Here is a 288,358-nt window from a genome sequence, read left to right on the forward strand (position 1 = left end):
CAGGAAACATATATACAGATATAGTTCATCATATCCTGGCAAAGCAGATTTCCATGTTGCGTTACAAGCTTCTTGATTAGACTTCCTGCTGAAGTCAATCAGGTACCTTCTTCCTAACTACGTTACCCTAGACTACCTACAGTATGTACAGCATACATTATATCAGATTACATATAGAATGAAAATAGAGGTTCCAGTCAGCCTTTAGATCTAGTGGGAAAGTCAGAAGCAGAGTGAGCTCCCATCGCTCACTCCCGGTTTAATACCGACTAGGAAAGAGTTAAATATGACATCATCTTCGCCATCACCTAGATCAGACTATTGGTGGACCCACTTGTGGTGTCATCATACACCCCTACTCGATTAATATTCAATGAGGCTTGTGACCTACATACATGGAATGTGGTGTTTTAGTAAATATGGCTGATGTTTACTGTTCCAGTGGCGTACATGCCCAGGTCAGGGAGACCTGTGGCCTTGTCCATAGAACAGCTTCTTGGTATGTTCTAGTTCTGCTGACAGAACTGCAGATTTTCTCTCTAAGAGAAAATCCCCTTAAAGGGCAGGTCTGCTCCTCAAGCCTTTTTGACTAACTCAGTCCAAATAACTGAGGCCTACTTAAATTATAACAGTTAACAGTGACATGCACATCTGGGAGGTTCAGGGATGGCCGGAGTGGGAAGATCATAAATTCTGTTTTTTTGTCTAGATTTAGTTTCAGGAACCTAGTGGACATCCAGGAGGAGATGGCTGATAGGCAGGGGGAGACCTTGTCCATGGTAGTGGTGGATATGTCAGGGGTGTGGAGGTAGATCTGGGTGTTATCAGCATACAGATGATAATGAAAATCCATGGAGGAGATAACCTTGCCAATGGAGGATGTGTATAGAGAGAACAGTAGGGGGCCAAGGACTGAGCCTTGGGGGGCTCCCACCGAGAGGTGGTTGGGGATGGATGAGGACTCACTGAAGGAAGTTGTGAAGAAGCGGTTGGAGAGGTAGGATGAAAGCCAGGTCAGAGCGAGGTCTTGAATGCCCATGGACTGGAGGGACTGGAGGAGTAGGGTATGATCTACTGTGTCAAAATCTGCTGAAAGGTCAAGGAGGAGGAGAATGGAGTATTTACTTAACTTCAGCTTTAATTAAGGCAAGGTCATTGACCACTTTGGTGAGAGCTGTTTTGGTTGAGTGGGCAGGCCGAAATCCAGATTGCAGTGGGTCTAGCAGTGAGTTGGCATTGATGTACTGGGTGTCACGCTTGGTGGTGTGTTCTCCACAGTCAGCATGCAACACATAAGCTGACGTGAAGGAGGTACACACACCAGCACAAGGAATCAGGATATCCCCAGTTTAGTGGAGGAGAGGACTGACTCCAATAGGAGATTGTGGCGCACAGAGCCGATGCAGATCCGAACGGCCACAAACAATACTTTCGTGATAACGTCTCAGTGCAAAGTAGCGCTGAGCGCATAAACCAGAACTGAGGAGATCAGGACAGGTAGACAGAATGAACGCTTGCTTAACTAGCTTCTACTTAGTGACAGCAAGCGTCCACAACAAGACAGACTGGAATGAGGCAGCCAATGGCGTGCCTCACAAAGACAGGACAGGATAGTCAGGAAATAGCAGGATCAAGATAGATGAACGTAACACAGACAAAAAATACAATAAGTAAGTTTTCCTAGCGTATTACAATTACAGCTATCAATGAAACTATTTGTAACGTCTGACTAACATATGTATATATCGGCAATGAACCGATATATGACATAAGCAGGAACACTGACTAGGACTGGAGCAATACAGGGAACAGGACTCAGAAGGATTCGCTATCTCTTCGCAGAGATGAACGCAATCCACAAACAGAACCAGGAGCAGGATAACTAACTCAGCACAGGTGATCACGATACGCGCAACTACCAAAACGTGGTGGAAAGCTGACTAACTGAACACAGGATATAAACAGTTCGTGTACGTATACATCAGCGACACTGATGTATCAACGTAACACGAATACAAGGAAAATAATAAACGTGCTGGTATGCATATATATTGGCAATGAACCAATATATGATGCAAGACCAGCAAAGTATCTTTAGAACAAGAGACACGATCTGGGGCTGAAGCAACAGCAAGACAGGCTTAAACTAAACCTATGATAGCCCAAGGAGCCCTGCAGGAAGCAGATCTTTATAGTGAGGTCATCCAATGGGAGCAGACATGCAGATTCCCACACAGGTGAATGATAATTAGTCAGAAGCTGACAGCAGGAAAAGGCAGACAAAGCTATGCAGCTTGCATGGAAAGAGATCAGAACTGCCTGAGCTGCAGCACTACTACTGCCAGCAGTACCTGCTGCAGAAGCGATCATAACAGTACCCCCTCCTTTAAAGGCGGATACTAGACGCCTTTCAAAACTGACATTCCCAAGGAAATAACCTAACTGATTATTCATGATGACCGGGACAGCCCGGCAAGACCAAAATCCAGAATCAGTCATAACAAGACTGGACCCATCAGAACCAGAACCTACAGAACCATGCCTATCAGTACTACAAGCCCCAGTGTGACACCCATCAGAACCATGATTTCCAGAAGAAAGCCCCCCGAAGCTCTCTGAGCGATACCCACTGCCTTCCAGGGACCGTCCAAAAATGCCAAAGCCTTTGCAATGCCCACCGGAACTGTCCTTACCAACACAAAACCCACTGTTGAACCAATCCAAGGTACCAGGACAAGTTTCCTCAGAGATCTCCCAGAACACTTTGAAGTTCCACAGAGATCCCAAAAGGTCAGAACGCCCTTTAGGCTCACATGGAGAACTATCAAGAACCCCTATGGAACCTAGGGCAATTCCCGAGACAGGGTTACAAGGATAAATATCAAGATCAGGGCTTTCAAGGACCAGAACCATCTCTGGGCATGCAGGCAGACTGGCAACATCAGAACATGTCTCTCCTAAGGAAGCATCTGAGCACGCTAACACCTTAGACACACTTGGGCATTCTGGCACACAAAGCACATCTGGGCACACTGGCACAAGAGAAACCTCTGGGCATGTCAAGGAACTGTGAGCCTCAGGGTCAGCCAAGATAGGACCAAAACCAGGACTGGCCAAAAAAAATCCATCATGACTAGATTTCGCAACTACTGGACTCTCACAAAAGAATGCAGGATCAGACTTAGATGTCGCTGATTCCAGCAAGGTTATTAACAAATCAGGTTCAGGGGCACTAATAAGACAGGACAACTCTTCTGATGTACGCACTGAACTAGATAGGGACTCCACAACTTCCTCTGGACTGGACAGAGACTCATCTAATACACTGGATTGGAGCTCATGAGGGGCTGCAGAACAAGTCAGTATTGCAGAAACCCCCACTGGACTAGGCAAAACTGAGGGATTCACTAGACAGGAAGGGGACTCTGGAACTTCTGCCACACCGGCCAGAGAACCAGAATTTTTCAGGATACAGGGCTGGGTTTCAGGAACACTCATGAAACCGGACTGAAATTCTGAGATTTCTATTACCCTTTCCAGAGAATCAGAATCATCCATGTTACAGGGCAAGACTTCTGAAACATTCAGAGGACAGGGCTGAAGTTCCCTGGCTACAGTAATATCAGAGAGGGACTCAACATCATTAGCTAAATCAGACTGTATAGGGCAAGGTATCAAAAACGCTTGCTGACAAAGACAATGTTTCAATGGCTTCTGCTTCACTGGGCAGATATTCATCAAGTTTTACTAGAGCAGACTGTAATTCCAAAACAGCTGCTAAACAAGTGAATATTACTGCAACACCAACTGAAGTAAGCAGTGCCTCAGACTCCTCTGCTAGAGGGTCTGAAGTATCCAAAGTACAGGGTGAAGCATGAGACTCTGCGACCACAGCTTCACTGGACAGGATCACTGAATAGTCCATATTGCAGGGGAAAACCATGGAAGCACCTGCTGGACAGCACAATGATTCTGTGACCTGAGCTTCATTGGAGAGATCTACTGCACAATTCATGGTACAGGGCAAATTTACTGGAACATTTTCTGGAACATTTTCTGAACAAGGTAATAATTCTGTAATTTCGGGTTCACATAGCAAATGCTCTGAGCTATTCACGAAACTAGAGCGAGGTGTAGAAACAGGAAGATCAAGACACAATGTTTGCACATCTGAATCACTATTCAATTGTAAAATTGGGAAATTCAGATGCTGGGGTTCTGAGGTTTCTAGACAGGATTGCTGGGACTCAGAAACTAATGTAGTGCATCTATTGGCATCTGCTGGATCAGGCAGACAGGAGTTGAACTTTATTAACACAGGTAAATTCTACAGAAGTGTTTGCAGAGGCAGGCAAAGATTTTCTGATGTCTGTTTCACTGAACAAAGACTCATGAGTACTGGCTAGGCTGGACTCAGAAGTCAGCAGGACCTCTGGAACCTCTGCTGATAAATTTGTGCAGGGCAACCTTAAGGAAATATCAGTAGCTTCTGTTTTACTGGGAAGTAACACTGAGTTATCCATGGTACAGGGTGGAATTACAGGAACATTCACTGGACAAGGTAGGGACTCAGGAACTGGAGAAGTGGGACAGTCTCCAACTGACAGGGTACTTTCCCTGGTATCAACTGACTGAATCACATAAAAATCATACAAAATCATTTCCCACACATCGATCAACGGAGCCACAAAGTCATACCCACACACACCAGTTTTTATTAGGTTATAGGCAGACTTAATGCACGCATTCAATACTAATTCACTTTTTGCATTGTAGAATTGACAAAATGAACTTGAATCACGCTTCCATTCACAGACAAGGGCTTCCATCTCTCCTTTCTCAAATGGAGGATCCCATGCATACTTAACATCTGAACATTCAGGCTGATCACAGATTGTGGCAGGAACATGTATAGGGTTATTTAGCAGGCGATTGGCAGATTTCTTATTCCTAAGGATCTCCAATACTTGTAGCAAGTGTTGAACTGTAGTGTATGCAAATTTCCCTTGCTGCACGAATAAATTGATCTGTTCAATACTCTGTAATATCTCTTCATAATCATACTCAGATAATTCTTTTAGACACAAATCTTTATTTTCCTTGGCCAGTGATGAAAGTTCATTAGTAGTTTCATAAGTCCATTTAACTCCCCCGAAAGACAATTGCATTTTATTATCTGTTAAAGAGACACTGAAGCGAGACTAAATCTCGCTTCAGGTCTTATATATATCCCGCGGCTAAACGGGGGTCCCTTCACCCCCAACCCACCCCCCGCAAAAGATGGTCGGCAAGTTGGTCGTGGGGATTGTCTTCCTGGAGGCAGGGCTAACGGCTGCAGCCCTGCCTCCAGTCGCGTCTATCAGACGCGCATCGCCGCCTCTCCCCCGCCCCTCTCAGTGAAGGAAGACTGAGAGGGGTGGGGGAGAGGCCGGAGATACGCGTCTGACAGACGCGCATGGGGCAGGGCTGCGGCGGTTAGCCCTGCCCCAACCAGGAAGCGCTCCCCCGCTGCACGGAGGGGGTTTGGGGGGACAGGGACCCCCGTTAAGCCGCGCTATAGCGGCGTTTTAGCAGGGGCACGCATGCCCCTGCTAGCTATGAGGTCTGAAGCGAGATCTATTCTCGCTTCAGACTCTCTTTAATGGCTGAATCTCATTACAGGTCTGATGCGCAGTCGCTAAAGATAACGACTCTGCTGATCATACACGTTTCTTAGAACGTTTACGTTTGGCTTTAGACCCTGCTGCCTTTGACGATTTATTCAAAGCTGAAGGGAAATTATCAGAACTACTCTCTGCTTGCTGATTATTTTTGCAAGCAATTGAAGGAGCAGCTGATTGACCTGCTGCCAAAAGCTCATTAAGAGGAAAAGGCAATGGATCTATGCGCAACCAATTGTGAATTACAAAAGCTATAAATTGCAAAGGACTTTGTCTAAACTGAGTGTGATCTAAAACATCGATTGCCCAATCAAAAAGCTTGCCCTTAAAAAGAGCGCAAACGATCCAATCAGACCAGGTAGAAATTGCAGAAGCCCGAAAGTCGGGATTGGCCAAAACTTTAACCAATTCTGTTATAAATGTGTCTGTAACTTCAGGGCCAAGCTTTTCAAATTTTTTAAAGGAGCAGGACTCCTGACAAACCGTGTCATAATTTCTGGAAACCCCCCCCCCCCACAATGGGGATTGGTAATGGGGCTATCATAATGTCACGCTTGGTGGTGTGTTCTCCACAGTCAGCATGCAACACATAAGCTGGCGTGAAGGAGGTACACACACCAGCACAAGGAATCAGGATATCCCCAGTTTAGTGGAGGAGAGGACTGACTCCAATAGGAGATTGTGGCGCACAGAGCCGGTGCAGATCCGAACGGCCACAAACAATACTTTCGTGATAACGTCTCAGCGCAAAGTAGTGCTGAGCGCATAAACCAGAACTGAGGAGATCAGGACAGGTAGACAGAATGAACGCTTGCTTGACTAGCTTCTACTTAGTGACAGCAAGCGTCCACAACAAGACAGACTGGAATGAGGCAGCCAATGCGTTTTCAGCGATGGCGTGCCTCACAAAGACAGGACAGGATAGTCAGGAAATAGCAAGATCAAGATAGATGAACGTAACACAGACAAAAAATACAATAAGTAAGTTTTCCTAGCGTATTACAATTACAGCTATCAATGAAACTATTTGTAACGTCTGACTAACATATGTATATATCGGCAATGAACCGATATATGACATAAGCAGGAACACTGACTAGGACTGGAGCAATACAGGGAACAGGACTCAAAAGGATTCGCTATCTCTTCGCAGAGATGAACGCAATCCACAAACGGTAACAGAACAGGATTCAGAAGGACTCGTTATCTCTTTGCAGAGATGAACGCAATCCACAAACAGAACCAGGAGCAGGATAACTAACTCAGCACGGGTGATCACGATACGCGCAACTACCAAAACGTGGTGGAAAGCTGACTAACTGAACACAGGATATAAACAGTTTGTGTACGTATACATCAGCGACACTGATGTATCAACGTAACACGAATACAAGGAAAATAATAAACGTGCTGGTATGCATATATATTGGCAATGAACCAATATATGATGCAAGACCAGCAAAGTACCTTTAGAACAAGAAACACGATCTGGGGCTGAAGCAACAGCAAGACAGGCTTAAACTGAAACTATGATAGCCCAAGGAGCCCTGCAGGAAGCAGATCTTTATACTGAGGTCATCCAATGGGAGCAGACATGCAGATTTCCACACAGGTGAATGATAATTAGTCACAAGCTGACAGCAGGAAAAGGCAGACAAAGCTATGCAGCTTGCATGGAAAGAGATCAGAACTGCCTGAGCTGCAGCACTACTACTGCCAGCAGTACCTGCTGCAGAAGCGATCATAACACTGGGTCAGGCGTTTGTGAACCAGACGCTCAAGGAGTTTTGAGGCAAAGGGGAGGAGGGAGATAGGACAGTAGTTGGAGGGTAGTTAGGGGTCGAGGGAGGGTTTCTTGAGCAGGGGTAGTACAGTGGCCTGCTTGAAGTCTGAGGGGAAGGTGCCTGTGGATAGGGAGAGGTTAAAGCTGTTATGAGATCCAGGATTTTAAAACGATGGTTACTAGCTTTTCAGGATACTCGTGCTACAGTTACTGTTTTTGTGGTTACCTGTTGATCCATTTAACCACTTCACCTCAAAGGCTATTTCACCTTAAAAAAACAGAGCAATTTTCACCTGTCATCGCTCCTTCCAGTCATTCGCCTATGAATTTAAAGATTTTCCAGCTGAACGTGCATGGGAGTGCACGGGGGGTGTCGGGGGGGGATTGGGGATGGGAGGAATTGAGGAATTTGCGGAGCAGGAAGGAATGGACGTAATAGCTACGCCCCTGCAAGGAGAAGAGGGATTTTGCAGGGATGTAGCTACTCGTCCCGGAGGAGGGAAAGTGGTTAATTGACCAATTGGCCTAAATACAAAAATGTGTCTTGTTTGACTGGGAGCAATTTTGTCTTGCTAGGTTGTAACAAGTTTGAAGTGATTAAGAAAATTCAGCAGGTGAGAGAAAATATACCAGTTTATTTCTCAATTCCTAAAGCTGCCATGAGCACTAAGGGCCCGTTTCCACTATGAAGTGATGCGAGTGCGGCTGCCTAGCCGCATTGCATCACTTCTGCTGCCGTTCGTGTCACTTCCGTAAGTGTATGGAGGGGACGGCGGGCAGATGCAACCGTACGAGAATCTGGAAACTGATTCATTGCCACCATGCATTGGTTTCAGGACACTATGCAGGGGAGCCTTTAGGCATAGGCAGTGCAGGCCATTGCCTGGAGTGCCATTGGTCCTGGGGGCACTATGTTGCTAGATTAAGCCACGCCCCCTGGATGAAGCCACGGCCCCTGGCTAAGCCCCACCCCCACTGGTGTTTTATTACTTGCTTCTGCTGCATCTGCTTAGCGTAAGTTGCACGCAGCTGCCACTGTGTCCCTCTGTGCCTTGTACATCCTTTTTCCCCCTTTGTACCTCCTTCTGTTCCTTTTGTTCCTCCTTGTGTCTCCATCTGCCTCATTTAGTCCCTTGTGCCATGTCTGACCCCCTGTTTGTCCTTCTGTCTCTCTTTGTGCCTCTTTCTGTCTCCATGGGCCTCCTTCAGTCCCCTTGTGCCACCTCTGGCTCCTTCTGTCCCCCTGTGCCTCCATATGTCCCCTTGTGCCTTTCTTTGCCCCCCCCCCGTGCTGCCTCTGCCCCCCTGTTCCTCCGTAAGTCCCACTCTGCCTCCTTCTGTCCTCATGTGCCTCATTTTGTCTCCATGTGCCTCTTCAGTCCCCCTGTGCCCCTTTGTGACTTTTTCTGTCTCCCTGTGGCTGTGTCTGTCCCCCTCTGCCTCCTTTTGTCTCCCTGTGCCTCCTTACACCCCCCTCTGCCTTCTTCTGTCACCCTTTTGTGCATCCTTCTGTTCCCATTTGTGCCTCCTTCTGCCCCCTTTGTGCTTTTTTTCTGTGCCCCCTCATTCCTCCTTCTGCCCTTTTTGTGTCTCCTTCTTTCTTCTGTGTGCCTCCTTCAGTCCCCCTGTTCCCCCTTCTTTCCTCCTGTGCCTCCTTTTGTCCCCCTTTGTGCCTCAATCTGTCCCCCATTGTGCCTCCGTATGCCCCCCTTTTTGCCTCCTTCTGCTCCCCTGTGTACCTCCTTCTGTCCCCCTGTGTGCCTCCTTCAGTCCCCCCGTGCCTTCTTCTGTCATTTTTCGTGCCTCATTCTGGCCCTCATGCCTTCTTCTGTCCCCATGTACCTCCTGCTTTCCCTCTGTGTTCCTCCTTCCGTCCTCCTTTGCCTCCTTCTGTCCTCCTTTGTGTCTCATTCTGTCCCCCATTGTGCCTCCTTTTGTCGCCCATTGTGCCACCTTTTGTTGCCCATTGTGCCTCCTTCTGTCCCCCAATGTGCCTCCTTCTGTTCCCTTGTGCCTCCTTCTGTCCTCCTTTGTGACTTCTTCTGACCCTCATGCCTCCTTCTGTCCCCCTGTGCCTCCCTATGTCACTCTGTGTGCCTTATTCAGTACCCCTGTGCCTCCTTCTGCCCCCCTTTGTGCTTCCTTCTTTCTTCTTTTGTGCTTCATGAAAGTGGAGCCCTACATATGTGTATTTTTTGGTGAAACCCTGCCGCAATAAGTGTAATTTCTGGTGAAACGCTGCCGCATTATGATTATTTTCTAGTGAAATGCTGCTGCAATATGATTATTTTCTGGTGAAACGCTGCTGCATTACGATTATTTTCGGGTGAAACGCTGGCGCATTACGATTATTTTTTGGTGAAACACTGCCGCATTCAAATTATTTTTTACATGGGGCGCCATGGGGGGTGGGGACATAGTGGCCACCACGTGGGGGAGGAGGGGGTGGAGGCGCCACAGGCTTTCTCGCCTGGAGTGACAAAATGGCTAGAGGCGCCCCTGACACCATGTAATAAAAAAGGGGCCTTAAATTATAATTGCCTGAAGTATTGTCTGAGGGTGCCCTAAAGTGGAACTGTGACTCTAAATCAAATAAGTCTGCAATGCAAGCATATGTATTGATAATTCACAGGATTATCCTGGGCAAATATGTTCCTCTTTCTTGTTTCTAATACTGTAAATGGCATTGCTTCCACGTGTCTTTTTTCCTGTGTATTTCCTGGAGAGTTATATTGGTTGCTATGTCAACCGTTGTCATGGCGACCATTTGGTTGCTATGTTGACTGTTGCCATGGCAACCACTGGTAGCTATGTTGACCATTGCCATGGTGGCCATTGTTTGCTATGTTGACTGTTGCTATGGCGACCATTGGTTTCTGTGGCGACCATTAATTGCTATGGTGAACACTGCCATGGCGACCATTAGTTGCTAGGGCAATGGTTGCCATGGCGACCATTGGTTTGATTCCACAGGATTATCCTGGACAAATATGTTCCTCTTTCTTGTTTCTAATACTGTAAATGGCATTGCTTCCACGTGCCTTTTTCCTGTGTATTTTCTGGAGATGTATATTGGTTGCTATGTCGACCGTTGTCATGGCGACCATTGGTTGCTATGTTGTCCACTGCCATGGTGACAGTTGGTTGCTAAGGCGACCATTGCCATAGCAACCATTGGTTGCTATGGTGACCGTTGCCATGGTGATTATTAGTTGCTATGGCGACCGTTGCCAATGCGACCATTGGTTGCTATGGAGACCGTTGCCATGGCGATTATTGGTTGGTATGGTGACTAGTGATGGGCCGAACCTCCGATTTTAGGTTCGCGAACCGGGTTCGCGAACTTCCGCGGAAGGTTCGTTTCGCGGAAAAGTTTGCGAACCGCAATAGACTTCAATGGGGAGGCGAACTTTGAAAAATAGAAAAAATTATGCTGGCCCCAAAAGTGATGGAAAAGATTTTTCAAGGGGTCTAACACCTGGAGGGGGCATGGCGGAGTGGGATACACGCCAAAAGTCCCGGGGAAAAATCTGGATGTGAAGCAAAACAGCGTTTTAAGGGCAGAAATCACATTGAATGCTAAATTGCAGGCCTAACGTGCTTTCAAACATCTTGCATGTGTATACATCAATCAGGTAGTGTAATTAGAGTACTGCTTCACACTGACGCACCAAACTAACTGTGTAACGCACCGCAAGTTACCAGCTGTTTGTGTAGTGACGGCCATGCTGGACTACTGCGCAACATGGCGAGATTGCTCTTCCTCACTCAGTGATGTCAGGTAATGTGTGACTGCATTCTCAACTTTCCATGGCATTGTTAAAAAGCTTACGTTTTGTTTTTAAATTACATTTTCTACTTGTAGCGGTACTTGTTCAGTACCGCGACAATGAGAATCCTATGGAGGCGGGCAAGTCTGGCATTGTGACCCCGGTTAATGGCCGGGGAATGAGGGTTTGAATCCGGTGTGGAGCCTGAGCAACGGCTACCACTACACATCCAAGGAGGGCAGCAGTCAGGCATGCACGCCCGCCCCGAGGTAGTGACCAAAAATAACAATACAGGAGGACTATCGAGGGCTTGCTGTATTTGAAATGAATGTACTTTAAATCCTTTAACGAGAACCAGTTATTGCGGGCAAAGATGACACCACATTCCTTTCACGAGAATCATATGGAGGCGGGCAAGTCTGCCATTTGTGACCCCGGGTAATGGCCGGGGAATGAGGGATAGAATCCGGTGTGGAGCCTAAGCAACGGCTACCACTACACAGGCAAGGAGGGCAGCAGGCAGGCATGTCCGCCCCGAGGTAGTGATCAAAAATAACAATACAGGAGGACTATCGAGGGCTTGCTGTATTTGAAATGAATGTACTTTAAATCCTTTAACGAGAACCAGTTATGGCGGGCAAAGATGACACCACATTCCTTTCACGAGAATCATATGGAGGCGGGCAAGTCTGACATTGTCACCACGGGTAATGGGCGGGGAATGAAGGTTGGATTCCGGCCCGAAGTGGGAGCCTGCTGAGACCCATGCTGTAGCTGCCCTGACCGTGCTTTGCAGACCAGGCATCTGTGATCAGATGGACCCTTGACCCAGCGGAAGACAAACCAAGTCGAAAGCATTTGCCAAGAATGTTTTACGGAGGGCAAGTTTTTTGCCTTTTTTTTCAATTGTTGGAAACTGTAGATGGTTGTATTTTTAAATTGTTTGAAAATGTAGATGGTTGTATTTTTAAATTGTTTGAAAATGTAGATGGTTGTATTTTTAAATAGTTTGAAAATGTAGATGGTTGTATTTTTCAATTGTTTGAAAATGTAGATGGTTGTATTTTTCAATTGTTTGAAAATGTAGATGGTTGTATTTTTCAATTGTTTGAAAATGTAGATGGTTGTATTTTTAAATTGTTTGAAAATGTAGATGGTTGTATTTTTAAATTGTTTGAAAATGTAGATGGTTGTATTTTTAAATTGTTTGAAAATGTAGATGGTTGTATTTTTAAATTCTTTGAAAATGTAGATGGTTGTATTTTTCAATTGTTTGAAAATGTAGATGGTTGTATTTTTCAATTGTTTGAAAATGTAGATGGTTGTATTTTTCAATTGTTTGAAAATGTAGATGGTTGTATTTTTCAATTGTTTGAAAATGTAGATAGTTGTATTTTTCAATTGTTTAAAACTGTATCCATTCAAGTGCAAGTTATGCACTGACTGCCAGGTATAATGTGCAGTCACAGATGCAGTGAAAGGTATGCAGTGACTGCAAACAGCCGTTTGTGTAGTGACGGGCGTGCTGGACTGGTGCGCACCATGACAAGAGTGCAGGTGATGGTGGCTTTTCAGCCCATATGGTCGCCCGGCTGATGTAGCTGAATGACAGAACAGTGACTGTCCAACTATTCAAATTTGGTCTGACCACAATGAAACAACGACCTTATTATCTTTGGTGTGCCACCCCCACCCGAGACACTCATATAGCCGGCGGTCATTGCTTCATTGTGATACACAAGCCCCTTCACCGCGGCAAGGTAATGATCACGAAGGGGGATGGGTACATGTACATGCCTTTTGTTTTTTTGTTGCAGCCGCCTGCAGTTCAGCCAGAAAAATTAGGCAGGCATGTGCACGCCCCAGAAAAATTAGTATAGCGGCCGCTGCTAGCAGCGGCCTTAAAAATTCTGGAATCCGCCTAGAGTCCTGGACCCTGGTGGTGGTGGCGGAGAAGGCAGTCAAGCAGCCTGCAGGCAGAGATGCTGTGTGTGGGGACTGACTTAGTCTTCGGTCGTGCAATAGCCCTCAGGGATCCATGCCTCGTTCATTTTGATAAAGGTCAGGTACTGAACACTGTCATGACTTAGGCGACTTCTCTACTCAGTGACAATGCCTCCAGCTGCACTGAAGGTCCTTTCTGACAGGACGCTTGCGGCAGGGCAATAGAGAAGTTGTATGGCAAATTGGGACAGCTCTGGCCACAGGTCAAGCATGCGCAACCAGTAGAGCAAGGGTTCATCCTCGCTGCTCGCAGTCGCAGTGTGTACATCCACACTTAAGGCCAGGTAGTCGGCTACCTGCTGGTCCAGGCGTTGGTGGAGGGTGGATCCCGAAGGGCTACTGCGAGGCATTGGACTAAAGAATGTCCGCATGCCCGACATCACCCCGAGATCGCTGGAGCGTCCTGTCCTTGCCTGCGTGGACTGGGGAGGAGGAGGAGGAATACTGCCAGTGGTACCTTTATTGCGTTGTACTGTCACATCACCCTTAAATGCATTGTAAAGCATCATTGACAGCTTGTTCTGCAAGTGCTGCATCCTTTCCGCCTTGTGTTGAGTTGCTAACAGGTCTGCCACTTTGTGCCTGTACCGAGGGTCTAGTAGCGTGGCCACCCAGTACAGGTCATTCGCCTTGAGTTTTTTGATACGGGGGTCCCTCAACAGGCTGGACAACATGAAAGAGGCCATCTGCACAGAGTCGGATCCAGACATACTCTCCATCTCCTCTTGCTCTTCCACAGTGACGTCACGCAGCTCCTCTTCCTCCCCCCAGCCACGAACAATACCACGGGAACGTGGAGCAGCAGAAGCCCTCTGTGACGGCTGCTGCGGTTGTTCTTCTGCCGCTGCCGCCTCTTCCTCCTCCACAGAAACACCTTCCTCATAATCATCCGAGTCTGACTCTTCCCCTTCCCCACACGACTCCTCTTCTTCCTCCTCCTCCCCCCTCTGTGGTGCAGCAGGTGTTGAGGAAACCTGTGGTTCGGCTGAAAATTGGTCCCACGACTCCTCCTGCCGTAGCTGTTCCTGTTCCTGCTCCTCCACAGCTTCATCCGCCACTCTACGCATGGCACGCTCCAGGAAGTAAGCGTAGGGGATCAAGTCGCTGATGGTGCCTTCAGCGCGACTCACCAAGTTGGTCACCTCCTCAAACGGCCGAATGGTCCTGCATGCATTTCGCATCAGTGTCCAGCTGTTGGGCCACAACATCCCCATCTTCCCAGATTGTGTCCTTCTACTGTAGTTGTACAGGTACTGGGTGACGGCTTTCTCCTGGTCTAGCAGGCGAGAGAACATGAGCAGGGTGGAATTCCAGCGAGTTGGGCTATCGCATATCAAGCATCTCACCGGCAAGTGGTTTTTCCGCTGAATGTCCGCAAAGCGTGCCATGGCCGTATAAGACCGCCTGAAATGCCCACACAAATTCCTAGTCTGATTCAGGATGTCCTCTAAGCCTGGGTACTTTGAGACAAATCTTTGCACGACCAGATTCAGCACATGTGCCATGCAGGGTACATGTGTCAGCTTTCCCAAATTCAAAGCGGAAAGGAGATTGCTGCCGTTGTCACACACCACGTTGCTGATCTCCAGCTGGTGCGGGGTCAGCCATTGCTCCACCTGTTTGTTAAGAGCAGCCAGGAGAGCTGCTCCAGTGTGACTCTCCGCTTTGAGGCAAAACATGTCTAAAATTGCGTGACACCGTCGTACCTGGCATGCAGCGTAGGCTCTGGGGCGATGGGGCTGTGTAGCTGCAGAGGAAGAGGAGATGGCAGCACCGCTAGAGTTCAACTGACACTCAGCTGAGGAGGAGGAGGTTGACAGCGAAGAGGATGTAGCTGGAGGAGAAGGAGAGGAGGTGGCAGGAGGCCTGCCTGCAAGCTGTGGAGGTGTGACAAGTCGGTCCGCTGAACAGCCACATACTCCCTGCTTGCTGCCATCGGTCACCAGGTTGACCCAATGGGCTGTGTACGTAATGTAGCGGCCCTGCCCGTGCTTGGCAGACCAGGCATCCATGGTCAGGTGGACCCTTGACCCAACGCTCTTCGCAATAGATGACACCACTTGCCTCTGAACTGCACGGTACAGTTTGGGTATGGCCTTTCGTGAAAAATAAGTGCGGCCTGGACTTAGTGTTGGGCGAACACCTGGATGTTCGGGTTCGCGAACGTTCGCCGAACATGGCCGCGATGTTCGGGTGTTCGCGCTGAACTCCGAACATAATGGAAGTCAATGGGGACCCGAACTTTTGTGCTTTGTAAAGCCTCCTTACATGCTACATACCCCAAATTTACAGGGTATGTGCACCTTGGGAGTGGGTACAAGAGGAAAAAAAATAGCAAAAAGAGCTTATAGTTTTTGAGAAAATCGATTTTAAAGTTTCAAAGGGAAAACTGTCTTTTAAATGCGGGAAATGTCTGTTTTCTTTGCACAGGTAGCATGCATTTTGCCGCCATGCAGTCATAAATGTAATAAAGATAAGAGATTCCATAAACAGGGACCGGCAACGCTACACCAGCAGCAGCACACGTGATGGAACAGGAGGAGGCACAGGAGGAGAAGGCCACGCTTTGAGACACAACAACCCAGGCCTTGCATGAGGACAAGAAGAAGCGTGCGGATAGCATGCTTTTTGCCGCCATGCAGTCATAAATGTAATAAAGATAAGAGGTTCCATAAACAGGGACCGGCAACGCTAACCCAGCAGCAGCACACGTGATGGAACAGGAGGGGGCGCAGGAGGAGAAGGCCACGCTTTCAGACACAACAACCCAGGCCTTGCATGAGGACAAGAAGCGTGCGGATAGCATGCTTTTTGCCGCCATGCAGTCATAAATGTAATAAAGATAAGAGGTTCAATAAACAGGGACCGGAAACGCTAACCCAGGAGCAGCACACGTGATGGAACAGGAGAAGGCGCAGGAGGAGAAGGCCACGCTTTGAGACACAACAACCCAGGCCTTGCATGAGGACAAGAAGCGTGCGGATAGCATGCATTTTGCCGCCATGCAGTCATAAATGTAATAAAGATAAGAGGTTCCATAAACAGGGACCGGCAACGCTAACCCAGCAGCAGCACACGTGATGGAACAGGAGGAGGCGCAGGAGGAGAAGGCCACGCTTTCAGACACAACAACCCAGGCCTTGCATGAGGACAAGAAGAAGCGTGCGGATAGCATGCTTTTTGCCGCCATGCTGTCATAAATGTAATAAAGATAAGAGGTTCCATAAACAGGGACCGGCAACGCTAACCCAGCAGCAGCACACGTGATGGAACAGGAGGAGGCACAGGAGGAGAAGGCCACGCTTTCAGACACAACAACCCAGGCCTTGCATGAGGACAAGAAGAAGCGTGCGGATAGCATGCTTTTTGCCGCCATGCAGTCATAAATGTAATAAAGATAAGAGGTTCAATAAACAGGGACCGGAAACGCTAACCCATCACAGATGGTCATTGTTCATGTTACTTGGTTGGGGTCCAGGAGTGTTGCATAGTCGTTTCCAATCCAGGATTGATTCATTTTAATTTGAGTCAGACGGTCTGCATTTTCTGTGGAGAGGCGGATACGCCGATCTGTGACGATGCCTCCGGCAGCACTGAAACAGCGTTCCGACATAACGCTGGCTGCCGGGCAAGCCAGCACCTCTATTGCGTACATTGCCAGTTCGTGCCAGGTGTCTAGCTTCGATACCCAATAGTTGAAGGGTGCAGATGGATTGTTCAACACAGCTACGCCATCTGACATGTAGTCCTTGACCATCTTCTCCAGGCGATCGGTGTTGGAGGTGGATCTGCACGCTTGCTGTTCTGTGGGCTGCTGCATGGGTGTTAGAAAATTTTCCCACTCCAAGCACACTGCCGATACCATTCCCTTTTGGGCACTAGCTGCGGCTCGTGTTGTTTGCTGCCCTCCTGGTCGTCCTGTGTTTGCGGAAGTCAGTCTGTCGGCGTACAACTGGCTAGAGGAGGGGGAGGATGTCAATCTCCTCTCTAAAGTCTCCACAAGGGCCTGCTGGTATTCTTCCATTTTGACCTGTCTGACTCTTTTTTTACAAGCAGTTTTGGAACATTGTGTTTGTACCGTGGATCCAGAAGGGTATAAACCCAGTAATTGGTGTTGTCCAGAATGCGCACAATGCGTGGGTCGCGTTCAATGCAGTCTAGCATGAATTGAGCCATGTGTGCCAGAGTCCTGCCAGAATCCTCATCATCCTCTTGTGAGCATTGTGATAGTTGTTGTGATGCATCATAGTCGACACCTTCTTCCTGGTCTGCTTCTGCTGACCATTCGCGCTGAATTGTGGAAGTCCAACGTGCACCGCTCTGGCCCTCGTCAGTGGTGGCATGAAATTCCTGCTCCAACTCCAGCTGTTCCTCCTCCTCTTCTTCGTCATAGCTGCTGGGGCCAGCGTTTCCTGAGGCGGATGGCCTGATGTTGGTACCATCACGCTGATCGTTTTCTCCTTCAGATTCCCCCAGTTGCATCATGACAGCTGTTTCCTTGATTTTCAACATTGACTTCTTCAGTAAACACAGCAGTGGTATGGTAATGCTGACTGAAGAGTCGTCACTGCTCACAAGCAACGTGGATTGCTCAAAATTTTGGAGGACTTGGCAGAGGTCCAACATGTTGGCCCAATCGGATCCACAGAAGCTTGGCAGCTGTCCGGATGCGCCTCGGTACTGCGCCGTCATGTACTGGACCACTGCACTCTTCTGCTCGCAAAAGTGGGCTAGCATGTGCAGCGTAGAATTCCAGCGCGTAGGGACATCACACAGCAAGCGATGGTGGGGGAGATTGAAGCGCTCCTGCATCTTGGCGAGTGCCCCCGAAGCAGTACTGGAATTTCTGCAATGTTTGGCCACTCGTCGCACCTTCAACAGAAGATCGGCCACGCCTGGGTATGTCCTCAGGAACTGCTGAACTACTAGGTTCATCACGTGCGCCAGGCAAGGGATGTGTGTCAGCTTAGCCAACCTTAAAGCGCGAATGAGATTACTCCCATTATCACACACAACCATGCCCGGTTTCAGGTCCAGCGGTGCCAGCCACAAATCCGTCTGTTCCTTTATTCCCCTCCAAATTTCCTCCCCTGTGTGCTGCTTATCCCCAAGGCAGATCAGCTTCAGCAACGCTTGCTGACGCATGCCAACAGCTGTGCTGCACTGCTTCCACGATCCTACTGCTGCTGGGTTAGCGTTTCCGGATGAGGTACAGCTTTGAGATGCGTTGGAGGAGAAGGAGTCAGAGAGGTAGGTGCTGCTGTTGTTATCCAGTGGGAGGGACGGCGGTGCAGCTGTTTGCGGCGTGGGCAACACCCGCGCCGTAGCAGGTGAGGAATCGCTGCCAGGCTCCACAAGGTTCACCCAGTGCGCGGTCAGGGAGATGTATCGACCCTGGCCGAACGCACTCGTCCAGGTGTCAGTGGTGAGGTGAACCTTGCAGGCAACGTGTAAGGAAGCGTGGAAGAGCCGCCGCCATGAGCCAGCGGTCGGCGGCTCTTCCCGCATACAGTGGCCGCACACACGGGGAGGCAGCCGCCTCCTCCCAGCGTGAGGCGGCTGTCCCCGTGGAGAGGCAGGCGGAACGCGGAGAAGCCGCCGCGTTAGACGCGGCGGCTGGTGCACACCTCCCCGCTGCGGAGACTCCGCAGAGCGGGGTTGGGACTCGTAGTCCCCCAGAGTTCAGAGTGACGCGCGCGCACTCAAGGGAAACTTATGACACTCTGAGGGGAGTCAGCTGACCAGGCTGGTCAGCTGACCCGGACTCTGCACCTCATTGGCCCATCACTGAGGGAGGTGCTGGGGGAATACTTGAGTATATATACTGCCGGCTGGTCACTTCTCTGGCGTCTGGCGTTGCGATCACACACGTGGGAGCACCCAGATCCGTAGTTAGATCCTGAAGTGTGCCGGGACCAGCTGGAGCTGTAATCCTACACTTAGCTAGATATTTGATAGCCAAAGTACTAGTTTGATTGTGATTATATGTTATGACCTATTGCCTGTTTCGACCATTCTCCTGAACCCTGATCTTGTACCTCGATATTTCTGATTCTCTGTTGCCGAACCCCGGCTCATACCTAGACTCTGTTTTCTGCCTCCTGATTCTGTACCCCGATTATATCTGATACCCAGTTGCCGAACCCTGCCTGTACCTTGACTCCGCCTTTGCCTGCTGTACCTGTACTTTATCTGTCCGTGTGTTACGACCTGGCTTGTCCGACCTCGAGAACCGACCTCACGATTGGAGGCGGTTCCCTGTCCTGTTAGTGACACTTCTTCCTGAGTGTCACTCTTGGACTTTCCTTCCCATTGTCAGTCTGACTCCTCCCGTCTTGGAGAGCTCAGATCTGCGGAAGGTATTTGTGCAACACTCCTTGCTGCACTGAGGCTTGTCCTCTGTTACTGTTACACCAATCACTACACTCTACTCAGGTGAACAGAGGTTAGCCAGTATATTGGATTATCGGTGATACTGCAGATCACATATAATCTGGTATACGTCTGTATTTCCCGTGACGCTGCAGGTCACCGGTAATCAGATCTCTCTGTGCTTCACCGATCGTTACACAACGGCATTCTTCAAGCTTCGGGTTAGTTTGCTGACCACGTGCTCATGCAACACAAACACTGGTCCACATGACAGCCCAGGGGCCCCAGGTCTCTCTCACTCACTGGGGCCCCCAAACCACCATGCGACACCTAGAGGGAAGTGCGGGCAAGCCCTGGACCTCTCACCTCCAGGGAACACACCCCACCACCTCTAAACTGAATGCCAACTGCAACAAACACAATTGCTAACTTCCAGTCAGAGCAATATCCTGCCTCTATCTGGCCAGCAGACGCTAGTCAGCCAATCAGGTGCACTGTCATACACCCTTTGCCTGCTGTTAGGGTTGCCAGGTGTCCGGTTTTAGACCGGACAGTCCGGTTTTTGGCCGCTGTGTCCGGTGCAAAAAGGCATGGTAAACCGGACAATTAAGATGTCCGGTTTTATGCCTTTTCCGGCGGCTGTCAATATTGACAGCCGCCTGTAGCAGGAGGAGAGCAGCGCAGTGGAGGGAAAGCGGTGGGCAGCGGCGGAGAAGGGGGCCATCTCCCCCCCTTCTCTCACCTTAGATGCTTTCCGTCCCTCGCTGTCTCCTCCGATCTGTGTGTGGCTGACTGGCGGTGGCGCTTGGCAGCGGGCGGGACTTACCTTCCGTGTCGCTCCATGCGCCGGCCGGAAGTTCTGGTGCCGCAGCCGCTGCTCTGGTCTGCATCAGACCAGAGTAGTGGCAACTCATCCCGCGCGGCGCCTGCGACGAGACCAGTCACCAGATGGAGGAGACACGGAAGGTAAGTTCCGCCCCTCTGCCAGCCACCGCACACACCGATCGGAGGAGACAGCGAGGGAGGGAGAGGACCCTAAGGTGAGCGAAGGGGGGGAGATGGCCCCTCTTCTCTGCGCTGACTGCTTCCCTCCTGGGGGGGGGGACACCTGCCTACATATACTGGGCCCATATACACCCTGGCTACATATACTGGGCCCATATACACCCTGGCTAAATATACTGGGCCCATATACACCCTGGCTACATATACTGGGCCCATATACACCCTGGCTACATATACTGGGCCCATATACACCCTGGCTACATATACTGGGCCCATATACACCCTGGCTACATATACTGGGCCCATATACACCCTGGCTAAATATACTGGGCCCATATACACCCTGGCTACATATACTGGGCCCATATACACCCTGGCTACATATACTGGGCATATATACCCCCTGACTACATATACTGGGCCCATATACACCCTGGCTACATATACTGGGCCCATATACACCCTGGCTACATATACTGGGCCCATATACACCCTGGCTACATATACTGGGCCCATATACACCCTGGCTACATATACTGGGCCCATATACACCCTGGCTACATATACTGGGCCCATATACACCCTGGCTACATATACTGAGCCCATATACCGCTGGCTATATATACTGGGGACATATTCCCCTGCCTACATATACTGGGGACATATACCTCTGGCTACATATACTGGGCACATATATCCCTGGCTACATATACTGGGGACAACTGGCTGTTTGTCATTATGTGCAGTTACTGGTGAAAAGCTGTCTCTTATTATGTGCATTTACTGGTGAAAAGCTGTCTCTTATGTGCATTTACTGGTGAAAAGCTTTCTCTTATGTGCATTTACTGGTGAAAAGCTGTCTCTTATGTGCATTTACTGGTGAAAAGCTGTCTCTTATGTGCATTTAGTGGTGAAAAGATGTCTCTTATGTGCATTTAGTGGTGAAAAGATGTCTCTTATGTGCATTTAGTGGTGAAAAGATGTCTCTTATGTGCATTTAGTGGTGAAAAGCTGTCTCTTATGTGCATTTACTGGTGAAAAGCTGTCTCTTATTATGTGCATTTACTGGTGAAAAGCGGTTTCTTATTATGTGCATTTACTGGTGAAAAGTGGTCTCTTATGTGCATGTACTGGTGAGGACAGTTAGTGACATGGCTATGTACTCTGTAATGTGCTGCAGAAGATGTCAGTGCGATATAAATACTGTAAAAAACATTTTTTAAAAAGCCCATTGCTTAGCCCCACTCTACATAAAAGTGCGCTTCTGACTCCGCCCCTAACTCCACCCCCTGTCCGGTTTTCTCCATCAGCCGACCTGGCAACCCTACCTGCTGTACCATACCTAGCAGGAATTACATAGATTAGCATTCAAGTGGGAGGCTTCGGTTGGACGCAATCGTGAATTACGTCGTTTACAGGGACGCCCCATGTAGGCACATCTCCCACACGGTCCCCTCCCTAACCACTCACCTGTCAACCGCATCCTAGAAGCTGCAAAAAATAAATTTAAAATCACAAACACTGGTCCACATGACAGCCCAGGGGCCCCAGGTCTCTCTCACTCACTGGGGCCCCCAAACCACCATGCGACACCTAGAGGGAAGTGCGGGCAAGCCCTGGACCTCTCACTTCCAGGGAACTCACCCCACCACCTCCAAACTGAATGCCAACTGCAACAAACACAATTGCTAACTTCCAGTCAGAGCAATATCCTGCCTCTATCTGGCCAGCAGACGCTAGTCAGCCAATCAGGTGCACTGTCATACACCCTTTGCCTGCTGTACCATACCTAGCAGGAATTACATAGATTAGCATTCAGGTGGGAGGCTTCGGTTGGACGCAATCGTGAATTGCGTCGTTTACAGGGACGCCCCGTGTAGGCACATCTCCCACACGGTCCCCTCCCTAACCACTCACCTGTCAACCGCATCCTAGAAGCTGCAAAAAATAAATTTAAAATCACAAACACTGGTCCACATGACAGCCCAGGGGCCCCAGGTCTCTCTCACTCACTGGGGCCCCCAAACCACCATGCGACACCTAGAGGGAAGTGCGGGCAAGCCCTGGACCTCTCACCTCCAGGGAACTCACCCCACCACCTCTAAACTGAATGCCAACTGCAACAAACACAATTGCTAACTTCCAGTCAGAGCAATATCCTGCCTCTATCTGGCCAGCAGACGCTAGTCAGCCAATCAGGTGCACTGTCATACACCCTTTGCCTGCTGTACCATAGCTAGCAGGAATTACATAGATTAGCATTCAGGTGGGAGGCTTCGGTTGGACGCAATCGTGAATTGCGTCGTTTACAGGGACGCCCCGTGTAGGCACATCTCCCACACGGTCCACGTGCTCATGCAACTCAGGCACTGCAGAGCGCACAAAGTGGTAGCAGCTGGGAACCACGTAACGTGGGATGGCCACTGACGTCATGCCCTTGAAGCTGTTTGTCTCCACCACTCGATATGGCAGCATTTCGCAGGCCAGAAGCTTGGCTATGCTGGCTGTTAGTGCCACGGCCCGGGGGTCATTTGCTGGCAATTTCCTCTTGCGCTCAAGCATCTCCGAGACATACAACTGAACCGTAGGGCTGCACACTGAACGGCTGTTGGTTGTTGTGTTTGATGACTGGGAGACCTCAAGAGCACTATTCCGGAAAGTGACAGTGTCAGCGTCGTCTGATGTTTGTGAATGTTGTTGTGAACCAAGCAATGGCTGGGCTACTGCTGCTGCTGATGAGGGTCTGGTGGTGAGTCTGGTGACCCCAAGGGAGGCAGTGTTGCTGCTGGTACCCTGTCCTGGCGGCCACAGAGTGGGATGTTTGGAGACCATGTGGCGGGTCATGCTGGTGGTGGAGAGGTTGTTAATATGTTTCCCCCTGCTCAGGCGGGTCTTGCACACCTTGCAAATCACCATGGTACCATCCTCACTGCAGTCTTCAAAGAAAGGCCAGACTTTGGAGCACCTGCCTTGCTGGCGATTTCTGTTTGCGCCTCTTTTTTGTCTCACTTGAACTTCCACGCTTGTGGTGCCTGAAATTTCGCAGTTGTGTGCGTGGTGTCGCTGCCGGTTGTGTCTGCTTTGTGCCCACTGGCTCCTTGTAACTGGCTGAGGACTCGGACCTCGTGCGTGATGTGCTGGTGCTGCTTAACCCACTGCTGGACGCTTGAGAGGTCATCCAATTAATTATCTGGTCCTGTTCTTTTGGATTTGTGAGGGTTGATTGCCTGGACAACATGGGCGGTATTGAGTGGGTTTTCTTCGGTGCTCCACTGTGGCCTGTACGTGAACCGTCAGGGGGAACACCTCTTCCCTTGCCCCTCCCTCTTTCACAGGATTTCTTCTTCATTTCACTTATCCGTAAAAGTACACGCTGACTGGCAGCAGTACAGTGGCAGTACAGAAATGCTATACAGTGGCGGGTGAGCGGTGTACTACTATTCCCAGCAGCGACACAGAGCACAATGCTATACAGTGGTGGGTGAGCGGTGTACTACTGTTCCCAGCAGAGACACAGAGTTGCAGTAAACACAATGCTATATAGTGTGGCTGAGCGGTGTACTACTATTCCCAGCAGACACACAGAGTGGCAGTAAACACAATGCTATATAGTGTGGGTGAGCGGTGTACTACTATTCCCAGCAGCGACACAGAGCACAATGCTATACAGGGTGAGCGGTGTACTACTGTTCCCAGCAGACACACAGAGTGGCAGTAAACACAATGCTATATAGTGTGGCTGAGCGGTGTACTACTATTCCCAGCAGACACACAGAGTGGCAGTAAACACAATGCTATATAGTGTGGGTGAGCGGTGTACTACTATTCCCAGCAGCGACACAGAGCACAATGCTATACAGGGTGAGCGGTGTACTACTGTTCCCAGCAGACACACAGAGTGGCAGTAAACACAATGCTATATAGTGTGGCTGAGCGGTGTACTACTATTCCCAGCAGACACACAGAGTGGCAGTAAACACAATGCTATATAGTGTGGGTGAGCGGTGTACTACTATTCCCAGCAGCGACACAGAGCACAATGCTATACAGGGTGAGCGGTGTACTACTGTTCCCAGCAGAGAGACACAGAGTGGCAGTAAACACAATGCTATATAGTGTGGGTGAGCGGTGTACTACTATTCCCAGCAGCGACACAATGACTGGGGGACCCTGGCTAGCCTGGCTGGAGAGAGAACTACCCTGCCTGCCTACCCAAAGCTAAACCCACAGACAAATAGCGGAGAAATGACGTGGATTGGGTATTTATTTACCCGAACCACGTTACCCGTTCGGCCAATCAGAGCGCGTTCGGGTCCGAACCACGTGACACGTTCGGCCAATCACAGCGCTAGCCGAACGTTCGGGGAACGTTCGGCCATGCGCTCTTAGTTCGGCCATATGGCCGAACACCTTCAGGTGTTCGGCCGAACTCGAACATCACCCGAACAGGGTGATGTTCTGCAGAACTTGAACAGTGGCGAACACTGTTCGCCCAACACTAGGCCTGGTATCTTCCACTGCGGTGTCCCAATGGCCACAAATTTACGGAAAGCCTCTGACTCCACCAGCTTGTATGGTAATAGCTGGCGAGCTAATAGTTCCGCCACACCAGCTGTCAGACGCCGGGCAAGAGGGTGACTGGCCGAAATTGGCTTCTTCCGCTCAAAGACTTCCTTCACGGACACCTGGCTACTGCTGTGGGCAGAGGAGCAGGAACCGCTCAAGGGCAGAGGCGGTGTGAAGGAGGGTGGCTGTGAAGGTTCAAGGGAGAAAGCGGATGAAGACGATGCACCTGAAGGAGGAAGAGGAGAAGGAGGGTGGCTTGTCTTTTGAGGGGTGCTGCTTTTCCCTCAGGTGTTCTTCCCATAGCTGTTTGTGCCTTCTCTCCAGGTGCCTTCGTAAGGCACTTGTCCCTACTTGAGAGTTGGCCTTTCCACGGCTCAATTTTTGCTGGCGGAGACAACAGATGGCTTTGCTCCGATCTGAGACACACACGTTAAAAAATTTCCAAACCGCTGAGCCCCCCTGGGGTGATGGCGCTACGTTGGCATCAGCAGCTGACGTTGAAGGGCATGTTGGCTGGCTGGCTGGCCATAGCTGGCAATACATGGCGCTGGACACTGCCCCCAGCTGTTTCTGAGGACGAGCTCCCTCTGCTTCTATCATGGAGTCGTCTCCTCCTACTCCTCTCTGGCTCCCCCTCTGAATTGTCCCCCTGGTCATCTCCTCTATTGGGAACATACGTGGCATCCGTATAATCGTCATCATAATCCTCCTGCCCAGCTTCGCTTTCCTCAGACAACTCCCCAACTGCCCCAACTTCAGGTGGTTCATCATGCCCCTTCTCACACATTACGTCCATACTATCGCCACCTAACTCAGACATGTGAGGTGGTGTACCTGTGCCTTCTTCTTGTTGTTGCAGTAGTGGCTGTGAATCAGGGATTTCACCACCACCACCACCAAATAACTCCTGCGAAGTGTCAAATGCAGCAGATGTGGTGCTTGTACTAGCGTTGGTAGCACTGGCTGCGGGAGATGAGGTCTTCTGTGTTAAATACTCAAGCACGTCCTCACAATTTTGGGAAGTGATGGCACGTGCCTTCTTCTGAGCACTGTACTTTGGTCCAGGTCCGCACGAAATCACAGCAACACCACCTGCCAGTTCCAGGTGGCCTTCCTCTGGGTCTTCCTCTACCTCTTCCTCTACCTGGTTTGTCCATTTTGTCCATCTCAGGGGGAAGCTAGGTATATGCAGTGAGGTGAGTTCACTCAACAGAAAAGGTAGATATGCAGTGAGGTGAGTTCACTCAACCCAAAGGTAGCTATATATGCAGGGAGGTGAGTTCACTGAACACAAAGGGTAGCTATGTGCAGTGAGGTGAGTTCACTTAACCCAAAGGTAGTTATATATGTAGTGAGGTGAGTTCACTCAATCCAAAGGTAGTTATATATGCAGTGAGGTGAGTTCACTGAACACAACAGGTAGTTAGATGCAGTCAGCTGAGTTCACTCAACACAACAGGTAGCTATGTGCAGTGAGGTGAGTTCACTCAACCCAAAGGTAGTTATATATGCAGTGAGGTGAGTTCACTGAACACAAAAAGTAGCTATGTGCAGTGAGGTGAGTTCACTCAACCCAAAGGTAGTTATGTATGCAGTGAGGAGAGTTCACTGTACACAACAGGTAGTTAGATGCAGTCAGCTGAGTTCACTCAACACAAACGTAGTTATATGCAGTGAGGTGAGTTCACTCAACAGAAAAGGTAGATATGCAGTGAGGTGAGTTCACTGAATGCAAAAGGTAGCTATATGCAGTGAGGTGAGTTCACTGAACACAACAGGTAGTTAGATGCAGTCAGCTGAGTTCACTCAACACAAACGTAGTTATATGCAGTGAGGTGAGTTCACTCTACAGAAAAGGTAGATATGCAGTGAGGTGAGTTCACTCAACTTAAAAGGTAGTTATATGCAGCGAGGTGGGTTCACTCAACACAAACGTAGGTGTATGCAGTGATGAGTAGAGTTGGGCCGAACGGTTCGCCTGCGAACGGTTCCATGCGAACTTCCATGGTTCGCATTCGCGTCCCGCAGGCGAACGTTTTCGGAAGTTCGGTTCGCCCCATAATGCACCATGGAGTGTCTCGGGTAGAGATGGGCCGAACGGTTCACCGGCGAACGGTTCCAGGCGAACATCGGGTGGTTCGCCTTCGCCGGCGAAGGTGAACTTTCCCGGAAGTTCGATTCGCCCCATAATGCTCTATGAGGGTCAACTTTGACCCTCTGCATCACAGTCAGCAGGCCCAGTGTAGCCAATTAGGCTACACTAGCCCCTGGAGCCCCACCCCCCTTATATAAGGCAGGCAGCGGCGGCCATTACGGTCACTCGTGTGCCTGTCTGCATTAGTGAGAGTAGGGTGAGCTGCTGCACTGTCTCTCATAGGGAAAGATTAGTTAGGCTTAGCTTGTTCCTGGCTGCATACCTGTTCTGTAAACGCACCACTGCATACCTGTACTGTGTCTGTGAACCCACCACTGCATACCTGTTCAGTGAACCCACCACTGCATACCTGTTCTGTGAACCCACCACTGTATACCTGTTCAGTGAACCCACCGCTGCATACCTGTTCAGTGAACCCACTACTGCATACCTGTTCAGTGAACCCACCACTGCATACCTGTTCAGTGAACCCACCACTGCATACCTGTTCTGTGAACCCACCACTGCATACCTGTTCTGTGAACCTGCCACTGCATACCTGTACTGTGAACCCACCACTGCATACCTGTTCTGTTCAGTGAACCCGCCACTGCATACCTGTTCTGTTCAGTGAACCCGCCACTGCATACCTGTTCTGTTCAGTGAACCCGCCACTGCATACCTGTTCTGTTCAGTGAACAGTTTGGTGTGGCAGTGTGAAGCAGTACCTTAATTACACTACCTGATTGATGTATACACATGCAAGATGTTTTAAAGCACTTTAGGCCTGTCATTTAGCATTCAATGTGATTTCTGCCCTTAAAACGCTGCTTTGCGTCAAATCCAGATTTTTCCCGGGGACTTTTGGCGTGTATCCCACTCCGCCATGCCCCCCTCCAGGTGTTAGACCCCTTGAAACTTCTTTTCCATCACTTTTGTGGCCAGCATAATTTTTTTCTTCCAAAGTTCGCCTCCCCATTGAAGTCTATTGCGGTTCGCGAACTTTAACGCGAACCGAACCTTCCGCGAAAGTTCGCGAACCCGGTTCGCGAACCTAAAATCGGAGGTTCGGCCCAACTCTAGTGATGAGGTGGGTTAACTAAACACAACAGGTACTAGTAGTAGGTAAATGCAGTACTGGGTAGGTAGTACAATGTGCAGCTCCCTGTCACACACACAGGTGTCACTGAATGTGCTGCTGAATGCTGGTGGGCTGCTGGCAGTGGGACACACACATTATGAATTAGCAATGCTGTCTAAGCAACACAAGTGTCTGCGTACGTTAAAAAGGGGCGCTGGGAAAAAAGGGCGCCGGGTTTTTAACGATAAGCATTGATAACGTTTAAAAATGTATTGTACTGTATTTCGTTTAAAATTAATGTTTTATAAAGTTATAAATCATTAAATAATGTGCATTAAATCGGCAATTGTAAAAACGTTAATCTTTCGTTTAAATAGTGAAACGTATAATAACGTTTAAAAAAAAAAATTACTAAGTAACCCTCCCTGTACCTACCCCTAACCCCTAGACCCCCCTGTTGATGCCTAAACCTAAGACCCCCCCTGTTGGTGCCTAAGTAACCCTCCCTGTACCTACCCCTAACCCCTAGACCCCCCTGTTAGTGCCTAAACCTAAGACCCCCCTGTTGGTGCCTAAACCTAAGACCCCCCTGTTAGTGCCTAAACCTAAGACCCCCCTGTTGGTGCCTAAACCTAAGACCCCCCTGTTGGTGCCTAAACCTAAGACCCCCTGTTGGTGCCTAAACCTAAGACCCCCCTGTTGGTGCCTAAACCTAAGACCCCCCTTTTGGTGCCTAAACCTAAGACCCCCTGTTGGTGCCTAAACCTAAGAACCCCCTGTTGGTGCCTAAACCTAAGACCCCCCTGTTGGTGCCTAAACCTAAGACCCCCCTGTTAGTTTTTTCGTTTAAAAATAATGTTTAAAAAAAAATGTACTGTTTTTCGTTTAAAAATAATGTTTAAAAAAAAATATTGTACTGTTTTTCGTTTGAAAATAAAATTTAAAATGTATAAATCATTTAATAATGTGTAATCATGAGAAACAGTAATAAAACATTAAGTCTCCGGGCGCCGCTTTTAAAACGTTATTTTTCTCCGGCGCCCTTTTTTCCTATCGGGCGCCCATTAAACGATATTTATTATAGGAGTGAATGGCGGCGCCCGATTTGTCCACTAGCCTCAGGCGCCCGAATTTACTGTTCCCCAAGTGTCTAACACACACAGGTAGTAGTCACTGAATGTGCTGCTGCTGCTGCTGGCAGTGGGACACACAGTATGAATTAGCAATGCTGTCTAAAAAACACAAGTGTCTCACACACACAGGTAGTCACTGAATGTGCTGCTGCTGGCAGTGGGACACACAGTATGAATTAGCAATGCTGTCTAAAAAACACAAGTGTCAGTTTCAAACACAGAAAAAAAAAATTGATCACACGAGCAGGATGAGCTCTGAAAAGAGCTTTTCTGGGGCGCTATTATAGCAATAAGATTCAGCTAAGCAAGCTACGAAGGCAAGAGCCTGACTAATCTGTCCCTAGGAGAACAAGTTTGCAGCAGCTGTCCCTATTCTGTCTCTAGCAGGCACACGAGTGAGGCTAATGGCCGCCGGAGCCTGCCTTATATAAGGGGGGTGGGGCTCCAGGGCTTAGTATAGCCGGATTGGCTACAATGCGCCTGCTGACTGTGATGCAGATGGTCAAAGTTGACCCTCATAGAGCATTATGGGGCGAATCGAACTTCCGGGAAAGTTCGCCTTCGCCGGCGAAGGCGAACCACCCGATGTTCGCCTGGAACCGTTCGCCGGTGAACCGTTCGGCCCATCTCTACCCGAGACACTCATATAGCCAACGGTCATTGCTTCATTGTGCTACGCAAGCCCCTTCACCGCAGCAAGGTAACGATCACGAAGGGGAATGGGCACTTGTACATGCCTTTTGTTTTGTTGTTGCAGCTGCAGTGCAGCCAGAAAAATTAGGCAGGCATGTACACGCACCTGAAAAATTATTGTGCCTTAAAAATTCAAGAATCCACCTGGAGTCCTGGACGCTGTTGGGTGGTGGTGGAGAAGGCAGTCAAGCGGCCTGCGGGCAGAGATGCTGTGTGGGGAGTGACTTTGTCTTGGGGCAGGCAGTCACACGGCGTGCAGGCAGAGATGCTGTGTGTGAGGACTGACTTAGTCTTGGGGCGGGCAGTAGCCCTCCGGGATCCATGCCTCATTGATTTTGATAAAGGTGAGGTACTGAACACTTTTGTGAGTTAGGCGATTTCTCTTCTCAGTGACAATGCCTCCAGCTGCGCTGAAGGTCCTTTCTGACAGGACGCTTGATGCAGGGCAAGACAGAAGTTAGATGGCAAATTGGGACAGCTCTGGCCACAGTTTAAGCCTGCGCACCCAGTAGTCCAAGGGTTCATCCCTGCTCACAGTGTCTACCTCCACACTTAAGGCCAGGTAGTCGGCTACCTGCCGGTCCAGGCATTGGTGGAGGGTGGATCCGGAAGGGCTAAGGCGAGGCGTTGGACTAAAGAATGCCCACATGTCCAACATCACCATGAGATCGCTGTAGCGTCCAGTCCTTGCCTGCGTGGACATGGGAGAAGTATTTCTGGCAGTGGTACCTTTATTGCGTTGTGCTGTGACATCACCCTTAATTGTAAAGCATAGTTGCCAGCTTGTTCTGCAAGTGCTGCATCCTTTCTGCCTTCTGGTGATTTGGAAACATCTCTGCCACTTTGTGCCTATACTGAGGGTCTAGTAGCGTGGCCACCCAGTAATTGAGTTTTTTTATACGGGGGTCCCTCAACAGGCTGGACAGCATGAAAGACGCCATCTGCTCAAAGTTGGATCGAGACGTACTATCTATCTCCTCTTGCTCTTTCTCAGTGACGTCAGATAAGTCCTCCTCCACCCCCAGCCACGAACAATACCACAGGAACGTTGAGCAGCACAAGCCCCCTGCGACGACGACTGCTGCAGTTGTTCTTCTGCCGCAGCCTCCTCCTCCTCCAAAGAAACACCTTCTTCATCATCTGAGTCTGACTCCTCTTCCCCACACGACTCTTCCTCCTCCTCCTCCTCTGTGCTGCCGCAGGTGTTGAGGAAACATCTGGTTCTGATGAGAATTGATCCCACAACGCTTCCTCCTGTAACTGCTCCTGTTCACGCTCTTCCACAGCTTGATCCACCACTCTACACAAGGCACGCTCCAGGAAGAAAGCGTACGGGATCAAGTTGCTGATGGTGCCTTCACTGCGACTCACCAGGCTGGTCACCTCCTCAAACAGCCGCATGAGCCTGCATGCATTTCGCATAAGTGTCCAGTTGTTGGGCCAGAACATCCCCATCTCCCCAGCATGTGTCCTTCTACTGTAGTTGTAGAGGTACTGGGTGTCGGCTTTCTCCTCTTTTAGCAGGCGAGAGAACATAAGGAGGGTTGAATTCCAGCGAGTCGGGCTATCGCAAATCAGGCGTCTCACCGGCAACTTTTTTCTCCGCTGGAATATCGGCAAAGTGTGCCATGGCCGTGTAAGACCGCCTGAAATGCCCACACACCTTCCTAGCCTGCTTCAGGACGTCCCCTAAGCCTGGGTACTTTGACACAAATATTTGAATGACTAGATTCAGCACATTTGCCATGCAGGGTACATGTGTCAGCTTTCCTAAATTCAAAGCGGAAATGAGATTGCTGCCGTTGTCACACACCACGTTTCCGATCAGGGGCAAACGCAGGATTTTTAAGGGGGGGGGTTCCTGAAAGGTCCAGAAGCACGTATGTCCCGAGTGCTTCCGAATACAGGTGGCTCCATACTGCCCATGCACAAAAGTGCGCTGGCGTATTACGGAGCTGCCTATCTTTGGAAGTACTCAAGGACACTAGTGTTTCTGAGGGCTTCTGGTAGCAGCAAATGTGAACGGGGTACAGCGCTGGAACAACTCCCCAAGAGAGGAACAGGAGATAGACTTAGTTTGGACAATTCAGTGGAATATGCTACATAGTGTCACATAGCGCAAGCGATACCCATATGATGCAGGGATATATGCATCTGCGGAAGATGGCGGCGCTACATAAATACTAAATAATAATATTTTGCCTCACCAGGATTGCACTTTTATTTAGCTTTCCTGTAAGACAAGAACACACAGTCAGCTCTAGGGGAAGAGGGAAACAAAGGTGAATGAGGGAGGGCTGGTGCACACCAAGAGTGCTTCTGAGCGTTTTTCAAATCAACAGTGATTTGAAAAGCGCTTGGCTAATGTTACCCTATGTGGGTGTTCCCACAGCAGTGTTGTGATTTTTTCAAAATCGCAGGTATACTGCATGTAGCATGTTTTTGAGCAATTCATTCAAAAATCGCTCTGAAAATCACTTCACAAAATCACACTCACAAATTGCTAGCGATTGCTATTGTCATTTTGGCGTTGCACTAGCCCAGAGAGAGGAGTGGAGAAATTGAGAATAGCCTGAGATGGAGCAGAGAACTTATCTGTATTGAAGTCCCACATCACACAAGCTACTTGTCTGTAATCGGACTCCTGTCCCTGTCAGTCTCTCACACAAGTCAGAAAGAAGCCCTCCTGGAGTCTAGGGACTGTCAAAAACTTTTCAGCTTGTTATCCACACCTTATCCACACATGCAGTCATTATAACAATGGGGAGAGACCAGACAGATGTTTGCCCACAGACCCTGAGTCCAGGCAAGCTCTGCATCATGCTGTGCATATTTACCAGCATGTCTGACACTTCTGTGCTGTGGAGAGTCCAGGACTCCATAATCAACATTCTCTCACTGCAGGCTGCATCTTCTTGTGAGGGTTGTGAGGGAAGCTGGGCTGCCTCTCTCATTCTATTAGCTGGAGGGAGGCACCAGAAGTAAGAAGGGAGGGAGAATGAGGCTGTTTATATTATGCGGGCTTCCCTGGCTGAATACACAGCTCAGTGCAGGGGGGAGGTTCCAGACACCCGGAATAGCCCCCTGAGTTCGCCAGTGCCGATCTCCAGCTGGCGCGGGGTCAGCCACTGATCCACCTGTTTGTTAAGAGCAGCCAGGAGAGCTGCTCCAGTGTGACTCTCCATTTTGAGGTAAGGCATGTCTAAGATGGCGTGACACCGTCGTACCTGGCATGCAGCATAGGCCCTGGGGAGATGGAGCTGTGTAGCTGGAGAGGAGATCGCAGCCCCAGTAGAGTTGAACTGCCACTCAGCCAAGGAGGAGGAGGATGATTACAGCAAAGAGGATGTAGCAGGAGTAGAGGAGGTGGCAGGAGGCCTGCCTGCAAGCAGTGGAGGTGTCACAAGTTGGTCCACTGCACAGCCACGTACTCCCTGCTTGTCAGCGGTCACCACACCAGGTTGACCCAATGGGCTGTGTAAGTAATGTACCTGCCCTGACCGTGCTTGGCAGACCAGGCATCCATGGTCAGATGGACCCTTGACCCAACGCTGTGTGCCAGAGATGACACCACTTGCCTCTCCACTTCACGGTACAGTTTGGGTATCGCCTTTTTAGAGAAATAATTGCGGCCTGGTATCTTCCACTGCGATGTCCCAATGGCCACAAATTTACAGAAGGCCTCTGTAACGATTGGTGTCAGCACACAGAGAGAATCTGATTATTGATGATCTGCAGAATCATCAACAATACAGATGTATACTTGATTATGGATGATCTGCAGAATCACCAATAATACGAGTATGACTAACCTCTGGACACATAATGAGTGTAAGTGTTTGGTGCAACTGTAGGCTATCTCCCCTGAGGCGGGAGACACAGGCAGCTCGGCCAGGAACCACCTGAGGGGCAGGTGGCCCTCGGCTGTGCAGGAACTATCCCCTAGAGAGAGGGAATAGAGAGAACCTAGTAACCAGAGATACTGGGTGAACAGATATAGACTGTACTGCAGCCAGGGGGCTCCAGAGGCGTAGAGGCCACTGGCTGCTAGCAGGCTGGACTCTCTGAGGAGCAGGAGTCCTAACAGCTAACTGACACTTGGTGGAATAGTGTCACAGCTAGTACAGATAGACTGAGCACTCAAGGGATGAGTGACAGCCTGGAGGGTCGGGCAGGCCAGGTCGGCAACACACGAGCAGAGAAGGTAAAGAGACAGAAGGCTGATTCGGTAACCGGGTACAGGCAGGTTTTGGCAACAGGTAGGCAGATATGCAGAGGTACCAAATCAGTAAGTAAGAGAGAGGTCGACAGAGCAAATAGTCATAACAGATATAGAACAGAGTCCTAGCCTGAGGTGGGAGGTCCTTGGTCTCGACACCCAGGAACTAGTCTAGAGTATAATACAGCAATGACACAGTATTCCTAAGCTTGGGTGTGAGGTCCTTGGTCACAACACCCTGGAACTGGTCTAAAGTATAACACAGCAATGACACAGTAATCCTAAGCTTGGGTGTGAGGTCCTTGGTCACAACACCCTAGAACTGGTCTAAAGTATAACACAAGCGTAATCTGGCTAAGTGTGAATTCCCAGGTCCTCCTGGTTCTAACACACTGTGGGATCTGAGTGCTCACACGTAAGTATTCACAACGGCAGACAACCTGAGACTGACCAGCAAGATCTATATATAGTGCAGCGCTCCTCAGCGCCGCCCAGCACCACTCAGCCAATCACCTACTGCGCTGGGATCAGCTGATCGTCCTGATCAGCTGATTCCTCTCCTACTGGCATAAAGGTCCTGCCTCCCAGCGCGCGCGCGCGTAGCTCTCCATCTGTGTGCACTAGAAGGCTCAGACAAACCAGACGCATGCTGCTGTGTGGAAACCCCGGTCTGAACACGGAGACAGCCGCCCTGCTGCCAGACCGCGCGGCGGCATCTCCGCAATCCATTACAGCCTCAGAGTCCACCAGCTGGTATGGTAACAGCTGGCGAGCTAACAGTTCCGCCAAGCCAGCTGTCAGACGCCGGGCAAGGGGGTGACTGGCAGAAATTGGCTTCTTCCACTCAAAGATTTCCTTCACAGACACCTGGCTGCTGTGGGCAGAGGAGCAGGAACCGCTCAAGGTCAGAGGCGGAGTGGAGGAGGGTGACTGTGAAGGCGCAAGGGAGAAAGTGGCTGAAGAAGATAATGCACCTGAAGGAGGAAGAGGAGAAGGAGGGTGGCTTTTCTTTTGTGTGCTGCTCTTGCTCAGGTGCTCTTCCTATTGCAGTTTGTGCCTTTTCTGCATGTACATGAAATTAAAAGGGGAAAAGGACCCGCAACATCCACACACATTTAGACCAGAGGGAGCGAGGAACCAGTAAGCTCGAATGTCCAGTAGAAAAGAAAGTTCCACTACACCAGTGGCTGGGTGCAAAAAGGTTTCTCCGCTTATTGATACATCAATCAGTGAGTACAAAAGTTAAAAAAGCTCACGCGTATCGGAGCTCATGGCTCCTTAATCATAGCTTGTACATTGTTATAATGCATGAGTTTAAATAGTGCACAGCCACTGCATGTACCTTCGTAAGGGAGTTGTCCCTATGTGGGTGTTGGCCTTTCCACAGCTCAATTTTTGGAGGCAGAGAGAACAGATGGCATTATTCTGATCTGAGGCAGACACATTAAAAAATTTCCAAACCGCTGAGCCCCCTTGGGGTGATGGCACTATGGTGGCATCAGCAGCTGAAGTTGAGGGGCATGTTGGCTGGCTGTCCATAGGTGGCGATACATGGCGCCAGACACTGCCACCAGCTGTTTCTGATGACAAGCTCCCCCTGCTTCTTTCAGGAACTCGTCTCCTGCTACACCTCTCTGACTCCCCCTCTGAACTGTCCCCCTGGTCATGATGTCTATTAGGATCCCACGTGACATCCATGATAGTATCATCATCATTGTCATCGTGATAATCATCCTCCGCAGCTTCGCTTCTATCAGACACCACCAAAACTGCACCAACAGCAGGTACTTCATCATCATCATCCTTACACCTTACGTCCATAGTGACGGCTAACTCAGACATATGAGGTGTTGTAACTTGCTTAGAGCCTTCATCTTTTTGTAACAGTAGTGGCTGTGAATCATTTAATTCCCCACCAAATAACTCCTGCGAATTGTCAAATGCAGCGGATGTGGTGCTTGTAGTAGCGCTGGTGGCTGCGGAAGATGAGGTGTTCTGTGTTAAATAGTCAACCACGTCCTGACAATCTTGGGAGTTGATGGGACGTGCCTTCTTCTGAGCATTGTACTTTGGCCCAGGGCCGCACGAAATCACATCAGCACGACCTGCCGGGTGGCCTTTCTCTAGGTCTGCCTCTACCCGTTTTGTCTGTTTTGTCCATATCGGGGATGATGAAGTGAAAGGTATGCACTGACTTGACTAATACAATGTGCAGTCACCCAGGTGCAGTTAACAGGAATGCACGGAGTGGTATATCACACTGTATGCGCTCACGTAGGTAGGTGGGTGCACTGAACAACAGGTAGGTATATGAAGTGATGGGTATTACAAATGTGCACCTGTCACACACACACACCGGTACCGCCGTGAACAGGTGAAATGACTGGTGGTATTAACAATGCGTGCGCTCACGTAGGTAGGTGCACTTAACAGTGAACAGATGGAGTGATTGGGATGGGATTACAAATGTACAGCTGCCTGTCACACACACAGGTAGTCAGTCACTGAATGTGCTAGGCCTGGCAGTGGCACAGTAGGAATTACACCAAAGGCCAGCTGCGACTGACTGACAGGGCTGTATATAATGCAAGTGGGCCACAAAAAAATAAAAATAAATAAATTAGATCACAAGAACAAGATTAACTCTCAAAAGAGTTGTTGAGGGGTGCTTTTTTAGCAATAAGAATCAGCAAGGAGCAAGCTAACAAGCCTACAAGAGCCTAACTAAGCTTTCCCTATGAGAGTCTGCAGCAGCTCTCCCTTCTCTAAGTACTGCAGGCACACGAGTGGGTCCAATGCCTGACGCTACCGGGGAGGGTGGAGAGTGGCTCGAGGAGGGAGTGTAGCCTGATTGGCTACAATGTGCCTTCTGACTGTGATGTAGAGGGTCAAAGCTGACCCTAATGGTGAACTATGGGGGCGAATCGAACTTCCGGAAAAGTTTGAGGTTCTCCGTGATTGCAAACCACGGAAGTTCGCCGGGAACCGTTCACCGGTGAACCGTTCGGGCCATCTCTAATCCTTTATACTTTGTATTCCTATATTACTAAAAGCTTTTCAGTATATTATGATAATGAGAACAAATGATTGTGGCCAGATTTTTTGTTATTTTAGGGAGACACAGAACTGGTCTATACCAGTATTTCCTGTGAGGATTCCAAAACCCAGGAGAACTAATTTCTTGAGAAATGAAACTGAGATAACCCTGGCTGGGAATTAGAAACTGTATAGCAGGCCCGCCCAGACAGAAAATGAAAGTAGCAGGAGTCAATAATGGTCTGTGAGGTGGAAGCATTAAAGGAGAACAGTAGTGACAGGTATATGGAGGCTGCCATATTTCCTTTTAAGCAATACCAGTTGCCTGGCAGCCCTACTGGTCTCTTTGGCTGAAGAAGTGTCTGAATCACACCAGAAGCAAGCATGCAGCTAATCTTGTCAAATTTCTCAGAAACACCTGATCTCCTGCATGCTTGTTCAGGGGCTATGGCTGTAAGCATTAGAGGCAGAGGATTAGCTGAATAGCCAGGCAACTGGCATTTCTTTAAAGGAAATAAATATGGCAGCCTCCATATACCTCTTACTACAGTTCTCCTTTAATGCTGGGAATACACGGTACATTTTGTACCATGTAATGGATAGATTCCGGCGCGTTCCTCGCTCACCCCTCTTGCAATCTATCTGGAGCAGGGGGAGGTTTGAGGGTGATATAGAGACTCTGGGGGTACATAGATCACTGCTGTGTCCAGGAGCTTGCAATCTATCTGGTGCAGGGGGAGGTTTGAGGGTGATATAGAGACTCTGGGGGTACATAGATCACTGCTGTGTCCAGGAGCTAGCAATCTATCCTGTGCAGGGAAGGTGTCAGAGTGATACAGAGACTCTGGGGGTACAGATATCACTGCTGTGTCCAGGAGCTTGCAATCTATCCTGTGTAGGGGAGGTGTCAGAGTGATATAGAGACTCTGGGGGTACAGACATCACTGCTGTGTCCAGGAGCTTGCAATCTATCCTGTGCAGGGGAGGTGTCAGAGTGATATAGAGACTTTGGGGGTACAGACATCACTGCTGTGTCCAGGAGCTTGCAATCTATCCTGTGTAGGGGAGATGTCAGAGTGATATAGAGACTCTGGGGGAGAAGAGGGAGTGATGGGCACAGCTGTGGGGAAGGGGGTACACCACCCCACTTCCCTCACCTTGGGGCTCCCTGTTCCTCGCTCACCCCTCCGGAATTCCGTAGTGTCAGAGGCTGCAGTGGGTGGAAACCCCCGCTCTGCTGCCACGGATGTGCACACAGCTAACCTGTTTGAAATATGAAGGTTAGGGAAAGCAGGCGACTGTTCTCGGGGTCTGAAGGTGATCAGGCAGCTGGCAGAAGCCTCTAGGGGTTCACTACGTTGCTGGTCAGTGTCCTCGTGCTCCACGCGGCTTGTCTGTCTGCTGCTGGTGTGCAGAGATAGCATGAATCGATAAGCCGCAGATGGATCTTTAAGTAATTTTCCTCTTAGCCATTCTGCGCCTGTGCAGAACAGCTATGCATGTGCGTAGAAGTGGAGGTATAATACCTCGATGTAGCAAAGAAATGAACAGCGCTACTTAAAAACAGATGAGTGCTTACCTGCAAAAAAGTGCACACCCCACTCATGGGATTCAAATACACAATGAGCATACACATGACCTGTCTACCACTTGGAGGATGTTAGTTTCACTAACAATTTGCAATTTGTTAGGTACTTGTCCCTCCCACTGTCGAAGAAGTCTTTCCTCCATGGGAGGGGACCTAACACTAACTAAAACCTACCTATGCATATGCATAGCCTGGGCGCGCTACCAGTAAAATTAAGAATTGCGCAGAAAAAGTGGGATCAGCGCATCACCAGGCCGCCTCCGAATGGCCTCAGCTCAGAGATGCGCTGAGCCCCCCCAGGAACTACGAACGCACCTTGAACCAAACAGAGGCTCTGCATATACACCAAAGAAAAACTAACAAGTGGGAGCAGCTGACCAGAATTAAATCAAACATAGCAAAGAAATGAACAGCGCTACTTAAAAACAGATGAGTGCTTACCTGCAAAAAAGTGCACACCCCACTGCAAATTGTTAGTGAAACTAACATCCTCCAAGTGGTAGACAGGTCATGTGTATGCTCATTGTGTATTTGAATCCCATGAGTGGGGTGTGCACTTTTTTGCAGGTAAGCACTCATCTGTTTTTAAGTAGCGCTGTTCATTTCTTTGCTATGTTTGATTTAATTCTGGTCAGCTGCTCCCACTTGTTAGTTTTTCTTTGGTGTATATGCAGAGCCTCTGTTTGGTTCAAGGTGCGTTCGTAGTTCCTGGGGGGGCTCAGCGCATCTCTGAGCTGAGGCCATTCGGAGGCGGCCTGGTGATGCGCTGATCCCACTTTTTCTGCGCAATTCTTAATTTTACTGGTAGCGCGCCCAGGCTATGCATATGCATAGGTAGGTTTTAGTTAGTGTTAGGTCCCCTCCCATGGAGGAAAGACTTCTTCGACAGTGGGAGGGACAAGTACCTAACAAATTGCAAATTGTTAGTGAAACTAACATCCTCCAAGTGGTAGACAGGTCATGTGTATGCTCATTGTGTATTTGAATCCCATGAGTGGAGTGTGCACTTTTTTGCAGGTAAGCACTCATCTGTTTTTAAGTAGCGCTGTTCATTTCTTTGCTATGTTTGATTTAATTCTGGTCAGCTGCTCCCACTTGTTAGTTTTTCTTTGGTGTATATGCAGAGCCTCTGTTTGGTTCAAGGTGCGTTCGTAGTTCCTGGGGGGGCTCAGCGCATCTCTGAGCTGAGGCCATTCGGAGGCGGCCTGGTGATGCGCTGATCCCACTTTTTCTGCATAATACCTCGATGGGAGTACCGACTCAACACGGACCCGGGGGGTGAGCGGGCGGGCAGCGGCTGCATTCGGAGACACGCTGTCTCCCTCTTCTCTATGACCCGGTGCGTCATGTGTAAACACATGCCGAGTCATAGAGTGGGACGGACAATGCGTGTCTCCAAGTGAAGCCGCTGCCCGCCCGCTCACCCACCTGCTCCAACAATCTAACATACACTGTCGAACTAACCTACATCCTATAGACTTTTATTATCCCCTCCCCTCCCCCAACCCTAACCCTCCTGGTGTACGTTTGATAGTGAATGTAGGTGGATTTGACATGTAGGCTATTTCGTTAGAACACCGGCACTAAAAGTAATTGTGGCTGTTAATATTCATGCAGCAGGGGACCTGGGGGAGCAAAGACAGTATAGCAGGGTTGGCGCTGCTGGGGCCCCAGCAGAGGTCGGGCCCTGGGGAAATGCCCCTTTTGCCTCTATGGTAGCGCTGGCCCTGATCACGCCCTGTGACACCCCTAGTCACGCTGCACGTATACCATAAAGATTTCATAAGAAAAACATGTTGTTTTATCATTCAAACCACACTGTTCCTTTCTATCCTGGTTCATGTTCCTTCATTTACACATTTTAAAATTAGCAATATATCAATTTAAAGGATGGGAATAAAGTTTAGAGTCAACCAAACACATTTTTAGTAGAGAAATACATATATTTACATAGAAAGAGAGATAAAAATCACTAACCTTAACTCCTGTCTTTAATAACTCTTCTGAGCTGTTTTACAGTTATCACAATTATATCACCATGGTGATAACTGTAAAACAGCTCAGAAGAGTTATTAAAAGACAGGAGTTAAGCTTAGTGAATTGAGGCCATGTCCTGAAAGAGGGACAAATGAGGAGGAAAGAGGGACAGGGCTCCCAAAGAGGGACAGTTGAGAGCTATGTATGGCCAGCTTTACTTTCGTACATTATGCAAACCTCCTTTTTGCTTTTAAAATAATCTGCAGCGACCCTCTTTTGGTGCTCAGAATATATTAGGTTTCTACCGACACCCATTAAACTTTCAGAGGATAATGCTTCGTGCATGCTTAAACTGTCCTTTTTTGTATTATTTTATTCAACGGAAATTTACTTTTTTTTTATTTATTAAAAAAGCGATTTCCCGTTATTAGCACACCGAGTTCACATTAGCTGCATTCCCTGGCTGTTTCACACACCACAGAGCGTTCGAGTTTTCTATAAGAGGTGCAATGAAGTAAGAGAAAACAGCACGATGGCACTACTTATTACAGTACAGCAGCAGTAGTGTACTACTGCCTGTTCTTTGCTGCTACATTGAGTATGATGCCAGCCTGGCATGCATGGTGTGTAGTCACTTTGGTCCTTCCATCAGTAGGTGGCGCTGTCACAAGTCCTGGCCCCGGCACAGGGAGGACGGGCAGAGGAATGGGCGCCTGAGTGGCTCGTCACCAGGTGAACAGTGTTTGGGCGCCGCGCTGTTCCTGTGTGCCCGCTGTACTGTGTCGGGCGTGAGCTGCTTCCATCCGGAGGGACAGGCGAGGTGTGTCTGGGCGGCGTGAGACCGGGTGAGAGGCGGGCAGCGGGTCACTGTGTGTCAGGGAGACATAGCAGGCGCTTTGTATGTAGGTGCAGGGCCTGGACAAATGATGGGACTGCAATACATCTATCTGTAGCTGCCTAGTCCCTGTCAAGGTGTTCAGTCCCAGCTGCCTGAGCACAGCATTCAGCCAGGGCTTGTAGTTCTTTCTAGGAAGTTGCATTGGCCTCTAAAGGCTGACAGAATACTCAGTAAAATCTATATGCTTCGGGTTTTCCTCTATTTATTCATAGTTGGGCACATTGAATAAAATATGTGTTGCCTGAAGTTACAAGCCTGGGTCACTGCTGTTCTTCACTGTACAGCTATGTTTACACTATTATTGTCTTTGTGCCTCTGTTGGGTCTCCTGAAGTAGACTAGCTGCAGCATGTAAAATGTGCACTGGGTGCTATGGGAATTTGGGCACTGGATATATCTGCAAGCAAGCCCGAATTTACGTCACTGGAGCCTATAGGCATAGATGTCTTTGGCACCTTAGACTTTGCCCCCCAAGAACTAGAAACTACCGTCCAACCGTACCACAAGTGTGCTGGTTGGCCCAGCTGTCACTTCCCCCTTACTTCATTTGCCCATCATGGGTAGCTACAGGTGTCGCTTAGCTCCCTTAGCATTAGGTAGCCAGAGGTACCCTCAGTAGTGGTGCTGAAGGAAGATCTTGTCAGGGGAATACTGAGAGCTGGGTGAGTAACCACTCATTTATGCTTTGCTTGGGACTCTGCATAGGGAACAAGGGAGGGAGGTGTTTAAAGAGACTCTGTAACATCAAAAAGATCCCCTGGGGGGTACTCACCTCGGGTGGGGGAAGCCTCGGGATCCTAATGAGGCTTCCCACGCCATCCTCTGTCCCACGGGGGTCTCGCTGCAGCCCTCCGAACAGCCGGCGACAGACCCGACTGTCAATTCAAAATTTACTTTTGCAGGCTCCAGCGGGGGCGCTGTGGCTGCTTTCGGCTCGGAACTAGACGGAAATACCCGATCTCCGTCGGGTCCGCTCTACTGCGCAGGCGCCGGAGACTTGCGCCTGCGCAGTAGACGACGACGACGATCGGGTATTTCTTCCTACTTCAGAGCCGACAGCCACCAGAGCGCCTGCGCAGGAGCCGGGAAGGTAAATATTTACGGCGCCGCTGTACGGATGGCTGCAGCGAGACCCCCGAGGGACGGAGGACGGCGTGGGAAGCCTCATTAGGATCCTGAGGCTTCCCCCACCCGAGGTGAGTACCCCCCAGGGGACATTTTGATGTTACAGTTCCTCTTTAAGGGAGGGGAGTGAGCCACCTTTCTACCATCAGGCGCCTGTATCCACATGCCTACAGTGCCTTGTGGTAAATCTGGCCTTGTCTGCAAGTAGAATATCGGTAACTTACCGCCATTCAGCGATGAATTGGTGAGCAATTCCAATAGTAAAATATCAGTAATCATTACTGATAATTCACTATGACCTAACCTTACTCTCACATGAGCCCTTTCAGTGTTTAACCCTAAGAACTCCCTGCCTATGCCTGAATTTCTAAGTAATGCCCATGTTTTCCTATGGCTCAGTTCCCACTATATGCAGTTTAACTGAAAGCTTTTTCACAATGCACTGCTATGGAAAAATATACTAATACATACCAACACATTAAGTGTACACTAAACGCTGAAAAAACTGATGCGATTTAACTTTCCACAGCAGTGCATTGTGAAAAAGCTTTCAGTTAAAATGCGTGTAGTGGGAACTGAGCCATAGGAAAACATGGGCATTATTTTGAAAATCAGTTGCTCTTTCAGTTATAACTGAGAGCAACTGACAAAGTGTAAAAGGAAGGGTCCTTTTACACTTAAAGGGGCACTATTGCTAAATGTATCTATTTTAGACCCTTTAGCATACATAGATAAATATCTACCTGCTTTCTCAGCTAAAAAATCCTTTAAAAATACTTTGCAGAAATGAAATAAATAAATACGCATCAATTTGCAAACAAGAGCAAAACACACAGCTACAGGGCTTGTGTGAGCTCTTTGATGCCGCCACCGCAAGCCTGCGCAGAGAAAAAAGCCGGTCAGGTTACCATGGAAACGGACAACAATAAGGGTCCGTTTCATTGCCTGCATAGGAAAAGGGGGTCCTTGGCGACCGCCGGCCGGGCAGCCTACACGCAGCCACTCGATAGAGCAGTTACAAGATGGGCAAAAATACATGATGGCCAGAGGGGTGGAAAATAACGTCCACTTACTATACAGGACAAGATGCCTCCCTCTTTCAGAATGGTATAGGCTGCATTGGCGTCGGAAAAGTAAAACAACTGACGTCAATGCATGTCTCTAAATGTTTATTGACAGGAAAAAAAAACATTTGCAAAAGAGTGCATAATGTGATAAAACAATCCTCCAACAACACATATGTATGCTAAAGGGTCTAAAATAGATACATTTAGCAATAGTGCCCCTTTAAAGAGGAACTCCAGCCTAAACAAACATACTGTCATTAAGTTACATTAGTTATGTTAATTAAAATAGATAGGTAATATAATCTCTTACCCACACTGTTTTAAAAGAACAAGCAAATGTTTGATTTCATGATGGCAGCCATCTTTTTGGTTGCAAGGAGGTGACAGGGAGCATGAGACACAGTTCCAACTGTCCTGTGTCCTGAGCACCTCTCCCAGTTGCTAGGCAATGTGAATAACAACATAGGAAATCCCATCATGCTCTGCACAGCATCAGGGAAAAAAAGCCCGGGCTTTTTTTCTTTGATGGGTGGAGCTTAGATAAAAATGCAGCTAAAAATGATGCTTTGGTAAGAAAAACAAAGTTCTGATGCTGTGAAACTGTTAAAGAAACACCAAGCCTTTTCAGTTCTGCTGAGTAGATTTTTAGTCCGGAGGTTCACTTTATTCAGTTGCGCTCAGTTATAATTGAAAGACAACTGATTTTCAAGCTGGACATTGGAAAGAATAGAAAAAAGGAGCTGGAGGACACCGTGTTAACCGCGAAACGCGTTGTCAATTTTAAAGTGCCCTATTAAAGTATTCTTTATATGATACTCCGACTGAACATTTTATATAAGGTAAGATCTTTCCATACCTATTACCGGTTTTTGTTTTTTTATATATATGCCCTTATAGTGGTTCTATTAAACTAGCGATATACTAATTGTCACATGAGTACCCCAAGGGCGCCTCCTACCTTCTTCTATTAACTGATTTTCAAAGTAATGTCCATGGTTTCCCATGGCTCAGTTCCCACTATACGTGTTTTTACTGAAAACTTTTTCACAATGCACTGCTGTGGAGAAAGAAAGGGGAAAAAATGTATACTAACGCATTAAGTGGAAAAGGGCCCCCCAGTAATACCTAAACCTAAGAACCCCTCCGCCAATGCCTAACCTATTTGCCTGTAATATGGGTGCCACCATAAAAACCCAGTGTTCTCCCCAGGCCTTGTTAAGTGGGCGGGCCGCCCGGGTGTTTTGAAACCCCACCGGCACCATTTTTCATAGTATTTATTTGTCTCTGAACGGCGATCTTCCAGAAAATGGCGGCGGCGCAGCCTGAGCCAGGGACACTTTTCTAGCTCACAGTGGAGTAAGCCCCTCTCCCAGTCTCGTGGCGTCAGGTGAAGTGGGCGGGATGAGTCAGAGTACCCCATGCGTGTCCGCACCGGCCAATAGGAGGCTGCCTCGCCATGGACCCGCTCTGCACTGCGGTCACGTGGTGATGTGACGTCACCAGGGTCCTAGGGCTTCTGTGTGGCAAACCGGAGAATAACAATGTCACGGAGGATCAAGAGTATGCCAGAAATACTTGAAAAGTTAATTAAACACATGCCCCGAATTCCGGTGTTATTTTAATTTCATGTTTTAAGCCCCAACCCGAGCAAAATATTTGTGACTGGTGGGGGTGTGCAGAGTCGGGTTGCAGGTGTTTGCAGTTCCAAAACAGTTTCCTGCACTTCTTTCCTGGTTATTCCCTATCAGGAGAGGAGAGGGATATAATCATAATATGCTATTTTGTATTTCTGATCCATTATTTTGTTTTGCTCTATAATTAGCTTTTTAGGAGTGATCAAATATTTGGTTTGGGGTTGATCAGATTTCGAAAGAGAGATGACAGCTGATTAATCAGCTATTGGGTAATTAATTTTGTTTGTTAATATAATCGATCCTTTCAAAGTTGTTATACTGCATAGAGGATTTCTGCCAGTTGAGAAGCAAAATATTACTCTGAAAATGAATCAGTGCAAATTCTCAGGGTTCTTTTACACCGTGTCTGTTGTATTCCTTTGCATTGCACAATATAATAGCATCGCATCAGCATTACCCCGCATGCAATGCCTTTGCCGTGGACCCGCCCACAGTGATTGGCATGCGTGTCGCTGGCTGGCAGAGGAGGATGGAGGAATCTGGGTAATCAGCAGGGATGAGTACCGCGGCCTGCGCCTTGTCTGACAGGGGGTGCTGAAGCTGGGGGAGACCTATGGGAAGCAGCCGAGGATCGGATTTCACACCATACGATGTAAGGAGCGATCTGCTTCCATACTATCCAAGACGGGGGGAAGGGGGACCTACCTACCCACTAGCCACCAGCCTGATCTTCTTACCCACTCACCCAGCCCATTGGTGGCTATTACATACAATTTGGGGCCTGTTGGCTGTGCAGTTGGGGCTACCCGCTAATATACAGTGGTTTGCAAAAGTATTCGGCCCCCTTGAAGTTTTACACATTTTGTCATATTACTGCCACAAACATGAATCAATTTTATTCTAATTCCACGTGACAGACCAATACAAAGTGGTGTACACGTGAGAAGTGGAATGAAAATCATACATGGTTCCAAACATTTTTTACAAATAAATAACTGCAAAGTGGGGTTTGCATAATTATTCAGCCCCCTTTGATCTAAATGCAGTCAGTTGCCCATGGACATTGCCTGATGAGTGCTAATGACTAATTAGAGTGCACCTGTGTGTAATCTAATGTCAGTACAAATACAGATGCCCTGTGACGGTTTCATAGGTTGTCTAAGAGAATATTGGGAGCAACAACACCATGAAGTCCAAAGAACACACCAGATAGGTCAGGGAAAAAGTTAATGAGAAATTTAAAGCAGGCTTAGGCTACAAAAAGATTTCCAAAGCCTTGAACATCCCACGGAGCACTGTTCAAGCGATCATTCATAAATGGAAGGAGTATGACACAACTGTAAACCTACCAAGACAAGGCCGTCCACCTAAACTCACAGGCCGTACAAGGAGAGCGCTGATCAGAAATGCAGTCAAGAGGCCCATGGTGACTCTGGACGAGCTGCAGACATCTACAGCTCAGGTGGGGGAATCTATCCATAGGACAACTATTAGTTGTGCACTGCACAAAGTTGGCCTTTATGGAAGAGTGGCAAGAAGAAAGCCATTGTTAACAGAAAAGCATAAGAAGTCCCGTTTGCAGTTTGCCACAAGCCATGTGGAGGACACAGCAAACATGTGGAAGAAGGTGCTCTGGTCAGATGAGACCAAAATGGAACTTTTTGGCTAAAATGCAAAACGCTATGTGTGGCAGAAAACTGCACATCACTCTGAACACACCATCCCCACTGTCAAATATGGTGGTGGCAGCATCATACTCTGGGGGTGCTTCTCTTCAGCAGGGACAGGGAAGCTGGTCAGAGTTGATGGGAAGATGGATGGAGCCAAATACAGGGCAATCTTGGAAGAAAACCTCTTGAAGTCTACAAAAGACTTGAGACTGGGGCGGAGGTTCACCTTCCAGCAGGACAACGACCCTAAATATAAAGCCAGGGCAACAATGGAATGGTTTAAAACAAAACATATCCATGTGTTAGAATGGCCCAGTCAAAGTCCAGATCTAAATCCAATTGAGAATCTGTGGCAAAATCTGAAAACTGCTGTTCACAAACGCTGTCCATCTAATCTGACTGAGCTGGAGCTGTTTTGCAAAGAAGAATGGGCAAGGATTTCAGTCTCTAGATGTGCAAAGCTGGCAGCCGTAATTGCAGCAAAAGGTGGTTCTACAAAGTGTTGACTCAGGGGGCTGAATAATTACGCACACCCCACTTTGCAGTTATTTATTTGTAAAAAATGTTTGGAATCATGTATGATTTCCGTTCTACTTCTCACGTGTACACCACTTTGTATTGGTCTTTTACGTGGAATTCCAATAACACTGATTTGTTTGTGGCAGTAATATGACAAAATGTGGAAAACTTCAAGGGGGCCGAATACTTTTGCAAACCACTGTACTGGAGGATACTGGCACCCAAATTACCTGCAACAGCAGCTAATTAAGACTGTTAACATATTTGCCTGTTAACATACCTGTATTTGCCTATGGAGGCGGGCTGTGTTTTCATAAAATCAGTAAATTTCAGAGTTCAGCAAGAGCTAGAATGTGATGGTTCTGACCTGGTACTTTACAGGTGCTAGTCAGATTCAGTAGCTTCTTTTACAGCACTTTGTTAGTACATTTGTAGTATTAGGGCTATGGCCCACGAAGAACGTTTTCAGCCACGTTTTGGAATCTCTGGTGTAGGCTAATGAAAGTGAATGGAGGTGAGCCCACAGGAGCGATTGTGATTTTCCGAAATAGCAATCTTGGGTCCTGCAGCATTTTCGAAGCAATCTAATTGCAAGTCGGTGTCTAGCGTTATGCTGGGAAGACACCATGAGTTTTTTGGCAGATAGATGGCTAGATAGATAATTTCCTACAGATCCGATCTGATTTCGATCATTTTTCTGATCAATTTTCTTATAGAAGTGAATGGAAATTGATCGGAAAAATGATTGAAAAACTGATCGGAGTATCGATCGGCCAGTAAATTTGCCAAAAAACGTCATTGTGTATTCCCAGCATAAAACAAGGCTAGCTATCAGATTCAGTACTCGGCACACTGGTGTTTTTAATACAATAGATTCTTGTTGCTGGTAGTATACCATATTTTCTTCCTCTATGTTAATCTATGTGTCTTGCTGTTTTAAGATAAAAGGTTGTACAGTTTATGCATGTTCCCCTGTTTATTCAGCGTTTTACCATAAAAAAAATTACTGTAGTTTATTATGGATATATTTTATGGAGTTTGCACATTAATTCTTTATATGATGCTGCACTATGTTTATTGCACATCACAGCTATTGACAAGACCCTTTAGTGTTATTACTCGAGTAAGTGACGGTAGAGACTACGGTATATGTATTTTTTATGATATGAGTTATTTATAACATTTTAAAGATGTGCCTAAGGTGTAATCTAATGTATTTAATTAAAAATGCCCTTGGGAGCTTATTAAAAGCTCTCATAAACAGCTTTAATTGCGTTAACAATTACTGTTTTTCCCAGCTTCTGGGCAGGAAGTTCGGCTTTTCATTGGAAATCAAACACTAACCCCACTATCCATGCCCACCCAGGAACATGGCTTCCTGCTCACCTCTCTCACTGGGAAGCTGGACCGGGAGCTGCATCACTACATGAATGTAGATAGGTGTAGAGCAGGGGTGCCCACACTTTTTCGGCTCGCGAGCTACTTTTAAATTTGCCGAGGCCAGGAGATCTACCAACGTCTCAAATGCTAAGCACGCGCCCCCCCCCCCCCCCCCCCCCCCGCGTAGGTTAGCCAGGTATATGTGCCTGCAGCATAGGTTGTGTGCCCTCAGTGTAGGTTAGCCAGGTATAGGGCCCCCCAGTGTAGGTTAGCCAGGTATAGGGCCCCCCAGTGTAGGTTAGCCAGGTATAGGGCCCCCCAGTGTAGGTTAGCCAGGTATATGTGCCTGCAGCATAGGTTGTGTGCCCTCAGTGTAGGTTAGCCAGGTATATGGGCCCTCAGTGTAGGTTTGCCAGGTATATGGGCCCTCAGTGTAGGTTTGCCAGGTATATGGGCCCTCAGTGTAGGTTAGCCAGGTATAGGGGCCCCCAGTGTAGGTTAGCCAGGTATAGGGCCCCCCAGTGTAGGTTAGCCAAGTATAGGGCCCCCCAGTGTAGGTTAGCCAGGTATAGGGCCCCCCAGTGTAGGTTAGCCAGGTATAGGGCCCCCCAGTGTAGGTTAGCCAGGTATAGGGCCCCCCAGTGTAGGTTAGCCAGGTATAGGGCCCCCCAGTGTAGGTTAGCCAGGTATAGGGCCCCCCAGTGTAGGTTAGCCAGGTATAGGGCCCCCCAGTGTAGGTTAGCCAGGTATATGTGCCTGCAGCATAGGTTGTGTGCCCTCAGTGTAGGTTAGCCAGGTATATGGGCCCTCAGTGTAGGTTTGCCAGGTATATGGGCCCTCAGTGTAGGTTTGCCAGGTATATGGGCCCTCAGTGTAGGTTTGCCAGGTATATGGGCCCTCAGTGTAGGTTAGCCAGGTATAGGGGCCCCCAGTGTAGGTTAGCCAGGTATAGGGCCCCCCAGTGTAGGTTAGCCAGGTATAGGGCCCCCCAGTGTAGGTTAGCCAGGTATAGGGCCCCCCAGTGTAGGTTAGCCAGGTACAGGGCCCCCCAGTGTAGGTTAGCCAGGTATAGGGCCCCCCAGTGTAGGTTAGCCAGGTATAGGACCCCCCAGTGTAGGTTAGCCAGGTATAGGGCCCCCCAGTGTAGGTTAGCCAGGTATAGGGCCCCCCAGTGTAGGTTAGCCAGGTATAGGGCCCCCCAGTGTAGGTTAGCCAGGTATATGTACCTGCAGGCAGAGGAGAAGAGGCGGCGAGGAGAGACTCTGGCAGGCCAATGGGATGTAGGAGAGAAGCGGCGGCGAAGAGAGAGGCGGCGCGGCCGCTACGTCATGGCTGGGGGCGGCGCCGGGCACGTTACACACGCACATTACACAGGCTGCCCGCCGCCGCCCCCAGCCATGAAGCAGCGGACGCGCCGCCTCTCTCCTCCCTCTCTCCTCGCCTGCATGCATCCTTATTGGCCAGCGGCCAGCAGCTAAACACGAGCTGCTGGCCGCAACAAACATTAACGAGACGCGGCCAAGAGGCCGCGATCTACCAAGGAGGCGGTCGCGATCTAACGGTAGATCGCGATCGACCTATTGGGCAGCCCTGGTGTAGAGTTTGGTTTCCAGATCAAAGACGAACTTTGTGTCTGTCAGTCGTGTCGGGTGGTAATTTGTTTGGTGGGCTTTTGACAAAATGATAGTAGGTTTGGAAATTAAGTTTAGGAGAGCTTTTAATATCTCCTGTGCATGTTTGATTAGATAAATTACATTTAACTTCAGGGAACCTGAATACAAACCTGTGCATAGGGATACCATAAAGCAGGGGTGTCCAACCCAAAAACAAAATGAGTCGAAATTGAACACTGGGAAAAAGTGATGGGCCAACCTCAGTGTCTAGTTGACAACTGTATTCCCTGGTATCTAATGGCCCTCCTCCCTCCCCTATAAAGTTCCCTGGTATCTAATGCATCCTCCCTCCCCCTATACAGTTACATGGTGTCTAGTAGCCCTTCTCCTTTCCCTATACAGGTTCCTGCTGTCTAGTGGACACCCACCCTTAAACAGTTCCCTGCTGTCTGTTGGTCCTCCCTTCCCTATACAGATCCCTGGTGTCTAGTAGTCCTCCCTCCCCTATATAGTTACATGGTATCTAGTGGCCCGCTTACTCCCCTAAACAGTTCTCTGGTGTCTAATGGTCCCCCCAAGCATCTCTTAACGGTTCCCTGGCGTCTTGTCAACCCCCTCCCTCCCCTATACAATCACCTGGTGTCTAGCTTTCCCTCTTTTTCCCCCATGTGGCTTCCCTTGTGATCTAGGGCTTCACCTCAAAAATAGATTCCATGGTGGTCTACAGTGGGCCAAATGTAATGCGAAGTGGGGAAACCACCTGTGGACCAATTTTGACAGCTCCAGGGGCCAGATGTGTTCTGCAGGCCAGAGTTTGATATATTTGTTCCATAAAACTTTACCAGTCCTCAATCCGTCCCACCGATCCTGTACCGCATCCCCCCGCCCCCGGAGTTATTCGACCTGCTATGTTGAATAGCTCTTTGGCACTCCTTGGGCAGCCTTTGGAAGTACTTGCATTCCCAAGTACTTCCAAAGACGAGCACATCCGTACTGCTAAAGTACAAGTCCTGAATCGTGCATGTGCAGTACGATGTGCTTGTCTTCAAAAGTACTTGGATGCGAGTACGTCCGAAAGTTGCCAAAGGAGTGCCAAAGACCCAGCCAGTTGCATAACTGTAATTGGGGACGGCGCAGAAACAATCAGATCGACCGAGGATCTGGAATGCTCCGCTATCCAGAGCTTTCCTTCTACATCGGTATGTATCAAAACTGAAGTGAGTTTCTTCACTTCAGATTTGCTTTAATGTCTTAGTAAATCCTGTTATGTTCAAGCCTAAGAAGAAAGTTTGCTAGTGTGTTTGTAGAAAATAAGTAACAGTTAAGGGTGGAGAGGAGTGCATACTCATTTTCTTCCTGGTAGTCATCATGTTTGTGCCAAAGTGCCCTCCTTCAGGCCTTGTTCACATTGCGTTCTGCTCACGTTAGCATTGGGATTTTTTTGTCGCTTTTTTGTTCGATTTTTCAATTCTCAGCGCTTGGGTGGGCATTGCGTTTTTTGTGAAAAGCACTTTTCTAAGGGATTTTCTACAGCGTTTTTATAATTCACTTCCTGACGCAAGTCAGGAAGTGAACTGTTTGACCCAGAAAAGAATAGATACAATGTATTCTTAAAAACGCAATCGCTGCACAAAGCGATTTTGTGAGCGTTTTGTGTTTTTCCTATACCTTCCATTGAGGCAAAATCGCCTCAAAAATGGTACAAGCAACGCTTTTCTGAGTGGATCAGAAACAAAACGCTCAGATGTGAATGCTCTCATAGAGAATCATTGCACAAGCGCTTTCAGGGCGATTTTAAAAAATCGCTAGCGCTTAAAAAAAATCACAAAGTGCCTCCAGTGTGAACTTAGTGCTTTGTTTCCTCCCTGCTTACAGCTGTACATTTCTGTGTACACATAACTGCTTCACTTACATTCCCTATAGCATTAACTAAAATGCAAAGTGGAGAAGTGCCTGGATCCTGCCTGCAATGTGTGCTTTGGTTCATCCTCTGCTTAAAGAGACTCTGTAACAACAAAAAGATCCCCTGGGGGGTACTCACCTCGGGTGGGGGAAGCCTCAGGATCCTAATGAGGCTTCCCACGCCGTCCTCTGTCCCACGGAGGTCTCGCTGCAGCCCTCCGAACAGCCGGCGACTGTGCCGACTGTTCAATTCAATATTTACCTTTGCAGGCTCCAGCGGGGGCGCTGTGGCTGCTTTCGCTCCGAAGGAGGCGGAAATACCCGATCTCAGTCGGGTCCGCTCTACTGCGCAGGCGCCGGAGACTTGCGCCTGCGCAGTAGAGCGGACCCGACGGCGATCGGGTATTTCCGCCTCCTTCGGAGCGAAAGCAGCCAGAGCGCCTGCGCAGGAGCCTGCAAAGGTAAATATTACGTCACCGCTGTACGGAGGGCTACAGCGAGACCCCCGAGGGACGCAGGACGGCGTGGGAAGCCTCATTAGGATCCTGAGGCTTCCCCCACCCGAGGTGAGTACCCCCCAGGGGCCGTTTTTTCGTTACAGTTCCTCTTTAAGTTCAGTTCAATATACAACGGACACAGCCAAAGCAGTATTGTATCCGAGGAGTCCGGATATGCCATCTGCTGCGCTACATAGTGGATATATGCCATCCAATAGGAGGAATGGTAACTTGTCTGCTGTGCATAAACATTGCGCGGGTCAGGTTTTTCTGTTGTATCAACACTGTGGACAAACCCAGACGTGGTGAAAATGGATAATGTGAACAAACTAACAGGGTCTGTTCTGTGTGTGTTTTGATCTGCTGCAGTTCACGCAGCGCGCATAGTATGTTAGAACCCTAATTTTACTAGTTATATTTCATAAAACACCTATGAGGTTATTCCCACAGCACTGCTGCAATTTATTTAAAATCACAAAAGCGCTGCATACAGCATTTTTCAGAATGGTTAAGCTTGAAGGAACTCACACTCCTTTTGAAAATTGCTCTGAAAATTACATTGCAAATCACTTCACAATTGTGATTTGTAGTGTGGGGGTTAAGGCGTGGGACTCACGTGCAATGTTTTTGCCAGCGTTTTGCACAGCAAAATCACATTTCACATTCAATTGAATGAGACAGTGTTTTTCCAAACACAAACGCTCTGCAAAATGCCGGCAAAAACACTGCAAGGGGGTCCCAGGCCTAAGCCTGAAGTAGAAATTCCACTCACATCTCTTTCTCTATAAAATAGACGGCATGGGACAGGCATGAGGGAGGAGATGAAAATAGTTTCCCATTTTGAAATTTGGTTAGAGTTGCATTTCAATAGGATGAGGGAAGGAGCAGAAGCAACTGTAATGAAAAGCCTTTGGAACAATGTTTGCGAAGGGAGACATTTGTGGGAAACTAGAGGCGAGGACCTTATATTTTTATATATGCAGATGGGGCAGTTATGATAAAGCAGAATTGAATTTTGGAGTAAGAACCTTAAAATTGGACCAATCAAAATCAGTAAGAAGTGCATCTGATTGGCCCAGTTCCATTGTGAATGCAATTGGCATTTAACTTAATTTTGGGTAAAATGTACCATTTACTCGGATGTGTATACCATCACTGTTTTGTTGCTTAGGCCTTTGCTTTTTTCTCCTTTCCTTTCCTTGACTGTTCTGTTTGTGAACAGTTGTATTATGAAAAGGTTATTGTTACAGTATTATGCAATCCCTGATTCATTATAGAAATGCCAAAGTCATTTCGCTGCTTAGCTGGCGGGATCTGAGAAAGATATTGCACAATCCAGACTTAATTAAAATACACCTGGCATTATAAAAATGTTTATAAAAAGAGCTTCGGTTGCTTAGGTGGGAAACTCAGATAAGCAGGCTACCACTGGCCATACGTTATGTGCAGTGTCTTTGATCTGGCAGTAGATCTTTCCTGAGGGCTAGTTCACAGTGATCAGTTGCACTGCAGAATAATTCCGCATATCAAACTCGCTGCCCATACAATTCTATGGGTTTGTTCAAAGTACTGAATTGTAATGGATTATAGAGTAACCAAGCGTCTCAGGGTGACCCAACCCACTAGGAATGTATTAGGGCAGTGGTGCCCAACCTTTTTTGGCCCGAGGGCCGAACTTTAAATCAAGAAAAATCTCGAGGGCCGGAACACATGCATACAGATTTTCGATGTAAAACTTTAAACGTTTTTCTAGTAACAGTTAACATGGTGTTGGAAATGGAAAGAAAACGACAATATAAGAATTGTTGTACTCACCATTTGATGCACATTTTCTTAATGAGAAATTTGCGGCTGTTTTTCAGAAACCAATTTCTGGATATTTGGCTCTAAATTTGTAACATTTATTCTTAATACAGAATGAAGATGATCATCTGTGATGCGAGAACGTGAGCCAGTTTCTGTGTGGGGCTGCCCGCTCTGTGTGGGGCTGAGGGGGCTGTCTGCTCTGTGTGGGGCTGAGGGGGCTGTCAGCTCTGTGTGGGGCTGAGGGGGCTGCCCTGTCTGTGTGGGGCTGAGGGGGCTGCCCTGTCTGTGTGGGGCTGAGGGGGCTGCCCTGTCTGTGTGGGGCTGAGGAGGCTGCCCTGTCTGTGTGGGGCTGAGGAGGCTGCCCTGTCTGTGTGGGGCTGAGGAGGCTGCCCTGTCTGTGTGGGGCTGAGGAGGCTGCCCTGTCTGTGTGGGGCTGAGGAGGCTGCCCTGTCTGTGTGGGGCTGAGGAGGCTGCCCTGTCTGTGTGGGGCTGAGGAGGCTGCCCTGTCTGTGTGGGGCTGAGGAGGCTGCCCTGTCTGTGTGGGGCTGAGGAGGCTGCCCTGTCTGTGTGGGGCTGAGGAGGCTGCCCTGTCTGTGTGGGGCTGAGGAGGCTGCCCTGTCTATGTGGGGCTGACCTGTCTGTGTGGGGCTGAGGAGGCTGCCCTGTCAGTGTGGGGCTGACCTGTCTGTGTGGGGCTGAGTGGGCTGCCCGCTCTGTGTGGGGCTGAGGAGGCTGCCCGAGGAGGAGAGGATCGGGTGGTATTGCGTAGTAAAGTATCGGCATAGTCCCACGCATACTTGAGAATGTGCTGGTATTCAGCCCCGGGTAGCGCTGGGATAGTTAGAGAGCCTCGCTCATTGGTTAGTGCAGGAACCTTCCTCCAATAGGAATCAGCCTAATTCCTATTGGAGGAAGGTTCCTGCACTAACCAATGAGCGAGGCTTTCTAACTATCCCAGCGCTACCCGGGGCTGAATACCAGCGTGTATGCGCGGGACTACGCCGATACTTTATTACGCACTACCACCTGATCCTCTACCCCTCCGCGGGCAGCCTACTCAGTCTCCCCCAGCCTCCCCCTCCGCAGGACACCGCCGCGCGGGCCACAGAAACTGGCCTCGCGGGCCACAAATGGCCCGCGGGCCGTAGGTTGGGCACAGCTGTATTAGGGGATAAAAGAGACCGAAAAGCCCTCCTACCAATAAGCAATCTTTGGCGAAATTTGCCTTCTTAAAACAGAAGGAAATTTGCAATAATTCAGCTATAAGTGAACATTTGTGGTTACCCACAATGCACCCCTACTGAATATGCAATTTTTCCCTTTTCGCCCATGTAAGCAAGGCAAGCATCCAGAACCGCTGGGGAATAGCAAGCCTATAGCTTTAAATATTACATAGCCACACTCTTTTATCCCCCTATACATTCCTAGTGGTTTGGGTCATGTGGGGTTGGTGTGGCAGTGTACTATTTAAAGAAAAGTGATAATTTGCATATTCAGTAGGGGTGCATTGTGGGTAACCACAAATGTTCACTTATAGCTGAATTATTGCAAAGTTCCTTCTGTTTTAAGAAGGCAAATTTCACCAAGTAATGGATCATGATATTCTAATTTCTAGCCTGAAGCAGAAAGGGACCGGCCTTTGTTCTCTAACCACCCTGGTGTTCTATTAGAACGGCCAGGACGGCGGCGCAGCACATTTATTTTACATTTTTTTTAAAATCATGTAGCTAGCCTATCGCTAGCTACATGTTAGCCGCTGTGCAGCTGCATCCCCCTACCCCTTCTGATCGCCTCCGGCGATCAGAGCAAACAGGAAATCCCGTTCAGAACGGGATTTCCTGTTTGGCTTCCCCGTCTCCATGGAGACGATCGGGATGACGTCATCCACGTCATGGCGTCGGGGGAGTCCCGATCCACCCCTTAGCACTGCCTGGCGCTGATAGGCCAGGCTGCGCACGGGGTCTCGGGGGGTGCCCTGTTACACGGCGGGTAGCGGCGCATCAGTGGCGAGCGGTAAAAACACCCAGCTAGCAAAGTGCGAGCTGCGTGTTTTAAAAAAAAAATTATGAAAATCGGCCCACCAGGGCCAGAGCAATCCAGCGCGGCGGTCATGGACGAGCTGAGCTCGTCCATACCGCTATTTGCGGTCTACTACATCTCTGCTTTTGTTGATTTCAATAATCAAAAATGAAACCCTTTTTTAGGCTTTGTTTCCCAGAACGTCTCAGGACAGCAACCCTGAGACTTGTCTCCATCCAAACTACACTGGACAGGAACTAGATGAAAAGATTTGCATAATTGGTTAGGCAGGAAGAACATATATAAACCCCTCATGCTCTTACCCCCTCAGTTGTCTTCCTGTCCAGCAGGACGCTAGATGTCGGGGTATGGCTGGCCACCCATGCTAGTTTGCAGGAGCCGCGGCTTGGATGATCCCCCGGGCTGCGCACGCTAGTTGGATGTGCGTGGAATCATGCTGCTCGCATGGCCTCCCCTGGATAGTCTGAACAAAAGCGGAAAGGAATCGGAAGCTCAGGAAGTCCCGCCCCCAGGTCACGTGACCGGCGCCGCACGTGACCCAGCGCCGGAAGCAGGAAGTTCCTGGCCCGGCGTGCGTTCCACAGAAGCGAGGCTGCATGGAGTCAGCAGGCAGCGGGCTCCGCAATCCGCAGCAATGGAGAACGCTTCTGGGAGCATTATTTCGCCAAGGTAGGCATTTCCTGTATGCGAAGGGGGGGGGGGGGGCAAATTTTGGAAGCTATTTAAGCTTGGCTTTAGTCACCGTTTGGCTGTTGGTGACTATGGAGGCTGCCGCCGGATCTTCCTCCCAGGGCTCTGTGGAGTCAAGCTCCGTTCCCTCTCTGGTATGTGATCTGTGTAAATTGTTACATATCTGGTAGAGAGGTTTTGTTTGGCTTTTTTCAAGGCTAATGGCTGGTATTTTGTTTGTATGTCAGCCTAAAATGGAAAAATCAGACTCTAAATCTGAATCCAGATCTGGATCAAGACAGGAGAGAGCTGATAAACTGGATAAGCCTGATAAGCCTGACAAATCTTTACCTCAGTCAAAAGCTACACATAAATCAAAGAAATGTGCTGTATGTGGCAATAATTTATCATCTTCATCTAAAATATTGTGTCAGGAATGTACAAAGAAAATAGTCAGAGATGAAACTCCCACTATGAAAGAACTAAAGGGTTGGATAAGTCTGAGATCTCATCTGCAGTGCAGACAATTAAGGCACCTGAGGTTACTTCTAAATCAGATCCTATCTCAAATCTTCCTGCAGTGGTTCCTGCACCCCCATCGCTTGCAGAGAGACCAGGTCCATCTGGTTCAGCCCCAGTAGAGGACATTAGTTTAAAAAGGAAGAGAAAAGATGAGGATTCAGCCAAATCAGACATGTCAGAGGGGGAATTGGAAATTTCCTCGTTGGAGGATATTCCATCAGAGACTGAAAAATCGACAGATAAATCTGTTAAGAATCAAAAGTTTGCTTTTTCAACTGACTTTATGAAAGAGTTGTTAGAAGCTATGCACCAGGCTATGGGTATTACCATTGAACAAAAAACGTTGTCCCCCCTCGATCAGATGTATGAAACCCTTTCTGACCCTCAGATTGCTTTTATACCAGTACATAGTAGTCTTAAGGGGCTCATCAAAAAAGACTGGGATAATCCTGATGGGAGAGCATTTTGGCCAAAAGCATTAAATAAAAGATATCCTTATAGTCCGGAAGACCAGAAGTTTTGGGGAACAGCACCTAAGCTAGATCCATCCCTGTCTAAAGTATCCAGAAGGTCAGCTCTTCAATTTGAAGATTTCGGGAGTCTAAAGGACCTAATTGATAAGAAAATGGATAATATTTTGAGAAGGGCTTGGGAGGCAGCATCCTTGAACTTCAAGCCTTCTATTGCATCCACTGCAGTAGCTAGGTCATTAAAGCTATGGTTATTAGAGGTACAATAGAAACATTAAATAAATTTTTCTTTATTAGAGGTACAATCCCAGATTGCTTCTGGAATTTCCAGAGAAGAAATTTTAAATTTCTTTCCAAAGATTTTGCATGCAACTAATTACTTGTCTGATGCAGCAGATGACTCTGTGAGACTGACAGCAAGGGCCACCGCCCTGGTTAACTCAGCCAGAAGGAGGATCTGGGTGAAGACCTGGCAAGGAGACACCTCATCTAAATCGAAATTATGTAGTATTCCTTGTGAAGGCAGCTTGCTGTTTGGGTCTAAATTGGAAGAGACACTAGAAAGATCAGCTGATAAGAAAAAGAATTTTCCGTACAAGAGAAAAACTTTCCGCCCTAATCGTTCCTTTCGTGCTTCAGAAAAGACGGAACAGGTGAATAAAGGTTCCCAAAGAAGAAAGTGGATCCCTAATAAAACTCAGCGATCAAGAAATAACCCCCCTTATGCCTCCTCCGGACAACAGCCGAAGCAATGACGCCAGGATCCCAGTGGGGGGCAGGCTAGCTCACTACTACGAACAATGGCAGACAATCTTCAAGAACAGGTGGCTATTGGACGTTGTCTTACAGGGATACAACATAGAGTTTGTAGCCCGACACCCTCCCAATTCTTTATCACTCCCTCCCCAAGTGTGCCAGCTCAGGCCATGGCTCTCCAACACGAAGTGTCTTAATTATTGGAAAAGAGGGTCATCCGAAGAGTGCCAAGGTGTCAGGAAAGTCTGGGGTTCTACTCTCCTGTATTCCTCATAAAGAAACTTCAGGGAAGCTACAGATTCATCCTAAACCTAAAAAAACGAAACAAGGTAGTCAGATACAGAAGATTCCGGATGGACAACATCCGTTCAGTGGTGAACCTCCTACAGGAAGAATGTTACTTGACATCATTGGATCTCAAAGATGCCTATCTTCACTTACCTATTCATCTAGAATCTCAACAGTTCCTGAGGTTCGCAGTGGTGTTACAAGGAGAGGTAAGGCACTTTCAGTTTGTTTCTCTACCCTTTGGTTTATCATCTGCTCCGTGACTTTTTACTAAAGTTATGGCGGAAGTATTAGCTGGCCTTAGGCTTCAATCTATCCAAATCATGTCATATTTGGATGACCTGCTTATTTGGGGCCCTTCAGTGGATATTGTGAATTACCAGTTGAATATCACTATAAACTTCCTTCAGACCCTGGGGTGGTTAATTAACTGGGAAAAATCAGCCTTGACTCCCCACCAAAAGATGGAATTTTTGGGGTTTGAGATCTGTACAGTCAGCAAAAGACTTTTTCTGCCTGATAGAAAATCAATAATGTTGTTAAAGTCTGTTCTCTCTTTTCAGAACCTGAAGTCAATATCGCTGAGGAAGGCTATCGCATTATTGGGGACAATAACATCTTCATTCCCAGCAGTACAGTGGGGTCAACTTCACTCCAGAGTTCTACAGTCCTGAATTCTATCTAGATGGGACAAGCGCCTCTCCTCTCTGGACAAGAGACTCTTAGTTCCATAGAGCGTCAAACAATCTTTACTCTGGTGGATCGAGCCTCAGAATCGTCTGAAGGGGAATCTTTGGGAGTTCCCAACGCAGTGTGTCATAACAACAGATGCGAGCTCTTGGGGATGGGGAGCTCATCTGGACTCCCACACAGCCCAAGGACAGTGGTCGGACAAATCTCGTCTTCAGTCCTCAAACAGCAGAGAGTTGCAGGCAGTGTGGGAGGCTCTACAAGCTTTCAGTACTCAGATTCTACAAGCACATGTCACAATCCGTACAGACAACAGTACGGTAGTAGCTTACATAAATCATCAAGGGGGTACGAGGAGCAGATCGCTGCAACATCAGTCCTCAAAGATGCTGCACTGGGCAGAACGGAATGTACAGTCTTTGAAAGCTGTTCACCTAAAAGGAACCTTGAATTGCCTAGCAGATTATCTAAGCAGGCGAAAGTTTTCACAGGACGAGTGGAGTCTCAACGACCGAGTGTTTCAACAGCTCACAGATCGGTGGGATGTGCCTCAGGTGGATCTGTTCGCCAGGAAGATCAATGCGAAGTGCCGTCTGTTTTGCTCCCTCTGTCCCGAAGACAGGCCTTGGGCCCTGGATGCATTCTCAATCAATTGGAGTCACCAAAGGATGTACATGTTTCCCCCTATCCATTTGATATCGAAGGTGGTCATCAAGATTTATCGAGACAGAGCTCAGGGAATTCTAGTGGTCCCATATTGGCCCAAAAGACCGTGGTTTGCGCTGCTACAGAGGTTAGCTTCAGATCATCTAATTCTTCCAGACCACTCGGACTTATTACTCCAGGGACCAGCAGTTCACCCCAACTTGAACCTTCTTCATCTTTCTGCCTGGAGCCTGAGTGGCGATTACTGAAGAATAAAGGTTTCTCTAACAAACTTTCAGAGACACTTATACAAAGCAGAAAGAAGGTTACACGTCAGATCTACTACAAAGTATGGAGAGTTTATAGTTCTTGGTGTGATACCAGCGCCAGAGATTTCTCGCAATCCAATTCAGTTTTGGAATTTCTTCAAAGTGGGTTTCAGAAGGGTTTGAGCATCAGTACCCTAAAAGTACAGGTGTCAGCCTTGAGTGTCTTCCTTGACAGGAGATTGGCTGAAGAAGAATATGTCATAAGATTTTTTAAGGCTTTAAAAAGACTTCGTCCTTCGGTTCAGAATAGAGTACCTCCTTGGGATCTAAACACAGTGCTGCAGAGTTTATGTGATCCTCCCTTTGAGCCTTTGGAAGAAAGTTCAGATAAACATTTGTCACTCAAGACAGCGTTTCTCTTGGCGATAACATCAGCCAGAAGAGTGGGGGAATTACAGGCATTATCCATCTTAGAGCCTTATGCTGGGAATACACGGTTCGTTTTTGCCTTCGTTTAAACCTTCGTTTCGATTGTGCCTTTTGTCCTTTTCGATCCCGAAATAATCGGTCATACGGTTAATATCACCACCCACGGTTTCGTTTTTTTTTTCGATTCTGATGGTTTCGTTTTTCCAATGATCGAAGGCTGCAAAGAAACAAAACGAAAATCCCTTTTTACAGGGACGGACTAGCATAAACGAATATATAATCGATCTGAACAGCCATCAAGCCTACCAATGGCTCGATTAGATGGATAAAGAGAGATAATATCAAACATGTTCGATCACTAGTCGTTCGTTTTTGGGGTCTATTAATCGAAACTATAATGAGATTATGACTATTTTCACATACGTTTTCAACACTCGATTCGTTTACCGAACGAATCGAAGGTTTAAACGAAAGCAAAAACGAACCGTGTATTCCCAGCATTACTGTGTTGTATCAGATGACAGAATTACACTGAAGTTGGATCCAGCTTTTTTACCCAAGGTGGTGTCTAAATTCCGCAGGTCGCAAGAGATATTCCTTCCTTCTTTTTGCAATAATCCAGCGAACCAAAAGGAGGAAAGGTTGCATCATCTGGATGTCAGAAGATGTGTTATGGAGTACATGCAACGTACTAGTTCTTGGAGACATTCAAATGCCCTGATAGTACTATTTGCAGGGAAGTTCAGAGGTAAACAGTCTTCTAAAGCAACTATAGCCAGATGGATAAAACAGGCTATTTATCTGGCTTATGCCCAACAAGGAAAGCAACTTTCAGCTAAGGTGAAAGCTCACTCAACCAGAGCAGTGTCAACTTCCTGGGCAGAGAGGGCAGGAGCATCGGTTGAGCAAATCTGCAAGGCAGCCACCTGGTCAAGTCACAATACATTTGTAAAACACTATAGGCTTGATGTTTTATCTAGTGCCGATTTAAGTTTCGGTAGAAAGGTGTTGCAGGCTGTAGTCCCTCCCTAATATTTATCTTGTATATCATCTCAGGGTTGCTGTCCTGAGACGTTCTGGGAAAGACCAAAATTACTTACGGTAATGTCTTTTCCAGAAGTCGGAAGGACAGCACCCTTACTACCCACCGCTGTTTTCTATTAAAATTTATTTGAAGCATCATTCTGGGTGGAGTCTTTTTTTACCAACTGAGGGGGTAAGCGCATGAGGGGTTTATATATGTTCTTTCTGCCTAACCAATTATGCAAATCTTTTCATCTAGTTCCTGTCCAGTGTAGTTTGGATGGAGACAAGTCTCAGAGTTGCTGTCCTTCCGACTTCTGGAAAAGACATTACCGTAAGTAATTTTGGTCTTCGCACACCATTAAGGTTAATTTACTTTTCAGTCTTCCGATTAGACTTTACCGATTGTGGGTCCAGACATTTGCTTGTTTGGTTGTGCTGGTATGGAATCCACCAGCAAAGTGAGTAGTGTCTGTTGCAAGCTATGTGGTCTGACAATTCAGACTCGCATTGATCTGTAGTTTAGCATGTCAGTTCTCTGGTACTGGGCGCTATACTATTTTTTTAATTAGTCCACCAGTCGCCTGATCCTATTCTACTTAGCAACCAGCAGGGTAGTGAAAGAACTTGCTTGGATGATTTTATTGCCTTGCAAGTTTTTTTCTCCCTACTCTATTACCCTTTTATGGCTGCCTGAAAGCAATGCTTTCCATCAAACATAAAGCTAGATAAGCATTACTCTGCACCTGCACAGAGCAAACTTGGTACCGCTCATTTACCGCCACCTTAAATTAGTATCTGGAAGCCTTTGCTAAGGAGACCCCCAGATATTGTCCTTGTAAAGGAAACCGCGGGAAGCTATTGTGGACGGGAATGTGAAGGAAACGCGTGGCCCACCTACTCAGAGTCGGCAAAAACGAAACTAACCCACGGCAGGGAAACAAAGGATCGTTGAGGACTGGCGAGGGCACAGGGTGGCTGCTCAATTCATTTTTTTCCTTGCCTTTAGGTTTCCTTTGAAAGGTAAAATTCTTGACCACTTACCTATTTGGGGTAAAAAAAAAAAAAAAAAAAAAAAAAGGAAGCCACCTGCGCCAAAAATGAGCAATTTGGTCACCTATACCTTATTGTAGGAATAAATTAACTAGAATTACAGCAAACCTACTTTTCTAACTTCATAATTAGAAGTGTTGGTAGAGCTGTGCAGGGGACATTTTAGGGCCATGGAGCCAGAGCAATTTTTAGGTACCTGGAGTCGGGGAAAAAATACACAGACTCCTAATACATTTAAACTGTAATTATAAGATAAAGTATGATAAAATGTTCTATTTCTCAGATAATAGTCATAAATAACTTCTATATACACATATAGTACAAGGAGGCAAATTCTGTAAGAAACGAACATGGCCATAAGTGTAAGACTTCTAGAACTCTGGAGAGGAAAATAGAGATGTCACCAAAGAGCCCCAGACATCCGTTAAGATGATTGTTGCTGACCTGGGCCCATATGCAGTTCACATTTTCACCTGAGTTTTCTCCTTTATAACAACTTTTTAGCATTTTGCAATGGAAAAAGTACCAAAAAGAGGTGAAATCTTGAGTATTTGTTTGCTTGTTGGCGGTTTAAAAGGCATTTTATTGACAGGTTTGAAAATTTCACTTCGGATAAAACTCAGATAAAAAAGTGAATTGCATGTGGGCCAAGGTCAGCAACAATCATCTTAAAGCAGATCCGAGATGAAAAACTAACTATAACAAGTAACTTGTCTATATATCTTATCTAAAGTTTAGATAGTTTACACAGCAAATCTATCTTCAAAAAGCTTCAATAGAATATGATTATTTCTTCCTGTGATACAATGACAGCAGCCATGTTGTTTGTAAACATTACAAACAGGCAAGCGTATCTGCATCTTATTTGAAAAAAACCTAATCCTCTCCTCTGCCTCTGAAACCTCTGGCTAGTAATACCTCCCCCACCTCCTGCCCAGACTGAGCTCTCATGAGCCCTTGGTACTGCCAAGGCTCTCAGGAAAGCTGTGGGTGAGGCTTGTTTAGTTTATAGGGAATTAGAGTATTAAAACAAAAACAAAAAAGTATTTGGCTTGAGGAATGCCCTATAAACAATAGGAAAGGAACACAATTATTCAATAAGTAAAAGTTAATCTCGGATCCACTTTAACAGGTGTCTGGGGCTCTTTGCTGACATCTCTATTTTCCTCTCCAGAGATCTAGAAGTCTTACACTTATGGCCATGTTCATCCCAAAAGAACCCCTTTACTCAAAGAGCAGCACATCACAGACCGACTGAGAATTGCCCGTGAACATTTGAAAGGTAAAGATGACTTTGGAAGTCTGTTCTTTGGTCTGATTAGACTAAATTGGAACTGTTTGGGCACATGGATGTTGCTTATGTTTGAAAACTGGAAAGGCCTTCAACCCTTCCAACACAGTTCCCACAGTTAAGCAGGCACACGGAGCCTTGAAAAACGAAACTTTTGTTGTCATTTTGAGGGAGAATATGCAGAAATCTGCTCGTAGTCTAGGCTTAGGTCATCGCTGGGTCTTCCAACAAGACAATGACCCAAAGCATATATTGAAATAAGTCCAACAGTTCCTCAAGGATACAAAAACCAAGATCCTGGAGTGACTCGTGCTGAGCCCAGACCTCAATCCTATTGAGAATCTGGCAGGTGCTCAAAGTGAATATCCATGCGCTGAAACCATGCAATTTGGACCAGCTAGAACAGTTTGCAATGAAAGAATGGGCCAAAATCCCCCAGGAGACCTGTGCCAACCTAGTAAAGATTAACTCTAAGGGCTTGATTCAGAAAAGGGTGCTAAGTGTTAGCATGCCAGTGAAAAGCCACTTTGCATGTGCTAACATGCTTTGCACGTGCTAAGTAGTTAGCACATGCAAACTAATTAGCACCGTAGTTAGCACATGTAAACTACTTAGCACCGTAGTTAGCACATGTAAACTACTTAGCACCCTAGTTAGCACATGTAAACTACATAGCACCGTAGTTAGCACATGTAAACTACTTAGCACCCTAGTTTTAAAAAAAAAAAAATCAGTGTTTATTCAACAAAGAAAAGGAACATATGACAGAATATGCAGTGTAGCAGTGCGCCTCCTAACTTTTCCAACAGTAGCTTCAGCATCAATTATCACTGTGGAAGATGAGAGGAATTGTTAACAATAATATAATGATCGTCACATAATATATAGAGCTCAGATTGAATTTAAATTTCCAAATATTCTATCTTTTACAAGATCATAATTAGCAAGACCAGGGGTATCTAACCATGGAGCTTAGCACCCTAGTTAGCACGGTGCTAAGTAGTAGTTTGCATGTACTAACTACGGTGCTAAGTAGTTTGTATGTGCTAACTACTTAGCACCCTAGTTAGCACGCCAAAAGCGTTTAGGCGTGCTAACTGGGTTAGCACCGTTTACTGAATCGAGCCCTAAGAGTTTGCCAGTTGTGGCTCAGAAAGGGTACACTATTGACTATTAATGGTCAGGGGGCTAATAATTTTGGATGTCTCATTTTAGTCCTTTCTTTGTTCAACTCGGTGTATCAATGAAATATCCTAATTAAACTTAGCGGACATTGTTTTTATAGTGTATTTGTTTAAAAAATAACAAGCACTTGTTAATGGACATTTTCGTGGAAAAAGTAAGAGTTTCGTCTCATTTCATAACTCCCTGGCCTGAACTGTATACTTATGTTGTATACTGTATGTCACCATAAACCATATGCACAGGAACAGGTTTTAAAAAGATGTGACTAATAAGACAAATAGTTAACGCATGTGACTCAGCCTGTTTAGATAGAACATTGTTAAGAAATGCATTTCCTGCTGTCAGAAAATTACTTTTTAAATTTTTTTTTTGCTTGATTTTCTAATCTGTTAAATATATTTATATATTTATCTATTTATCAAGTCTATCAAACTGACTGTGTTACAATGGTGCAGGTCATAAATGTTTAGTTCCATTTACAAGTTCAGAAAATAACATTACATAAAGTGTATTATCCGAAATACCATCTCTCACCAACATTGCTAGCCTAATCGCCCCTGGTACTTGCCCCTACAGGCGTAGCAGGGTATGGGGACCACACATGACTGCTTCCTCCAGGCAATTTGTGATTCCCCCCCCCCCCCCCTATAAAAATGGATGTACTGTAAGCTGAACGATGTAGTCTTTCTACAATTTTGGGACTAGCAGCAGCAGTGTACATGAACACCATTTTATCTGCTGTAAGCAACTTGGATTCCCAGTAATTGTGTATATGTACTAAAGCAGGTAATGAGGGTCATTGGGGCGTAACACAGGGCCGAGGGATTATGTAGAATTTCAATAATTTCCCAATATATGGATGGCTATTGAACTAAAGAGTTACTGTATGGGATCTTCAAAACATGTGTTTAAAGAGACACTGAAGCGAGTAAAAAAACTTGCTTCTTCTCTTATATTCAGCAGGGGCATGTGTGCCCCTGCTAAAACGCCGCTATCCCGCGGCTGAACGGGGTTCCCTTACCCCCCAATTCCTCCCTGCAAAATCTACGACCAACTTGGTCGTAGATTTTGCTGCTCCTAGAGGCAGGGCTAACGGCTGCAGCCCTGCCTCACAGCGCGTCTATCAGCGGCGCATCGCCGCTTCTCCCTCCGCCCCTCTCAGCGAAGGAAGACTGAGAGGGGCGAGGGAGAGGCGGATATACGCGCTGACAGACGCGCGTGAGGCAGGGCTGCAGCGGTTAGCCCTGCCTCTATACGGAAGAGATCCCCGGCGAGGATGGAGGGGATTTGGGGAGTAAGGGACCCCCGTTGTGCGGCGCGATAGCGACGGTTTAGCAGGGGCACACATGCCCCTGCTGACTATAAGCGAAGAAGCGAGTTTTATACTTGCTTCAGATTCTCTTTAAACCTAATGGATAAACATCTAGATATTGTGCTGCCTTCATTTCATAGGTCTGAAATCTGGACAGCATATTTTTTAAACACAAGTAGTCCCTGGTTAACGAACGAGATAGGGACTGGAAGTTCATTCTTAACCTTAATCCGTTCTTAAGTTGAGATGCTGTGCCATCTCTATTCCCTGCACCTCCTCTATGCCCCCTGTGCCTGCAGTGTCCACCTCTGTACCCTTGTTCCCCCTCTGTACCTCCTTATCACCCCCCTGTGCCCAGGGCCGGGTTTAAGCTAAGGCCACATAGGCCATGGCCTAGGGCACCGTAGGATCAAGGGTGGATTGGCAGCAGGCTATACTAGAGGGAAAGGTCGGGTCACCTGTCTACCTATATGGGAAGGAGGGGGGTCATCAGGTTTTCTACATTGAAAGGGGGGGGGGGGGTAGTGTCATCTGGCTTCTTATACTAGAGAAAAGAGGGGGAGGGTCATCAGAATACCTATACTGGAGGGAAGGGGGGTCATCAGGCTGTCTAAACTAGAGGAGGGTCATCTGGCTAGCTATACTGGTCACCTCCCCAGTGCATTATTTACATCTGTTCTCCCCTCTAATCACCCACTCGTCACCCATCAATCACCACCTGTCACCACCTGTCACTGCTACCTATCAAATCAGACCCTAATCTGCCCCTTGCGGGCACCCAATTACCCGCCCACACCTTCAAATCGCCCTCAGTCCCCCCGATCACCTTCCCAGTGCATTGCTTGCATCTATTCCCCCCCTCTAATCACACCCTGAGACACCCATCAATCACCTCCTGTCACCACCTGTCAACCCCTAGCACACCTACCCATCAGATCAGGCCCTAATTTGCCCTGTGTGGGCTCCTGATCACTTGGCCAAACCCTCAGATCCCCTCAGACCCCCTTCTGATCACCTTCCTAGTGCATTGATTGTATCTATTCCCCCCTCTAATCACCCCCTGAGACACCCATCAATCACCTCCTGTCACCCCCTATCACTCCTATCCATCAGATCAGGCCCTAATCTGCCCCCTGCGGGCTTCTGATCACCCGGCCAAACCCTCACCCGCCCCACCGCAGTGACAGAATTTTTTTTTCTGATCACTGCTGGTCTGTACGACTTAATTGTGGCTGAGACTAACCGCTATGCCACACAATACGCAACAGCCAATCCAAGAAGCTACCATGCCCAGCCTTTTCGGTGGAAACTACTCCCAAGTTTCCAAACGTAACATTTTTTGGGGCCTTCTCCTTAACATGGGTCTAGTCAAAAATAATGTATTGCGGTCTTATTGGTCTGCTCACCCAATACATCAGATGCCCATGTTCTCTGCTGCCATGTCCAGGTCACGATTTGAGAACATCCTGCGCTTCCTGCACTTCAGTGCCAATACAACCTGTCATCTAAGAGGCCACCCTGCTTATGACCGGTTCCACAAAATTCGGCCCCTCATAGACCACCTGTCATCAAAATTTGCAGATGCTTATACCCCTGAACAGTCATTTTGAGGCATTTGGTTTCCAGACTACTCCTCACGGTTTTGGGCCCCTAAATTGCCAGGGCAGTATAGGAACCCCACAAGTGACCCGATTTTAGAAAGAAGACACCCCAAGTTAATACGTTAGGTGTATGATGAGTTCATAGAAGATTTTATTTTTGTCACAAGTTAGTGGAAAATGACACTGTGAAAAAAACAATAAAAATCAATTTCCACAGCAGAGAATAAAGCCAGCGCTCACCACATGGGCTGCATTTGAATGACTTATCACCTCATGTGCACCACTTATACAGCTCAAATACACACTCAGTAATCAAACAGATGCAAAACATATGCATAACTAAATACTTACCATGCAAACAGGAAAGCACAATGGGAGCTGCTAGCTTGGTAGTTACAAAATTATGTTCCCATTTGTATTTGAGCTGTATAAGTGGTGCACATGAGGTGATAAGTAATTCAAATGCAGCCCATGTGTTGAGCGCTGGCTTTATTTTCTGCTGTCCATATTGAATATAAGTTACACATTTCTGCTTAGCTGCTGCCAGGGTAAGGACATATGCTTTTAACTTAGGTCAGATAGTGTAGGACATCTGCTCCGGAGAATTACCTTAACGTTGGTGCAGATGTCCAGTAAATTGTATTTTGCATGCAAACTATAATCGAAGCTAAACTTTCTCCATAAACCAGTATTGCATTGTTTGGATGTGGGGTATGCATTTTAGTCCAGGAGGGGCGGTGTATGCCACAGCGATTAACCATTCAACAGTAGTATTAGGTCAGGGATGCGCAGCCTTTTACCCATATTTGTTAAAAATCAATTTCCGCTAACTTGTGACAAAAAATAAAATCTTCTATGATCTCACCATACTCCTAACGGAATACCTTGGGGTGTTGTCTTTCTAAAATGGGGTCACTTGTGGGGTTCCTAAACTGCCCTGGCATTTTAGGGGCCCTATACCATGAGGAGTAGTCTGGAAACCAAATACCTCAAAATGACCTGTGAAATCCTAAAGGTACCTCATAGGACTTTGGGCCCCTTAGTGCACCTAGGCATGTGTGACACTTTTTTGCAGCCTAGGTGCGCTAAGGGGCCCAAAGTCCTATGAGCACCTTTAGGCTTTACAGGGGTGCTTACAATTTAGCACCCCCCAAAATGCCAGGACAGTAAACACCCCGTAAATGACCCCATTTTGGAAAGTAGACACCCCAAAGTTTTCAGAGAGGGGCATGGTGAGTCAGTGGCAGATTTCATTTTTTTTGTCACAAGTTAGCAGAAATGGAAACTTTTTTTTAGTTTTTTTTTTTTTGTCACAAAGTGTCATTTTCTGCTAACTTGTGACAAAATATAAAATCTTCTATGAACTCACCATGCCTCTTAGGCCTAGTGCACACCAAAAACCGCTAGCAGATCCGCAAAATGCTAGCAGATTTTGAAACGCTTTTTCTTATTTTTCTGCAGCGTTTCAGCTAGCGTTTTGCGGTTTTGTGTAGCGGTTTTGGTATAGTAGATTTCATGTATTGTTACAGTAAAGCTGTTACTGAACAGCTACTGTAACAAAAACCGCCTGGCAAACCGCTCTGAAGTGCCGTTTTTCAGAGCGGTTTGCGGTTTTCCTATACTTAACATTGAGGCAGAAACGCATCCGCAATCCAAAATCTGCAGCAGCCCGGGAGTATGCGTTTCTGCAAAACGCCTCCCGCTCTGGTGTGCACCAGCCCATTGAAATACATTACCCTAGCGGATCCGCACCCGCAAGCAGATCGCAAACCGCAGCGGAAACGCTCCGGTGTGCACTAGGCCTTGGTGAATACTTTGGGATGTCTTCTTTCCAAAATGGGGTCATTTTGGGGGTATTTATACTATCCTGGAATTCTAGCACCTCATGAAACATGACATGTGCTCAGAAAAGTCAGAGATGCTTCAAACGGGAAATTCACTTGTTGCACCATAGTTTTTTTTTTTTTTTTTTTTTTACAAAATTCATGTCTTTTTTTGATGAATATAATAAAAACTAACACATACCCAGCAATCAAAGCAGCAATCAAATAGCACCAAAAGAAAGCTGTATTAGTGACAAGAAAAGGAGGTAAAATTCATTTAGATAGTAGGTTGTATGACTGAGCAATAAACCGTTAAAGCTGCAGTGGTCTGAATGGAAAAAGTGTCTGGTCCTTAAAGCCCCATCTACACGATACTATTCTTTGTACGATTCGATTACGATTCTATTTACGGTCCGATTAAATCTGACATGTCCGATCGGGATTCGATTCGATTCAATTCGATTTGCAATTGTTTTGCAATGGCGAATCGAATTCCGATCGGACATGTTGGATTTAATCGGATCGTAAATAGAATCGTAATCGAATCGTACAAAGAATCGTATCGTGTAGATTGGGCTTTAGGGGTTTTAAGACTACAGTCCTTAATTGGTTAAAATGATGAATGGAGTTTGTCCTTACCTATTTTTTATGTTACCTGGGTACAAGCTGAAAGACGCATCAAAATTTATCCACAACTCATTTATATTAAAATGAGGTTACATATACCTCATTTGATTAAAAAAACTGGATTCACATCAATCCATTTTTGTCAAGGTCTACCTATGGCTTTTTTGCAGTCCATTTTGTTGTACTACCGTATTTGTTACAATGCCATTCTGCCCTGAGGAAACCTACTCAAACACACTCCTCTGATGTAGGCAGACATGATATAGGCAATAGGCAGAAAGAAGCATTTTAGTTGTAGAGTTTTGTCATTGCCTGATCCAGTGAAAACGCAGCCTGATCTGGATACAGCCGTTCCATGCCCTTGGACATAGAGTACTCTGCTTGGTTGAGATGTGTAAAGAATTTCTAACTAATAACTGTTACTTTTCCAGAACTGAATCCGCTCAGGAAATCTGATGAAGGCCTCAACATGTCTCATGTTCTGACTGACCGACACAGCAGGCAGGAAGATATCAAAAAAGGACTTGAATTTATTCAGTAAGTGTTTGTTATTTTGTATTATTTCAAATACTTTATTTGTATACAAAAGGGTACAGCAACCGCAACAATAAGACATTGTCTAATGCTGGGTATACACGTTATGATTTTAGCGAAGAATCGTTCCCATAGATGCCTTCGTTAATAAAATTCCAACATGTCCGATGTTCCGCTCGATTCTTTTCCGCTCGATTTCTCATAGAAGTGAATGGAAAAAAGATAAGAAAAACGAGTGGAAAATAAGAGAATCGAGCAGAAAATCAAATGGCTAATAGATCGTGCGCCGAATCGAACGCGAAAAACGTAACGTGTATTCCCAGCATAATATTGAGCAATCAAACAAGTCATTCAGCAATAAAAGATACAAACAGATATAATGTTGTTATAGTGTGCTCAGTTTTTGGCGGCGTCGCCTTGTTTGCCACTGGGTGCATCAGGATTGGCTTCCAGTACATCTCGGGGCACCGTCTCACACCAAAGGCCCTATTCCGTTACATAGCAATTATATATCAAGTATCAAAAAACGTTAGGTACCTAGTAGAGTATAATGAACAATAAATAAAATAAAAGAATGAACAAAAAAAAAACCCTAAACATAACATATGAGGACCACGAGGTTTACATTGCTATCATACGTGAGGATTCCTAAAGACATGGTTATCAACAACAAAGACTAGGTTTTTTTGGAGCTCCTCAGTACTTTTTTTTGTATAATATTTAAATATCATTGATGGGCATAGGCAACATATGACCTACCGTATGTACTTTTACATCCTTGCAGTTACCCCTCACTGAATATTAAATCACATCTCCGACCTAGTAATCCTCTCCCCAGTACAGCAGTTAACCTTTTACTGGTTGCTGAAGTAGAAGGCTATAAAGCCTCGCTCTCATCTCCACCCCTTACCCCTCCACCCAAATCTAGTGAAAATCTATTACAAAAAGAAGACCCCTAATTGATGTTTGGTTGTTTTTGTCGCTCAAACCTTATCAGGAAGGCTGTGTTGTGTGATGCTGAGTATGCAGAAGCGCACAAGAGGGGTAAAGGGGGTGGAGGTGAGAGCGAGGCTATATAGCCTTCTACGTCAGCAACCAGTAAAAGGTTAACTGCTGCACTGGGGAGAGGATTACTAGGTCGGAGATGTGATTTAATATTCAGCGAGGGGCAACTGCAAGGATGTAAATGATGTGCATTAATGTGTAATTTTGATTGTACCCCTTAAAACTATAAATATTTATTCTGGTAAATTTATGGTGATGTGCTGAGAACGTAGGCTCTAGCCCACCTTATTTTCAAATGGAAAGTTTTGTCACACTACAGGTGTGTTTTACATCAACCCCACAGCGTTAAAACCTATTGCAACTGTCATGTGTCTAGAACTCACGGCTCCCAACAGTTTTATTACAAGACATGACCTCTCTTTTGGAATCTGTTCCTCCACTCTGTCCTTATATGTGGGCATTTCTGTTCTAGTGCCTTTATGCTGGATACACACCATGTGTTTCCGCGTCGAATGCGTCCGTCGATACGCGTCAATTCGATTATTTCCGAGCATTTCCGAACGCATTTCGATGATTTTTAGGTCGATTGCCATGTAAAGTATGGCAAATCGACCTAAAGATCCATCGAAGCTTGAATCGGACATGTCGGAAATAATCGAATCGATGCGTAACGACGGACGCATCGAACGCGGAAACGCATGGTGTGTATCCAGCATTAGATCTGTGTAACTTGTAGAGATGTTTGTATACAAATTTAGTGCAAATTCTATGCAGCTTGGAATTAGGCCATTAAAAATCTTAAAAGAATTATATTTGGCTTAGTTCCTAGCCTCATGCACATTTTCTTGTAAGCCAGAATTGTTAACATCACATTGACTAGCTTTAGTTATTACATATATTTCCCTAGTGTGCTGGGCCAAAACCAATGATCAATATTATAATATGAAACCAGAACTCAGACAGTGAAAGGCCAAAAATCAATGCCAAAAGTCAAAGAGGCTGAGCAGTGCATTGCGCACTCAGAGATTTATTGAAACAACAAGAAACATGCACAAGAAGAAAACAAAGAAGGCACTTGTTGGGTGTATAAAAACTAATTTAAAGAGAAACTGTAACCAAGAATTGAACTTCATCCCAATCAGTAGCTGATGCCCCCTTTCCCGTGAAAAATCTATCCCTTTTTCACAAACGGATCATCAGGGAGCTCTGTATGGCTAATATTGTGGTGAAACCCCTCCCACAGGAAACTGTGAGAACCATGGTCCTGGCAGTTTCCCGTCTGTGAACCTCATTGCATTGTGGTAAATAGCTGTTTACAGCTGTTTCCAACTGCCAAAAAAGCAAGCAACAGCTACTTCCACTGACATCACCTGCCAACAGTAAAAATGTCACCATGTGATAAATGTCAGAATGTAAATCAGGGAGAGGAAAGCTTCTACAATGAGCAAACACTGACTAAATCATTTATACATAATTCAAAGGTAATGATAAAAAATCCCGCTGCACCAGATGGTAGGGCAAAGTGAAAAAAATCTTTATTTCGTTAATCCATATCAAAATGTTACAGGTAAAAGCTCACGCGTATCGGAGCAAGAGATGGCTCCTTAATCATAGCCATCTCTTGCTCCGATACGCGTGAGCTTTTACCTGTAACATTTTGATATGGATTAACGAAATAAAGATTTTTTTCACTTTGCCCTACCATCTGGTGCAGCGGGATTTTTTATCATTACCTTTGGATTTTGGCTTTGGAACTCCCTGCTCCCATTTGGGCAATTGTGTGAGTGTAGCGGTCTCCCTCATCTTTGTACTATTTATACATAATTATTGTAAAAACAAAGCACTTTTTTTTATTACATTATTTTCACTGGAGTTCCTCTTTAAGCACAGAGGCATGTCCATGCTGGATCAATATACCTCTGTTCATTGTCTCATTGTTCCCTCTGCCCCTGTAATCATTTCTTCAAGATTTGACTTTTTAATAAAATAGCATTTTCTAACAAGAAGAAGCAAGGTTAAAGTGATGTTCCCTCCTATCACCCTCCCCTCCTCTTAAAGCGGGCCCAAACCAAACATTTTTTTAAATCAAAATATTTAGTTGCACCACTCTGACACATACAAAGATAACTAAACACTCCTTCAAGCCTATGAGAATTTCAGTGCATGCTTTTCACCCTTGTCTTTTGATAACTAGAGTTATACTGGTGGCAGCCATTAGCAATTCCTCCTTTGCCAGACACCATCTACTACACCAGTTTGCCGGATTATGTCCCGGCAATATGAAAGGAAGGGAGGGGTTCCTCCAATAAATGTAAAATATTTTATATTTGTCATTATGCAGCTGAAAAAATGCTGCTATTTATTATTATTATAATTTTGAAAATAGATTTTATTTGTGAAATCTTGTATTTTTAATGTGGGTCCACTTTAAGGCGAGTAAATGAGGCAGGGAAATTAAGGGAATGGGAGGAGGATAAATGGGAACATCGCACCAAGCTTCGTGTCTAAAAATTAGACTTTAGCCTAGAGTCAAATTTTCTATGTATTATGGGACTAGGGGGAAGGAGCGGAATAGACAATGCCCAAAGTATGTAGACCCAGCATGAACATACCTCTGTGCTTACCTTGGGTAGCTTTGCCTCGGGTCAGGTGTGCTTTAAGAGCCCTAATGACATCGGAATGGTGAAACCAATCAGGCTGAGAACATGCAACGTTGGAGTGGACCTGATATCTGTGTTGTGGGTACATTTTACTTGTGGTCCTTTTGTTATAAGGCCCTTCATGTAAATTACACAATTCATTTGACTCTCCTTATGCTTTTAACCACTTGTCGAACGCCAACTGTACATTGGCGGCGGCAAAGTGGCAGCCCCAGGACCATGTAACGCCAATTAGCTCCGCCCACCCGCGACGTCAACCTGCCGGCCAATCGGAAGCGCTGGCGGGTTGTTAACCCCTGGATCGCCGCATCACAAGCGTATAATACGCTTTGTAATGTATACAAAGCGTATTATACAGGCTGCCTCCTGCCCTGGTGGTCCCAGTGATCGAGGGACCACCAGGGCAGGCTGCATCCACCCTAGTCTGCACCCAAACACACTGATCTGCCCTCTGATCGCCCACAGCACCCCTCAGACCCCCCCCTGCCCACCCCCTCAGACCCCTGTTTGCACTCAATCACCCCCCCTAATCACCCATCAATCACTCCCTGTCGCTATCTGTCAACGCTATTTTTTTAGATTGGGCCCTTAACTGCCCCCTGGGGGCTCCTGATCACCCCCCCCCCCCCACACCCTCAGATCCTCCCCAGACACCCCCCCCCCCGTGTACTGTATACATCTATTCTCCCCTATAATCACCTGTCAATCACAAATCAATCACCCCCTGTCACTGCTACCCATTAGATCAGACCCTAACCTGCCCCTTGTGGGCACCCAATCACCCGCCCACACTCTGATAGCCCCCCAGACCCGCTCTGATCAACTTGCCAGTGCATTGCTTGCATATATTCTGTTCTGTAATCACCTACTGATCACCTATCAATCACCCCGTCACCCCCTGTCACCGCTACCCATCAGATCAGAGCCTAATCTGCCCCTTGCGGGCACCCAATCACCCGCCCACACCCTGAGATAGCCCCCCAGACCCCTCTGATCACCTCCCTAGTGCATTATTTACATCTGTTCTCCCCTCCCACTGTCCCCTCTCTGTTCTCACCCATCAATCACCCCGTCACCACCTGTCACTGCTACCCATCATACCCATCAGATCAGACCCTCATTTGCCCCTTGCGGGCACCCAATGACCGTCCCACACCCTCAGATACCCCCGATCACCTTCCCAGTGCATTGCTTGCATCTATTCCCCCCTCTATTCACACCCTGAGACATCTATCAATCACCTCCTATCACCCCCTAGCACACCTACCCATCAAATCAGGCCCTAATTTGCCCCGTGTGTCTGATCACCCACCCACACCCTCAGATCGCCTGTAGACCCGCCGTCAGATCACTTCCCAAGTGCATTGTTTACATCTGTTCTCTCCTCTAATCACCCATCAATCACCCATCAATCACCCCCTGTCACTGCTACCCATCAGATCAGACCCTAATCTGCCCCTTGCGGGCACCCAATCACCCGTCACACCCTCAAATAGCCCCTCAGACCCCCTCTGACCTACTCGCCAGTGCACTGCTTGCATATATTCTTGCTTGTAATCACCTACTGATCACCTATCAATCACCCCGTCACCACCTGTCACTGCTACCCATCAGATTAGACCCTAATCTGCCCCTTGCGGGCACCCAATCACCTGCCCACACCCTCAAATAGCCCCCCAGACCCCTCTGATCAACTCGCCAGTGCACTGCTTGCATATATTCTCACTTGTAATCACCAAGGGATCACCTATCAATCACCCCGTAACCCCCTGTCACCACCTGTCACTGCTACCCATCAGACTAGACCCTAATCTGCCCCTTGCGGGCACCCAATCACCTACCCACACCCTCAGATAGCCCCCAGACCCGCTCTGATCAACTCCCCAGTGTATTATTTATATCTATTCTCCCCTCTAATCACCCATCAATCACCCCCTGTCACCACCTATCACTGCTACCCATCATACCCATCAGATCAGACCCTCATCTGCCCCTTGCGGGCACCCAATGACCGTCCCACACCCTCAGATACCCCCGATCACCTCCCCAGTGCTTTGCTTTCATCTATTTCCCCCTCTATTCACACCCTGAGACACCTATCAATCACCTCCTATCACCCCCTAGCACACCTACCATCAAATCAGGCCCTAATTTGCCCCGTGTGGGCTCCTGATCACTCAGCGAAACCTCAGATCCCCCTCAGACCCCCTTCCGATCACCTCCACAGTGCATTGATTGCATCTATTCTCCCCTCTAATCATCCATCTGATCAGGCCCTAATCTGCCCCCCTGCGGGCATCTGATCACCCGGCCAAACCCTCACCCGCCCCACTGCAGTGACAGAATTTTTTTTTCCTGATCACTACTGGTACGACTTAATTGTGGCGAGACCAACCGTTATGCCACACAATACGCAACCGCCAATCCAAGAAGCTACTATGCCCACCCTTTACGGTGGACGCCACTCCAAGATTCCGAATGTAACATTTTTTGGGGCCTTCTTCTTAACATGGGTTAAGAATGTATTGCGGTCTTATTGGTCTACGCACCCAATACATTACATGCCCATGTTCTCTGCTGCCATGTCCAGTTCACGATTTGAGAACATCCTGCGCTTCCTGCACTTCAGTGCCAATACAACCTGTCATCTAAGAGGCCACCCTGCTTATGACTGGTTCCACAAAATTCGGCCCCTCATAGACCACCTGTCATCAAATTTTGCAGATGCTTATACCCCCTGAACAGTCATTTTGAGGCATTTGGTTTCCAGACTACTCCTCACGGTTTTGGGCCCCTAAAATGCCAGGGCCATATAGGAACCCCACAAGTGACCCCATTTTAGAAAGAAGACTCCCCAAGGTATTCCGTTAGGTGTATGATGAGTTCATAGAAGATTTTATTTTTTTAAAAAAAATTAGCAGAAATTGATTTTTATTGTTTTTTTTTCACAAAGTGTCATTTTCCACTAACTTGTGACAAAAAATAAAATCTTCTATGAACTCGCCATACACCTAACGGAATACCTTGGGGTGTCTTCTTTCTAAAATGGGGTCACTTGTGGGGTTCCTATACTGCCCTGGCATTTTAGGGGCCCTAAACCGTGAGGAGTAGTCTAGAAACCAAGTGCCTGAAAATGACCTGTGAATAGGACGTTGGGCCCCTTAGCGCACCTAGGCTGCAAAAAAAAGTGTCACACATGTGGTATTGCCGTACTCCGGAGAAGTAGTATAATGTGTTTTGGGGTGTATTTTTACACATACCCATGCTGGGTGAGAGAAATATCTCTGTAAATGACGTTTTTTTTATTTTTTTTACACACAATTGTCCATTTACAGAGAGATTTCTCCCACCTAAGGCCCGGTTCACATTAGCGGTTGTTTGCCAAACGGACCGGATGACCTGACCGGATCCGGACCGGATCCGGATCGGAACCGTACGGTTCTGATCCGGATCCGATCCGGATCCGGTCAGGTTGCATCAGGTGTCCATCAGGATGCGATCCGGATCCGTTTGGCAAAAGTTACGTTAAAAACAAAAAAAATGTTGGGGTCTGGGAGGTCAGCAGAAGGGGGACCTGTGGAATCAGGCCCTCTGCTGTTTAGCACTCACCTCCACCTCCGACATGCTGCCAACATCTCCGGATCCGGATCCAGCTGTGCTGCTCCACTCCAAAATGCTTGCCCATGTGTCCCCATCCAATATCGCCGCAACAATCCCCATAGGAAGTGGGGTAGAACATCCGGATTTCTCAGCCAGTGTGTTGTGCGCTCTCCGGTTCCCATTGGTGTGTATTGGCCGGATGGTGCAGTCCGGCTCCGCCCCGGATACGGCTGCCGGAGGAGCCGGATGAAAAAATAGCGCATGTTGGAACGGAGGCCGGAGTCCGGCTCCGGTTCGGCAGAACGGACGCATGTGAACGGACGCATAGGCTTTCATTGCTATGCCGTGCGTCCGTTCCGTCCGTTCTGCAAGCGGTGCGGCTCCGGCACGGCGATTCCGGAGGGCCACCGCAAGTGTGAACCGGGCCTAACATGGGTATGTGTAAAAATACTCCCCAAAACACATTATACTACTTCTCCCGAGTACAGCGATACCACATGTGTGGCACTTTTTTGCACCCTAACTGCGCTAAGGGGCCCAAAGTCCTATGAGTACCTTTAGGATTTCAAAGGTCACATGTGTGGCACATTTTTGCAGCCTGGGTGCGCTAAGGGGCCCAAAGTCCTATGAGCACCTTTAGGCTTTACAGGGGTGCTTACAATTTAGCACCCCCAAAATGCCAGGACAGTAAAGATACCCCACAAATGACCCAATTTTGGAAAGTAGACATCCCAAAGTATTCAGAGAGGGGCATGGTGAGTCCGTGACAGATTTCATTTTTTTTTTTTTTTGTCACAAGTTAGCAGAAATGGAAACTTTTTTTTTTTTTTTTTTTTTTTGTCTCAACGTGTCATTTTCCGCTAACTTGTGACAAAAAATTAAATCTTCTATGAACTCACCATGCCTCTCAGTGAATACTTTGGGATGTCTTCTTTCCAAAATGGGGTCATTTGGGGGGTTATTTATACTATCCTGGAATTTTAGCACCTCATGAAACCTGACAGGTGCTCAGAAAAGTCAGAGATGCTTCAAAATGGGAAAATTCACTTTTTGCACCATAGTTTGTAAACGCTATAACTTTTACCCAAACCAATAAATATACACTTATTCGGTTTTTTTTAATCAAAGACGTAGCACAATAAATTTGGACAAAAATGTATATAGAAATTTTACTTTATTTGAAAAATGTCAGCACAGAAAGTTAAAAAAAATATTTTTTTTGACAAAATTCATGTCTTTTTTGGTGAATATAATAAAAACTAAAAATCACAGCAGCAATCAAATAGCACCAAAAGAAAACTGTATTAGGGACAAGAAAAGGAGGTAAAATTAATTTAGATGGTAGGTTGTATGACCGAGCAATAAACCGTTAAAGCTGCAGTGGTCTGAATGGAAAAAAAAGTGTCTGGTCCTTAAGGGGTTTTATGACTGCAGTCCTTAAAGAGACACTGAAGCGAAAAAAAAATGATGATATTATGATTTGTATGTGTAGTACAGCTAAGAAAAAAAACATTAAGATCAGATACATCAGTCTAATTGTTTCCAGTACAGGAAGAGTTGAGAAACTCCAGTTGTTATCTCTATGCAAAAAAGCTATTAAGCTCTCCGACTAACTTATGCTGGGAATACACGTTTCGTTTTTGCCTTCGTTTTAGCCTTCGATTTGTTCAGTAAACGAATCGAGTGTTGAAAACGTATGTGAAAATAGTCATAATCTCATTATAGTTTCGATTAATAGACCCCAAAAACGAACGACTAGTGATCGAACATGTTTGATATTATCTCTCTTTATCCATCTAATCGAGCCATTGGTAGGCTTGATGGCTGTTCAGATCGATTATATATTCGTTTATGCCGTCGATTCGTAGTCCGTCCCTGTACCATTTTGCATAAATGTGGGTGTTTGTGGGCCGGCAATCCGATCGTAATGCAAGCGTGCGTCACGCGTGACGTCACTTCCAGTTCCTGTGAAAGCCCAGCTCGAGGACGAAGGCGGAGAGGAGGCAAAATGGCGTCTGAGGAGGGGGACATGGAGCATCCGTTGCCATCCGTGCAGCACACACCAGATATGGTCTCTCCTGCACCCGCTGGAGACCCTGCCAGCGCACCTGGCCTCTGTCTGCATGTGACAAGTCCTCCGGCCGAACCAACGGAGGCAGCAACGAACGGAGGTGCTGCTGCTGAAATTCAAGAAAAAGCAGGAAATCTTCCAGCACACACTGTGCCTGAACCATCCCTTCGAGCTGGTAGAACGGCATCAGCAGCAGGGCAAGCACCACCAACAAGTGAAAGGCACACAAAGGTACGTCCCTCCAAGAAGAAAGCAAAGTCTGTTGAAGTGGAGGATAGTGATGTACTCTCGGTGTGCTCTGAAGATGTCCGCGCACAGCGGCGCAAGTCGAGACGTCATCCTCAAGACAATGACACCAGCGACTCTACAGATGAGTGGTCTTCATGTCGGCGGGCAGATGCCATGCCCAAGGAGCAGGTGTTGGTTTTGGTGAAAAGGTTTGACATGGAGGACTATGATTGTCTGTACACTCAGGTTGCCCACCCAAATAGCCATAAAAATCTCATCATAAAACTAGTACAACAGGAGTTGTATGCAAAGTTTGGTGTGCACAAGAGCAAAGAAGCGTTGCAAAAACGCTGGTTTGATTTGAAAAGAGAGAAGGAGCGCCTGAAGGAAATTCGCAAGGAAATAAAGAAAGGTGCGTTCAATCATTCAGTGACCAATAATAATGTTTGTTGTGACAAAAGTATATTGCTGTTTTTTATCTTTCAGCACCAAATTCTTAATTTTCTGTTTACCCACTTTATTGTAGGGAAACAACGGGTAGAGACACGTGTGAGGGTATCATCTACACAGGACGAAGTCTCTGTTGTGCATACAAGTGGAGGTGAGAATCTGTATGTTGTGGTTTGTTGGACAATCCCTGTTCTATATTTGCCTCTGTCCGCATGTCCAGCCTCTGCCCGCATGTCCAGCCTCTGCCCGCATGTGCAGCCTCTGCCCGCATGTGCAGCCTCTGCCCGCATGTGCAGCCTCTGCCCGCATGTGCAGCCTCTGCCCGCATGTGCAGCCTCTGCCCGCATGTCCAGCCTCTGTCCGCATGTGCAGCCTCTGCCCGCATGTCCAGCCTCTGCCCGCATGTCCAGCCTCTGCCCGCATGTCCAGCCTCTGCCCGCATGTGCAGCCTCTGCCCGCATGTCCAGCCTCTGCCCGCATGTCCAGGCTCTGCCCGCATGTCCAGCCTCTGCCCGCATGTGCAGCCTCTGCCCGCATGTGCAGCCTCTGCCCGCATGTGCAGCCTCTGCCCGCATGTCCAGCCTCTGCCCGCATGTCCAGCCTCTGCCCGCATGTCCAGCCTCTGCCCGCATGTGCAACCTGTATCTACACACCTTGTATTTTGTAGTAATGTTTATACTCTGTCTTACCACACCACCAGCTACCAAAAGCAAGGAGGTTCCAGTGTCCAAGCGTAAGCGGCAGGATGTTGATAAAGTGGGCATCGGAATGCATTCCTCGAGTAAAACGCAATTGGATGGTAAGTAATCCAATTTCACACAACTTGCACCTACGGCTACACCTACAACCACCTTCACCCTACCCAACAGCTACTGCGAAAACACAATACCCACACAGCTCAGTCCACAACAATGGGAACCTGCACGACAACTCATTTCACGGCCCCCTATCCACACCAATGGGCCTTACCTTCCGAGAATACCACACATCTGGCCCCCACACGTCTTTCACACAACTACCTACCTCCACATTCGGCCAGTTACAAGCTGACAAGTACTTCTTATGCAAACTTTGTGCAAGCGGTTTCTTTGTTTCCCCCACAGATGTAGCACACAAGGGCAACCGTGTTGGAAGACATCAGAGGAAAGAAATGGATAAAGTGGTGAAGAGTGTGCAAGCAGATATTGCAGAAATGTCTACCGTATTCCGCAAATTTATGAAACAGCTGTCAGCCGATCTAGAGAGAATCCTGGAACTAATAAGTGAAACGACAGGATCGTAGGGCTTAAACTGTTTGGGTGACTGACGTTTACTCACCGTGTTCGCATGCAAGTTTGCACTACGTTCTATTGTATATTATATATAGCAATTTTTTGGTTTTATTTTTATATAGGTTTACATTTTTTATATACGCTGCGGCCCCAACTACTTCCATTCATGGAGGTAGTGATGACGGGAGTGTCGCAAGCCAGCCCTTGCAGCCATGCGCACATGACAGAGTAAAGTTTACAGTAGTTACTTTTGTATAGTATTGTATACAAAGTTATTTTTATGTATAAGTGTACATACACACACACACACACACAGGACACACACATACACACACACACACACACACACACACACACAGGACACACACATATACACACACACAGGACACACACATACACACACACATACACACACACATACATACACACACACATACATACACACACACACACACACACACACACACACACACATATACACACACATATATACACACACACACACACACACACACACACACACACACACACACACACACACACGACACACGACACACGACACACACACACACACATGACACACACACACACACACACACAGGACACACACACACACACAGACACACAGGACACACACACACAGGACACACACACACACAGGACACACACACACACAGGACACACACATTTTGGAGGCACAACATGTGTGGTCCTACTGTTTGTGTTTAATAAAAAAATATAGGCTTTCATGAAGGTTTGTTTTGTTGAAATACTTCCTGTCTGTGCACGTTACGCAGGGCCCGAAGAGGTGCTGCCAAGCACAGGGTGCCCAACACTGGCCCAGGGTGGCCGCTACACATGTAGTGGGTGCTGCAGCAGAGTGCAAGGTTTTTGGCAAAGCTTCAAACCTTGCACTGTACTGCCAAGCACAGGGCCCCAACACTGACACTGGCCCAGGGTGGCCGCTACACTTGTGGGTGCGGCAGCAGAGTGCAAGGCTTTTGGCCTGCCAAGTCACCAGAGTGCCAAGGCAGCTTCAAACCTTGCACTGTACTGCCAAGCACAGGGCCCCAACACTGGCCCAGGGTGGCCGCTACAATTGTTGTGGGTGCGTCAGCAGAGTGCAAGGTTTTTGGCAAAGCTTCAAACCTTGCACTGTACTGCCAAGCACAGGGCCCCAACACTGACACTGGCCCAGGGTGGCCGCTACACATGTAGTGGGTGCGTCAGCAGAGTGCAAGGTTTTTGGCAAAGCTTCAAACCTTGCACTGTACTGCCAAGCACAGGGCCCCAACACTGACACTGGCCCAGGGTGGCCGCTACACATGTAGTGGGTGCGGCAGCAGAGTGCAAGGTTTTTGGCAAAGCTTCAAACCTTGCACTGTACTGCCAAGCACAGGGCCCCAACACTGACACTGGCCCAGGGTGGCCGCTACACATGTAGTGGGTGCGGCAGCAGAGTGCAAGGTTTTTGGCAAAGCTTCAAACCTTGCACTGTACTGCCAAGCACAGGGTCCCAACACTGGCCCAGGGTGGCCGCTACACTTGTGGGTGCGGCAGCAGAGTGCAAGGCTTTTGGCCTGCCAAGTCACCAGAGTGCCAAGGCAGCTTCAAACCTTGCACTGTACTGCCAAGCACAGGGCCCCAACACTGACACTGGCCCAGGGTGGCCGCTACACATGTAGTGGGTGCGGCAGCAGAGTGCAAGGTTTTTGGCAAAGCTTCAAACCTTGCACTGTACTGCCAAGCACAGGGCCCCAACACTGACACTGGCCCAGGGTGGCCGCTACACATGTAGTGGGTGCGGCAGCAGAGTGCAAGGTTTTTGGCAAAGCTTCAAACCTTGCACTGTACTGCCAAGCACAGGGTCCCAACACTGGCCCAGGGTGGCCGCTACACTTGTGGGTGCGGCAGCAGAGTGCAAGGCTTTTGGCCTGCCAAGTCACCAGAGTGCCAAGGCAGCTTCAAACCTTGCACTGTACTGCCAAGCACAGGGCCCCAACACTGACACTGGCCCAGGGTGGCCGCTACAATTATTGTGGGTGCGTCAGCAGAGTGCAAGGTTTTTGGCAAAGCTTCAAACCTTGCACTGTGCTGCCAAGCACAGGTACACATGTACTGGGAAATTGAGGGATGAACATAAAAACATAACTTTTTATTGAATCAAACAGACAAGACAGAAACCGATAAGCACATCATCTACAGAGCGTAGTAAAGCACAAGGCAAAAACCATTAAAACCAAAAAAAAAGAAATGAGAAACCATCTACAGTGATTGCAACATGTAGTCCGAGGGTGGCGTACTGTAATGAGCTGGCGGCATATACATGGCACGATTGTCAGAACCTTGGGAGGCACTGTAGTGCATGTTTGGTGTGGCGGATGTTGATGCAGGTGGAGTATCACCGATTGGCTCACGGTAGATCATGGCAGAGTCAGAGTTGTTTCGGAACTGTGGTTCACAGTGGTGATTCCGTGTGCTCTGACACCGTGAGCAATTTGCAAAATACAGTTCAAAGGGAGGTCCAGCCACCAACATACTATGCAACCCCTTGTACACTGTTTCGCCCATTAACATCTCGGCCACTGTGCGTTGCTCTGGAGTTATTTTGGCCAGTTGTGCACTGAGATGAACAACAAACGGATCCACCGGCGCAACAGGTCTTGGCATTACCGCACTCGCCATCTCAATCAGTCTTTTCTCTACAGCATCGGGGGAAGCACACCGTTTCCGCTTTCCTCTCTGCATGGGTGTACTGTTGCGTGGTCTGGCTTCCTGTGTGTGTGCCCTCGGGGGTGATAACGTGACATGGGGTAAACGTTGGCTGTTGTCCTGCAACATGGAGAACAATCAATTAAGAAGGTAAACCAAATATAATCACACAATAAAGGAACATGATACTGTTCATTGAATAGACCACAAAAACAACAGACGCTGAAGTTCGCAAACAATAGGAACAGTCAGACCCCAATTATACATCAAAGCCACACAGTGGGTCATAAATTGTATGTATTGTATTGTATTGTATTGAATTGTGCACTGCGTCATACAAATTCACAAAGTCCTTTGTGCAAAAACAATGTGTTTGTGGTGCTATACTTGGAAAGAACAATAGACATACATTATACATATGCAAATATGCACAATTCAAAGCTTTTTCACAGACTGCAATTAATTACTGTTCCGTTGGCTGTCTATTGTTCTCCCCTAGTGTACCCAAGAAAGTTATTAGCACTTCATAGTTCATGAATGTGTGAATGGCTGCCGCAGGAGACACTCATGTAAATGAATGCAATGTCAGCCAGCCGCGGCGGCCATTCACACAAGAATGAAAGTGACACGCTGCGTGTCGCCAGCACGATGTGTACCCAAGGGGATGTCTGTCACGGCCGCTCCCCCGTCTCTGGGACATCATCGCTTCCCGTCTGCGTCCCTTCCGTCACGGTGATTGGATGGAAGGGACACAGGCGTGGAGCGTCCTGGGGGGGCAGACATGTGGAGGTTCTCTAAACCACCTGTGGTTCTCTTGAACATTGGAGGCGCAAAAGCCTGCGAAAACTTTTAACTGCAGCAGAGCGGACGGTTTCGTTTCTGCAAAACGCCTCCCACTGTGGTGTGCATTAGCCCATTGAAATACATTGGGCAAACGGATGTGAAATACATTGCGCAAGCAGATATGAAAACGCAAACGTTGTGCAGAAACCCATACAATGCGTTTAGTGTGAAAGGTGGCATAGGAAAAAATTGGACTGCGACTTACCATGGCTTCGTCCACATCTGCGCATGAATCCTCTGTACCTTCTAACACACGGCCTGACGATGTTGTTGTTGTTTCGTCATCCGTTACCTCTCGCTGGGTATTCTCTGGCCACTCATCATCTGAGGGGTAGGACTGAAGGTTGCCACTTGAGGGACGCATAATCTCCTGGTCCCTGACAAAGGAAAGTATGTCGTAGTACCATAGACGGTCGGGGTCATCTTCAGCGCCAGCACCAGCACCAGATTTGTTCCTGGCTTCAATTTTTTTGGTTTCCTTAGAAAAAACTGACCGAAGGTTAGCGATTTTGCTACGGACAGTCGCAACTGTAGCAGTGGGGTGAATTGTTTGCAGGAACTCCGCAAGTTTCTGCAGCTGAGCTTCCGTCATGTGTTTGTTGTGGTAGTCCTTGCTCTTTACTTTCCACACTGCTGTACAGGTGCGATACACTTCTATGAATTCAGCTAACTGCGTGCGGTTCAATGGAAATTCGTGGTTTTTCCTTGGCGCCATCTGTAACAAGAATAGGAAACATGCATTATGAACAGTACTCCATGTCTGGCCAAATGTATTCACCGAATAAGTGAACTCATGCTGGGGGGCCGGAGGTCCCCTGTGATCGCCGTCGATTTACTATTACAGCGCTGCATTCTGCATTGGGGAGTGAACAGCTGATTGGCTGGCGGGGGGGAGGGAGCAGGGGAGAGGGTATTAACATAAAAAAGGGGTAAATATAACAATATAAATAATCAGAAAAGGGGGAGGGGAGCACAGGTATGCAGTGTTGTAGGGCCGTTTAGCTTGGCCTTAAAGCTGCAGTGGCCAACTACACTTAAAATAGCCTGGTTGCAGGGGGAAAAACATACAGTACAGTTCTACTTACCCCAATGTTGAACTCACGAAGGGACGTACGATGGGCTAAACGTGTACACCTTCCAAAGAAGAACTCCACATCCGAGTGTGCAAACCGATGGTATGACCGAGCGGATAGCCAGAATATTTATAGGCAGGCGGACAAACGAGGGGACTTCCGGTCAACTAACTACTTCCTGTTCAGAGTTCAGGAGACGACGCATGCGAAACGTGCAATGGCGCGTCTAGGACAATTATGGTGTGGTTGGCACTGCACAAAATGATTGTAAACCCATACGTAATTACGTTCGTATTAACGTGTTCATTTGAGAAGTGGGCAAAGATCAGTCCATGCATATGCATACCCACTTTTGTGGTTTACAATGATGGTCACTTATAAGCCACATGTGCATGGTCTGAGCCCAGGTATAGCCGCCAAAGAGGGCAGCCATACCTGGGCACAGACCATGCACATGACGGGGAGACCTGGACCCAGGGAGGCACTGCTTGCGCTTGCCTCCCTGGGTCTGCACATGCCCAGACGCATGTGCATGGTCTGAGCCCAGGTATAGCCGCCAAAGAGGGCAGCCATACCTGGGCACAGACCATGCACATGACGGGGAGACCTGGACCCAGGGAGGCACTGCTTGCGCTTGCCTCCCTGGGTCTGCACATGCCCAGACGCATGTGCATGGTCTGAGCCCAGGTATAGCCGCCAAAGAGGGCAGCCATACCTGGGCACAGACCATGCACATGACGGGGAGACCTGGACCCAGGGAGGCACTGCTTGCGCTTGCCTCCCTGGGTCTGCACATGCACAGATGCATGTGCATGGTCTGAGCCCAGGTATAGCCGCCAAAGAGAGCAGCCATACCTGGGCACAGACCATGCACATGACGGGGAGACCTGGACCCAGGGAGGCACTGCTTGCGCTTGCCTCCCTGGGTCTGCACATGCCCAGACGCATGTGCATGGTCTGAGCCCAGGTATAGCCGCCAAAGAGGGCAGCCATACCTGGGCACAGACCATGCACATGACGGGGACACCTGGACCCATGGTGAATGTGTGCGCAGAGCAGTGCGCCGGCGGATAACAGGTTCACGCCTGCCAAAGTGGGCAACCCTTGCATAGCTCGGCACAGTCCATGCAGCATACAGGCAGAGACACACACAATTAACAACACAGCACACCAGAATACGACATTTTGCCACTTCTCCTCAGGGTGGTTCTCCATACAACATGGTGGACCACCGAGTCTGTATAATAAGTGCACTAATTAGTGGAGGAAGGGAACATAAAAGTAGAGATGTTGGAAACAGACACATGTTGGATACACCTAGGTAACTGTTGTAAAGAAAAGGTACATTTGATAGTCAATAAGAACATCAATTTCCTGTAGCGATCATTTTATCCTGCCAAGTCACTGCACCTGACCCAGTAAAGTAGTCCTTGTATTTGTCCCTGTTGGTTTTTGCCTCGTAGGTGGGATTGTGTGAGGAACCGCTGTGCAACGGAACCATCCCCGGATGTGCCCTCCACTCCGCCGCCACAACACTTCCATTTTCAAAATCCTCCTGGTCTACCATTGTCGGTGGGCAATACCGTTGTACGTTTTTCTGCCGTAGGAAATTGTGCAGAGTGCACGCAGCTTTGACAATGACCTCCACTTTATCTGGGTCCACATTGATAGCCGTGAGGAAAACACGAAAACGCTGTGCCAGGATCCCAAAAGCATTTTCCACAACACGTCTAGCACGCGATACCCTGTAGTTAAAGATCCTTTTCGGCTTGTCCAGTCCACGTTGAGGAAATGGCTTCACAAGATTCTCACCCAGAGCAAAAGCCTCGTCAGCCACGAACACAAAGTTTAGATGTTCCACTGTGTCATCATTGTTTGGCAGTTGCAGCTGTTTCTTTTTCAAGCGGCGGTTGAATTCAGTTGCCTCCATTACACCACCATCTGAGACACGGCCATTCTTCCCCACATCCACCATCATGAATTCATACCGTGCATTTACAAGCGCCATCAGAACCACACTGAAGAACCCTTTGTAATTGTAAAAGTACGAGCCACTGTTGGGAGGTGGGTTGATACGCACATGTTTTCCATCCACTGCACCTCCACAATTAGGAAAATTCCAGATCATGTGGAAATCATGGGCCACTGCCTGCCACTCTGATGCATCTTGAGGAAACTAGAAATAAGGAGAAATACATGGTTAATCATCTGAAAGTACAATGTCGTAACAAAGGAGAAAAATCACTACAGAATAGGTTGCCAATTTAAACACTGTCATTTGCACAAGCGTTTCAGTTTGACGTTCAGTTTTAAAAGTAATCACTCGACAGCACACGCAAAACACACAATCCAGAAACATAAGTACATACCTTGACGTACTCGGGCATCAATTCCGACACAATAGCAGCACACGTTTCGGGGATGATTCTACCCAATGCCTGGGGTGAAATGGCAGCTGTAAACTTTAGATCTGCATATGAACGTCCGGTAGCCAGGTAGCGAAGGGTCACTGATAGACGCTGTTCTGCAGTAATAGCTGTTCGCATCACGGTGTCCTGCTTTGTTATCTTCGGCCCGATGCGCTCCAGCAGTTCATGAAAGTTAGCGTCTGACATGCGCATGTAATTGCGAAAGTCATCAGGATTGTTCTCACGCAACTCACGGATCAGACCCATGTGTCCCAACTCTTCCCGTTGTAGCAACCATTTCTTGCACCATTGTCGTCTCTCTCTTCTCGTCCTCCGACGCTTTGCTGCCGCCCTTCTCCTAGCTACTGCAGTCAATAGCAAAAGTCCAACAAAGGTCTGCAGACGATCTGGCTCGTACACATCCATGCTGACTCCTTGCTTGCAAAATGGCGAATGACACGCTCGCTAATCCGATCGGGCTTTTGTTTGCGGAACACTTCCGGCGTATTAATATTCCGCACGGAAGTACTATCCCTCACTCCTTATAACCTGCCCCTATCGCTATCGAAAACTAAACGAAGGTATAAAACGAAAACCAAAAAAGGAAGTTTCGTTTCGTTTCAAGCAACCCTTCGATCTTGGAAAAAACGAAACCATCAGTATCGACAGCAAAAACGTACCCGTGGGTGGTGATTTTAACCATACGATCGATTTCTTCTATTTCGATAAGTATAAATGGTACAATCGAAACGAAGGCAAAAACGAAACGTGTATTCCCAGCATTAGTCGTGGAGAGGGCTGTTATCTGACTTTTATTATCTCAACTGTAATTGAACTGTTTACTTTTCCTCTGCTAGAGGAGAGTTCATTACTTCACAGACTGCTCTGAATGACTCACTTTGAATGCTGAGTGTTGTGTAATCTGTACATATAGAGTGATGCAATGTTAGAAAAAACACTATATACCTGAAAATAAAAATATGAGAATATTTTCTTTGCTGCTAATCTTCTAGTAATTATTCATAGTACACAACCAATTCATTATATCATATATTTTTTTCGCTTCAGTGTCTCTTTAAGTGGTTAACTATATTAAATGTATCAGTCTTTACTGAAAACTATAGGAGAAAAGCGCTATAGAAATGTTATTGTATTGTAAACTATCTTTGTTTTTGTGATGTGGTGTCTCTGCATGGAGGAGGTTATTCTTGTGAAGGTTATTCTTGTGAGGAAATGCTGTATACAGTGTAAGGCTGAAGTAAGGCTGAAGTAATGATGCTCAGGAGAGGAGTGTTAGTTCTCATGCTAGGGGGTGATGAAGAAATGTATAGCCTCATGAGAAAATTAGACTGACAGCTTTTGGGATCCACTGCGGAGGCAATAAATACTGTTTGATATTCTGATTTCATCTTCTCTGAGTGTGGAATAACACTTTTTTAAAATCAAATTTTCATGCATATTGTTTGAAATCATAGTGCTTCTGCTGGTGACTTGAACCATTAAGGTGCAGTATTGATAGCTGCTGTTTGTGTGGAATTCAAACTATTTAGACTGTTTGGTGCTGAAATTACTTATTAACACTGTCCTGGAGGATTACTGGAAATGGTGGGAACCGGTAACTAACCCTTGATTTTGGTTTATACGTACAGTTACTTTCTCAGTGCCTTAAAGGGAAACTGTTATCTTTGGAGTGTCAGCTTCATTCTGCTAAATTGATAGGTTGATTTCCCTGCCTTGGATATAGGAACATATGCTTTTTCATTGGGCATATTTCCATATGTCAAGGAGAGCCATTCCTAAAAGACTAATTGAGATATTTATAGTTCTAAGGTCTCAAATAAGAATCTGTCATGATCAATGAAAATGCCATAAAGGATGAGCGGTTTCGCATTTGGAGATACTGAGCGTTGGTGTAAGTGAACTATGGCAAAGGGGGTTAACTTACTCTGTTCGCCACCTCTAGTCAGTGCTCCATACCCGTCTACATCCCGTACAATGCTTCTTCCTTTTGGCTGTGAAGGAGGAAGTATCGGAACAATGGAACGCGGTGTGGAGCACGGATCATGTCTCAGATCGGAGCAATTTTGGATTCCTGGAGTCTGAGTCAGTGGTTTCATAAACTGAGGAGTCGGGGTGATTTTTGTAACAACTCCACAGCTCTGGTAAGTATTAGACCAAGGAATTGGAGCAATTTTGGGTACCTAGAGTACTGAGTTGGATGATATTTGTACTGACACTGTGGCAACCTGGGTAAGTAAACCCCCTTTGCTGTTTCCCGCTTACACCAACGCTCAGTTTTTGCTCAGGAATAACTGATTTTTGTCCTCAAATGGCAGGCCAGTGCAGAAAATTCGACCAACAGGTCATCTTTGGACACAGCTTTCCCATACTTGCACTCGGTAGCTCAGAAGAGACGCCTTCTTTTACTCTCCTTTCTCTCTCAATTAATAGATTCTGGGACCAATTCTCGGTAAATGAGCCAGGAATTAGATATTTTGCTTAGATGAATGTGGTTGAATGTGCAGTTTCAAAATGATTTTTTAGTAATGTGCAGTTCATTATGATGAATTAAACAGCTGTATTTTTAAAGAAAAATCAAAATCTGAATTTCTGTTTGTTTCTTTATTTCAGGTCATCTCTGCCTTATATGGGAACACAGAAGGAATATGAGGTGAATGAGAATATAAACTATATTTTAATTAAAGTAAATAATTTACTTGGGTTTTTTTTTTACAAAGTGTTTTCTTTCCACACTTTCCCTAGACATTTGTGCAAAAGCTTATTCGAAACCTTTTCAATGAAGGCAATGACTTATACAGAGATGGACACAAGAATGACTCTGTAGGCCAGTACACAGAAGGACTTAGCCTGGCTAATTATGCTGCTTCTGAGGAGATTCCTGTTACCAGTGAGATGCTGGAGAGGTTGCATGTTAACCGCGCAGCATGTTATTTAGAAATGGTAATTGCAGTATTTCTACAGCTTTATTGATATCTCAGGGGTATGTGTTTATATTATGTCTTCTGATGACTACAAGATCATGTCACTGATGTTATCTTGAGGGAGCAGTAAGATGCAAAGATTCATATGCAATTAACTGTTTCTCCTGAATTATCTCCTAGGAGATAACTTTCATCTTCTCATTAAACAAACTTTTCAGCATTGTACAATTGAAAAAGTACCCAAAAGTTGGTGAAAAAGTGTCATCAAAATTTATTTTAAGTGTTTTCTTGCTTGCTGGTGACTTACAAGGCATTTTATGACAAGTTGTGAAAATATCACCTAGGAGAAAGAGAAAAAGTTAATTGCATATGGGCCAAAGAGTGTTTTATATATTTATGGAGGCTACCATCATTCCAGCTGGTGCTCTTGGGGTTATTGAAAAGTAAGGCATTCTGGTTAGTGCACAGGAGAGAGTTAAGGCTAGTGTTGGGAAGACGAAACTGAGGTTTGAGGGCCAGGTATGGTGGGGTAAGGTCCCAACAACTCAGGGAGTGTTTAAGGGTCGTAGACACAAGGTGCTCCAGAAGAATCTGTCGGGTGGAAGGTTGTTACACACCCAGATGAGTAAGCAGGAGGTTTGTTGTGACACATTCCTGGAATCTAATCCACAAGTATTATCAGCACACCAAGTATATCAGCACACACTTTTTATTGTGCCAGTTTTGTAGTCCTACTACAGTGTGGAAACTGGTTCAATAAAAAGTGTGTGCTGATAGCCTTGGTGTGCTGATAATACTTGTGGACTCTATTGATTTGTGGCATTGCCTATGCTACTTTATCAAGCACCCAGAACTATAGATGGTGTGCCGACTTCATTTGTGGAACTACTACATTCCTAGAATAGTCATCTGCTGGAGCACACACTTTTGAGAAGACTGTGCTTCAGCTCCCTGCTCCAGGAAATGTTATGATTTATTACATTCACTGCGCTTTTAGAAAACCATCTCAAATTCAGCAATGTCAGCTTCCATATTCTTCTCATTTAGTTTCCTTTAAGTTTAATGATGAAAGAACACTTGTGTTTGAGGGACAGTAGCCCAAGGACTCCATATTCATTAAGTGATGTGTAAAAAATTATCCTAGCATGCTATTTCTACTGCCAAAGGGAGGGAATTAAGTAGTCCCCCATTAAAATTAACCCATTACCTCCCCCACTCTCCCATAGTTACCAAAATAAAACACTTGTATATCTAAAAAAATTACATTTAAAAAAATACATAAATTGTTACCTTAGGGACTCCTCTTTTTTTAATATGTACAGTATGTCATGAGGGTATATTACTGTTATTTTCACAAATAACGGCCTGTAATTAGTGACGGAAGCAAAACTGAAAAAATACACCTTTATTTCCAAATAAAATATTGCCGCCATATATTGTACTAGGGAAAAAATTGTAAACATCGTAAATACCGGGACAAATGGACAAATAAAATGTGTGGGTTTTACCTACAGTAGAATGTTTTATTTTAAAACTATAATGGCCGAAAACTAAGAATTGATATTGATTTTTTTTCCATTTTTTTTCTTACTACTCCATTTAAAATTCATTTAGAATAAAATAATTCTTAGCAAAACATACCACCCAAAGAAAGCCTAATTGGTGTTAAAAAAGCTATACATAGATCATTTAGTTGTGATAAAGTTATTGGCTATTAACTTCAAGAAAAGTGCCAATATGGATCAGAAATTTTGTCAGAAATTTAAAGACAGCTCTACACATGTATGATGCAAAATATATTCAGCTTTATTAAACAATTCAAATAAAACAATTATTAAAACCAATTAAAATCTCCCGATTCAAATCAAAGGTAATTGATATTCCAGCTCATAAACCATAATATTCCAATAATATTGTAATGAGCAAAAATCCAAGAGGGCCAGATAACAAGTGCCTGGTGCAAAGTGCACAGTGCAAGGTGCCTAGTGCAAAATGGATACAAACTACTGTATAAATACAACTGTGCAAAAAAAAGGGGGGGGGGGGGGGAAGGGATCATAAATCCATGTTCATATACCTAATAAAGTGCCTCATGCCTGTGAATTCATATGAAGAAATACAAGTATAAATAAACCAGGGCTGTGGAGTCGGAGTCGTGGAGTCGGGCAATTTTGGGTGCCTGGAGTCGGAGTCTGGAAAAGATGCACCGACTCCGACTCCTAATGATTTTGTAACTGTAATTAAAATAGAAAATATGATAAATTTTTCTATTTCTCAGATAATAGTCATTAAAAATAATATATATATACACTATATATACCGTAATAGCTGTGCTTAGTCCACAAAAATGAAATAAACCAATCAAAATTAGTTACTTGTGCTGCTTCAATAAAGCAGTCCCCGTATTTTTAAGGTCAGATATACATATATGATTGTGACTGTATATATGATGTGTACACAGGAATCTCTTATATATACTAAATAACATCTATGCTGTAAGAATAAAGCCTAATGTGTAGCTGTGTCACTAATAGAGATGGTCAACGAGATGGAAATAATTCTGCATTGATGCTGATTTATGCAAATGTATGCACTCCCTTTGCTGATGAAATCAAATAATTTGATATGTTATTAAAATTTGGTTTGGTGACTACAAATTAAAGGGTAACTGAGACAGATGAAAAGTAAAGTTTTATACATACCTGGGGCTTCCTCCAGCCCCCTTCAGTCTAATCAGTCCCTCGCTGTCCTCCACCACCCGGATCTTCTGCTATGAGTCCTGGTAATTCAGCCAGTCAGCGCTGTCCGGCCGCATGCCGCTCCCACAGCCAGGAACATTCTGCACCTGCGCAATAGTGCTGCACAGGTGTAGTATGCTCCTGGCGGCGGAGTGTGTGCATGCGCACTACGCCCGACTGGCTCAAGTACCTGGACTCATAGCAGAAGATCCAGGTGGTGGAGGAGGACAACGAGGGACTGATTATCCTGATGGCGGCTGGAGGAAGCACCAGGTATGTATAAAACTTTAATTTAATCTGTCTTAGGTTTACTTTGTTACACAGTAGTACTATACTCTACATATGCACTCCCCACAGAGCTGCAGGGAATCCACTGAGAATGTTGTGCACATTAAACACAGAGGTGTTGTCTGTTTACAATCTCCTCATTCCCCTGCAGAGTACCTGCACATCATTCTTACATGTACCCACACTTACATTGCCTAGGGCCTGATAGATGTTCTTTGTTCCGGTTTGTACCATTTACAAGTACTCTTACCAAGGACTAGTTTTAGTCTAAAGGGAATAAATATAGTAGTCTACATATCCTTCTCACTTCAGTTGTCTTGTAAAATTCCTAAGTGTTGGCAGTTAAGAGACGACTTTCATGTTACATACTTTTAATCAACAAAATTGTAATATGCAAATTAGAGGAGTCGGAGTCGAGGAGTCGGTGGAATCCTAAACTGAGGAGTCGGAGTCGGTGGATTTTTGGACCGACTCCACAGCCCTGAAATAAACATCACCCTGTAAGAAAGAAATTAGTCTGTAATCAACCATATATGCTGTATGCAGGAGCCGTGTGCATATCTAGTCTCAGGAAAAACACTGGACCTGTACATGCACACAACCCCCCACACAGACCCTGTGCAAAAACACACCCGTATTCTCTATGATTGTGTCTCCACATAAATAAAGTGCATAAACAGTGAGCAAGTGGCCTTACCGATATGAGCTGGAAGCCGGGAGAGGAACCACGCCTAGTTATTGGCTAATGAAAATTATTGGCTAATGAAAGGGAGGAACGCTGAAATGTGGTTAACTAGTTAAACTTAAGCCATTTAGGGCCCATTCACACTAGAAGTGCTTTTCTGAGCATTTTGCGATTGATTAGCGGTTTTTTAAAATCGCTCCCATTCACTTTCATTAAAATCGCAATCGCGTGCGCGAAAACCACATCGATTTTTTTCTGAGATTTTTTCCACAATTTTAAAAAAAGTGAACAAAAGCGCTTCTAGTGTGAATGGGCCCTTAAAGAAAACCCGAGGTGGATTTCTGACATGAATATTAGGACACAGAGGCTGGTTCTGCATACTATCACCAACCTCTGTGTCCTTATAGTGTGCCCCCCACTGCTCTCTGCTGTCCCCCAATATAAAAACCGCCACGCTAGTGACATGCAGCTTGTCACTAGCTGGCTGTTTACCTTTGTGCTCTCATTCCCCCGCACCTCCCCCACCTCCTGCATCAGGGGCGTAGCAATAGGGGGTGCAGCGGTAGCGACCGCATCGGGGCCCTTGGGCCAGAGGGGCCCCGAAGGGCCCTCCCTCATTTACAGTATTAGCTCTCTATTGGTCCTGTGCTCATAATAATCACTTCTATAGATAGCTTTGAATAGTTGTAATCATTAACAAGCTGTTCCCCATCCCCTTCTTGCACCTCTGACACTGTAGTTACCATTGGCAGGTTTTGGTGCGCCGTATCAATTGTTATGTATAGAGTGCTTGAGGGGCCCCATTGTAAGACTTGCATCAGGGCCCACAGCTCCTTAGCTACGCCACTGTCCTGCATATCGCCGCTCCCCGCCTGCACATCACAGCACAAAGGTAAACAGCCAGCTAGTGACAAACTGCATGTCACTAGTGTGGCGGGTTTTATATTGGGAGCGTGGGGGGGGGGGGCACACTATAAGGACACAGAGGCTGGTGATAGTATGCAGAACCAGCCTCTGTGTCCTAATATTCATGGAAGAAACCCATCTCAGGTTCTCTTTAAAGTCTCTGATTAATTAGCCAGTCACCCACTTCTTGATCTGTAGCTGCTGGTTTAATTGCTTCAGTTTCTCTCTTTTCCTACATCAGTGGAAATGTGCATGCTAAGAAAATAATGTGTATGACTATATAGACAAGCCTTCTAAGTAATAATAGATTTAGAAACAATCATATATCTGTGGGTTAGTCTCTGAATGTTCTTGACAAAAGGGTGGTCATGGATTTTCCCAGATGTCAGCTAAATGCTACCCCAATGAATTGTGGACAAAACAGGTGCCTGCACATGGCATAACTGTGTCTTGTACAGAACTAGTTTTCTCAAATGGTGCAGCCAATACAAGCATTCATTTTGACAATGGAGTGATTACATTGCTATTTGTTAGTGGCAAGCATGAATTGCCAAATGAATAAAACTGCAAAGTTTAATGATAAGAAGTGAATAAACATTTCAACTGTAAAAATCTTGTCCACTGAAAAGTTAGAACAAAGCAGGTTACAGATTGTCCAGAAAACTCATGGTGAACTGCTAGGAGTGTGACATGGGCTTGAAAGAGATCAAAAAGCCTCCATATTAAATGGCTATGCAAAACAGAAATTTGCCTTCTTAAAACAGAAGGTACTTGTGATAATTCAGGTTGGAGTGAGCTCTAAGGTGTCACACAGTGCATCACTGCTGAATATGCATATCATGTCTTTGTTGTCTTAAACACACCTCCAGAACCGCTGGAATGCCATGGTGTGTCAGCTTGTTAATCTAACAAGGCCAAACCAATCCAACATGCATACAGAGTGACTATTACAGTTTGGTTGATCCTCATCAGTGCTTGGCATGGATTAATATCACTTCATGTTACAGTTACAAATAGCCCAGCAAGCTCATGGTGAACCAGAACTCCTAGGAGTTTGTAAGGGACTTAAAGAGACCCTGAAGCGAGAATAAATCTCGCTTCAGAGCCCATAGTTAGCAGGGGCATGTGTGCCCTTGCTAAAACGCCGCTATCCCGCGGCTAAACGGGGGTCCCTTCACCCCCAAACCCACCCCCGCAAACCTTGGTCGTAGACTTGGTCGTAAATCTTCTTTTCCTGGAGGCAGGGCTAACAGCTGCAGCCCTGCCTCTAGTCGCGTCTATCAGCGGCGCATCGACGCCTCTCCCCCGCCCCTCAGTGAAGGAAGACAGAGGGGCGGGGGAGATACGGGTCTGATAGACGCGCGTGGGGCAGGGCTGCGGCGGTTAGCCCTGCCCAAATGCGGAAGCGCTCCCCCGCTGTACGGAGGGGATTGGGGGGTGAAGGGACCCCGTTAAGCCGCGGGATAGCACACATGCCCCTGCTATCTATGAGGTCTGAAGCGAGATTTATTCTCGCTTCAGACACTCTTTAACAAGATCAAAAAGCCTCTTTACTAAAATGCAATGAAAAACAGAGGTTTGTGTCTCTGAGCAATGTGTGCAAGTATCTTAGTATCTCTGTGCAGTGTGCGAGTGTCTCAGTGCAGTGTTTGTCAGTGCAATGTGTGTATGTCTCAGTGCAGTGTATGTCTGTGCAATGTGTAGGTGTCTCAGTGCACACACAGACACACACGCATTGCACAGGGACACACTAACACACTGCACAGAGACACATACACGCATTGCACAGAAACACACAGGACATTATACGTTCCTCAGGCATATTTAGAGCAACCAAAATGCACATGCAAAGGAGACAGGGCTAGACGAGAGTGCAGTAAATAATAATGAAGGGGTGGAGAAGCATACACAGACACAGCAGGAGAGCTCTGTGGTCTGTGAATCAGGCAAGAGCAGCAGAGGGAGAGACTGAGATCTCGTGATTCAGGTTGTTTCATGCAAGGGCTGGCCCTATATAAAATCATTTAAAGGGAGTCTGAAGCCAGATTAAAAAAACAAAAACAGATGCCTAGTAGAGTGAGGGCTCTGGGTCCTATAGAGCCCTCCCATATCTCTCCTGGTTCCATCGTTCCTGCACTGGCTCTCTCGTTAGCAGTCTCTGCTGCTACTACAGAAAAAAATAGATTTTTCTTGGTTTTAAAAATGTGATACTGTATACTGATGTGAATGTTGGAAAAGCCAAATGAAGAGTATACAGGCAGCGTGTAACCTGGGACTGGACATTCTTATTTCACATATCATGTTGACAAGATTCCCTAATAATAAGCTGCTGTCTGTTATAACCAGGGTTTACACGAAGATGCTTTGAAAGACTGTGATGAGGCCTTGTTGGTGAACAACAAAAATATCAGAGCACTGTACTACAGGTCCGAAGTCCTCTTTATACTGGAGAAATACAAGGAGGCTTATGAAGCTATAGCGAGCTGCTCACTAGTTGCACCAAAGGTAAGCTTAGCTCACAGTGTATTGGGCTAATACTTTTATTACCCTTTATGTAAACATTATGACTTAAATACACAATCTGATGAAATACTTGCCTTCCTACCCAACAGCAAAATAAACTTCCTTGTTTCAGGATAGTTATGTTATTTCACTCTTGTCATGAAGTAATATGCATTCTGGAAATGAGAATGCCAGTGTGCATTTGATTGTCTCTAAAGGAAGTCTGTACTGAGTGAAATTAGCCATTTTGCTTTGCTTTTAAAAAAAGCATTCAGATATTTTAGTTTAGTTCCAAATTGATACTTCTGGGAAAAACCAGTGACTGAATGTGAGTCAGATCACTTGATCCACAGACAGTGACTCACTAAAATACCAGAGTCTGGAGATCAGAGCAACAGCTAGGCAAGTCACATTTTTGCAGTAATAGGTGAACAATGATAACCTCTATAACCCTCTTACTATAGGTTTACTTTTAATGCATTCACTTCATGGAACATACAGGATCTTCTAAAAAAATTAGCATATTGTGATAAAGTTCATTATTTTCTGTAATGTACTGATAAACATTAAACTTTCATATATTTTAGACTCAGATACACACAACTCAAGTAGTTCAAGCCTTTTATTGTTTTAATATTGATGATTTTGGCATACAGCTCATGAAAACCCAAATTTCCTATCTCAAAAAATTAGCATATTTCATCCGACCAATAAAAGAAAAGTGTTTTTAAAACAAAAAAAAGTCAACCTTCAAATAATTATGTTCAGTTATGCACTCAATGCTTGGTCGGGAATCCTTTTGCAGAAATGACTGCTTCAATGCGGCGTGGCATGGAGGCAATCAGCCTGTGGCACTGCTCAGGTGTTATGGAGGCCCAGGATGCTTTGATAGCGGCCTTAAAGTGGATCTGTAACCTCAAAAAATCCCCTGGGGGCTACTCACCTCGGGTGGGGGAAGCCTCTGGATCCTAATGAGGCTTCCCACGCCGTCCTCTGTCCCACGGGGGTCTCGCTGCAGCCCTCCGTGCAGCCGTGACGTAATATTTACCTTCCTGGCTCCTGCGCAGGCGCTCTGACGGCTGTCGGCTCCGAACTACACGGAAATACCCGATCGCCGTCGGGTCTGCTCTACTGCGCAGGCGCAAGTTTCCGGCGCCTGCGCAGTAGAGCGGACCCGACTGAGATCGGGTATTTCCGTGTAGTTCGGAGAGGAAAGCAGCCACAGCGCCCCCGCTGGAGCCAGCAAAGGTAAATATTGAAATGACAGTCGGGCCTGTCGCCGGCTGTTCAGAGGGCTGCAGCGAGACCCCCGTGGGACAGAGGACGGCGTGGGAAGCCTCATTAGGATCCGGAGGCTTCCCCCACCCGAGGTGAGTACCCCCCAGGGGATCTTTTTCATGTTACAGAGTCTCTTTAAGCTCATCCAGAGTGTTGGGTCTTGCGTCTCTCAACCTTCTCTTCACAATATCCCACAGATTCCCAATGGGGTTCAGGTCAGGAGAGTTGGCAGGCCAATTGTGCAGATTAATACCATGGTCAGTAAACCATTTACCAGTGGTTTTGGCACTGTGAGCAGGTGCCAGGTCGTGCTGAAAAATGAAATCTTCATCTCCATAAATCTTTTCAGCAGATGGAAGCATGAAGTGCTCCAAAATCTCCTGATAGCTAGCTGCATTGACCCTGCCCTTGATAAAACACAGTGGACCAACACCAGCAGCTGACATGGCACCCCAGACCATCACTGACTGTGGGTACTTGACACTGGACTTCAGGCATTTTGGCATTTCCCTCTCCCCAGTCTTCCTTCAGACTCTGGCACCTTGATTTCTGAATGACATGTAAAAGTTGCTTTCATCCGAAAAAAGTACTTTGGACCACTGAGCAACAGTTCAGTGCTGCTTCTCTGTAGCCCAGGTCAGGCGCTTCTGCCGCTGTTTCTGGTTCAAAAGTGGGTTCATGCTTCCATCTGCTGAAAAGCTTTATGGAGATGAAGATTTCATTTTTCAGCATGCCCCGGCACCTGCTCACAGCGCCAAAACCACTGGTAAATGGTTTACTGACCATGGTATTACTGTGCTCAATTGGCCTGCCAACTCTCCTGACCTAAACCCCATAGAGAATCTGTGGGATATTGTGAAGAGAAAGTTGAGAGACGCAAGACCCGACACGCTGGATGAGCTTAAGGCCGCTATCGAAGCATCCTGGGCCTCCATAACACCTGAGCAGTGCCACAGGCTGATTGCCTCCATGCCACGCCGCATTGAAGCAGTCCTTTCTGCAAAAGAATTCCCGACCAAGTATTGAGTGCATAACTGAACATAATTATTTGAAGGTTGACTTTTTTTTGTTTTAAAAACACTTTTCTTTTATTGGTCGGATGAAATATGCTAATTTTTTGAGATAGGAAATTTGGGTTTTCATGAGCTGTCTGCCAAAATCATCAATATTAAAACAATAAAAGGCTTGAACTACTTCAGTTGTGTGTATTTGAATCTAAAATATATGAAAGTCTGTTTATCAGTACATTACAGAAAATAATGAACTTTATCACAATATGCTCATTTTTTGAGAAGATCCTGTACATGTTTAATTCACCAGTGATCTTTTGTTCACTTCCTTTACACATAGCTTACTCTATAGCAGAAATTCTGAAACTGTGAACCAGGCCTCAGTTGTGAGTACATACAAAATTTGGGGTTTACCATGGGGCTGCAGCTCAATCGTGCAATTGCATCTATTTATTTGTTACAATGTGGGCCAGTGAGTTGGCGCAGCCAGTAGATACAACAAAGATCAGAAGAATTTCATAAATTGGCCATAGACACCGTATCATCCTAGTCCATTATTTAACTCTTTATTGCACAATCAATAAAGGTTACAGATATACTCCTTTCAGGAACCAATCCACAGATAGCATTAAAGGACTTACGAGGCCATAATGGCTAAAAAAAAGCCAAGTACCTTTAAGATGTTTAAATGCACGGAGGACGCCGTCCGCGCCCTCCGTGCAGTTCCGCCGGGTCCCCTTCCTGTGATCGCCCCCCGTGCCGATCGCGACCCCACAGGCCGGGTCGGGCTCTCGTTCCGCTCCCAATATGGCCGCTTCCTCTGGCCGCGGCTGCGCAGTCCGCCTTGCCGCTAGTGCAGCTGCGCAGCTCTACGGCCAACCCCCCGAACCACGCACTAGCGTCCTCCGTGCATTTAAACATCTTAAAGGTACTTGGCTTTTTTTTAGCCATTTTGGCCTCGTAAGTCCTTTAAAAAATTGCTTGCGTGCATGCAGTCTGTCAAAAGGACTCTTATGCTCCATGCACTCAAGCCCAGTCTGCCTAACTGACACACAGCAGCAAATGACCATTCACACAGCAGCTGCTTCCCCCTAATGGGGATAAGTCCTTAAAGCATTAGTCAAGATGCAGCAAGCAAGCGTGGGCCGGCTGAAGACAGATGCAGTTCAAAACGCTTATAAGCTTTTGATGAAGCAATGCCACCCAGGCATCATTTTTCCATTAGTCACACATAGAGTCATGCATCAGCACCAATATACTTGCGTTAGCCCATCAGGGTGCAATACTTCAATCTGGATCAAACAAACAAACACAGAACATTCATATTGCGCTTTTCTCCTGGCAGACTCAAAGCGCCAGAGCTGCAGCCACTAGGACGCGCTCTATAGGCAGTAGCAGTGTTAGGGAGACTTGCCCAAGATCTCCTACTGAATAGGTGCAGGCTTACTGAACAGGCAGAGCCGAGATTCGAACCCAGGTCTTCTGTGCCAGAGGCAGAGCCCTTAACCATTACACTATCCAGCCACCTCAGCGTGTCTTCTCCCCTCTAGGTGTTTATAACTTTCCTTTTTGGCGGCAGTGGATACACAGCTCCTGCTCCCCTCACTGGGGGCCAATTCAGCCTTAATCACTCCCGGTCCCTGTGTATGGGATAGTTATACAGCAGATGTCCGCACAGATACATGGGGATACTCTAGCTCAGGCATGGGCAAACTTGGCCCTCCAGCTCTACAAGTCCCACAATGCATTGCAGTAGTCTGACAGCCACAGTCATGACTCATAAAGGCAAATGCATTGTGGGACTTGTAGTTCCGTAACACTGGAGGGCCGAGTTTGCCCATGCCTGCTTTAGCTTCACGGCAGCTGCTCCTTGCCTTGGACTGGCATAGGGGAACTATGACACGCCGGCTGGCTGTATCAGCACAGGCAATGGGGACGCTTGGATAGCGTGGTGCGGCGATAGGCTCCTCCCACCGACACGTTTTGCGTCGCATGACGCTTCTTCAGGGCGTGGCTTAGGGGCATTGCATCCACTGCTTTATAGGAAGGCTGGATCCCTTCCTGGTATGGCTCACCAGCCTCCCTGGTGATGTCACTGTTGTTCATTTGAACAAGGCTTTATTGCTCCAACAATTTTTTACAGTTAACCCTCCTGGTGGTTTGCTTAAAATCCGCCAGGGGGCAGCAAATCAGTGTTTTCTTTAAAAAAATTTTTTCTTTTTCATGTAGCGAGACAAGGTCTTGCTACATGATATCCCCCCAGCCCCTCCGATCGCCGAACGGGATCTCCTGGAGGGCTTCCCCCGTCGCCATGGGGACGTCGTGACGTCAAAGGGGACTCCGATCCACCCCACAGCGCTGCCTGGCACTGATTGGCCAGGCAGCGCACGGGGTCTGGGGGGGGGCGTCCACGGCGCGAAGAATAGCGGCGGATCGGCGGGTAGCGGCGGCGATCGCATTGCACACGCAGCTAGCAAAGTGCTAGCAAAGTGTAGCAAAAAAAAAATTATGCAAATCGGCCCAGCGGGGCCTGAACGGTGCCTTCCGGCTGCATAGCCCGTGCTCAGCACGGGCTTACCGCCAGGGAGGTTAATCATAAGTAAGGCAGTCTTTTCTTTAGGCATTCATTTATATCATTATCCATAATTAATTCCTTCTCTTATTTTTAGGATTTTTTACTTTCAAAAGACTTTAGTTACAAATCATAGCAATATACATCTCGTTCGCTTCATTATAGCACCATCTAGTGGAAATTTTTAGTATTGCCATAATATACATGATCACAGACTATTTTTCCTTATCTCATTCATGCTCCCAACCACACATCTTACTAAGCCCAACTATAAAACGCATGTCATAATTCTGGAACATAAATTTCCTAAGGTACTGATCATTAGATAAATCTTTTTGTATTATCGATTATAGTCTACCTGACGTAGGAAAGGGGTCAGGTTTAAGTCTGCAGCTTGACTAGCGCTTTAAGGACTTATCCCCATTAGGGGGAAGCAGCTGCTGTGTGAATGGTCATTTGCTGCTGTGTGTCAGTTAGGCAGACTGGGCTTGAGTGCATGGAGCATAAGAGTCCTTTTGACAGACTCCATGCACGCAAGCCTAGAATGGACATCTATGGGGGCGCGGGTTGGCTCCTTGGTTTTTAATGTACTGAGTTCTGCGCAGAAACAATTTTTTAATGCTATCTGTGTTTTGGTTCCTGAAAGGAGTATATCTGTAACGTTTATAGATCGTGCAATAAAGAGTTAGATGATGAACTAGGATGATACGGTGTCTATGGCCAATTTATGAAATTCTTCTGATCTCAGTTGTGAGTACGCCTGCAAAGAAATACTATTAGTTGCTGATTTCATGCACATCATAGACAGTTTGGGATTGGGCTGATAAAAATCATCAGGAAGTGTGTCTGAATGGCTCTTTTGTAAACTGGACACAAGCTGCATTAGATTGGCATGTACGCTGGAATTATTAGAATTTCATTGACCATTTCTACTGGTGAGGTGCAGTAACATTTTTAGTAAGGCCAAGGAACATGGCTAGTATAACACTGATCCTTCGCTCACACCGCTGGCTACCTATAAAATGGAGAATCCTCAAGATTGGCATATTAGTATTCAAATCTTTACACACTTTGGTCCCTAGACACCTGAAGGATTTGTTACAACTGCATCACACGATCTTAGAAAAAGGCTCTAATTACTTGGTAACCCCCAAAGTCCACCTCAAAACCTTTGAAGCCAGATCCTTCCTTCTGTCATGCTGCCTCTACATTTTGGAATTCCTTGCCACACCCAATCAGGACATCTCCATCGCTGGTAACCTAGAGACTCGACAACAAAATTTTCAGCCTTATTTCTTCTATCCTATAAGTTTCTATACCTGTTCTAATGTGGTCTGTCTTACTGCAGCGTTTCCTAGTTGCACAGTGGCTGTATTATCTCTGTTATATAATCTAATTTTCTTTCCTCTGACGGCTTTGTTGGGCTCAGGCACTCAGGCAGGAATGTGCTGCTCTACTTGTGATAGGATAGAAGCTATACACACCCTCTGCACGCCCCCTGCAGGCTCTGTGTGAGTCACAGACTGAGCTCCTCTCAGCTTATCACACTCTGGTTAGCAGCCATGTCTTTTGTTTGTAAACACTGCCTAAAACTGGCAATTACAAGCCAGGATTGCAGCAGGGAGTGGCAGAAACAGCACAGAGGGGCCCAGGAGAACATAATGAATAGAATGGTATGCTTTTTATTGTAAGAATTTTAGAGTACAGATTCTCTTTAAAGGCTGCCATACACTGGTTGATTGCCACCAGATCGACCAACAGATAGATTCCTCTCTGATCGAATCTTGTCTAATGAGTGTGTGGTGCATTCGATAACCTCTATATGTGTTTTTGAGCCATTATCAGGTTGGCTTTGACTTGGGCTATACCTATTGTTATTTCACAATGCAGTTTTGAGCACGGCACCTTTTTATTATTTTTATGACGAAGCTTAATGTATTTATAAGCAAAACATGTTGATTTATACAGTTGTTTGAATGTTAGTAGGGGGTGATTTTTAGTTATCCCCACTTATCAATCCAAGGAGCGCACTGGAGTTCTGAGTCTGCACTGACCCTCTTTGCCAGTGGTGCTGCAACAACCTGAATAATTTGATTGGCAGATTACGTCCGTGATTAAGTTGGGGTTTTGCAGTGGGAGCTATTAAAGAGAAACTCCAACCAAGAATTGAACTTTATCCCAATCAGTAGCTGATACCCCCTTTTACATGAGAAATCTATTCCTTTTCACAAACAGACCATCAGGGGGCGCTGTATGACTGATATTGTGGTAACTCCTCCCACAAAGAAATTCTGAGTACGTACTCTTGGCAGTTTCCTGTCTGTGAACCTTGCTGCGTTGTGGAAAATAGCTGTTTACAGCTGTTTCCAACTGCCAAAAAAAACATGCAGCAGCTACATCATCTGCCAACAGTAAAAATGGCACCATGTAATGTCAGAATGTAAATCAGGGATTTAAAAGATTTTACAATGGGCAAACACTGACTAAATCATTTATACATAATTATTGTAAAAATGAAGCACTTTTTTTTAATTACATTATTTTCACTGGAGTTCCTCTTTAATCTCATAAACTGCATGTTAATTTATGCTCTAGGCCAGGCTTTCTCAACCAGGGTTCCCTGGAACCCCATGGTTCCTTGAGGACTCTGCAGGGGTTCCTTGGCATTTTACCCCATAGTGGGGGAAGTAAAATAGAGCACACTATAATTGGTGGTACTGTAACAAGAAGCACTAAATTGGGGGGTCAGGAGACAGTATAATGAGTGGCAGTGTAATAGGAGATATTGAAATTAGCAGCCTAACTTATTTAAAGACCATGCCTCCTGAAAAATAAATGTAGGGGTTCTTCGAGACCAAAAAATTGTTTGCAGGGGTTCCTTGAGATCCAAAAGTTATTTACAGGGTTCCTCCAAGGTAAAAAGGTTGAGAAAGGCTGCTTGTCTTATGCAGGTGGAGTTGGTCATGAATGACCTCAGCAGGGCCTACTATCCACTCTGTATATGACAAGACTATTTGGTATACCTACCCTAGAGATATTTGCGTATTAAATTGTTCTCCCTCCCCCTTATGTCCTTTGGTTATGGTAGAATAGCCCTAATTTTATAGATGTATGATTAAAAGTTACGTTTTAGGTAATACATAACCTTCTCTTTAAGAGATAATAGAGTCTTTGAGGATTGTAAAATGCTAGTGTTTGTCTGTTCATTACCCTAGCTCGCCTTATTCCTTGGTGTTTGTCTGATCGAATCTCATCAGAGAGGGATCTATTGGCTGCCCATACACTGCACACAGATTTTGAATCGATTTCAGGATGAAATTGATTCACAGCCTGTGGAGCTGCCGCTGTCTCGCCTCCCCCAGCCATTAGCAATTATTATTATTATTATTATTATTATTATTAAGTATTTATATAGCGCCGACATATTACGCAGCGCTGTACAGTGTGTATATATATATATTGTCTTGTCGCTAACTGTCCCTCAAAGGAGCTCACAATCTAATCCCTACCATTGCCATATGTCTATATTATGTAGTGTAAGTACTGTAGTCTAGGGTCAATTTTTTTAGGGGGAGCCAATTAACTTATCCGTATGTTTTTGGAATGTGGGAGGAAACCGGAGTGCCCGGAGGAAACCCACGCAGACACGGAGAGAACATACAAACTCTTTTCCGATAGTGACCTGGCTGGGATTCGAACCAGGAACCCAGTGCTGCAAGGCGAGAGAGCTAACCACTACGCCACCGTGCTGCCCTATATGATATTACCTGTCTCTAGTTATTTTGCAGTCAGAAGCACTTGTGACAGATGCTACTGTAGCCAAACCTTGGCTTGCCCACATTCACATACACAACTCTACATTGGGGGTTGGCTTATAATTATGTGGGTGAAATGAGGGCCCTTGAAGCCTGGCCTCTACCAGCAGAGCTTACCATAGGAGACTAGTTTGATTCAGACAGGCAGAGCTTTATGGGGTGTAGTCATATTCCGGTACTTATCCGTTAGCCGGGCGCATCCGGCAGGTGGCGCTAATTACTATTCCCCCTCCAGGCCGACATGGATAGTAGGGAAAGATGTAACTCTGGTGGAGTTTTGTCACCACCTGCCGGATGCGCCCGGCTAACGGATAAGTACCCGTATTCCTGTTTCACTTACATGAACATAAGGCAGCCTCTGCTCCAGTACTGGTCTAATGTTTGGGCATTCGGGAGACGGGGAGCATACAAATCCTGTAGCAGGAAGTATATCATGTTTCCGGGTGACCAGGGATTTATGTAGTAGTGCATCAAAGTAGAAAATATGATGTTTTGTTTATACTTTAGTTTACTTGGTCAATTCCTGTACACCTTATAACTGGTGCATGCTGTGATGTGTCTGGGGAAAGGAATGTGGAAATTCCAGACGAATATTAGTTTTGCTGGTAAATGCAACCTTGCCACCAGTTAGGTGTACAGTGGTTCACTATATCAGTGTTTCCCAACCGCTGTTCCGCGGCACACTAGTGTGCCGCGGAACGTTGCCTGGTGTGCCGTGCTCTTATCCCCCCTCCCGCCCGTCCCTGCGGCCGCCGCTGTTATTACCTTAGCAGCGGCCGCTCTCCCCTCTCCAGACCATGTATATGCTAGCAGCGTATCTCCGGCTGCTCTGTGTGATGCACTGATGCGGAAGGAGGCAGGGCTCGGTTACCATAGTAACGGCGATACATATCGCCGTTACAGGAAGCCGCTGCCCTCCTTTCTTCCGCATCAGTGCATCACACAGAGCAGCCGGAGATACGCTGCTTGAATATACACGCGCCGGAGAGGGGAGAGCGGCCGCTGTTAACAAGGTAATAACAGCGGCGGCCGCGGGGACGGGCGGGAGGCACTAAACTGGCTATACTGGGGCACTATTCTGGGGTACTATACTGGCTATCCTGGGGCACTAAACTGGCTATACTGGGGCACTATTCTAGCTATACTGGGGCACTATTCTGGCTATACCGGGGCACTATACTAGCTATACTGGGGGGCTATACTGGGGCACTATACTGGCTATACTGGGGCACTATACTGGGGCACTAAACTGGCTATACTGGGGCACTATTCTGGGGCACTATACTAGCTATACTGGGGCACAATACTGGCTATACTGGGGGGGCTATACTGGGGTACTATACTGGCTATACTGGGGCACTATACTGGCTATACTGGGGCACTATACTAGCTATACTGGGGCACTATACTAGCTATACTGGGGCACTATACTGGCTATACTGGGGCACTATACTGGGGCACTAAACTGGCTATACTGGGGCACTATTCTGGGGCACTATACTAGCTATACTGGGGCACAATACTGGCTATACTGGGGGGCTATACTGGCTATACTGGGGCACTATACTGAGGCAACTAAACTCCCTACACTGGGGCAACTATGCCAGCTATGCAGCCGCACCCCAGCCCCCCCCCCCCCCCCCCCCCATAGCGGCACTGTCCACTAGGTCGCGCAAACAACCGGGGGCCGCATCGCCCCCACCGCGCGCGCGCGCGCCGTTCCCCGGAGAAAAATTTGGTCAGACAGTGTTCCCCGGGCTGGAAAAGGTTGGGAAACACTGCACTATATGATCTCTAAAAGGGCTTGTCATACTTTTTTTGTCTAAATGTAACTCTCTTTGGCTATCATTCATAGAAGTGTGTTCCCGGGCGGGAAAATACAGCATTCAGTATTTTAGACTTCTATGTGCTAATTCAGAAATTTTTTTACACTTGCGATGGAAGTTTGATATGAAAGGATAAGAAAGGATACGCATGGCCAAAGCCGCGCAGGCGCAGTGGCCCGGAGGCTGCACCGAAAGCAGCTGGCAGCGGGAAAACGGAGGCTCGTGGAGGACCAGCGTGGGACAGGATGGCTGCTGGGGGCTTGCAGAAGCCCCATGTAAGTGAAACAGCTTGTTTTAAACTTATCTACAGTTCCACTTTAAAGGGGTTCTCTTGTGGGTTTAAAAAAGCTAAAACTGACACTTACCTGGGGCTTCTTTCAGCCCCCTGCAGCTGTAATGTCCCGCGCCATCCTCCTCCAATGCTCCGTTCCCCGCCGTAATTATTAGTCTAACTAGACGAATAGAACTGCGGCTGCACGGCCGCGCGCATGCTCGCAGCCGCAGCTCTATTCGTCTAGTTAGATGAATAAAAGCACTTCCCAAACATTTCCCATCTCAAGTGAAAAAAACATGTTAATCAATAGTGTTCCTTTAAAGAGGAACTGTTGCGAAAATCTTACAATTTAAAGCACATAGAAATAAGAAGTACATTTCTCCCAGAGTAAAATAAGCCATAAATTACTTTTCTCCTATGTTCCTGTCGCTTACAATAAGAAGTAGTAATCTGTCATTACTGACAGATTTTGGATTAGCCCATCTTCTCATAGGGGGGTTCTCAGGGTTTTCTTTATTTTTAAAAGCACTTAGTTACTGGCAGTTGCTACGTCCAACTGCCAAAATAGTGTGCAGCGAGCAGGGAGGCTTGCCAGCATCTTTGTATAAATCTTTTTCAGGGAATGTCTTTATAAAGTATAAAGGCCATGCTGAGAATCCCCTATGGAGAGATGGACTAGCCCAAAACCTGACGTTAATGTCAGATTTTTACTACCTACTGTGAGTTACATCAACATAGGGGAGAGGTAATTTATGGCTCATTTTACTCTAGGAGAAATGTACTTCTTATTTGTATGTGTTTTAGATTTCAAGATTTTCGCGACAATTCCTCTTTAAGTAAAAAAGTATTTAATCTACATGGTATTCACAGTTGTAAAACAATTATTTTACTTTCTGTTTCACTAAGACTCATCACTGGGACAAAAAGTGAAGGTAAGTTCCACCACAGAAAACGCAATAAAAACCTGACAAAGTGAGTTCACGTAAAGGACAAGTACTGTTGTGACATTGCACTCAGCTGTCACATGTGATGCAAAATTGTGTCAGATGTATGAGTTCTGTCAGTTGATGTGCTGAATATCTTTGTAGCAGTTTCTTATACTTTCCACTTGGTTTCATAGACCACTAATATATATAGACTGTAGCTGTAAATGTGTATGAGAATTGTGCACCTGTATGTATAAAAAGACATTTGCTAATTTAAAATGTTCCAAAATAACAAACTCTTTCCTGTAGGATGTGAGTGTGGTAAAATTAACTCAAGAACTGGCTGCAAAACTTGGATTAAAAATTAGAAAAGCTTATGTCAGAGTAAGTAGAACATGTTTCATTTCTCTCCAATATCACACTACTCCTTTTTCTTTTCTATATAAAAATAACATTTAATATTTAATGTGTTTTAGCCTGGTACCCAAAGTGCTCAGATGGATACAGCTGAGAAGGTAAGCCTGTTGGAACCTTGCTGCCTTTGTCACTTTAACTTTCAAACTTTATTTCTTTATATTCCCAAAGTCTTTGCCAAGGTCTTTGACATTTTTGTTTAGTACAAGTAGTGGAAGCTGTAGTAGACCATTCCAACCAATGGCATTTCCTAATTTCTTTAACTATAGAAGTTCAACTGTTAGGCTTCTAAGCACATTATTGGACACTAAAAACAAAAGGTAACTGCAGGTCAACACTATTCACGGTTGAAAAGACAAGGCCGTAATGCATCAGTTTGAGACGGTGGGGCAAAGCCATTAAAAGTTTGTGCCCTTGTAGGCCAAGCATAGAAGAAGAAACAGTGACTTTGAAGCACACCTATTCTTTAAAAGAGAACCCGAGCCGGAATCGGAAGCCAAGCCAAGCCGCGACCCAGGAAGTACTCCTGGGCTGCGGCTTAGCTTCCAGTTGGAGGAAGCTAGCAGAGCTGGGGAGCGGCGGGGGAGCCTGTAATGGAGGCAGCAGTGTGGAGGAGGCTACATTACCAGTGACAAGCGGGTGGATTGATGGACTGCAGGGACCTTTGGTCACCTGTAGCTTGCACTGGTAGCTATTGCTTACATACTGTGAAGATTCTTTTGCAATAAAGCAAGAACATATAATTGCACAATATTTTGGAGTGCGCTGGTCTCTGCTGTACTGACATTTAAAACAAAAATGGTTTTATAGTGGAGCTCATAAGCTCATTATTCAATGCATAAAGGACATATACAATACTATTTTAGCTTACTTAGTGTACCTGGAGGAAATCTTGACACAATTATTTCCTGTAAGGCTCCCATGCCTCAGAGAGGCTTTCTGACACAAAGTATGTATTCAATTATATTTCATTGATGTGTTGCATTTGTAGTTCTACAAAACTATGCACCTTCATTTGACACTCATCTGTTTTTCCCCTACAGGGTCAGACGTGGTTTTAAATATCTTTGCCCCAATTCATATGTTTTTCATATATGACCCAGAAGATTAAGGATATATACAAACATGAGATCATATCGCTCTGTTATACAGGGTGGGCCATTTATATGGATACAGCTTAATAAAATGGGAATGGTTCGTGATATTAACTTCCTGTTTGTGGCACATTAGTATATGTGAGGGCGGGAAACTTTTCAAGATGGGTGGTTACCATGGCAGCCATTTTGAAGTTGGCCATTTTGAATCCAACTTTTGTTTTTTCAATAGGAAGAGGGTCATGTGACACATCAAACTTATTGGGAATTTCACAAGAAAAACAATGGTGTGCTTGGTTTTAATGTAACTTTATTCTTTCCTGAGTTATTTACAAGTTTCTGACCACTTATAAAATGTGTTTAATGTTCTGCCCATTGTGTTGGATTGTCAATGCAACCCTCTTCTCCCACTCTTCACACACTGATAGCAACACTGCAGAAGAAATGCTAGTACAGGCTTCCAGTATCCATAGTTACAGGTGCTGCACATCTCGTATCTTCACAGCATAGACAATTGCCTTCAGATGACCCCAAGATAAAAGTCTTAGGGGGTCAGATCGGGAGACCTTGGGGGCCATTCAACTGGCCCACGACGACCAATCCACTTTCCAGGAAACTGTTCATCTAGGAATGCTCGGACCTGACACCCATAATGTGGTGGTGCACCATCTTGCTGGAAAAACTCAAAAGTGCCAGGTTCAGTGCATAAAGAGGAAAACACATCATCATGAAGCAATTTTGCATATCCAGTGGCCTTGAGGTTTCCATTGATGAAGAATGGAGCCACTATCTTTGTACCCCGTATACCACACCGTCCTCTGAAGGCAATTGTCTATGCTGTGAAGATACGAGATGTGCAGCACCTGAAACTACGGATACTGGAAGCCTGTGCCAGCATTTCTCCTGCAGTGTTGCTATCAGTGTGTGAAGAGTGGAAGAAGAGGGTTGCATTGACAATACAACACAATGGGCAGCATATTGAACACATTTTATAAGTGGTCAGAAACTTGTAAATAACTCATGAAAGAATAAAGCTATGTTAAAACCAAGCACACCTTTGTTTTTCTTGTGAAATTCCCAATAAGTTTGATGTGTCACATGACCCTCTTCCTATTGAAAAAACAAAAGTTCGATTTAAAATGGCCAACTTCAAAATGGTCGCCATGGTCACCACATATCTTAAAAAAGTTTACACCCTCACATATACTACTGTGCCACAAACAGGAAGTTAATATCACCAACCATTCCCATTTTATTAAGGTGTATCCATATAAATGGCCCACCCTGTATATTGGAAGAAGGGGACATATCTCCTGATAGTTATTAGAAACAGCTGGCAAAGTGAATTGCTGTAGGATTTCTTTTTATGTCATTTTATGTCAAGTGAGCAGGATCATTAATTAATCTCCCACAGTGCTCTGGGGTAGGAGGCTGCGTAACATCTTAGCCTAAACTAAGCATCACTGGGAGGCTGGGGTTACATACTAATATACAGAAATATGTAGATATAAGAAGCATTTCTGATGCTGAAACAAGGATAATTCATATAACAATGTGTATCCTGAACATTTTTTTGTGTGTGTGTGTGTGTGTTGCTTTGAGTAGTTATGGGTCCTCTTTAAGACGTTACTGCTCCGTATTTAGTTATATAATTTGATATCATGAATATTTTTAAAATGGACCCACAAAGCAAAGGCAGGGCATTCACTGATTTATTTGCCACACACTAGTTCAAAGAGACTCATTTTCTAAATAGTTACAGGTGTTGCTCCAGATTTAAAGTAAAGCAGATAGTTTGAGGTAATGGCTGTTTACATAAGTGTTTTCTAAAATGCATTTGGCTTTATGTACTTTATTTTTACCAACTATGTTTTCTTTATTGCAGATGACGGATTGTCTAGCAGATAAACTGGAACCTGGTATGTATGTTGTCTTGCATGTGCCTGCCACTCCTGGTAATTTGGGTGCCACCATAGGTGCAATGCAATATGTGGCTATGGAGGCACAAGTTTGTAATTTGTCCACCTGAGTTTGGCTGCCTACAACTAACACTGGTTGTTAGCTTTAGACAGTGGGGTGCTTAGTATTAAGCATGGGGGGTAGGGTAGTGTTAGGGTAGGTGGCGGGGGTTTGTTAGTGTGAGAGATAGGTTAGGGATAGGCGATAGTAGAATATTGCCAACCTTACCTATATGCTGCTATTGGTATTAATAAGCACCAGGCTGCTGACCTGGCTGGGTCGGTGACTGCTACCGAGGGGACCCCGGGAAACAGTCTTGGAGCGGAGCTGCGGCGAGGGACACATAAGCTTCCAGGGGCTGAAGGAAGCCCCAGGTAAGTAAATCTGATTTTTTTTTTTCAACTTCTCAGATGTATCCCTTAAAGAGACTCTGTAACAAAAAAAAAAAAACATCCACTGGTGGGTACTCAGCTCGGGAGGGGGAAGCCTTAGGGTCCCAATAAGGCTTCCCCCATCCCTGTAGCTGCAGGCAATCCAGCGCTGGATTCCCCGAAGCGTTCTGCAATCCTCCCCCGGCAAGCCTGACAAGCGCTAATTTTTGTGGGACACAGGAGGACAGGGGAAGCCTCGATCGTATTTGGAGGCTGCCCTCACCCGAGGTGAGTACCCCCCGGGGAACTTTTTTTTAGTTACAGGTTTTCTCTAAGGCAGCTGGATAAGAAATTTTAAGGATATGTGGATTTAAATTGTATATCAATCATAAAAGACCAGGGGCTGTATGTATCTACAGTCCTGGCCAAACGTTTTGTGAATGGCGTTAACAGTCATTTTTACAAAGTTTGCTGCGTCAGTGTTTTTAGATCTTTTTGTGTGTTGTTTCCGTGGTTTATTGCAGTATAATTACAAGCATTTCAGTTAGCTTGGTACTGTAAGCTGCTATGTATACTTGTTGTAATTTTTTCAAATAATTACAGTGCAATACACTTAAATTTTTTAATCCGTGTTCTGTGCTTTTGTTTAATTTCAGATTTCCGTGAAGAAGACTGTGAATCTCCTATCTCATCCTTCTCCTCTCTAAGTGTGGATTGTGAAGTACTAAGAACGCCGTCTCCCCTGTCGGTGACCTCACTCTCTCCCAATGTTCAGCCCAATACTGATGTGGAGCCATTCCCTTCAGCACTTGCTAGCAGTGATACATCTGCTCTGTTTCCAGTGGCAAATATGCGTGATGAAATTATTGGGGATGAACTGGATCACATTCTTGACTCTGTGTCAAACTCTAACAGCTTAAATGAGGTGAGGTTAAAGAAATATTTGTAGCAGTTTGACATCCAGAGGTTAGCTGGTTGTATAGGGGCTACTGATCCAAATGCCTTTCCTCTTATGGCTGCAGCTCTTGAGTGCTTTGAGTCCAACAGGAGAAAAGCGCTCTACAAATGTTAGGATTATATTATTAATAATATTATTATTTATAACACATTTTAAGGGAGGATACCAGATTTTTCTTAAAGGATACGTCCGAGAGAAATAAAAAAAAGAGATCTACTTACCCAGGGATTCATCTAGCCCCTAGCAGTCAATATGTCCCTCGCCGCAGCTCTAGTTTCCCATGATCCCCTCCATTGCAGATGCTGAACTAGCCAAATCGGCATCTTCTGCACCTGCGCGAGTGCACAGCTGCGTGCTGCTCACAATCGCGCTCACATGGCTTGAAGCTACTGCACCTGCACAGAACGCTCCCGGCCACTGAAGCACGCCCACGCGTGGCTGCGCGCAGGCTCAGAAGATGCAGACCTGGCAAGGTAGGCATCTGCAACGGAGGGGATCCCGGGACACTAGATCTGCGGCGAGGGACATATTGACTGCCAGGGGCTGGATGAAGCCCTGATAAGTACATCTCTTTTTTTTTTTTTAATTTTCCTCAGACGTATCCTTTAATGTCGAGCAACATATTATTTATTCATATTTTTTTTTAATCAGAAAAGGCAGACTTATTATTTAGAAATTTATAATTGACAGATTTAATCATATTTAGATGATATTTTCTCCCTTGAGTTTTGATTTAGTCAGCGCTTTTCTAATCTATGTAGGTATGAAATAAATGATGCATAATGTAAAATTATTTATTTGTAATTTGTAAATTGTCTGCTTATATGCAGACAATTTACTGCTGTATGTTACCTAACCGTCAACCAGTTTCCTTCATTTATTTTTTCATTTAATCTAGACCTTCAGGGTCTCAGGACTGGAGATAAATTAACCAAAACCTTTTTTTTGTTAATTTTCCTAGACCACTGCAATTTCTATGAAGCCAATTTTTTAAATTCTCCAAGTCCTCAGTTCATTACACTACACTGGGAGGGAGAGCAAATGCTCTAAACAAAGCAGTACGTTACTTATATATGGCTGTAGGTAAGACCTCCCGTCTCATTTAAAAGCACAGAGGGCCATATGCAATTCTCTTTTTCACCTGAGTTTTCTTTAGGAGATAATTTTTCATCTTCGATTTTAAATAACTTTCCAGCACTTTTCAACTAAAACAAGTACCAAAACGTAGGTGAAAAAGTACTATAAAAAATTATTTTGAGTATTTTCTTGCTTTCTGTTGGCTTGAAAGGCATTTTATTGACAAGTTTAAAAATATCACCTAGGAGAAAAAGGGAATTGCATATGGGCCAGAGGGTGCTAATTCCTTCTCCAGCACAAAAACACAGGGACTGAAAACAAAAGGGACATCAGCTCCACATATTGCAATACCTCTTAGCTGGACAGCCGCATGCTGGCTGCCTGGTATGCGTAACCTAACCTCTCTTGAGCGTTACTCCATATTTTTTAGGGGTAAAATATGGGAGAGAAAGAGCAAGTGCTCTAAACCAAACACTGCTAACATGTTTTGTAATATTAGAAGGAATGTCTCTTTTGCATTCGGTTTTCAGCTCCTGTGTATTTGTGCTGGATAAGGAATTAGCACAGTCTGTGCCTTTAATTGAGCGGGAAGGCCTTACCTGTAGCCATATAAAAGTGTATCCTGTTGTATCGTGTATCTAATTTAATATGATGATTTTTCTCTATCTGAGACAAAATTCATTCGTCGGATCCCCAGATAAGGTTCTGCGCCCCTTACAACTAGTTCTGAATGCAGCAGCCAGACTCCTAGCCAATGCTCCCCGCAGCTCACACATTTCCCCAGTACTGCAACTCACTGGTTGCCAGTAAAATGGAGAATCCATTTTAACCAGTAGCCGACCGCGTCACGCCGATGGGCGTGGCCGTGGCGGCAGCCCCAGGACCGCCTAACGTCGATTCGGCGTAAAGTCATGGGGCTCTGGTTTGCATGAGATCGCGCACAGGCTGCGCGCGCATCTCCTGCTTGGTAGGCGTAGCGGAGCTCCGCCTTCAGCCTGGGAGACTGTTAGACGGTGAAACCGCCATCTAATTACTGGTACAGCGCTGCGATCTGCAGCAGCGCTGTACTGGGGACAGTCCCCTCCTTAGGCACAAGGGTGATTGGCTGTCATAGGCTTAAGCCTATGACAGCTGATCATGTGGATTGGCTGGTGGGGGGAGGGAGGGAGGGGGGAGTATATGAAAGTAAAAAAACACATTTTTTATTAATAAAAATGACAAATAAACAAACCTAAACAAATAAACAAACATCTGGGGGTGATCAGACCCCACCAGGAGAGAGCTCTGTTGGTGGGGAGAAAAGGGGGGGGGGGGGGAGAGAATCACTAGTGTGCTGTGTTGTGCGGCCCTGCAACTTGGCCTTAAAGCTGCAGTGGCCAATTTGTCAAAAAATGTTCTGGTCACTACGGGGGTTTAACACCATGGTCCTCGAGGTTAAGATCTGCCTGCTGACATTCAAGGCACTAAACCATATGGGACCCAAATACATAGCGGATCTGTTGGAACTTTATGCCCCTCCACGCAGCCTCCGCTCTGCCAGTAAGATGAATCTGGTTATTCCCAGGATACACTTATTTGGTGCTCGGGCCTTTTCCTGTGTCCTACTCTATGGAACTCGCTTCCACAGTCAGTGTGAGAGGCTCATTTCTGGACAGCTTTAAAGGACAACTGAAGAGAGAGGTATATGGAGTCTGCCATGTTTATTTCCTTTTAACTAATACCAGTTGCTTGGCAGCCTTGCTGATCCTCTGCCTCTAATACCATTAGCCCTAGCCCCTGAACAAGCATGCAGCAGATCAGGTGTTTCAGACTTTAAAGTCAGATCTGACAAGACTAGCTGCATGCTTGTTTCTGGTGTTATTCAGATACTACTGCAGAGAAATAGACCAGCAGGGCTGCCAGGCAACTGGTATTGATTAAAAGGAAATAAATATGGCAGCCTCCGTATACCTCTTACTTTAGTTCCCCTTTAATAAAAGGCTAAACACCCACCTCTTTTCCTGAGCCTTTGAGACTGTATAACGCAGATGACAGCACTTTGAGTCCCCAGGGAGAAAAGCTCTATAAAAATATTGTTATTGTTAAAATGCTCAGCTGCAGTAAAAATGCTTAGTAAGCCATTTTAGTAATGTAATTGGTATAAAGTATGACTCTGCTAATAACCTCCAGTACGAGTCAACTTTAAGTAAGTTTTCGACCCTTTTAAATTGAAGTCGAGTATAAATTCACCCAAAAAAGCAGTGTTTGCTTGTCCCTCCCAACTACTACCATGTCCCCCTCTCCTTGGCTTTCCCCTGCTGCTTCCTTACAGCCTGTCAGCTGGCAGTACATATAGTTGGAGGACAGTTATCCATATGTTATGAAAGCAGAATTGGAGCACCACATATTTGGTATGTGTAAGTGACTTTTCTTCATTCCATTACAGGACTTGATTTAATCATCTCTGAGTTTTTCTGCTAGGAGGAAATCTGTGTGTAACTACGCATCTTTGTAATGTAGCACTACAGTATTACCTGGGTTCTTGAAGAGAGTGTGTCCATTATAAAAAGTGAAGAAGTCCACAATTTCTGTTGCTAAAGTGTTAATGATAATGTATTGAATCTTGAGAAGATTTTCTTTCATCATTTTATAGTTTAATGAAGAAATAAAGATGCTTTTTTTTAACAGTTTCAGTATAAGTAAATGAGTTTCTGTTCTTCAGCCTGGTCATTTCTTGGGTTCGCTATCATACTAAAGGTAATGGTGGTTGTTGAGAGGCTTTAACTTTTGTACTTAAATGTCTAGATTATAGAAGTGTTGTGGTGTATGATAATGATGTCTATTGTAGTATGTAGTAAATTTATGAAGGTAATTTGCAGATCTTTTAATTGAAGAATCTAAATACATGTTGCTGTTTTCAGGGCCAGATTTTCCATAAGGTACTGTAGGCTCGTGCCTACAGGTGTCTGATGGTGGAGAGGTGACTTACTCACCTCCCCAAATGCCTTCCTCCCTCCTTGCCTATGCAGATTCCTGAGTGGAGCGTAAATTATAGCTTACTCACCTCTCAGTGTTCCACTGATGAGATCTCCCTTCAGCCCACGGTACCTCTAGCTATCTAATACTTGGGGGCACCTTTAGCTACTCAATAATGAGGGTACCTCTGGGTACCTAAAACTAAGGGGCACCTGTGGCTACCTGGGTACATATTATATGGGGTGCAGGGTGAAGCCGAAAGATGGTTCTCCCTGTGCTAGGAAATCTTGGGGAATTTAATAAATATGATTACCTAATTTCTTCATCTGGACACAGACTTCATAGTCTGCTTTTGCTGGCACCCGAATTACAGTAATTCTATTGCAATTCGGGCTGCACCGCTATAGCCATAAATAGGATTACAGCCTATTGCCACTACCAAATCAGGCCCTGCACTGTCCTGAAATGACCTTACTCAGGCTACCTAGGCTGGGCAGAGGAAGTAGGGGAGAGGTGACAACTGGGCAAGCCAGCATACTTGCAGTGCTGTTCAGCAGGAGTTTGTGGGTCCGTGGAGGGCAAAGTCTAGGGTGCCAGAATATCTGTATCAATAGGCTCCTGTGATGTAAATCCAAAACCTTGTTAGATCTAACTGTTTCCACCCTAGTCATGGTCCTGTACAGTGTTGAAGGCGGGCACGGCTCCCCTGTTTTCCTAGCTGTTGATACTAAATCAGTAAGGTGGATATAAGTACAAAATAAATAGATTAGACTCTATGTCACTTTGACAGTTCATTGTTTCAGCTGACAGGATGAGGTAATACGCAACATGACAAGGTAAAAATGCTGTGAATTCTCTGTTCTGTGCATAATGTGGACATCACCAGCAAAACTACAGTTCTTAACTTGCATGCAGACGAAAAGAGCAGAAATCCACTCTAGGGAATGCACACTAACATTTTTAGGGCCAGGTTTATGACCGTTTAGGATTTCAAAAATGACTGCATTTTATTCTTGTTTCTTTTTCAGCCAAGTAATGATATACCTGGTCACAGTAGAATGGGTGTGTTTTCTAGTATGGAGCCTTTACCTGTTTTCCCTAGTTATGTGATGCAGAACCCGTATACGTCTCTTGTGATGCCAGCACTGAATAGCTTTTCTATAAAAACGCTCCCTCTAAGTGGACCTCAAAGAGGTAAATGATTTTTTATTGTATTTTGACTCTGCTTAGGCGTTTTTTGACTCTGCACTTTGCTTACCAATGCTATAAAGAAATACTGCGCTCCACAGATTCAACTTAAAAACATAAAAATAGAGGATCGCAACTTGTATAGAGTCATCCACTCCAATGTAAGCATGTATATAGAAGAAATTACTTGTTGCGCATACACAGTCCGCTCTCCCACAGAGATATGACACCCTATAATAAAAACAAAAAGAGGGCGCACATAGTGCTCAGCACTGTCTAAACACTGGCGTCTTGGTTTATTGCATATCAGATATAGATTGCAGAGTCACCATCCGTCGATAAGGTAATCCAAGGTTTCTTTAAAAACAGGCAATAACATCCAATGTAGGAACACAACCTCAGCCCTGGCCGCGGACACAGGGCAATCCGTCCTCACTGGGTATGCCTCTACTTCCTAGTCTGTCAGCGTGCTGCTTCACTCCGCCCTAGTCTGGGCAGCACGCTGACAGACTAGGAAGTAGAGGCATACCCAGTGAGGACGGATCGCCCTGTGTCCGCAGCCAGGGCTGAGGTTGTGTTCCTACATCGGATGTTATTGCCTGTTTTTAATAAAGAAACCTTGGATTACCTTATCGGAGGATGGTGACTCTGAAATCTATATCTGATATGCAATAAACCAAGACGCCAGTCGGTGAGTGGATTCACATAGGGGGAAGTTTGTTGTCATCCTAGTGGTGAAGGCACGTCCCTCTGGAGTGCAGCACGCGGTGTTTTCATACAGTGTTTAGACAGTGCTGAGCACTATCTGCACTTTGCTTAGGCATTCTCTGCACTTGAGTCAGGGGTTGAGGAAGATTCAATAGGGGTCCACTTTTAAAGACTGCCTGTGGCATGGAATTTAGGGATCAGCATGAATCCACCCTATGGTATCTCTAGTAAGGATGGTACTGTATTTCCTTATTTTACTATGTTTCCATAATAAATATAATAATTCCCTTATTGAGTCAGTGATGTCTCAAGGAGTGGACAATTTTATTGTTCTATGCTTTTACTTGCTCCTTAAAGCACACCTAAAGAGAGAGGAATATGGAGTCCAACATAATTATTTCCTTTTAAACAATGCAAATTGACTGGCTGTCCTGCTGATATAGTACTTTCAGCTGTAGACCCTGAACAAGTATGCAGATCAGTTGTTTGATGAAGTCTGAATTAGCTGCCTGCTTGTTTCAGTTGTGTGCTTCAGACACCACTAATGCCATAGAGATCAGGATGACGGCAAGGAAACTGGTAATGTTTAAAAATACATAAATAGGACAGCCTCCGTATCTCTCTTGCTTCACGTGTGCTTTAAATGTAGAATCCATTATATGATCCTACTTGCCTTTTTAGTGGGTAGTGGGTGAGGGTCGGAGGAGCGCTGGATTGCAGACTTTCTGAATTACCTAGCATTGGTTCACCTGGACCTGTTTAGGATCTTATGTGATGAACTGATGTATGGTTGATGGGTTGGGAATTTTTCCCAGGTGGAATCCCAGTTCAGGGGAATTTACTGTATACATTTATTATTTTTAATTCAATTGAAATGTGTACTCTTGTTGGAAAAGGGGATTACGTAAATACAAATTAGTCCTTTTTCTTGGCCTCCCCCAGGATTGGAGCTAATAAGAATTGGATGTAGTGTGCCTAAATTATAAAGAATTGGGTGTAGTGTGCCTAAATTATAGCAAAGTTCACAATTTTTGGGGGAGATGGAGTTAAGCCCTAAAGCACTTAGTGGCAGTGATTGGTACATGTAAGCCTGTATTCCCTTTCTCTGCAGGTTTTCTTTTTGTGTGTCCCTACAGCAAACACACTATGAGAGGTGACTCCGGCAACCTGAGGTCAAGTCCCAAAGTCCATAAACAAATGAGTGGACAGGCTACCTTGCAGTGTTCATTTTTTTTTTTCAGCTGCCACCAAAAGTCAGACTTTCTCTTTGGGCTTCAGGATCACAATATGTAGAAAAGCTAATGTTCATCACAACGCAGTGGTTGAAAAATGTATTTTTCTGTCAGGAGTTTGAATTAGAAACGCTGAAATCTACATGTGCGGTGTTAGTAGAATATCCTTACAGTTACTAACTTTATTTAGCATTTCCATTATGTCCTGGAACTAGCACAGAAATTCTCTCCCAATAAGTTTGATTAAACAATTATTCGGTATCTGTTGTTTTTTCGAGGGTGTGTCTTTTAGGTGGGCAGCCCAAGAATGAGTAGGTCAGTATTGCACATTGTATTGTGATGCCCAGGATCACAGGATCTCAGACTATGGTGTTTGACTGTTAATCCTGTCCTAGCTTGGAACAATTAAATTTTATCAATATTGCATTGCTTGGATATAATTCTAAAATTTGTATAGCGCTTGTCTCCTGTTGGAGAAGAGCCCAAGAGCTGCAGTCACTAAGGGCGCACTCAAGGGGCCACCCTGCAGTGTTAGGAAGTCTTACCCAAAGACTTCTTACTGAATAGGTACTGATCCTAGCCAGGATTTAAACCCTGGTCTCCCACACTGTCCAGCCACTGGATATCATTCTAAAGGATTTCACTATGTAATAAGCATGAGACTAGAGCTGATTCTGATGCATTTTATCTCTAGCCTATACCTTCCAGTTGTGCTAGCTTTTTAAATCCCTTTGTAGCGATGTTTGTTAGTACAGTGAAGTATTTGTACAATCTGCTGCTTCCTTAGGCAGGAGTCACATTTGTCTATTTTCGTATATGTTTTCTGCAGAGAGAAAGTCATTTAACCACCCTGGCGTTCTGATTAAATCTCCAGGGTGGCTGCGGGAGGGTTTTTTTTAAATAAAAAAAAAACTATTTCATGCAGCCAACTGAAAGTTGGCTGCATGAAAGCCCACTAGAGGGCGCTCCGGAGGCGTTCTTCTGATCGCCTCCGGCGGCCAGAAGTAACACGGAAGGCCGCAATAAGCGGCCTTCTGTGTTTCGCTTACCTGGTCGCCATGGCGACGAGCGGAGTGACGTCATGGACGTCAGCCGACGTCCTGACGTCAGCCGCCTCCGATCCAGCCCTTAGCGCTGGCCGGAACTGTTTGTTCCGGCTACGCTGGGCTCGGGCGGCTGGGGGGACCCTCTTTCGCCGCTGCACGCGGCGGATCGCCGCACTGCAGCGGCGATCAGGCAGCACACGCGGCTGGCAAAGTGCCGGCTGCGTGTGCTGATTTTTATTTGGTGAAAATCGGCCCAGCAGGGCCTGAGCGGCAGCCTCTGGCGGTGTTGGACGAGCTGAGCTCGTCCAGACCGCTCAGCTGGTTAAACTGAGAACTTGTTAAAGGGACACTTTAGTCATCCCCAAAAAAATGAGTTTTACTCACCTGGGGCCTCCAATAGCCCCCTGCAGCTGTCCGGTGCCCACGCCATCTCCCTCCGATCCTCCTGTCCCCACCGGCAGCCATTTCCGGTTTCGGCGACAGGAGTCGACAGGCTGGGAACGCGAGTGATTCTTTGCATTCCCGGCCACAATAGCGCCCTCTATGCTGCTATAGCATATATCATATGCCATATAGCAGCATAGATGGCGCTATTGTGGCCGGGAACGTGGAGAATCGCTGACGTTCCCAGCCTGTCGGCTCCTGTTGCCGAAACTGGAAGTGGCTGCCGTTGGGGCCAGGCAGATCGGAGGGAGACGGCGTGGGCATCGGACAGCTGCAGGGGGCTATTGGAAGCCCCAGGTGAGTAAAACTCATTTTTTTGGGATGACTTAAGTGTCCCTTTAACCAATGGGCTAGTTCACACTTTTCACGTGCAGAAAGAAAAAAACTGACATCCTTCTACATAATTCTGCTCATTGTGTGCATTTATTCTATCAACTACATTACAAACGCACATGGTGTGCAGAAAAATGTGGGCAATCTTCCACAATCTTCTTAATTCTGTTGTTTGTTTTTAGATTTGTCACTACTGGATCACATGAATGGAATATCTCATGCAAATCCATCAGATTTGGCCCCATTCCAAGTGAGTATAATTTTGAAGTTTTCACTTTAATCAACATTAAATAATAATGACAGCTGACCACTGAGACAGCAGAATAACATCTCATCCCCACATTACCTATTACAAAAATCAGTCCACTCAGTGGGAAGGGCTCACACCAATAAAAGAACACCTGAATTAAAGAAGTTAAAATAGATTTTTACTTACCTAGGGCTTCTTCAGTCCCCTGTAATCATTCAGGTCTCTCTGGGTCCTCTCCATTGTGCTGCTGCCCCCTGCGCATGGTTCCCTTCTGCGCCAACCTTGATTAGTCTCCTGTTGCCAAAAGCATTACCGGTGACAGGAGCACAATAGAGTTGCGTGGACTGGACCATGCATGCGTAGTCCAGTCCACTGGAGTTCTAGTCACAAATTTTTCGGAGGGGGCAGCAGCACAATGGAGTGGACTCAGAGGACACCGAGGCAACTGAGAGACTAAGGGTTGCTGGAAGAAGCCTCCAGGTAAGTTATAATCTACTTTTTTTTGGTCCAATTCAGGTGTGCTTTAACCACTCTGCGACCACCTAACTCCAATTGGCAGCCGCATAGTGGCTTCCCCAGGACTGCCTAACGCCAATTGGCATCAAGTCCTGGGGACGGAGCTCAGCGGGGATCTGCTCCGTAAACAGCCTGCCAGCCGCGATCGGAGTTGGCAGGCTGTAAATAATATAAACAAAAACTGCCATAATTACTTGTACAGAGCAGCGATCTAGTGCAGCGCTGTGCTGGGGACAGCCGTGTCACTTGGCTGTCCCCTCGAGTGGCTCAGAATCTGATCCCTCTCTTAGCCTGATGCCTATGAGAGGCGATCAGAGGGCTGGATCTTGGAAGGAGGGGAGAAGAAAGAAAATAACAAAAAAAATATAATTTAATAAAAAAAAACAACCCATTAAAATTAAGAAAAAATAAATAAAAATCGCAGCAGCAATCAGATTCCACCAGCGATACTGGGCACTATACTAGTGATACTGGGCACTATACTAACTATAAACAACAAGTGTCAACGCCAAGGCAGAAGGCGACCGCAGCCAAGAAGGACAATGTCCAAAAGTCCACACAAGCAATGAATATATAAAGTCAGCGCAGGTCTATAGTAATACAGCTTCCGTCATTTTCTGGTATGCAGGATCTTCAAACAAAAAGGTAAAGAAGCAAGGCTTACCAGATTCCAACAACCCACATTATAAGGTTGTAAACGAGTTTGATAGATGGTCCGCAGAACTTTCAAATGGTGTCGTTTCACCAGCGATGTTGCACACCACAAATTCCTCCGGAATATAGAAGATATCCTGAGGTCGCAGAGACTCGCCAAAGGGGAGTCCAGTAGGATAGTGACATGAAAGAGATGTACGGCACATCTAAGTGTAAACCGTCTTTATTACATAACAAGTAAAACAAACAATTTAAAAACAAGGATAAAAGAAACTTACATACGGGGCCCGTGCACTGGGAACCCCGAAAAATTTGAGGTCTTCTATTGACCATTTTATGCGCGCTACTTTTTCGGGGTTCCCAGTGCACGGGCCCCGTATGTAAGTTTCTTTTATCCTTGTTTTTAAATTGTTTGTTTTACTTGTTATGTAATAAAGACGGTTTACACTTAGATGTGCCGTACATCTCTTTCATGTCACTATCCTACTGGACTCCCCTTTGGCGAGTCTCTGCGACCTCAGGATATCTACTATATTCCGGAGGAATTTGTGGTGTGCAACATCGCTGGTGAAACGACACCATTTGAAAGTTCTGCGGACCATCTATCAAACTCGTTTACAACCTTATAATGTGGGTTGTTGGAATCTGGTAAGCCTTGCTTCTTTACCTTTTTGTTTGAAGATCCTGTATACCAAAAAATGACGAAAGCTGTATTACTATAGACCTGCACTGACTTTATATATGCATTACTATAAAAACTATACTGGGGTACTTTACTAGCTATACTGGGGCACTACCTACCTATACTGGGCACTATACTAGCTATACTGGGGCACTTTTCTAGCTATACTGGGCACTATACTAGGGCACTTCAATAGCTATACTGGGCACTATACTAGCTATACTGGGACACACTAGGGGAATAAGGCGGCCAGCATTTCCTACCCCCGGCTTATATGGGGGGCAATCATTTTTTACTGTTTTTTTAGGTAAAAGTGGGGGGATCGGCTTATATGCGGGTCGGCTTATATGCGAGTATATACGGTAATAGCCTCAATTCACTAAGCAGTTTAGACTAGTCTACTGATGTTTTTTAGTCTACTGATGGATTGGTCAGTTGCATCAAAGGGGAATTCACTATTGCCAAATGTTTTAGACCTGTTTTTAGACCTGGTCTAAACCATTTGGTAATTAGGTGGGTAAAGCGGGGGAAATGATCAAAAGATGCAATTCACAAACAAGTAGCTATGACTGACATCCTTCTCCTTTGATGTGAATGGTCTGGCTTTGCTCAGGAATCATTATAGCTGAGTCATTCTAGCAGAGCCAGAAGGGGGCAGGCTTGGGCTTAAAAAGACATCAGAGAAGACAGACTCAACTATAATGATTCCTGAGCAAAGCCAGACTGAATGCTCAGTCGGGGATTTTATCAGGGCTGATAACAAGCAGGCTGAGCAGTGAAGAATGAAACAGATCGCAGGGTAGGTGTTTTCTCTGATGTTCCCACTGATATATATGGTAAAATACGTGAGGGTGCTTCATCTCTGGTTCACTTTAAAGTAAATAGTTTATCATTTGTCAGTCTACCAATGGTTCTCTTTATGAATTTTTGCAGGTGAATGAAAGCTGTTTCTTCCCACGAATTGACAGCCCTTTAGACAGTGCAGGTACTCATATGAAAGTACCATTGTTAGAGCGGTTTGTTAATGGAGGACCAACAACTGTGTCGCGTGGGAGTCCCCCACAAAGTTTAAACCCTCTACAAGATACTCATGAATTTAGGCAAGCATGTCAACAGTGCTTCACTAAAACAGGTACAGCACTACTTTATTTCTTCAGTTACATCATTTTGTGAAGTTCGTAGCATTAGATACATTATCAAGTTAGATACTTGGGCCCATATTCAATTCACTTTTTCAACTAAGTTTTCTCCTACCGTAGGTGATATTTTCACACCTTATTAATAAAATACCTTTATACCCAGCAAGCAAAGCAAGTAAATATTTTTTGACTATTTTAACAGTTTTTTTCACCTACTTTTTGGTCCTTTTTTCAATTGCACAGTTTTAAGAGAAGATGAAAAATAATCTCCTAGGGAAAAACTTAGGAGAAAAAGTGAACTAAATAAGGGTCGTGGTATGGTTACTTTAGGCATTTTGCGCAAAAATTAGAAAATTAATATGGCTGTGTTGCCTTGATCAACTCACATCTGTAAAAGGTTGAAAGATATGACAGAAATGCTTATTCAAATGCCATTAAGCTTATGCTATTTTTATGACTTTTGAATGAAATGTCTGTCTGAACACCATTTACATTTACTTTATGTGCCTGAACATAATGATGTATATGAATACATATCGATTTCAGTTACCTTATTAAATATGTTTTTGTTTATTTGTCTAAGATTGAAGAGCGCAAATGTATAACCTTATTTCCTTGGCTGTTGTACAGTAGCTATTCTGTTTCAACATCAAAAAGCTTTGAGGGTTCATTCACACTAGGGGCGTTTTTGACAATTTTTGAGCGCTGGAGATTTTCAAAGTCGCCCTGAAAGCGTTTGTGCCATGATTCCCTATGAGAGAGTTCACATCTGAGCAGTTCGTTTCCGATCCACTCAGATAAGCGGTGCTTGGGCCATTTTTGAGGCAATTCCACCTCAATGGAATGTATAGGAAAACACAAAACGCTTACAAAATCCTTTGTGCAGCGATTGCGTTAGCGGTTTTAAGAATAAATACATTGTATTTATTATTTTCCGGATTAAAGAGTTCACTTCCTGACTAACGTCAGGAAGTGAAGAAATGCAATCGCTCTGCAAAAGCGCTAAGAAAAGTGCTTGAGAAAACCGTCCAACGCAGAGAAATCCCAAAAAAACAAAAGTTTCAAAAACTAGCCAACGCGGATGGAACGCAATGTGAACAAAGCTTGAGTGTGTTAATTCTAGACCATCCCAAGCCTTTGTCAGATATTTGTGCTAACGTCTATCTAACACGTGTGAATAGAACGCAGTGAGAGTTGATGGCCTGTTTACATGAATTCCAGTAGTGTGATGGTAAACTGTAAACAATTCCCATAGATGGATTTAGAAGTGAGAACTACTGCCATCTGTCAGATAGCTATAGTAGGGCAGCTGTTATGTGGAGGGGGATGATTAGCAAGTGATGCCCTCAAGAACCGAAGCTAAGCACTCAAGCTTCGGTGCACAAGCTGTAGTTGGTGGAATCTATTTTTTGTTTTTGAGTATGATTTTTATTTAGTTTTTTTATGTGTCCTCTACTGAAGGCATAGGAGTTTGAGGGTTGTGAATAGTATATTCTTGTTACAGGGGGTGCAGAGGGACCACATTTTTCAATGTTGTAAATGGAGAACACTCAAAAATGTCTAGTGTGGGACACAATACTAACTATGCCTTATCATCCAGGACCAAAAGTTCACGGCTACAGTTACTGCTTCAATCTAGACCATAAATGCAAGAGAGACATCTTAATTGGACGAATTAAAAACCCTGCAGATGAAACATGGAAGCGAATAAGAACAAGACCAACAAAGAATCAATATGCAGGGCAGTACTATATATGCAAAGGTATCCTTTATTAACTTCTTACACCTTATCTTTGTTATTACTCAGAGAAGAAAAGTTACAGTGTAAGTTTAGTATGCATGCCTTGCAACAGAATCACATACGAATAGGTTAGTATATGTAAATGATCAGCCTAAGCCAATGGTCTATTATTTAAATGTTCAACACAGGATTCCAGCAGAGTTCTTCTATGTGCACCAACCACCACCAGCAATCCTCAGACACCTCACCGTGCCTTAGTCTAAAATAGGAAGATCCACCCACCACTCTGGTTCAAAGATGAATAATATCTGTGATGTTGCACTCCTAATAGCCCCTCAACCTTGATCGAGTTTTCAGCATACAAGATATAAAAACAAAATAGCTTTTCATAGTGGGTGCCACCAAATAGAAACATTATAAGTACTTGTATCCAAGGATAAGGGAGTTGGTAGCATTTGAAATATGAGTCAGCAAAATAAATTGTAATGATAAACTCAGTATGCTTAAGTGTTGTCTCACAAATAATGGTCTTACTGACGTATGCCTGTGCTGTAAAATCCCAATGTATAGGTGTTTTACTAGTGTAAAGACCAGCTCAACTATTCTACAACCTTACATTCACGCATAATACTAATCTGGATTATTGTACGTTACAAAAAGTAGTTTCATTTTTGTTTGAGCAGTACTTTGTGTACATAAGTCCATTTGAGTGTAGACACATGTAACTAATGTCAGCTCTAGAACTAATTCCATGTGAATGTAAAACTCATGAAATACATTGATTTGGCATGTTATTAAAATTGGGCTTAGTGTTTATATCATTTATTTACGACTATACAGTACTACTATATGTTATATATTCATTCCTTGACAAACTGTTGTGAATCCCCTGAGAATGTTGTGCAGCATTTATTTACCAACTCCAGAGCCCTGATTAAATGCTCCACCACAAGTAATACATGGATCTAGCAATTCAGAGCAGTATTGCCAACCAAGGAATAAGATCAAGAGGACTCTATAGCAACATCTTCTTTGCCCTGTTGAAATCTTGACCCCCTTAAGAGGTCATGGAAACAAAACCGGTAGGGAAAAGGAGATGCACTTGTAGACATAAATCACAAATATTTTTCCGCTGGTAATGCTGTACTGGGTTGGTGGGCCCATGTTTGTGCTCCAGGATGATAGCACTAATAAGTGATGACAAATAAATGTTGCCATGGTACCCACTATGAGAGGAGCTGCTCATTTTTATATTTTGTATCTTTGACTTTAGGAGTCATTGAAAGTGAAAAGATTATTTAAAGTGCAACACCGCAAATATTATTTGTCTTTAAACAACCAGGTTAATAGGGGCATGCTGTAAGGCCTAAAGCATGGAGTGTTATCTCACGAGGTTTGGTAGTGATTGCCCCGTATAGAAGAGTCTTAGTTGACATTGGAGTTTAGTGTGTTGCACACTACAGTTGTGTTCATACATACCCAGGCAGATTTTGTAAAATTATGCAAAAAAGTTTTTGTACAGTGTTAGCCAAACAAATTATGTAGGTAGAAAAAAAACAAAGTTTTGTAAAAAATAACTGATAAAGTTAAATAATGCAAGCTTTCAGGGATCTACCGTAGTCCCCTTCTTCAGGCATATCTCCAGATATTAGCTGAAGTAAAACACTGATGCAGGTAAATAGTAAACACGAAGATGACAGTTGTGCTGGTAAAATTAGGCAAAACACATCTTTTATATTTAATGCGAAACAAATTACAGTATGAGACATCTCAAAATAAAACGCTCATTAACATCTTGCCGACTGCTCCACACCAGGGGCGAACTGACCACTCGGGCATGGACCGAGGGCCCGTGGTCAGGGGGGGGGGGGGGCGCCAGAGCACCATGAGCAGGAGGGGAGGCAGCCAGTAAAGGGGAGCAGTATGTACAGCGGTGGAAAAGGGAGGACCTCCCCCAACCTTCCCACACTTTGCCAAGAAGGGGGGCCCCAAGGTGAGGGAAGGTGGGGGGAACTTCTCCCCTTCCCCACGCTCTGCACACTGCTCCCTTTCACTGCGCTCCTCCCCTCCTGGGGGACACCTATAGACCTAGCTACATACTGGGGACACCTAAGACCTTTGCTGCATATACTGGGGACACCTATACACATTGCTACATATACTACCTATACACCTGGCTACATATACTGGGGACACCTATAGACCTGGCTTTACTGGGGACATCTATATACCTGGCTACATATACTGGGAACACCTATACACCTGGCTATACTGGGGACACCTATAGGCCTGGCTACATATACTGGGGATACCTATACACATTGCTACATATACTGGGAATACCTATAGACCTAGACAAATTCCAAAAAACAATCACGGGGCTTTAAATGAACAGTTAGTCTTTAATTCTCCTCAATATAAGTTTCTTCAAGATCACAAGACGGGCATGCAGAAATAACGGATTCCAATATCGCACAAAGATTGCCTGACACGTGTTTCACGGCCAACGGCCGCTTCCTCAGGGGCACACCGTATATGTACACATCTGTTAAAAACACAATATATATTGTACAAATTGTTACATACCATTGGAGATCTATATGCATGCCAGGATAGAGGGCTCGAATACAAAAATAGTTCTTACCCAATATAGACCCTCAAAGTGTGCCAATCCGTAATCTAAAAAAGTTTTTTTTTTATATAAAATTACAATATATATATATATATATATACACACACACACACACACACACACACACACACACACACACACACACACACACACACACACACACACACACACACACATATACATAATATATGTGCCTACATACACATAAACATCAGGCCACAGCTGCCACCACAAGACATCCAACATCATACTACAGTGCAATAATGCTCAAAGACCATATAGGAAGTCTTCACCGTGCAGACAGTAATCCTAAATTACAAAACCCCCCAGTGTATATCACCTAAAGTGTGTTAAATATGTATAGGTCCTGCCCATACACAGATGGAGATTCCAAAAGGTATATATCCACATATATCCATCCCCAAAGCCAGATATAAACTATGAGAATCTAAAATACAAAAGAAAAGAATACATGCCCAACACCACCAAGATGGCATATGCAGATCAGCATGTGTACATACACAGATGTATACCCATAGATGATCCTCAGGGTCCATCCTATAACATCATTTCCCGCATATATGCCACCAAGTCCATATAATTAATACAGGCCAGATAGCACAGACACCCAATCGTGCTCCAGTATAATATAAGTGCATATATACATTCAAAATTTAATGGTGAATATATAGAAAAGTGACATTACCTAAAAGGAGATAGAGACAGGCGCTCAGCGACGTCAACCTGGACTAACCAATGTCCGGGAATAGAAAGATACGCCCACAGTCACCCCACGTGGTAATAAAAAGCCTATTTCCTCCAATCAGAGGGGCCGAAAAGTGAAATGTAAGGGCGGAGTCCGAGTGCGGAAGGGAGAGCACGCCACCATGGTCCGCACGCCAGGCAAACATGTACTCCTGGAATGCAAGCTCATCCGGATGTGATGCGTATCCCGGAAGTGATGCGTATTCCAGACAGAGTGAAGGAGCCCTTATGCGGAAATGGATACGCATCAGCGTGACCCGCACGTCAGGATAGTACATAATCCTGGAGCGCAAGCACAACCCACAGGAAGTGATGCGCACCCACATCACTAAGTTAGTAAACTAATGCATCCCAGAAATCCAACACAAGGGCCAATCCCTGGTTGCGGTGCAGGCACCCTAGCCTCAATGTAAGTGAAATAACCTATTCCCCAGTGTTAAAGCCACCATAACCTTATCTAATATACAAATCAGAAATTACGCCAAAATTATCTCTAAGTGAGCAAATATAGCCCATATAGGCACAATCTAAGAAAAAAATATAATATTTAAAAATAGAGGGTAACATATCAAGATCAATACAAAAAAAAGATAGTCCTCTCCCTACCAAGCACATATTCTGTACATAAATGAGACCAGTCAATATTATATCATATTACAGAAACATTTTATAACTAATAAAGTCATTAAGGCCCGGTTTTTCTTCTGCTCCTAACTTCCATATCCACCTGGCTTCTATCTGATACAGTTTCCTATCTATATCCCCTCCCCTAATGTTGGGGTGGATCCTATCTAATACTGCAAATCTGATAAATTTCTGGTTACCCCCGTGGGTTTCTATAAGATGCTTAGCTATCGCAGATTTTTCACCTTTTTTTCCCGGTATCATAAAGGTGTTCATATATCCTTTCTCTAAACTCTCTTTTAGTCTTTCCAATATAAAATGCATTACACCTACATACAGCTATATACACCACTGCAGGTGTGCTGCAATTGGCATAATGCCTAAGTTTAACTGTTGTTCCTCTGGCTTTTATCTCCACATTTTGTCCCCTATAGATATATTGATAATATGGACATCCTCCGCACCCATATGTCCCTCTTGTTTTACAAGGTTCCCCACGAGCACTGCCCTGGTAATGACTGTTAACTATCTGGGTACCTATAGTTTTAGATCTCCTGAATACTACTCGTGGAAACCTAGGTACCACTTTCCCCAGGGTTTTGTCCTGCTTCAAAATTGGCCAAAATGTATTCAAAGCTTGCTTTATAGCTTGATGCTCTCCACAGTATGTAGTGATCATAGCCAGAGAATAGTCCTCCCCAGTGCGTTTGTTGATTTTTCCTTTTACCTCTTTTTTTTCCATGTAAGAGAATCTTTCTATCTTTCCCCAATGCTCTATTGTACGCTCTCTTAAAAAGACACTGAAGTGAAAAAAAAATAATGATATTATGATTTGTATGTATAGTACAGCTAAGAAATAAAACATTAAGATCAGATACATCAGTCTAATTGTTACCAGTACAGGAAGAGTTAAGAAACTCCATTTGTTATCTCTATGCAAAAAAGCCATTAAGCTCTACGACTTTTAAAGTCGTGGAGAGGGCTGTTTTCTGACTTTGATTATCTCAACTGTTATTGAACTATTTACCTTTTCTCTGCCAGAGAAGAGGTCATTAGTTCACAGACTGCTCTGAAAGAATCATTTTAAATGCAGAGTGTTGTGTAATCTGAACATATTATAGAATGATGCAATGTCAGAAATAACACTATATTCCTTAAAAAAAAATATGGGAATATTTTCTTTGCTGCTAATATTCTAGTAATTATTCATGTACACAACCAAATCATTATATCATATATTTTTTCGCTTCAGTGTCTCTTTAAGGCTCTTCATGAGTTTGTGAACTTCAAGAGTTTGTGAACTGGTTAAATATTAATGAGTGGAACCTGAAATTTACGTATACCTATAGTCAAACAGAATCAGTATTTTTGGATTTAAGGACTTTAAAACAAGGGGATGGTACTTTGACTACCACTCTGTATCGAAAGCCCACCGCCACTAACTCCATCTTGAGGGCAGATAGTGCACACCCTATTAGCACTATTAACAGTATCACCTACTCCCAATATTTGAGAGTAAGGAGAAACTGTACAGATATGATTAATTTCCAGATAGAGGCTAAACAGTTACAAAATAGACTCCTTGGGAGGGGTTATTCAAAAAAGAGCCTTAAAGAGACACTGAAGCGAAAAAAAAAATATATTATGATTTGTATGTGTAGTACAGCTAAGAAATAAAACATTAAGATCAGATACATCAGTCTAATTGTTTCCAGTACAGGAAGAGTTAAGAAACTCCAGTTGTTATCTCTATGCAAACAAGCCATTAACTCTCCGACTAAGTCTTAGTCGTGGAGAGGGCTGTTATCTGACTTTTATTATCTCAACTGTAAGTGAACTGTTTACTTTTTCTCTGCTAGAGGAGAGGTCATTACTTCACAGACTGCTCTGAAAGACTCATTTTGAATGCTGAGTGTTGTGCAATCTGCACATATTATAGAATGATGCCATGTTAGAAAAAACACTATATACCTGAAAATAAAAGTATGAGAATATTTTCTTTGCTGCTACTCTTCTAGTAATTATTCATAGTACACAACCAATTCACTATATCATATTTTTTTTTTCGCTTCAGTGTCTCTTTAAGAGAGCATACAATAGAGCATTGGGGAAAGATAAAAAGATTCTCTTACATGGAAAAAAAGAGGTAAAAGGAAAAATCAACAAACGCACTGGGAGGACTATTCTCTGGCTATGATCACCACATACTGTGGAGAGCATCAAGCTATAAAGCAAGCTTTAAATACATTTTGGCCAATTTTGAAGCAGGACAAAACCCTGGGGAAAGTGGTACCTAGGTTTCCACGAGTAGTATTCAGGAGATCTAAAACTATAGGTACCCAGATAGTTAACAGTCATTACCAGGGCAGTGTTCGTGGGGAACCTTGTAAAACAAGAGGGACATATGGGTGCGGAGGATGTCCATTAATGACTTTTTTTCAAATAACCCTCCAGGACAGGTGCTTACATATGAGATTAGGCCCCGCCCCAACAGGAAACACAAAGAACTAGCTCTCTATAAGTTCCACCTCTAACCTCTACCTGCCAGTTCTTTGTGTTTCCTGTTCCGGGGAACACCTAGCTCTCTGGCTAGGAAGGGTGGTCAGCAGCCAGGCAGTGCTGAGGCCATCAGGAACTAGTGAAGGGTAGCCCGATCCGGTGGAGTGGAGGGTTTACCTGTATCCACCAGGTGGTGGATTCTCCTGGGATGGCCGGCAGGTGCAGCGGTGACCAGGAGAGCGGCAGCGGAGGCAGCTAAGGCGGAGGCCATACGCCCAACGGAAGAAGCTGGCGCCATGCGGAGGCGGAATGGTGGCTTCTGGTGTGTGCGGAGGAGCGTGGCAGCGTGTCCAGGCGGAAGCGAGGGCAGTAACGCTGGCTATGCGGAACTTCCGCCCTTACGGTGACGTCACGTCCGGTGACGTCACTTCCGGTCCGGTTTGGGCGCCTGCTTAGAGGCCGCGGCGTCCATCCCCACATGCGTTGGCGTGGTTGGAGGAGATGGACGCAAAGCAGAAGACAGCAGATCAGGTAAGTGGAGGCTACGTCGGAGGACATTCGCCCGTCTGATCTGCAAGGTCTGATGTTAGTAAAGGCCGCTGTCTGATTGAGGTCTGCTGAAGGGGGAAAGTTAATGCTTTACCTATACCGCAGTCTGATCTCAGAGGTCTGATATATATATAGTGCATTTTGGTTATGATATATGGCTAAACTTTTAGCTACATTGTATATGATCTCAGGATAGGAGCTTATACATTGTTTTAAGTGATGGATATTAGGTGATTGCTATTCAGTATAATCATCCTAAGGCATATGGGTAACCAGCTTAGACATCTAGTTACATTATGTTGTTATGGGATGTTAGCAATTACTGATATATTAGTATGTGCACAGGGGATGGCTGTCAGTACAATTGTCCTAGTGCAGACTAGACCTTGTTCAGGCTATTTTGGATTAGGATCCAGGCCTCTCATAGCATTCAATCATGTTGATATATAGTAGGGTTGCTATTTAACCTAATGATGGGGTTATTTTGTATGTTTCCCTTAGGATGCTATGGAGTCTGATAGCTCTGAGAGGCCCAGGAGTTGCATTCTCTGTAATAAGCCCTTACAATTACACTGGCCAAAGGCATCCTGTCAGAAATGTATTTCAAGTATCATTAATGAAGATAATACAGCCTCTTGTAAAGACTTTATGTTTACAATGCGCCAAGAAATGGTTGAGACCTTTTAAGGCCTTTAGAGAAAGTTTACCCACCACCTCTGCACAAGGGCGGCAGCCAGAGCAGGTAGTTAAACCTAAAAAGGCCACAAGTAAATCCCCTAGAATTATTTATTCATCAGAAGAAGAGCAAGAGAGTCACCACGAAATGGGTGAACCATACTCTGGGTCTTCTGAGGAATTATCTGAACATGAGGAGACTGAAGATGCAAATAAGGCATCGAAGTTTAAATTTGCCTCAGAAGAGACAGAAGAGCTGCTTAAGGCAATTTATTCAACCCTAGATAAACCACAGAAAAAGACGTCAGAAAAATCCTTGCATGACAAATTGTATATGGGGATGGAACCATCAGAACAACTTTGTTTTCCTTTGCATAATTCTATGAAAAATTTAATTACATTACAATGGAAGGATCCTGAGAAAAGATTGTTTATTTCAAAGGGATTTAAGAGACGTTTTCCGTTCGCAGAAGAGGATGCTAAGTTATGGGAGTCATGTCCCAAGCTTGACGCAGCTTTTAGCCAAGTCGAGAAAGATAATGAGTTAGCTTTCGAGGATTTTGGTAGACTTAAAGATCCAGGGGATAAAAGAATTGAATTTTCACTTAAAAAGGCTTGGTCAGCTTGTGCGACCAACTTCAAACCAGCCGCTGCAACAACCTGTGTATCCCGCACTATGTCAGTATGGTTGGAGAGAATTAAAAAATTGGTTGACGAAGATGCACCGAAGAAAGATATTCTTGAAGCCATTGAGGTAGTTGAGGGTGGTAATGACTATGTGATTGATGCAGCCTCAGAATCATTAAGAGTAACAGCAAAATCCACGGCACTAATAAACAATGCACGTAGGAATCTGTGGTTAAAGACGTGGGATGGGAGTCAAACCTCAAAAGCCAGGGCATGTAGTCTTCCCTTCTCAGGAGATTTATTGTTTGGTCCACAGCTCCAGGAGGTATTAGAGCGTACAGCCAGCAAAAAGACAACTTTTCCTAAAAAGAGAAAGTTTGAGCCAAAAAAGAAGCCGTTTTTTCGTAAAAGACAGGCTCAGGGTAGAGAACAGCAGAAGCGTAAGCCTTGGGCAGGCAATAGAGGTTTTACCAAGAGAAATCCGTTGTTCAGATCAACGGAAAATAAGGACAGACCATGACGCCAACAAGGTGGGAGGAAGGTTAAAAACATTCCTACTAGGTTGGAAAGAAATAACAAAAAACAGATTTATCTTAGATCTAGTAGAAAATGGATACAAGATCCAATTTTCAACACCTCCTCCCAATCGATTTATAGTTACTCAGGCCCCAAGAGTGCCAGAGGAAAAAAGAGCTATGTTACAGATAGTACAGGATATGCTCGCAAGAGACGTGGTCTGCAGAGTTCCACTAGATCAGGAAGAAAAGGGATTCTACTCCAGAGTCTTTTTGGTAAAAAAGCCCACGGGGAAATATCGTTTGATATTAAACCTCAAACCTCTGAATCCGTATATAAAATACGAGAGATTCCGAATGGAGACAGTATTTACGATGCGAAACCTACTATTCCCAGATTGTTTTATGATCAATATCGATCTAACAGATGCTTATTGGCATATCCCAATAAGGAAAGAATCTCAAGTTTTCCTTCGATTCAGCATAAAGACGAGTTCAGGTCTAGAACATTTTCAATTTTGCGGTCTCCCATTCGGAATCTCTTCAGCACCCAGAATTTTCACAAAGGTGATGGCAGAAATTGTGGGGGCTCTACATCTCAAGGGCATTCTTGTAATCCCATACTTGGACGATTTGTTAGTGCTAGCCGACAGTATTCAAAATCTGGAAAGCCACAAAAAGTTGGTGATAGAACTCTTAGAGCAGACAGGATGGCTAGTGAATTTTCAAAAGTCATACCTGATTCCAACACAACAGATTCAATTCCTGGGGTTCAGGGTAGATTCAGTGTCTCAAAGATTATATCTCCCTCAGGACAAGATAATAAAACTCCAGACGATGGTACAGCAATATCAGAGAGAAACAGTCACAACAGGAAGACAAGTAATGAAGCTGATAGGGTTTTTAACCTCCACAGCTCCATCAGTATACTGGGCGCTGAAGCACATAAGACACATACAGCAATGGCTTCTGCAGAATTGGAGAGGAGTTCAAACGGCCATAGATCAGACCCTTTGTATGCCAGCAGAGATAAAGCAGAGCCTAGATTGGTGGATCCAGGAGGACAAACTGTTACAGGGTCGTTTATGGAGATATCCGATAACAAGGGTATTAACGACAGATGCCAGCCTTATAGGTTGGGGGGCTCATATAGAAGGCATTTATTTACAGGGTACTTGGTCAAAAGAAGTAATGACTCACTCGTCAAACTTTCGAGAATTGCTAGCAGTGAAGGAGGCACTAATACAGGCGGTCGACAAGATAAAAGGCCACCATCTCCAAGTCAGATCAGACAACATTACAGTGGTGATGTATTTGAACAAACAAGGAGGTACGAGGTCAGAACAGCTTCTAAGGCTAGTACTACAGATATTAGATTGGGCAGAACAGAACCTTCAGTCGATTTCAGCAGTACATCTCAAGGGTTCACTGAATACCATGGCAGATCTATTAAGCAGAAAAAAATTGTCAAATTCAGAGCTAAGTCTAAACCCAAAAATATTCAGGGAGTTGACACAGATGTGGGGTTGTCCTCAAGTAGATCTGTTTGCCAACTGGGAGAACACACACTGCGACCAGTTTTTTTCCCTAGATCCAAGAGGAGCTTTAGGAGTAGATGCCTTGGCTCAGACATGGGATTTTCAGATCGCCTATGCCTTTCCGCCAATCCCTCTATTGTCAGTAGTATTACAGAAGCTAAGATCAACTACAATGTATATGATACTGATTGCACCCAATTGGCCAAAACGAGTCTGGTTCCCAATGATAAAATCGATGTTGGTGGACAAACCGATCCAATTGAGAGACAGACACAGCCTCCTCAAAAGAGAAGACGAGTGGACTCAGATTCCCAATCTTCAGCTGACAGCGTGGTTTCTGAGGGGCAAATCTTAAAAAGAAGAGGATTATCTGACAGAGTAACAAAAACGATACTGAACAGTAGGAAAAGCGTTACGAGGGCAATCTACTTAAAGTATTGGAAGACCTTTTGTAATTGGAAAGAACAATCAGGTCTGAAATCCAACAGACTGGCCTCAGTATTAGAATTTTTGCAGGATGGAGTCGACAAGAGACTGGCGTTAAGTACCTTGAAAGTGCAGATTGCAGCCCTTTCAGTTTTTCTTAATAGGCGGTTAGCCTTGGAACCCTTAGTTATTAGATTTCTGAAGTCGGTAGAACGTTCTAGGCCAGTAATAAAACATTCATACCCAAGATGGGATTTAACTTTAGTTCTTAACGTCTTAATGAGTGAAGACTTTGAGCCATTGAATGAAATTACATTAAGATTATTAACAATGAAAACAGTTTTTTTGGTAGCAGTGACCTCAGCAAGGAGGATAAGCGAGCTGGAAGCGCTAAGTTCGGTTGAACCTTTTTGTTTAATTTTTCACGATAGGGTAGTCCTGAAGACGACGAGTGAATTCTTGCCAAAGGTTGCTACCCTGTCCAATAGGATGCAAGAGATTGTATTGCCTTCCTTTTGTAAAAACGCAATGGATCCAAGGGAAATTAAATGGCATAAACTAGATGTCAGAAGATGTTTGCTATTTTATTTAGACAGAGTAAAGGAGTTTAGAAAATCTACGGCATTATTTGTGAATTTTTCTGGAGCAGCAAAGGGTAAAAGCATGTCTAAGGCCTCTATAGCAAGATGGATCAAATCCTGCATTAATGAAGCATATAGGCTTAAGGGAGTTCCATGTCCAAGAGAAGTAACAGCACATTCGGCTAGGTCAGTTGCAACTTCCTGGGCTTACAGAGCTGGAGCGACGGCAACCGAAATCTGCAAGGCGGCCACCTGGAAGACGGTGAACACCTTCATCAGACACTACAGGTTGGATCTACTATCGGCAGAGGAACAGACTTTTGGAAGAAAGGTTCTTCAGGCTGTGATCCCTCCCTAAGGTTAGTGTTATTTATTGCATATCATCTCATATGTAAGCACCTGTCCTGGAGGGTTATTTGAAAAAAACAAAATTAGCTTACCTGGTAATGCTGTTTTTAATAACCCTCCAGGACAGGTGACCCACCCTAAAAACTTATGGTTGCATGTAAATAACTGTATGTATAAACATGTGGTCATAAAAAGCTTTAAACTATAAGCGGATATGTAGGTAATGTTTGAAGTAGGATAATCTATCGGAACAGTTAATTGTAACATACTGGCAGGTAGAGGTTAGAGGTGGAACTTATAGAGAGCTAGTTCTTTGTGTTTCCTGTTGGGGGCGGGGCCTAATCTCATATGTAAGCACCTGTCCTGGAGGGTTATTAAAAACAGCATTACCAGGTAAGCTAATTTTGGTTATTAGTTATAAAATGTTTCTGTAATATGATATAATATTGACTGGTCTCATTTATGTACAGAATATGTGCTTGGTAGGGAAAGGACTATCTTTTTTGTATTGTTCTTGATATGTGACCCTCTATTTTTAAATATTATATTTTTTTTCTTAGATTGTGCCTATATGGGCTATATTTGCTCACTTAGAGATAATTTTGGTGTAATTTCTGATTTGTATATTAGATGAGGTTATGGTGGCTTTAAAGAGACACTGAATCGAGAATAAATCTCGCTTCAGTCTTATATTCAGCAGGGGCATGTGTGCCCCTGCTAAAACGCCGCTATCCTGCGGCTAAACGGGGGTCCCTTCACCCCCAAACCCACCCCTGCAAAATCGACGACCAATTTGGTTGTATATTTTGCTGCTCTTCAGGCAGGGCTAATGGCTGCAGCCCTGCCTCTCAGCGCCGTCAATCAGCGGCGCATCGCCGCCTCTCCTCGCCCCTCTCAGTGAAGGAAGACTGAGAGGGGCGGGGGAGAAGCGGAGATACGTGCTGACAGACGCACGTGAGGCAGGGCTGCGGCGGTTAGCCCTGCCTCTATGCGGAAGAGGGGATGCGCTGCACGGAGGGGGATTTGGGGGTGAAGGGACCCCCATTTAGCGGCGGGATAGCGGCGGTTTAGCAGGGGCACGCATGCCCCTGCTATCTATGAGGTCTGAAGCGAGATTCATTCTCGCTTCAGACTCTCTTTTTTTTTTTTTTTTCAACAAAGATTTTTATTGTTTTATCTTTATCAACAGTACATGTATTATAACAACATTGATGTCATGAAGTAGTTTCAATGTTGGTAGGTTCAAACATAAAAAACACTATTTTCAACAATACTGAAATGAAAGTATACAGTATATTACCAAGAATATTGGTATCCTAGCCGTCCATTAACAAGGCCTCTGCGGCTGGACTAGCTGCACACCTATCATGGTAGGATGCATATGACCACCCAGTATAGGCCATATCTTATTTCTGAATATAGAAGATTAAAGTACACTTTCTTATTGCATCTAACATATTAAAACTCAACTAAGAAACAAACACCAATGTAAACAGCAGCCGGGTAAAACTGGCACAATTGAGCCTAATAACTTAACATCTGAGTGGCGATGAAATAGCTTTAACATGTATAAATGAAATATTACACTTTACTGAACAATGTCTTCCAGCTGTTTGGTAGTGTAGTATAGGGTCTATTCGGGGATTGTCTGTTTTTTAAATTACGTTCCATAATCATATTTTGGGTTACCAGGGCTATAAGGTGATCTAAGCTCAGGGTCTCCTGAGATTTCCAGTTAGAGGTAATGATATGATGAGCTGCCATAAGGATATGTAAAATTATCTGTCGGTGAGCAGTGTCAATCTTCTCAATGTCAATCAATAAGATAGCTAGTTGTGGAGAGAGCATAAAGGACGGGTCATAATGCGTCCGAATTATTGTTTTAATCTCTGACCAGAATTGGGATACTGATGGGCATTCCCAGAGCATGTGGATCAGGGTACCTGTCTCTGTATTGCACTTCCAGCATATATCTGACCCAGATGGGGAAAATTTTGCCAATTTCCTAGGTGTTATATACCATCGAAAAAATATTTTTTGAAATTGTTCCCAATGGGAATTGCATTTGGAGTATTGCAAAAGTATTCTATTTGCCCGGAGAATCTGTTGTAATGAAATGGTCAAATTAATATCATATGACCAAGTCTGTAGATATTTTTGCAATGGAGATTGATTGGGCGATAGAAGATATGTATACCATACACCCGTACCACCTGTGGGATGTTGTTTAGAATTCAGTAGCGTGAGAATATGTTCATTGACATCTGGGATATATATTTTTTTTGAATTGAGAAGATTGAAAATTCTATAATATGCAAAATAATATGAGTCTGGCAGCTCAAATTGTGTTCGGAGCTCCTGGAAGGACTTAATATCTAAACCTTTGTATAAGGCATTTAAGGAGAGGATGCCTCGCGCTTTCCAGCCGGTGAGTGATAAATCAGGAGTTAATAATTGTATAGTAGTGAGAGGTATACGAGGTGTGAGTGAGTTCCCAGTCTTGGGGGGATATTTACAAAAGTACTCCCAAGATAAGAGGGTTGCTTTAATAGAGGGAAAATCTGAGGTCAAGGATTTATGGCCTATGAGAATACTAGATAGGATATCTCGCAGGTCTGTTTGTAATAAAGCTTGTTCTTGTGACAGCCATATTTTATGTGGAGGGTTAGACCACCAATATCTTGCCATTTCTAAATTTGTGGCGTGGTAATATACTTCGATGTTAGGGAGACCCATCCCTCCTTGTTTTTTTGGAAGAGTCATAGTATTATATGCCACTCTTGTTCTACCACCCTTCCATATAAACTGATTAATTAGTTTCTTAAAGTCGTTAAAATAAGATTTATATAGCGGGATATTCAATGTCCTAAAGACATACAAAATCTTTGGCAGTAGGAACATTTTAAAGGATACGATCCTTCCTGACCAAGATAGTGTAAATTTTGTCAACTCTTGAGATTCCTTTCTAATTTGTGCTAGGAGGGGAACATAGTTAAATTTAAAGAGGTCGCTGGTATGTTGTGGGAGGTGGATACCCAGGTATTGAACCGAGGTGTCGGACCAAGGGAAAGGATATGAGGTCTTCAGTAATTTTTCCAAGTCTGGTGGTACGTTGAGACCTAGTACATATGATTTTGTTTGGTTTAGCTTATAATAAGAAACTAAAGCAAAGTCCTGAAGTTCTTGTAGCACAGCTGGGAGGGAAATTAAGGGTTTAGTGAGTACTAATGCCACGTCATCAGCAAATAAGCTAATGACATGTGTAGAGTCTGGCATAGTGATTCCATTAATGTTTACGTTTTGTCTAATTTTTTGAGCAACTGTTTCCATTAATAGAACGAAAATGATTGGGGAAAGGGGGCACCCCTGTCGGGTTCCGTTAGTGATGTCGAAACTATCTGACAGAAAACCGGCAGCATTCACTTTTGCTGATGGTGATGAGTATAGTGCCATTATTGCCGTATTTATTGAACCCTGAAGACCAAATTTAAGTAACGTAGCTCTTAGGAAACCCCAATGAACTCTGTCGAATGCCTTCTCCGCATCCAAAGTAAGGAGCAGAGAAGGCATCCGACGGAGCTCTATATATCTAAGAATATTCAACATTCTTCTCGTTCCATCCGGTGCCTGCCTGCCTCGTGTAAAGCCAACTTGGTCAGGAGCTAGTAGTTCAGGTGTAACCTGCATCATACGGTTGGCCAGTAGTTTAGCATATAACTTTGTGTCAGTATTTAGCAATGAGATTGGCCTGTAGCTGGCGGGGCATAGAGGGTCTTTCCCTGGTTTAGGGATAACACTAATTGTTGCTGCTAGATATTCTTTGGGGATCTGTTGTCCTGAGATAAATGAATTAAAAAGAGCGAGGAGATGTGGGGCTAGCATATCAGCGAAGGTAGAGTAATATTCATTAATATATCCATCAGGACCAGGAGCCTTATTCCTTTTCAATGATTTAATAGTGCGGACTAACTCATCAATTGTAAAGGGACTGTTAAGCTTTTCTAGGTGAGAGGGTTGAACTCTAGGGAGATTAATAGAGGCTAAGTACTCATTAATTATGTCCTCTGTGGGTTGAGGAGTCTTGTCGTCTTGATGTAAGTTATATAGCTTCTTATAGAAGGCAGCAAATGCATCAGCTATTAATTTCGGGTTTTGTATTTTATCTTTAGTAATAGGGTGGATTATTGTGTGGATTTTTGATTTAGCTTGTCTATGTTTAATTAAGTTGGCTAAGAGAGTACTAGCTTTATTACTCTGGGAGTATTTAGTAAGGTTTGCTCTCTGAAGGTAATAATCATATTTAGAGAGGAACAGGCTACGCAGGTCCTGGCGGAGTCTAAATAATTGTTGATATAAGAGGGGATCATTCGTTTGCTTATGAGCTTTCTCCAAGTCTCCTATTTGAGTTAAAAGAGAATTGGAGAGAGTCAATTGTTCCCTTTTCCGCTGGGAGCCTAATCTGATATATAGACCTCTTACATATGCTTTATGGGCTGCCCATACTGTTGCTACACCAACTTCAGGAGATGTATTGTGCAAGAAAAATTCCCTAATATGATCAGAGATGTCTTTAGAAATGACAGGATCAGACAATAGAGATTGATTAAGTCTCCACTGATTAGGCCTGGGTGCAGATAAGGTGTCTTTGATAGTTAAATGTACAGGGGCATGGTCGGACCAAGTTATATGTCCAATTGAGGCGTCAAGTACATTCTGCAGGAGAACTTTATCAGTTAGGAAATAGTCGATCCTCGAATAGGATCTGTGAACTGAGGAGTAGTGGGTATAGTCCCTTTCGGATGCGTGTAAAATTCTCCACGGGTCATATAAGTCATGCCATTGAATAGTTTTCCCCATGAGCAGTAAAGAGGTTTCCCTGGTAGAGGAAGAGTCTATAGCAGCAAAACATGCGTTAAAATCACCCCCCACCAGAAGAAGACCTCTTTTCACCGCGTTAACTCTTTTTAAGACTCTCTGCAAAAAGGACTTTTGAGCCGTATTTGGAGCATATATTGTTACTAAGGTGAGCAGTTGATCATTAACAGTTCCTACAAATATAATGAACCTGCCAGCGTCATCTATCGTGATTGAGATAGGCGTAACTTTAACGTCCTTGTGAAAGGCCAGCAGAACTCCCCTCTTCTTTTTACTAAAGGTGCTATGGTAACATACTGGAAAATTAGAATTCACACAATATTTGGTATCTCTTTCTAATAAGTGAGTCTCCTGTACCAATAAGACCTGTGTGGCTTGTTGGCGGGCTTCCTTCCATAAAAGATTTCGTTTAAAAGGCGAGTTGATGCCCCTGGCATTAATAGAAGATATTTTTATGGATGGTACACTATGCATAGTAGATAAGTAAATACAAGACATTGAATTAGACCCAAATGATGTATAAGACATTGCAAGTCAGCTACAATCATGTTGAAAAGCTGGATGAGGATAACGTTCAGAACAACATATGATATAACGGTGAAACATAATAACCATATAACATAGTTAAACATCATTAATCAGTAGAACCAATGTCCCAAGTCCTACACTCAGTGGGGGGATAGGAATACTTCCAAAGAGAAGTAGATTGGTATAAGACAGCTATCGAGTAGTATATACTCAAAGGAAATTGACCAATGGGGGGACAGGGCCTCGGCTATGAAGTGACAGTGCGCCAATCTTGTTGTATTTTTGAGGAGAAGGGGTTTTTGGAAGGTTTAGGAGGGTTATCCTGTATGTGAACTTGCATCTGGGTTAACAAGCTGCGGCCTGCAGCAACAGACGAGATTGAGTGAACTTTATTGTTCAGAGAAAAAACGATTTTCGTGGGGAACCCCCACTTGTAAGGAATGTTAGCTCCACGAAGTGCCGTTGTGATAGGTTGCAGCTCTTTGCGACGTTGTAGAGTATGCTGAGACAGGTCTGCAAAGATTTGTATCTTAGTAAATGGGTCTGGCAGGGTACCTTTCTTCCTCAAGGCAAACAATAGACTGTCTTTCACATGGTAGCACAAAAATCTCACAATAACATCCCGTGGTATGTGATTAGCAAGATTTGGAGGTTTAGGAAGGCGATGAGCCCTATCAATAATAAGTTCAATTTCAGAAGCATCTGGTAAAGCTGCTTTGGTTAATTTTTGTATGTAAGGCTTCAAATCACGGGGCAGGACTGATTCCGGAATACCTCTCAGTTTAAGATTATTTCGGCGTGATCTGTCTTCTAAATCAGCAGCCTTAGTTTTGAGCCAGTTGATATCATTTGTCTGTGAGTCAGAAACATCCACCATAGTATTGTGTTCTCTCACTAAATCACTCACTTTACATTCCACAGCATCTACCCTGTCTCCTAAGGTATTTAGATCAGATTGTAGATTAGAAGTGATAGTAGCCAGTTCAGAGAACAGGGATGCCTTAAAAGACAGTAAAATATCTTTGATGTAAGCCTGAGAAGCTGCCTGTTCAGTTGCAGGAAAAGTTTCAATAGTAGCTGTCTCTTTAAGAGTGGAGAGCGAGGTATTTTGCTCAGCATGTGTATTTGGCTGGCTTACCGTGCTACTGTCTTCCACAAGCTCCATCCGAGGTTTATTCTTTGCTGGGCTGGAGGAAGGGGAGAGCTCTGGAGAGGGTGTAATCTGAGTCTCTGCAGCCAGCTCGGTTGTACGCTGATCAGAGAGTGCCTGTGTGGTCTCCTCTGTCAGGCCCTGTTGTGAGTTATCGCCATCTTGGGACCTGCGTGTCTGCCGCTGGGGCCGCTCTGCAAAATAGTCAGTGAGCTTCTGAGGACGCAGGGCACCCAATTTTCTTTTCTTGCTGGTGTCCAGCTCTACCTCCATCTCCTCTGCTGTTTTAGTGGTGTGTGCTGCTGGATTGGCCATGCTGTGAGCAGTTTTAATGTAGCCGAAGCAGGAGCTGTTGCCTCACACCTCCGTCCTGTCTCCTGTTGCGGCCACGCCCCCCTTCAGACTCTCTTTAACACTGGGGAATAGGGTTATTTCACTTACATTGAGGCTAGGGTGCCCGCACCGCAACCAGGGATTGGCCCTTGTGTTGGATTTCTGGGATGCATTAGTTTACTAACTTAGTGATGTGGGTGCGCATCACTTTCTGTGCGTTGTGCTTGCGCTCCAGGATTATGTACTATCCTGACGTGCGGGTCACGCTGATGCGTATCCATTTCCGCATAAGGGCTCTTTCACTCTGTCTGGAATACGCATCACTTCCTGGATACGCGTCACATTCGGATGAGCTTGCGTTCCAGGAGTACACGTTTTCCTGGCGTGCGGACCATGGTGGCGTGCTCTCCCTTCCGCACTCGGACTCCGCCCTTACATTTCACTTTTCGGCCCCTCTGATTGGAGGAAATAGGCTTTTTATTACCACGGGGGATGACTGTGGGCGTATCTTTCTATTCCCGGACATTGGTTAGTCCAGGTTGACGTCGCTGAGCGCCTGTCTCTATCTCCTTTTAGGTAATGTCACTTTTCTATATATTCACCATTAAATTTTGAATGTATATATGCACTTATATTATACTGGAGCACGATTGGGTGTCTGTGCTATCTGGCCTGTATTAATTATATGGACTTGGTGGCATATATGCGGGAAATGATGCTATAGGATGGACCCTGAGGATCATCTATGGGTATACATCTGTGTATGTACACATGCTGATCTGCATATGCCATCTTGGTGGTGTTGGGCATGTATTCTTTTCTTTTGTATTTTAGATTCTCATAGTTTATATCTGGCTTTGGGGATGGATATATGTGGATATATACCTTTTGGAATCTCCATCTGTGTATGGGCAGGACCTATACATATTTAACACACTTTAGGTGATATACACTGGGGGGTTTTGTAATTTAGGATTACTGTCTGCACGGTGAAGACTTCCTATATGGTCTTTGAGCATTATTGCACTGTAGTATGATGTTGGATGTCTTGTGGTGGCAGCTGTGGCCTGATGTTTATGTGTATGTAGGTTGAAGAGATCAGCAGCACCACGTGGATGTATTCAAGCTCTTTATTGCATAAAGATAGCGCCCAGGGACAGCGACAGACGCTTTTTCGGAGACAAGCTCCTTTCTCAAGCTGTATAGGCTCACTCAAAAGAGATAGCAAACATAAAGGCATTTATATACAGTTTCAATAGGGTCACATGGACCAATCAGATAACATCACAATACAAAAAAGCATAAGTATCCAATCACAGGGCAAAGCATAATGAGAGGACCTGATGGGAAACAGATATGTAAATCAGCAGCCGTTATCACAGCATGATTTGAAAAGTGTCATAACCCCAATGGCCAATCAGCACTTACCAAGTCAGGAGGACCTGATGGGAAACCACAGCAATGTCATAACGCTCCTCCCAATCTCCCAGGGGGCAATGCGAGAAGCGTACTGCTGAAAAACGGAACGAATGACGTCATGACGTCATCCGTTTCCATGCGTAAAAGCGTCCTAGCAATGCGTAAAAATGTACGCATAAGATTCTCAATAGCATCCATGCGTAAAAGCGTCCTAGCGATGCGTAAAAGCGTATGCGTACAAAAAGGCCTCCATGCGTAAAAACGTCCAAACCACGCGCCAAAAACGCGAAAAAAACGTAGAAAAAAACTTACGCATAAAATCAAATACAGAACAATATAGAATAGCCGCTATGCCGAATGCAAAAATATGCAAACTGGCGCATAAAACGCATATAAAGCCGAACATGCTGACGAAGTCAGCACCATAAAACATCAGATGATGACCAAAAGCGAAAAAATGCTAGTGCTGTGGTAAAGTAAGGCTGAGTGTGCCATGAGAGATAACCACCCTTATAGATGTATTAGATGTAAAAGATACAATAACAATAAAGAGACCTGCACATCAAAAAGTAGCAACCCCCAGAATACTCAAAGTGTAACCACAAGGGAAACACACATAGCTGGACTCGGCAGTCAGCACACCGCCGACGCAGCATAGCAGACCGCACAAGAACATGTAAAGGCACAATATATCAATGAATCTTGTACTCAGATAGGATATAAAAATGTAAATGCAAAAAGAAAGGTCATAATCACGGTTGAGACCGCCCCCTCCCAGGGTACCCAACCTCCTAATCCAACCCGCCTCCCGTCTAAGTAATTCCTTTTCCCTATTTCCTCTAAAATGAACAGGAACCCCATCTATTTTTTGGAGAAGTTGGGTAAACTTCAGATTGATTGCACGGATCTCGCGCTGGTTACATTGGACGTCGAGAGCCTCTACACCTCCATCCCACATGATGGGGGTGTAGAGGCTATCGATTGGTTTCTTCTTACACAGTCTGACCTGACCGTTGAACAGAGAAAGTTTGCAGTTTCACTCTTGAAGATTATCTTGGAGGAGAACTACTTTGAGTTCGACACAATCCGACACAATCCTGGAGACTCTCTGCAATTGTCCACCAGGAATGTGTTCCCTAGTCGACCTGGGGTGGAAGCTAGAGAATTCCAAAACAGAATTTCTTGCTGTTGGTTTAACATACAGATCTGTCTGGAAACCACCGGGTCCCAAGACAACCTGAGTATCCAGAAAGGAAAGACTCTTCGAGTCAAAGTGTGCCGTCAATCTAATGGGGGGGCATTTGCTCGAAAGCTCCTCAATGAATGAGTTAAGGGTCAACTGTGGCCCCCTCCAAACGCAAAAAATATCGTCAATGTACCTCCACCAACAAACCACATGTTGGCGGAAGTACATGCTGGTGTAGACGAATGCCTCTTCGTAGAGGCCCATGAAAAGATTTGCGTAGGAGGGGGCCACATTGGAACCCATTGCCGTCCCCCGTAATTGCTGATAGAAGACACCCTCGAACTCAAAGTAGTTCTCCTCCAAGATAATCTTCAAGAGTGAAACTGCAAACTTTCTCTGTTCAACGGTCAGGTCAGACTGTGTAAGAAGAAACCAATCGATAGCCTCTACACCCCCATCATGTGGGATGGAGGTGTAGAGGCTCTCGACGTCCAATGTAACCAGCGCGAGATCCGTGCAATCAATCTGAAGTTTACCCAACTTCTCCAAAAAATAGATGGGGTTCCTGTTCATTTTAGAGGAAATAGGGAAAAGGAATTACTTAGACGGGAGGCGGGTTGGATTAGGAGGTTGGGTACCCTGGGAGGGGGCGGTCTCAACCGTGATTATGACCTTTCTTTTTGCATTTAAATTTTTATATCCTATCTGAGTACAAGATTCATTGATATATTGTGCCTTTACATGTTCTTGTGCGGTCTGCTATGCTGCGTCGGCGGTGTGCTGACTGCCGAGTCCAGCTATGTGTGTTTCCCTTGTGGTTACACTTTGAGTATTCTGGGGGTTGCTACTTTTTGATGTGCAGGTCTCTTTATTGTTATTGTATCTTTTACATCTAATACATCTATAAGGGTGGTTATCTCTCATGGCACACTCAGCCTTACTTTACCACAGCACTAGCATTTTTTCGCTTTTGGTCATCATCTGATGTTTTATGGTGCTGACTTCGTCAGCATGTTCGGCTTTATATGCGTTTTATGCGCCAGTTTGCGTATTTTTGCATTGGGCATAGCAGCTATTCTATATTGTTCTCATTATGCTTTGCCCTGTGATTGGATACTTATGCTTTTTTGTATTGTGATGTTATCTGATTGGTCCATGTGACCCTATTGAAACTGTATATAAATGCCTTTATGTTTGCTATCTCTTTTGAGTGAGCCTATACAGCTTGAGAAAGGAGCTTGTCTCCGAAACAGCGTCTGTCGCTGTCCCTGGGCGCTATCTTTATGCAATAAAGAGCTTGAATACATCCACGTGGTGCTGCTGATCTCTTCAACCGATGTCTTAGGAGCTGCTGGACCACAGCGCCACATCAGCCTAGCACACGGATACCCTCACCAGGGTGCCTATCGACTGTGGTGCAACATGGATATGGTCCGAGATGCTGGCACCGTGAGTGGTAATGAACGCAACCTGGCGGCCATCACCCTTGCCTATGCGGTTGAGGAGGCGGCACAGATTATGGCAGAGGCAGCTGGTGAGACCTCCTTTCTACAAAAACCGGATCCTAAGCCCCTGAAAAGAGAACTGGAACAGCTGAAGCGTCGGCGCATTGACCTCGACTTGCACGCCAAAACTTTGGCCGAGTACCACAGATGTGGACGTATCCCAAGACAGATGAGAGCAAATGTGGCCCCACTTCTCTTCCCTAGAGATGGTGATTTCTGCGTTGGATGGGAACATATTTGGAATAAAGCGGCCTTCGACGCCATGGTGCACACTGTGGTGAGAATTCGCAAGGAGCTTCCAGTGATCGATTCTAAGATCTCTACGATCGAATCCAGCCTTGAGGAACTTTTGCCTGTTGAGGAGCTTACTCAGTATGAGGATCAATTACAACTCCGTATGGACACTTACCTAAATACAGGTGAAGAGGAGAAACGTATGAAGTTCCAGCGTGTCGCAATGGATTATTCCTCGGGCTTTGTATATGCCTGGCAGAAGGCTCCAAGTGCTCGTAAGAGGAGACCTCCCTTCCAAAGACCAAGGCGTCCTGGAAAACCAGGCCAACCTAAGGGCCCGGCTCCGTCTGACGGTGAGGCATCATCAGATGTCCCAGTATCTTCTGGGGGGGAGAGTTCACCTACTACACGTCGAAAAAACGACGAGGGGGCAAACGGTACAAGCGAAGATGCCGGAAGCAACAAGCAGGTCCCCAAAACCAACAAAATGAATCTTCGACAACGCAAAAATTAGTTGTCAATATTTCACATAATGTGCTCTCGAATGAGGAAACTAGGGCCCTTAACCACTTGAGGACCACAGTCTTTTCGCCCCTTAAGGACCAGAGCCTTTTTCTCCATTCAGACCACTGCAGCTTTCACGGTTTATTGCTCGGTCATACAACCTACCACCTAAAGGAATTTTACCTCCTTTTCTTGTCACTAATACAGCTTTCTTTTGCTGCTATTTGATTGCTGCTGCGAGTTTTAGTTTTTATTATATTCATCAAAAAAGACATGAATTTTGGCAAAAAAATGACTTTTTTAACTTGCTGTGCTGACATTTTTCAAATAAAGTAAAATTTCCTATACATTTGAGCGCGAAAGTTATTCTGCTACATGTCTTTGATAAAAAAAAAACCATTCAGTGTATATTTATTGGATTGGGTAAAAGTTATAGCGTTTACAAACTATGGTGCCAAAAGTGAATTTTCCCATTTTCAAGCATCTCTGACTTTTCTGCGCACCTGTCAGGTTTCATGAGGGGCTAAAATTCCAGGATAGTACAAATACCCCCCAAATGACCCCATTTTGGAAAGAAGACATCCCAAAGTATTCAGTGAGAGGCATGGTGAGTTCATAGAAGATTTTATTTTTTGTCACAAGTTAGCGGAAAATGACACTTTCTGACAAAAAAAAGAAAAAAAAAAAGTTTCCATTTCTTCTAACTTGCGACAAAAAAAAAAATGAAATCTGCCACGGACTAACTATGCTCCTCTCTGAATAGGTGGAAGTGTCTACTTTCCAAAATGGGGTCATTTGTGGGGTGTGTTCACTGTCCTGGCATTTTGGGGGGTGCCTAATTGTAAGCACCCCTGTAAAGCCTAAAGATGCTCATTGGACTTTTGGCCCCTTAGCGCAGTTAGGCTGCAAAAAAGTGCCACACGTGTGGTATTGCCGTACTCAGGAGAAGTAGTATAATGTGTTTTGGGGTGTATTTTTACACATACCCATGCTGGGTGGGAGAAATATCTCCGTAAATGACAATTGTTTTATTTTTTTTACACACAATTGTCTATTTATAGAGATATTTCTCCCACTCAGCATGGGTATGTGGAAAAATACACCCCAAAACACATTATACTACTTCTCCTGAGTACGGCGATACCACATGTGTGGCACTTTTTTGCAACCTAGGTGCGCTAAGGGGCCTAACGTCCTATTCACAGGTCATTTTGAGGCATTTGGATTCTAGACTACTGCTCACGGTTTAGGGCCCCTAAAATGCCAGGGCAGTATAGGAACCCCACAAGTGACCCCATTTTAGAAAGAAGACACCCCAAGGTATTCTGTTAGGAGTATGGTGAGTTCATAGAAGATTTTTTTTTGTCACAAGTTAGCAGAAAATGACACTTTGTGAAAAAAAAAAAAAACATATCAATTTCCGCTAACTTGTGACAAAAAATAAAATCTTCTATGAACTCATCATACACCTAACAGAATACCTTGGGGTGTCTTCTTTCTAAAATGGGGTCACTTGTGGGGTTCCTATACTGCCCTGGCATTTTAGGGGCCCTAAACCGTGAGGAGTAGTCTTGAACCCAAATGTCTCAAAATGACCTGTGAAATCCTAAAGGTACTCATTGGACTTTGGGCCCCTTAGCACAGTTAGGCTGCAAAAAAGAATCACACATGTGGTATCGCCGTACTCAGAAGAAGTAGTATAATGTGTTTTGTGGTGTATTTTTACATATAACCATGCTGGGTGGGAGAAATATCTCTGTAAATGACACATTTTTGATTTTTTTTTACACACAATTGTCCATTTACAGAGAGATTTCTCCCACCCAGCATGGGTATGTGTAAAAATACACCACAAAACACATTATACTACTTCTCCTGAGTCTGGCGATACCACATGTGTGACACTTTTTTGCAGCCTAGGTGCGCTAAGGGGCCCAACGTCCTATTCACAGGTCATTTTGAGGCATTTGTTTTCTAGACTACTCCTCACGGTTTAGGGCCCCTAAAATGCCAGGGCAGTATAGGAACCCCACAAGTGACCCCATTTTAGAAAGAAGACACCCCAAGGTATTCCGTTAGGGGTATGGTGAGTTCATAGAAGATTTTATTTTTTGTCACAAGTTAGTGAAAAATTACACTTTGTGAAAAAAACAATAAAAATCCAATTTCCGCTAACTTTTGACAAAAAATAAAATCTTCTATGAACTCATCATACACCTAACAGAATACCTTGGGGTGTCTTCTTTCTAAAATGGGGTCACTTGTGGGGTTCCTATACTGCCCTGGCATTTTACGGGCCCAAAACTGTGAGTAGTCTGGAAACCAAATTTCTCAAAATGACTGATCAGGGGTATAAGCATCTGCAAATTTTGATGACAGGTGGTCTATGAGGGGGCAAATTTTGTGGAACCGGTCATAAGCAGGGTGGCCTCTTAGATGACAGGATGTTTTGGGCCTGATCTTATGGATAGGAGTGCTAGGGGGGTGACAGGAGGTGATTGATGGGTGTCTCAGGGGGCGGTTAGAGGGGAAAGTAGATGCAATCAATGCACTGGGGAGGTGATCGGAAGGGGGTCTGAGGGGGATCTGAGGGTTTGGCCGAGTGATCAGGAGCCCACACGGGGCAAATTAGGGCCTGATCTGATGGGTAGGTGTGCTAGGGGGTGACAGGAGGTGATTGATGGGTGTCTCAAGGTGTGATTAGAGGGGGGAAATAGATGCAAGCAATGCACTAGCGAGGTGATCAGGGCTGGGGTCTGAGGACTTTCTGAGGTGTGGGCGGGTGATTGGGTGCCCGCAAGGGGCAGATTAGGGTCTAATCTGATGGGTAACCGTGACAGGTGGTGATAGGGGGTGATTGATGGGTAATTAGTGGGTGTTTAGAGGAGAGAAGAGATGTAAACACTGCACTTGGGAGGTGATCTGATGTCGGATCTGCGGGCGATCTATTGGTGTGGGTGGGTGATCAGATTGCCTGCAAGGGGCAAGTTAGGGGCTGATTGATGGGTGGCAGTGACAGGGGGTGATTGATGGGTGGCAGTGACAGGGGGTGATTGATAGGTGATTGACAGGTGATCAGTGGGTTATTACAGGGAATAACAGATGTAAATATTGCACTGGCGAATTGATAAGGGGGGGTCTGAGGGCAATCTGAGTGTGTGGGCAGGTGATTGGGTGCCCGCAAGGGGCAGATTAGGGTCTAATCTGATGGGTAACAGTGACAGGTGGTGATAGGGGGTGATTGATGGGTGATTGATGGGTAATTAGTGGGTGTTTAGAGGAGAGAAGAGATGTAAACACTGCACTTGGGAGGTGATCTGATGTCGGATCTGCGGGCGATCTATTGGTGTGGGTGGGTGATCAGATTGCCCGCAAGGGGCAGGTTAGGGGCTGATTGATGGGTGGCAGTGACAGGGGGTGATTGACGGGTGATTGACAGGTGATTGACAGGTGATCAGGGGGGATAGATGCATACAGTACACAGGGGGGGAGGGGTCTGGGGAGAATCTGAGGGGTGGGGGGGTGATCAGGAGGGGGCAGTGGGCAGGGGGGGGGATAAAAAAAAAATAGCGTTGACAGATAGTGACAGGGAGTGATTGATGGGTGATTGGGGGGTGACTGGGTGCAAACAGTGGTCTGGGGGGTGGGCAGGGAGGGGGTCTGAGGGGTGCTGTGGGTGATCAGGGGGCAGGGGGGGGGAAATCAGTGTGCTTGGGTGCAGACTAGGGTGGCTGCAGCCTGCCCTGGTGGTCCCTCGGACACTGGGACCACCAGGGCAGGAGGCAGCCAGTATAATAGGCTTTGTATACATTACAAAGCCTATTATACATATGTGCAGCGGCGATCCGGGTGCTAGTAACCCGCCGGCGCTTCCGAACGGCCGGCGGGTTACTACGAGCGGTGGGCGGAGCGAGTCCCCGGCGGCTGATCGTATCACGAATGACGCGATCGCCGCATAGCCACTCCCGCAGCCGCCCCCGCCGATGGGCGTATTGCGGTCGTTTGGGCCCAGTCTTTGCCGCCGCCCATCGGCTGGGGGCGGTCGGAAAGTGGTTAATCATGGTTTGGGTTTCTGCCCCACCAACCCTCCGGATTTCTTCCTCATGGAACAGGAATGCTATCGCTTTTTGCGAAGTATTAAATTGAAGGCCTTCTTCTCCACTAACTCTTTTTTACCTCGACAACGGATTGAAAGGGAAGGACTTTTTTCATTAAGGGACTATCAGCTTACGAATAAGAGTTCCTTTGTTCCACCCAGCCACCCCACTATTGATATCTTTGCTTCTAAATTGATGGATGGAATCAAGGCAATGGAGCGGGACTTTAACAATGGTCATTTGAAGATCAAATCAAATTTAAGTCGTTCTGAAAGGGATGCGCTGGCTTCTATACAGAGGAACTCTGATATCACTGTTCGGGCAGCGGATAAGGGGGGAGCAGTGGTGGTCATGGACACTAGTTATTACAGAGAGGAGATTTTATCGCAGCTTGACCATACCTTAGTCTACAAGAAATTGGTGGTGACCCCATTCGGAGGATTTGTTCACGCATTAAGTCCGTTATTGATGATGCATACTTTAGGGGTACCATCGATGAAGAGTTAAGGAAATTCCTCTACTGTGACCACCCTGCGACCCCCAAATTTTATACTTTACCGAAAATTCACAAGAACCTACTCCGGCCACCGGGGAGACCCATTGTGGCCGGGGTAGGTTCAACGTTTGTCCCTTTGGCTAAGTTTCTGGATAAGCTTTTGCAGCCCTTCGTTGTGTCTTTAGATTCTTATCTAAAGGACACCAGTATGTTTTTGGAGAAGTTGGGTAAACTTCAGATTGATTGCACGGATCTCGCGCTGGTTACATTGGACGTCGAGAGCCTCTACACCTCCATCCCACATGATGGGGGTGTAGAGGCTATCGATTGGTTTCTTCTTACACAGTCTGACCTGACCGTTGAACAGAGAAAGTTTGCAGTTTCACTCTTGAAGATTATCTTGGAGGAGAACTACTTTGAGTTCGAGGGTGTCTTCTATCAGCAATTACGGGGGACGGCAATGGGTTCCAATGTGGCCCCCTCCTACGCAAATCTTTTCATGGGCCTCTACGAAGAGGCATTCGTCTACACCAGCATGTACTTCTGCCAACATGTGGTTTGTTGGTGGAGGTGCATTGACGATATTTTTTGCGTTTGGAGGGGGCCACAGTTGACCCTTAACTCATTCATTGAGGAGCTTTTGAGCAAATGCCCCCCCATTAGATTGACGGCACACTTTGACTCGAAGAGTGTTTCCTTTCTGGATATTCAGGTTGTCTTGGGACCCGGTGGTTTCCAGACAGATCTGTATGTTAAACCAACAGATAGAAATTCTGTTTTGGAATTCTCTAGCTTCCACCCCAGGTCGACTAGGGAACACATTCCTGGTGGACAATTGCAGAGAGTCTCCAGGATTGTGTCGGATTCTGGCCAGTGCGAGATTCGTCTTAATGAAATGAGGGACAGATTTAGGTCAAGGGGGTACCCTGAACACACCCTTGTATCCAATAGACCCACCAGAAGACGTCATGGAGGAGTGAGACTCCCTTTTGTTTCCAGGTACAATGCCTGCAGCTATAAGCTGGGGTCCATTGTACGGCAGCATTGGGGCCTCTTACAAAGTGCTTTTCCTCAGGTTCCGAAATTTAAATTTCCTCCTTTGTTATCCTCCAAACGAGCCCCTACGGTCAGGGACAAGATTCGAGCACGCACACCTCGAGCTGTGGTACAGAGCGGCCGAAATGGCACCTTTCCATGTCTAGGATGTCATATGTGTGGCTTGATTTTTAAGGGAGATAAGTTCAGGCACCCGTCCAAGGGTACTGAGTTCAGCATACGTGGTCGGTATACATGTGATTCTTCATATGTAGTTTATATACTAAAATGCCCATGTGGGCTATTATATGTGGGAGAGACCACTCAGCGACTGCGTGAACGTATCTCCTCACATAAATCGGCCATCAGGACCAAGAATATGTCCCAATCTGTCTCGGCCCATTTTACCCAGTTCCGCCACTCTATACCACAGCTCCGTGTGCAAGTTATAGATGGGGTTCCTGTTCATTTTAGAGGAAATAGGGAAAAGGAATTACTTAGACGGGAGGCGGGTTGGATTAGGAGGTTGGGTACCCTGGGAGGGGGCGGTCTCAACCGTGATTATGACCTTTCTTTTTGCATTTAAATTTTTATATCCTATCTGAGTACAAAATTCATTGATATATTGTGCCTTTACATGTTCTTGTGCGGTCTGCTATGCTGCGTCGGCGGTGTGCTGACTGCCGAGTCCAGCTATGTGTGTTTCCCTTGTGGTTACACTTTGAGTATTCTGGGGGTTGCTACTTTTTGATGTGCAGGTCTCTTTATTGTTATTGTATCTTTTACATCTATAAGGGTGGTTATCTCTCATGGCACACTCAGCCTTACTTTACCACAGCACTAGCATTTTTTCGCTTTTGGTCATCATCTGATGTTTTATGGTGCTGACTTCGTCAGCATGTTCGGCTTTATATGCGTTTTATGCGCCAGTTTGCGTATTTTTGCATTCGGCATAGCGGCTATTCTATATTGTTCTGTATTTGATTTTATGCGTAAGTTTTTTCTGCGTTTTCTTCGCGTTTTTTTCGCGTTTTTTCACGTTTTTGGCGCGTGGTTTGGACGTTTTTACGCATGGAGGCCTTTTTGTACGCGTACGCTTTTACGCATCGCTAGGATGCTTTTACGCATGGATGCTATTGAGAATCTTATGCGTACATTTTTACGCATTGCTAGGACGCTTTTACGCATGGAAACGGATGACGTCATGACGTCATTCGTTCCGTTTTTCAGCAGTACGCTTCTCGCATTGCCCCCTGGGAGATTGGGAGGAGCGTTATGACATTGCTGTGGTTTCCCATCAGGTCCTCCTGACTTGGTAAGTGCTGATTGGCCATTGGGGTTATGACACTTTTCAAATCATGCTGTGATAACGGCTGCTGATTTACATATCTGTTTCCCATCAGGTCCTCTCATTATGCTTTGCCCTGTGATTGGATACTTATGCTTTTTTGTATTGTGATGTTATCTGATTGGTCCATGTGACCCTATTGCAACTGTATATAAATGCCTTTATGTTTGCTATCTCTTTTGAGTGAGCCTATACAGCTTGAGAAAGGAGCTTGTCTCCGAAACAGCGTCTGTCGCTGTCCCTGGGCGCTATCTTTATGCAATAAAGAGCTTGAATACATCCACGTGGTGCTGCTGATCTCTTCAACCGATGTCTTAGGAGCTGCTGGACTACAGCGCCACATCAGCCTAGCACACGGATACCCTCACCAGGGTGCCTATCGACTGTGGTGCAATATGTGTATGTAGGCACATACAGTATATGTATAACAGGTGTTCAGCGACGCCAACATGGACAAGGTATATGTCCATGAATAGTGAGATTCATGGACTAGTGAGATTCATGGACATATGCCTTGTCCATGTTGGCGTCACTGAACACCTGTTTTTATCTCCTTCTAGATTATGGACTGGCATACTTTTGAGGGTCCTTATTTGATGTGTGTATATATGTTGTGCCTCTGAGGAAGTGGCCATTGGCCGTGAAACACGTGTCAGGCAGTCTTTGTGTGATATGGGAATCCGTTATTGAGTCTGCATGTCCGTCCTGTGACCTTGAAGAAATTTGCATTGAGGAGAATTAAAGACAAACTGTTCATCAAAAAGCCACCTGATTGTTCTTGGAATTTGTTTTCTTGTATGAACTCCAAGTTCATGAGGTCTCCCCAAAGTGGCTCAATTTAATTGAGGTCAGGAGAATTTGAGGGCCACACAAGTACCCTTACCTTTTCTGCTATAGCCAATGATGAGCCAATGTGTGTTTGGGATCATAGTCATGTTTGCAGATCCAAGTGCCTCCCATTTACAGCTTCCAGGCTGATGAGTGCAAATTGTCTTCCAGTATTCTCTGCTATCATGCTGCATTCATCTTGCCGTCAACTCTGATCAAATGCTCTGCTGCAGCTCACACCCCAAAACATGAGATCTACTTCCATGCTTGACAGTAGGGAATAGTGTACTGTACATCATAGGCCTTATTGACTCCTCGCCAATTGTGACCACAGAATTCCGTTTTGGTATCATCACTCCAAATATTTTTTTTTTCTAGACATTTTGTTCTTATTTTTAATCTTACTGAATTTTCTACAAAGTTCTATACATAACTTAAAGCGGACCTGATCTCAGAGTGTCCTCTCTGCTCTAAAAGATACACAACAGCATAATAACCTTTAAACAAAAAAAAAATCCTTTGTTACAACTGATAAAAATCCTAAAATAAATCTGCACTCTTTCTACTTCCTGATTCATAGAAGCAGACGTATTGTAAACATCCTGTGCTTTCAAATGCGCTTATCTGCCATCTCTGCCATGGCAGTCATATGACACGGGAGAGATCAAATTACAACTTGTGATTAGACACAAATGAGGGGGAATTAGAAAGGCTAAACTCTCTAAATACATACAGGGTACATTTCTCTGTTTTTCTTCTGTCCTGTGCAAGAGTTCAGGTCCACTTTAAGTGCAATTCGCAACACATAGTTGCTGAAATAACCCGAGCAGAGGACAGTAAAATCCATAAAAAGTAGCAAACAATAGTCAATAGTTCCTTAGGTGGTGCTGTTAACAAAAATAAAACTATAACTTCAGATGACATCCATTTCTACATTACTTCCATAATTTGATGATTCTGAGCTTCCTGGACGTATTAAGCTTAACTTCGGGTCAGTTGTGCTTAAATAAGGAACATTTTGTAATTTTATTTTTTTTCCTCACTTATCTGTGTTTGGGATGGTCATTGCATTGCAAATAATGTTGGTACATAATTATGCATGTATGTTATGTAAATTTGCAAAGTTTGAAATGGAGCAATGAAATACCTCTTCAGCTTTGTACCATTTTCAAGCTGCACAAATTTGCATAAATCATTTACATAATTCTGCGTCAACTCGGAATTTTTTACATCTCAATGACCAGCCCTATCTATGACCTGACAGAATTATAATGCATTAACATTTTCCATTTCATTCCAGATGTGGCACAAGGCTTGGAATGCACATACCTTGGAAACTGTACATTTGCTTACTGTCAAGAAGAAATTGATGTATGGACATTAGAGAGGAAAGGAACATTGTGTAGGGAGACACTTTTCGGAGGCAATAGAAAAGTGAATCTGACAATCCCACATTTACTCCAGGAGTATTCTGGGAATTTTGTTTTTCTCTGTGAGGTAAGCTGCATTTCTAACACTTCTGTAGAGTTAAAGAGACTCTGAAGCGAGAATAAATCTCGCTTCAGAGCTCATAGTTAGCAGGGGCATGTGTGCCCCTGCTTAAAACGCTGCTATCCTGCGGCTAAACGGGGGTCCCTTCACCCCCATCCCCCCCCCTGCTCTTGTACGCGGCTTCCTCCAGCAGCAAAAACGTGTCCGAGTCCCACATCGTCGTCCTGCGGTCTGCTGTTCAGCCGCAATCAGCCTTGATAATAGGCTCAGTCGGGTCCAATCTGGGTCTTCTGTGCATGCGTGGACCTCCCGCGCATGTGCAGTAGACCTGGACTGATGCGATTGAGCCAGTTACCGTGGCTGAACGGCAGACCGGAGGAGGAGGGTGTGGGACTGAGACGGGCTTTTGCTACTGGAGGAAGCCGCGTACGAGTATCAAATCTTTTTTTTTTTTCTTTACAGCTCTGGTTTACGTCAAGATTTTTTTATATATATATATATATGGTAAGCATCATGTGTCTGTGGCTTCCAATCATTCTGTGGTCACTAAAGAAATAAAAATTTAAAAAATTTAGTTTTGAGGTTTATAATATATTAAAATCAGTGGATAAGTACAACAGCCATTGCTATTTTAACCCTTTCCAATCCATTTTGGCAGTCCCCCATGGCATCTATGCATGTCTCAGATAATATAGAAAGTGATTGGATGTCTTCAGTGGGGACAAGGTGGTTAGGCCCGGTTCACACTGCGTTAAAAAAAACAGTCTAATCTGAACGCAACAGATCCTTACGGATGCAAATGGATGCAATGTTAACCTATGGATCCATTCATATCCGTCCGTTCCACATGATCCGCTGAACAGACCGCAACTTTGGTCCTACAGCAATATTTCCGGACCACTGAGCCCAGCAGAACGGAAACAGATCCTGAAGTGTTGCATTGGGGGCAATGAGAAAGCTGAATGTTTGTTCACACTAGTGAAGAAATGATAAATACACACTGCGGGTGGGTGGGGGGGATGATTTTGTGGGGAAACGGAAAGGAAGCAGGTGAACAGAAACGGAGTGGCAACGGAATGAAAACTGATCTAATTGACTGGTGATCAGATTTCACAGATCCATTTGCCACTAAATTGCAAGTGTGAACCGGACCCAACACCCCTCCAGTGTTTCTACCTTCCACACTATCCAAAACTGAAATTCTTGGAATTGGGCTTTTAAAACATTGTATCCATTCCCAGGTATTTTGTCTAGTGTCAGGTAACCTTCCTATGCAGCATGCCCAGTAGAGGGACCAATGCGATGCCAATAATGTTGCTATGCATGAAAATTCAATGCAATTTATATGCAGATTAGAACTGGGCTAGACAAATACATTTCTTAGGCCTAGTGCACACCGAGCGGTTTTTGGAGCGATCCGCCGGCCGCATCCGCCTGTAAAATCACTTGGCTAATGTATTGCAATGGGATAGTGCACACCGGCGGTTTGAGGTTTTTGCCAAGCCGCAAACGCGCCTCCTGCTGCACGTTTGCGGTTTTCGGAAGCGTTTCGTCCTCAATGTAAAGTATAGGAAAAACGCAAGCCGCTCTGAAAAACGCTACTTCAGAGTGGTTTGCCAGGCGTTTTTGTTACAGAAGCTGTTCAGTAACAGCTTTTACTGTAACAATATGTGTAATCTGCTACCCAAAAACGCACCCAAAACCGCTAGGTGTGTTTAGAAAACGTCTCTAAACATACCTAGAATCGCTCTGAAATCTGCTCCAAAAACCGCTAGCGTTTTGTGGATCTGCTAGCGGTTTTGGTGTGCACTGGGCCTTACTGATTATTTGCATCTCTTTGGCAGCCATGGACTCAGCATTGAGTAGCTCAGAAGTGTATTGTATCTAATTACAGCCATGGGCTGAGCTTGCAGGCATTGCAACCAGGGCAGTGGAGTCGGAGCAATTTTTCGGTACCTGGAGTCGGGAAAAAAATGCGCAGACTACAGCTCCTCATAAATTTAAACTGAAATTAAAAGAGAAAATATTATAAAATGTTATATTTATCAGATAAAAGTCATAGTAAACTCAATAGTTATCATAATAGTAAACTCAATAGTTATCATAATATACAGTAATAGCAGTATATACAGTAATAGCAAAATGACTTACTTGTGCTGCTGCAACAAAGCAGTGACTGTATTTTTAAAGTCAGATGTACTGTCAGGTCCATAAATATTGGGACATTGACACAATTCTACCATTCATGGCTCTATACACAACCACAGTGGATTTGAAATGAAACAAACATGATTTGCTTTAACTGCAGACTGTTATCTTTAATTTGAGGGTATTTACATCCAAATCAGGTCAATGGTGTAGGAATTACAACAGTTTGCATAAGTGCCCCCCTTGTGAAGGGAGCAAAAGTAATGGGACAGTATAATGATCATAAATCAAACTTTCACTTTTTAATACTTGGTTGCAAATCCTTTGCAGTTAATTACAGCCTGAAGTCCGTAACGCATAGACATCTCCAGACGCTGGATTTCATCCCTGGTGTTACACGGCCAAGCCTCTACTGCAACTGTCTTCAGTGCCTGCTTGTTCTTGGGCATTTTCCCTTTACTTTTGTCTTCAGCAAGTGAAATGCGTGCTCAATCAGATTCAGGTCAGGTGGTTAACTTGGCCATTGCATAACATTCCACTTCTTTCCCCTCAAAAACTCTTTGGTTGCTTTTGCAGTATGCTTTGGGTCATTGTCTATCAGCATTGTAAAGCACCTTCCAATGAGTTCTGAAGCATTTGGCTAAATATGAGCTGATAATATTGCCTGAAACACTTCCTAATTCATCTTGCTGCTTTTTTCAGCAGTCCCATCATCAATAAATACAAGAGAACCAGTTCCATTGGCAGTCATACATGCCCATGCCATGACACTACCACCACCATGCTTCACTGATGAGGTGGTATGCTTAGGATCATGAGCAGTTCCTTTCCTTCTCCATACTCTTCTCTTCCCATCACTCTGGTACAAGTTGATCTTGGTCTCATCCGTCCATAGGATGTTGTTCCAGAACTGTGTAGGCTTTTTTACATGTCGTTTGGCAAACTCTAATCTGGTCTTGCTGTTTTTGAGGCACACCAAAGTTTTACATCTTGTGGTGAACACTCTGTATTCACTCTGGTGAAGTCTGCTTTTGATTGTTGGCTTTGACATACATACGGCTACCTCCTGGAGAGTGTTCTTGATCTGGCCAACTGTTGTGAAGGGTGATTGCTTCACCAGGGAAAGAATTGTGTGGTCATCCACCACAGTTGTTTTCCTTGGTCTTCTGGTGTTGAGCTCACCGGTGCATTCCTTCTTTTAACCTCCCTGGCGGTAAGCCCGACCTACGCTCGGTCCTCCGGTCCCCACCGATCGCCCCCGATCGCCGCCGCAATACATACACCCCAGGGATCCCGCGATGGCGCAGCCTCCCGATCAGCTCCAGGCTTTGCTATGGGGAGGATCGGGACTGCGCATGACGTCATGACATCATGTCCGATCGTCGCCATAGCGACGACTGAAGCTAAATGGTGAAGCTGCGGCTCTCGCAGGATCGCGGCTGGGTAAATCTTGCCGGCGGCGATTGGGGGGATCAGATAGGTGCCGGGAGACTTAGGGGACACAGGTAGCTAGCCTAGTGCTAGCTACAAGCTTTAAAACAAGTTTTATTCCAAAAATCCCTCCCGCGGACGCAGCCTCATAAACTGTGTACCTCCAGGGAGGTTAAAGAATGTTCCAAATAGTTGTTTTAGCCACGCCTAATGTTTTTGCTATCTCTTTGATGGGTTTGTTTTGTTTTTTCAGCCTAAAGCCTAATGATGGCTTGCTTTGCTGATGGTGACAGCTTTTTGGATTTCATGTTGAGAGTTGACATCAACAGATTCCAAATGTAGCTCACTTGAAATGAACTGTGGACCTTTTATCTGCTTATTGTTATTGTGATAATGAGAGAATAACACGCACCTGGCCATGGAACAGCTAAGAAGCCAATTGTCCCATTACTTTTCCTCCCTTAAAGGAGTTATCAGGAAAAAAAATGAGTTTCACTTACCTGGGGCTCCTACCAGCCCCATGCAGCCACCCTGTGCTGTCGTAGTCACTCACTGCTGCTCCAGTCCCCATCCACCAGCTAGTTTAGTTTTTGCCGACCTCAGGGTCGTCGGGCCGCATTGCGTAAATTTTTACACATTCCATGGGGCTCCAGGTAAGTGAAACTCTGTTTTTTTTTTTTTTTTGCCTGGTAACGTCTTTAACAAGGGAGTTCACCTGATTTGGATGTAAACACCCTCAAATTAAAGCTAACAGTCTGCAGTTAAAGCGGACCCAAACCAAACATTTTTTTTAATTAAAAATATTTAGTTGCACCACTTTGACACATACAAAGATAAATAAACACTCCTTCAAACCTATGATCATTTCAATGCATGCTTTTCACCCTTCTCTTTTCATAACAAGGGTTATACTGGGGGCAGCCATTAGCAATTCCTCCATTGCCGGACACCATCTACTCCAACAGTTTGCCGGATTTTGTCCCGGCAATTTGAAAGGAAGGGAGTGGTTCCTCCAATAAATGTAAAATATTTTATCTTTGTCATCATGCAGCTGAAAAAAGGCTGTTATTTATTATTATAATTTAGAAAATAGATTTTATTTCTGAAATCTTGTATTTTTAATTTGGGTCCACTTTAAAGTACATCATGTTCATTTCATTCCAAATCCATTGTGGTTGTATATAGAGCCAAAAATGCTAGAGCTGTGTCGATGTCCCAATATTTATAGACCTGACTGTATATCTGATATGTACACAGGGATCCTTTATTTATAATAAATAACCTATCTGCTATATTAAGAATAAAGCCTGATGTGTAGTTGCATCACTTATAGGGATGGTCAATGAGATGCAAATAATTCTGCATTGCTACAGGTTTATTCAAATTTTTAATGCAAATGTATGCACTCCCTTTGCTTATAAAATCAAAGAATTTGATATGTTGTTAAAATTGGGTTTGGTGACTACAAATTAAGTTGCACAATAGTACATATGCACCCCCCAGAGCTGTTGTGAATCCACTGAGAATGTTGTGCACATTACACATAGAGGTGTTGTCTGTCACCCATAAACCTGATTGTGCTTGAAGAAGGTGTAATAGAGGACGAATCCCTTCATTCTCCTACAGACTACCTGCACATCACTCTTAAGGTGCCCATTAACGGTACAATTTTTCCATCAGATTCAATCTTTCGATGCAATTTAAACAATGAAAACTGATCAGAAGGCAACTATTGATTTTTCCCATTAACGGAACGATTTAAGAAGCTTTTACATTCCGATTCGATCATAAAATCCAACTTTCAGATCAATACTTTTTCCTTTTCCAATCGACCAAAGAGTAATTTCACACCAAGTTGCGCTACACACAGCAGTTTTCCAATTTGGTCATAAAAATTGCGTCAAAAGATTTGAAGGAAAAATTGTACTGTTAATGGGCACCTTTAGATGTACTCACAGTTAGATTGCCTAGGGCCTGATGGATGTTCTTTGTTCCTGTCTGTACCCTCTACAAGTATTCTTACCAAGGACGACTAGTTTTGATTTCTATTCAACAGCTACTCTACAGTTATATCCTAAGTTAAGTTAAAATGCATCTCTGGTGTACATAAAAAAACACAGAGGCACACTAATGCTTAAGAGTTAGAATGTCCCAACACATTGTCTGTTTAATAAAATCCACTGATTCACTGGAACCCTCTATTAGCGGGGTTACAGTGCATATATCTGCCCCCTTGCAGAAAATAGCCCTGACCTTTTCTATATCAGACATACTGTAGCAGAGGCCTTTTCTGCAAGGTGGCAGGGCTACACGCTGGAACCCAGCAGATATGGGGCTCCGGTGAATCTTATTATACAGACAACATGCTGGTGCATTCACATTGTCAATGACAGGGTATAGTGTCAGCTTCCTAGCCAGGAGCTTTTTGTCCCCCAAAAGTTGATCGCACTAGTGGAAAAATTGACAGGGTTTTCATTGTTTGTTTTGTAATTGTGTTCGGATCACAAAACGCTGGTAATGCAGGTAGTGGAAAAAGGGCACTTAATCAAACTGCTTCACCACATTTGACTGTTTTTCAGGGGTGATAGCCAGTTGACTTTGTGCATACTGTGTAAATAAGTGATCTGAGACTGAGTCCTGATATTACAAAGGCCACATCAAATTCATGTAAACAGCTTTGCTATTCTGCATTAACCGGTTACCATCCCGGCGGAAAAGTATCTACGTACCTAAATACTGCACTTGAGCTCCCAGAGATGTAGATACTCGTCGCTTCCTGTTCCCTTCCCGCAGTGTCGCAGTGAATGGGAACATATGTTCCCAAAGCAAATCAAAGTGTCTTCCAATATAAATGATCACGGTTGCACCGAGCAACAGTGATCATTCCATAAAAAAAAATACTTGTCACTTCCTGCTTTCTAGAACAGTGCTATTCAGCTTTTTAACCAGACCGGAGACAGTGTGAGGACATCTAGTGGTCAAAAAAAAAAATATTAGGGTAAAGAATATTACAAAATAAATTTCCTATTCCTCTAAAAAGCCCATTAACCCCTTCTGCCCCCTCCCTGCCCCCATATAACACACTTGTAAAAAAAATTAAATAAAAGCTATTTATAAAAATTATGGAATTTAAAAGTCTATATGTAAATTGTTACCTTAAAGGAATACTATCGATTCACATATTTTTTTCAATGGACACAGGAATTGTTTGGGAAGTGCTGCTAAGTACTGGTGTATACATTTTAGTAGCAACTTCATTGTTTACTGTTATCAAAACACTTTCAAACTTTACTGACCAAAACTGAGGGCTGACTGAGCCATGAGTAGAGGGGAAATTCCCCTCACACTTGATCAGTTAACTCTATATGTAACTCTGTGTGTGACAGAGAGAACAGCTGCAGCTTCTGTGTCTTGTGTTTCTGACTGACGTGTCTGAAGAGAGCAGAGGAAATGTAACTAATTGTCACAGCTTTTTCATACTGTTTTTGCTTTCAGAGTTTGATATGTTTGATGTTTGCTTTCTGTAGTCTGATATGCAACTCTGGCTGTGCATTGAAGCAGACACCCCTGCAATTGATTTGTCCCAATATAGCTAAATCCTACCCTCAATAAATTACAGCTTTTGCCTCTGATATTTAACATGAAAAGTAGGAAAATGTTTACACAGGTACTTAGACGTTATTTGCACACTGTCATTTTAGAACACTTGGGTATCGATAGTATTCCTTTAAAGACTTAGCTTTTTAAATATAAACAAAATGAGTCCCCTATAAACTTTACAACCACTTACAGCCAACAATATAACCAAATTATAGGGGTGATCAAGAAATATATCCCTGTATTGTATGCTGATGATAAGCTACAGGAAATACTTGAGCCAGGCTGTAGATTTGCCTATAGAAGGGCTCCCTCTCTGTCGTCTACTCTTTCTCCCAGTTTGTTTCAATCCAATGCTACACCCCAGCGGTCTACTTGGCTGTCTCTTTTGGGGTCACATAGTTGTGGACTCTCATCGTGCAATTTTTGCATCCATCATCATTCTTCACGTGGTGTTTCCTCGGTTGCTAATCGAAAAACTTTCCCTATACGACAATTTATTAATTGTAGTACAAAATCTGTTGTCTATGTGGTCACATGCACTGTCTGCAGCCTACAATATGTGGGCTGTACTACGCGTTGCCTGAGACAAAGGATCTCTGAGCATTATAATGCGGCCTCTTGGAAGACAGATAATATTAGCAATGTTGCGAGACACTACAGGGAGAAACATGATTGCAATATGGAGGGCTTTTCATTTCAGGGGATTGAGAGAGTGACTGCCCCCTTTAGACGGTGTGACCTTTACAAGAAATTACGCACACGGGAGGCTTTTTGGATTCTGCAGATGGGTACTAGGGAACCGAATGGTCTCAATGCTAGGTGGGATATTAATTTTATATACTGATAACGTTTTACTTTTCCCTTTGTACATTTGTATTTTTGTATTTTTGTATCTCTATAGTATTGCATTTTGTATTTCGTATTTCACATTCCTAGTATTGTATTTGTATTTTTAATACTGTACTTTGTGTACATTGGATCTATGTGATGGTGGTTTTCCATGTATACGCACCTTTTGCAGGTTTAGTCCTGCGTCTTTAAGCTCCCATATGTGTACACACCTAGGGGCGGAGCTGTGTGAGTATATATGGACCACCTAGATGTCAGTATGTTTAGGCTATGAGTAAGGATAAGATCCGAAACATGTCAGCCATTGTACTGCTTTTGTGAATTGGACTAAATAAAAACCCTTGGATTCTACCTGCGGGTGTGCGGATTCTATTCCTCCTGTATCTTAAATATAAACAAAAGTTTGCTTTCCTAAAACAGAAAGAATTTGCGATAATTCAGGTTGGAGTGAGCTCGAGATGTCTCCCAGGCACCACTGCTGAATATATGCAAATTAACCATTGTACCCTTAGAAGCTAAACACACCTCCAGAACCGCTGGAATGCAATGATGTGTCAGCTTGTTAATATGTACAGAGCCCATAATAATCCAACATGCATACAGACTGTTTCGGATTGTTTGATCCTCATCAGTGCATGGCATGGATTAATTTGGCTCTATGGAGTAGGGCTTGTAAATCCGAGAGGCACAGACTAACCAGTTAGTCTGTGCCTTTTTAAATATGTATGTCATGAGGGTGTATTGTTGTTTTTGGCAAAATAAGGGCTTGTAATTATTGATAGAGTACAATGAGACTATGACAGGAATGCTACTCTTTTGAGTCCCTGTACGGTAGTAAGGATTTTTTTTTTTGGGGGGGGGGGGGGGGAGGGGGTGTCTGTGTGGCCAGATCCCTCAATATGTAGATTCTTTTCTACAAAATGTGTTCCAATCAGGTCTTTTAAACAGATTTCAGTAGTTATTTGTATCTCATTAACCATCCCTATATCTGAATCACTGATTCAACACAAATATGCAGATCAGGCATTCTGGCACCCTCTATCTCTGCTATCTGCATACTTGTTGCAGATTGGTCACTCTGACAATACCAAAATAAAAATAAAATCTGTACAACAACAGGGCAAATTGTGTGTTTAAATGAGCCTCTATCCAAATATAGTATTATTTCATCTAAATTTTGTTTTAAATAAACTTGTTTTTTGTATTGTAGAAATGTTTTGACCACAAACCCAGAATGATAAGCCAGCAAAGTAAGGAAAACCCATTCATCTGCTCGCATCCTGTATCTAAGCATTCTTTTGAGGAAAACAAGTAAGTATCAACAAAAGTGCATTATGAAGCTTTACATTGGAAGTAAACTCAGACCTTTCTCTCTGCTCAAAAAGATTAGCCACAGCATTATAACCTTTATAGAAAAAGTTTTCCTTGTTACAATTAATGGAAATCCTAAAAAAAAAAAAAAAAAACCTGAAGTTTTAACTTTGATTCACTTTCCAGGGAGTGCAAAAAGGGTTAGGGCTAGTTCACACTTGCTTTAAAAATGTATCCGTAGCTATGTTTTTTGTCCCGGACGAAAAACGGATCCACGGATACCAATGTTAAAAATAGCAGCAGTACACACTCAAGTTAAAAACGTATCCGCGTGCGATCCGCGGAATTCGTTTTTAAACCCGGAACGCAGAGTCCGGATTTGCAGCATTTTTCACGGACCCGTATATGGGGAAACGGGCCTCCCTCTTCACTGACATTTTGGGACACTGGAAACTGATTTGTTTCCAATGTCCCTTGGTGAAGGAGGGGGCCGCCATGCTGGAGGGGGTAGCAGCCAGGACGGGGGGCTGCGGGTAAAGCGGCGGCCATGGGGGTCAACCCCTCCCACCCCCACCCCCCCCCCCACCCCCGGCATTGCAGGAAGTGATGGCAAGTAGTGTGAGCGGAAAAGCCCAGCTTGCCGAACTTCCTTAGGTACAATTTATTACATTATGTGCGAGCGGGGTTGGGGGGCACCCAGGTGAGCCAGAGGGGGAGGCGACCCCCCCTGGCCGCCGCTTTGCCCGCAGCCCCCCCATTGTGGCTACTACCCCCTCTAGCAAAAGCAAAACACGCAAACGGATCCAAAACGTGTGCTGCAAAAAAGGCAGCACAGATCCGTTTGCGTTCCGGTTTTTGAAAACCTGAGCCCGGACCGCAGATGCGTCCCGCACCCGGAGCTAGTGTGGCCCAAGCCTTATGCCATAGTATTTATATATGAGCAGACAGCCATGCCACAGCTCCTGGCAGAGCTCCTACAGTCTAATCACAGCTACTGATAAGAACTGTGTCTGGCTAAAGGATAAAAGAACACAGTAGTACATTTTTTTCAGCAACTGTATTTGGAATAAAGACCTTTCAGTGTGTGCTGTGCAAGAGTTTTGGTCCGCTTTAACCTTTAATTTGCCAGAGTGAATATTAAGGTGAGGAAGGAGGAACCTGAAGTGTAGAATAGGAGTTGTAGCAGACAGCCTTCTGACTCCTGCACACTAGAGGGGGGGAGACACCGCTGAAGGGTAATGCTTTTGTGCAATGTGTGAGTGGTCAGGAGTTGCAGCTCTTAAAGTATCCCTGAACTGAGAGGGCATTTAATGAATAAAGTTTCTGCTGTGTAAGTGGTGCTGCGACATATGTCCAGAACCTCTCAAAGTCCTGTGCCACCAGGGGCCCCCGTTCTAGTCAGCCGAAATCTTTGACTGGACTAGAACGTCGAATATGGATGGGGAGGATATGGCAGTTATCCCTAATCACACTCCCTTGTGCCGTCCTTTAACCACCCTGGCGTTCAATTTCCCCAGGATTTCTGTGCAAATAGTAATAACATTTATTTTTAAAACTTTTTTTTATCCTGTAACTTGCCAAAATGTGTCAAGTAAGGGTCTAGTATACAGTGCAGGAGAGTATTGATGTGTATGCACGTTTATACTGTTCACAGCATGTTTTTATGGACGGCTATATCTGTCAATACCGCTAGGGAGACCTGTAAAAAAAAAACAAAAACAAAAAAAACCCACCACTGCACAACTCGCCTACTCCTGGATCTGACCGCTGTCTGCTGCGCCTTGTCAGCTCTCCCGGGAGAACTGACAAGGCGCAAAAGGCAGCGATCATATCCAGGAGTAGGTGAGTTGTGCAGTGGTGCTTATTATTTTACAGGGCTAAGAGAGTCTGAAGCCAAATTAAATACTTCTTTTTACCTGCTATTTATCTTATGCAACATGAGCACTGCTGAAACGCTGCATTCCCGCAGCAGAATGAAGTCTTAATACCCCCAAACCCCGGGGCAAAACTCCACTGACTTTCCAGGTCGTGTATTTTGCTGCCTGGGAAGGCAGAGCTTTGCGCTGTAGCTCTGCATCTGCTGGAGTCAATCTCCATGCATCTCCGCCTCTCCCGCCCCTCTCAGTGAAAGAAGACTGACAGGGGCGGCGAAAGGCAGCGATCATGGGAGATTGACTCCAGTAAAGGCAGAGCTACCAGGAAGCTCTCCCCTATTTTTGCCCAGGGGATTTGGAGGAGTATAAAGACCTTGTTCTGCCGCGGGAATGCAGAGTTTCAGCACTGCTCATATTGCTTAAAGGGGCACTATGGCGAAAAATTTTAAAACTTAAAATATATGCAAACATAAATAAGAAGTACGGCTTTTCCAGAGTTAAATGAGCCATAAATTACTTTTCTCCTATGTTGCTGTCACTTACAGTAGGTAGTAGAAATCTGAGAGAAGTGACAGGTTTTGGACTAGTCCATCTCTTCACGGGGGGGATTCTCAGGGATTTATTTATTTTCAAAAGCATTTAGTGAATGGCAGTTGCTCCGTCCAACTGCCAAAAAACTGTGTAGCGAGCAGGAAAGCTGGCCAGCATCATTGTTTAAATCCTTTTTAGGTAATATCTTTATAAATAATAAAAGCCTAGCTCGGAATCCCCTATGAAGAGATGGACTAGTCCAAAACCTGTCACTTCTGTCAGATTTCTACTACTTACTGCAAGTGACTGAAACATAGGAGAAAAGTAATTTATGGCTCATTTTACTCTGGCAAAAACGTACTTCTTATTTATCTGTGTTTGCACGTATTTTAAATTTTACAATTTTTTGCCATAGTGCCCCTTTAAGATAAATTGCAGGTAAAAAGAAGTATTTAATTTGGCTTCAGACTCTCTTTAAAGTACAGGAGAAATGTAATTGCTGGAAACATTCATTTTCCCATAACAGTAAAAGTTTCATAAAACATGTTAATTGAGATGGTATAAAATGATGATGTTGTTGGGTCCCCCTCCTCAGGAAATTGTTCAGTCCCCGTATTTGTCTGCAGATGAAGAGCTCCAACATTACAGGATTATTCCGAAACAGAGTAAAGTGCATAACATAAGAAAGGGCTCCAAGCAATGGTGATAATGTTTGTACCAATTCAGAGTATTGGAAATAAAAGTGACTTTTCACAATGTTGTATAAAGCCCCGTCTACACGGGGAGATGTTGTAGCGATCCAACGGCTCGATTAGCCGCGCGTGTGCCGGATTCGATTCCCCGCTCGCCGGCAGCGCTTATCTTCCGCTCGATTCCCTGCCATTGTCCCCTCGCGGGGAGCGAGCAGGGAATCGGCGGTGAGGAGATCCGTCCTGTCGGATCTTATCAATCGAGCCGCATTAGCGGCACGATAAGGAACATCGCGGCCGCATCTACGCGTGTAGATGCGGCTTAAGAACATGTTAGTAAGCTGAAGTAATGTTTCCCAGTAATCCTTGCAATATATACAGCCAACCTGAGAGATAAAGCAGTTGAAGTTTTCTTAAAGAGACTCTGAAGTCACTTTTTTTCCCTGCTTTTGTCATATAATCCTGTTCAGCATGAGTGCCCCAGTAAAATCGCTGCGTCCCCGCAGCAGATGGGTGATTTATGACTGAGGATTAGCCCTGCAGAGCTCCGGGGCTCGCAGGGCTTCACTTCCTTAAAGAGGAGCTGTTAGGTATAGGGTCTCAGAGAAAAAAAACACATATATCATTAGCTTAATATTGGCTCTACTTACATTACATATGCATTTCACTGTCCACGTTTGGATTTCACAGAATTTTTATATAGGATTTGCAGAGAATGATGCTCCTGACAGCCATGGTAGGTTCCATGTTTGTCTCCTATGAAGCCAATTGTGATGTCATATCCTCCCTGCTTCCTGATGATTCGACTCACAAAAAAGATCCTAATGGACAACACTACTGTGTAGTGAATATTAATTAGCCATGTGGCTAGGAACAATAGCGGGCTCATGCAGTATACTCTAACGGAACATGTGCCCTGTGATTTTTCAGTGCTGTGAGTTTAGGCTGCTGTTAGAAGCTGCTGTAACATGAGCCTGTAACTTCTCACTGTGAAAGCAGCCTTAGGGCGTGATTGGGAAATGAAGGGGATGACCCCAGGTAGTGCACTGGGGAGAAGCAGCCCCAGAATGCTTTGCAGTATCTGTTATGCGTCCTGCCGGCCTCCTTACGAGCTTGGGAATAACAGCCTTGCTGTTCAGCACACATCACAGTAAGAGAGATTTTTAACTTCAGTATTGCCTTTTTGGCTTCCTTCTAAACTGTTTAACACAGGAGAATAGAGGTTTATATTAGCTTTTGCAGCCTGACAGTTACTCTTTAATGAGGCAGAGCTTCAGGGTGTAGCTCTGCCTCCTCCGCAGTCAATCTCTGCTGATCGCCGCCTCTCCCCGCCCCTCTCAGTCTTCTTTCACTGAGAGGAGCGGGGAGGAGGCGGAGATCCGCAGAGATTGCGGAGAGGCTGAGCTACAGCTCAAAGCTCAGCCTCTCCAGGAAGAGAAGCCCTGCGAGCCAGGGCAGCACAATCTGCGACCAGCAAAGTCGTAAAACTTTGCTGGTCTAAAACACAGCAATAAATCACCCATCTGCCGCGGGGATGCGGCGTTTTCACTGAGGCATTCATGCTGAACAGGATTATATGACAAAAGCAGGGAAAAAATGAGACTTCAGAGTCTCTTTAAACGAAAGTGGGTTTTGACTTTTATACAGTATATGTTTGTCTATCTAAGTTCAGACTCTCTTAAAAGAGAATTTTTTTTTACCAGTACTAACGCCGCAAGAACTCCACCCGTTAACCCATCAGCGACACGCCTGTTACTGGGTCAACACTCGCTTTGCTATGGTAACCCGGTAACTTTTGAGGCGCTAATGGGTTAATGGGCGGTGTTCTTGCAGCGTTAGTACCTGTAAAATTGACATCAACTTTACTGGGGTATAGTGGATCAAGGCCTATTTATTGGAAAGCTTCCAACCCAGGTAGCGGTTTGCCCAGAGTCCTCTGTAGGTCCAAGTATCAAGAGTGGTTCTGTTTAGGCAACTGTGTTTGTGAAGGGAGTCTTGTGACGTTCATCACAGCACCCTTCTTACCTGTCTGCACCCCTTGGGGTCCTCACAATCCTCTCCTTAAATATTCCATTGGGACGCCTGTCGGATAAGGACAAAGAGGGAAGAGGTATTCCGCCTCCTCCTCTGTCTGTGACCAGTCCGTCCTACTTGAAGCTCCTTTCCCTCTCAGTTTCCACCCCTTTCCATACAGTTTTTATTGCATGAATTCTTAGGTCAACTGTGTGTGGTACATGTAAAGGACGGGCATTCAGCACTTCTGAAAGCACTGACCCGGAAGCAGTTCTGGGTCCAGCGCCATTTTTGGAAATGGATTAGGAAAATATGTTTATTTCATAGGGTTCTATTTTTTTTTATTCAGGGGAAATTTAACATCAGTTAAAATGGAAACATGAGCTTCCTTGTTGAGAAGAAATTAGCCACCTTCCCTTTCCTCATAACACACAGTAATGTAACCAATTGAAATGTCTAGACCTTGTCATGGGGGTTGCCAGAGACAGGACCACTAGAATAGTCATTTTGTTGCATAAGTCACTTGGCTGCTTTTGAATACACAATATTTCAATTATTTATTTATCTTTTTTACAGATGTCTTATTCATACATTCAGAGATGCTGTTGTAAAATACTGCAAGATTCGTCCCTTAACCAGTCAGATTGTGCTTGACCTTTGTCGACATGAGGCTCGTTATGGATGTTTAAGAGAAGATGAGTGCTTCTATGCACACAGCTTGGTGGAGCTCCGAGTTTGGGTCATACAAAGAGAGACAGGTAGGGACAGCATTTGTGCAGAAAATGATGAACACTCAAGGGTTCCTCTGTTATGTGTTGTAATGTTTCCTCTTTCCATGTAGGAATTTCCTTTGAAGACATTGTTCAGGAATCTCAGAAATATTGGGCAAAGGAGTCCAGTGCGTTGCAGCCTCAGGTATTATTTCAGATTATATCAAAGTATTTAATACAAAGTACACGTTAAAGAGGAACTGTAGTGAAAATATTGTAATGAATACATTGCTTAATTTTTTTTTATAATATTACTTTGTTGATTATTTAGTCAGGGTTGGCCCATTGTAAAATCTTTCCTTACCCTGATTTACATTCTGAAATGTATTACAAGGAGAAGGAAAGCGATTCCAGGAGCAGCTCATCCAGTATAAAACTTCCAACTTTTATTAATCTTCATTAAAAGACAGTAGCATGCGGCTTTAAAAATACATACAAGAGCAAAAATACTTATCAGGCCATTGCAGATAAGTAGAGGTGCGGAGGTGTAGTCGACTGCCATTTCGCCCCAAGATAAGGGCTTTCTCGAGACCATACACCCCATGGTTGTGGAGAGCAGTGCCACCCCCTTCACAACGGGCACACCCATAACTCCCGCCCACCTATACTACTCACAACCAATAGTGTGAGCTACACAAACCAGGTATGACCCCACTCACCTGCAACAATCAGCAGGACGTGGGCCAACCAATGGGCAGGATGCGGCGGCGATCGAGTACATCGGCAACGCCTCCATGTGTCGCGCCGGCCATGACGTCACCGTCTTCCGGCTGGGCTCACATGGCTCGACGTGTTTCCGATTCAGAACGATGGGGGACAGAAAAAAAGCACAAAGGGGGCAGAAGGAGGCAAGGGAAGACAATAGGAGGCACAAAGGGGAACGCAAGGATGCACAAACAGAGAAAGGAGGCGGCACAAAAGGGTGACAGCAGAAGGCAGAGGGGGATGTAAGGAGGCACAGGGAGACAGAAGGAGGCAGAGGGGGACAGACAGAGCCACAGGAGAACAGACAGAAGGCGGCACAAAGGGGCACCGAAGGAGGCACAGGGGACAGAGGAAGGTGCAGGGGACAGAGGTGGCACATGGGGACTGAAGAAGCACATGGAGACAGAATGAGGCACAAAGGGAGACAGAAGGAGGCACATGAGGACAGAAGGAGACAGAGTTGGACTGAAGGAGGAACGTGGGCAGAGGTAGCACAGGGGGCAAAGAAATGCACAAGGGGACATGGAGGGACAGAAAGAGGCAGAGGTGGCACAGGGGGACTGAAGGAGGCACATGGCGACAGAAGAAGGCACAAAGGGAGACAGAAGGGCAAACGGGGTCAGACATGGCACAAGGGACTGAAGGAGGCACAAAAGGGACAGAAGGAGGCACAAAGGGGGGGAAAAGGATGTACAAGGCACAGAGGGACACAGTGGCAGCTGCCTGCAACTTACCCTAAGCAAATGCAGCAGAAGCAAGTAATAAAACACCAGTGGGGGTGGGGCTTAGTCAGGGGCGTGGCTTAGCCCAGGGGGGTGGTTTAATCCAGCAACATGGCGCCCCCAGGACCAATGGCACTCCAGGCAATGGCCTGTACTGCCTATGCCTAGAGGCTCCCCTGATTGTACTGAGGGGAAAGACATACAATATTTAGGGTCCTAAGGACAGTCCTGTGCAGTACAGAAATATAAATGTTTGCTCAAGTAGCAACAGGCAATGTATCAATATTAAAGTAAAAACCTCCCCAACAGGGTTATGTGGGAGTTTTTTTTACAGTTATATAAATGCAACATCAAAAGGGGATACATAGATTTTTTTTGCAGGCATAAATACATGTCATTAAAATGGCTTAAATGAAACAGCTTAAATGAAACAGAACATTTAAATTGGGTGAGAGGTTGTTTGCTGATTAATAGATGAGACCCCTTAGTACCCCTTACACAATTGGGACTGTCACAGAGGCATCATAAATTTAGAGTTTACAAGTTTAGCTACAAGCAGAGAAGATGCAATATAGGCTGAGAAAGAGTTATGGCATTAAATATCATCAACCTCATACCAATATTTGTCCTTATTCAAGCCTTTTTCCACAACTTTGAACCAATTTATAAATTTTGTCTCTATTAATCTATCTTTCAATGATTTGAAGCCACCCTTCAGGGCAGTGACACAAAGATCATTCAAGCTGTGTCCTTTGGAACAAAAGTGTGTACCAACTGGGAGTTTAGGCCGATCGGACTTTAGTCAGATTGGCGTTTGGTATTCCTGGGGCTGCCGCTGCGGCCGCGCCCATCGCGCGACGCGGACGGCAATAGGTTAAGGTGAACCAGGTGTTTGTCTCTTTCCACCGTCCTAACAAATCCAGTTGCACCTTATAGCTTGGCTGTAAATGATTGAGTTCTTGTGCTTGGGGTGGAAACTGTCATACCTGAGGTATGTGGGACAGTCTGTTGGTTTGCGGTACATAGACGTTTGTAGGTTGTTTTCCCTGATGTATATGGTGGTGTCCAGAAAGTTAATCTCAGTGGTCTCCCTGTCTGACCTATAGAGTTGGTCATGGTGTAACTTGCACTAGATGGAATAACTTATTTTCTGGAAGCAGAATGGAGTTATGGGAAGTTGGGTGGTAGGCTCACTCCTGTATGGTCTCTATGAACTGAACTTTCTTTTTCTTTTCTATGTTTTGAGGAAGTCCAAATGGTTATTGCTATTGCTTTTCATCAATTTATTCCCACTTCTGGTCCTATGCTGCCCGACTGACCTGTCTGTGTGAATACACTCTGAATTGAACAATTGAATATATACCGGGTTTGAGTACATATTATTTGGGCGCTGGGCAGTTTGGCGCAGGGCGAGCCGAATGAGTTGTCGCAACTCGGAGAGAGGTGTAATTCGAGTTCTGGCACTTGCCAGAGCCCCGAAATACTGTTAGCATTGCTGCTATGATGGCGCCCAGCTTCGGCGCAGAGCGCCACAGGCCAAAATAACCTGCTTCGGTGGGTTTCCCCTAAAATAAGACAGGGTCTTAGGGCCCTTTCACACAGGCTTCTGCGTGAGGTTAAATGACAGCTGTGTTGATCAAGTGCAGCATTTGCACTTACTACGATAAGCAATGGTACCGGCATTGTCCATTCATTTAAATCGAATCTGCTGTATATTGGCGGGAAATCGACGCAGTGTATGGGTAGCTTTAGGCTGTCATAAGCTTTGCATTGCAGGTGGTGGTATACTCTCTGTTGGCACTCTGGGATCTTTTAAGCTACCCATACACTGCATTGATTTCCCGCCAATATACAGCAGATTCGATCACTGTGATCGAATGTGCAGTGAAATCGATAAGCAAATGCTGACCGATCGATTTCCATCCGAAATCGATTGATTCTGTCGATCTGTCCCAGCAGGAGATTTTGCTCGATCGCAGGCGGGTCAGGAGCACATACAATGGGATAGAGCTGACTTGGATGGACCTGATTTCAGTGTCATAATTCAAATGCACTGATTCATGATAGAGGAACCAGCAATAACCTATTTTACATGTACTAACAATTTCTTTAGGTTTAGGTATTTTGGGGACAAGGCAGTGTGGAAGAAAAGACTAGGGAGAAAAATGCACAGTGGGTTGGTTAATAGGTTTAAAGTAGATAAGCCAAAGGAGTAGTTGGGGATATATGTGGGTGCTAAAGGATTTTTTTAAATGTAAGGATCAGCACACATTGTAAGTGGTTAGGACAAGTAAGTGGAGGTGGGCATGGCAAGTGATCAATATAGGGCATATCCGGCATTGGTAGGATCAGTGTGTGGCTTGGAGGGTTATCAAAGTAGGAGTAAGCGAGACAGACATGAATAATCATATAATGGGAGTGTGTAGGACAATTGAGCTGCATGGCAGAGCCTACTGCAGAGGGAGGATGATGGCATATATGGACAGGAATATGCAGTTGGAGTTTTTATAGATATTAGTGGCTGAGGTAGCAAATATTGAGTCCTTCTGCAGATTAATGAAGAAGGATGCATACTATGAAAGTGGTAGAGGGTTACAGTGGGGCTGGTAGGAAAGATGAATTTGGATTTGCATGATTTATCTGCCTTTCCTGTGCATGCTTCCCCTTGCTGCCTAATCTATAAATTGACTTTAAATTTGAGTGCAACGTTGTATGGAGTGCGTGTTTTTCATATATTGCTCTATCTACATTTTGCCAGAAGAGGCTTACCAACTCTTTTCTTTATCTTTTACTTTTTTTTTTTGACAGCGTACATAATTTACAATTGGTGTTTTTAAATGAGAGTAGAGACTATTGCTCAGTAGTACCGCCCACGGTTATGTCAGATAAGCAGTTGCATCTGAACAAGAGCACATAACGATCCTTCAGTATTACCCATGCCCACACAAGAATCTGGAGTAAGAAGTTAGGATGCTTCGGGCAAGTACAATAAGATGAGAGAAACTGATGAGTAGCTGGAGATTTTACAAAAACTTGATAAAAATTTCCATTTTGTGGACTGTAAATTCTTTTGTTTGTCAGGGTTTTGTACATTTTCTCAAACTCAATTCGATAGTATCTTAATAGTACCTCCAGTTATTTTGTAATATTACATATCTGGCAGGGTGTTTTATGAGTATATTTGTATGGTTTACCGTACACAATTTGTTTAAATAATATGAAAAAAAACCTGCCCTCTTGAGGTTTTTTTTTTTTTTTTTGATAAATTCCTTTGTATTCAAGAAAAGAATCAATTATACTACTTGCATAGTAGCAACCACAGCAAATGTGGATACACCTTAATGGTACATAGCAATAGCCAGCAGTAATACTTAAGATATCAAATAAAGGCTACCAGTTTACCTATATAAAGATTGGGGTTGTGTGAGCAGTGTTGTTTAATATTAGACACAGCATAGAAATCATATATACGGTATATACTCACAGATAAGTATACACCCCCATCCCCCCCACCAATCAACTTTTGCAAACAATGTCTGTAAAACATGTATTGCATGCCTTGGTAGTTAGGGATTCCGAGTGTTCATTTGAAGTAGGCCTGTAGTTTATATCTGCTGCTCCAGGCACCAGCTGCAGTCATTACATCGTATGTGGCTCCTCCTGGGACCCATTGTCATGTGAATTCTGTAGAGACGCGTCACTACCCTGTTGCTATGGAGGGAACGTGCACTTTGGATCTCTTGCCGACACATAGGGGTAAGCCAGCCCAGACTAGCTGCCTCGAGAACCAAACTAGAATGTGTATTAAGTGCAGGAGGAGCCTATTGTTCTGCTACTCACCCTGACCACTACATTGCAGATCCCTCCATTGTCCCTTCTTCTCCCTCCTTAGCAACACTCCTCGTACGTTTATAAGGATTAACACTGGGCCAAACTTTTGAAACTTTGTGTATTTGCCTCAAGTAGTGTTGCATCCTATATTGGTTACCCAACTGCTAGGAATAAGAATTTTTTTGTGAATACTGTTTGTACGATAGTTAACATTTTCTGTTTCTATTAAACGAAATCTTTTCATAAATGTTTCTGCGTTTTCAGTATCTAATCCTCTGTATATTGATACTCTCATGGTTAAAGAGAACCTTAGCCGGCATATTAGTATAAAAAAAGTATATATTAGTCAGATCAGGTACACTCCCATATCGCCACTCCTAGCTGCTCCTGGATCGTTTAATCCAGTAGTTCAAGTTTTTACAAAAAAATGCCTGCGACCCTAGGATCATGATGCTGCAGATTCAGCTCCGTGCTTCTCCTTGGGGAGAGCAGAGAGGACAACCAGAGGGGGCGTTTCACAGACGTGCTTTCCCTGCCAAGGACACACCTTCCTCAATAGGCTACTGACAAGCAACTTGTCACAGGTGTGTGTGTGTGTGGGGGGGGAAGCTAGACACAAGGAGCAAGGGGGGCAGAGAGTGGCCCGAGTGTCAGAGGCATGTCATTGAGCAGGAAACATGCCTCTATGACGGAAAAAGAATGAACAATATAAATTAACAGCATAAAAGAGATTATATAAAAATATCTAACAATTGACCTGAGATGATTTGATAATTGAAATGGAATTAAAGGACAAGCGAGAGGGACATGGAGGCTGCCAAATTTATTTCCTTTTAAGCAATACCAGTTGCCTTGCTGTCCTGCTGACCCTCTGCCTCTAATACTTTTAGCCCTAGACCATGAACAAGCATGCAGTAGATCAGGTGTTTCTGACATTATTGTTATATCGGACAAGATTAGCTGCATGCTTGTTTCTGGTGTGAATCAGACACTACTGCAGCCAAATAGATCAGCAGGTCTGCCAGGACACTGGTATTTTTTTTTTTTAAAGGAAATAAATATGGCAGCCTCCATATTCTATTCACTACAGTTGTCCTTTAAAGTGAGAAAGAACTGGTCTGGGGCAATCTGTGAAATTACTATGCATCCAATGAGGTTAAAAAGTCCAAGAAAGTCTTTGTAAATGTCCAGCAAGGGTTACCAGAGGCCCGTTCTGGCAGTAACAGATGATAAGTGGTGTTAGGCCTCATACCCACAATACAATTTTCCATCAGATCAACAAGTGAAATTGTATCGTGTATAGACGTCCACATTGTTCCCAATTGATTTTGCATTAAGTACCCAAAATCGATTGCAAAATCGATCAGAATCCGATCGGACCAGTCGGAAATTATCTGATAGATCTGTCGATCTGACGGAAAATTGTACCGTGTGTACCCAGCTTTAGATCAGCAGACAAGCAAAGGACACTGTGAATCTGTATCACAAAATGCTAACCTCTTTTCCCTGGCGGGGAGGAGTTGTAATAGTAGCTGGTCCACCTTTGTAATCTGAGCCAGGTTAGCCCCTCTCATTAGAGCAGGGGTGTCAAACTCAAATGCAAAGTGGGCCGATATTGAGCTCTAGGACGGTAAGTCATGGGCCGACCTCAATGTCTAGTGGCCACCTCCCTCCCTTATAAAGTACCTTGGTGTCTAATATTCCCCCCTTCCATACCCTATACAATTCCCTGATGTTTAGTGGTTCTCCATCCCTCTGCTATACAGTTCCCTGGTGTTTAGTGGCCCCCTCCTTCCCCAATACAGTTCCCTGGTGTCTAGTGGCCCCCTCCTTCTCCTATACAGTTCCCTTGTATCTAGTGCTGTCCCCCTCCCCATATGGCTTCCCTGGTGGTCTAGAGTGGGCCATATGTAATGCAAAGGGGGGGAAACCACCTGAGGGCCAAATCTGATGACTCTGAGGGCCAGATTTGGCCCACGGGCCGATGTTTGACATGTATGCATTAGAGGAAGACATTGACACAATATACAGGTTATGCCATTCCTCCCTGGAAATACATGATCCAACACCAGTTTCGGTTTCAGTATGATCTCCTCAGTTCATACTATGGAGGCTGCCTTATTTATTTACTGTTAAACAATGCACATTGCCTGGCTGTCCAGCTAATCCCCTGTCTTGAAAAAATGTAGCTATAGACCCTGAACAAGCATGAAGATCAGATTTTTGACTGGATTTGCTGCATGTTTGTTTTACTGATGCATAAAAGATCAGCAGGATGCCAGGCAACTGGTATTGCTTATAAGGAAATAAATATGGCAGCCTCCATATCCCTCTCACCTCATGTGTTGTTTTTTTTTTTTTTTTTTTTAAGAACCTTCGTTCTTTAATATCCAGTGACAAGGCATCGTAACAGAGATTAAATACAAATCGTTTTTGTTTATCAAGGAATGACATGTAGAGTTGTGCTCAAGTGTACATACACCGGCAGAATTTTTGATTTAACCATTTTCATAGAATATGAACGATGCCACGGAAATGTTTCTTTCACTCGTTGTTAGTGGTTGGCTGAACACAAAATACTTCAGGCTGTCATTGTTGGCAATACACAGTATAAAGAACTGGGGTACGTAAACCTTTGATTAGGGTCATTTGGGTCGTTTTTGTAGTGATTATGATTTTAAAAAAAATTAAACACAGTTGTTTGGCAATAAATGGCTTCAGCCAACCACTAAACATGAGTAAACGAAAAGTTTTTTTGTTACCAATTATATTCTATGGAAAATGGTAAAGAAATCATAAATTCTGCCAGGTTATGAACACTTATGGTAAATAAAGCACAATTGTAATACAGTAAAGTCCCAGTTAACTGAACTCAGGCATCCGGAAGCCTTGAGTAACCAGCAAACCAGGAAGGGGAGAATGGGGACGTTCCTATCTAGGTTTGCAAAGTGGTGTGCAGCGCAAATGACTTACAAATCTTCTGGGTGCTGGTCTTCTCTTCTGCAGCTCCCAGAAAAGCTGAGAGCTGCAAAAAAGCAGACTATGACCAGCACCCAAAGGATTCTTAAATCATTTCTTCTGCATAACAAGAACACATATCCAACATCAGGCAGTCTCCACCTGTGTCAAATTATAGAGACTACTGTAAAAATAACAAATCTAAATTCTATGTTCTGTGGCCTAAAATAGCCATTGTGTAATCTCACTACTATGTTATGAGACTTCCTCTCTTAACCACTTCCTGACCGCCTAACGCACAGAGGCGGCCGGGAAGTGGACCCCACAAGGACCAGCTCATGCCCAAAGGCGGCGGTCTTTGTTGGGGCATGGGCGGAGCGATCTCGTCATCCGTGACGTGATCCTCCGCCTGGCGCCGCTCACCCGCCGCAACATCCCGCCGGCCATGTTTACAAAGTGTATTATACAGGCTGCCTCCTGCCCTGGTGGTCCCAGTGTCCGAGGGACCACCAGGGCAGGCTGCAGCCACCCTAGTCTGCACCCAAGCACACTGATTTCCCCCCCCCCCCCGCCACAGATCGCCCACAGCACCCATCAGGACCCCCCTGCCCACCCCCCAGACCCCTGTTTGCACCCAATCACCCCCCTAATCACCCATCAATCACTCCCTGTCACTATCTGTCAACGCTATTTTTTTTATCCCCCCCCTGCCCCCTCCTGATCACCCCCCCACCCCTCAGATTCTCCCCAGACCCCCCCCCCCTGTGTACTGTATGCATCTATCCCCCTGATCACCTGTCAATCACCCATCAATCACCCATCAATCACCCCCTGTCACTGCCACCCATCAATCAGCCCCTAACCTGCCCCTTGCGGGCAATCTGATCACCCACCCACACCAATAAATCGCCCGCAGATCCGACATCAGATCACCACCCAAGCGCAGTGTTTACATCTATTCTCTACCCTAAACACCCACTAATTACCCATCAATCACCCATCAATCACCGCCTATCACCACCTGTCACTGTTACCCATCAGATTAGACCCTAATCTGCCCCTTGCGGGCACCCAATCACCCGCCCACACGCTCAGATTGCCCTCAGACCCCCCCTTATCAATTCGCCAGCGCATTACTTACATCTGTTCTTCCCTGTAATAACCCACTGATCACCTGTCAATCACCCATCAATCACCCCCTGTCACTGCCACCCATCAATCACCCCCTGTCACTGCCACCCATCAATCAGCCCCTAACCTGCCCCTTGCAGGCAATCTGATCACCCACCCACACCAATAGATCGCCCGCAGATCCGACGTCCGATCACCTCCCAAGTGCAGTGTTTACATCTATTCTCTACCCTAAACACCCACTAATTACCCATCAATCACCCCCTATCACCACCTGTCACTGTTACCCATCAGATCAGACCCTAATCTGCCTCTTGCGGGCACCCAATCACCCGCCTACACGCTCAGATTGCCCTTAGACCCCCCCTTATCAATTCGCCAGTGCAATATTTACATCTGTTCTCCCCTGTAATAACCCACTAATTACCTGTCAATCACCTATCAATCACCCATCAATCACCCCCTGTCACTGCCACCCATCAATCACCCCCTGTCACTGCCACCCATCAATCAGCCCCTAACCTGCCCCTTGCGGGCAATCTGATCACCCACCCACACCAATAGATCGCCCGCAGATCCGACGTCCGATCACCTCCCAAGTGCAGTGTTTACATCTATTCTCTACCCTAAACACCCACTAATTACCCATCAATCACCCCCTATCACCACCTGTCACTGTTACCCATCAGATTAGACCCTAATCTGCCTCTTGCGGGCACCCAATCACCCGCCTACACGCTCAGATTGCCCTTAGACCCCCCCCTTATCAATTCGCCAGTGCAATATTTACATCTGTTCTCCCCTGTAATAACCCACTAATTACCTGTCAATCACCTATCAATCACCCATCAATCACCCCCTGTCACTGCCACCCATCAATCACCCCCTTTCACTGCCACCCATCAATCAGCCCCTAACCTGCCCCTTGCGGGCAATCTGATCACCCACCCACACCAATAGATCGCCCGCAGATCCGACGTCCGATCACCTCCCAAGTGCAGTGTTTACATCTGTTCTCCACCCTAAACACCCACTAATTACCTATCAATCACCCCCTGTCACTGCTACCTATCAGATTAGACCCCTATCTGCCCCTAGGGCACTCAATCACCCGCCCACACCCTCAGAACGCCCTCAGACCCCAGTCCTGATCACCTCGCCAGTGCATTGCTTGCATCTATTCCCCCCTCTAATCACACCTTGATACACCCATCAATCATTTCCTGTCACCCCCTAGCACACCTACCCATCAGATCAGGCCCTAATTTGCCCCGTGTGGGCTCCTGATCCCTCGGCCAAACCCTCAGATCCCCCTCAGACCCCCTTCCAATCACCTCCCCAGTGCATTGATTGCATCTATTTTCCCCTCTAACCACCCCCTGAGACACCCATCAATCACCTCCTGTCACCCCCCTAGCACTCCTATCCATCAGATCAGGCCCAATACAACCTGTCATCTAAAAGGCCACCCTGCTTATGACCGGTTCCACAAAATTCGCCCCCTCATAGACCACCTGTCATCAAAATTTGCAGATGCTTATACCCCTGAACAGTCATTTTGAGACATTTGGTTTCCAGACTACTCACGGTTTTGGGCCCGTAAAATGCCAGGGCGGTATAGGAACCCCACAAGTGACCCCATTTTAGAAAAAAAGACACCCCAAGGTATTCTGTTAGGTGTATGACGAGTTCATAGAAGATTTTATTTTTTGTCAAAAGTTAGCGGAAATTGATTTTTATTGTTTTTTTTTTCACAAAGTGTCATTTTTCACTAACTTGTGACAAAAAATAAAATCTTCTATGAACTCGCCATACACCAAACTGAATACCTTGGGGTGTCTTCTTTCTCAAATGGGGTCATTTGTGGGGTTCCTATACTGCCCTGGCATTTTAGGGGCCCTAAACCGTGAGGAGTAGTCTTGAAACAAAAATGACCTGTGAAATCCTAAAGGTACTCATTGGACTTTGGGCCCCTTAGCGCAGTTAGGGTGCAAAAAAGTGCCACACATGTGGTATTGCCGTACTCGGGAGAAGTAGTATAATGTGTTTTGGGGTGTATTTTTACACATACCCATGCTGGGTGGGAGAAATACCTCTGTAAATGACAATCTTTTGATTTTTTTACACACAATTGTCCATTTACAGAGTTATTTCTCCCACCCAGCATGGCTATGTGTAAAAATACACCCCAAAACACATTGTACTACTTCTCCCGAGTACGGCGATACCACATGTGTGGCACTTTTTTGCACCCTAACTGCGCTAAGGGGCCCAAAGTCCAATGAGTACCTTTAGGATTTCACAGGTCATTTTGAGAAATTTTGTTTCAAGACTACTCCTCACGGTTTAGGGCCCCTAAAATGCCAGGACAGTATAGGAACCCCACAAATGAATCCATTTTAGAAAGAAGACACCCCAAGGTATTCTGTTAGTAGTACGGTGAGTTCATAGAAGATTTTATTTTTTGTCACAAGTTAGCGGAAATTGATTTTTATTGGTTTTTTCTCAGAAAGTGTCATTTTCCGCTAACTTGTGACAAAAAATAAAATCTTCTATGAACTCACTGTACGACTAACGGAATACCTTGGGGTGTCTTCTTTCTAAAATGGGGTCATTTGTGGGGTTCCTATACTGTCCTGGCATTTTAGGAGCCCTAAACCGTGAGGAGTAGTCTTGAAAACAAATGTCTGAAAATGACCTGTGAAATCCTAAAGGTACTCATTGGACTTTGGGCCCCTTAGCGCAGTTAGGGTGCAAAAAAGTGCCACACATGTGGTATCGCCGTACTCAGGAAAAGTAGTATAATGTGTTTTGGGGTGTATTTTTACACATACCCATGCTGAGTGGGAGAAAGATCTCTGTAAATGGACAATTGTGTGTAAAAAAAATTAAAAAATTGTCATTTACAGAGATTTTTCTCCCACCCAGCATCGGTATGTGTAAAAATACACCCCAAAACACATTATACTACTTCTACTGAGTACGGCAATACCACATGTGTGGCACTTTTTTGCACCCTAACAGCGCTAAGTGGCCCAAAGTCCAATGAGCACCTTTAGGCTTTACAGGGGTGCTTACAAATTAGCACCCCCCAAAATGTGAGGACAGTAAACACACCCCACAAATGACCCCATTTTGGAAAGTAGACACTTTAAGGTATTCAGAGAGGGGCATGGTGAGTCCATGGCAGATTTCATTTTTTTTTTTTGCTGCAAGTTAGAAGAAATGGAAACTTTTTTTTTTTTTTGTCACAAAGTGTCATTTTCCGCTTACTTGTGACAAAAAAATAATATCTTCTATGAACTCACTATGCCTCTCAGTGAATACTTTGGGATGTCTTCTTTCCAAAATGGGGTCATTTGGGGGGTATTTATACTATCCTGGAATTCTAGCCCCTCATGAAACATGACAGGCGGTCAGAAAAGTCATAGATGCTTGAAAATGGGAAAATTCACTTTTTGTACCATAGTTTGTAAACGCTATAACTTTTACCCAAACCAATAAACATAGGCTGAATGGGGTTTTTTTTTATCAAAAACATGTTTGTCCACATTTTTCGCGCCGCATGTATACAGAAATTTTACTGTATTTGAAAAATGTCAGCACAGAAAGTTAAAAAAAATCATTTTTTTGCCAAAATTCATGTCTTTTTTGATGAATATAATAAAAAGTAAAAATCGCAGGAGCAATCAAATAGCACCAAAAGAAAGCTTTATTAGTGACAAGAAAAGGAGCCAAAATTCATTTAGGTGGTAGGTTGTATGAGCGAGCAATAAACCGTGAAAGCTGCAGTGGTCTGAATGGAAAAAAAGTGGCTGCTCCTTAAGGTGGGTAAAGCCCTAGGTCCTCAAGTGGTTAAGGTGCCCATGCATTTGTCAGTTTTCCCTGGCAAATTCACTCTGATCGAATCTGCCGGAGATTGCAGCCCTAACATGGCTGTCCAATGATAGTTTTGGTCGATTTCCGCCCTAAATCTAAAATGGTGCTTGTCCTTGTAGAGTGTTGGCAGCGAACCATGCACTCACCTGACCATTGGTGGGCGCCTTCCTTGCCTTCTTTCCATCCCTGCCCTGGCGCCTTTACCCCAAGACCTTACAAATGCCCCTGGGCACAGGGGGTCTTGGGAGTGCTCAGCTGCCACCGCTGTCTCCCGTGGAGCACCAGTTTTGAATCTCTGATCTTCAGAAGGGACAGCCCAGCCACAGCTACATGCTGCTTCCTCTTCTAGACCTTCCCCTCTGTAGTGCTGCATGATGATTGGGTGAGTTATGTTGATGAGGGGAGGAAGAGAAGGAACAGTGGCAGCAGCATTACATACAGTAGCAACTAGCAAGGAGCCACCATGGGGACAGAACAAGGATGGGTGAGACTGGGGCTGCTGCTGTTGCTCTGACTGGGATCTGATTCGTTACAAGTGACTAAAGGGCTGTTGGTGCTGCCTGCTGTGTGTGAGACACCCATATATCCAGGGACACTGACATTAGCACACAGGACTCCAAATCCAAACCACTTTATCCCAAAGCCCTGACCCTAGTGACTGGTGAGAGGATTCCATACACACAATAGCCTGCTTAAAGAGACACTGAAGCGAGAATAAATCTCGCTTCAGTGCTTATATTTAGCAGGGGCATGTGTGCCCCTGCTAAAACGCCTCTATCCCGCGGCTAAACGGGGGTCCCTTACCTCCCAAATCCCCTCCGTGCAGCGGGGGATCACTTCCGCATTGAGGCATGGCTAATGGCCGCAGCCCTGCCTCACGCGCGTCTGTCAGCGCGTATCTCCGCCCTTACCCCGCCCCTCTTCCTTCGCTGAGAGGGGCGGGGGAGAGGCGGCGATGCGCCGCTGATAGACGGCGCTGAGAGGCAGGGCTGCAGCCGTTAGCCCTGCCTCAACAGCAGCAAAATCTACGACCAAGTTGGTCGTAGATTTTGCAGGGGTGGGTTTGGGGGTGAAGGGACCCCCGTTTAGCCGCGGGATAGCGGCGTTTTAGCAGGGCACACATGCCCCTGCTGAATATAAGCACTGAAGTGATATTTATTCTCGCTTCAGTGTCTCTTTAAGCTAAATACTCACCACCCCACAAAGGAAGATGTATCTAGCGACGTCCCCCTTACGCGAGCGTTCAGCAATTCATTCTCTTGCCGGCATGTATGCGCGACGTTACACGACTGGTGTGAACTGGAAGTTAAGCGATCGTGTTACTTTGCTGGGATATAAAAGGACTGATCCGCCGTGACGGTCGTTACATATGCAATGTACAACCAATCCTGATATACAGTAGTAAACTCAGTCCTCGGGTCCTAATCATGTACCTGTATCAATATACAACGTATGACCTATACTGATACAGTATTCTCAGTCCCCGGGTCCCGAAAATGTGTTCATATGAATATACAATGTATGCCAAATTCTAATATAGAAAATGACTTGGCCTCGTCCCTTGAAGTTCACTATAGAGGAATTGTACTGTATATTGTATACGACACAGGAGGAGCGCGCAAGCAGACAGGTGAGTGTGCAGCGTTGCCAACTCTCTGCACAGGCCCAGGGGAGCACTTGGGGGGCCTGCTAATCAGCCCTGCAGTATGGAGGTGGTTCCATAGAATCTTTTATTAGATTTCGAGGTGAAATCTATTAAAAATCTAAATGCGTATGAAGCAATAACATGTAACACCCCACATGTGGGGATCATTTTGTATTGCCTTGTTTTTTCTATGTTTTACTTCTTTAATAAACACCCTTGAATCGAAAAATCTAAATGCGGTGTGTGGCAGTAATAGATCCCACTCTGATCAGAATTCGATCAGAGAGGGATCTAGCTATTAGTCAAATCTGGTAGCTATCTGCTTGTGTATGGCCACCTTTACTTTTTGTTGATTGTCATATATTGGCCGGGAACCACAATACAATAACTAGATTAGTAAACACAGAATGCTTAGCACTGGGAGATGGAAACAAAGAAAGTTGTATCAAGATCCAATCTAGCAGAGTGTTGCTATGACTTGGTCCTTTCACAAGCAAAGCAAGCAGGAACCAGACAGACAGATTCAGACTGGAGCAAGATATTTCAAGGTATAGTGAAAACAATTTTCAGTATTGGTATGCTGTTGGACTTGAGCTTTTCCACACTTGAAGTGCTTCACTTCTTAGTAACTTCATGGTTCTCCTCTCCCTCATTTTAGCCACTTACCTTCTGTCTTTCACAAAGCACAGCTGCACATTGCTTGGTTACACAGCTGCATATTGCTTGGTTACACAGCTGCACATTGCTTGGTTACACAGCTGCACATTGCTTGGTTACACTGCTCTAGCTGAAGTGTACTCGAGTTTCCTGTCTTTTATTGTCCATCAAAAAATGTTTTAATTTGTCTTGGAGCACTTTTCCACTGTTCTTTACTCCGATCGGATCAGACGCACTTTTCCTGGGCTTCAGTAAATGCAGGGACCCAGTAAATGTTAATGTAATCGTGGTGCCCTGTTCCCACTGTGGTGCTTTGATGCGATACAATTTTACTGAACGAATATCCTCCCTTTATCTTCAGGAAAATCGCACAAAAAATTGCAACGCATGAAAAATTGTGATTGTGATCATGCTTTGCAGTGTAAAAGGGCCGTTACTTCTTTGCAATGTCAGTTTTTTAACCTGGGCTGTTTACCTCGTGACAGCTGGGAATTTTTTTTCAATTGCTTTTTTTAGCCTTTTTTTTTTCTTTTTAAAGGGAACCGGAGACGAAGCACCCTTGTGTATTTTACCATGTATATCAGTAAGAACATTACAGAAAACACTTACCGTGCTCTCTGTTAAAAGTGTCTGTTATTAGCAGTCACAAGAATCCCAGACTGAGCAATTAAATCTGGCTTTGCTGGGAATAATTATTGCTGAGTCATTATAGCAGAGCCACAAGGGGGCAGGCTTGGGCTTGAAAAGACACCACAGAAGACAGACTTAGCTATAATCTTTCCGTAGCAAAGCTAGACTGAGCATCCTGAGTGCTCAGTTGGGGGATTCTTATCAGAGGTGATAACAATCAGATTAAACAGAGAACAATGAAACAAAGAGCAGATTAGGTGTTTACTGTCATGTTCCCACTGATTTATAAGGTAAAATACAAGAGGGTGCTTCATCTCTGGTTCTCTTTAAGCTGTGATAGATAAAAGGAATCTTATCCTTATCATTTAGAGTCAGTATCAGTTGGGTAATTCTGACAGGTTCTCTTCAGTGTGCTCTAGGGTTTCCCAGAACTCATTCCTCAATATGCAGCTCTTGCTCATAGTTGGGAAGAAGTTTCACTGGAAAAGATGGATTGTAAAATTTAACACATCCAACCAACTGGTGACAATTAACATATGACTTGGTCAGTGCACTGGTGTTTATTTTAGTAGAACTTCCTTATCTATAAGAAAAGGTAAAGCTAGCCCTGGCTATTACCCACTGATTGCCTCCCTCCACGTGCTGCTGCCCTGCCATGCATTGGTGCGTATCAGTGGGTACAGAGTGCACTGCAGAGGGTACTTTAGCATGTATAGTTACCTATCCCCGCTTTGGCTTGCATCCACTAGTGTGCCATTCAGCCTCTAAACTGCTTACTAGACTAGAGCTCCAAGCTCATGTGACCGCAGTGAGTCTGGAGCTCTAGTGGCCAGTTCGCTTAAATAATGCTTGGTTCACACTCAGCAGAAAAACTGACCCTTGTTTTAATCAGTTTTTTAAACCGAAGACTAGCTGAAAAACTGACAATGTCGACTGTTCCTGCATTTTTAATAGGATCCGTTCACACATGTTAGTTACCCATGGATCCATTGCATTCACTCCAGTGATCGCAATATAACTGGCTGGAAGTTGGACATGTCCTAATAACACTGTTTGCCTGTCCAGTGTACCGGACACAACAAATACACAGCATCCGCTGTCATCATGCATGGCACACATCCTTCATATCGAGCCTTTACAGCAGAATGCAAAGGTCTATCATAAGAGGAGCACTCTTAAAGGGAAACTGTAGGGGGGTCGGGGGAAAATGAGTTGAACTTACCCGTGTCTTCTAGTAGTCCCCCACAGACATCTTGTACCCACGCAGCCACTCACCGATGCTCCGGCCCCGCCTCCTGGTCACTTCTGGAATTTCAGACTTTAAAGTCTGAAAACCACTGTGCCTGCGTTGCCGTGTCCTCGCTCCCGCAGATGTCACCAGGAGCGCACGGTGCAGTCACAGACCATACTGGGCCTATGCAGTACACTCCTGGTGACATCAGTGGCAGCTAGGACACGGCAACGCAGGCGCAGTGGTTTTCAGACTTTAAAGTCTAAAATTCCAGAAGTGAACTGGAGGCGGGGCCGGAGCATCGGTAAGTGGCTGCGTGGGCACAGGATGTCTGCGAGGGACTATTAGAAGCCCCGGGTAAGTTCAACTCATTTTCCCCCAACCCCCTACAGTATTCCTTTAAGCTACATACACACGTTCAACAAGCAAAATGATGTGCACACAACCACCTGCATGACCTGACATACCGCACGTCCTGTATGTTCACATATCCGGACGGATAAATGACCTACTCATTTACATACTGTGCACGCAACCGTAACGTCGGACTACACATTGAAAACAAGTACTAGTCGTTCAAACATCCTGTACACAAGCATCAACTGCACAATATCCGACCAACAGTCGTGTGAATAGATCCGACAGTTGGATCGTTCGAAACGCCTGATTGTCTTCTAACAGTCTAAAACTGACTAAAGTCAAATGACAATCAGGCAGTTTTGTTGAGTGTGTGTACGGTCCTTTAAAGAAGAATTTTAACCAAGGATTGAACTTCATTCCAATCAGTAGCTGATACCCGTTTCCCACTGGGAAATCTTTACCTTTTCTCAAATAGATCATCAGGGTGGTCTGTGTGACTGATATTGTGGTGAAACCTCCCACCACAGTGTGATGCCAGGACCAACTGTTGCATTGTGGGGAAATAATGCTTTTTCCAACTGCCAGCAACATAGCAATATCTTCCTCTGTGCATAGAACTCTTAGTAACAAACATTCTGCACAGTTCACCTGGCAGAACTGAAGATGTCACCACCAGCGATTCATTTCAGAATGTAAATTAGGAAGAGGAAAGCTTTTACAATGGGCAAACATTGAATTAATAATTTCAAAATTAATATTGTAAAAAAAAAGTTTTTTTTCTTCATTGTCATTTTCACTACCGTTCCTCTTTAAGTGAACTGAGTGTGATAGCTATATGCCATACTCATGTGTGCTGTGGACAAAAACAATCATCATCATACAGTATGTTTAATTATCCTGAGAAAGTTTCTCATCTTTTATAACTTGAAAGTACCGCAAACATTTCCTAGAAAGGTTCTATACCAAGATGCCTGCCTGCTGGCCGAACTCCCTACTCGTTTGCACACTAAGGATAGACTGAGCAACTGCAGTTGAACAAGTGCTTTTAAAAACAGGAAAAAAATTAAATCCCTCCATGAGTAGTTGGACTATTCCAAAACCAGTCAGATATTTTCTACCTACTGTAAGTGATGGCAATGCAGGGAAATGGGAATTTATATTCCATTTTTATTATGGAGCAAATGTACATCTACAATGTACATGTATTTTAAATAATTTAAAAAAATGTGATAGTGGTGACTACAAGATGCACCCTGTCCACATATGGGCATCAGGTGGAAGGTTCATAGTTTACATTAACAGGATTGACAGGATAGTACACTGTGTACTGCATGCAGAAAGATGGGGCAGTCAGTAATTACAGCTGTACCAAGACACAGTAGGAGAGAAGACTGCACACCCTACTCACCTGATACTCACCCAAGCTCTAAGGCTTATGACCATGCAAGTTTTACTATCCTTGAACTGCTGTTTGAAATCTTTCCCCATTCATAAGAAAGCCATAAATTGTTCTCTATATATAATTGTGACAATGCTATCAATGTAACAAGCTCAGGAAATATATTGACATTTTTCACCATAAAAATACTGTATGTGTAGTGTCACAACAGTGTCTCAGAGAAAACGTAAACGGAGGAAAACCAGTTGTAGTTCACTGATAAAATGTCACCATGAGAACAATTTATGATGGGGACTCAGCCTCTTTAACCACTTGAGGACCTAGGGCTTTCTACCCCTTAAGGACCGGCCACTTTTTTTCCATTCAGACCACTGCAGCTTTCACGGTTTATTGCTCGCTCATACAACCTACCACCTAAATGAATTTTGGCTCCTTTTCTTGTCACTAATAAAGCTTTCTTTTGATGCTATTTGATTGCTCCTGCGATTTTTACTTTTTATTATATTCATCAAAAAAGACATGAATTTTGGCAAAAAAATGATTTTTTTAACTTTCTGTGCTGACATTTTTCAAATAAAGTAAAATTTCTGTATACATGCAGCGCGAAAAATGTGGACAAACATGTTTTTGATAAAAAAAAACCCATTCAGTGTATATTTATTGGTTTGGGTAAAAGTTATAGCGTTTACAAACTATGGTGCCAAAAGTGAATTTTCCCATTTTCAAGCATCTCTGACTTTTCTGACCCCCTGTCATGTTTCATGAGGGGCTAGAATTCCAGGATAGTATAAATACCCCCCAAATGACCCCATTTTGGAAAGAAGACATCCCAAAGTATTCACTGAGAGGCATAGTGAGTTCATAGAAGATATTATTTTTTGTCACAAGTAAGCGGAAAATGACACTTTGTGAGAAAAAAAAAAAAAAAGTTTCCATTTCTTCTAACTTGCGACAAAAAAAAATGAAATCTGCCACGGACTCACCATGCCCCTCTCTGAATACCTTGAAGGGTCTACTTTCCAAAATGGGATCATTTGTGGGGTGTGTTTACTGTCCTGACATTTTGGGGGGTGCTAAATTGTAAGCACCCCTGTAAAGCCTAAAGGTGCTCATTGGACTTTGGACCCCTTAGCGCAGTTAGGCTGCAAAAAAGTGCCACACATGTGGTATTGCCGTACTCAGGAGAAGTAGTATAATGTGTTTTGGGGTGTATTTTTACACATACCCATGCTGGGTGGGAGAAATATCTCTGTAAATGACAATTTGTTAATTTTTTTTACACACAATTGTCCATTTACAGAGATATTTCTCCCACTCAGCATGGGTATGTGTAAAAATACACCACAAAACACATTATACTACTTCTCCTGAGTACGGCGATACCACATGTGTGGCACTTTTTTGCACCCTAACTGCGCTAAAGGGCCCAAAGTCCAATGAGTACCTTTAGGATTTCACAGGTCATTTTGAGAAATTTCGTTTCAAGACTACTCCTCACGGTTTAGGGCCCCTAAAATGCCAGGGCAGTATAGGAACCCCACAAATGACCCCATTTTAGAAAGAAGACACCCCAAGGTATTCCGTTAGTAGTATGGCGAGTTCATAGAAGATTTTATTTTTTGTCACAAGTTAGCGGAAAATGACACTTTGTGAAAAAACACAATTAAAATCAATTTCCGCTAACTTTTGACAAAAAATAAAATCTTCTATGAACTCACCATACTCCTAACGGAATACCTTGGGGTGTCTTCTTTCTAAAATGGGGTCATTTGTGGGGTTCCTATACTGCCCTGGCATTTTAGGGGCCCTAAACCGTGAGGAGTAGTGTTGAAACGAAATTTCTCAAAATGACCTGTGAAATCCTAAAGGTACTCATTGGACTTTGGGCCCTTTAGCGCAGTTAGGGTGCAAAAAAGTGCCACACATGTGGTATCGCCATACTCAGGAGAAGTAGTACAATGTGTTTTGGGGTGTATTTTTACACATACCCATGCTGGGTGGGAGAAATACCTCTGTAAATGGACAATTGTGTGTAAAAAAATCAAAAGATTGTCATTTACAGAGGTATTTCTCCCACCCAGCATGGGTATGTGTAAAAATACACCCCAAAACACATTGTACTACTTCTCCCGAGTACGGCGATACCACATGTGTGGCACTTTTTTGCACCCTAACTGCACTAAGGGGCCCAAAGTCCAATGAGTACCTTTAGGATTTCACAGGTCATTTTTGTTTCAAGACTACTCCTCACGGTTTAGGGCCCCTAAAATGCCAGGGCAGTATAGGAACCCCACTAATGACCCCATTTTAGAAAGAAGACACCCCAAGGTATTCCGTTAGGAGTATGGTGAGTTCATAGAAGATTTTATTTTTTTGTCACAAGTTAGCGGAAATTGATTTTAATAGTTTTTTTTCACAAAGTGTCATTTTCCGCTAACTTGTGACAAAAAATAAAATCTTCTATGAACTCACCATACTCCGTACGGAATACCTTTGGGTGTCTTCTTTCTAGAATGGGGTCATTTGTGGGGTTCCTATACTGCCCTGGCATTTTAGGGGCCCTAAACCGTGAGGAGTAGTCTTGAAACCAAATGTCGCAAAATGACCTGTGAAATCCTAAAGGTACTCATTGGACTTTGGGCCCCTTAGCGTACTTAGGGTGTAAAAAAGTGCCACACATGTGGTACCGCTGTACTCAGGAGAAGTAGTATAATGCGTTTTGGGGTGTATTTTTACACATACCCATGCTAAGTGGGAGAAATATCTCTGTAAATGACAATTGTTTGATTTTTTTACACACAATTGTCCATTTACATAGAAATTTCTCCCACCCAGCATGGGTATGTGTAAAAATACACCCCAAAACACATTATACTACTTTTCCTGAGTACGGCGGTACCACATGTGTGACACTTTTTTGCAGCCTAGGTGCACTAAGGGGCCCAACGTCCTATTCACAGGTCATTTTGAAGCATTTGTTTTCTAGACTACTCCTCGCGGTTTAGGGCCCCTAAAATGCCAGGGCAGTATAGGAACCCCACAAGTGACCCCATTTTAGAAAGAAGACACCCCAAGGTATTCCGTTAGGTGTATGGCGAGTTCATAGAAGATTTTATTTTTTGTCACAAGTTAGTGAAAAATGACAGTTTGTGAAAAAAAACCAATAAAAATTAATTTCCGCTAACTTTTGACAAAAAATTAAATCTTCTATGAACTCGTCATACACCTAACATAATACCTTGGGGTGTCTTTTTTTTCTAAAATGGGGTCACTTGTGGGGTTCCTATACCGCCCTGGCATTTTACAGGCCCAAAACCGTGAGTAGTCTGGAAACCAAATGTCTCAAAATGACTGTTCAGGGGTATAAGCATCTGCAAATTTTGATGACAGGTGGTCTATGAGGGGGCGAATTTTGTGGAACCGGTCATAAGCAGGGTGGCCTTTTAGATGACAGGTTGTATTGGGCCTGATCTGATGGATAGGAGTGCTAGGGGGGTGACAGGAGGTGATTTATGGGTGTCTCAGGGGGTGGTTAGAGGGGAAAATAGATGCAATCCATGCACTGGGGAGGTGATCGGAAGGGGGTCTGAGGGTTTGGCCGAGTGATCAGGAGCCCACACGGGGCAAATTGGGGCCTGATCTGATGGGTAGGTGTGCTAGGGGGTGACAGGAGGTGATTGATGGGTGTCTCAAGGTGTGATTAGAGGGGGGAATGGATGCAAGCAATGCACTGGCGAGGTGATCAGGGCTGGGGTCTGAGGGCATTCTGAGGGTGTGGGCGGGTGATTGAGTGCCCTAGGGGCAGATAGGGGTCTAATCTGATAGGTAGCAGTGACAGGGGGTGATTGATGGGTAATTAGTGGGTGTTTAGGGTAGAGAATAGATGGAAACACTGCGCTTGGGTGGTGATCTGATGTCGGATCTGCGGGCGATCTATTGGTGTGGGTGGGTGATCAGTTTGCCCGCAAGGGGCAGGTTAGGGGCTGATTGATGGGTGGCAGTGACAGCGGGTGATTGATGGGTGGCAGTGACAGGGGGTGATTGATGGGTGGCAGTGACAGGGGGTGATTGATGGGTGATTGATAGGTGATTGACAGGTAATCAGTGGGTTATTACAGGGGAGAACAGATGTAAATATTGCACTGGCGAATTGATAAGGGGGGGTCTGAGGGCAATCTGAGCGTGTAGGCGGTCGATTGGGTGCCCGCAAGGGGCAGATTAGGGTCTGATCTGATAGGTAACAGTGACAGGTGGTGATAGGGAGTGATTGATGGGTGATTGATGGGTAATTAGTGGGTGTTTAGAGGAGAGAATAGATGGAAACACTGCGCTTGGGTGGTGATCTGATGTCGGATCTGCGGGCGATCTATTGGTGTGGGTGGGTGATCAGATTGCCCGCAAGGGGCAGGTTAGGGGCTGATTGTTGGGTGGCAGTGACAGGGGGTGATTGATGGGTGATAGGTGATTGGCAGGTGATTGACAGGTGATCAGTGGGTTATTACAGGGAAGGACAGATGTAATTAATGCACTGGCGAATTGATAAGGGGGGGTCTGAGGGCAATCTGAGCGTGTGGGCGGGTGATTGGGTGCCCGCAAGGGGCAGATTAGGGTCTGATCTGATAGGTAACAGTGACAGGTGGTGATAGGGGGTGATTGATGGGTAATTAGTGGGTGTTTAGAGAAGATAACAGATGTAAACGATACATTTGGGAGGTAATCTGACGGCGGGTTTGCGGGCGATCTAATGGTGTGGGTGGGTGATCAGATTGCCCGCAAGGGGCAGGTTAGGGGCTGATTGATGGGTGGCAGTGACAGGGGGTGACAGGGGGTGATTGATGGGTGATAGGTGATTGGCAGGTGATTGACAGGTGATCAGTGGGTTATTACAGGGAAGAACAGATGTAATTAATGCACTGGTGAATTGATAAGGGGGGGTCAGAGGGCAATCTGAGCGTGTGGGCGGGTGATTGGGTGCCCGCAAGGGGCAGATTAGGGTCTGATCTGATAGGTAACAGTGACAGGTGGTGATAGGGGGTGATTGATGGGTAATTAGTGGGTGTTTAGAGAAGATAACAGATGTAAACGATACATTTGGGAGGTAATCTGACGGCGGGTTTGCGGGCGATCTAATGGTGTGGGTGGGTGATCAGATTGCCCGCAAGGGGCAGGTTAGGGGCTGATTGATGGGTGGCAGTGACAGGGGGTGACAGGGGGTGATTGATGGGTGATAGGTGATTGGCAGGTGATTGACAGGTGATCAGTGGGTTATTACAGGGAAGAACAGATGTAATTAATGCACTGGTGAATTGATAAGGGGGGGGTCAGAGGGCAATCTGAGCGTGTGGGCGGGTGATTGGGTGCCCGCAAGGGGCAGATTAGGGTCTGATCTGATAGGTAAAAGTGACAAGTGGTGATAGGGGGTGATTGATGGGTGATTGATGGGTAATTAGTGGGTGTTTAGAGGAGAGAATAGATGTAAACAATGGATTTGGGAGGTGATCTGATGTCGGATCTGTGGGCGATCTATTGGTGTGGGGGGGTGATCAGATTGCCCGCAAGGGGCAGGTTAGGGGCTGATTGATGGGTGGCAGTGACAGGGGGTGATTGACGGGTGATTGATGGGTGATTGACGGGTGATTGACAGGTGATTGACAGGTGATTGACAGGTGATCAGGGGGATAGATGCATACAGTAAACAGGGGGGGGTGGTCTGGGGGGGGGGGTCTGGGGAGAATCTGAGGGGTGGGGGGTGATCAGGAGGGGGCAGGGAGCAGGGGGGGGGGGGAAAAAAAATAGCGTTGACAGATAGTGACAGGGAGTGATTGATGGGTGATTAGGGGGGTGATTGGGTGCAAACAGGGGTCTGGGGGGTGGGCAGGGGGGGGTCTGATGGGTGCTGTGGGCGATCTGGGGCAGGGGGGGGAGAAATCAGTGTGCTTGGGTGCAGACTAGGGTGGCTGCAGCCTGCCCTGGTGGTCCCTCGGACACTGGGACCACCAGGGCAGGAGGCAGCCTGTATAATACACTTTGTAAACATTACAAAGTGTATTATACACTTTGTATGCGGCGATCGCGGGGTTAACATCCCGCCGGCGCTTCCGTATAGCCGGCGGGATGTTGCGGCGAGCGAGCGGTGACAGGCGCCGGCGGAGGATCGCGTCACGGATGACGCGATCGCTCCGCCCATGCCCTTAAATGGACCGCCGCCTCTGTGGGTGAGGCCGTCCTGCAGGGCTCCACTTCCCCGCCGCCCCTGTGTAGTGGGCGGTCGGGAAGTGGTTAAAGGGAACCTAAACTGACAGGGATATGGATTTTTCCTTTTAAACAATACCAGTTGCTTGGCAGTCCTGCTGATCTCTTTGGCTGCAGTAGTTGCTGAATCACAAACCTGAAACAAGCATCAGGGCTGCGGAGTCGGTACAAAAATCCACCGATTCCGACTCATCAGTTTAGGATTCCACCGACTCCGACTCCTCTAATTTGCATATTACAATCTTGTTGATTGAAAGTATGTAACATGAAATTCGTCTCTTAACTGCCAACGCTTAGGATTTTTAAAACTACTGAAGTGAGAAGGATATGGAGACTGCCTTATTTATTCCCTTTAGTCATGGACTAAAACTAGTCCTTGGTAGGAGTACTTGTAAAAGGTACAGGCCGGAACAAAGAACATCTATCAGGCTCTAGGCAATGTAACTGTGGGTACATGTAAGAGTGATGTGCAGGTACTCTGCAGGGGAATAAGGAGATTCTTCCTCTATTACACGTTCTTCATGCACAATCTGAACCAGGTTTATGGGGGATAGACAACACCTCTGTGTTCAACGTGCACAACATTCTCAGTGGATTCCCTGCAGCTCTGTGGAGAGTGCATATGTAGAGTATAGTACTACTGTGTAACAAAGTAAACCTGAGACAGATGAAATTAAAGTTTTATACATACCTGGGGCTTCCTCCAGACCCCTTCAGGCTAATCAGTCCCTCGCTGTCCTCCTCCGCCACCTGGATCTTCTGCTATGAGTCCAGGTACTTGAGCCAGTCTGGCGTAGTGCGCGTGCACACACTCCGCCGCCAGGAGCGTACTACACCTGCGCAGCACTGTTGCGCAGGTGCAGAACGCTCCTGGCTGTGGAAGCGGCATGTGACCGGACTGCGCTGACTGGCTGAATTACCAGCACTCATAGCAGAAGATCCAGGTGGTGGAGGTGGACAGCGAGGGACTGATTAGCCTGAAGGGGGCTGGAAGAAGTCCCAGGTATGTATAAAACTTTTCTTTTCATCCTTCTCAGGTACCATTTTATTCGTAGTCACCAAACCAAATTTTAACAACATATCAAATTATTTGATTTCATGAGCAAAGAGCACATTTGCATAAATCAGAATCAACGCAAAATTATCACCATCTCTATTAGTGACACGGCTACACATTAGGCTTTATACTTACAGCATAGATGTTATTTCGTATATATGAGATTCCTGTGTACACATCATATATACAGTCACAATCAGTGTGTATATCTGACTTTAAAAATACGGGGACTGCTTTATTGAAGCAGCACAAGTAACTAATTTTGATTGGTTTATTTCATTTTTGTGGACTAAGCACAGCTATTACTGTATGTATAAATTATTTATGATGACCATTATCTGAGAAATAGAGCATTTTATCATATTTTCTATTTTAATTACAGTTTAAATTCATTAGGAGTCGGGGTCGGTGCATTTTTTCCAGACACCCAAAATTGCCCCGACTCCACGACTCCGACTTCACAGCCCTGACAAGCATGCAGTAATCCAGCCTGACTTCAGTCAGAGAACCTGATCTGCATGCTTGTTCAGGGTCTGTGGCAGAAAGTATTAGAGACACAAGATCGGCAGGATAGTCAGGCAACTGGTATTATTTTAAAAAGAAAGATCCATATCCTTCTTAGTTTAGGTTCCCTTTAAACAACAACCACACCTGTAAAGATGCCCTATGACAAGAAAATATAACATTTAAAGGTAACCTGAAGCGAGAGGTATATAGAGTCTGCCATATTTGTCTCCTTTTAAACAATACGAGTTGCCTGGCAGTCCTGATCATTCTGGCATCAGTAGTGTCTGTATCACCCACCTGAAATAAGCATGCATGATCTGCATGCTTGTTTAGGGTCTAGGCTAAAAGTATTAGAGGCAGAGGATCAGCAGGACAGCCAGGCAAATGGTTTTGTTTAAAAGGAAATATTTATGGCCATATACCCATCTTTTGCTTCAGGTTGCATAAAAAAATACACATATACATGCTTAGAAAGAATTTACATTTTACCCAAAGTACAATGCGTGACAGTGACTTTTTTGATACTATGTAGATGTCCCTTACAGTAAATTTTATCTCTTTGAACATCTTACTGACACATTGGGCCTGATGCACTCAACAGTAAAGTTGCTGCATGCAGGGAGGGCTCGACAATTTTAACCATTACTACCACCGGAGGAGCACCGCCCGTCAACACTTGGCTCCACGTACGCATTGCTATGGTAGCATACGGAATGCTGGGCATTACCGCAGCAATGCACTCATTAACCTGGTAACCCAAATGGCACTATGGGTTAATGGGCAGCACGGTGGCATAGTGGTTAGCGCTCTCGCCTTGCAGCACTGGGTCCCTGGTTCGAATCCCAGCCAGGGCACTATCTGCAAAGAGTTTGTATGTTCTCTCCGTGTCTGTGTGGGTTTCCTCCGGGCACTCCGGTTTCCTCCCACATTCCAAAAACATACGTATAAGTTAATTGGCTCCCCCTAAAATTGGCCCTAGACTACAGTACTTACACTACATAATATAGACATATGGCAATGGTAGGGATTAGATTGTGAGCTCCTTTGAGGGACAGTTAGTGACAAGACAATATATATATATATATATATATATATATATATATATATATATATATATATATATATATATATATATATATATATATATATACACACACTGTACAGCGCTGCGTAATATGTCGGCGCTATATAAATACTAAAATAATAATAATAATAATAATAGGTGGTGCTCCCCGGCGGTAGTAACAGTAAAAGTGCTACATGAGCATGGCAACTTTACTGTACTTCAGTCATCAGGCCCATTCTAGGCTACTCCATATCTCCATGGGAAATTCTCAGTGTTTCCTTAGGCAGGGAACACAGTTGACCGTTTTCGTGCACGTTTTCTTCACAGAAAAACTGAGAACTCATGTTAATAATGGGCTAGTTCACACTTAATGTGGTTTTCGCGCGCAAAAAAACCCTGACATTCTGCATGATGATTCTGCACATTTTGTCAGTTTTTTGTATCAATTACATAAGCTGCAGTGAAAAAACGTGCGTTTTCCTGCATAGAAACAAACTTGGTGTTCAGAAAACTGAAAGACAAGTGTGTCCCCTGTCTTAATCTTTTCAAAGCCACTTCCTGAAAAGACTGATATAGAGATTCAACATACCTGCTCGTGAGTGCTCTAACAGTTGAACGGTGGTTATAAAATAAACCTTGAAAACTCGCCATGAAGAGTACTAGTCCAAAACCTGTTGGAGTGTTCGAGCCATCATAGTAATAATGATAGTAATAATAGTATAAGTGACCGCTAAATAGGAAAAAAGTAATTTACAGCATTGAAATATATACGGTAAATGTTGTCTTTGCATGGTTTTTAGAAAGTTCGTGTTTATAAATGTGTCTTCTGATTTCTTTGTAATCTGAATTACTTTTATCAACTTGTTTTAAGCTTGCAAGCATGCAGCATAATCCTGGACATCCACATTTCAATATTAAGCTTGTGTGTGGGCAGTGCTGGAGAAATGGCCAAGTCATTGAAGCAGACAAAAGCAAAAAATATTGCAGCGCAAAGGCAAGGCATACGTAAGTAGACACCGCCAAGTCTTTTTAATAGTTGAACAAAATAGGTCTCTTTACCATTATTGCAACTAATAGTGTACTGTTATATACACATTTTGCTAGGTGGGTAAAAGATCGCCAGGTTGTGCTTGTGATGTCCAGTGAGCGCAAGAAGTGGATATCGATCAGACCATGCCCAACAAGAAAGCCTTTGCCAGTACAGTTTGAGGTGATTGTTAACACTTAATGGAGTAGCGGATCCGAGATGAAAAACTAACTATAACAAGTAACTTATCTATATATCTTATTTAAAGTTTAGATAGTTTAGCTGCAAACAGCTTCAATAGAATATGATTATTTCTACCTTTGATACAATGGGCTCTATTCACATAGCTTTTTCACCTGTTTTCACCTCATCTATGTTACGTTTTTAAGCTTCCAAAGAGCAAAAATATAATATAATTAAGGTAAGAAAAGTAATATTGAAATGAAGTTAATCAGGAACAACTTACTTTGAGTGATTATTTTGCTTGTAAATGTGCAGAAAGGTTATTTTTTTATCAAATAGGTTATAAATAAGTCATATGTTTGAGAAGTTTTGTGAATAGAGCCCAATGACAGGAGCCATGTTGTTTGTAAACATTGCACAGAGACAGGCTTATCTGCATCTTGAGCACTCAGCCTGTAAAAAAAACCTAATCCCCCCTCCTCCTTCCTCCCCTCTGCCTCTGAAATCTCTGGCTAGTAATACCTCCCCCTCCTCCTGCCCAGACTGAGCTCCCATGAGCCCTTGCTACTGTCTGAAAATGCCTTGGTTCTCTGAAAACCTGTGGGCGAGGCTTGTTTAGTTTATAGGGAATTAGAGTATAAAAACAAAAATAAAAAAGTATTTGGCTTGAGAAATACCCTATAAACAATAGGAAAGGAACACAATTATGCAATGAGTAAAAGTTCATCTCGGATCCACTTTAACAAAACCAGCGCAGGGAAAATTTGAAAAAAAGTGGAGCAGAGGCCCAGACCAAGCATTATGATTGGCCACCCTGAGCAACTGTTCCACTTTATCTTATCTCTGATTTGTCTTGTTGTGGTGCAGATGAGTCCCTTTTTCATGTACCTTTTTTTTCTTTGGGTTTTAAAACTCTCAAAGTGTAATCCCAACTGTTTTATTACTCTTTTGTACAATTGGGAAAGGGTTTTCATCTCTGCCAGCTAGGATTATATTGCTGTTTCTATCCATGATTGAAAGTGGGAAGGGATGAAATTTGAAATTGAATTGGGACAATCAAAATAGGCATTTTAGTGCATTTGATTGGTCTAGTTTAAAGCTGCACACCATATGCATTAAGACGTGCATGCAAGCTGGAATTATTGGCATCTGGTCAATGATCTATAAAAGTTAGTAACAGAACCCAAAGATCTTTGCGCACAGTTTGGTACTGCCACCCAGGAATGTACAGGTTTAATCTGAGGCAAAGTGTTAACAAATGACAACGCCTCCTTCTGCTCCTGGACTACCTCATGTGAGCTATGGCTAGTTAGTGGGTGGAGTTTAAATAACTCAACAGATCTAGCATTGGCATGGGAAAAACGCTTTGGAAACCCAGCCAACAAGGTAAATAAAATGATTTATGCAAGAGTGGTTCATGTTTAAAAAAACCCACAAGCCCAGTGTACTACATCAGTGAATATTAATTGTCTACACTGATCTGCCCTATGCGAGCTGAACAGTATAGCAGAATTGTGTATGGAGCAAACCTGAAGTTTATATAACAAATTAATAAAAATACACTGGTGGTTAGTCTCCCAAAGACACTGCACCTAGCTGCTCCCATTTTTTCCATAACATTACTAAGCTAATGTTTGAATATCATTCAGAATTGTCTGAATGAGAAGAGAAAAAGGGGTATTTTTCTATACCCCACATGGTTCAATAACTGTGTGGAGAGATCCCTATTAACTTTGTTCTAGTTTACCTCGCTCATTTTGTGGCAGAGAAGGTATTCACTTGGCTAATGGAAAATTATTCCAATTTTTTTCTCTTTACCAATATTGTGGTTTTACATAAATATGTAGGTTTATAACCGTTGTAAAAACACAAATGTCCTTAATAAATTGTCTTTTCTGCAGCTCTGCCATCATATAGTGACTGGCAAAAAATGCCAGTATATAGGGAACTGTGCTTTCGCTCACAGCCAAGAAGAGAAAGAGATCTGGACGTATATGAGAGACCTAGGAAGTAAGTATATCAGATGCAGAGCAGAGAGGTATTACTTTGTTATTTACCGTATGTCTTATGTATTAATCCATAACTTACTTGGCATAATCAGAATGAAAGCAATGCCTCCTGGCTTTTGTTCTGTAATACATCACAACAGCGTGGTAATATGGGCACCGGAGATGGCCGCTAGTAAAACATTGGTAAAATATCCAATATTCTACTATTGGACAGTGAAATGTACTTCCGGTAGTAAAATATTGGTCATCTTTACTATCGCTAAACCTAACCCTATTCTCACACTAGCACTCCCTTTACCAATGCTTAACCCTAACTGACGCCCGCTGCAAAATCCGCCAAAAATGAACACTAAACCTAACCCAATCCTAACTCGAGCCCTCCCTCTATCGATCTCTAACTGACCCCCACACAGCAAAATCTGCCAATAATTAACACTAAACCTAACCCAATCCTAACTCGAGCCCTCCCTCTATCGATCTCTAACTGACCCCCACACAGCAAAATCTGCCAATAATCAACACTAAACCTAACCCAATCCTAACTCGAGCCCTCCCTCTATCGATCTCTAACTGACCCCCACACAGCAAAATCTGCTAATAATTAACACTAAACCTAACCCTATCCTCACACGTGCCCTCCCTTTACCAATCTCTGACTGACCCCACACAGCAAAATCCGATGATAATTAACAATATACCTAACCCTATCCTAACGTGCCCTCCCTCTACCGATTTCTAACTGACTCTACACAGCAAAATCTGCCGATAATTAACAATATACTGTACCTAACCCTATCCTAACATGTGCCCTCCCTCTACCGATATCTGGCTCTAACAGACACGATGTCGCTAATATTCGCGTCCCCTTTGCCACTGCTGCTACCGTCCCTTGATGTCTGACAACCAAATTATATCATCGCCACTAACAATGGCTGGAATTTAATCTCCGCCCCCCCCTGGCACCCAGTAACCATTACACCACAACCCCCCCCAAATTTAGAATGTTGTATGTGTGTTATGAGCTCATAACAGCTGACAAGTACTGGGTATGTTGCTGAATGAGAGAAAAGAGAGAGATCAGTGCTAATTGGTGAACACTTGATTATAGTGCCCTCCATGTATCCATACCAAACAGTAGCAGACCCAAATCATTTCTTAAACAGCTTCATATATTAGTGCTGCACTCCCCACTTCCCGCCTTCCTTCTGGTTGGCTCAGTAATAAAAGCTCTAAATATTCAGCTTTGTGCTGCACAGAGAGCTGTTCGCATTTAACAGTTTTTGTGAAAGCACTTTTGTATGCTCGAAGCCAAGGCATTGGACTTATAATGTAAGTTGTTGATGTGTAGATTGGAGCACTAATACGTGATGCTTTTCTAGACCTTATAATTTGGTTCTGCTACTGTTTGGCAAGCTGCGAAGTGACTAAGTGGAGGACACTGTAATCATGTACTCTTTTATAGAAGGATTTGCAACTTAGAGATTACCTTTCTATCTCTCTTTTTTTTTTATTTATTTTTTATTGCTGTTAGATTAAAAGTAGGACAGTTTTACTGGCTGGTTGTAATCATTTCAGTATTTATGTGCTGATTTTTTGTTATTTTATTTTGTTCTGTATGTTTATGGACAGCTATAAATGATTGCTAACCTATTGTCATTAAACATGTATCTGTTTTGGTCAGTTCAGGATATGGAGAAACTGTGTGAGATGCCCATTAACAACAAAAAGATTGTGAAAGCGAATGAAGCGTGCGGTCAGGCCAACAAACAAATTCATCTGCCCACTGACTATGCAGAACCTACGGTAGGTGACTATCCACTGGAACTGTCCAGAGATATAGTGTATAGAATATGCTGCTGCTTTTGGCTGGTCCATTTCCAGCCTGCATAAAATTTGCATCAGCTCAGAATTATTTGCATTTTATTAACCATCATTACTGACAACTTGCAATTACTTTTACTGAATAAATTATAACTACCGTATTTTTCAGAATATAACAGAGTAACCAAGCAGCTCGGGGTGACCCAAACCACTAGGAATGTATAGGGGGATAAAAGCCCTCCTACTAATAAGCAATGCTTGGCGAAATGTGCCTTCTTAAAACAGAAGGAAACTTGCAATAATTCAGCTATGAGTGAACATTTTTGTTTACCCACAATGCACCACTACTGAACATGCAAATTATTTATTTTCGCCCCTGTAAGCCAGACAAGCATCCAGAACCAGTGGTGTATAGCAAGCCTATAGGTTTAAATAGTACACAGCCACACCAACCCTACATGTAGACAGCCTGTTTCGGACTTTGGGTCCTCATCAGTACATGGCAGGGATTGGTATGGCTGTATGGGATAGGGCTTGGACCAGTACAACAAAGTAACCAAGCAGCTCGGGGTGACCCAAACTACTAGCAATGTATTGGGACATTAACCCCCCCCCCCCCCAACTGGGGGGGAAAGTGGGTGTGTCTTATATTGCAAATATATGGTAAACAGGTGCAGAATTCACAGGGCAGCACTTACCCATTCTGCCGCCACGCTCCTCTCCCCCTCGCTCTGCTGTACATGTGAACCTCTTCTCCACCCGCCTCTATACAGCTCTGGGTTTTCCATTCCCCGTGGTCTTCGTATTCCCTGATGTGGTTCCCAGGTGATCAGGAAGTACAGAGGCCAGGAGGACCTGGAGATGCATAACAGCAGGTGGCTGCAGTGTATATCAGCAGCTGGAGAAGAGGATCGTGTGTACAGCGGCTGGAGCGAGGGGGAGAGGAGCACGGTGGCAGGATCAGGTGATAAAGTGGTAGTGTAGTGAGGTGTAGTGTATCTTAGCTGGTAGGGCAGCAGGGATAAATGTAGTGTAGTCTAGTCTGTAGTGTAGCTTAGCTGGTGGGGCAGCAGGGATTTTTGTAATGTAGAATCTTTAATGTAATTGGTAACCATAGATCAGCTCATTTGGGTGTAGTATTATTTACAGTAGAATCCCTATTTTCCGGCACAGGCGTGTATTCCCTGATGCAGGATATGTGTGCTTGTCGGTTGCTTGAGTTACCGACTTACCGAACCACTGGGTGCTATTTTCTACACTTCCTGTAGCTCCCAGCGGCTTTCCTGTGTACTCCGTGTACTGCTCCCGATACGGGTCAGGTGACATGCCTAGAGCCGTATATGCAGACAGGAAAGTCGCTGGAAGCTGTAATAAGTGTAGAAGAAGGAGCATGGAGGTTAGATAAGTCGCTTCTGATGCACAAAGCTCTTTAAAAGGCTAAAGTTCCTTATTCTCACCCCACAGCTCCCCCCCTCCCCCTCTTCAGCATTCCGGTTAGTTGAGACTGCTGGATGGTTAACCAGGACTCTACTGTATTTGTGCACAGTGTTGCTTGAAGTCTGTAACAAAGTGTCTGTAGTATATAGCATTTTCACAGTAAGCTGAAAACACAAATATCAAAAAACATACAATTACGGTAATTACATGAACTTCTAGAACTGCTGGGAAGTGACAAGACAACCTGTGAGAAAGAAATGCTTTGTGTCAGAGATGAGCTTTCCCAGTAGGTGTTGGATTCAAGGAATGTACCTTGTACCTAGAATGTAGGCAAGGCACAATTCCCTGTCTTTATTGTGTGCAGTGTACAAGTTCATAAACACTCAACCCCCATTATACATCATACCAGTCGGTGCAGGATCTGGAGAGCCAGGCCACCAGTGTAAACCATGAAGAAAGGATCCGCAACCAGACTTGGCTCGATGAAAAAGTGTCTATTCTTTTATTATAAAAATCCACATGACAAAAAATTGTGCAATAAAATCACAGGATCACCTGACTCGTATCGGGCTTACAATCTGCCCTTAGTCATAGGTAAAGTGAACCGGTTAAGGAGGTGGCTTGTAAGTAGTTGGAGGGAGGAAAGCATCCTTCAAATTACATTGCAAAGTATATAAAAAGATAAAAGTAATGTAAAAAGTTAACCACTAGGACAAGTAAGTATGTCATTACAAAAGCCTGTATGGAAGAAAGCAGCACAAGGAATTTTTTTTTTTTAAATGGGGGGGGGGGGGGGGTTAGAAACAGTTTGAAACTGTTAAAACATCCACAAAATTAAGTAATCATACACTAAATATAAGTCCCAACGTTTATTCAAACCAGAGGGGGTGCGAGTGCCTAATTTATGGATCCAATAGGCCTTGCGCTTCAATAGAAGCCTTTGTAAGTCACCTCCCCTAGTAGGAAAACTGACTCGTTCAATTCCTTGGAAACTGAAGGTTTTTAGATCACCCTTGTGTATAGTTTCAAAATGTTTGGAGACTGCTGATTTTTGAAAGGTTTTCCAATGTGTGCCGCAATAATGTTCCGCTATTCGTGCTCTCAGATTGCGGGTTGTACACCCCACATACTGAACCCTGCATTCAGAACAAGAAATGACATATATGGTGTGTTTCATATGGCAGTTAACATATTGTCTGATAGGAAAATCAGTGTTAGCTGAATATGAAAACACAGAGGTTCCTCGTGTGTGACAATGACAATAGTTACAAGTACGAAATCCACAGGGGTATGAACCCACTGTGGCCAGCCATTAAGGAGTACGTAATGAAGACGGAGACCTAAAAAGACTGGGGGAGAGAATAGAACCCAGGGTTTTGGCCCTTCTAGCGGAGAAATGACATCCACTGTCGAGAATTTGTTTAAGCTTTCAATCTGAATACAGGACTGGAAGGTAATTCCTCACAATATTAGTGATTTTTGTAAATTCCAGGCTGTATTCTGTGACAAAAGTCACATGGTCTGCCCTGGCCTCATCCCGTCCCACAGTCCTCAACAGGTCAGAATGTGTCCTCCTAGTACCCTTTAGACGCCCCAGCTCCAGCTGCTTGTTGGTATAGCGCCGCTGTTTTAATCTATCTTCTACCTGGTTAAGTTCTGATTGTAAATCCTGTGGGTTAGAGCAGTTACGGACTGCTCTAGTAAATTCTCCCGTGGGGATGGCATTAATGGTATGTCTAGGATGACATGAATTGGCGAGTAAGATTGAATTACCTGCCGTGGCCTTGCGAAACGTACGTGTAGAAACCGAGCAGGAGACAGGGTCACCAGTCATGGTTAGATCCAAATAGTCAATTTTGGTGGTATCTGAGTTCATGGTGAACCTCAGATTAAATTTATTGTCGTTTACATGATCAAGGAATTCCCCAAGAAGGCCAGGAGGACCCCCCCCACACCAACAACAAATCATCAATAAACCTGCCATACCAAACGATATGGCAGGCATAGGGGTTAGAATCTCCAAAGATGCGGAGCTCCTCCCACCATCCCATATATAGGTTGGCAAGGGATGGGGAAAATTTTGCCCCCATAGAAGCTGCGCATCTCTGGAGATAAAACCCCAAATCAAACATAAAATAGTTGTGTGTGAGGAGGTACTCCACGGCCCTCAGGAGAAAAACCCGCAGGGAAACATCAAATGAAGAATATTTGTCAAGATGAAATTCTAGAGCTTCAAGTGCGAGTTCATGTGGAATGTAAGAATACGGAAAGGTGACATCAAGGGTCACCCAAGTAAAATTGCCATCCCACACAAAATCGCTGAAGCTAGAAAGAACATGACGCGTGTCTTGTAAATAGCCAGGTAACCTCAAAACAAGAGGCTGAAGATGTGCATCAACCCACTCGCCCAGGCGTTCACCCACGGAGCCGATTCCCGCAACAAACGGTCGGCCCCGGGGGGTGCCAGGCTTGTGGATCTTCGGGAGGTGGTGGAACACGGGCACAACGGGGTGCAGAGTACATAAATATTCGGCCTCCCGTTTGGAAAGGACACCCATGCTCTGCCCGAGATCCAGCAGCCCCTGAAGATCACCAAGAAAGACCTGTGTAGGATCCCGGAGCAAGGGCCGATACACATCCGCATCACCCAGCTGCTTAAGGGCCTCCTGTTGGTAGTCAATAGCATCTAGGACAACAACCGCACCCCCTTTGTCAGCCGAACGTATGACTATATCAACATTGCTTTGAAGAGACGTCAAGGCTTGACGCTCAGAGGCTGTGAGGTTGGATGGGGCCCTGGAGTTCCTAGATAGAGTAGTGAGTTCCTTTTCAATAAGGTCCTGAAAGGTGTCAATTTCAGGGGATCTGGCATTGACCGGATAGAACGAGGGATTGGAAACCCTCATTGGGTCCACCCGGTCAACGCCTACCCCAGGAGCACCCCTTGTATCCAGGTCCTGCAAAGCCACCAGAGTCCTAATGTCCCAAAAAGAGGGAACGTCCTCAATTTCATTCAAAGACTGTGGCGTGGCAGAACCAGATGCCTCAGAACTCTCTGTAAGGAAATGCTTTTTGACTACCAAATTTCTGGCAAATTTGTTAATGTCTAAGATAGTACGAAATAGGTCGAAATGGTGGGAGGGAGCAAATGATAGACCTCTGGACAGAACTCTTACTTCCTCTAATGAAAGGGAATATTTTGAAAGATTAACAACATTATGGGTGGAAGCAGAGTATGTATTCACAATTAAGTGGTTCTGCGATTTTCTATGTTTGCGCCCTGCTTTCAGAGTGCGTTTCTTTTTTGTTTCCGTGTTTCGTTCTTGGTTGTTCTCTTGGGGGTTCTGTAGTATGAAGGAGGAATGGGAACCCCGGATGTCTGAAGTACCGGAGGGACCGCTGTAGGATTGGTGGTACCAGAAAAAATAAAGACAAAAGACAAACACTTATATTGCGCTTTTCTCCTGGTCGGACTCAAAGCGCCAGAGCTGCAGCCACTAGGACATGCTCTATAGGCAGTAGCAGTGTTAGGGAGACTTGCCTAAGGTCTCCTACTTAATAGGTGCTGGCTTACTGAACAGGCAGAGCCAAGATTCGAACCCAGGTCTCCTGTGTCAGAGGCAGAGCCCTTAACCATTCCTCCTTCATACTACAGAACCCCCAAGAGAACAACCAAGAACAAAAAACGGAAACAAAAAAGAAACGCACCTGGAGAGCAGGGCGCAAACATAGAATGTAAATTCTTGCGGTTAACCTCCGATGATTCAGAATTATCCGACTGGGATCCTGAGTTGTCTGGTGAACTGAAACTTACATTTTTGCGAGGGGTGAACTTTTTAAGAATGGACTTGGGTGACCTATAAAAAGATTCCCACCTCCCCGACTCATAAACAACATTGCGGCTGTAATCATTGGTGTCCCTCAAAAACTTAACACGTTTAGTTTCCATTATAATTTTTTCTGGTTCCATTCCAAAATGAACTTATCAGAATATAACGTAGTGGGAATCTTTTTTATACGCAAGCCTCTAGGTATGATGCCCTTACTAATAGTGTTTTAAACGAGTGACATCCCACCAAAGGTGTACGGTACCTCTTTATCCATTAAACATTCTAAAGTAGTTTGTAAGGAATGTAAAGTAAGTTCAGGTTGTAAACTCCTGGCATTGCTGTCACTAGAAAACACAGACATAAATTTGCTTCTACGGTCAGAATCTTGTAGTAAATTACCAAAAGAATCTAAATTATCACAAGGATCAAAATGATAATTGAATACATTAGAATTTTCAACTGGCTTGGAAGAAATTACAGACAAATCAACTGCAATATCATTATAAACAGTGCCATTAGAGGATGAATCAACATCAATGACTGTAGAAGTCTCTGTGGACATTTTGGGAGATTGTGATAAGATGTTAGTCTTTGAAGAGGGTATTAATTCAATATTATGTTGTAAAATGCCTGCAGCATAGTTTGGATGTACAAATGTACTCCCAGATAAAGTGTGACCTTGAGAGGTTGCAGCATGTTGTCCAGAGTAAGTACCAGTTCGTATAAGGTTCTGGGGCACTAAATTAGGAGGAGATGGTAACATATTAGAATAAGAAGGCAGGCTAGAGGGTAAGATTGAAGCATACCCAAGTCCATGCATGTTAAAATGAGTAGATTGGGCTCCAGCTTGCAGGAATGGAACATGATGAAAAGCTTTGAGGCAGTGAGTACGAAAAGGCAGTAGTCCCTGGCGTGCCCATATATGTGGTGTGCAATATATAGAAGCAGGGGGGTAAGTGGGTGCTTGCAACACTATTAGAAAAAAACATGAGCTCCGCATCTTTGGAGATTCTAACCCCTATGCCTGTCATATCGTTTGGTATGGCAAGTTAATTGATCATTTGTTGTTGGGGTGGGGAGTCCTCCTGGCCTTCTTGGGGAATTCCTTGATTATGTAAACGACAATAAGTTTAATCTAAGGTTCTCCATGAACACAGATACCACCAAAATTGACTATTTGGATCTAACCATGACTGGTGACCCTGTCTCCTGCTCGGTTTCTACACGTACGTTTCGCAAGGCCACGGCAGGTAATTCAACTTACTCGCCAATTCATGTCATCCTAGACATACCATTAATGCCATCCCCACGGGAGAATTTACTAGAGCAGTCCGTAACTGCTCTAACCCACAGGATTTACAATCAGAACTTAACCAGGTAGAAGATAGATTAAAACAGCGGGGCTATACCAACAAGCAGCTGGAGCTGGGGCGTCTAAAGGGTACTAGGAGGACACATTCTGACCTGTTGAGGACTGTGGGACGGGATGAGGCCAGGGCAGACCATGTGACTTTTGTCACAGAATACAGCCTGGAATTTACAAAAATCACTAATATTGTGAGGAAGTACCTTCCAGTCCTGTATTCAGGTTGAAAACTTAAACAAATTCTCGACAGTGGATGTCGTTTCTCCGCTAGAAGGGCCAAAACCCTGGGTTCTATTCTCTCCCCCAGTCTTTTTAGGTCTCCGTCTTCATTACGTACTCCTTAATGGCTGGCCACAGTGGGTTCATACCCCTGTGGATTTCGTACTTGTAACTATTGTCATTGTCACACACGAGGAACCTCTGTGTTTTCATATTCAGCTAACACTGATTTTCCTATCAGACAATATGTTAACTGCCATACGAAACACACCATATATGTAATTTCTTGTTCTGAATGCAGGGTTCAGTATGTGGGGTGTACAACCCGCAATCTGAGAGCACGAATAGCGGAACATTATTGCGGCACACATTGGAAAACCTTTAAAAAATCAGCAGTCTCCAAACATTTTGAAACTATACACAAGGGTGATCTAAAAACCTTCAGTTTCCAAGGAATTGAACGAGTCAGTTTTCCTACTAGGGGAGGTGACTTACAAAGGCTTCTATTGAAGCGCGAGGGCTATTGGATCCATAAATTAGGCACTCACACCCCCTCTGGTTTGAATAAACGTTGGGACTTAAAGTTAGTGTATGATTACTGAATTTTGTGGATGTTTAAACGGTTTCAAACTGTTCAAACCCTCCCCCCCCCCCTTTTTTTGTGTGCAGGCTTTTGTAATGACATACTTGTCCTAGTGGTTAACTTTTTTACATTACTTTTATCTTTTTATATACTTTGCAATACTTTGGAATTTGAAGGATGCTTTCACTATTTGTATGTAATGTCCCTTTAAGGACTTGGTTGTTATGTGAAAAGGGGTGGAGTCCTTCCTCCCTTCAACTACTTATAAGCCACCTCCTTAACCGGTTCACTTTAGCTATGACTAAGGGCAGATTGTAAGCCCGATACGCGTCAGGTGATCCTGTGATTTTATTGCACAATTTTTTGTCATGTGGATTTTTCTAATAAAAGAATAGACACTTTTTCATCGAGCCAAGTCTGGTTGCGGATCCTTTCTTCATGGTTTTCCCTGTCTTTATTGATGTTGCATGAATGTCCACTTTTTATCAGCACATCACTGTTACAGATTGTTGCTGAAAAGCGGACAGAAGCACACTAGTGTGACTGAGGTGCATGGCAAAGAGATTCTGCATCTTTAAGCTAATAAAGGAAAGACAACATACCTTCATCTTCTTCCTGCTAACATCCACCATGCAATATGAGTCCTCCCTGGCTGTAATTTTCGTGACAGCGTCAAAAGAAAAGACCCAGGATCAGAGCTCAAAGCTGATGATTTATTACACACTGCATAGCGACAGTTCTGAGCTCTGTATTCTCTGATCCTGTTCCTCTGCTTCCAGACCTTCTGAAGTAATCTCAAGCTACATACCCACATCGCGACTTTTCAAGAGATTTTTCCAGTGACTGGCAATTTTTTGCATGATGAGTGATTGTTTTCACAACATGGATACATGTGCGCGATTAAATGATCACAACGTTTTGGGACGCGGCGATTATGACTGTCACAGTGGATCGGATCTTTAAAATCCCCAACAACTCTGCACAAAGTACCACGATAATTTCAATTCTTGTTCGTGCCCGTCACATGACCTCGCATGTTCCCGTGGGTAGGAAGATGGGTCGGGGAATGCTCGTTTGTCCGGTTGCGTTGCTGTGGGTACCCCGGTCCATCTTCCAGTGAGTTTGGGCCTTAAGTCTGATGGTTACAGCTTTTAAGCACTGCCTCTGTGATGTGGTTGAACTGGGAACCTGTGCATGGTACAGTCCTCCATAGAAACGTCCACCATGAGAACTGCTCTATGATCAGGCACACGTGGCATTTTCTGCCCACGGGCTATGAAAAGGTGCATAAAAACCTGTGTGTTGTCTGCCAGCAGTTCCAAGAATCAAATGTGTGTTGTGGAATTATGGTTTGTTTTGATAATTGTCCTTAAAGGACTTCGAGGCCAAATGTTTAAAAAAAACATAAAAAAAGTTATATACCTGTGTAACTTTGTAGGACACGGAGGACGCCGTCCACACCCTCCGTGCCGTTCCGCCGGGTCCCCGCCGCTCATAGCCCCCCCGGACGGCTCCCGACCCCACGGCCAGGGTCGGGCTCTCTGCCTGTATCAAGATGGCCGCCGGCCCTGGCCGCGCACTCCGCATTGCCGCTAGTGCGGCTGCGCAGCTCCAGGGCCAGCCCTCCGATCCACGCATCCTGTTGCAACAGGATGCGTGGATCGGGGGACTGGCCCTGGAGCTGCACTAGCGGCAATGCGGAGTGCGCAGCCGCGACCAGGGCCGGCGGCCATCTTGATACAGGCAGAGAGCCCGACGCTGGTCGTGGGGTCGGGAGCCGTCCGGGGGGGGCTATGAGCGGCGGGGACCCGGCAGAACGGCACGGAGGGCGCGGACGGCCTATCTATGGGGAGAGAGAGAACAAAGGGGCACACCTGGCCTATTTATGGGGAGGGGGAGAACAAAGGGGCACACCTGGCCTATCTATGGGGAGGGGGAGAACGAAGGGGCACACCTGGCCTATCTATGGGGAGGGGAGAGAACAAAGGGGCACACCTGGACTATCTATGGGGAGGGACAAAGGGGCACACCTGGCTATCTATGGGGGCGATACAAAGGGGCACACCTATCCTATCTATGGGAAGGGAAGAGAACAAAGGGGCACACCTGGCCTATCTATGGGGAGGGGAGAGAACAAAGGGGCACACCTGGCCTATCTATGGGGAGAGGGAGAACAAAGGGGCACACCTGGCCTATCTATGGGGAGGGGGAGAACAAAGGGGCACACCTGGCCTATCTATGGGGAGGGGGAGAACAAAGGGGCACACCTGGCCTATCTATGGGGAGGGGAGAGAACAAAGGGGCACACCTGGCCTATCTATGGGGAGGGGGAGAACAAAGGGGCACACCTGGCCTATCTATGGGTAGGGGAGAAAACAAAGGGGCACACCTGGCCTATCTATGGGGAGGGGGAGAACAAAGGGGCACACCTCGCCTTTCTATGGGGAGGGGAGAGAACAAAGGGGCAAACCTGGCCTATCTATGGGGAGGGGGAGAACAAAGGGGCACACCTGGCCTATCTATGGGGAGGGGAGAGAACAAAGGGGCACACCTGGCCTATCTATGGGGAGGGGGAGAACAAAGAGGCACACCTGGCCCATCTATGGGGAGGGGGAGAACAAAGGGGCACACCTGGCCTATCTATGGGGAGGGGAGAGAACAAAGGGGCACACCTGGCCTATCTATGGGGAGGGGGAGAACAAAGGGGCACACCTGGCCCATCTATGGGGAGGGGGAGAACAAAGGGGCACACCTGGCCTATCTATGGGGAGGGGAGAAAACAAAGGGGCACACCTGGCCTATCTATGGGGAGGGGGAGAACAAAGGGGCACACCTGGCCTATCTATGGGGAGGGGGAGAACAAAGGGGCACACCTGGCCTATCTATGGGGAGGGGGAGAACAAAGGGGCACACCTGGCCAATCTATGGGGAGGGGAGAGAACAAAGGGGCACACCTGGCCTGTCTATCTGGAGGGGAGAGAACAAAGGGGCACACCTGGCCTATCTATGGGGAGGGGGAGAACAAAGGGGCACACCTGGCCTATCTATGGGGAGGGGGAGAACAAAGGGGCACACCTGGCCTATCTATGGGGAGGGCAGAGAACAAAGGGGCACACCTGGCCTATCTATGGGGAGGGTAGAGAACAAAGGGGAACACCTGGCTATCAATGGGGGTGGGGTGTCAAAGCGGCACATCTAGATTTTTATACTGGGGAGTAGCTAATAAGGGGCACATCTGGATATACTGGGGGGATAAAGGGGCACACCTGGCTATCCATGGGGGTAGGGGAAATAGAGGGGCACATCTGGTTATCTATGGGAGGGAGAGAACAAAGGGTCACACCTGGCTATCAATGGGGATGGGAGGAGAAAGGAGCACATCTGGCTTTTTATATGAGGGAGGGGCTAATAAGGAGCGCATCCTGCTTGTCTATACTGGAGGGAATAAAGGGGAACACCTAGCCATCTATGGGGGGCGGGGAATAAAAGGGCACATTTGGCTAACTACAGGGGTGGAGGCTAATACATAGGCTTAGCTTTTTAAATTTGTATGCCATGAGGGTATATTGCTGTTATTTTGGCAAATATGTCATATTATTACTGATAAAGTACAATGAGAAAACCCAAAATGGAAAAATACACCTTTATTTCCAAATAAAATATTGGGCTTGATTTACAAAGCTTTTTCACCTTTATTGAATGATTATTTTTATTAATTAAGTGAAAAATAAGTCATGTATGAGAAGTTTTGTGAATAGAGCCCAATGTCGCCATACATTGGCTAGGAACATAATTTAAATGTTAATAAACAGGACACAAGGGCAAATAATATGTGTGGGTTTGATCTACATTAACACTTTTTATTTAAAAACTATAAGGGCTGAAAACTGAGAAATGATGACTTTTTAATTTTGTTTCTCATTCCTTTTGAAATGCATATAAAATAAAATCATTCTTATAGTATAAATTTACTACCCAACGGAAGCTTAATTGGTGGCAAAAAAACAAGGTATAGATCATTTATGTGTGATAAGTACTGATATAGTTATTAGCTAATAAATCGGAGGAGTGTGAAATGTACAGAATTGGTTGTTTTTGTTAGGGGGTAAACCCCTAGGGTAGGGAAGTGGTTAATCATTGGTTGGACATTTTAGATATTGCCATTTTGTAGTTTTTCACAAAATGTATTGTTCCTACAGGTTGACTTTCATTGCTGGCTGTGTGGAAAGAACTGCAATAGTGAGCGTCAGTGGAAAGTGCATATCTCTTCAGAAAAACATAAAGAGAAAGTGTTCCACTCGGAAGATGACCAGAATATATGGCAGCATCGCTTCCCCACTGGATCCTTCAGTCTGTGCAAAAGGTAGGCTGCTTTTGGTACAGTGGATCAACAGAGCTAAAATATTCAGTGCAATCCAGCAGAAATGTTGACATCACATGTAACAGAAAGGTGTATGCATTGCCAGTTTCATCTGTCCATAATCATAAGAGGCCATTCCAGTAGACTTTATTACTAAAGCTCAGCTAAACCCAAAATTGGGCAGGGCAAATTTTAATAGAAATCAGCTTGATCGTAAACAGTCAGGTTGTGAATGTAAACAATGTATAGAAGCAAAATGGTGGCCAAAATACAGTGATTTGCAAAAGTATTCGGCCCCCTTGAAGTTTTCCACATTTTGTCATATTACTGCCACAAACATGAATCAATGTTATTGGAATTCCACATGAAAGACCAATAAAAAGTGGTGTACACGTGAGAAGTGGAAGGAAAATCATACATGATTCCAAACATTTTTTACAAATAAATAATTGCAAAGTGGAGTGTGTGTAATTATTCAGCCCCTTTGGTCTGAGTGCAGTCAGTTGCCCATAGACATTGCCTGATGAGTGCTAATGACTAAATAGAGTGCACCTGTGTGTAATCTAATGTCAGTGCAAATACAGCTGCTCTGTGACGGCCTCAGAGGTTGTCTAAGAGAATATTGGGAGCAACAACACCATGAAGTCCAAAGAACACACCAGACAGGTCAGGGATAAAGTTATTGAGAAATTTAAAGCAGGCTTAGGCTACAAAAAGATTTCTAAAGCCTTGAACATCCCATGGAGCAATGTTCAAGCGATCATTCAGAAATGGAAGGAGTATGGCACAACTGTAAACCTACCAAGACAAGGCCGTCCACCTAAACTCACAGGCCGAACAAGGAGAGAGCTGATCAGAAATGCAGTCAAGAGGCCCATGGTGACTGGACGAGCTGCAGAGATCTACAGCTCAGGTGGGGGAATCTGTCCATAGGACAACTATTAGTCGTGCACTGCACAAAGTTGGCCTTTAGGGAAGAGTGTCAAGAAGAAAGCCATTGTTAACAGAAAGCGTAAGCAGTTTGCCACAAGCCATGTGGGGGACACGGCAAGCATGTGGAAGAAGGTGCTCTGATCAGATGAGACCAAAATGGAACTTTTTGGCCAAAATGCAAAACGCTATGTGTGGCGGAAAACTAACACGGCACATCACTCTGAACACACCATCCCCACTGTCAAATATGACTCAAGGAAGTAGGCAGGGCGGCCACTAGGCCATCAGAAAACAGGCTATGGGAGTAAGAGGGGAACCACTAGACACCAAGCATGCTGTCTGGTGGAGGGAGGTGGGACCGCTAGATACCAGGTATGCTGTATGAGGGAGAGGTGGGTAGGGACCACTAGACATCCGTGATGCATACATTTTAGCAATTACACCTATATGTAATTACAAATTATTTATTCAATTGATTTTGTATAATCATTCATAATTTTTCACGAGTTTTCACGCTATTGTCACCAAAATTGCTACTCACCTTAAAGTGACTCTGTAACAAAAATGACGTTTTTTCTACCATCCTACAAGTTCCTAAACCTATTCTAAACCTATTCTAATCTGTTCTGGCTCACTGCAGCACTTTGTACTATCACGGTGTCTGTAATAAATCAATGTATCTTTCCCCTGTCAGACTTGTCGGCCTGTGTCTGGAAGGCTGCCAACTCTTCCTGCTGGTCTGTTCCTCTATGCACACTCCAGTGTGTGTTTTATTTACATAAGCTGCGCACATCAGTGATAGAAGAGAGCTGGATAAAAATCCTCCTCTTAGGCTGTGAAAGTAGCTGGCTAACACATACTGAGGAATTACAAACACAGGCACATGCAGAGCTGTCTGCAGGAAGCCTGTAATGTTCAGTGCATGAGAGAAGCAGGGGACAGAAGGTAAAACACACAAATGATCTCTTGAGATTCAGAAGTAAGGCTGTATACAGCCTGCTTGTGTATGGATGTATTTTCTATGTGTGGACATATTGTACATCAATCTACTTCCTGTTTTGGTGGTCATTTTGTTTGTTTATAAACAAACTTTTTAAAACTGTTTTTGACTACTTTTAATGCGGCGAGGAGCGGCGAAATTGTGACAGAGGGTAATAGGAGATGTCCCCTAACACACTGGTATGTTTACTTTTGTGCGATTTTAACAATACAGATTCTCTTTAAGAAGAAAAATGGGGACAAATCAAAAAAATTATTTTTCAAAAAGATCTTGTAGTTTTTGAGAAAATCAATTTTAAAAATACAAAGAAAAATGTTTTTAAACTCAGAAAAATGACAGTTTGAAAACCATTTTTCTTAGCATATTTAAAATCGATTTTCTCTAACTCTACAAGGTCTTTTTGAAAAAAAAATTTTTGATTTGTACCCAATAACTTCCTTAACCTCCTGCCGACCGCATCACGCCGATGGGCGTGGCCGCGGCAGCATCCCCAGGACCGCCTAACGCCGATCGGCGTAAAGTCCTAAGGCCCGCTAATGCAGGAGATTGCGCAGGATGCACGCGCATCTCCTGCTTGGGGGGCGGAGCTCCGCCCCACCTTCAGTCTCGAGCGCCAATCGTCGCTTGGAAGACTGTTAGACTGTGTGATCGCTGTCTATTTACATGGTACAGCGCTGCGATCGGCAGCAGCTCTGTACTGGGGACAGCCGTGTGACACGGCTGTCCCCCTGGGACACTGGAGAGCGATCGGCTTTCATAGGCAGAAGCCTATGACAGCCGATCGCCATGATTGGCCGGCTGTGGGGAGGGAACATAATTAAAGAAACAGTGGTTTTTGTTAAAAAAAAATTATAAAAAATTGTATTAAAAAAAAATAAACATGGGGGAGCGACCAGACCCCACCAACAGAGAGCTCTGTTGGTGGGGAGAAAAGGGGGGGAATCACTTGTGTGCTGTGTTGTGCGGCTCTGCAGCTTGGCCTTAAAGCTGCAGTGGCCTATTTTACCAATAATGGCTTGGTCACTTAGGGGGGTTTAGCACTGCGGTCCTCAAGAGGATAACATATGTAGCAATTTTGATAGCAATAGCATGTATGGGGGCTATGCTATTGACTGATAGAGATGTGGCGAACGGTTCCCGAACCGTTCGCCGGCGAACATCTCTAAATCCATGGGCCTCTTACTACTTCCGGGTTGCAATGACCCGGAGTAGTACGCCTGCGCTGCCCGGCGGAGCGCGTCCTAGATCGCGCTCCCGTTGCCGGGCACTCTCTGCGCATGTGCGTGACGTCATGAGTGACGTCACGCTCATGCGCAGAGAGTGCCCGGCAACAGGAGCGCGATCCAGGACGCGCTCTGCCGGGCAGCGCAGGCGTACTACTCCGAGTCATTGCGACCCGGAAGTAGTAAGAGGCCCAGAGAGGTTCGCCAGGCGAACTGTTCGGCCCAACACTATTGACTGATAGTCTGCACAAAATTACACCAAAAATTAAGCAAAATTGCGAATGATTAAAATTCTATACAAAATTAATTACAATTTTCCCCGAAATTTCGAATTACGATTACAATAAGTAATTACGCATAAGCGTAATTTCTGCTAATCACTACTAGACATCAGGGAATCTGGGGGGGGGGGGGGGGGGGAACGACACCACCACAAGAGACCAGGGAACAATGTGTGTGGGGGGACCACTAGACACCAGGGATCGCTGTGTGGGGGAGGGAGGGTTGACCAATAGAAACCAGGCAATGCTGTATGGGGAGGGAGAGGCTACTAGCCATCATGTAACTGTATTTAGAAAAGGGGGGGGGGGGGGAGGAACCACTAGACACCAGGTATGCTGTTTGGAGGAGGGAGGTGGAATCACTAAACACCAGGTACACTGTATGGGGGAGGGTGGGCACTAGACACCAGGTAATGCTGTGTTGGGGAACCAATAGACACAAGGTTATGCTATATGTATGTATCGGCTCGCGCAGTACGGAGCAGCCCGTCTTTGGGTGCGCTTGGGAACACTAGTGCTCTTGAAGCCTTTAAAGGGCTGACTGAAGCAGCTAACAATTACCAGGTAACAGTGCTGGAATGAGAGGACTGAAAAGGCTTAGTAAGATCCAAAACCTTCCCGCTCCATAGGTAAGTATCAGACTTTTTTTGTGAGTATCACTAGAGATTTGCTTTAACGTAAACCTGAGATCAACAAATAAAATAAAACATTATACATACCTGGGGCTTCCTCCAGACCCCTTCAGTCTCATTGGTCCCTCGCCGTCCTCCCAGGCCGTCTAGATCCATCGCCAATTCCTCCGGTAATTCTTTCACACTAGGAACTGATCCGTGCGTTGTGACGGTTCGCTCCTAGGATGCGGTAAGCTGGGTAACTTGAAAGTCTATTGACTTTCATGTTACCTTTCACATTAGACAAAGTGTTATGTTGTAACGCTTCTGGGAGCTTCGGCCCTGTCCGGCCATGGCGTTTTAAGAACTAACGTCGCTGATCGGTGTCGAACCGCAACTTCCCGACGTCACCCCGTAGGTTGTAACGCGTGCACGAAATTAGGTTCATGCATGCGTTATCTAATGTGAAAGAGCCCTTATCTAGGCATGAACACATGTCTACATGTAGTTTTCAGAGACTTCCTCTAATATTTTTCTGTGTTCTGTTCTCATTAGGTTCTTATCTGGCTCATGTCCAGATGGAGAAAAATGCAAATACGCTCATGGAAATGCCGAACTTCAAGAATGGGAAGAAAGAAGTAAAGTTCTATGCCAAAAGCTTGAGAAAGCACGCAAAGATCAGCTCATTAGCCCAGATGATAATGACTTTGGAAAATATAGTTTTTTGATTAATGCTTTGAATTAAACAGCTAGTTACTCTGGGAAGGAAATATGACCTGGATAAAAATGCAGCAAAATTTTAACAAAAGCTCCTAAATTTGTTGAACAGCAGTCTGTGCTCCTCTTACAGTTCTGAGTCTGTCGTACAGAACAGGGCATCTTTGGGTAAGTCAATACTTGTGCCAAAAGTAGCACAGCTGAAAAGGGAGCATTCTTGAGAGGTGCCTTATATAAGCATTGCAGACAAATCGGTGTCATGAAAATTCTACCTTCCAAACCTAATCTATCTTTACTGCAGATTTAAGGGGAACCTTTCTTCTTGACCTTTCCTAAAGATATGTCATTTCCTAGAATAAGTGGAGATTTTACCGCCTAATGAAGAGATTTCTCTATCATCAGGACATATCTATGACAGCTGTTTCCAAATACCGCTGTATAGAAAGTTCACAACATTAGTTATAAGTAAAGCCAACTGTGTGAACTTCTGCAGAATGTTGCTGATGATACTGAATTCTTATATTTGTTTATTTTCTTTAACAATCAATATAGCATCAGATACCCGATGTATCCACAAATAATAATATTGTGGAGTAACAAATGAGGGTTTGTTTTTTTTACTGATAACAGTGTGCGCTGTAAGGCGGTCCTTTATATTCAGCTGATGGAGTCAATGGAGACAAAGTTACAGTTTTCTCTGTGTTGTTAATGGGCTTGCATGCAAGGTAATCAGCCACAACTGCATTTATGCAAGGACCTGCATACTCAATATAACTATCCTATACTATACCTTTTACTTTTAAGCCAGCCTGAAAGTTTGGTCTTATTTTAGTTGTGCTCCTTATTATGATGGGGGGGGGGGGGGGACACACTCTGAATGCACTTTATTGTCTGACAGCTACTACTCTGTTGACTACCTGACCTCCTATTAAAAACGCACTGCCTTATGACTCCGGAAAGTGGCTAAATCCTTCTATACACATTAGACAGTGGCATTGTCTAGCAGTCTTCTATGTACCAGTCTGCTGCAGGAATGCCCAAATAAGCAGTTATGGGCATCCATAACTGGGTGTTTGTATGGGCCTTGATATCTGGTTTCCTTGGTTTTGTCAGGCAGCCCTGTACAGGTCTGGTGGAGGGCTTCTGTGAGACAACAACTGGTTGTGGTATGAGAGTGGGAGGGGCATTGTCCGCTCTGAAAAAACACTTCATCTACAACAAGTTTGTGATCATTGTCCTGAATTAACATATACTACAGCACAGTGTACAATTGTATAGAAATAAAACACTGATTGTGGGAACACGTAAATCTGTCCTTCCTTAGATATTGGTTTTTGGTTTGTCTCATGACTTTGGTTCACCTTTAACAATATCAGACAACAGAGCACTGTAGTTTACATTCCTCTAACTATAGGCCTCCATGTTTGGCTGTGATGAGCTTTCTCTGTAGCTATTAGATGGCATGTGCTATTAGAATGAGGTCAAGCTTTTGACAGGGTTGCAGCTGGCAGATAAGAGGCCAACAATGAGCCCCATACCCCTCAGACAGGGTAAGTAAAGCTAAATAGTTGTGTGTTTGGGGAAAGAGGGGGGACAAGATGACTCTTTCATAAATAAACCTGCAATTCTATATTAATTATGTAACAACCCCCCCCCCCCCCCATCTTTTAAAATGCTTCTGCAATCCTCATAACGTTATAAACATTCCACCGCTTCTCATTGCTCAATAACGTAGGCTTCATTTTTTAAAACAGATAAAGCAATGTTCCTATGAAGCCTTTTTTTTAGAGGTAGTCTTCAAGTTCTAAAGAACAGAGGTTCTATGAAGGTAGCACCACAGTTTTAACACATTATTCAGAAAAATGCAAATACTCTGTAAATACCGGTTTTAATGTTTTTAAATTAAACCGGCACAATGTCCTGTTTGGTGCAATCAGTGTTTACAATGTCATAAATAACAGACATCAAAATGACATGCACTGTTCCCCTATACTCCAACATCAAAATACTGTCCATCTAGAATAACAGTGAGGTCCTGTAACCTCTGACAGTTGTGGAAAACCCAGGCTCAATAATGTGCAGTATATATGATACAGTATTGTACATACAGTATATATGTATGCCCACAATTATATCTATTACCATTGCGAGTGGTATAATGCAAAGCTGTAATAACTACCCAGTGAACTACAACAAAACAGTAGATATGTAGTCAACACGATATGTTGGGTAGTAGTACAGTATATAGGTATGAAGAAATGCACTATGTATTATGACATCTTCATATGAACCTTCCTATACCAACCCCCCACCCCCCCACCCCCCACCCCCCAACCACAACATCCTTCTTCCACCTCTTTTTCTTTTCACTCTCACATTTTTTACATTGATTCTCACATTTTCATCACCGTGGCACATCCTGGTTGAATCACTATTCTTCCATGTGGGTAATATATTCATCCTTGTGGCCTGCTTTACTTTTGATGATAAGTGGTAAACTGCTAACGTAATGCATTTGTGATTATACTAAACGGGACATTGCAAATAAAAGGGTTTTAATGTTTTTCAATAAAACAGCCTATGCATTTTACATAGATCCATTTTTTCCAGGTATAATTAATTTATTACACATTGTTCTACACACCATGGGCAGTGCAGTATTTTCAATTCTGCTAAGCAACATCTTTCAGGTTTGGTCTATAGTTATGAGGATAGTGCTGGCTAACTGTTTATTTAGCCGTTAAAATGGGTCCAAGTGCCTGCTAGTTACTGTACTGGACCATGTCGCAATTTCTCCTTTTTTACATTAACTGGTTTCTGGAAGCCTTTGGAAAGTGACTTTTAAGATATTTATTGTTCCTGCATTAATATCAGCTGATTAATATTTTAAGGTGTTATTCACTAAAGATGTGCAGTAGAAGAATGTTTTTTCCTTCAACTATCATATCTTCTGCAAACTTAAGCATAACTTCTATACTCTTAACTGCATATTTCCTCAATCCCTCAAAATTACTTATTAGGATTGGTTTGAAATAAATACCAATGCTTTTTAGTTTTGAGTATGAAAAACAATTCAGAAGAGTATATTTTATATGCTCTCTAGAACTTTGGCATTGAGAACGCGCCAGGACCCTAAATCATAGGAGAAACAAAATGGTGGAATACCTTTATCATTATATTGATGAAAATATTGCATGCTTAATTGGTAGACATTTGCAGAACCTGCCGAGGTCGTTGTATTTGAAATGAGCTGTTTGTACTGTAGACTTGTGCCAAGCTGTTTCTCAGCAGGGCTGCCATCACATTGTAGGCATGGCTCCTTTCTCTAGCACAGTGACAGTGTAGAGCCAAAAACTGTATGCGCTGCTGCCTTAATCTTGTAACAGTGTGTACAAGTGTCTGTGAGCTAGGCCAATGCTCAGAAGTGTTGGTGAATCAGGCTGACCATCACCATTGTGTGAGCTAGGCCAATGCTCAGAAGTGTTGGTGAATCAGGCTGACCATCACCATTGTGTGAGCTAGGCCAGTGCTCACAAGTGTTGGTGAATCAGGCTGACCATCACCATTGTGTGAGCTAGGCCAGTGCTCACAAGTGTTGGTGAATCAGGCTGACCATCACCATTGTGTGAGCTAGGCCAATGCTCACAAGTGTTGGTGAATCAGGCTGACCATCACCATTGTGTGAGCTAGGCCAATGCTCACAAGTGTTGGTGAATCAGGCTGACCATCACCATTGTGTGAGCTAGGCCAATGCTCACAAGTGTTGGTGAGTCCGGCTGTCAGTGACAAGTGTATGTGATCTAGGCTGACACTTGTTTGCAGAGTAACTGATGTTGTGTGTTTGCCTTTGTATGATTAGTTAGTAAATAATGTTACTGACTTAAGTTTTTTTTTTTAAATATTTGTGAAACATCTGTACCACTTTTGTCTTAACTATTAACTTTATTCAGTCTTCTAGAGTTCACTACTTTTGTCTTTTATAAATGTGTTTTTCACCAAGGGTTTATATTGTACCGTATGTTACCATTGCTTGGTTTTTATATTCTCACTTGGAGATGTACAAATACACAGCCATTATATGATTTATGTATCAACCAATTTATTTCAGATCATGTAAGAAAAAATTGCACATACATTTGTTTTTTCACTCTTCTTAATTACTTAAGGACCATAGGCTTACACCCCCTAGTGACCAGGCATTTTTTTTTACAAATTAGGACACTGCAGCTTTAAGGCCTCGCTGCAGGGCCATACAACTGAGCACACAAGTTATTCCTCCCCTTTTCTGCCCACCTATAGAGCTTTCTGTTGGTGGGCTCTAATTGCTGCCGGCATATTTATTTATTTTTTTGTTTATATATATATATTTTTTTATTTTTAAATTTTCCTATTTATTTTTCCCCCACCCCTCCCTCTCCGTGCCAGCCAATGACAGCAATCGGCTGTCATAGGCTCCAACCTATGACAGTGGATTGTTAATAAGCCTCCCAGGGGGACAGCAGTGTCACACGGCTGTCCCCGGTACAGTGCTGTACCATGTAAATAGAAGGTGGTTTCGCCATATAACAATCCCCCCTGGGAAGCTGATGGTGGAGCAGAGCTCTGTCATTCAAGTGGGGATGTGCGCAATTTCTGCCTCCAGGACTTCACGCCAATTGGCGTTGAGCGGTCCTGGGGCTCCCACCTTGTTCACACCAATTGGTATGAAACGGTTGGCAAGAAGTTAAAGGATACCTGAAGTGAGAGGGATATGGAAGCTGACAGGTTTATTTAATTTTAAACACCAGTTGCCTGGCAGTCCTGCTGATTCTCTGCCTTCCATACTTATACCCATAGACCCTGAACAAGTGTGCAAATCAGATGTTTGCTTGCTTGCTTGCTTGTTTCGTGTGCTATTCAGACACTAGTGATGTCAGAGTGATCAGCAGGACTGCCAGGGAACTGGTATTTTTTTTAAAAGGAAATACATTTGGCAGTCTCATATCCCTCTCACTTCAGCTTCCCTTGGCAGGGTGTCGAACACAAATACAAAGTGGGCTGAAATTGAACACTGGGACCTAGTCATGGGCCAACCTCAATGAATGGCGGGCAAGTTTTTCTTGCAAGCAATTTCGGATGCAGAAAGGCAACCAAAATAAATAAGTAGACTTCATCCGAACTGCATGCGGGGAAAAAGCATGCTGCAGTTTTTCGCATAATGCATCTGAATCCCCATAGCCATGCATGGCACAGTTATAGGGATTTAAATGCGAAGTCGCATCAGTACAGGTGCTGCGTCGATTTCGGAAATAGATGTGGCACCCCAGTGGAAATGCAGACCAAAGGGAATTTGCAATGCAGTCACTTGCTCGTTCACTTTTGCCCTTTTAATGTGCAAGGGGAGAGGTTAGTAAAGTGGTTACACTAATGCCCTGCCTACTTAAATTCTCAAGCAACCAGAAATACACCTATCCGGAAATCCCTGCCTTTGTAGGCGCACCAAGACTGTTCTGTGGTATTATATACAGATAACAGGCTTGTGGCACAAGGTCCATTTTGTTGAATAGACATAACATTCATATCGCGCTTGCCTCCTGGCGGACTCAAAGTGCCAGAGCTGCAGCCACTAGGACATACTCTATAGGCAGTAGCAGTGTTAGGGAGACTTGCCAAAGGTCTCCTACTGAATAGGTGCTGGCTTACTGAACAGGCAGAGCCGAGATTTAAACCCAGGTCTCCTGTGTCAGAGGCAGAGCCCTTAACCATTACACTATCCAGTACTGGTGTTTAATAAAACGCCAATGCTATTTTGAGCCACAAGCCCCCATGAGCTTGATGCTTGTAGTCATATGATCCAAATGCTGTAGTCCTGTTTTTCTTTACAATCTTTTGGCTTGTCCTCAAGGATTTCAGTTCAGTCCTCCATCCAATGTAGCATTTTACTAAAGCTTTTCAGGCATGTGTATACCTGAGCATCCGTGTAGAGTCTGATTATCCATTATTTGCGGTAATGCCAAATTTTATAAAAACCTGGTGTATTAAATCTTGAATGTAAAGTGGTCTGTGAGCTCCTTAGGTTGCCGTTATACATATAAAGATCAATTGTAATTCTGCATCCAAATCCACCTATTAAAATAAACTTGTGTCCATTGTTTTGTGATTTATCAACACATTAATTAACTTACTGTATTAACAAAAAAAATGTCCATTCCATAAGGCTGTAGTATTTGTTCTGTGGTTGCCAAATTGTAATCAAATCTGCTAAGTGTTCAAAATTGATTGCTGCGTTTTAATGTGATTTTTTAAAATCAAAAATATTGTCTGTTTTTGCTAGACATGCCTGTAATAAAACTATTTGGTTATAATACAGAGTTCTGTGTGCATTTGTGAATTCATAGTGAATATGAGCTATATGGGTTTATTCACTAAGGATGTATCAGGATATGGGGTTTGACAAACTTCTGTTCATTTTCTGAGACTTTTTTTCTAGGGCCAGTTTCCACTTGCGGAAACTGCCGCGATTCCGCAGAGTTTCCCCGCAGGCAAATCGTCTGGGGAAACTCTGCCATAGGGGGACTATGGTACAGCCGGCCAAATCGCTTGCGGTAGCGATTCGGCCGGAACCCCCCACAGAATTAGCTCGGGAGCCTGCGATTCCCATAGCCGTGCATGGCACAGCTCATGGGATTCGCCTGCAATCCCGCACAGTGCCGCCGCGCGTCTCGCTGACGTGTGCCGCATAAGTGGAAACGGGCGCTAATTGAAAAGCTATGAGTTATTGTGCAGGTGAACTGATACCCTCTTTCCCTGAAATTAACCTGAGCATTACGCTGCTCGGGAGGTTTTGTTGCCTCAGAGTCCCTCAGGTGAAATCTATTAGATTTAATGCCTACTCCATATGCTATAGCACTAGGCTAGCTAGTATAGGTGGCCAGCACCCCCCGATCACCCCAGATCCAGCTGTTTATATATTACCCATCCTGGTTCCAGCGATCGCCACAGCCTCCCCACACAGCTCCCCAGTCTTCTCTAAGGGGATGATTGTATATGACGTCAGACGTCATGCGCAATCCCAATCCTCCCCATAGAGGTGTGCGGGGAGGCTGGAGCCAGGCTGGGTAATGTATAAGCGGCTGAATCAGGGGGTGATGGCCACTTATACTAGCTAGCCTAATACTAGCTAACATATTCGGCAGGCAATACATCTAATAGATTTCTCCTGGGGGACTCCTAAGGCTACCAAAATCTATAGCAGCATGCCGCAGTGTCCGGCGTACCGCTCAAGGGGTTAAGACATCCCCTGAAAGTAAGCCCTAGCAGGAATTTCGAACATATTGGAAATATAATCCCTACCTCGAAAGTAAGCCCTAGCTGCAGTAAGAGGAAAAACTATGGCAACTTGAGTTTCTACTGGAGCCGATGGTCTCATCATGGGCAGGACCTTGGCTCTGTCACTGGGCCAATCACTGCACTTGCTGCTACTCAGTAAGTGCACTCATTGGCGCAATAAAAGAGCCAAGGTCCCACCTATGAGATTGACTCCAGTACAAACACAAGTTGCCGTACTTCTTCCCCATAGGCTGAAGATCAGGGACACAGTAGCATGGAGCTGGGGGAAGCAGAGGATAAGGGGAACAGCATAAAATGGAGCGAGGGGTTAGAGGAGGATGCAGGGGGACATAGGGTTACATGGGACACAGGAGTTTAGGGGCTAGAGGAAGACAAGAATACAGAGGGGGACACCAAGAGGACACAGGCACACAAGAAGTGGATCTAGAAGAAGTGGCACAGTGGGGAAGGCAGGAGAACACCGCACAGGAACTTGTGTGTTCATAAAAATATAAGACATCCATTAAAAATAAGCCCTAGAGGGGGGCGGAGCGTGCAATGGTCGCGTGAAGACGTGTCTCCCTAAAGCTCCCGGCTACGTGCAAGCCTTTTTAGCCCATATGCACCGCTAAACCCTGGATTCCTTTCACCGCTTGTCGGAGGTGGTATGGCAAGCAAGTCTGCTAAGAAAGCTGAGAAGAAACGAGAGAAAAAGAGGGGTAAGGACACGCTAAAACAGGGGTCCCCAAACTTTTTTGGTCAAGGGCCGGGTCAACATACTTCAGACTACTGGGGGGCCGAAGCATACATGAAATGATAAAGAAAAGCATAACATGGAGCCTAGGTATTGTAGACAGTGCCTATTAAAGCGGACTATAACCCAGCATTTCAACTTTGCTCTAAAACATTATTTACAGCACATTATATGCAACCAGCATTTTTTTTTTACTAGACCAGCATTGGAAGGGTTACACACAGAGCTTGAAAGTTCCGTGTAGAGAAATGCAGACTCATCCGAAGTTTAGATAGATACATTTAAGTAAACACAATGTAACAAGTGAGGAATGTGACTCACTCTCTCTGTGTCCGGGAGCTGCTGGACAGTCAGAGAGTGAGTCACATTCCACACTTGTTACATTGTGTTTACTTAAATGTATCTATCTAAACTTCAGCTGCTGCAGCATTTCTCTCCACGGAACTTTAAAGCTTTAAAGCTCTCCACGGAACTTTAAAGCTGGAAGTAACCCTTCCAATGCTGGTCTAGTAAAAAAAAATGCAGGATGCATATAATATGCTGTAAATAATGTTTTAGAGCAAAGTTGAAATGCTGGGTTATAGTCCGCTTTAACCACTTGCCGACCGCACACTCATACCGTGCGGCGGCAAAGTGGTAGCTGGAGGACCAGCGACGCAGATCTCGCGTGAGCGGCCGTTTCCTGTCAGATCACGGAGCGGGTCTCCGTGAATAGCCTGCGAGCCGCTGCTCGCGGCTCGCAGACTAAATGTAAACGTAGGAGACGTATGTCTCCTTTGTTTACATTGTACGGCGCTGCCGTAAGGCAGATCGGCGATCCCCGGCCAATCAGCGGCCGGGGATCGCCGCCATGTGACGGGACAGCCTGTCACTGGCTGCACAGGACGGATAGCGTCCTGTGCAGCTCCGATCAACGGGGGGGGGCCTCGGAGCAGGTAGGAGAGGGAGGGGGGAATTTCGCAGCGGAGGGGGGCTTTGAAGTGCCCCCCCCCGCAACATGCCTGCAGACCGGAGCGATCAGACCCCCCCTGCACATCATCCCCATAGGGGGGAAAAAAGGGGGGCGATCTGATCGCTCTGCATGAAACATGATCTGTGCTGGGGGCTGCAGAGCCCACCCAGCACAGATCATAAAAAGTAGCGCTGGTCCTTAAGGGGGGGTAAAGGGTGGGTCCACAAGTGGTTAATAATACAGATTGTAAGAGCTGTGGATAATGAGAAGAGCAGCAGCCGGAGCTCCTGTACAAATCAGCTGGATAGTAAGTTCACAGAACCCATTATATAGAGTGCACGTTCTCTAATGAGGAACAGGATGTATGTAGTCAATGTGACTAAGGAAAAAAAGGGAGAAAAGGGATAGTACATATAGGGGGGCTCTAAGCATTAGAGGGCTATGGAGAAGCAGGAACTGCGGGCCCCATCATAGTACTACATCCTAGAGAGGGCACCCCAATATGTACTCCCCTCACCTAGATTCAGTATGTCATAACAGCAACACCCCTGGTGACATACGCTTCATCTACCAAAGTGTAAAGGCAGAATAAGAGGAGCTCCCCATCCCCCCAAGTGGAGCCGAGTTAGCCATAAAGGGTATAGCGTTGTGCATTAAGTATAGGGCGCAAAACCTCTGTAGGGGGAAAGGGAGGGCCAGCATAGAGAACTTGAGTAATGAACTGTGATATAGTCGCAGGTATCCCTCGGGGGCTCCATCGAGCCGGCACAGTTTCAAAAGGGGGCCTCCTAAGAGACCTACGATAAGTCGATGTAGTAGTTCCTCGGGGGATCATCATATAGGAGGGTAGCTTCTAGAACGGGGGGGGGGGGGAAACCCTTTAGGAGAAAAGAACTTGCATATTGTCAGGAGAGCAGGCCCCGAAGACCTTGTCTGTTGAAACAGCGTAAGACATGCCGATAACAGAGTACAGTATTAAGTATATAAGCAGGCATACCTTCAGGGGGTAGAAAACGTGAGGGCCGGCAAGGGGCAGCCAGGAAACAATAAAGTCACTGAAGAACAGGGGAAGGCAGATCAGGACAAGCACTTATGTTCAGACGAGCAAAACACCCAGTGGCTACTGCGGGTTATCAAGCAAGAAGGTATGAGAGGGTTCACGAGGTGGCGGCTGCAGTAGGGCGTTGTCCGCGCTGGCGCTGTGGTTTTGAGAAATCCAGGAGATGAGGGTCCCAATCCGGAGCAGCAACAGGAGTAATGTCGAGCTTGTTGAAGAATTCAGTGAGCTCTCGTGGGTGCTTTAGGGTGCAGGTGATATTCCCCAAGCTTGCCTGGAGCTGGAATGGGAAGCCCCATCAGTACGTGGCTCCTGCTCGTTGAAGAGCCTGCAGGACAGGCTTTAGAGCTTTATGTTGCATTAAAGTTGAGGGTGCCAGATCTTGATACAGGGAGATTGAAGCCCTATCAAAATCAACGGTTCCTGTCGCTGCCATGATCATCTTTTTCAGGGCAAAGTCATGAACTCGGCAGATAACGTCTCTGGGAGGATCAGAACCCCGAGGGATAGGTCGCAACGCCTGATGAGCTCGATCTAATTTAAGTTCCTCAGTAGGTTGCCGATCCAGTAGGCCATTGAAGATTCCTTGCAGGGATGATGAAGATCCTCTGCCCTGGTAGCTTCCGGGAGACCCCGCACCCGAATATTATTTCGGCGGCTCCGGTTCTGCAGGTCCTCAATCTGCGAGCGGTGTAGGTTATTTAGGAGCTGCTGTCGGGCTTCCTTCTCCTTGAGGGCTTTCACTTCAGTCCGAAGATCAGAGTACTCCTTCTCTAACGTGGTTACCCTCTGCGTCATTGAAGTAAGCTCGTCCCTGATGGAGGCTATCTCCTCCTTAGTGGAGTATACTATTCTCTCTGTCTGGAGCTGCATATCCAGCTTCGTGGGCATACCTCTCAAGTAAGCCCATATATCATCCAGGGCATTACCCTTCTCTGAGATGCCCGGAGAGCTGAAGGGAGAAGAACCAGCAGTCTGGGAAGCGGCCATCTTGGAAGTAGTGCTGCGGGTGGAGACCGGGGAGAAGTATTGCTCTAGCGCAGTGGTCCTCAAACTAAGGCCCGCGGGCCGAATGCGACCCCGAGGCTTTTTTACCGGCCCCCTACAGTGCTGCAGGCTTTGGCAGGCCATTGGGTGACATTATGGCTCACATATGACTTGCTATGTTAGGGTCACGATATCTGCGCTGTGTTGGGGGGCATACTATTTGCACATTCTGTGTTGGAGGGCATAACATCTGCTCTGGTTAAATGGGAAACTTGAGGGCTGTCCATGTTAACCACTTGAGGACCGTGGGCTTTACACCCCTTAAGGACCAGGCACTTTTTTCCATTCAGACCACTGCAGCTTTCACGGTTTATTGCTCGCTCATACAACCTACCACCTAAATGAATTTTGGCTCCTTTTCTTGTCACTAATAAAGCTTTCTTTTGGTGCTATTTGATTGCTGCTGCGATTTTTACTTTTTATTATATTCATCAAAAAAGACATGAATTTTGGCAAAAAATGATTTTTTCAACTTTCTGTGCTGCCATTTTTCAAATAAAGTAAAATTTCTGTATACATGCAGCGCGAAAAATGTGGACAAACATATTTTTGATGAAAAAAAAAACCCATTAAGCCTATATTTATTGGTTTGGGTAAAAGTTATAGCATTTACAAACTAGGGTGCAAAAAGTGAATTTTCCCATTTTCAAGCATCTATGACTTTTCTGACCCCCTGTCATGTTTCATGAGGGGCTAGAATTCCAGGATAGTATAAATACCCCCCAAATGACCCCATTTTGGAAAGAAGACATCCCAAAGTATTCACTGAGAGGCATAGTGAGTTCATAGAAGATATTTTTTGTCACAAGTAAGCGGAAAATGACACTTTGTGACAAAAAAAAAAAAGTTTCCATTTCTTCTAACTTACGACAAAAAAAAATGAAATCTGCCACGGACTCATCATGCCCCTCTCTGAATACCTTGAAGTGTCTACTTTCCAAAATGGGGTCATTTGTGGGGTGTGTTTACTGTCCTGGCATTTTGGGAGGTGCCTAATTGTAAGCACCCCTGTAAAGCCTAAAGGTGCTCATTGGACTTTGGACCCCTTAGCGCAGTTAGGCTGCAAAAAAGTGCCACAAAAAAGTATTGCCGTACTCAGGAGAAGTAGTACAATGTGTTTTGAGGTGTATTTTTACACATACCCATGCTGGGTGGGAGAAATATCTCTGTAAATGACAATTGTTTGATTTTTTTTACACACAATTGTCCGTTTACAGAGAGATTTCTCCCACCCAGCATGGGTATGTGTAAAAATACACCCCAAAACACATTGTACTACTTCTCCCGAGTACGGCGATACCACATGTGGCACTTTTTTGCACCCTAACTGTGCTAAGGGGCCCAAAGTCCAATGAGTACCTTTAGGATTTCACAGGTCATCTTGCGGAATTTGATTTCCAGACTACTCCTCACGGTTTAGGGCCCCTAAAATGCCAGGGCAGTATAGGAACCCTGCAAATGACCCCATTTTAGAAAGAAGACACCCCAAGGTATTCCGTTAGGAGTATGGTGAGTTCATAGAAGATTTTATTTTTTGTCACAAGTTAGCGGAAAATGATTTGTATTGTTTTTTTTTCACAAAGTGTCACATTCCGCTAACTTGTGACAAAAAATAAAATCTTCTATGAACTCACCATAGTCCTAACAGAATACCTTGGGGTGTCTTCTTTCTAAAATGGGGCCATCTGTGGGGTTCCTATACTGCCCTGGCATTTTAGGGGCCCTAAACCATGAGGAGTAGTCTGGAAATCAAATGCCGCAAAATGACCTGTGAAATCCTAAAGGTACTCATTGGACTTTGGGCCCCTTAGCGCACTTAGGGTGTAAAAAAGTGCCACACATGTGGTACCGCCGTACTCAGGAGAAGTAGTATAATGTGTTTTGTGGTGTATTTTTACACATACCCATGCTGGGTGGGAGAAATATCTCTGTAAATGACAATCTTTTGATTTTTTTTACACACAATTGTCCATTTACAGAGAGATTTCTCCCACCCAGCATGGGTATGTGTAAAAATACACCCCAAAACACATTATACTACTGAGTACGGCGATACCACATGTGTGACACTTTTTTGCAGCCTAGGTGCGCTAAGGGGCCCAACGTCCTATTCACAGGTCATTTTGAGGCATTTGTTTTGTAGACTACTCCTCACGGTTTAGGGCCCCTAAAATGCCAGGGCTGTATAGGAATCCCACAAGTGACCCCATTTTAGAAAGAAGACACCCCAAGGTATTCAGTTAGGAGTATGGTGAGTTCATAGAAGATTTTATTTTTTGTCACAAGTTAGTGAAAAATTACACTTAGTGAAAAAGAACAATAAAAATCAATTTCCGCTAACTTTTGACAAAAAATAAAATCTTCTCTCGTCATACACTTAACAGAATACCTTGGGGTGTCTTTTTTTCTAAAATGGGGTCACTTGTGGGGTTCCTATACCGCCCTGGCATTTTACGGGCCCAAAACCGTGAGTAGTCTGGAAACCAAATGTCTCAAAATGACTGTTCAGGGGTATAAGCATCTGAAAATTTTGATGACAGGTGGTCTATGAAGGGGCGAATTTTGTGGAACCGGTCATAAGCAGGGTGGCCTTTTAGATGACAGGTGGTATTGGGCCTGATCTGATGGATAGGAGTGCTAGGGGGTGACAGGAGGTGATTGATGGGTGTCTCAGGGGGTGGTTAGAGGGGAAAATAGATGCAATCAATGCACTGGGGAGGTGATCGGAAGGGGGTCTGAGGGGGATATGAGGGTTTAGCCGAGTGATCAGGAGCCCACACGGGGCAAATTAGGGCCTGATCTGATGGGTAGGTGTGCTAGGGTGTGACAGGAGGTGATTGATGGGTGTCGCAAGGTGTGATTAGAGGGGGGAATAGATGCAAGCAATGCACTGGCGAGGTGATCAGGGCTGGGGTCTGAGGGTATGGGCGGGTGATTGAGTGCCCTAGGGGCAGATAGGGGTCTAATCTGATGGGTAGCAGTGACAGGGGGTGATGATTGGGTAATTAGTGGGTGTTTGGAGGAGAGAATAGATGTAAACACTGCACTTGGGAGGTGATCTGATGTCGGATCTGCGGGCGATCTATTGGTGTGGGTGGGTGATCAGATTGCCCGCAAGGGGCAGGTTAGGGGCTGATTGATGGGTGGCAGTGACAGAGGGTGATTGATGGGTGATTGACAGGTGATCAGGGGGGATAGATGCATACAGTACACAGGGGGGGGTCTGGGGAGAATCTGAGGGGTGGGAGGGTGATCAGGGGGGGGGGGGGGGGAATAAAAAAAAAAAAAAAGCGTTGACAGATAGTGACAGGGAGTGATTGATGGGTGATTAGGGGGGTGATTGGGTGCAAACAGGGGTCTGGGGGGTGGGCAGGGGGGGGGGTCTGAGGGGTGCTGTGGGCGATCTGGGGCAGGGGGGAGAAATCAGTGTGCTTGGGTGCGACATACTGTAGGGTGGCTGCAGCCTGCCCTGGTGGTCCCTCGGACACTGGGACCACCAGGGCAGGAGGCAGCCTGTATAATACACTTTGTAAACATTACACTTTGTATGCGGCGATCGTCGGGTTAAAATCCCGCCGGCACTTCCGTATGGCCGGCGAGATGTTGCGGCGGGTGAGCGGAGACAGGCGCCGGCAGAGGATCGCGTCACGGATGACGCGATTGCTCCGCCCATGCCCCTACAAGGACCGCCGCCTTTGGGCATGAGCTGGTCCTTGCGGGGCCGCTTCCCGGCCGCCTCTGTGCGTTAGGCAGTCGGGAAGTGGTTAAGCAAGTAATAGAGCACGCTGTTGCTAACAGCCACCTCTCTTACGCTCTAACTTTAGAGTCAAACATTATCATATTACCTACTACACTGCCTCTTCCCTTTTTGGCAATATATCTCCCACTCTCCATCAGTGGGTATGTATGCTTAAATTAGGCACAGGGAGCTGGGGAATACCAGGACACGGTTAGTTCTTCCTCCTAAATACCTGCCCTTTGTCTTTGATGGGGGGGGGGGGGGGGGGGAATCATACGAAGGTTCGTAGCTCATTCCTCCTCTAGTTGAGGTGGGAGCCCACCCTCGGGTACGGTGACACGGCTGTCCCCATGGGGGACAAGAGAGCGATCGGCTCTCATAGGCAGAAGCCTATGACAGCCGATCGCCATAATTGGCTGGCTGTGGGGAGGGAGGGAGGAAATAAACTTAAAGAAACAGGGGTTTTGAAGAAAAAAACAAAACAATAATATTTTAAAAAAAAAATAAACATGGGGGGAGCGATCAGACCCCACCAACAGAGAGCTCTGTTGGTGGGGAGAAAAGGGGGGGGGGGGGGGGATCACTTGTGTGCCGAGTTGTGCGGCCCTGCAGCTTGGCCTTAAAGCTGCAGTGGCCAGTTTAGCTAAAAATTGCCTGGTCACTAGGGGGGTTTAGCCCTGCAGTCCTCAAGTGGTTAATAATCATAATAATATGGTTTAGCATTGAATGTGCCTTGAATTGATCCGTGGCCGGGAGTGGGGGAAGAGTGGTCTGGGCGAGTATGGACATTCTCCTCCCTTTCCCCGCTATGGTCGGCGTTGGAAAGCCATCCTACCCATTTTTGGGACGATGGTCTGACCTAACATGGGTGATATGGTTGTTGGAGCTTATACTCCAATACCCATATTCGTTGGGGCATTCACCCCAGATCTGCGTCGCCGGCGCTGCAGGCTAATTAATCAGGAAGCAGCCGCTTTCCTGTCAATTCACGGCGGGGGGCTCCGTGAATAGCCTGCGGGTCGCCGATCGCGGCTCGCAGGCTAAATGTAAACACAAGCGGAAATAATCCACTTTGTTTACATTTGTACAACGCAGCTAACAGTAGCAGCGTTGTACTGGATCAGCGATCCCCGGCCAATCAGCGGCCGGGGATCGCTGTCACATGACAGGCAGGAGCCTGTTAGAGGCTGCACAGGACAGATCCGTTCCTGTGCAGCCTCCGATCTCCAGGAAGGGAGGGAGGAGAGGGGGAATCCTGCGGTGGAGGGGGCTTTGAGGTGCCCCCCCCCGCCAGTCATACGCAGGCAGGAGCGATCAGACCCCCCCCAGCACATCATCCCCCTAGTGGGGAAAAAAAGGGGGGAGATCTGGTTGCTCTGCCTGGTGTTTGATCTGTGCTGGGGGCTGTAGAGCCCCACCCAGCACAGATCAGCGAAGTCAGTGCTGGTCCTTAAGGGGGAGTAAAGGCTGGGTCACCAAGTGGTTAAACATCATAGGACAGTTTCTATAGCTAGAATCTTTAAAAAATTCTATGCAACTCTATACAATATCTCGGCGGAGTCCTCCGAGACTCCCCGAGCTGCACAATTATCCAAACTAAAGGAGTACTTAACCCAGTCCCAGATGCCGGCACTGTCAGAGGATGAGATTAAGGAAATTGCAGACCCCTATCTCTATTGATGAATTAAAACTAGCTATTTCCCAATCACCTACTGTTAAAGCCCCAGGCCCTGATGGGTTCCCACTTGACTATTACAAAACATTACTCGGGCTTGCTACTCCCATTCTTAGTGAAAGCTTACAACTCAACTCACTCTCTGACGAATTCCAACCCCACGTCTTTCCCGAATGACATGTTGCTCTCACATATTACAGTCATTCATAAAGCGGGTAAGGACGCCTCGCTCTGCTCTAACTACCGCCCTATTTCCTTGCTTAATATTGACCTCAAGCTATTTGCGAAGATCATAGCAAACAGGACTGTCCCCCTTCATGGGAAAACTGGTCCATTACGACCAGGTCGGTTTCATCCCAACACGCGAAGCTCGGGATAACATGATCCGGACATTGGGGGCGATACACTGGGCACGGTCGAAGGGCTCACCGATGATGCTTCTTTCCACTGATGCGGAGAAGGCTTTTGACCGTGTCCAGTGGGACTTTATCCAGAACACCTTAACCTCCTTAGCGGTAACCCCGTGTGTGACACGGGGGTAAGCCGCCGGGGGTGCCGCTCAGGCCCTGCTGGGCCGATTTTAAATTTTTTTTTTGCTGGACGCAGCTAGCACTTTGCTAGCTGCGCCAGCACCCCGATCGCCGCCGCCGCGCGCCCGATCGCCGCTATCCGGTGCGGCGCGCGGCCCCCCCCCCCAGACCCTTGCGCTGCCTGGCCAATCAGTGCCAGGCAGCGCCGAGGGGTGGATCGGGTCTCCCAATGACGTCGCTGACGTAATCCCGCCCCGTCGCCATGGCGACGAAGGAAGCCCTCCAGGAAATCCCATTCTTTGAACGGGATTTCCTGATCGGAGATCGCCGAAGGCGATCGAAGCGGGCGGGGGGATGCCGCTGAGCAGCGGCTATCATGTAGCGAGCCCTGGGCTCGCTACATGATTTAAAAAAAATTTTTTTTTTAAAAACTGCTGCGCTGCCCCCTGGCGGTATTTTTCATACCGCCAAGGGGGTTAAAGTATATCAGGTTGCCCCACTCTATGCTTTCATATATTATGGCCTTGTACTCAAAGCCCTCAGCACGCATCAAAATTAATGGTGAAATGTCAGACCCATTCCCTATCACAAACGGAATATGCCAGGGTTGCCCGCTTTCCCCGTTCATATTTGCCCTTACTCTAGAGCCCCTTTTAAGAACTATACGGGCTAATAACAATATTTGTGGTCTTCGACTGCCATCCGCAGAACATAAAATCGCTGCTTATGCAGATGACCTGCTTTTCTATATTACCAGCCCCCATATTTCCCTACCAAACCTACTGAAAGAATTTAATAGATATGGTCAGTTGTCCAATTTCAAAATCAATCTCGGCAAATGCGAAGCGTTGAATATTAACCACTTCCCGACCGCCTAACGCACAGAGGCGGCCGGGAAGTGGAGCCCTTAAGGACCGGCTCACCCACAGAGGCGGCGGTCCATTTAAGGGCATGGGCGGAGCGATCGCGTCATCCGTGACGCGATCCTCCGCCGGCGCCTGTCACCGCTCGCTCGCCGCAACATCCCGCCGGCTATACGGAAGCGCCGGCGGGATGTTAACCCCGCGATCGCCGCATACAAAGTGTATAATACACTTTGTAATGTTTACAAAGTGTATTATACAGGCTGCCTCCTGCCCTGGTGATCCCAGTGTCCGAGGGACCACCAGGGCAGGCTGCAGCCACCCTAGTCTGCACCCAAGCACACTGATTTCTCCCCCCCTGCCCCAGATCGCCCACAGCACCCATCAGACCCCCCCCTGCCCACCCCCCAGACCCCTGTTTGCACCCAATCACCCCCCTAATCACCCATCAATCACTCCCTGTCACTATCTGTCAACGCTATTTTTTTTTTATCCCCCCCCCTGCTCCCTGCCCCCTCCTGATCACCCCCCACCCCTCAGATTCTCCCCAGACCCCCCCCCCCCCCCCGTTTACTGTATGCATCTATCCCCCTGATCACCTGTCAATCACCTGTCAATCACCCGTCAATCACCCCCTGTCACTGCCACCCATCAATCAGCCCCTAACCTGCCCCTTGCGGGCAATCTGATCACCCCCCCACACCAATAGATCGCCCACAGATCCGACATCAGATCACCTCCCAAATCCACTGTTTACATCTATTCTCTCCTCTAAACACCCACTAATTACCCATCAATCACCCATCAATCACCCCCTATCACCTCCTGTCACTGTTACCTATCAGATCAGACCCTAATCTGCCCCTTGCGGGCACCCAATCACCCGCCTACACGCTCAGATTGCCCTCAGACCCCCCCTTATCAATTCGCCAGTGCATTAATTACATCTGTTCTTCCCTGTAATAACCCACTGATCACCTGTCAATCACCTGCCAATCACCTATCACCCATCAATCACCCCCTGTCACTGCCACCCATCAATCAGCCCCTAACCTGCCCCTTGCGGGCAATCTGATCACCCGCCCACACCATTAGATCGCCCGCAAACCCGCCGTCAGATTACCTCCCAAATGTATCGTTTACATCTGTTATCTTCTCTAAACACCCACTAATTACCCATCAATCACCCATCAATCACCCCCTATCACCACCTGTCACTTTTACCTATCAGATCAGACCCTAATCTGCCCCTTGCGGGCACCCAATCACCCGCCCACACGCTCAGATTGCCCTCTGACCCCCCCCCCCCCCTTATCAATTCGCCAGTGCATTAATTACATCTGTCCTTCCCTGTAATAACCCACTGATCACCTGTCAATCACCTGCCAATCACCTATCACCCATCAATCACCCCCTGTCACTGCCACCCAACAATCAGCCCCTAACCTTCCCCTTGCGGGCAATCTGATCACCCACCCACACCAATAGATCGCCCGCAGATCCGACATCAGATCACCACCCAAGCGCAGTGTTTCCATCTATTCTCTCCTCTAAACACCCACTAATTACCCATCAATCACCCATCAATCACCCCCTATCACCACCTGTCACTGTTACCCATCAGATCAGACCATAATCTGCCCCTTGCGGGCACCCAATCGCCCGCCTACACGCTCAGATTGCCCTCAGACCCCCCCTTATCAATTCGCCAGTGCAATATTTACATCTGTTCTCCCCTCTAATAACCCACTGATTACCTGTCAATCACCTATCAATCACCCATCAATCACCCCCTGTCACTGCCACCCATCAATCACCCCCTGTCACTGCCACCCATCAATCACCCGCTGTCACTGCCACCCATCAATCAGCCCCTAACCTGCCCCTTGCGGGCAAACTGATCACCCACCCACACCAATAGATCGCCCGCAGATCCGACATCAGATCACCACCCAAGCGCAGTGTTTCCATCTATTCTCTACCCTAAACACCCACTAATTACCCATCAATCACCCCCTGTCACTGCTACCTATCAGATTAGACCCCTATCTGCCCCTAGGGCACTCAATCACCCGCCCACACCCTCAGAATGCCCTCAGACCCCAGCCCTGATCACCTCGCCAGTGCATTGCTTGCATCTATTCCCCCCTCTAATCACACCTTGAGACACCCATCAATCACCTCCTGTCACCCCCTAGCACACCTACCCATCAGATCAGGCCCCAATTTGCCCCGTGTGGGCTCCTGATCACTCGGCCAAACCCTCAGACCCCCTTCCGATCACCTCCCCAGTGCATTGATTGCATCTATTTTCCCCTCTAACCACCCTCTGAGACACCCATCAATCACCTCCTGTCACCCCCCTAGCACTCCTATCCATCAGATCAGGCCCAATACAACCTGTCATCTAAAAGGCCACCCTGCTTATGACCGGTTCCACAAAATTCGCCCCCTCATAGACCACCTGTCATCAAAATTTGCAGATGCTTATACCACTGAACAGTCATTTTGAGACATTTGGTTTCCAGACTACTCACGGTTTTGGGCCTGTAAAATGCCAGGGCGGTATAGGAACCCCACAAGTGACCCCATTTTAGAAAAAAAAGACACCCCAAGGTATTCTGTTAGGTGTATGACGAGTTCATAGAAGATTTTATTTTTTGTCAAAAGTTAGCGGAAATTAATTTTTATTGGTTTTTTTTCACAAAGTGTCATTTTTCACTAACTTGTGACAAAAAATAAAATCTATGAACTCGCCATACACCTAACGGAATACCTTGGGGTGTCTTCTTTCTAAAATGGGGTCACTTGTGGGGTTCCTATACTGCCCTGGCATTTTAGGGGCCCTAAACCGCGAGGAGTAGTCTAGAAAACAAATGCTTCAAAATGACCTGTGAATAGGACGTTGGGCCCCTTAGCGCATCTAGGCTGCAAAAAAGTGTCACACATGTGGTACCGCCGTACTCAGGAAAAGTAGTATAATGTGTTTTGGGGTGTATTTTTACACATACCCATGCTGGGTGGGAGAAATTTCTATGTAAATGGACAATTGTGTGTAAAAAAAATCAAACAATTGTCATTTACAGAGATATTTCTCCCACTTAGCATGGGTATGTGTAAAAATACACCCCAAAACGCATTATACTACTTCTCCTGAGTACAGCGGTACCACGTGTGGCACTTTTTTACACCCTAAGTACGCTAAGGGGCCCAAAGTCCAATGAGTACCTTTAGGATTTCACAGGTCATTTTGCGACATTTGGTTTCAAGACTACTCCTCACGGTTTAGGGCCCCTAAAATGCCAGGGCAGTATAGGAACCCCACAAATGACCCCATTCTAGAAAGAAGACACCCCAAGGTATTCCGTTAGGAGTATGGTGAGTTCATAGAAGATTTTATTTTTTGTCACAAGTTAGCGGAAAATGACACTTTGTGAAAAAAAACTATTAAAATCAATTTTTTGTGACAAAAAAATAAAAACTTCTATGAACTCACCATACTCCTAACGGAATACCTTGGGGTGTCTTCTTTCTAAAATGGGGTCATTAGTGGGGTTCCTATACTGCCCTGGCATTTTAGGGGCCCTAAACCGTGAGGAGTAGTCTTGAAACAAAAATGACCTGTGAAATCCTAAAGGTACTCATTGGACTTTATGCCCCTTAGTGCAGTTAGGGTGCAAAAAAGTGCCACACATGTGGTATCGCCGTACTCGGGAGAAGTAGTACAATGTGTTTTGGGGTGTATTTTTACACATACCCATGCTGGGTGGGAGAAATACCTCTGTAAATGACAATCTTTTGATTTTTTTTACACACAATTGTCCATTTACAGAGGTATTTCTCCCACCCAGCATGGGTATGTGTAAAAATACACCTCAAAACACATTATACTACTTCTCCCGAGTATGGCGATACATGTGTGGCACTTTTTTGCACCCTAACTGCGCTAAAGGGCCCAAAGTCCAATGAGTACCTTTAGGATTTCACAGGTCATTTTGAGAAATTTCGTTTCAAGACTACTCCTCACGGTTTAGGGCCCCTAAAATGCCAGGGCAGTATAGGAACCCCACAAATGACCCCATTTTAGAAAGAAGACACCCCAAGGTATTCCGTTAGGAGTATGGTGAGTTCATAGAAGATTTTATTTTTTGTCAAAAGTTAGCGGAAATTGATTTTAATTGTGTTTTTTCACAAAGTGTCATTTTCCGCTAACTTATGACAAAAAATAAAATCTTCTATGAACTCGCCATACTACTAACGGAATACCTTGGGGTGTCTTCTTTCTAAAATGGGGTCATTTGTGGGGTTCCTATACTGCCCTGGCATTTTAGGGGCCCTAAACCATGAGGAGTAGTCTTGAAACGAAATTTCTCAAAATGACCTGTGAAATCCTAAAGGTACTCATTGGACTTTGGGCCCTTTAGCGCAGTTAGGGTGCAAAAAAGTGCCACACATGTGGTATCGCCGTACTCAGGAGAAGTAGTATAATGTGTTTTGTGGTGTATTTTTACACATACCCATGCTGAGTGGGAGAAATATCTCTGTAAATGGACAATTGTGTGTAAAAAAAATTAACAAATTGTCATTTACAGAGATATTTCTCCCACCCAGCATGGGTATGTGTAAAAATACACCCCAAAACACATTATACTACTTCTCCTGAGTACGGCAATACCACATGTGTGGCACTTTTTTGCAGCCTAACTGCGCTAAGGGGTCCAAAGTCCAATGAGCACCTTTAGGCTTTACAGGGGTGCTTACAATTTAGCACCCCCCAAAATGTCAGGACAGTAAACACACCCCACAAATGATCCCATTTTGGAAAGTAGACCCTTCAAGGTATTCAGAGAGGGGCATGGTGAGTCCGTGGCAGATTTCATTTTTTTTTGTCGCAAGTTAGAAGAAATGGAAACTTTTTTTTTTTTTTTTTTTCTCACAAAGTGTCATTTTCCGCTTACTTGTGACAAAAAATAATATCTTCTATGAACTCACTATGCCTCTCAGTGAATACTTTGGGATGTCTTCTTTCCAAAATGGGGTCATTTGGGGGGTATTTATACTATCCTGGAATTCTAGCCCCTCATGAAACATGACAGGGGGTCAGAAAAGTCAGAGATGCTTGAAAATGGGAAAATTCACTTTTTGCACCATAGTTTGTAAACGCTATAACTTTTACCCAAACCAATAAATATACACTGAATGGGTTTTTTTTTATCAAAAACATGTTTGTCCACATTTTTCGCGCTGCATGTATACAGAAATTTTACTTTATTTGAAAAATGTCAGCACAGAAAGTTAAAAAAATCATTTTTTTGCCAAAATTCATGTCTTTTTTGATGAATATAATAAAAAGTAAAAATCGCAGGAGCAATCAAATAGCCCCAAAAGAAAGCTGTATTAGTGACAAGAAAAGGAGCCAAAATTCATTTAGGTGGTAGGTTGTATGAGCGAGCAATAAACCGTGAAAGCTGCAGTGGTCTGAATGGAAAAAAAGTGGCCGGTCCTTAAGGGGTAGAAAGCCCTAGGTCCTCAAGTGGTTAACATAGACCCGGAACTTCAACAGAGACTGGAAGTGAATTTTCCATTTAGGTGGTCAACCTGGGCCTTAACATATCTTGGCACTAAAATTCCTAGTAACCCTGTCGATATATTACAGCTTAACTATAAGCCGCTCTTAGCTAGGGTAAAATCAGATTTACAGCGATGGGATGTCTCTAAATTTTCTTGGTTCGGGCGTATTAACATTATAAAAATGAATCTGCTCCCCCGCTTCCTTTACCTGTTCCAGACCCTTCCTGTGGCAGTGCCGGCTACATATTTTAAGGAAATCAGGCAATGTTTCCAGCGTTTCATTTGGCAGAGTAAGCCCCCGAGATTGAGATACTCTGTATCCATACTTCCCAAGGAGAGAGGGGGCCTGGCCATTCCCAATCTACAGCTCTATCACGCAGCGGCGACCTTGGTGCGGATTGTGGACTGGCATAGGCATGACTCTCTTAAACAATGGGTCACAATGGAACATGACTTCTCACCCTTCACTGAAACACTTGATATGGGCTCCGGACAGGGCCGTTGTCTCGGGCATTGCGTACCCATTGGTCTTTCACACACTGCAACTATTCGCTAAATACAACAAAAAAAGGCTTGTTGTCTGAGTTCCCTTCTCCCCTAATACCACTGTTAGACAACCCTGGGTTTCCTCCAGGCATGTGCAAGAGGGCATACTTACATTGGCGAGGGAACCACATCTTAAGAGCAGGTCAATTACTGAAAGATGGGAGATGGGTGGACCTGGGTCCTCTTCGGGCTCAGAGGAAAAACCCCTTATTAGATGGCTGGCCTTTACTACAATTTAGACACTTTCTCCTGAGTCTGGGATCTAGACAACAACTTTTCCGTAATCTATCACAATTTGAGATGCTATGCTCAGGTGAAGGCTATATCACCAGAAGCATATCTCAGATTTACATGAGGTTGTCTACCTGTGGAGAAACTGCATTATATTTGCGTTCTAGATGGGAGGAGACATTGGGCACTGTTTTCTCTGACTCCCAATGGCAAAAGGTGATTATCCTAGCCCAAAAGACGTCAGTTGCTGCTCATATACAGGAGTCAGGCTACAAGCTATTTACATAATGGTACCAAACGCCTGATAAACTGAATAAAATATTTCCCTCAGTAAGTCCCCTTTGTTGGAGATGTGGTTTGCAACAGGGGACGTTCTTGCATATTTTTTGGAGCTGTCCAAACCTTGCCATATACTGGGAGTCGGTGAGGGCAATTATGTCCAAGGTTACTGGAGTTGAACCCTCCTCGGATCCAGCATATTATCTGATACACAACACCCCCGGAAGCCTGAGCAGATATAAAAAAATCATTATCCAAACACTTGATAAATGCTGCTAGGCTGCTCATTGCCCGGCACTGGAAATCCACATCCGCGCCTTCAGTCCAGGAGTGGCTATTGGAGGTGCAACATATCAAAAGGATAGAGAATCTTACTCAATCCATACATGATAGGGAGGAGCAGTTTAGCCGTACTTGGGCCCCCTGGCATGAATACGAGGAAACAGATGAGTTCGCAAAACACACGCACATAAGGGATTAGACAATCTTTTTATTCAATGAAAATCGGGGGGTTGGCATGCATGGACATTGAGACGTATCCAGACGAAAAGCTCCATGGGCCCTGTTCTCCCTTCCCTCCTCCCCACCCCTCACAGAGGATTATTTTTCACAGTACCCTTCTGATCTATACTTGGCCACGATTTGCGTCCAGCCGAAGCCTCCCACCTGAATGCTAATGGCTGCTGGATGTGGTGTGGCAGGTAGGGGGTGTGTGACAGTGCATCCTGATTGGCTGACGAGCACCTGCTGACGACTTAAATGTAGCTGCATGCATGTATTGCTGTGTTCTATTGCTTGTGTGTGTCGAATTTAGCATTCAGTATGGAGGCAGTGTTGGTGGGTTTTCTGGATGTGAGAGGTCCAGAGCCTGGGTGTGAGAGGTCCAGGCCCACCTGCACTCCCCTCCAGGTATCGCGCATTGGCCTTGGGGCCCCGGCCAGTGAGAGAGGTCCGGGGCCCCTGGCCATCGTGCGAACCAATCGTGTGTTTTTAAACGTTTTTTTTCAGCTCTAGGACATGGCAGACAGGTGAGCGGTTAGGGAGGGACTCCTGTGGGAGGAATGCCTGCACGGGGCGGTCCTGCTAGCGACGCAATGTTGCGATTTGCGTCCAGCCGAAGCCTCCCACCTGAATGCTAATGGCTGCTGGATGTGGTGTGGCAGGTAGGGGGTGTGTGACAGTGCATCCTGATTGGCTGACGAGCACCTGCTGACGACTTAAATGTAGCTGCATGCATGTATTGCTGTGTTCTATTGCTTGTGTGTGTCGAATTTAGCTATACTTGGCCACGAGTCTACACTCCTGTTCCTACTTTTTCTCTGTTATTTTGTTTTTTTTTTCCTTTTCCTCTTCTCTCTAGAGACTTTTTTCTTCTCTACTGTTAGTTGTGTTGTATATGTAGAGATGCTCCGGGCCGGAAGGGCGCGAGCTCTTCTGTCACCTGCCAGGCTAAAATGTCACACCATGTAGCATGAACCCCTAGGTATTACTTTCTCTTAATAAAAGGATGGGTCCGGGTGGGTGTTCCCTTAGGGCCCCGGACCCACCCTAGTTTTGAATCCTCCCTATCGGGGGGTCTAGGGTAGGGGTTCCGCCCGGGCACACATGGGGGCAGCCATGTGGCTGATGGGTTACTGGTGTAGTTAACATTTTTGCTCTTTGCCTGGTTTATTACATAAGGTTTATCTTGTGCTTGTTTTTTGTCCATACTGTGAAGCAACTCTTACCAGGTCAACACTGATAGTTGACCATTGCTTATGTTCCTTGCTTTTCCACGTAGTATGTGATTTTGTGTTGTATGTTGTCTTTTGTGATAAAAATTTGTTAAATAAAGAATCTTTAAAAAAAAAAAAAAAGCCCTAGCACAACATTTACAGCAAAAATTAATATAAGACACGGTCTGATTTTCAGGGAAACACGGTAGCAATCTTTTATCATGCATAAGAGCCTATTGTAAACATTTTGTAACACATGAAATATACTAATAAATTATACTTTCCTTCTTTGATTGGATTTAAAAAAAAAAAAAAACAACTCTGCTTATTCAGGTGCCTCAGTTGTGATGCAATATTTAGGCCACCAGCCACCTTATTTATTTACTGTCATATTTGGAAAACAAAGCAACTTTATTGGAAACGGAGCCCTGAATGATGTTAATTGTGCCATTGGTGTACTAATTACAGTCGCCCAGAACCAACAACTTCCATTGCTTGCCACCTCACACTTCTGGTGTAATAAGCTGCAATTTATACTCACACCCCCATGTCGTTTTAATTCATCCCGCTACCTGCCATACCTCTCCTGCCGCCTATCAAAGGCCTTAATTTACCCTTCCACCCTATGTGTCACCTTTACTGACCATCCCATAACCCCTTTTTTTCCCAGTACTTCCTCTTGCCTGCCTACCCTCCACCTTAACCATCCCAGCTCTTCTGGTCTCCACCAATCCCTCTTCTATTTTCCTACAACCCCATATCACTTTTGCTGACCATCTACCTTTCATATATTCTTCCCACCCCACCTCCTCACCCTAAACTGCCCACCCCTCATTCAACTCACTGTCCACATTACATCTCGAGAGTCTAATCGACCCACTTGTGTTACCTAACCTCATATACCCTTCTATTCTTCCACCTCTGTCACCTCACCGCCCCACCCTTTATCATTTTTACTTCCTCTTCATTTTTATTGAGCCCCAACCAACTCTGCTCTACTATGTCACCTCTCACTCAGTCACCCTGAAGTGTCTTTCTACTGGGGATGGTCAAAATCATTTTGAGTAGTTTGATATTTATGCAGCTTGAGAATGATTAATCGAATGCCACTTTAGCAGGATTTGATTGGTTTATTTTCAAGCTGCATGCATTTCCACTGGAGATTTGTATAATGCTGCATCAACTCTGAAGGATTTGCAATCGCTTCCTATATGTTATTCTCCCTTACCTCTACCACCACCATTACCGATCATTTATTGGATTACTATTGCTGGGAAAAAAACATTGTAAAATGTATACATATAAAATTTACATTTCTCTCCGGAGAAAAGTAATATGGAGCTCATTTTACTCTGTTGCTGTCTCTAATAGTAAAGAGTAAAAGTGACAGGTTTTTGATTAGTCCATCTCCTCATGGGAAATGAGTATTTCCTTTGTTCTTTACTAAAGCATTCCCTTAAAAGCAGGGGTCCCCAAGATTTTTTTAGTCAAGGGCCGGTCAACATACTTATGACTACTAGGGGGCTGGAATGTACATAAAATGATGTAGAAAAACATTACATTGAACCTAGGTAGTGTAAACAGCGCCTGAAACACAATCCCCCACACGCAAAGCAATAAGTGTTCAAATTACATACTGTATTTTCAAAAGTCCCCCCAAAACAACCCCCTTTCCTCAGTAATTGCAAGGACTGCAAATTATCCAACCCTACACACACATGCGCGCGCGCACACTGCTTTTATATTACCTCACTCTAACCACCCCACCACAATAATGTTTTTGCGCACCAGACAGTGAAGCATACCCAGGTGACAACCTGCCATACAATTGGAAAGCAGTGACACCTAATGTGGAATTGGATTGGAAGCCAGCGAATTACTTCTTGCTGGCTTCATAGTGGAAACGTGGTGCTAGCACTGCTGCCGCATCTATAAGTAATACGTTTTGTGTGTGGAGGGCCGGTAAAAAAGCCTCAGGGTGCCGCCTTCGGCCAGCGGGCCTTAGTTTGAGGACCACTGCCTTAAAGGATCTATGCAAAGCTGATGGCCAGCCTCCCTACTTGTCTGCACATTTTGGCAGTGGGACTAAACAACTCCGATTTCTCCCCCTGTCAGTGTTTTACTACCTTCTAAAAGTGACCGGACCGCAGCAATTTACTCTGGGACAAATATACATTTTATAAAGGTAGTCTGGAATTGATTAAAACTTTGCATGCGATTCCTATACAGTCATCATACTGCATTTCTACAACTAAAATGAGGCAGAACAGAATAGGTTTCAATTGTAGACAAAAAACAACTTTATTAGTCTTAAAAGAAGAAAAAACATACAAAATAAAAATACAAAAATAAATACGCTTTATAAAGAAAATCAACGTCCATGCAGCAGAAAATTAAATATGTATAAATAAATACAATGTACATAAAAATGTTCTGGCACTTCTTGAGAGAGAGTTACAGAGGAGGCTGAGAAGACGTCTGCAGAGTAAAAAACCCTTTGAAAAACTGCTGTAAAGGAAGAAAAAGAGCCATAGAAAAGTATATAAACTGGAAATATAAACCCTTAGGGCCCATTCACACTTGAGCGTTTTCAGAGCGATTTCAGCATTGCTGAAAATCACTAGCGATTTGCAAAACGTGTGCACAATGAAAGTATATGGAAGTGTTCTCATCTAAGCGTTTTGCGATTTGCTGAAATGCAAACGTGCTGCATGCAGCATTTTCTGAGCGATTCTGGAGCGATTAGAGATTCAATAAAGTATTTGAATTGAACTAGAAAACGCAAAATGCTAATCGCTCGAAAAACGCTTTCTATACAGTGAAAAAACGCTTGGAAAAACCGCCAGAAAAGCGCTCAGCGTTTTGCGTTAGCGTTTTCTAGTGTGAATGGGCCCTTATTTACTAAGGTTGGAGAACAGTAAATAATTTGGGTGATCCAGATATCTACAATCATCATTAATCTAAAGGCTGCCAACATTCTCCTCCTATCAATTAGTAAAAGAAGTCTTTGCTGATCACACAGGCTCTCCAGCCTTCATAAATCAGGGCCGTAATCTCGGCTACAGGCACATTCACAATAGGCAGCACTGCAGGAAATTCAACAGGGTTTGGAACTTTTTCATTAGGCTGTGTATAAAGCAGGTACAAGCCATTGGTCTCTTGGCAAAGTACATGTATTGTGGAGGATGCCATTTAACTGACCTGGATGGGAAAATGCTGCTCAACACACAAGCCAGCAGCAGGCAGGACTTCTTTCTAGGCATACCTCACTTGCATTGGTGGTGTGAGCAGGTAATTCTCCCATCATGCACATACATAATCAACAAGGAAGTAAAAGCCATGGAGGCAAAATGAAAGCCATTAACATCTCATTAGTTATTCAACAGTTGCTATCAAGCGGTTTAGATTCACTTGAACTCATGGAGTGGTATGCGATAGGTTTGTAAAGCCTTGATTTGCCAATTACAATAATGCAATAATAGGAAGTGATCACAGCCAGTCAGACACTTACCAGTCCTGATCATACTGATCACAGTCTACTCCACCAATCCTGGTGAACACAGGCAACACTTGAACTGATAGTGGCTTTCATTTGCTAACTCTGCTACTACTTCCTAAGAGAACAAAGTTTGCATGTTACAAGAATTGTCTGCTCATCCTTAAATGAACCTGCCAGTGCTGGAGAATTCAGCAATATACAGTGGAGTGATCCAATGTGGGGAAGCCTCCATAGTCTCAATGACCTGCGACCTTTTGACACAAGAACAGCATTAAAACAGACAGCTGTTAAAATGCCCCAGGTTTAGTTAGTTTGTATACACAAGGAGTATATAAAGTGCCATCTCTATGAAAGTGATATTTTGCATGCTAAGTCATCAAGTAAAAGGAACTTCTGTAACACCGGAAAAAAAACAAAATTGTGATATGCAGTACCTCAGAACAAGTAGAGGTCAGGTTTACACCACATAGTGTGGCTTAAAGCACTCCTAAAGAGAGAGGGATAAGGAGGCTGACCTACTCATTTCCTTTAAAACAATGCACAACGCCTGGCTGTCCTGCTGATGCTTTGCCTCCAATACCTTTAGCCACAGACTCTGAACAAGCATGAAGATCACATTTCTGACTGGATTTAACGCATGCTTGTTTCAGACACTACTTATGCCTGAAAGTTTGGTAGGACTGCCAGGCAACTAGTATTTAAAATAAATATGGCAGCCTCCATATCCCTTTCACTGTCTCCTGGTGTCAGTATCTGGTATTGCTTCACCCACTGCTAAAAAACTGAAACAAATATCTCGATTATCCTCTTTAACTGGCTACTACGAACTACTTCACACAACTTGCCTTCATGCAATCATATAACTACAATTTATGATTTAAAGAACTTAGAAAAGACTATAAAACAATACAAGCATATGTAAACAACAGCTGTGTATAACAGTGCAATATATGTGCTATATATCTCATGTAACAGGGTTTATGGAAGGATTGGTTGTGTAGCCAACAGCTACATCCATGGTAAGTACATTTTCCAAGAAACGGGAAAACCAATTGCTTGCTATAGACAACAGAGTCTACGCTTTTTCTACCCTGTATATTTTAGTAAATGTCACAGCAGATTCATTGGTTTTCTAAAATCCTAAGAACAGTCCTCTGGTAAGTTTCAGCATATAGAAGTTCACAATATAAAGTCTAGAACGTGATTAAAACACAAGCAGTAACTATAAACAAAGTCTTATTGTAGATTTTATTCTGCCATCCAAACCCTAAAACTTAAAAACTCAGCTGAAACATGCACAAGTTAAAAAGCAGCTAATTTCAGAGCACAATATAAAGTTTATGTACTGAAAGTATTTTCTTTTTGGTCAGCACTTATGACTGTTAAAGGGTTGGTCCACAATGAAGTGGTATTCCAGTTACTGGCCAACACATTTAGCCACTGACTAGATAACTTGGGATATTGAGCTAGATCTGCCACCGAGTCTGTTGCGTCACATCTTGCTGCCCTACATCACTGTGTGTCATCATGCACAGTGCAATTCTCAAATTGGAGGCCACCTACACACCATACGCCTCAATACTCTCAAAATGTGGGGAGGGTCGTTTGCAGCATGGCTGTGGAGATATCAGCAACATAAGCAGATTTGTACTGTGCATGCGCGCAAGATGACACAATGTAACAGGAGTTAAAAAAAGGATCCGGCTGCGCATGCGTGCAAGAAATAAAAAAAAGCAGCAAAACATTATGGGCAGCAGAGAGTGTCAATGCACCACCTTCCCCATAGATCTCTCTCAACTCACAAATTCTCAAGTAAGGTGAAACAGATACATATATATAAAGGGTAAGCAAGAAAACCTTGGCGTGGTCAGAAACAGTAACTAAGGTGGGCGCATTTTACCACTGCAGATTCCAAGAGGTAAATAACCAAGGGGTAGTCAGACCCTATTTACATATACACCAAACAGAAGCAGTTGTCCCTGTGAACTGCCCCTTCAAAGAAACAGCTATCAATAAACAGCATATTTATCAGTCCTTTGACTTCTGATAGCATTTTCTTCATATTGATTACATGTACTATTCTACCTGATTACTATACCAGGTACAGTTTTTTTCTGCAACTTTGGAATGCACTAGGGTGGAAAGTTTCAAACACCTCAACACTTCTCTCCTAACATCTGTGAGCTCTGCGCTGTCAAGCCATCTGTGAACTCCCGTTTCTATGCAAAAATGCAGACATGGCATCTGATCCCATCACTCAAATGATTCTCAGCCACACAGGAGTTTTCTGACATTGAATAAGTTATTCATTAAACTAGTGTCTGAATGTGGAGAAACTCATTTTGAGCCCTTGATTTTTAACCCGAAAAAAATGAAAAAAAGAACACAGCCTAGTTTTAAGTAGGATTGGGACTGTAAATCCACAGGTTTATCTCATGTTAGGAACCCTTCACGTTCCTGTGTCAGAATCGCATGAGAGACAGGAAAATCTGTCAGTGTTTCAGTACAAGTGTGGTTGTACTGAAGAACAAAGCAGAGTTAGGCTAGGTTTCCACTTGTGCGTTTTGTGTCAGTTTTTCTGCTCAGAAAATTCGCATAGATTTTAAAACTAATGTTAGTCAATGCAGCTGTTTCCACTCTATGCGAATTTTCGTTAGCGTTCGTACGCGTGAAAAAATCTGAGGTCCTGTATCATTTTTTCGGACATCGCGTACGATTCGCGTACAATGCATTGTATAGGCAATGCGAATTTTCGCGTTACTTGCCCGAAAATTCGCATTAGATCCATGGTTACAGGAAGTTGTCAGCAGTCATGACTAAGCTGTTACTAGGCAGATTATGCATATGTAACTAATGCGAATTTTCGCGTACGAAAATTCGCATAAAAACGCGTACAAATTTACATGCGAATTTTCACCAATCAGAAAAATCTTATACGATTTTTTGCAGGCGAAAACGTAACGCTACAGTGGAAACGTACCCTTACAGAACTAGAAGAAGGACCGAATCATGAAGAATCTTCCTTAAAAAGAAGAAAGGACATGGTGTGACATATTGAACCTGGCATTATAGAAATATGCAGTTTGTTTACAAACTAATGTTCTTTACATGGACTTCGTCACACTTGCCATTACATTCAAACTATAGTGATGAAAGAACAGTGGAAACCATTCCTCCAATCATCAGTCTGATTTCTGTTTACTAATTGTACATCTTTCTTCCTGGAAAAAATGAATTCACCAACCAGCAGGAGGGAAACCCCACTACCACCCCATTGCTTCAGACTGCATGGCATGTACTCTTGCAGAGGTTTCCCAGCCTGCTCCTCAGGCTGATCTAGCGCTGGTGGCTTCATCTTTGAAGGGTTTCTCCATATTGACATACCGAGCAAACACTGCAGATTTGAAGTGGCCCCATCACTATTTAGTCAGAAATAAATGCAGTTTTCACACTGTACATAATACCACTACAGTTACTCTTCAGGTGAGCAAGGTGACACTATTACCTTCCTCTCATTCACTCCTAAATGCAAAGAATATTAAACCTTTAACAGTCTAAATTATTATATCAAGGGTCAATACTGGAGGCAAATTCTCTGAAATGTTTTCACTAAAAAATAAGGGACTCCTATAACCCCATGACCTCATATAAAATATATTCACTACTTAAAAGCTCAGTTTCAGGAAAATATAGTTTTGTTTTTTTGTTTTACGAACCCCTCCCCTCCAAGTATCTTATCAGTACAGTCACCATGCCCCTAAACTCACCAACAGAGGTCTTCAACTTACATAACCCCACCATCTGGTCACAGTCTAAATCCTCTGAGGCACTACATTTCCATTACCCCTCATGACACATTGCAGGAACCCCCATGCTGCCCTACATCACCCCTCCCCACTCTGCATAATAGAAGCTGGAGAGTAACAACCATTCCTCCAATCATCAGTAAGGACAGGGGAAAGTGGTGCAATTCATTCATAAGTGACAGTATTGAGCCATGACTGCTGTAATGGCTCAGCTCCCGGCCTCCAGAAGCCAGCAAAACCTGGACAGAATGCCTGTGCAACACAACCTTCTAGAAGCTCAGGAGTTCACAACAGTATAAAAAACGATGCAGTGGGAGAAGGGTTAACATGCAAATGGCATCAGCATAGTACATTTACCTCACTGTGAACGGCAAAGACTGAGTGCAACTTATACACTGTGTAATGAGGATTTACAAAGGCCTTTGAAGTAAAACTACAACAATACTCAATAGAACATAGAAAAACAGTGCAACACACACACACGGGTGCATTCTACTACTCTCCTCGTTATGAGCTTTGATCTTATTATATATAGTCTTATTTAAACAAATCCGTTATTGCAGCATAGTGGGTAGAATGGGCTACACAATCATTTGCCCAATGTATTATATAAACTCTTATAGAACCACCAGATCCCAAAGACCTGCTGTTGGCTACAGACCACATTCTTCTAACAATTATAATAAATGTGCCAGCCTTAAAGGAAACTTTAAGTGAAAGGGATATGGAGACCTCCATATTTATTTCCTTTTAAACAATACCAGTTGCCTGCAGTCCTGCTGATGTCTTTGGCTGCAGTAGTGTCTGAATCACATGCCTGAAACAAGCACGGGGCTAATCCAATCAGACTTCAGTCAGAAACATCTGATCTGCATATGCTTGTTCAGGGTCTATGGCTAAGAGAATTAGAGGCCGAGGATCAGCAGAACAGCCAGGCAATGTGCATGGTTTAAAATGAAATAAATTTGTCGGCCTCCATATCCCTTATACTTCCAGTGTACTTTAAGGTAGTCAATATACGCTTTGCATTCATACCAAAATTGCCTTTGCCTTTTCACAAGTCACTTGTGATACAGGTCATCAGTGCAAATATCAGGAATACCTGTATCACATGCTTGCACTATGAATATACAAAGCACCAGACAAAAGAGTCCATGCAGTTCTGCCAGCCTCAGACCACACAACTGCTGAAGGCTTCACGATAAGACAGCAACTCTGCAATGAACAAAACTAGAATGTAAGAAGGTTTACAGAACAAGACAATGTTTGAGGGGAATGAGATTTCACATTATTAGGCTGTATGGAGCATGCAATTCATGTACGGTGTTCAAATAAAATACAGAGTATAAATCTAAAAAAAATACAGAGTCAAAATGTGCCAGACTTGTATAGCTTTTTATCCCAATGAGTGTTGTCTTCTCAAATTGTCACAGCATTTGGCTTCTTTCTTGGAGTTTTTCTTGCAGATGCTTCTGTAGATTATTAAACAAAGATGTAAATAACAGAGAGCATGTAAAATCTCAATTTTAAACAAGGCAAAAAACAAAACAAATAATCCTACTCTTTTAAGTACAAGTTTGAAGACACAGACAACACAGCATTTATATTGTTCTTTTCTCCTGAGGGACTCAAAGCGCCAGAGCTGCAGCCACTGGGACACGCTCTATAGGTAGTAGCAGTGTTAGGGAGACTTGCCCAAGGTCTCCTACTGAATAGGTGCTGGCTTACTGAACAGGAAGAAGCAATGACACATCTGTAATGATCTGTTCAAATGTTACAAAAAACCTCTTAAAGGGAAGGTCCAAGCAAAAAAAAAAAAAAATAAGTTTCACTTACCTGAGGCTTCTACCAGCCCCATGCAGCCATCCTGTGCCCTCGTAGTCACTCACTGCTGCTCTAGTCCCCCGCTGGCAGCTTTCTGACCTCAGAGGTCAGGGCCGAATTGCGTAAATTTTTACACATTCCCGCTAGTGCAGGAACAGTAACACATACATTTTTACGCGTTAGTGGTGCGTTAGTGGTGCAACGCGTACATTTTTGTTACTGCACTAGCTGGAATGCGTAAAAATGTATGCAATGTGGCCCTGACCTCCGAGGTCAGAAAGCTGCAAGCGGGGGACTGGAGCAGCAGTGAGTGACTACGAGGGCACAGGATGGCTGCATGGGGCTGGTAGAAGTCCCAGATAAGTGAAACTCATTTTTTTTTTTTGCTTGGACCTTCTCTTTAAGGTGCCCATACATGTAATATAGCTTGCCACCCAATGTGGCAAACCAATCACTCCCTCTGATCTGAATTGGATCGCAAAGATATCGAATGCCTCCATACACTGCACACAGATTTTCAATGGATTTCCCCATGTACCCTACTGAAAGTATATTGAACTGCAGCATTGCACTGTTTGATACAGCTGCACTCCCCCAGCTGCATCCAATCCACCCACGTTTTCTGACTGACCGTAATATCAATACATTTTTGTTGCAAATCAATTGAAATTACAATCAATGCAGCTCATGCTTCTGGCAGAGTGATAAAATCTGATGGGAAAAATCAATGTGTGTATGGTCCACTGTTGCCGGTTTTTCCTTTATCCCATAAGTTTAGCTATTCGAGGAGCGAGAGAGAATGTGGGAGAATAAAAGGACAACTGTAACTCAGGAGGGAAGGCTCTGAAACCCTCAGGGCTCTTTCACACCAGAGCCCTTTTTCAGCGTTTTAACGCAAAGTCTATACTTTGCGTTAACCAAGATAAAAGGAAAGTCCATAGACTTTCATTTTACCTTTTACACCCGATGCTGCGTTTCGATGCGCTGCGGTACAACGCACCCGGGAGCATTTTATCGTCGGGAATTGGCGTTCCCATTCCTCTCTGCGTCTCCTCATTCCTCCGCCAGACCTATGTTCAAATTTCCAGCCAACTGCGTTTTCAGGTCCCTAGGTCCCTTGGGTCTGAGTATTTTTTATGATGGGCGGCTCTTGGAGTCGCTCATCTTCAGAAGTACTCGAAGGCCTCTTCACCATTAAAGTCGGAGGCTGGACCGGAGGGCCCAGCAGTGGAATGAGAGGATGCAGAGAGGGACCGGAAGGCTCTAAGCGATCCAGAGCCTTTCATCCTCTGAGTGTCTAACTTTTTTTAAGGTTACAGTTGTCCTTGAAGCTCACTTGCTACAATGAGTAAATTAGAACATTGCAGCAGATTTCCTTCTTAGCTAGTATATTGCCTATTGCTCTTTACAGGTATATTAGCGCTCAGAGAACACAAAAACAGTGTCCAAAATAGGAAGATGATGCATTTGGATGGAAGGCTACACAGAATAAAACTAACCCTTGTCGGCAGAGTAGCTTATTAATAGGTGCATTCAGTCCTTGGCTTGGCTGCAGGACTCTGTTAGAAGGAAAAAAAAACAGAACGGTTTCAATAAAAATGGAGCAAATGTGAGTTTTCTAACGTTATTACTGTGCTTTAAAAAATCCTGTAACAGTCACTCACCTGGTTTCTGCCATCTTGGGTTTTGCAATGGGTTTCCTATTTGACATTCCAATTTCTACTGCCCTGCAATATGCAAGTAAACAGTCTGATCAGTAAATCCTACAGGTTTCGGGAAAGCAATCAAACATCCTGCTCTTGCCATTGAATTATGAAGGTTTCAGCCGGTTTCTGAAAAGGGGATATAAATGAATCTCCTCTGTACCAGTTAAGTTAAACACTTACAATCATTGTCACCGGAGATAATTGTTGGGGATCATTTTTGTGTACAAGCAGTGTACAGACCTGCTGCTCCTGTCAAGCAGTGTGTGCTTCTCATAGGAGATGGGAGGGTGGGGGGGGGGGGTTGGGTAAGAAGCCACACTTGGACAAAAAGGATCAGGAACAATCGTTTTAACCAAGGAAAACGTAAAATATACATAGCATCATGCTCTGCACCCCATCCAATAAACAGCCATCTTAATGATATGCAGCAGCTTTAAAGGGGTTAAGTGAGGAAGCATTCCTTGTCTTGAGTAACAGATTGATAGCAGAGCGGTCACAGCAGGATGGTCTGTTAACAGTGCTATGGTAACAGAGCAGCACCATGGCCACATAAACTGCTTTATTGTCAGAATCAGTAACCAAATCATGCACACCATGAATTCTAATGAAGCATCCATGTTTCAGCATGTCTTAGGATGCAACTTTTACGTCAGGTCAGTGGCACAACTCTCAAGCAAACCTACATTTAAAGTGGTATGATGGTATGAAACGAAGAATTTCCTCTTTGTTCTAAAAGATTATTTACAGTATAAAACCCACTACCACAAAAAAAAATTGAAGTAGAACAGCATTCAAACAGATAAACACAACATGTTGTTCTTCAGTGGGAAGCTCCTTGCTTCAGTGGGAAGCTTCTGGCCGCATCCAAAGAGGTGATAACATTATCTTTTGTTTACATTACTTTGTCAGATACATTTAGTAAACATTAGTATCTAGTATGTGTGCAGCTGAGAAGTGATCATTAGATAGATTTAAATATAAATACAGCAGCTATGCAATAAAATGTAATGGCGGCTTTCAGTGCAGATAAACTGTACTTTGGAAACTTGTAATTTGACAGACAATATTACTTGTGCACAAAAGAAAACATTGTAACTGTATGGGAAATAAAAAAGTAGGAAAACACATTTTTATTAAATGTTATATCAGTTTTATCCCACTTTAAGCTGGCCATACACAGTAAGACATGTGGCGTCGCTCCACACCATATATTTTTTTATATTCATATTTTTGATTGTAACTTTTGAATCATCTGACCAATGTTGAACACACCTGTTCTGAAAATCTGAAAAAAAGAGGGGAGGGGAAGCATTTACTGTAGCCAAAGCCAGGTGTGGTTTGCTTTTCCTTTTAGGTGCACTTTAATTCTTTTTGAGAAACAGTTTAACATATTGGTGTTGATTCGCAACTGTGCAGAAAGTAGTGTTGGGCGAACAGTGTTCGCCACTGTTCGGGTTCTGCAGAACATCACCCTGTTCGGGTGATGTTCGAGTTCGGCCGAACACCTGATGGTGTTCGGCCTTTTAAGTTCGGGTTCGCCCCGAACTTCTGTATGCCCCCGAACAGGGCCCCTGTTCGGGCGAACAGGGCCCTGTTCGGCCGAACAGGCCGCAATACGGCCCCCCTATGGGGTCGCAGGCATAAGGGGGGAGCATGCCCCGATCGCGGGGGGGGGGGGTCGGAAATTCCCCCCACCCCCTCCGCTAGCGCTCCCCCCTCTGCCCGCTTCCCCATAAAAAAAGTTTAAATCAAGTTCAATAGTAGTGTACCTGGGCTGGTGGCATTGGCTGGCAGTGGAGTGAGGAGGAGGAGGAGTCCGAGTAGCAGAGTGACGTTGAGGCCGGGCAGCGGGCGGTTCAGCGCTAGTACCCTTGTGGTACTTCCGCCCTTTCTCTGACCTCACGTCCTCTGCATACGAGGGTACGCATCACGCGTACCCTCGTATGCGTCATCACGCAGAGGACGTGAGGTCAGAGAAAGGGCGGAAGTACCACAAGGGTACTAGCGCTGAACCGCCCGCTGCCCGGCCTCAACGTCACTCTGCTATTCGGACTCCTCCTCCTCCTCACTCCACTGCCAGCCAATGCCACCAGCCCAGGTACTATTGAACTTGATTTAAACTTTTTGTATGGGGAAGCGGGCAGAGGGGGGAGCGCTAGCGGAGGGGGTGGGGGGAATTTCCGACCCCCCCCGCGACCGGGGCATGCTCCCCCCTTATGCCTGCGACCCCATAGGGCCCCCAAAATGGGCATGTTCGGGGGTCCCATTGACTCCCATTGAGTTCGGCGTTCGGGCCGAACATGCCGAACATCTGGCCCATGTTCGGCCTGTTCGGCCCGAACCCGAACATCCAGGTGTTCGCCCAACACCCCGTTTACATTTTGCTTTCAAATTGTCTGCTGTTAGATAGCCAATGTTTGCAACCTTTGCCCAAGACTAACATAATGGAAACTGATGAAAGATTAGTAATTTAGGCTGCTTTCACAGTGGGACGTTACAGGCGCACGTTAGAGCAGCCTGTAACGCACCCCACCGCACAGCAATGAAAAATCAATGGGCTTGTTCACAGTGCCCACGTTGCGTTACATTGTAACGCAGCACGTCTACATAACATACTGCATGCAGTACTTATTATTCACTGCACTTGCAGTGTTTACATCCTGGAGCGGCCGCGGATTGGCTGGCGGGACCACGTGATGCGGAGAGCTCCGCTCACGTGGTCTCCGCAGTGCCTCCGACAGAGCAGGCGCACCAAGAGCTGCTTGTAACGCGGCTCTTGGTAGCGTCCTGCTCCAACACCACCAGGTGTTGCGTTAGGGGCATGTTATGTGCCCTATAACATCCCCTAAACGCAACGTCCTGGTGTGTAAGTAGCCTTAGCGTTTCTTTTACCGCAGACCTGTTCATGCACCACAGCAAAAGGTTAACAGCCTAGATTTATATTAAAGAAAAAAAAAATTATAACAAATTAAAAAAGAAAAGTCTCCGTTCTGGTACATGCATGAGATTGCAGTTTCACCAGGGCCAGATTTACCATAAGGCACGTGCCTACAGGTGAATGCTTATTGTTTGTGCGTTTGCCACTGCGTCGCATTCCTGCCGCTACCTCACCCCCCCCCCCCCCAAAACTGGTAAAATGGGATTGTGCATGGTATGATTACCATGCACAATCACACCATGGTATACCATTATACCAGTATACCGCGGCAACCCTAATCTGAACTTTTGAAGTTTCTGGATATCTTTTTTGTGATGCCTACATCACATTAGCACAGCTGGCGATTAAAACAAACACTCTGCCAGTGATAGCGGGTAAGATAGGTAACTGCTGTTGTCCTACCACTGTATTACTAACAGGGAGATGCAAAGTACCCAGTTACATCATGACCATTAGAACCACCAGTTTTGTAGAGGGCCAAAAGAGTCCAGTGGTTCAGATGAAGGACTGGTTTGCTAAGCTTTTCATGCATTTTGGAAGGCTGTTAAACATGGTTTTCTATATTATAAGCCAAGCACCTTGTACATGCATAATACCATGAGCTCTAAAGAGGAAAGGCTATGGAAGACACTTAGGGTCAGTTCACACAGGCTCTTGCCAGCATATCAGTCAATTTTCTAGCCACTTTCAGCATTTTCACCTCTGCAGGGAGATGTGGCGATAAGCAACCCTGGCTGTAGAATGTTGCTTCCTGGGTTGGCTGAATGACAGGGGAAAAAAAAAAAAGGTTGTGATCGGAACCTGTGGCGTTTGCACTAACGACTGTACAGACGCTGTCCATTCACTTGAATGGAACAGCGCTTTAATGACGAGCACCGCAGCAGGTGGTAAACACTGCACAATAGTCTGTGTGAAGCGGGCCTTAATGATACTTCTGAGAAGCTGAATGACAGCTGAACCCATTACTGCCAATTCCTCAGTGAGAACTATCATGGCAACCATAAATTACTAATGGTCTCCATGCAGATATTGTATAATCCAGGTGATGTAGCCCAACACCCCCCCCCCCCCCTTAAGCCAGGGTAGTACAAACTTGTCTGGCGGCAGGCCGCATTCCTGTAGCGGCACACATGCCTCCGGCATTCCTCTCTCACTCCCTACCCACTGAGTTGTCCACAGGTGTAGCAATAGGCTTTAACACACCCAATCGCACATTCCAGCAGCAATCTCCATGGCGACGTCATGTGACACGATGGTACGTTATGACCGCGCTTCACATGACGCTGCCGTCGCCATGGAAATCGCCACTGGAACGTGCGATGGGAGTTAAGCATCCCAGGACGTAAGGCACAATTTTCAGGCAGGGAGGGAGGACAGTCGAGGATTCAGGATACACGTGGGCCGGATTAGCCTCACAGTTTGCCCAGGCCTGCTCTTACAGCTGAGGGGTTCCAAATACTCCTCGGATCACTTCTTCAGGAGGCTTCCAGAATCACAAACGCAAAGAAATCAATCTGTTTTGCATTTACAAGATTTGATACAGTAACCCACTTATCAGAAATTTTCAACAGTTGGTGAGGTTTAACTAGCAATTATTGTTGTACTGTCTATTAATGCTGTTGGTGCAATTCTTTTTATTTTTAGCTCTATTCCTCCTTAAAGAAAACCTGAACTGAAAATTTAAAGTCAAAATAAGCATACACAAGTCATACTTACCTCCTGTGTAGTCTACTCCTCAATCACTTTCTCCTTTTCCACGTTCTGTATGTCCACTGTGATCAAGGAAATTCTCCGTCCTCCATTTTGAAAATGGCCATATTACCCCATAACAGCTTTCTGGTCAGCACACTGTTAAACTGTAACATCGTTCACTTGAGCCATAGGGAAACATGGACATTACCGAGCATATCAGTTGTCCACTCAGCTATAACTGACAGCAACTGATATATTTCAGTTCTGACAAAATGTTGTCAGAACTGGAAGGGATCATTGTCAGAAGAAAATGGTGAGCTTCTGAGAGGAACTGATGGCAAGGTAACTATTTAATGTTCATTTGAAGTTACCTCATGTGTTTATTTTAAATAATTTTACTCAGTACAGGTTCCCTTTAAGTCTTGAATACACAAAGTCTGCCCACAACATGCCTTTATCAGGTTGACCTTAAAAATGGACAGACCCAGCAAAGGAGGATCAGAAGTATAAAGTCGCGTACACACGCCTGATTTATTCAAACGGGTCGTCAAACCCGCCCGTGGGGCGGCCGTTCTGCCGATAGTTTGCCAGTGTGTACAGTCTGCTGGCAGGCTGTTAAGGCTGGTTTTGACGGATCCGCTCGGTGGATCGGTCAAAAACAGCCTTATCAGACTGCCGACAGACTGTACACGAATGGAAACTGTTGCTAGAACGGCCACCCCGCGGACAGGTCTGACGACCCGTCATTTGAATAAATCAGGCATGTGTACGTGCCTTAAGCAAACAATTGTTTTATGGATTAGAAGATATTAAGGTGTTCACCAATATCAAGTTATAAACCATTTATAGGGAAGTCCATCTTTTGTTGTAAAACGGCCATCAATATATATGAGTGATATGAACAGGGTCGGCACTACCATAGAGGCAAAGGGGGCAATTGCCCCAGAGCTTGTAGGGGCCCCCAGTGGCTACAAGAGGAAAAAAAATTCAAAAACAACCTTATAGTTTTTGAGAAAATCGATTTTAAAGTTTCAAACGAAAAAAAAATAAACATTTAAAAACCCGCCGACTTTAATGGTTAATAGCAAATCCACCTTAAGTGCTAGAAACCCTAAATTTTCAGGATATGTTAAGGAGATAATTGGGAATAAGAGGAAAAAACAATTTTTCCAAAAACCCTAATAGTTTTTGAGAAAATCGATTTTAAAGTTTCTAAGGAAAAAAAGTATACTTTTAAATGCGGTAAATGTCACTTTTAGTAGCAAACCTAACGGTAGTGTAATTTTACATGCATCAAAAGAAAGAGCAATACATTTACTGACAGGGTTTCCATACGCAGCCGCAGCACTTTGGCCAGGGATCGCTATACAGCCGCAATATGGCTGTATGAAGATCCCTGGCATTTTTTCCTATTTTCCCTTTTTTTTTATGTTTAGAGTGTGGGAATTTTTTTTTTTTTTTAAAATATGTGGGGTCCCCCCTCCTGAAACTTTTTAACCCCTTATCCCCCATGCAGGCTGGGGTAGCAAGAATGTGGAGCTCCAACCGATTGGGGCTTAACACCCTGACTACACCAGCTGCAAAAAAGGTCCCTTAATGCAGATTTTTGTTCCGGGGTATCTGTTGGGGGGCCCCCCAGGTTTATTTTGCCCTGGGGCCCCATTGTTGCTTAGACCGGCCCTGGATAGGAATTATCTCAAAAATTATCTTTCTATTTCAACCTGCAAACAGCTAGGAATTTCTAAACCTGAAAGCAAGCTGGAACTACTCTTCTATGCAAGCTTGGTAACAGAACTTTGGAGTCTCCAGAATCTCTCAAGTTTCCACAGGAGTCATTATTTACACAGAGCAGGATTCTTTGATATTTATTTTCAACACCTGCACTAATCCAATTCAGTGGCACCAAACCAAAGCACCCAACAATTTCATACAAGCACCTTGGAATTACTTTTATGTATATTCAATATAGAATTTGCAATTAATATTTTCAAATTACAGGGTCAATCTGCGGGCACTGTATTTTCCTCAAGCGTAGTGGAATTTCCCTTTGACAGCTGAGGCTGAGGTTTCCTTCATCACGGGTAATGTACCTGGTTAGCTTTTTCCTGTCTAGAGACTTCTGAGTTGCCGATGAAAGCGTTACTCTATCCCGAGGACTCTTTGTTTTTTCCTAAAATAAAAAAAAGACAAGAAGATAACGGTTATGCAAATGAACTTTAAAAAGCTAAATACTACCTGGCTAATCATTACTGCAGGAATTGGTCTAAATGTATAAAAACCTGTAGAAAGCCATGGATGCTAATAATTTTAAACAAGATCAACAGTGATTGGAATCTTAGCATTTTCTAACAAACACATTTCTTTCGTATATCTCTGAATTAGCCAAAATGTCTATGGGAAGCAAAAATGTATTATGAATGACCGTTGGAATGTCTGTGTGAATTAGCTCACAGCCTAGCTATGCGTAATATTCTGCAAACAGTTTTTAGAGCTGCTTAGTTTTTCAGGTGAATCCACAGAGCTATAAAGCAAGAATCTGAGACAAAAAAAAAAAGTGTAGCGCAGTACATACTTCTGTTACTAATGGCATCCTTTGGTAGGCTGTGTCCTCTGCCTACCCCCCAACCTCTCCTCTCCCCCCCCCCCCCCCCCAGTCTCCAGAAGTCCTGTTATTTCCAGTTCTAAAGTCCTGACTAGTAGTAGTTGGAGCCTACTAACGAGACTTACAACAGACATAAGGAGGCATACAGGAGCGGGGTGGGAATGGAAGACATAGCCTGCCAAAGGATGCCATTAGTAACAAAAGAACATGCTCCATTACAAATAATTTTTTTTATTTTTTTTGGTCTACCTGCAGAATAGAGAACAAAAAAAAAAAAAAAAAAAAAAAGACACTGGATAAAATTCTTTATTTACCAACTGCAAAACTGAATATGCAGTATGCAGTATTCCTCCACACAAAGTATGCAGGTGGTAGAATTTAGAACTTTAAACAACAGATGATCTATAACAAGAGCTGTCTCTTAACCCTTCAGCTTTCGAGATTATGCATGCTGTACACACGCTAGATATTTGGCTGAGATGGGTCCGTGTATGAAGCATTAGGGCCTGTTTCCACTACACGCAGATCGGATGCAGAAAAACTGAATCCAATGAATGTCTCTATGGGCCTGTTTCCACTAAACGTGATTTTTCTGATGCAGATTTTCCCATAGGCATTCATTGGAGTCAGTTTTTCTGCATTCATTCTACGTGTAGTGCAAATAGGCCCTTAGGCTTTATTCACACGGTTTGCACTGCATAACATATGCGGTATAATGTTTATGTACTGCAAAGCATACTGCAAGCGTTATAACACACATGGCCTCAATTCACTAAGCTTAAGTCCTGTCTATAATAACTCTTCTGAGCTGTTTTACAGTTATCACCATGGTGATATAATTGTGATAACTGTAAAACAGCTCAGAAGAGTTATTAAAGACAGGAGGTAAGCTTAGTGAATTGAGGCCAAAGTCTATACAATGTGCACATATCTGTACACTTTCCCCACAAACTCACTGCAAATAGCGAGTTAGAATAATGTGATTCGTTAAGATGCAGAGATGTGAACATATCCATAGAATTATATAAAAAAGTCCACAGCGCTAAAAGATAATAATCTTTAATGATCCAAAATTATAAACCCATGAGATTTGATCCTAAGCTACAATTAGATATAGCACCTTCCCCTTTAAAACACACGCATTCAATACACACAGCACTCACTCAGCCTCACTGCAGTGATCCCGTGCTCAAAAAATGGTTAAAAATGGGGATCCCAGTTAAGAATCAAATGATCAAGTTTCAAAACATAGTCCATAAACAAATTGTTTGGCAATTGTAGCATACGCTCTGAGCGTATGCTACATATGCTACAATTGCCAAACAATTTGTTTATGGACTATGTTTTGAAACTTGATCATTTGATTCTTAACTGGGATCTACATTTTTAACCATTTTTTGAGCACGGGATCACTGCAGTGAGGCTGAGTGAGTGCTGTGTGTATTGAATGCGTGTGTTTTAAAGGGGAAGGTGCTATATGTAATTGTAGCTTAGGATCAAATCTCATGGGTTTATAATTTTGGATCATTAAAGATTATTATCTTTTAGCGCTGTGGACTTTTTTATATATTTTTATTTTGGGTTATTGAGGATTACCTGGTCTAAATCAGCTGCTGAACATACCATTAGGCGCAGGTGCTACAGATATTTTAAAAAGCTTTGCTATATCCATAGAATTGTATGAGCAGTGAGTTTACATGCAGAATTTTAGCACAATAGTGTGAATGCACCACCCTTAGCTTTTCCTGTCTTAGTAATCTAAGGGCTGCCTCACATATACTCTGTGCTGCTGCCAATGGACAAATCCCACAGATCTATGCTTTCGCACAAATCTCTACACATACATCAGTTGTCAAATGTGTGTACAGCGCTAGAAAACAGCACTGCACATTTTTTCTATACAGTGGCTGCACTGCCATTGATCTAAAGAATTAATGAATGGCATGCATCTGCTCCTTAACCCTCCTGGCGGTTTGCAAAAATCCGCCAGGGGGCAGCAAATGCGTTTTTAAAATTTTATTTTTTTTCTGTCATGTAGCGAGACAAAGTCTCGCTACATGATAGCCGCTGCTCAGCGGCATCCCCCCAGCCCCTCCGGCGATCAGGAGATCCCGCTCAAAGAACGGGATCTCCTGGAGGGCTTCCCCCGTCGCCATGGTGACGGGGCGGGATGACGTCACCGACGTCGTGATGTCAAGGGGGACTCCGATCCACCCCACAGCGCTGCCTGGCACTGATTGGCCAGGCAGCGCACGGGGTCTGGGGGGGGGGGGGGGGGCAGCTGCGGCGCGACGGTTAGCGGTGGCGATCGGGCACTGCACGCAGCTAGCAAAGTGCTAGCTGCGTGCAGCAAAAAAAAAATTATGCAAATCGGCCCAGCGGGGCCTGAGCGGTGCCTCCCGGCGGCATAGCCCGTGCTCAGCACGGGCTTACCGCCAGGGAGGTTAAGGTACGTACACACGTCTGATATTTAACGACTTGCCGTTCAAAACGGTTGTTTGAACGACAGTTGGACATGTGTACAAACAATAGTTAGACTGATAGCAGCAGTTTTGACTGATTTGCTCGGCAGATCTGTGAACTAACTGTCGTTCAAACGACAGTTAGGTCCGTAAATGTGTACAAACGACTTGTTGTTTGAAAGTCTATTAGTTTGACACTAAAAGATATTCAAACAAGAAGTCGTTTGATCAGTCATTTAATCTAGTCCATTATCAAGTTGGTTAAACGACATGTAAATTAGCATATCAAACGACTTGTTGGTCAGTGTGTACATGATGTTTGAATGACTTGTTGTTTGAACTACAAGTCGTTCAAAAATATCAGACGCGTGTATGCATCTTAAAGGAATTGTCGGGCAAAAAAAAAAAAAAAAAGTTTCACTTACCTGGGGCTTCTACCAGCCCCATGCAGCAACCCTGTACCCTCGTAGTCACTCACTGCTGCTCCAGTCCCCATCCACCAGCTAGTTTCGTTTTAGCCGACCTCAGGGTCGGCGAGCCACATTGCGTACATTCTTAAGCAATTCCACTGGTGCAGGAACATTAACACATACATTTTTACGCGTTAGTGGTGCAACAAGTAAAAATTTACGCATTGCACCACTAACACGTAAAAATGTAGGTGGGTAATGTTCCTGCACCAGCGGGAATGCATAAAAATGTACGCAATGCGAAAACTGAAACTAGCTGGTGGATGGGGACTGGAGCAGCAGTGAGTGACTACGAGGGCACAGGATGGCTGCATTGGGCTGGTAGAAGCCCTAGGTAAACGAAACTTTTTTTTTTTTGCCTGACAATGCCTTTAACTACTTAAAGACCGCCTCACGCCAATGGGCATGACCGCGGCAGCCCCAGGTCTGCCTAACGCCAATTGGCGTCAAGTCCTGGGGCTGCAGTTTCACAGGGAACGGCTGCGCACATGCGCGATCGTTCCCTGCCACTTCACGGAACTGAGTTCCGTGAATAGCCTGTTAGCTGCCGATCGCGGCTAGCAGGCTGTTTGTAAACGAAAGGGGAAATAAATCCCCTTTGTTTACAACTGTACAGTGCTGCAGTGCTGTACGAGATCGGCGATCCCCGGCCTCTGATTGGCCGAGGAGCGCCGCCATCTCATACGCTGATGCCTATGAGAGGCGGAAAAGGACGGATCGCCGTCCTGTTCCAATTCAGACACCAGAGGGGAGGAGGGAAGGGGAGGGAGGGAGAGAGAGCCTCATAAAGGCTGAAGGAAAAAAAAGAAATAAATAAAAAAAAATGCCGCATCGATCGGACCCCTCCGGCGGCATGTCCCCTTAGGGACAAAAAAGGAGGCGAGTCCGATCGCTGGGCTCTATAGCTGGGCTGTGCACGATGCTGAAAAGGGGCACAAAATGCAAAAAATGGCCTGGCCTTTAGGGGGGGGGGGTTAGCACTGTGGTCATCAAATAGTTAAGCAGCAATGGAGTTTAGTGCATTCTGTACATTTATATCAGCGAAATGCACTTATGGGAACCAGCCCTAAAGGAAGAGACTCCCGCTGCCAGTTATTTCTGGAGGATTCTGTTATTGCCTGGAGTTCTGGTTTAGCACTTTCTACTGCGCAGCTGCTGCCAAGTGGGAATGTCTACAAAGGTTGTTGGGAGTCCGTGGTAACCACACTGTAATCAACCACTGCATATTTTAAAATCACAGCATACACTTTCCAGCAGGCCGCATTGGGCATAACTGGTACAACACTGTGGTAAAAGTTGAGCCACTACCACCTCCAACAGCCTGCAAACCCAACATACAAAGGAGACCAGCTGACTGACGTGGCATAGTTTGCGTTTAAAGACATTAAAGCATATTGGTAGAAGAGAGCAGTATGACCCTAAATTACCAGTTGCCTGATCATCTTGTCACGGCGCAGCTCCCGGTCATGGGCCAGTATGCTCACCCTTTCCACAGGGCTTATCGTAAAGAAGATGTCGTGGATTTCATACAGAGCAGCACGCAACTGCAGAATAAAATCCAGATAAGGACATGCTAAATAAATCAAGCAATGCAGGAAAAAATACAATCATAAAATCACCCTTAAATAAAATCATGAGATGCTAGTATACGTCTCCCTCTTAATAAGTCAGTTGTGAGGCCACATCTATAGTATGGGATATAGTTTTGGGTACCACACTATAGGATGGACATTCATGTTCTAGAACAATTACAAATACAGGCAACTAAATTAATCAAAGGGTTATGGAAAGTCTCTCTTAGCGAGAAAGGTTACCTAATTTTTTTCTTAACAAAAGCAAAGTTTATTGAATAAACAATAGTAGAGTATTGCACCGTGTTAGCCACCAGTAAAAGCAAGAAGTTTTGAATCAGGATGATACCATTTATTGGCTAACTTATAAGAATAGGAGTAAGCAAGCTTTCAGCTGTGCAGCCGTTGTCAGGCTTCAATCCTGTTTACAAACAGGATTGCAGAACGAGTCAACAAAGGCTGCACAGCCCAAAGCTTGCTTACTCTTATTCTTTTAAAGGACAACTTCAGGGAGGCTGCCTTTTCCCCCTTTTGTGCAATACCAGTTGCCTGGCTGTCCTGCTAATCGCCTGCCTCTAATACTTTTAGCCATAGACCCTGAACAAGCATGCAGCAGATCAGGTGTTTCTGACAATGTCAGAACCAACAAGATTAGCTGCATGCTTGTTTCTGGTGTTATTCAGACACTACTGCATCCAAATAGATCAGCAGGGCTGCCAGGCAACTGGTATTGCTTAAGGGGGAATATGGCAGCCTCTATATATACACACCTCTTGCTACAGTTGTCCTTTAAGTTAGCCAATAAATGGCATCATCCTGATTAAAAACTTCTTGAATAAACAATGTACAGTACAAGACAGCTACATGTGTATTTAAGTTAAATATGCTCAGTGACAGGAGCGTAGCAATAGCCATAGGAGCCATGGCAACTGCTATGGGGCCCTGGAGATCACAGGGCCCAGGTGGTACTTGATGTGTTCACCTTTCCTTTGTTCCTCTTATCCTCTGACTACCCTCTCTCAGAGTCCTTTTTATTCATGAAAATGCAAATTGCCTGGTCAACTCATATCCATAGGGTGGGGCAGGTCAAGACTGCCTAGATCTAAAGGCCCCATGAAAATTTTGCTATGGGGCCCCATAGTATCTAGCTACGTCACTGCTTAGTGAAGTATAAAAAGTTGTGTAATTTTTTTTCCGTACACATGGGGACACTTTAACAATGTGTAGTGCATCTTCCCAATCCTCATCCGTAACATGTACCCCATTTGCCTCCCACTTATTGTGTGAAGGAGTTGTGCGGTCTAAAGCCTTATAATATAATAGCATTTTATATAACATAATTTAGCGCTGACTAAGAGGTGACATAATTATCATGTATAAATAAACACATCCAAGGGCAACATAAAAGCCCAGCATATTACCTTTTTATCCCTAGGTATGTAGAAAGAACAACAGGACATGATCTATGCATGGAGGAAAAGAGATTTTACCACCTGTGTAGTAAGAGGTTCTTCGCAGTAAGTGTCTTTGGAAAAAGGGCTACATAGGCTGCCATATTTATTTCCTTTTAATTTCACAAAAATATAAGATGCTCGCAAGCAATTCAAGTCAAAGTCCATTGCTACTGTACATTACTTGAACATGACCTGTAGTCAATTCACAATCAAAACAGCTTACCTGTGCAATGACCCTCTCTTGCAATGAGACATCCTGTGCTGAAACCATGCCTCTGGTCAGGGGAACATCACTATGGAATGTCTTGATAAACTCAGCAGTGTCCTAAGGAAAAGGGAAAAATTAAACTCAATCTGAAGCAAGCAATAAGGGCTCTAAATATATCTAAATGTACTGTATATAAAAAAGTCAGATGGCAGTTTTTCCCTTTTATTCTCCCATACTTTACTGCAGACATGAAGCAGTATCTCACTATGCACTGTCCCCAACAAAATGGCTTTTGAAAAACACAGTTATAACCCTATGTATACAGAAAATCTAGAACATGTACAATAATTAAATTTATCAGACAACATCTCCTGATATACTGTATGGTACTTCTGTACTGAAGCTGTGAGCCAAAGCCTACACCATGGTTTCTCAACTCAGTCCTCAAGTACCCACAACAGTAAATGTTTAGCTGAAATCCAGAGGTAGTTACTGAGTTCTGCTGAGACTCTAAGTGCCCCAGCTGTGAATATTGTTGGTTTTCTGCAAAACATGTACTGTTGGGGGTACTTGAGAACTGAGTTGAGAAACCCTGGCCTACATAAGTGCAGCAGGGCACTTGGAAGTTCCTCAACACAATTTACTTTTTCTCAGATCAGCCCAGGATGCTTCCACATACACACTATATTCTGGAAGGTAAACTGTTGCTTCATCCCCTTTGAGCTGGCCCATAACTCTGTTGGTCAGCATCCCTCGTTGGTCAAACCATGAAGCTTCAGATAAAATAAAAGCCATGTCTGGATTTTGCTAAACATTTCAAAGAAAGCTGATGCACAGGAACACTGAAACCTGGGCTGCACTAATAGTGGTGCAAAAGGAACTTCTAGGTAGCTGCACTACATTTTCATATATACGAAATCTTTGTGTTTGGACAACATTACGGAGCAATGTCAGATGTTTTTGTTTGGCAATTCTAATCTAGCATGTGTACGAACCTTTACACTCACAGCCTTACCTAGAAATCTCACACTGTAGGCTCTGAACACGACTCAGCTATGCACAAAGAGAAACACTATTAAAGTGGATCAGAGATAAAAAAAACTTTTACTCATTGTAGAATTGTGTTCCTTTCATATACTTTATAGGGCATTCCTCAAGCCAAATACGTTTGTTTTAATACTCGAATTCCCTACAAACTAAACCAGCCTCGCCCACAGCTTCTCCAAAGAGCCTTGGCACTCTGAGCCTTAGTGGCAAGGGCTTATGGGAGCTCAGTCTGGGCAGGAGGAGGAGGTTAATAGCCAGAGATTTCAGAGGCAGAGGGGAGGGGAGGAGGAGAGGGGAGTGAAGTGTTTACAGGCTGAGGGCTGGAGATACAGATCAGCTTGCCTGTGTGTAATGTGACAAACAGAACATGGCCGCTCTCATTGTATCACAGGATAAATCATAAACTGTTGAAGCTGTTTGCAGATAGATTTGCTGTGTAAACTATCTAAACTTTAGATAAGATATACAGACAAGTTACTTGTTATAGTTAGTTTTTCATCTCGGATCCGCTTTAACTAACTTGTGTTTTTTCTGATCCTCTAAATAAATGATCAAAATTGATGATCTGCACACAAACTAAAAGGAGAAAATAAAAAGTAGTGCACAAAGTCAATGTTGATGTACCTTCACAGTCTGCTTTAGATACTTCAGTTTCTCCGTCTGCATCAATTTCCTTGTCAGGAATCCTTTGGCGAAAGCAGTAACTTTACAGAGTTTTCTTTGCATATGTGGACTATAAACCTTGAGTGGAAACAGAATTGTATTATTGGTAACGAGAAGATTAAGCTATTGAAAAACAAGTGCATAACAATGAATCTGGAGAGACACTCCTATTGTCATTACAGCTGACAACCTCTAGAAAAATAGATACAAGATACAAGATGGATTTATTCGCCAAGTGCGGGGGTACCGTACTCGGAATTGCTTGTGGTATACATGGCAAAGGCAAAATACACGTTAACAGTTGTCTATCTTACATATATAGCTACAAGTACAAATGCACAGACTAAACTAAAAGGATTAACAGTACATTTTACATTCTACGTCTGCAATCGCTACCATTTAACACGCTGCTGCGTTAGTAAGATGACCCTGACTGAGTCCAAGCAGCCTTAACAGGTACGGCGTCATGGATCATTGTGCTAGTGAGAGTCGGATGCAGACATTAAGGCAGGAGAGCAGCACCTGGGGCAAGCCTGCTGATTGCAGAAGGGAATAGTCAGGCGTCAGTGTTGTTGAGCAGTAGAACAGCCTGGGGAAAGAAAGAGTTCCTGCGCCTGGTGGTCTTGGATTGGATGGTTCGGAAGCGACGGCCGGATGGGAGAGGCTCAAAGAAGCGGCTGCCAGGGTGGGAGGGGTCGCAGGAGATCCTGGTGGCCCTCTTCCTCATCCTGGCCGTGTGGAGGAGATCTAGAGGTGGTAGGGGCGATCCAATGATCCTCTCTGCCTCACTAATGACTCTTTGCAGTCTATGTCTGTCGCTGGCCGTTGCGCTGGCATACCAGACGATTACTGAGCAAAGTATAGACTCCGTGGTGGCGGTGTAGAAACTGGTCAGCAGCTCCCGAGGCATTCCAAATTTTTTAAGTTGGCGCAGGAAAAATAGCCTTTGTTGTGCCTTCATCTGAATTTTGGTGGTGTTCGGCCCCCATCTTAAGTCGGCGGATAGGGTTGTGCCAAGGAACCGGACTGATGGAACTCTGGAGACTTCGGTGTCGCCTATGTAGACTGGTGGGAGAGTGGGGGGGTTCCTCCTGAAATCAACAGTCAGCTCAACAGTCTTTGCAGCATTGAGGACAAGGTTGTTATTCATGCACCAGTTGCAGATTCTCTCTATCTCACTGCGGTAGTCTCGCTCTCCGTTACCGCCAATGAGACCGATGATTGTTGTGTCATCTGCAAATTTGATAACCTTGACGGAGTCCGAGGCGGAGGTGCAGTTGTTGGTGTACATGGAGAACAGAAGCAGGGACAGTACACACCCTTGAGGTGCCCCTGTGTTGGTAGTTCTCTCGCCCGAGGAGCAGTTATCCAGCTTAACCTGTTGCGTCCTGCCTGTGAGGAAGCTCCTGAGCCATGTGCGAAGTGTGGGGTCGACGCCGAGCTGCGCCAGGTTATCAACCAGGGTGTCAGGGCAGATCGTGTTGAAGGCCGAGCTGAAGTCCAGGAATAGGATCCTGGCGTAGGAGCCAGGCCTGTCGAGATGCTCCATAATTTAAGCCAGGCTGACATTTATGGCATCCTCTATGGACCTGTTGGCCCTGTAAGCGAATTGGAGTGGGTCGAGCAGTGCATCAGTGGTGCGTTTGAGGTGAGCCAGGACAAGCCGTTCTAGAACCTTCATGATGGTAGGGGTTAGAGCTACGGGTCTGAAGTTGTTGAGGTCTGTACTGCCCGATTTTTTGGGGACTGGTACGATTGTGGACCTCTTGAGACAGGAGGGGACAGTGCCTTCCGCAAGCGACTTACTGAACAGAGTGGTGAGCACCGGGGCCAATTGAACTGCACAGGTCCTTAGGCAATTTGATGAAACACCATCCGGGCCTGAAGCCTTCCTGGGGTTGAGCTTGCGAAGCAGCCTAAGAACTTCTGCTTCCTGGACTTCAACCGGTGCAGCGATGTCTCGATCTCTCAGTGCGGCGGGTGCCGTTATCATCGACCCTGGAGCCCCGGGCTGCTGGGGCTGTTTCTCGAACCTGCAGTAGAACTCGTTGAGTTCCTCGGCCAGTTTAATGCTTGGTATCACCCGTTGGGGAGAGGGTTTGAAGTTAGTGACCGCCCTGAGGCCTTGCCACACCTCCCTCGAGTTGTTGGACTGAAGGCGTAGTCCTAGCTTATCGGAGTAGGCTCTCTTCGCAGCTCGCAGTTCCCGTTTCAGGTCGTACCTGGCCTCCTTGTACTCCTCTGGGGTACCGGACTTGTGCGCTTGCTCCGTGCGCTTGCGAAGTTGTCGCAGTTTGTTGTTGAACCAAGGCTTGTTATTAGGGAAGGCCTTGAAGGTCTTGGAAGGGATGCACATTTCTTCGCAAAAGCTTATGTAGGAGGTGACATTTTCCGACCATTCGTCAAGGGTGGGTGCCTCCAGAGATGACCAGTCGGTACAGTCGAAGCATGCTTGTAGCTCCAGCTTGGCTTCTTCTGTCCACTTCTTGACAGACTTGACAGTGGGTTTAGCAGTCTCAAGAAGCCTCTTGTAGGTGGGGATCAGATGGATTAGGTTGTGGTCAGAATTCCCCAAGGGGGCACCCTGGCTAGCCTTGTACGCATTTTTGTGGATCGTGTAGCAGTGGTCCAGGGTGTTCCTGTGCCTGGTGGGGCAGGTGATGTGCTGCTTGTAGCGGGGCATCTCCTGATGCAGATTTGCGTTGTTGAAGTTGCCCAGGATGATGAAGAGTGACTCTGGATGTGCAGTCTCCCACCGTGAGATGCTGTCGCTGAGTGTTCGCAGGGCGTCCTTGGTGCTGGCATCAGGAGGGATGTAGACTCCGACAAGAACTAGGGATGAGAACTCCCTCGGAGAGTACTGAGGTCTGCAGTTGATGGCTATGAACTCGACTTCTGGGTTGCAGGACTTGCCGAGGATGGTGGTGTTGGTGCACCAGGTAGTGTTTATGTAAAAGCAGATACCCCCTCCTTTCTTTTTCCCAGAGAGCAAAGTGTCTCGGTCCGCGCGGAGGAGGTCATAACCTGGTACCTGCAGGGAGTGATCGGGGACGCATTCGCTCAGCCAGGTCTCCGTGAAGCAAAGAACCGGGGAGTTGCTGCCGATCGAGGATTTGCTCTCAAGTAGTAGGAGCAGCTCATCCACTTTGTTAGGGAGGGAGCAAACATTCGCTAGCAGGATGGCAGGGATGGAGGAGCGAAGGCCTTTCCTCTTGAGTCTCACAAGTGTACCAGCTCTTCTCCCTCTGTACCGTTTGTTTGGGGCACCATGGGTTCTGTTTGTAAGGTGATTGATGTGTTCAGTAACCACGTCCCACAGGGTCCCACTCTTTGGCAGGTTGTTGCTGGCGAGGGAGTTCCTCTCTGGTCAAGGTGGTGGGATGCTGTGAAGCTGACTCCACACCCATGGCTAGTGTTGGGCAGCAGAGCGCGGTTTGTGTCAAATTGGCAGGGCTGAGGGAAGCCGTGAAGGAGGTACTTAATGTGGGAAGCCGTGAAGGAGGTACTTAATGTACACTTGAAGTGAGAAAGATATGGTGACTGCCATATTTACTATCTTTTAGGCTGCTTCCACACATGGACGTTACAGGCACACGTTAGTGCAGCCTGTAACGCTCCCCCAACGCACAGCAATGTAACACAAGTTGGCTGTTCACACTGCCCACGTTGCGTTACATGTAACGCTGCACGTTGTAGTGAAAGTGCAGCATGCTGTGCGTTCTAGTGGCTTTAGCCGCGTTAGACTGTTTGCACATGCTCAGTGGGGGGCGGAGAGGAGGCGGGGAGATGCCGCTACAGTAGCCGCGCACATGGCTAGTTAATATGCACTGCACTGGCGGCCGCTGATTGGCCGGCGGGACCACGTGATGCGGAGTGTCTCGCTCCGCATCACATGGTCCCGCCGGCCAATCAGCGCCACCCTGGGAGACCTTATGCGGCTAGAGCCTCCTAACGCGGCTCACTCTACTGTCCTCTCCCGCACCACCATACATTGCGTTAGGTGCACGTTATGCAACCTTAACGTAGCACCTAACACAACGTCTTAGTGTGTAAGTAGCCTTAAACAATATCAGTTGCCTGGCTGTCCTGCTGGTTTGGCATCAGTAGTTTCTGAATCACCCACCTGCAACAAGCACACAGCTAATCCGGTCAGACTTCAAACACTTGATTTGCATGCTTGTTCAGGGTCTATGACTAAAAGTATTAAAGGATGAACAATTTGCAATGTTTAAAAAGAAAAAAATATGGCAGCCTCCATATTAATCTCAATTCAGGTGTGCGTTAACCACTTACTGCACCTTGTGCAGTATATTCTGCACCCTGGGAAACTTTATCTGAAGTCCCAGGGACGTACATCTTCATCTAATGCAGCCGATGGCCGCTCACTCCCGCACGCAATTCCCCAAGGGTACTCACCGCCGCCCCATAAAGGGGAGATCTATGAATGGGAACGCAGTTCCCATTTATTGATCTAAGTCCCCGTGTCAATGATAGGTGGCATCAATGAGACGCCTGTGTTCTTTGTAACTAAGGAAGTAACACGTCATCGCATTACTTCCTGTTAGCGCACTTATAGTACGCTAATAGGAAATAATGCGCGAGAACATCTTGTGGCCAAATAGTAAAATTACACCTACATAGTCCCACACTTACATTTAAAATAAACTCCTTCCCCATCACACTCTGCCATAGTACCCAAATACATTTTTTTCATTAAAAAAAAAAAAGTTACCTTTACAGGTCCTTTCCAAAAAATTAGCATATTGTGATAAAGTTCATTATTTTCTGCAATGTACTGATAAACAGACTTTCATATATTTTAGATTCATTACACACAACTGAAGTAGTTCAAGCCTTTTATTGTTTTAATATTGATGATTTTGGCATACAGCTCATGAAAACCCCAAATTCTTATCTAAAAAAATTAGGATATTTCATCCGACCAATAAAAGAAAAGTGTTTTTTAAAACAAAAAAGTCAACCTTCAAATAATTATGTTCAGTTATGCACTCAATACTTGGTCGGGAATCCTTTTGCAGAAAGGACTGCTTCAATGCGGCGTGGCATTGAGGCAATCAGCCTGTGGCACTGCTCAGGTGTTATGGAGGCCCAGGATGCTTCGATAGCGGCCTTAAGCTCATCCAGAGTGTTGGGTCTTGCGTCTCTCAACTTTCTCTTCACAATATCCCACAGATTCTCTATGGGGTTCAGGTCAGGAGAGTTGGCAGGCCAATTGAGCACAGTAATACCATGGTCAGTAAACCATTTACCAGTGGTTTTGGCACTGTGAGCAGGTGCCAGGTCGTGCTGAAAAATGAAATCTTCATGCTTCCATCTGCTGAAAAGCTTTATGGAGATGAAGTGCTCCAAAATCTCCTGATAGCTAGCTGCATTGACCCTGCCCTTGATAAAACACAGTGGACCAACACCAGCAGCTGCCATGGCACCCCAGACCATCACTGACTGTGGGTACTTGACACTGGACTTCGGGCATTTTGTTATTTCCCTCTCCCCAGTCTTCCTCCAGACTCTGGCACCTTGATTTCTGAATGACATGCAAAAGTTGCTTTCATCCGAAAAAAGTACTTTGGACCACTGAGCAACAGTCCAGTGCTGCTTCTCTGTAGCACAGGTCAGGTGCTTCTACCGCTGTTTCTGGTTCAAAAGTGGCTTGACCTGGGGAATGCGGCACCTGTAGCCCATTTCCTGCACACACCTGTACACGGTGGCTCTGGATGTTTCTACTCCAGACTCAGTCCACTGCTTCCGCAGGTCCCCCAAGGTCTGGAATCGGTCTTTCTCCACAATCTTCCTCAGGGTCCGGTAACCTCTTCTCATTGTGCAGCGTTTTCTGCCACACTTTTTCCTTCCCACAGACTTCCCACTGAGGTGCCTTGATACAGCACTCTGGGAACAGCCTATTTGTTCAGAAATTTCTTTCTGGGTCTTACCCGCTTGCTTGAGGGTGTCAATGATGGCCTTCTGGACAGCAGTCAGGTCGTCAGTCTTACCTATGATTGCGGTTTTGAGTAATGAACCAGGCTGGGAGTTTTTAAAAGCCTCAGGAATCTTTTGCAGGTGTTTAGAGTTAATTACCGTATATACTCGCATACAAGCCGAATTTTTGACCCCCAAAAAGGGGGCCAAAAGTTGGGGGGGGGTCGGCTTGTATGCGAGTCGTGGGTGGTGGTCTGCGCCCCCCGCCCGCTCGCCCCCTCCCTCCGCGGCCGCCGCTGCTGCTAAATTACCTGCTTCAGCGGCCGCTTCCTAATCCGGGTTCCCCTCTTTATCCTGCGGACTCCGTAACTGTATCACAGCAGCGCGCCCGGCGCTGCTGCTGTGACGATGCAGGGGGCAGGAAAGAGCGGTTCCCCTGGTAACGGCGCATCGCCGTTACCAGGGGAACCGCTCTTTCCTGGCCCCTGCATCGTCACAGCAGCAGCGCCGGGCGCACTGCTGTGATACAGTTACGGAGTCCGCAGGATGAAGAGGGGAACCCGGATTAGGAAGCGGCCGCTGCCTAAAAGCAGGTAATAGCAGCAGCAGCGGCCGCGGAGGGAGGGAGCGTGCGGGGCAGGGCACTACACTGGGCACTATACTAGCTATACTGAGCACTATACTAGCTAAACTGGGGCACTATACTAGCTATACTGGGCACTATACTAGCTATACTGAGCACTATACTAGCTAAACTGAGCACTATACTAGCTAAACTGAGCACTATACTAGCTATACTGAGCACTATACTAGCTAAACTGGGGCACTATACTAGCTATACTGAGCACTATACTAGCTAAACTGGGGCACTATACTAGCTATACTGAGCACTATACTAGCTATACTGAGCACTATACTAGCTAAACTGGGGCACTATACTAGCTATAGTGAGCACTATACTAGCTAAACTGGGGCACTATACTAGCTATACTGAGCACTATACTAGCTAAACTGGGGCATTATACTAGCTATACTGAGCACTATACTAGCTATACTGAGCACTATACTAGCTAAACTGGGGCACTATACTAGCTATACTGAGCACTATACTAGCTAAACTGAGCACTATACTAGCTATACTGGGCACTATACTAGCTATACTGGGGCACTACCTACCCATACTGGGCACTTTACTAGCTATACTGGGACACACTAGGGGAATAAGGCGGCCAGCATTTCCTACCCCCGGCTTATATGGGGGTCCATCATTTTCCCCTGTTTTTTCAGGTAAAAGTTGGGGGGTCGGCTTATATGCGGGTCGGCTTATATGCGAGTAGTAGTATATACGGTAGTTGA

The 288,358-nt window shown here is 45.1% G+C and overlaps 3 protein-coding genes across 6 annotated transcripts in view; 1 reads left to right on the plus strand and 2 right to left on the minus strand.

Annotated features, from left to right (window-relative positions):
• Positions 1-41,200: 41,200 nt before the first annotated feature.
• Positions 41,201-235,172, plus strand: ZC3H7A (zinc finger CCCH-type containing 7A). Of its 4 annotated transcripts, none has more exons than XM_068244740.1 (23): positions 41,201-41,223; positions 72,256-72,361; positions 93,311-93,350; positions 93,443-93,640; positions 100,585-100,743; positions 112,751-112,825; positions 112,918-112,956; positions 115,835-115,868; positions 116,936-117,204; positions 122,298-122,463; positions 126,403-126,470; positions 129,256-129,454; positions 131,062-131,223; positions 163,820-164,016; positions 173,249-173,349; positions 179,033-179,214; positions 179,298-179,371; positions 208,128-208,261; positions 208,361-208,466; positions 210,368-210,476; positions 212,157-212,278; positions 223,931-224,094; positions 228,695-235,172. In XM_068244740.1, exons 2-23 carry the CDS (start codon positions 72,294-72,296, stop codon positions 228,882-228,884), a joined length of 2,856 nt encoding a protein of 951 aa, XP_068100841.1. In that variant the 5' UTR covers positions 41,201-41,223; positions 72,256-72,293; the 3' UTR covers positions 228,885-235,172. The 4 variants fall into 4 exon arrangements, with proteins under 4 accessions (XP_068100841.1, XP_068100838.1, XP_068100839.1 ...); XM_068244737.1 differs by lacking the exon at positions 41,201-41,223 and adding an exon at positions 41,706-41,866; XM_068244738.1 differs by lacking the exon at positions 41,201-41,223 and adding an exon at positions 41,706-41,841.
• LOC137525682 (putative nuclease HARBI1) lies at positions 89,638-90,976 on the minus strand. Its single transcript, XM_068246847.1, has 2 exons — positions 90,641-90,976; positions 89,638-90,447 (listed from the first exon to the last, which is right to left on the minus strand). The coding sequence occupies exons 1-2, from the start codon at positions 90,944-90,946 to the stop codon at positions 89,638-89,640; spliced, it is 1,116 nt and encodes a 371-aa protein (XP_068102948.1). The 5' UTR covers positions 90,947-90,976.
• A 28,632-nt stretch (positions 235,173-263,804) lies between the features above and the next one.
• Positions 263,805-288,358, minus strand: part of CCP110 (centriolar coiled-coil protein 110) — a 108,393-nt gene continuing 83,839 nt past the window's right edge. The window contains exons 8-14 of the mRNA XM_068244744.1: positions 281,027-281,143; positions 279,371-279,472; positions 277,550-277,666; positions 272,679-272,758; positions 265,917-265,979; positions 265,752-265,811; positions 263,805-263,900 (exon numbers count right to left, since the gene is read on the minus strand). Coding sequence (XP_068100845.1) covers positions 263,825-263,900; positions 265,752-265,811; positions 265,917-265,979; positions 272,679-272,758; positions 277,550-277,666; positions 279,371-279,472; positions 281,027-281,143 — 615 coding nt within the window. The 3' untranslated portion in view covers positions 263,805-263,824. The remainder of the gene's footprint in view (positions 263,901-265,751; positions 265,812-265,916; positions 265,980-272,678; positions 272,759-277,549; positions 277,667-279,370; positions 279,473-281,026; positions 281,144-288,358) is intronic.

The sequence above is a fragment of the Hyperolius riggenbachi genome, chromosome 7, assembly GCF_040937935.1.
Source record: "Hyperolius riggenbachi isolate aHypRig1 chromosome 7, aHypRig1.pri, whole genome shotgun sequence".
NCBI lineage: Eukaryota > Metazoa > Chordata > Amphibia > Anura > Hyperoliidae > Hyperolius > Hyperolius riggenbachi.

Bases quoted from the DNA above. Each gene is read 5' to 3' on its own strand.
- LOC137525682 (XM_068246847.1), bottom strand. From the start codon at position 90,946: ATGGGTCTGATCCGTGAGTTGCGTGAGAACAATCCTGATGACTTTCGC. The intron at 90,448-90,640 runs GTATGTACTTAT...CCTTATTTCTAG, and splicing joins TGATGCCCGAGTACGTCAAG to TTTCCTCAAGATGCATCAGA.
- ZC3H7A (XM_068244740.1), top strand. From the start codon at position 72,294: ATGTCTCATGTTCTGACTGACCGACACAGCAGGCAGGAAGATATCAAA. The intron at 115,869-116,935 runs GTATGTATGTTG...GTTTAATTTCAG, and splicing joins AGCAGATAAACTGGAACCTG to ATTTCCGTGAAGAAGACTGT. The intron at 208,467-210,367 runs GTGATTGTTAAC...TCTTTTCTGCAG, and splicing joins CTTTGCCAGTACAGTTTGAG to CTCTGCCATCATATAGTGAC.